We start from the raw sequence: 288,358 nt of genomic DNA, 5'->3' as shown, positions 1-288,358 counted from the left end.
TTCGATCAATTCATTGAACTCGCTCAAGCCTTGTGGCAAGCGCGATAATGCGTCGGCAATTACATTCTGTTCACCCTTGATATAAACTATCTCGAAATCAAATTCCTGGAGGAATAAACACCAACGTGCACTCCGTTTGTGCAACAATTTGCATGTGAGTAAAAACGATAGTGCTTGATGGTCACAAAACACTCGTGTATGCCTTCCCCAGAGATAGTATTGGAACTTGCGGAAAGCCCACACTACAGCTAACGCTTCAAGTTCAGTTGCCGAATAGGCTCTTTCACATTCTGTTAACGTTCTACTGGCAAAACTAATTAAGTTTACTTTCTGTTCTCCATTGTCATTTACTAATTGGAACAGACAAGAGCCTAATCCCTGACATGATGCGTCCGTGCTCAAACAAAAGTTGTAGTTCATGTTAGGATGCTTCAAAATGGGTGCGTTTATGAGTGCCTGTTTGATTTTTACGAAATCTTCCTCACATTTTACTGTCCACAACCATGTGTGATTTTTCCTTAAAAGGTTGAGTAGGGAATCACTATTCAGTAACTGTTTGGGCACGAATTTTCGAAAAAATAACGTGAGCCCCAGAAACGCTTTCAATTGTTTACGTGTTTGTGGTGAGGGGAAATATTCTATGGCATCAAGCTTTTTTGGATCTGGTAAAATTCCGCCTGGTGAAATAATGTGGCCTAAAAATTTTATTTGATCCCTTCCGAATTCGGACTTCTTAAAATTTGCTGTGACGTCATATTCTCGGAACTTTTGGAACACCTTGTGTACCAATTCTACATGCTCTTGCCAGGTGTCCGTGGCTATCAAGAGATCGTCTACATACAACGTCACTTTGCTAATCAGTTCTGGACCCAATACTCTGTCTAAAGCCTCTATAAACACCCCAGCACTCACGTTGAGTCCAAATGGCGGTACTTGGAATTGATAGCTTCTGCCAGCATGAATGAACGCAGTATATTTTCTGCTAACACTATGTAGGGCTATTTGCCAATACGAAGCCTTCATGTCAACGGATGTTAAATACTTCACTCCATGAAATTTAAGCAGTTGCTCATCTAAGTTCTCCGGCCTAGTGCGTATTGGTACGATGATCTTATTAATTTCCCGCGCATCAAGTACTAATCTGACTGATCCGTCAGGTTTGCTAACAGCTAGGATGGGACTCCAGTACGGTGAATGTGAAGGTTCTATCACCTTCCACAGAACCATTCTATCTATTTCTTTGCGAACCGCTTCCTTCTTTGCCCATGGTATCGCATACGATTTATGGCAGTACGTTTTATGTGGGTAGACTTCCATTTTGTATTCATACGTTTTGATTATTGTTGGCTGTTTTCTAAAAATGTCGCGGTATTCATAAATAAGATCTGCTAGTTCATTTTGTTGAGTTTCTGAAAGACAAGTGGATTTTCCTACCTTCTCGTGGGCGGCCTGTTCGTTAATTATTTCCGTGCCTAATTGTTCGGGGGAAGGGATATCTATCAATAAAACTTTTGGATAAACTAATTTTACTTCAGCTTGTTTCTGTAATTGGCCATTACGATCTATTGTTGACCTTACAAGATTGACCTTCACACTACGACTGCCCACTCGGAAATAGTAAAGTCCACTGCCTATGTCGATGTTCACTTTATACTGCCGGAAAACTTCCATGCCTAAAATACAATTGACGATTAACTTGTCAACGATTAAGAATGTACAGTTTATCGTGACATCGCTAATGGTAACAGGTATTTGCGTCTGCCACTTAATACTTTTTGACTTGTTACCTATAGCTGTCAAGATTTTACAATTTTCCGTTGGCAACACTGGTACTTTTAATACTTTCGAAACTTCTTTAAATAAACTGTTAGAAATAATATTCGTAGATGCGCCTGTATCTAAAATTACGTTGGTAATTATAGTTCCTATCTTTGCTGTTATTACAGCCTGCACGAGGTCACTTACCTTGTCCGGTGCTTTCATCTCTTCTTCACATAGATCATCTTCTACGGTCGCATCCTGATCATATCTTAAAAATAATTGTCTAAGATGTAATGTGTGCTTGTTTGTGCCCCCTGTTGTCAAATCGGTCGGCCGGTGGGGGCTCATTATGACCGATTGTTGTTTACCGGGGGAGACAAAGGCGTTGCTTCAGTACTGTCCGTTACCTCTACAAAGTGTACTGAGTGGTTATTCTGTCGCCAATTAGTTTCCGGACCGCTGCGTGCAACATTTTATTGCGACCGGCCGTCGCTATTCCTCCTTGGTCTATCATTCCTATTACTGTAACTATTGTAATTTTCATTTGTGTGCCGCCTTTCATCACGCGGGCCTGACCAATCATTCACGTGATTTCTATCATTTCCATACCGGCGTGGACCGTAATCTGTACTATACCTTCGGTCTTCACGTCTCTGTGGCGCCGAATTCCTCCGATTTCCGTAATTCCAGGTTCCATTATTTGGCCTTGTCGCATACGGATGCCAACTGTGTGGGTTTTGTCCACTGCCATTAAAATGATATCCGTTACCGTTGCTTTGATTGGTTCCGGAATATTCATTCCGATTACTTGTGCTCGGCTCTTCTTCGTATATTAGATCAATTGAGTCAAGCACGGAAAGAAAGTATTCAAGGTCGTTCTCCGGTATGGTTACCAATTTTTCGCGTAAGTTCGCGGGTAGTCTGTTTTTCAGAATTTTGAGAACATCTACGTGCGGTATTGGATTGTTCCAATAGCGCGTCTTATTCAAGTACTTTTCGAAATACTTTCTCAACCCGCCGTTTTTGAGGTTGAACGGTTGTGGGTTGAATACCTCACGTCGCAGTCTTTCTTGGACCCCAGCAGACCAATATCTCTCCAAGAAAGCCCGCTCAAATTGTTCGTAGGTGACGCACTGTTCAGCCATGTCTGTGGCCCACAAAAGTGCGTCGCCTTGTGTGAAGCCTACTATATATCTAATCTTCTGTGCCTCAGTCCAGTTTCTTGGTAAGACATTTTTAAATGCTCTTACGAATACGACTGGATGAGTTTTTCTGGATTCTGTGGAGAAAACTGGAAACTGTCTATGTTTCAACAGGCTCTCATCGACTAGAATCGTCGAGATGCAAGGCGACACACCTACTGCCTGTTGCAGCACCGCGTTTGGCGAATAGCCATTGTTTGCCTGTGCCGGTGCGTGCACATACGCCGGACTCGGCGCGTGATGTTCTGCGTTATTGACATCGTAATCTGGCACGGGCGAATAAGTGTCGCGCTGCCTGTTGCTTGACGTAGGCAAGTCATTTGAAACATTCAGTCTACCAGCAATTTCCTTGCGTATTCTGTCCTCGGCTACTTTGATTTCATTACCTAATTTTTCAAAAAGTTTTGTTTCCCGGTCAGTTATTGATTCATTTACATTACCGTTTTCTAAAGTTTCATTTATTTTGATAATGTCCGCGTTGATACGTCGAGTCTCCTGTTTCAGAAAACCGACTTCTTCGTTAACTTTATTAACTTGGTCAGGTATTTCTTCACATGCGGACTGTACTCTTGTTAAATTTAATTGAATAGCCTGTACGTTTTCATGTATTTCTTTTTGTACGGTTTGTGTTTGACTGTGTGTTTCTACTATTTCTGACAGTTCCTGTTCCTGTTTGTTTGTAAGATCTGACAATTTCTTTTCTAAGTCATTTGCCAATACATTGTATACACTATTGACGGTTTTGATGACTTTGTCTTCGATCTTTTGATCGATTTCATTGGTGAGTTTATTTAAACGTTGATCGAAATGTCTGTGTATGTTTTCAAATTGCGTGTTTACACTTGAAAACTGCTGTTGGAACCCAATTTCCATGTTTGACAATTTTGTGTTTGTCATGTTGTGGCTGATTTCTAGATTCGCCAGTTTTGTGTTCGTTGTGTTGTGGCTGATTTCTAGATTCGCCAGTTTTGTGTTCGTTGTGTTGTGGCTGACTTCTAGATTCGCCAGTTTTGTGTTTAAATCAGATAATTGCTCGCTCACGTTTGACATCAGACTATATAATGCCTCAAGCGTAACTGACGAAGCTTGTGTGTTTGTATTTATGCCATTATTTGTTGCCATTGTTTCTCTGCCACGGTCTGATTGAATCGAAACCGGGCTGGGTTCACTGATTTCACGCGAAATATTTTCATCTGATCTGGTAATCGATGCTTCATCGACTGTGCACAAGGTTCCATTTGCAAGTGGTTCGTTATTGTTAATCCCTGTGGAGTGCAATTGAATTGTATTTACTTCTACATTATGTTGTGCTGAAAAACTAATTGCGTCATCATTTACGTCACTATTGTCAGAATCGGTGACGTGTCCATGAACATTTGTTAAATTAAAGTTCTCCGATTCCATTGTGAAGATATTATTTTTATCTGTACTTTACTGTTAATCTAAATCTTTAAATTCTCTCGCAGTTGAATTAATAAAAATATCTCGCGATTGTTATTTGTTGCGCGTCGGAAATTTACAAGATGGCGCACTACGTCTTCTAATTCTGCGATTGTTGAACATAAAAAAGTAATTATCAAAGTGTAATTCTGTGTTGCCACAAACACTACCAGGATTTTAATATGGACAGGAAATGGTTCTGCTTTAAGTGGAGCTAAGCCAAGGTGCAGCCACTGCATGCGTTTGCGCTTTCCTACCTTAATTCCGACTGAGCTGCGTCACTCACGATTACGTTAGTTTTGTAAATCCTTGTCCTGGTTCCTTCGGGTTATTGTGCCGTCCGTTTATACAGTTAATACTGTTTCACTTCATTCGTCATTTTCCATGTGCGTCATGTAACAGAGAAACAGTAATTAGTACAAGTACATTTGTAGCACAACAATGAAGTACTTACTCTTTGTTCCACCAGCACTGTCCCTGTCAGCGGTCGCCAGTGTGGCGAAATAAATAAAAAACAGTTTACATTTTAAATTCCACGTCATTGTTGATTTAATCAGAGTTCTCACCTTAGATGTAGAATTAGTCCTTCTGCCACAATATTAATTCATTAGTCGCCATCGATGTTCTTCTCTTTGATGACCGTGTGTACCATCATGAGTCGGCATCGGTTCACTTCACGAAGACGGTGGAAACCAAGGAATACTATGCTACGTCGCTATAAATAATTTTCGTAACACTTCGATACTTTTCACTATTTTTTTTATTCACAACACAATAAGACTTGCTGTGCTCGTCGCACAAACCATAATTACCAACCATATGGCTGCCTTTCCGCACAGTCCAAAAATCACGTCCATCCTCCACAAGGCAACAATCGAAAGTGTCCCTTAGCTCCTTGGAGTATCAAACAAAAGAGAATCCAATGTGAACTTTACAAAGATTATAATATACATACCTCTCAATTTATCTTTGGCGCAGCTTTTAAGATATTGTATGTCTCTGCATAGGAATGTGTCATTACAAGTGTCAGAACATGGGCATCTAGTACATCAGGAAGAACGCTTGCAGAAGGGCCTCAAATGCAGGAGAGACCAACGAAAGTTTCAGGTGGACGACAATGAGCATCAGATTTTTTTGCAGAGTTGCCGAAACTGGAATCGCATTACTGCCGTCGTTCTTCCACAAAACTCTACTTGGAACCTAACTGGCAGAGTAAATCAGAACTACATAGGGAATATATACAATTTTGCAAGAAAAGAGGACAAATCCCAGCTGCTTACAAACAGTTCTGCGAGGTATTCGATGAAAATAATCTTAACTTATTTTCGCCTAGAAAGGACCAGTGAGATCTTTGTTGTTCTCACCAGACAGGCAATCTCTCAGACAATGAATACTCTTTGCATATGGCCCGAAAAACTGAGGCAATGGAAGCGAAAAATAGTGATAAATCAGGACCAGCTAGAGTGTTTTACTATGGACCTTCAAGCACTTCTGCTTTCTCCCAGACTAAAAGCATCTGCACTGTACTATAAAAGGAAACTAAAGGTCCACAACTTTACCATCTATGATTTAAAAAGTAACGATGGTTACTGTTACGTTTGGCAGGAGAGTGAAGGTGTACTAACAGCTTCGGAATTTGCCAGTATACTCGTGCATTTTATAGAAACGTACGTCTAAAATCATTCAGAAGCTATTTTCTATAGCGACGGATGCACGTGCCAGAATCGAAACTCAGTCATGAGTAATGCACTGGCTCATCTCGCCAATCAGAAAGGCATTACAATAGTGCAAAAATTTCTGGAGAAAGGTCACACTCAAATGGAGTGTGATTCTACGCACTCCACCATAGAAATGATGTTAAAAAACATACACATTTATACTCCTGCTGGCTGTGTAGAAGTTTGTGCTACCGCAAGACAAAGTCCTAGACCTTATGTTGTCAATTATTTGGACCACACGTTTTTCAAGTCCTATGATAAACTCCCGTTGTATTCGTCTATTACGCCAGGATCCAAAATTGGGGATCCAACAGTGACTGATATCCGGTGTCTCAAGTATGATCCCTCCGGAAAAATGGAATATAAATTGAAATTCATAGATACATGGGAACCACTTCCAAGAAGGATATCAAACATACCCAGCTTATTTACAGTGCCCCCCTCTACAGTTCACCACTAAAGATCAGCGCAGAAAAGTTTACTCATTTGCAACAACTAAAGCTGGTCCTTCCTAAGGATGTGCATTCATTTTATGACACACTGCCTCACATTTGTAATGAGAGAACATGTCCGTGTCTAAAAAAATGCAGCCGAAAATAAACTTGTTTACAGCCACCTATGACTGTGATAGTAGCAGTAACAGAAACAATAATAAATGTTAATAAACTGCACAAATGTTTACAGTAATAAAAGTTTAATTAAAGCTAACGACACTGTTTCTATGTTTTTTAAACACTGTAATTTATTAACATCCAGATTCCAATATTTTGATCAATGTGAAATTATTCATTTCACTTTATATCTGTAACAATCTATCCTTACAGGTGTTTCATAATACACAAATAATGCAAAGTTTAAGTAAGTTTTTTTAAAAACAAATTAAACATTCATTCATTTCAATTCTTTACTGTGCACTCGTTACATGCCTCTTATCTCCATCACTACCAAAAAAATAACTGTGAAAACCTCGTAACTCCAAAAACCGGAAGACGATTTGAAGTCTTACGTACCAATGACCGGATCCATATTGTGTAGCAGAAACCACTACATTTGACTAGTCAGCTCCCCATGTGATTTCTATAATTAGTTTTTTGTTTCTCCCGTAAAATTTGACCAATTTGAGTAACGAGGTTTTCATTGCCTAGCGACGATAAGTAGAATGCACACCCGTCATTCCATCAACCATCATCAGCTGAAGCGTTGTGTGTGTAGAATGTACACCAACGAAGAGAAGGTAGAAATGCTTCTCATCTATGGGGAATGTAGGTTAGCGGAACAGTAATTGCAATACCGTTTTCTTATGTACGGGTACATTTAGTACACTAGTTTATTCCTTTTAAATACTGTTGTGTAGAGTAGGTATACAGTAAAGGCTGTTCTTCTTACAAACTGCATTGACATAACGTTTCTTTTCTTGTTGTTGTTGTTGTCGTTGTTGTTGTTGTTGTTGTTGAGGGTAGGCGAAATGCTACGCAGATATGTTTTCTCGCCTTGATGCGACGCTTCAGGAGACGGGAAGTTTGAACCCACGACAGCACAGTCGTCGTAGCAGTCGCACAGGCGAAGCTGCCAAAGTTGCTGTTCTCGCTTCCGTTACTATGAATCCACATGTGAGCACACGACAGATTGAACACGAGATTGGCATTCCTAAAACTAGTGTACATCGTATTCTTACACGTCACTAGATCCACCCTTACCATGTACAGCTACATTAAGAATTGCATGGGAATGATTTCCAGAATCGTGTACAGTTCTGTCAGAGGGCACAACAGCAAATCCCTGCCAATCCGAACTATTTCTCCAATGTTCTATTTACCGATGAATGTTCCTTCCCAAACAAAGGGCAGATAAATACAAGGAACATGCATTTTTGGTGCAATGACAATCCATGATAGCTTAGACAGGTGGTTCATCAGCGTCAGTGGAGAATTAACGTCTGGTGTGGGACGCTCGGTACTACAATTATTGGCCTGTATTTCATCAGTGGTAGTCTAAACGGCACAGCGTACGCCAACTTCCTCAGACGAATTCTTCCTCCTCTAAGAACCAGAATGCTTATGTGGTATCAAATGGTTCAAATGGCTCTGAGCACTATGGGACTTAACATCTGAGGTCGTCAGTCCCCTAGAACTTAGAACTACTCAAACCTAACAAACCTAAGGACATCACACACATCCATGCCCGAGGCAGGATTCGAACCTGCGACCGTAGCAGTCACGCGGTTCCGGACTGAAGCGGCTAGAACCGCTCGGCCATCGTGGCCGGCTATGTGGTATCAACATGATGGATGTCCAGCATATAATGCCTTCCGTGCAGGTCGTGTTTTGAACCGAAGGTATCCTGCAGACGGATTGGTCAAGGTGGAACAGTCACTCGGCCTGCTAAGTCCCCTAATTTAAATCCAGTGGACTTCTTTCTTTTGGGATGCATAAAAGACGTCGTCTATCACGATATTCCAACAACTCCAGAGGGCATGCAGAAACGTATCGCACTTGCTTGTAATTCTCTTCAGCAGGCAACTCTGGAAGCAGTGAATAATTCTTTCATTCAACGAGTGCACCAGTGCATCGGTGTCCAGGGTCACCACTTGGAGCACCTTTGAATGTTCTACTCCTGGGCAATAGGACAGGAGAGTCAAAGTCAATTTTGCGTTATGTTTTTACTTGGTTTTCATTTGTTTTCTGACAACTCCAGCAAGTGGACGAGTTTGTGATCCCAGGCTCAAAGTCAATTATGTGTTAGGTAACTAATAACGTTGTATTTCAGTGAATGGCACACTGTGGTACATTTTTGGTGAGGAAATGAATTACCGAATAAAAAATACAGGGTGCCATTATAAGTCATACCGTTGTTCATATCTTTGTAAAAAAAAATAAAAAAAACAACAAAGCTACAACGAAGGCAAACATGCTGACTGATGTCTCCCTGACGGTTAAAGAACATTTGCTTACAACATTTTGTAATTTTCATCTGGACAAACAGTTATTTAGGGTGGTCAAGATAAATGGGGCTCCCCCATCTCTCTATCCCTAAAATATATCGATAGATCCATATGAATTCGGCAATATCAAGGGTCGATACTTTTATTTTATTTTTTTTTCACAACTTTTGGTAACTTTCTGAAGTTGTTCTTTTGGTATTATACGAGAACATTATTTTACTTTCACTGTGTCGGGCAGTCTTACTACTTTTTGAGCGTTCACCACATCCAATCTTTCTCTTCACTGTGTGAAGCAAGTATAGGTGGCACAAAAGACTGATTGCACGGCGGGGAGAGGGGGGGGGGGGGAGGGGGTGAATGGAACAACAATTCTTCAAGAACAGTTGCTGAAAATAATGAACAAAAATCTAAATGACAAGATTGGTCTTTGCGGTGGACAGAGACATGTGAGGAGAAATGCTGACGTAATCGGCGTTCGGCGCTACCAACAGAAGCTGCAACGTTTAGCTTCACCAGGCAATTCTGATACTGCAACAGCTAGGTCGAAATGAAAGAAACCTGGAAGCCGACACGAAGTGTTCCAGACAAATTCGATGCGTGACGGAGCTGAACGACGGACCCATCAGATGTCTTTTATTGTGCCACTTACATGCAGTTACCACTGTTAGCAAAATGGTTATCGCCAATTGTGAACGAGCACCTTGTCCTTAATATAGCCCCACAAAAAGGAGTCGCATGTGTTCATATCCGTAGAATATGGCGACCAATCGAGGCCCATGCCAGTGGCCTCTGGGTATCCCAGAACCAGAATGCGGTCCCCAAAGCGCTCCTCCATGACATAAAACACTCTTCTGCTTCGATGGGGTTGAGCTCAGTCTTGCATGAACCACATCTTGTCTAAATCTGTGTCACTTTGGATAATGGGGATGAAATCATTTTCCAAAACCTTCATATACTGTTCTGTAGTCACCGTGCCATCAAGGAACATCGCACCAATTATTCCGTGACCGGACATTGCACACCACACAGTCACCTGTTGGAGGTGAAGAGACTTCTCGACCGCGAAATGCGGATTCCCAGTAGCCCAACTGCTCCAGTTTTGCTTACTGAAGAGCTCATCCGAATGCCAACAACAAGCCACCTGCACGTCCACATATTAATTCCCATCATGCCACAAGGCCACAAGCTATGACGATTTTGTTTCATATACAGTAGAGCGTCGATTATCCGAACGTCGGTCAACTCTCCCACCTACCGTCCATCATCCCCCTCACTCCCAAACCAAGTTTCCCACAGTAGTAGCCGCACAGGGCCACCGCTGGCGGAACATTGCTTCTAATGGGGCCTTCACGAGGCGCTGCAGACCGGCCGAGCCGCCAGTCGCTGTGTTTCAACAATCAGCACACTTCTGTCGGCTCGGTACTGGCAGTAGAAGTAGCGGCAGAGTCAAAGCTGTTCACAGCAGCAGCTGCGCCAGCTTAGAGTTGAGGCGTGCCTCTCCGCGCAGTTTGAAGGATTGCGCGACCCCAAGAAGAGCTTCTCACGGTGCAGTCACCTTCTGTTCTCTGTTACGACCACTTGTGTGCTGCTGCGCGAAGAAGTGAACTTGACGATACAAAATGCTTAAACGTAAACGTGTTGTCCTTTCTATGAGGGACAAGTACGAGATTATTACTATTGTAACCTCCCCACAAAATTCATTCACATTTAGTGTAACCTCAAAACAGAAAAATTCCTAAACTTCTCAACAGTAAAAATTATAATTATGTCGTTCACATTCAGTGTAACGTCCCAACAAAAAATAAATTCAGTAACCTGGTAGGAATACAATGTAACTAACCTCTCAATTAAATTTTCGCTCACTTATAATTTTTGAATAATTGACTGTGAATTTCACCTGGTAAATTTTCGACGTCAGCAGGGGTGCGTCATGGCCCTGAAAGATCATTCTGAATAAAAAAGAAAAATTCTTACCCCAATGAAATCGCCGGATAACGCATATATATCTGCTCATACAATAATTTTTTCTGGCACAGCCCTGTGCAATGCTGGCCGATAGATTTGTCATTTATGAAAGGAAACAACTAATTTTTCTTTTGCAATAATCGGGATGATCATGGATTGGAGAAATTAGTAAATTCTTTAAATTGAAATGAATGGTTGTTAAAAGTTACTTTTTATGAGAAAGATTATTATTAGGAGATTTTTTAAAACATTTACATGGGACTTGAGATAAGAATACTAGATATGCGCGAGTCTGCTTTTTACCTTATACAATAATGCTCAGGCTCCGGCATCGCTGCACCGCGACCGGCCCAGCCAACACGATACACCAGACCAGACCAGACCAGAGCAGACTGCAGACTAGCCACAACTTACTGCCACAGCTACACAGTTACTACAGCAGTCAACACTGCTCTCTGGTCTGAGATTCTCTTATACCTTGCATATCGCAGGCAGCGCGTGAGCAATACATCGAAATTACATCTGCTCGGACCTCTTACACTATATACTCCTAAAGTTGCCTTTGTATGTTACTTTGTAATACTAAAAGAGATGTCTGTTTTTATGAATTAATTTACTGTACAGTACTTCTTTTTGGCAAATAAACATGTACAGTTCGATTATCCGAACAAACCAGTTTTCCGAACATCCATGTCCCCCAATTACTTCGGGTAATCGACGCTCTACTGTAGTTCAATAATTGTTACTTTTCATACAATTTGAAACGGAAATTCTATATACGACAGTGTTCTGTTTTCTTCCTCATAGTCAGTTTTAACAGAAAACAGTGAGCTTCTATTTATGGCTTATCGGCTTGAGATTAGAATACTACTACGGAATCTGAATCGTCAGAAGCTTTGCAATTCCAGCTGTTTGCAGATTAAAACTATGCAAAGAATTGTCATTGAAGCTACAACTCTCGCAGAGCCAGCAGCAGCAGCAGCAGCAGAGGTCCCTCGTGTGCAATATGCGAATGATCCGAACCCATTCTACTCGCTCCTTTGAAGCTGCTTTTCCCAATAAAGGTGTTGTGGCAGTAACAATAAACGAGGCTCAACATCAGAGAGAGAGGGAAAGAGGAGGTGGACGGAGGGGGAGGGGAGAAGGAAATTGGCATAGAGAGGGGGAGAAGGAGGAGATGGCAGAGAGAAGGGGATTAAGGAGGTGGAGATCGATAGGGGGAGGAGGCGATGGATAGAGAGATGGGGGCAGGAGCAGATAGACAGGCAGAACGGGGAGAAAGAGATTATGGCGTATAGCTGATTCCTATAATATGATGATGATTTGAAAAGTTTTTGAAACAGCTTAGAAAAACTTACATCACTGAAACTTTTTTTATTTTTCAATGCAGTCTCCTTGTAGATTAATGCACTTTTTCGAACGATGTTCCAGTGCCTTGATCCCATATCGAAAATGAGTTTCCTCCAGGCCTGCAAAGTAGTTTTCGCACTTCATTAGCCGCGACGTCCGGAATGTATGGCTTCCTTCGCCTAAAGCTAAGTCGTTTCTGGTGGATAGTCTTCCTATACACTTCTTGTTGACGTTCACGCACCGCCAATAACTTATACAGCAGTACTGAACTGCGGTGCGCTACCTGTCTGGTGTCCCTGTAGACCGGCCACTACCTGTTCGGCCGGGTCTCCTCACAAATACCGACCGCTCCTCACAACTGTCGCTCCTCACAAGTGTCCCAACCCCGGGAGGAACGATCACCACGATAAAACAAGGGAAATCAGAGCTCGTACGGAAAGATATAGGCGTTCGTTCATTCCGCGCGCCATACGAGATTGGAATAATAGAGAATTGTGAAGGTGGTTCGATGAACCCTCTGCCAGGCACTTAAATGTGATTTGCAGAGTATCCACGTGGATGTAGATGTAGTATTCCAAGAAGAATCGCAGCTGCATTGTGGCAACCCCTTATTAATAAACAATTCCCAAGTACAGGTGTTCACATTATTTTGCCTATTGCCTGCATCTCTACGACCTGTTACAAAAAGCTGGAAAGGCGTAATTTCCACGGATATAACACCTTTGTGCTCCTGGTAAAAACCGGCCAGGATCTGAAGTACGTAATTTTCACTATCGGTACTTGTATGTGGATGTAATAAGAGACGTCGTTATACTACATGCATGTGGACATCACATTTCAACTGCAGGCTAGATACAGTCGAGAAGCCTTCACCAATAACAATGTTTTAATTGGCTCATCATGACGAGAAAAAGCATTTCAGTGGTTACATACATACTAGCAGCATTAATAAATTAATTATACAACAGACTACACAAATGAAGAAGTGGTCGGTATTATTCCGAAAGCATGAGTATCCTGAAAGAGTGTGGTGATTTGATATATTTAGTTTGTTGAATTGTATTGCTGACAATCGCGGAGCTTCTTTCATGACAATGTTTTTCGAACGAAATGAACTCTTCCTCTCGCAAAGCACACCGCATTCCAGTCGCGTGCATTATTCTCAGCTGCTGACAATACACTGACCATTGTGTTGTGCGATGGATCAATTGTTTACTTTTCTCGATAACAAATCACACATCTTCAGTTTGGCACCCCGTAGGTGAGTAACCAGCATCTGGCATGTGAGTGTCATTCCGAGCGAAGGATACACTCGCCAATATTTTAACACTGCTCAGATGAAGAAAAGGAATAAAATCCTTTGGTAAGTTTCAATTCCAGTCGTCCAGTGTTGAAAATACGATGCATTACGAGGATTCAACCAAACTTTCAGTAGAACTGGCGATTTACTTTTATGTGAATTGTTAACCTTTTTCTCATTTGAAGAAGCATCATCATTTACGAGTAACGGCAACATTTCTCTTGTTGACAGATTTAATTGTAAAATGGTTCAAATGGCTCTGAGCACTATGGGACTTAACTTCTGAGGCCATCAGTCCCCTAGAACTTAGAACTACTCAAACCTAACTAACCTAAGGACATCACACACATTCATACGCGAGGCAGGATTCGAACCTGCGACCGTAGCGCTCACGCGGTTCCAGACTGAAGCGCCTAGAACCGCTCGGCCGCTTCGGCCGGCATTTAATTATACTTCTTTTGCCAAAGCACAGTATAATTTGCACAGACGCATCTCACAGCAGCTACTGCGACAGAATTCTGAAACAGTGTCTCACTAAACAAGTAATTTTCGTCTAGGGAGCTCAATAGCTTACGAAAAACTCATTGTGTCGGCTTGCAGTAACATAAGAGAAGAAATTTCATTTTTATTTTCATACTAGGAAACTGTTGTCTCACTAGCTGTCAATAAATCTTAAGAAATTACTGTCACTGGAGTGAAAAAATAAAGTAGAAACTATAATTTCTGATGTGTCGCCGTGGAAAAGAAAGTTCCATGTGTTTATGAATTGGCAAAATACTCTCCTCCATGTGTGCTACCATTCGCCGAATTGTCGTTTCGATGTCTCAAGCAGTTTAGGAGACAAGTGGGATGTTGTGAATATTTCATTCTCGTGGAAGTGAGATCGTGCGTGAAAGTGTACATAGGATCCATTTTCTTGAGATTGGAGACAGATAAATACCTTCTCCCAAGTCTAAAGAAAAATTCAATATGTTAGCTAAATTTCATACGCAGCAACATATAATGTAATATGCACCAAACGGAAAATCATAAGGACCCCTATTATTCGTTGCAACCTTCTCGAAATTTGCGCAGTGTCTTACTAAAATGTGTATATCACAATAAGTATGACCATTAGCGATATGATGGGCACTTCACCACGAAGCTGGCATATAACGCTACAAGTAACACTAAAACGAAATATTTTTACTGAGTACTTTCTGTAAAATCGTTTGAGAAAGATTACAGGGTGTGAGGGCTTCGATTTTGTTAGCAAAGAGCGTCGCCAATTGGCCGTACAAAGTATGTGTCAGGGTCTCAATATTGACAGGACCAGCGCGGCATGTGCAGAACGTGCGCGTTGCACTTGTAGTGTCATGTCGCATTACACATGCTGTACGCATTTCATTTCGCGCTTAGCCTTAGTCTGCATTGTGTCTTCGCTAGGATAAGTGCGTCATGCGTTGTTTCGCACGCAACAGTGTTCACTGCACCAATAAGCGGAAGAATTTCGAGCAGACATGAATAATCCCTTCAATTTACAAAAATGGATGTACGCGTATGTTGTGTGTGTGTGTGTGTGCGCGTGGGTGTATATATGCTGGTGTCCAAAATTAAAGCCACAAACGGAATTTTTGTAAGATTGCGTTTATTTCCCATAAAACAGTATAAACAGATGATAGTAAAGTAGAAACAATGGAAAGAATACAGAAAGTAAACAACTACAACACGCGTAATGGTAGACAAAAATGTTCATTTTCTCCAACTTAAGAGATTTGCACACACATTCTGACAACTGGTTAATATGGTCAGTACGGGGTGTGACCGCCTCTGGCAGCAACACAGGCCTGACAAGACGCGACATGCAGTGAATAAAGTCGTCAATCTCATGGTGAGGCAACAACGCCCATTCTTCTTGCAGAGTTGTTGGTAAGTCTTAGGGAGTGGCTGACGGATGCTGACGTGATGCAACCCATCTCTGTAGTGCATCCCAGACATGCTCTTTGGGACTCAAATCGGGAGCGGACTACGCCGTGTCTGTCTTCAAGAAAACATCAACCACCCGTCCTCTATTAGGTCGAGCATTATTGTCCTTCAGTACGAGGTCTGGGCCCACAGCACCTGGCAACAACCGCACATGAGGTCCCAAGATCTCGTCACAATACCAGACAGCAGTTAAACCTTACTGGATCACCTGTATAATTTCATAACGAGCTGTTCGAGTGGTCAGCATAATCCGTGTGCACACTTTCAGGGATCCCCTCCATATTGGTCTCCTCCGACAATGTTTGGGTCCAGAAATCGTATTCCACATTTACTCCAGAGGCGAATCCGTCTAGATTCACTCTCCAGACCAATTCGGGAGTCATCTGTGAAAATAGCGTTGGTCCACTAATCGACCGTACATGTGGCACGTTGACGACTCCGCTCTAGACATTCCCTTCTGTAAAGGCGTGTCAGAGGTAACGTACGGCATGTCCCCGACAATACGGGCCACTCTGCCGAAACTTTCTGTACAGCGTTTGCCACGATACGGCACGTGCAGTGGATGCTGTAGGTCAGATGCCAGTTGCCGTGCAGTACTAAAGCGGTACCGTTGTACCCTTAAAGCCAACTCGTGGTTTCTCTTTCTGATGTCAATCGTGGTCGGTCCTGCCCTGGTCTTTGGGATAAAGTTTCGGTCTCTATAAATTGTCGCCAGATCCGAGAAACAACAGAACGACTCACTTTAAGCCATCGGACCACAGCAGCTGTCCTGCTCCCATTCTTTCTACGACTCTCCACTGCAGAGCCTAGCTGCACCGTCTGTGACTGTGTGCACAGCCATAGTGGATGTGGGACTGCCGACAAACACTACCCCATTTGACGGGTGCCCTAACGTCATCACTGGCACGGTTTTACCAGAATGCCATCTTCCGTGCAGAACACGATCACACGGACAGCTGTTGACGGTTTATACACTACTGGCCATTAAAACTGCTACACCACGAAGATGACGTGCTACAGACGTGAAATTTGACAGAAAGAAGATGCTGTGATATGCAAATGATTAGCTTTTCAGAGCATTCACACAAGGTTGGCGCCGGTGGCGACACCTACAACGTCCTGACATGAAGAAATTTTCCAACCGATTTCTCATACACAAACAGCACTTGACCGGCGTTGCCAGGTGAAACGTTGTTGTGATGCCTCGTGTAAGGAGGAGAAATGCGTACTACCACATTTCCGACTTTGATAAAGGCCAGATTGTAGCCTATCGCGATAGTGGTTTTATCGTTTCGCGACATTGCTGCTCGCGTTGGTCGAGATCCAATGACTGTTGGCAGAATATGGAATCGGTGGATTCAGGAGGGTAATATGGAACGCTGTGCTGGATCCCAGCGGCCTCGTATCACTAGCAGTCGACATGACAGGCATCTTATCCGCATGGCTGTAACGGATCGTGCAGCCACGTCTCGATCCCTGAGTCAACAGATGGGGACGTTGGCAAGACAACAACCATCTGCACGAACAGTTCGGCGACGTTTGCAGCAGCACGGACTATCAACTCGGAGACCGTGGCTGCAGTTACCCTTGACGCTGCATCACAGACAGGAGCGCCTGCGATGGTGTACTCAACGACGATCCTGGGTGCACGAAAGGCAAAACGTCATCTTTACGGAAGAATCCAGGTTCTGTTTACAGCATCGTGATGGTCGCATCCGTGTTTGGCGACATCGCGGTGAACGCACATTGGAAGCGTGTATTCGTCATCGCCATACTGGCGTTATCACCCGGCGTGATGGTATGGGGTGCCATTGGTTACACGTCTCGGTCACCTCTTGTTCGCATTGACGGCACTTTGAACAGTGGACGTTACATTTAAGATGTGTTACGACCTGTAGCTCTTCCCTTCATTCGATCCCTCCGAAACCCTACATTTCAGTAGGATAATGCACGACCGCATGTTGCAGGTCCTGTACGGGACTTTCTGGATACAGAAAATGTTCGACTGCTGCCCTGGCCAGCACATTCTCCAGATCTTTCACGAACTGAAAACGAGTGGTCAATGGTGGCCGAGCAACTGGCTCGTCACAATACGCCAGTCACTACTCTTGATGAACTGTGGTATCGTGTTGAAGCTGCATGGGCAGCTGTACCTGAACACGCCATCCAAGCTCTGTTTGACTCAATGCCCAGGCGTATCGTTCTGGGTACTGATTTCTCAGGATCTATGCACCCAAATTGCGTGAAAATGTAATCACATGTCAGTTGTAGTATAATATATTTGTCCAATGAATACCCGTTTATCATCTGCATTTCTACCTGGTGTAGCAATTTTAATGGCCAGCAGTGTATGATTATATCGTGAATTAGACACAGGAAGGAGAAATATCGGTTTGTTGCTTTAATTTTGGACACCAGTGCGTCCTCCTAAAAGCAACAAACCGATTTGAGCCAAACTTGTTACACATTTTCCTACCTGTCACACAACCATCGCCGGAGGAGGGGGGGGGGGGAGGGGGAGGGTAGAACTATCAACTTTTCATAGTTCAGGAGATACGACGCCATAAAAATGAGATGCGTGAAAAACTGCCGCATCATGCATGTCATTTAAATTTATTACTTCTTTGCTAGTAACTCTGTTGACAACGTATTTCGTTGAAAGTATCCACATATGCTGCTGAATATACCTACATAAATGTGTCGCTGTGTGACACGAACCATGCCACGAATCGGGCCGCCACTCCAGCCGGGGGTTCGAGTCCTCCCTCGGGCATTGGTGTGTGTGTTGTCTTTAGCGTAAGTTAATTTAAGTAGTGTGCAAGTCTAGAGGCCGATGACCTCAGCAGTTTGGTCCCCTATGAATTCACAAACATTTGAACATTATGACACGACTTTCAAGAGACATGACGCCATAAACATTGAGATACGTGAAAAAATGCTGCAGCATGCATAAAGGTTTAATATACGATGGTCTTTCAATAATTAAAAAGACAAATTGGCCTGGAGAAAAAAGAGTTTATTTTTACAAAACAATACTTTTTCTACTTTTCAACATAATCCCCTTGAACATTTATGCACTTGTTCCAACAGGCTACAAGCTTTCTTATTCTGGCTGCGGAGAACTTTTTATTATGATGTTTCAACCAATTTCACACAAACTTTTTCACGTCCTCGTTGTCCTGGAATCTCTTCCCACGTACCCACGTAATGCCTCCAACAGCGCACCAGACAAATGGAAATCACTAGGTGCTAAATCAGGACTGTAAGGGGGATGAGGCAGTACTTCCGAGCCCATTTTGTCGATGGTTTCATGGGTTAGTTGAGCAATATGAGGGCGTTTGTTGTCTTGCTGGAGAATCACACCTCTCCTCTGAGATGTCTCTCTCTAACTGCTGGCTTCACCTTGTTTAAAAGCAAATCCGAGGAGCATTGGCTGTTCATTGTACACTGCTCTTCGAGATAATCGCAAAAAACTGGACCTTCAACTACCCAAAACATCGTCAACATGACTTTTCCTGCTGATGCTTGGGTTTTGAATTTTTCTTGACAGATGAGTTGGTGTGCTCCCACTCCATGCTTTTCTTCTTGATTGTGGCTCATAATAGTAACCCAAGTTTCATCACCAGTTAACATTTCTCTTTCATAACGTTCCTTTAGCTCTGTGCGCACTCTCAACCTTGTTCCTTGTGTAGCCGCGTCAGTTCCTTTGCGACCCATCTTGCACATGTTTTGCGGTACTTCGGTTTGTTACAGACAATGTTATCAACTGTACCAGCACTAACTTGAACCTTATCAACTATCATTTCCACAGTCATACGACGGTCAGCACGAGTAATGTCATCAATTCGACTTTCAAGTGAGGGAGTTGAAACTGCAAGTGGTCGGCGAGGACTGTGTTCGTCACTGAGTCGCGACCATTTTTGAACTGCTCTGCCCACCATAAACTTTAGATATTCTACAGTATATGTTCATTGGTTTCTCGCCTTCAGCAAGTAAAAAACGAATAACAGAACGTTGTTCAACTAATGTGGATGTTTCAAGCGGGCTCGCCATTTTGAAATGTATTTTTTAAGGTTATAAACAAAACGATATTGATGTATCAGCTGATCAGTGCTCATCCCAGTGATGACAACTTAAAGCCATAAAATTACCAAACTTGCCCTACTAACAGTTTTTTCTCCAGACCAGTTTGTCTCTTTAATTACTGAATGACTCTCATATTTACTCTTTATAACTAAGACTCTCTTACAGTAGAGTCAACTTAAGTCCGTGACATCTGGCAGGACTTTTGACAGTTCTCAACTGCAAACCGAAAACGGCTATAGGCGAGAATGATAGCCGCCTAGAGGTTATGCAGAGGCGTTGCCACAGAGACGTTTGCAAAATCGCTTTGTAGACACACGGAGCAGCTGCTACCAGCGAACAAAAACTTTCGGGGATTGTGTTTCTTACTTTAGATACTGTTACTATAAATTTGTACTTTATACGTATTTCTTTATACGACCATTTCACAATTTCAAACGTTTTTTCACGAATGATACTTTTTCGATACTTTTCTACAAACACAGTTCATTTTTTGTTTTCGCTTTATTAGAAAATTGGCGAAATGAATACCCGGGCAATGCCGAATTTGTCAGTTGATATGTTCATAATTACCAAAGATTGCTTAAAATCCTGGACATGAGGATTTAGCACCCACTTGAGGCACCTGCAGCATCACCTCATGGTGATGTTTGAGCCTTGGAGGAAGCAGCAGGAACTATAGATATTTTGTCTGGAAAATTCAGGGACAAAATTTCATGAAATTCGAGCAACAAGAAAGTATGATTTTGCCTTCAAAAAGCTTTTGGTACATACATAAAAACAAATCACAGCATAATGAACAATTTTATTCGCAATTACTGAAATTGTCGGAATAGTACTTTGCATTTCCAGGATATAATGCCAACGTCGAAAGGATGTGCTCTTCGGTAAATGTCCAATGTACAAAGGATCGCAACAAACTCCAAACCTACACGACCACAGAGATCATGTCGGTGTCGTATAATTTAAAATTATCATGTCAGGAGTTCCACGAAATGATCTAGAAAAATAACGTTCTTGATGCAGTGGGTTCAGATGAGAAATATTAATATTTATCTGCAGATTATCGTTATTTCTTTAAAGCTCTGAATGGAATGGCACAAGTTATTAACTATCTTTTAGTTTTCTGTCTCGGAGAAAAAACGTTTAACTTTCGGTTTTTGACGTAAGATTATCTTAGAAAGAAGACTGGGGAATTAAGAAGTCTGAGAACTTAGTTATCTGTACATCTACATCTACATCCATACTCCGCAAGCCACCTGACGGTGTGTGGCGGAGGGTACCTTGAGTACCTCTATCGGTTCTCCCTTCTATTCCAGTCTCGTATTGTTCGTGGAAAGGATTGTCGGCAGGCCTCCGTGTGGGCTCTAATCTCTCTGATTTTATCCTCATGGTCTCTTCGCGAGATTTATTTTGGAGGGAGCAATATACTGCTTCACTCCTCGGTGAAGCTATGTTCTCGAAACTTCAACAAAAGCCCGTACCGAGCTACTCAGCGTCTCTCCTGCAAACTCTTCCACTGGAGTTTATATATCATCTCCGCAACGCTTTCGCCATTTCTAAATGATCCTGTAACGAAGCGCGCTGCTCTCCGTTGGATCTTCTCTATCTCTTCTATCAACCCTATCTGGTACGGATCCCACACTGCTGAGCAGTATTCAAGCAGTGGGCGAACAAGCGTACTGTAACCTCCTTCCTCTGTTTTCGGATTGCATTTCCTTATGATTCTTCCAATGAATCTGTCTGGCATCTGCTTTACCGACGATCAACTTTATATGCTCATTCCATTTTAAATAACTCCTCATGCGTACTCCCAGATAATTTATGGAATTAACTGCTTCCAGTTGCTGACCTGCTATATTGTAGCTAAATGATAAGGGATCTTTCTTTCTATGTATTCGCAGCACATTACACTTGTCTACATTGAGATTCAATTGCCATTCCCTGCACCATGCGTCAATTCGCTGCAGATCCTCCTGCATTTCAGTACAATTTTCCATTGTTACAACCTCTCGATATACCACACCATCATCCGCAAAAAGCCTCAGTGAACTTCCGATGTCATCCACAAGGTCATTTATGTATATTGTGAATAGCAACGGTCCTACAACACTCCCCTGCGGGACACCTGAAATCACTCTTACTTCGGAAGACTTCTCTCCACTGAGAATGACATGCAGCGTTCTGTTATCTAGGAACTCTTTAATCCAATCACACAATTGGTCTGGTAGTCCATATGCTCTTACTTTGTTCATTAAACGACTGTGGGGAACTGTATCGAACGCCTTGCGGAAGTCAAGAAACATGGCATCTACCTGTGAACCCGTGTCTATGGCCCTCTGAGTCTCGTGGACGAATAGCGCGAGCTGGGATTCACACGATCGTCTTTTTCGAAACCTGTGCTGATTCCTATAGAGTAGGTTTCTAGTCTCCAGAAAAGTCATTATACTCGAACATAATACGTGTTCCAAAATTCTACAACTGATAGACGTTATGAAACCCAGCGTAGTTGCAATAAGGTACGTAAACGAACGACTGATGTGGATAGATTTGACAGTGTCTAGCAAGAAAATTAGGATTGTGTCAGTATATTCGCATTGTGAAGGGACAGATCAAGATAAGATGGACAGTTTTTATAACGCACTCAGTGATGTAGTTGTTAGAGTAAAGGACAAGGACAGTGTTCTGCTCATGGGTGATTTTAATGCCAGGATTGGAAATCGAACAGAAGGGTATGAAAAGGTTATGGGTAAATTTGGAGAGGATGTGGAGGCCAACAGGAACGGGAAACAACTCTTGGATTTCTGTGCCAGTATAGGCTTAGTAATCACAAACTCCTTTTTTAAACATAAGAACATTCATCGGTATACTTGGGAAGGCAGGGGAACCAGAATTGTCATTGACTATATAATAACAAATCAGGAATTCAGGAAGGCTTTGGGGGACACACGTGTATTCAGGGGATTCTTTGATGACACTGATCATTATTTTAACTGCAGTGCAATTGGGATTGTGAGGCCGAAAGTGCAGGAGGTCAGGTGCATATGTAGGAGGATAAAAGTGGAGAAACTTCAGGATAAGGAAATCAGGCACTAGTACATAACAGTGATCTCAGAAAGGTACCAGGTAGTTGAAGGTAGTCAATTACAGTCATTGGAAAAGGAATGGACAAGGTACAGGGACACAGTACTAGAAGTGGCTAAAGAATGTCTTGGAACAGCAGTGTGTAAAGGTAGGATGAAGCAAACAGCTTGGTGGAATGACACAGTCAAAGCAGCCTGTAAAAGGAAAAAGATGGCGTATTAAAAATGGCTACATACTAGAACTCAGGTAGACAGAGAAAGTTATGTTGAAGAAAGAAACAAAGCCAAACAGATAATTGCAGCATCCAAGAAGAAATCTTTGGAAGACTTTGGAAACAGGTTGGAGACTATGGGTCAAGCTGCTGGAAAACCATTCTGGAGTGTAATTAGCAGTCTTCGAAAGGGAGGTAAGAAGGAAATGACAAGTATTTTGGACAGGTCAGGAAAACTGCTGGTGAATCCTGTTGATGCCTTGGGCAGATGGAGGCAAAATGTAGGTGAAAATACGATCAGCAATGTTTCAGATTTCGATGTACAATGGGATAGGAATGATGATGGAAATAGGATCACATTTGAGGAAGTGGAGAAAATGGTCATTAGATTGCAGTGCAATAAAGCGGCTGGGGTGGATGAAATTAAGTCGGAACTCATCAAATACAGTGGAATGTCAGGTCTTAAATGGCTACACAAGATAATTGAAATGGCGTGGGAGTCGGGACAGGTTCCATCAGACTGGACGAAAGCAGTAATCACACCAATCTTTAAACATGGAAACAGAAAAGATTGTAACAACTACAGAGGTATCTCTTTAGTCAGCGTTGTGGGTAAAATCTTCTCAGGTATTGTTGAAAGGAAAGTGCGAGTGTTGAGGAGAAATTGGATGAAAATCAGTGTGGGTTTAGGCCTCTTAGAGGTTGTCAGTACCAGATCTTTAGCTTACGACAAATAATGGAGAAGTGTTACGAGTGGAACAGGGAATTGTATCTATGCTTTATAGATCTAGAAAAAGGCATATGACCGGGTTCCTAGGAGGAAATTATTGTCTGTTCTACGAGATTATGGAATAGGAGGCAAACTTTTGCAAGCAATTAAAGGGCTTTACATAGATAGTCAGGCAGCTAAATTGAGTTCATGGTTCAGAGTAGTTTCGGGGGTAAGACAAGGCATATGCGGATGACTTAGTTGTGATGGCAGATTAAATTGAAAGTTTGCAAAGTAATATTTCAGAGCTAGATCGGAAATGTAAGGACTACGGTATGAAGATTAGCATCTCCAAAACGAAAGTAATGTCAGTGGGAAAGAGATATAAACGGATTGAGTGCCAAATAGGAGGAACAAAGTTAGAACAGGTGGACGTTTTCAAGTACTTAGGATGTATATTCTCACTGGATGGCAACATAGTGAAAGAACTGGAAGCAAGGTGTAGCAAAGCTAATGGAGTGAGCACTCAGCTACGATCTACTCTCTTCTGCAAGAAGGAAGTCAGTACCAAGACTAATTTATCTGTGCACCGTTCAATCTTTCGACCAACTTTGTTGTATGGGAGCGAAAGCTGGGTGGATTCAGGTTACCTTATCAATAAGGTTGAGGTTACGGACATGAATGTAGCTAGGATGATTGAAGGTACTAGTAGATGGGAACAATAGCAGGAGGGTGTCCACAATGAGGAAATCAAAGAAAAACTGGGAATGAACTCTATGGATGTAGCAGTCAGGGCGAACAGGCTTAGATGGTGGGGTCATGTTACACGCATGGGAGAAGCAAAGTTACCCAATAGACTCATGGGTTCAGCAGTAGAGTGTAGGAGGAGTCGGGGTAGACCAAGGAGAAGGTACCTGGATTCGGTTAAGAATGATTTTGAAGTAACAGGCTTAACATCAGAAGAGGCATCAATGTTAGCACTGAATAGTGGATCATGGAGGAATTTTATAAGGGGGACTATGCTCCAGACTAAACGCTGAAAGGCATAATCAGTCCTAAATGGTGATGATGATGGTGATGATAGGCGTTAGAGATATAGGTCTATAGTTCTGCACATCTGTTCGACGTCCCTTCTTGAAAACGAGGATGACCTGTGCCCTTTTCCAATCCTTTGGAACGCTACGCTCCTCTAGAGACCTGCGGTACAGCGCTGCAAGAAGGGGGGCAAGTTCCTTCGCGTACTCTGTGTAAAATGGAACTGGTATCCCATCAGGTCCAGCGGCCTTTCCTTTTTTGAGCGATTTTAATTGTTTTTCTATCCCTCTGTCGTCTATTTCGATATCTACCATTTTGTCATCTGTGCGACAATCTAGAGAAGGAAGTACAGTGCAATCTTCCTCTGTGAAACAGCTTTGGAAAAAGACATTTAGTATTTCGGCCTTTAGTCTGTCATCCTCTGTTTCAGTACCATTTTGGTCACAGAGTGTCTGGACATTTTGTTTTGATCCACCTACCGCTTTGACATAAGACCAAAATTTCTTAGGATTTTCTGCCAAGTCAGTACATAGAACTTTACTTTCGAATTCATTGAACGCTTCTCGCATAGCCCTCCTCACACTACATTTCGCTTCGCGTAATTCTTGTTTGTTTGCAAGGCTTTGGCTAATAATCGTAAATTACAAGGCTGTTTTTTTCATGGTTTAAGCATGTTTAAGGTTGACCTCACAAAAAACTGACTGCGATTGATTATTAATGAACGATTGAAAATAACTGACTATTTTTCTTTCAAATACACCTTTTCTATTATTTTATGGCCCTGACAACGGCATTTCAGGTGGAAAGCTTCCCCCTACAATGTTGACAGCAGCTTGCCAAATACGAGCAGTCTTCGTACTCGTAGAGTCTCATAGTTGGACAGTGCAAAATACTGAAACAATGGTCGCAAGAAGAAATTGCGGAACTGATAAATCTTTACTAAGCAGACGAATGCTTGTGAAACATAAAGTTTTCCGAATGTAGAGATAAGACGAAGAGACACGAGCTTTTGGTAATCCCAACGTGTCTCGAGATGTGCTTTCATTTTGAGCCAGTCTTGTGTGTTTTGTGGAAATCCCAACAAAGCACAGATCTTCACGAGGAGGAGCGCTCAGAAAATCTAATTGTTTGCATAATTTCGGTACAGTGTTACTGCTTTATCGGCAGTCACCTACGATTTGTAAGCGTTTAGTCCGATATGTGTTTGTTTTTAAGATGTCTGAAACAGCAATTAACACGTATTGCTCGACGAAGCGAATACAGAACCGGTAACTTTCGAAGTATAATGGCAATTAGAGTTAGCAACTGTAACTGGAGCAAAACCCGTACAACACAAAAATGTACTATTATAATTACTATTATTATTATTACATTACTGATTATTATTATTATTATTATTATTATTATTATTATTACTATTATTATTATTCACAGCACATTATAGAATACATGAATTATAGCTCCTACAACAGGAATCATGCATTTATTTAACAGGACACTCACTGTTAATACTGCGACTCCAGCCATTTCTGCGAGCCTCTACTTTCGTTGCTAGTTATATTTTGAAATTATGCTTCTTTTCTGACTCCACAGATTTAACAAGTTCTTTCCCGTTGTCGGATTTGACAAAGTTAGAAAATTCAGCACCTTTCATTCGGTAGTTAAAATTCACAAACAGTTCGGCAGTCACCATTTTCACTTTCAGTCTGTTTCTTTCACTGCTCCAGATATTTAGAATCACACAAAAAACCACTGACGGTGGCACTGCTAGCACATGTTGAACAACTTTCGGTAAATATGTGCTTTGCATCTTTTAAAAAATGTCACCCATTTATTTGAAATGTTTCAGTCTGGTAAACCCTTAATGAATGACAAGGCATCATTCAGTGTACGTCTTTCAAAAAATAGTTTGTCACCGTTTATATTTATGTTTGACATTATCTTTAAATTTCATTATGTTCTCAATTTAAAGGGGCTCTTCAAGATTAAACTGAGAGATAAACTTGAAAATTGAATTTTCACTGAAATCAATTTTTCTAGATATTCCAGAATACTAATATAGATTTGCTAAGCTTCTATGACAAATTTTGCTTTTTCATATTGCGGACATTTTTTTCATCTCTCGTAATAGCTTGAATCCAAAGAAAGTGTTTCTTTGTCTATTAATAATTTCTGTACGAAACTTCAGGAATAGAGAATATATCTCAGTTGTCTGTACATAATCAATTTCCATGTGCTTCGTGGTAGTATTAAATAAATGCATGACAGTGTGTGCAAAATAAATGTAAATCTTTGGGAGTATTAGTACATCGTCCACTTCACTGTCATTTTCGTTGGCTATGAATGTCCAAATAGGTTTGGCAGAATTGTCTTCACCCTGGCTCAGAAAATAGGACTTCAACAATGGTTACTTCTGGAGCAATTTCTACAGCAGAAAAAAAGAGTCAAAAAGCGTGCATGAGCATGTCGGAGTAATGTGGACTACTCTACTGCAGGAACTCAAAAAAGTTCTTCAGTTCACACATCTTCTTCGCGCTTGAAGAGAACTAATTAAATACTTTACGATTCAACATCGTATGACCATAGTTTTAGTCCATATTTCGCAGTATTGTGCAGTATAGACACGTGACGATGTCTTGCAATAAGATGTGGAGCTTCAAACATTTTTTTCTTTTCAACTACGCGAGATCAGACTGGTTTTTCCCGTAATTGAGGGAACAGTTGTCCTCACACTAAGCAACTAGTCCTAAAAGACCAGTCTTAATGATGCTCTCTTTAAGCTTCTTCGCTATGGAAGTTGATGTAAAAACCGATAACAGCTGAAGTTGTTCCCATTTCTTGGTCGAAGTACCGGATAGCAATTGGGAATAATTTCATATTTCCTTTATTTGAAGCATCGCGTGCAATGGGGAATGGAGATGGACCAACTTTTTTCAGAATTTATTCCAGAGAATTGGGAGTCATTACATTCTCTACAGCCGCGTGGTCTAGGGCGTCTTGCCACGGTTCGCGCCGCTCCCCCCGTCGGAGGTTCGAGTCCTTCCTCGGGCATGGGTGTGTGTGTTGTCCTTATCGTAAGTTAGTGTAAGTTAGATTAAATAATGTGTAAGCCTATGGACCGATGACCTCAGCAGTTTGGTCCCACAGAAACTTACGACAAATTTCAATTTCATTCTCTACTATGGGTTGAAGTAGTGAATTTTTGATAATCGTTTCGAATCTTGAAACAAAAAGTAAGGTAGGAGAGAATTTCCACAGTATTGTGAAAGGTAACTGTGACGGTGTTTCACTCCATGATATGTTAATTTTAGTTCCGTTTCTAATTCTTCCTCTTCCTGACTGTTTCCCACTGGCACGAAATAACATCGAACAGTGGAGTTTCTTAACACATCGCTCACCGTATCTGTATGAGTCTCGGTGCTAGCATGATGCTGTACCGCTTCCACTGACAAGGGAGCGCCACGACGTTTGGAACGCAGATTTACTGTAAACTTCGTACACTCTTAGTACTCCAGGAGGACAACAAAACGTGTAAGCAGTAGCGCGTACTTCTCAAGCGTTATTGACAAAATCGCAAGATAATTTCGGTCGTCAAATATATGTATCTGTGCGTGGCCATTTCTACCGGGAAGCGGCGGCAGCCGAGTAGTTAGCGTTCAAGCTCCGTAATCGCTGGATCGAGTCCCGTTCGTCAGTTTTTTTAATTATTTCTAACACAGTCATTTTCTTTACTATTTATTTTGCAATTGATATAATGCGAAAAAGACGTGTAACCGGATGAACGTTTATTAAATTTACAATGTTATTTGGCAGTCTACAAATTTTTATTATCAAAAATGATACAACATACTTAACTATCGACTAGTAAACGACTAAACGCATAAAGTGATACTAAAAATGTATGCTTGTCCGTGATTTGAGAAATCCCTTATACCTGGAAGGAGCCCGAAACTACTTGTTACCTCCAAGTTTTGACCGGCACAGTCGGCTTTCGAAAGATGTACAATTAATCGTCGCTTTCGACATTACGAGTACAAGCTGCACGATGGTATTTTTCGTAAAAACATGGAAAACATAAAGTTAAACGGCACCAGCTGCATTGATTAAATGCTATGTTTCTGCATACGCAAGGTCTTTTGAGGTTTTCCGTGGAAACACAAACCTCGTCAACATTTTCAAAAACCTCTCTTTCAGCCGATAATTTGGAAGAAAACCATGCAGAATGCAGCATTTCCTTAAATATCGGCGCTGATTATTGGTCATGCAGTATTGAGTGCATTTTAATAGTCTTCACCAGAAGCAATTTCTCGTTCTCTTTCGATTAAATAGGAACAATTTTTAAGAAACAGACAAGCATACATTTTCGGTATCACCTTATGCGGTTGGTCGTTTACTAGTCGATATTTATGAATATTATATCATTTGTGATGATAAAAATTTGTAGACTGCCAAATAACATTGTAAATTTAATAAAAGTTCATCCGATTACACGTATTTTTCCATTATATCAATTGTAATATAAATAGTAAAGAAAAGGACTGTGTTAGAAAAAAAAAAAAAAGTGACGAACGGGACTCGATCCAAAGGTTACGGGACTTGAACGCTAACCACTTTTTTTTATCTCATTTTTATTCGCTTTCGTTTGTTGCATCTGCTCGTGGCGGACGTCGCAAGACACCCGTTTCAGTTCGTCGTTGATCCATTAACTCAGTTTTTTTATTACAGAGGGCAGCTAACCCTCTGACCGAACACGCTGAGCTACCATGGCGGCGTATTTTTTTTTATCTCATCTTGTTCCTTTTCGTTTGTTGCGTCTGCTCGTGGCGGACGTCGCAAGACACCCGTTTCAGTTCGTCGTTGATCCATTAACTCAGGTTTTTTATTACACAGGGCAGCTAACCCTCTGACCGAACACGCTGAGCTACCGTGCTGGCGATCTCTCGGCTGCCGCCGCTTGCTTGTTAAAACGGCCACGCACAGCCATATATATTTGACGACCGAAATTATCTTCCGATTTTCTCAATAATGATTGAGAATTACGCGCTACTGCTGACACGTTTTGTTGTCCTCGTGGAGTACTACGAGTGTACGAAGTTTGCAGTAAATCCGCATTCCAAACGTCATGGCGTCCCCTTGTGAGTCGTATCTCGCCGTAAAACTTCCATGGCATGTTTTACAGTACCCGGTATTTTCATCTTGTTCCGAAAGCCACCCCGAATAGTCTGTTTCTTGTAGCCATTTGTCATTGAAATGACACTCACGGTGCTGTTTTTTCGCCTGCTGCATTTCAGAAGTTCACTATATAACGTTGTTGTACACTTCTCATTCAGTCACTACTATGCCGTTCTTGAACACTTCAGTTTTGAACTAAACGCATGCCGTGTGCGGTTCACCTAATCCAGCCACAACGAAATGCTTCACATCAATTAGCTGTGCGCAACAATTGGTATACTTGGGGCATTCATTTGCTAGACAGCGGTGTTCGTTTTTAACATTAGCAGGTCTTCATTGCAAACAAGGATAATAATATGAAAATGCGATATTGTCAGGGCTTATTTCGTTTGTCATTTCTTGCTGCTATGTAATACAACTGTGCAGAAGAACAAGTAGACATAAACTGATATTGTAAGTCTGCTTTCTTGTCCATATGGAAGTGGCATGCAGCTATAAGAAGAAATTTAATTGATCGGCCGCATGTAATTTCGGGTGCTGATAGCCTTCATGAAGAATTAATGCATCTGGAGAAGGTTTTTAAAGAGAATGGCTATACTTCGCGTCAAATACGGAAGGCCATGCACAATTATAATAACAAGAAGCAACGCTCTGAGGAGACTGATGACTATAAATCAACTGCGTTGCTACCAGATGCCGTGAACGTCTCTTCTAAAATAGGCAGATTGCTTAGGAACAATAATATTAATGTCATCCTATCCACCAGCAATGAGCAGGGCCTTAGTTTGATCCGTTAAAGACGAGTTACAATCGAGGAAGGCAGGTGTTTATAAACTTCCTTGTGAGTGTGGCTCTGCATATATAGGTCACAGAACACGAATGGTCCAGCAACGATGTGTAGAACACGAAAGACACACTCTTCTGAGGCAACCTTTAAAATCAGCAGTAGCAGAAGATTACATTTCCATGGGACATTCAATAGGATATAATAACACCAAAATTTTAGCACCGGTTATCAGCTTCTGGGACTCTGTAATTAAAGAATCCGTGGAAGTACGTTGATCGGACGATTTGGATGGGATTCGGTTAATGAAAAGGGGACATACAATTTAAGGTTCATTTCCCAAAAACAGTTAATTAATTATATATTACACTGTGGCTTACAAATTACAGTGACACAAACAAATCAAGCTGCTTACAATATGAGGTAAAAATGTTATATGCCACACGTGAACAGAGAAACTTATTTGTGTACTTTGAATCACTGCCAAACAAACTGTTTATAATTTTATACATTAACAAATAATCATTGTGCATGAAACTACATACTTTCACCTAATACAGTTACATTTTATAAAGTGAAGCACAAATGTATAATTTACAATAAAGTTTTCAGTCGAAGTTACTCCTTCCTTTACCTTCTTTAAAAGAGTGATAAAATTACCAAAAGGTATCGCAATTAAAAAATGCCCTAAAACCCTTAACACAATAACACGTACATGAGTTGCTTCCTTACAGAAAGTTTGCCGATTTCAACAGCACAGACCACATTCAAACTCTAGCCAACATGGGCCGCCCCTGTCAAAACATGTTACGACTGCGGCAGCAGGCAAACTTACATAGGTAATAAAAGGACACAGGCCACCTAGCAATCTTACCAAAATCAGTTTACGCGAAAGAGCAAGGGGGGGGGGGGGACATAATAAATACCATACGCAAGTGCACTTGCCAAACCTACTACTAAAAATACAGTATAAAAGGATCTCAATTAATGACAAAATCCGGGATAGGCCCGGCAACATTGCACCTGAGCGCTAGTAGCCAAAATAAGGTTGACAGATACTAAGGTCTGACATCATCTTAGGGCTAACTGGCACAACAAATAAATAAGAGTAAAAGAACAAGCAAATGGCAATGCCGAAGAATTTAAATAGGATTAAGTACACACGAGGCTAAAATCAATTGCTAGCATCTTGGACATCGTCTTAGGCTTAATTGACACTACAAATAAATAAAGGTAAAAGAACAGGCAAATGACAATGCCCAGGAATTTAAATAAAAATAAGTAAGCACAAGGCTAAAAGCAACTGCTAGCCACTTAACAAGCACGAATAAAAATATGAGACTGCTGCCACATCACAAAACGGAACAGGCGCGCGCGCAGTCTCCAGCAAGCCAGAAAACCAACGACACACACTCCAGCAACCGAGCCAGCCTGACCACAGTAATTTCAACTCAGAATCAGGGCGCGTGAGCACACCGGGTCCACGCAAAACACACACTGTCAAATAATTCCCACCAACAGATACGGCTGCCCCCCGGGTGGGAAAACGGGGGCGACCACCGGATACACACCAGCAGAAAACTCGACCTCTAGACTCCGGCCAAAACGGAATCACGCAGTAAATATAAACAACAGCTGAAGTAAGGTGAAACGAACCTCGCCACGCAGACCGGACAGAGCAAACACACAGAAATCCTGCCCTGCAGTCCTTACAACTCCTGGGTGCGGAAACCCAAGCGATATCGTGGCAGCCATTTCAGAGGCGGAGAACCTCGAGCGATCGCGTGTGGGGATCCACCAGTTGTCCACTGCAGCACGTCACCAACACGCCACACCGCCCAACGGCCAAATCAACGAAGCCCGCCAACAACGAGACCACACCTCCGTGCCGGGGCGGAAGGCCAAATACCACCAGCTCGGAGCGAATCCAACTGCCGAGCCGAGCGCGCGCGGCCCCCTGCGAAAAACGCTCCAGGGGGCGGCAGCCGCCTCAGCGCCTGCGCAGGCCGAACCAGATGGAAACAGGAATACAAGTGACGATCGATAGTGCCGGATACGCAACGCGCCAGGGAAATGGCACATACGTCTTGCTGATAATTTAATGAATCGTGATAACGACTTTCAGCTTGATAGAAATTGGAATCCTATTACGAAAATGATGTGGTCACAACGGAATCGACATGCTCAGTCGATACTGTAGCAATTAGTTTGTTATTACTTCACCACTGAGGGCAGCACACACAACTTGTCTGCCTCGCGCATGTCACCTCATAACGCATGTGCCGTAAGCCGCTAGTACGATTCGCATGCGCGGAATTCGCTTTAAATACCATGACTGCTTCAGGTCTCTTCACCCTGACCTGTGGAAGACTTCCCGTGGCCTGATGCTACCTAAACCCAATAAACCGCCCTCTGATACCTCTTCCCATCGTCCCATCGTTCCATCTGTCTCACTTCCGTATTCAGTAAGGTCTTCGAGACCATTCTCTCCTGCCGTATTCACTGCCACCTTAACCAGCACCACCTCCTTCCCCTTACCCAGTGTGACTTACCTTCTCAGCCGACGACTAGCCCCTTAACCTTACCAATCTTCTTTCTTTCCAACTTAACCCCCGTCGCTCTGCTATCTTTGTTTCCCTTGACCTCCAGAACGTCTATGATCGTGTCTGGCATCCCGGGCTGCTCTTCAAACTCCAGACTGATGCTTTCCCAATCAAATTCGTCCGTCTCATTGCTTCCTTCCTCTCCCGTCGTCCCTCCTATGTCACAATCCACAATTCCAACTCCCGTACCTTCTATCCCCCCGCCGGCATTCCCCAAGACTCCATCCTTTCCCCTCTCCTCTATCTCCAGTACACTGCTGATATGCCCAGACCTTCCCCTTCTGTTCACCTCCTCCAGTTTGCTGGTGACACACCTTCGTAGCCCTTTATCCTAACCCTTCAATGGTCCCAATGTACCTTCCAAACCAAACTTGACCAGTTCACCACTTGGTGCAACCAGTGATTCCTATATATCAAACCCTCTAAGACCCAGGTGATCGTGATAGGCTGCACCACCCACGCCTTCTGTCTCCATGATTTCTACCTCACCACTTATGGTCATCCTATCCATCTCACTCCTACCCTCAAATACCTTGGCCTCACCCTTGACTGCCACCTCACCTGGACTCCCCATCTCCTTATAATCCAACACAAACTCACAACAGACTCCGCTTCCTGATACTCCTGTCTGCCTGCCATCCTTCACACCTACAAATCCTTGATCCTCCCCATCCTTTGTTATGCCAGTGTTGCTTACATTTCTGACCCTCCCAGGTTCTATAAAGCCTTGCCTTCTGCATCCACCTTCCGTCCCCTACACCCATCCTCTATGACATCATCCCCTTTCCCCACCTTCTCCTTTTCCTTGAACACATCCACACCCTGTATATTGTCCACCAACTCGACCCCCCTCACCCCCTGGTGTCTCCCTTCCTCTCCACCCCCAGCCCATTGGCGTGCCTTTACCATTGTGTCTCCACACCCTCCACCTCCTTTCCCAATGCAACTTCCATCATCTACCCCTCCTGGATGATGAGATACACCCTGACGTCCACCCTTCCTACCGACTCTAACTCCACCTTCCTCCTGCCTCCTCCTCAGGGCTCCCTCTCCTCTGCCTCCCTTCTCCTGAGTGGCTTTCCCCATCCTATGCCGCCTCCCTCTCCTGTGTTCCCCTTCAGTGTCTCTGCACTCCTTCCTGCTTTGTCTTCCCTCTTCATCTCCCACCCTGCCCGTCTCCTGTCTCTTGGAGTGCCCCTGTCGCCCCCTTTTTCCTCTTCCTCCTGCCCGCCATCCTCTCCCCTCTTTTTTCCTCCTCCCCGACCTCCAGTCCTTTGGCAGGTCCCTACCAGCGGTTTTTATTCTTTGTGAGTGTTCTCTCGTTTCCAGTGGTATTGTTTTTTAAGTGTCTCGCTCTGTGTGATTTTTATACTGTGGCCAACTTTTAACTTGTGTTTGACTCCAGTGATTTTAAGTAGGCAATGAATTGCCAGCTACGTTCTTTTAACTTTATGTCGACTTTTTACTTGTCCCCCAATATCCTCATATTAGTGTATATTTTAACTCCCATAATAATAACGAGCGTATGGCATTGGTCGCCAATAGACCCCTCGCGGGGCGGTTCGGTCGCCGCTCCACTAGTTTTTTAACGCTACTACGGCGACTTGCGAGTGAATGAGGATGAAGGAGACACAACACCCAGTCATCTTGGGGCAGAGAAAATCCCTGACCTCGCCGGGAATCGAACCCGGGATCCCGTGTGCGCGAAGCGAGAACGCTACCGCAAGACCACGAGCCGCGGACTTAACTCCCATCATATCCATTTGCTGTATTTTATGTCCCCCTTGTTACCCTCGATTTTATGTAAGAGTTCCCCTTGTATATTTGTTAAAGCCTTTTGGCTGAAGAGCAGTCGACTGTGCTGCTGCCAGGCCTCCCCTGCCCATATGGGGCAGGGGAATGAAATAGCAATAAAGGAAAAAAAAACTCTCCAGTACTTTGTCTACTCACCTGACGTCCCTGGGCCGAAATATCGTGACAGAAAGTTGATGGTATATGGCTGCAAACCCGAAAATTACTGGAAAAGGCCTGCAACATTTTACTGTTTATCACACAAAAGCACTTAATTTTGTGTGGTTTTATTAAATAGTACACATAAATAGACTGTTAGAGTACTCAGTTTTACATTCTGAAAAATTATATAATCTCTGTAGTAAATAAATTTCCAAATAAATTTAGATTCCAGGGTTTAAATTTGCGCATAAAAATTCCACCCTATGGGTACAAAAAGAAAGTCTCTCACACTTACATTCATCGCTGGGAACATTTTTCTTATCACCACTCAGAACACATTCGATTTTAACATACACTTTACGTATTTCATTGGAAAAACATCCCCATCACAACTTTCCTGAAGTTCTTCCTCTGAATGATACTCTTGTTCGATAGCAAAACTGTGAACACTGGCTAATGTAAAATCCTCGTCATTTTCGTTTATTTCTTCATCCATATCACTGACACCTTCCTCCATAGACCAACTAACAGTTTCGTCAAACTCGGGAAAAAAACTGACAAATTCGTGCGAACACATTTTGAGCTATAGGGTACTGTACTGAAGAAAACAGGTACATAGTTCACGAGGTGCGGTCTAGGAGACTCCAACACCTTTCAGTAACATACGTCAACAATAAAAGCAGAAGGCGACAGCGCAACCGGCAACGAAACATCGTAGGCTTGGCAATTTAAGGCGGGTACGGGGAGTACAGAAGCATTTCACAACTGGCCTGGGGAAGCAAGTTCGCAAATTTCCGCGCGGTCCGAGAGACCACACAGTTAAGGGCTAAGCTAGCCCGAAAACCAGACATTTGACATCTGGTCGGGACGTTCGACTGGACACAACAGTTTTTATTTAAAAACCGGACTGTGCTGTCTGCAACCGGACAGTTGGCAACCTTAGTCACAATTAGCAGTTATTAGCAGTTATCGAAGTTGAAATTTCATTACAAACATTGTGATCAATTTCCCCACATAGACTGTAATATGAGGTGCGGCAATAAAGCAATAAGACTGATGTGAAAAAAAATGTTGCTTACCGTTTTAGTCAAGTTTAGTGTTGTCTCCTTCAAAATAGTTCCCTTCTGATTGCACACTCTTTTGCCAGCGCTTCTGTAATATCCTCCAAGACCCTCGTCACAGCTTTTTGTACATCTTGTGTTGTTTGAAAATGGCGTCCCTTGACCGCCATTTTGACTCTTGGAAATAGAAAAAAGTCGCACAGAGCTATATCTGGTGAATAATGTGGCTGTGGTAGTACTGAAATTTGTTTTGAGGTTAAAAATTGCTGTACTGACAGAGCAGTATGGGATGGCGCATTATCGTGATGCAGAATCCAATTATCAGCAATGTTGGCATGCACACGAAGAACTCTTTTACGAAGTCTTTCTAAAATTTCTTTGTACTAGTATTGGTTAACTGTTTGTTCAGTAGGCAGCCACTCTTTATGAACAATTCCCTTGCAATCAACGAAGCACACAAGCATGAATTTCACTTTTGACTTTGACATGCGAGCTTTTTTTGGTCTGGGTGACCCCTTTGAGTACCATTGCGAACTTTGGCGTTTTCTCTGGATCGTACTGAAAAAACCAACTTTCATCACCTGTGATAACACAGTTCAACAATTCTGGATTGATTTCCGTTTGCTCTAACAGATTGGCTGCCACATTTTTCGATGTTTCCCGCTGTTGTGATATGAGATTTTTGGGGACCATTTTTGAACAAATCTTTCTCATACCAAGATCTTCAGTTATTGTTAGATGAACTGTTTCTCGATTGATGTTCAGTTCTTCTGCAATCAACTTCACAGATAATTTTCGATCAGATCGTACGAGTTCACCCACCCTGGCCAAGTAGACATCCATCTGTGAGGTTGATGCTTGTCCACTGCTGTCTTCATCTTCAACATTCGTTCTGCCTTCACCAAACATTTTATGCCAACAAAAAGCTTGAGCTCTTGACATAACCTCCTCTCCAAAAGCCTTCTCAAGCTTTCCGTAATTTGTCATCGCGTTTTCACCCAATTTAACGCAAAAAGAAATGGCATACCGTTGCGCAATATTATGTGGTTCCATTTCCATGACGAGAGACACAAACACGTATTAACATTACCGCACAACTCACGACTGAGCAGTTGCGTCGATGTGCTGTTTGGACTAGAAGCAGATCATAAACCAAGGTCAAAGATACTGTACCTACGCAAGCCTGCAGGGTTGCCACATCTTGCCAAGAAAATCACTCTCATTACTTTATTGTCGCGCCTCGTATTTATGAGGGCTCCACTTGATCAAACTAATTCCTCTGCAACGGATGGCAAGTGTCTAAAATTCATGGAGACAGGTGCAAAACTCCTCCTGTTGGTTATTTTAGTTAACTTTGCGGCTATCGGACTCGCATATTCCCAGGTTTACACAGACAGCAAACTTCGCTACAAAATAATGACCGTGTGCCTAAGACGAACAGGACTCTTGTGCTTTTCAAATTTAAAAGTTGTCCAATTGAAAAACGGAAAATGTCACTTAGAAATAATTGCATTACAGGACAATTTTCTCTGTTTATTGCCCGTTTAGCATGTAACAAATCCTGCACAACAGTACCTAATTTCACCCAGTTTTGTGTTAACAGTGAAGCTCATTTCACGTTCACACTGAAGTAACCATTGCTACGTTCCACTTCCACGTTAATTAAACAGGTAATCATTGACAACACAAGCCTTTTCATTTTACTTACTATCATGAATATGTTCGTCCACGGAAGTTGCTGATTAACAAACAAGATGCTTTTTCAACAATAAATCTCGTTATTAATACCGCACGCGTTTCCAGGAGATAACTGGATTACGGATAGATGTAACATTTTCAACTTAATCGTACTTTCTAACAAGCCCAACGATGATTGTCCACACTCATTTACCCGGCGCGCGAACAGTAGCTCTGGCGCATTGTTGACGTAATAGGTTTGCCATCCGTCCAGATGATTCGGGACCGTCACCGTTATGGACCCTCTTCTCCCAAAACCTGAACAAGATCCAATTTTGGTCCAATTTTGCAAAATACTGTTACGAGCACTGAAGTAACCACTACTACGTTGCATTTCCACGTTGACTAAACAGTTAAGCGCAACATGTAAATTCAGCCTCAGTTAGTTTTATTTTGCCGGCCGGAGTGGCCGTGCGGTCTAGGCGCTACAGTCTGGAACCACGTGACCGCTACGGTCGCAGGTTCGAATCCTGCATCGGGCATGGATGTGTGTGATGTCCTTAGGTTAGTTAGGTTTAAGTAGTTCTAAGTTCTAGGGGACTGATGACCTCAGAAGTTAAGTCCCATAGTGCTCAGAGCCATTTGAACCATTTAGTTTTATTTATGTCAACAAATTTATATTAACAAGGTCGTCTCACAGATGGCATTGCATGTTTCGTATCTTGTATCGACGATGCAAGCACTTTCTATATCTAGAGCCAATCATTCGAGAAAATACCAGACTTGTCCGGTGGTACGTGGCCGGAGCTATTTAAGCAACACCACACGGAAGAATCGGGCCGTTCACACCTGAATAGGGATCTGATGGAAGATTCTTTCTAAACGTAATACGATAAACGAGTACAAGCTAGTAATGTTTGAAGTGTTTATTCCGGGCATAGGTCGTGAAGTTTATAATGACGGGTACTCCGATTACTTAAGTGTTACTGTCGACTGTTTAACGTGTAATAAACATATCATAGGTTACGAAAATGCCTAAGGAAGGAAAGAGAAGACTACCGATTTTATTGGCATGCAAACCAAGACTAATCTGAACAAATTAAAAAATGATAACTCTAACTAAGAAATAATTAATTTGATTTCGAAATCTGGGGAAGAGACAAGTTTTCTATACCATAACATTTGATTATTTAGAGAAATGGGCTGTTTCTTTTAATAAATATCAAGTATTTGGTTGGATGACGCTGTGCGAAACCCTAGAATGAGTGATGATTGGGGACACTATCGTACACCTCACTAAAAATTGTGTGAAGATTTCAGGCGATATTGTTTTCAGGAATATATTTAGCTGAAGGGATTTTTAGGAATTAAGCGTGACTCGGAAGAATGGAAGTCTAAACACACCGTGAAAGAAAGGTGGATTTACATTCTTAAGGAAACCAAAATTCTAAACGCATATGCCAATTGCTAAAATTATGCGAGAATTTGGTTTTTATTCCCTCACATAACTTCACTGTGGGAAGAGGATTCTCACTGATGGCCCAGTGGGCAGATGAAAGAAAGTCGACTGCTGCCAGCAACTGTGGAACCGACTTTACAGTGCCAATTTAACTACAAGCTGACTTGCGTGGATTGTTACAAATACGTAAAATAGAAAGAAAAAGACTTGCTAGAAAAGATCCAAAGTAGTTGTTGTTCTGGTCTTCAGTCCAGAGACTGGTTTGATGCTGCTCTCCATGCTACTCTGTCCTGTGCAAGACTCTTCAGGTGCGAATAACTACTGCAACCTACATCCTTCTGAATTTGTTTAGTGTATTCATCTATTGTTCTCCTTTTACGATTTTTACACTCCACGCTGTCCTCTAATACTAAATTGGTGATCCCTTGATGCCTCGGGACGTGTCGTACCAAATGATCCCTTCTTCTAGTCAACCTCTGCCACTATTTCTCTTCTCCCCATTTCTATTCAGTACCTCCTCTTTAGTCACGTCATCTACCCGTATGATCTTCTGTAGCACCACATTTCGAAAGCTTTTATTCTCTTCTTGTCTACACTGTTTATGGTCCATGATTCACTTCCATACATAGCTACACTCCATACAAATACTTTCAGAAAAGGCTTCCTGAATACTCGATGTTAACAAATTTCTCTTCTTCAGAAACGCTTTCCTTGCCATATTAAGTTTACTTTTCATATCCTCTCTACTTTGACCATCATCAGTTATTTTGCTCCCCAAATAGAAAAATTCATTTACTTCTTTAAGTGTCTCATTTCCTAATCTAATTCCCTGACCATCACCCCATTTAATTCGAATTCATTCCATTATCGTCGTTTTGCTTTTGTTGATGTTCATCTTATATCCTCCTTTCAAGACACTGTCCATTCCGTTCAGCTGCTCTTCCAGGTCTCTTGATGTCTCTGACAGAATTACAATGTCATCGGCAAAGCTCAAAGTTTTTATTTCTTCTCCATGGATTTTAATTCCTTCTCCAAATTTGTCGTTTGTTTCCTTTACTCCTTGCTCAATATACAGATTGACTAACATCAGGGATAGGCTACAACCCTGTCTCATTCCTTTCCCAACCACCGCTGCTTCCCGTTCATGCCACTCGATCTACTAACTGCAATCTGGTTTCGTGTACAAGTTGTAAATAGCCTTTCGCTTCCTGTATTTTATACCTGCCACCTTTAGAATTTGGAACAGAGTATTCCATTCAATATTGTCAAAAGCTTTTTCTAAGTCTACAAATGCTAGAAACTAGGTTTGCCTTTCCTTAATCTATTTTCTAAGATAAGTCGTAAGGTCAGTCTTGCTTCACGTGTTCCAACATTTCTATGGAATCCAAACTGATCCTCCCCGAAGTCGGCTTCTACCAGTTTTTCCATTCGTATGTAAAGAATTCGTTTTAGTATTTTGCAGCCATGACTTATTAAACTGATAGTTCGGTAATTTTCACACCTGTCAACACCTGCTTTCTTTGGGATTGGAATTATTATATTCTTCTTCAAGTCTGAGGGTATTTCGCCTGTCACATACATCTTGCTCACCAGGTGGAAGAGTTCTGTCATGACTGGCTCTCATATAACTATCAGTAGTTCTAATGGAATGTTATCCACTTCTGGGGCCTTGTTTCGACTTAGTTCTTTCAGTGCTTCACGCAGAATCATATCTCTCATTTCGTCTTCATTTACGTCCTCTTCTATTTCCATAATATTGCCTACATGTACATGACCCTTGTATAGACCCTCCATATACTCCTTCCATCTTTCTGCTTTCACTTCTTTGCTTAGAACTGGTTTTCCATCTGAGTTCTTGATATTCATACAGGTGGTTCTCTTTTCTCCAGAGATCTCTTTAATTTTCCTGTAGGCAGCCTCTGTCTTACCGCTAGGGATATATGCTTCTTTCCACATCCGTACATTTGTCTTCTAGCCATCTCTGCTTACCCTTTTTGCACTTCCTGTCGATCTCGTTTTTTAAATGTTTGTGTTTCATTTCGCGTCCTTCATTTACGGCATTTTTATATTTTCTTCTTTCATCAATTCAGTTCAATATCTCTCCTGTTAAGGATTTCACTAGTCCTCGTCTTTCTACCTACTAGATCCTCTGCTGCCGTCACTATGTCATCTCTCAAAGCTATCCATTCTTTTTCTGTTGCATTTCTTTTCCCTGTTCATGTGAACCGTTCCCTAATGTTCTCTCTGAAACTCTCTACAACCTTTGGTTCTTCCAGTTTATCTGGTCTCATCTACTTAAATTCCCAGCTTTTTGCAGTTTCTTCAGTTTTAATCTACAGTTCATAACCAATAAATTGTGGTCAGAATCCACATCTGCCCCGGAAATGTCTTACAATTTAAAACCTGGTTCCTAAATCACTGTCTTACCATTATATAATCTGTATGAAACCGTTCATGCCACTCGATCTTCTAACTGCAATCTGGTTTCTGTACAAATTGTAAATAGCCTTTCGTCCCCTGTATTTTACACCTGCCACCCGTAGAATTTGAAAGACAGTATTCCAGTCAACATTGTCAAAAGCTTGTTCTAAGTCTACAAATGCTAGAAACGTAGGCTTGCCTTTTCTTAATCTATCTTCTAAGATAAGTCGTAGGGTCAGTATTGCCTCACGTGTTCCAACATTTCTATGGAATCCAAACTGATCTTCCCCAAAGTCGGCTTCACCAGTTTTTCCATTCGTGTGTAAAGAATTCGTGTTAGTATTTTGCAAATATGACTTACTAAACTGATAGTTCGGTAATTTTCACACCTGTCAACACCTGCTTTCTATAAGATTGTAATTATATTCTTCTTGAATTCTGAAGGTATTTCGCCTGTCTCATAAACTTTCTCACCAGGTGGAAGAGTTTTGTCATGACTGGCTCTCCCAAAGCTATCAGTAGTTCTAATGGAATGTTGTCTACTTCTGGGGCCTTGTTTCGACTTAGGTCTTTCAGTGCTCTGTCAAATTCTTCAGTATCATATCTCCCACTTCGTCTTCATTTAAATCCTTTTCCATTTCCATGATATTGGCCTCAGGTACATGGCCAATGTATATACCCTCTATATACTGCTCCCCTTCTTTGCTTAGAACCGGTTTTCCATCTGAGTTGTTGATTTTCATACATTTGGTTCTCTTTTCTCCTGATAGGTCCTTAATTTTCCTGTATGCAGTATCTATCTTACCCCTAGTGATATATGCTTCTTTTCACACCCTTACATTTGTCCTCTAGCCATCCCTGCTTAGCCATTTTGCACTTCCTGTCGATCTCGTTTTTGAAACGTTTGTACTTCTTTCCGCGTCCTCCATTTACGGGCTTTTTTAATTTTCTTCTTTTATCAATTAAATTCAATATCTCTTCTGTTACCCAAGGATTTCTACTAGCCCACGTCTTTCTGCTTACTTGATCTATGCTGCCGTCACTATTTCATCTTTCAAAGCTATCCATTCTTTTTCTTTGCATTTCTTTTCCCTGTTCCTCTGAACCGTTCCCTAATGCTCTCTCTGAAACTCTGTACAACCTCTGGTTCTTTCAGCTTATCTAGGTCTCATCTGCTTAAATTCTCACCTTTTTGTAGTTTCTTCAGTTTTAATCTACAGTTCATAACCAATAAATTGTGGTCAGAATCCACATCTGCCCCTGGAAATGTCTTGCAATTTAAAACCTGGTTCCTAAATCACTGTCTTACCATTGTATAATCTGTCTGAAACCTTCCAGTGCCTCCAGGCCTCTTCTACGTCTACAACCTTCTTTTATGATTCTTAAACCAAGAGTTAGCTGTGATTAAGTTATACCCTGTGCAAAATTCTTCTCGTAGCAGAAATGAGGGCAACTTTTAAGGAAGACTAATCGTCGTCTGTGTTGATTTCTTCGTCACCGGTCCCACACTCTGACGTGCACGCAATAAACAGTGCATAACAGGGCGCCAAAATGGGAAAATCTCAATGAAATAATGGGATGTCACTTGGTTTTCTTTTGATCATATAGTATCACAAAATCAAGAAAACGATTCCGACAGCCAGTCTACTATTAATGCTCACAACAAAGTTTCCGGGTGCTAATCGTTATTACCCGAAAAACGTCATAGATAATACTTCACACTATCTTAAGATCAGCACGAGATCACATTTGGTCTATTTCCGAGGCAACGTTTTAACAAACTGTTCAGTCTTCACGCGAAATCGCACTTCATACACTAAATCGTGTGTTGCTCCTTTCAGAGACCGATCGGGGACTCCTACACATGGTCATAAGATTAATATCAGATTGCATCTACATCTACATTTATACTCCGCAAGCCACCCAACGGTGTGTGGCGGAGGGCACTTTACGTGCCACTGTCATTACCTCCCTTTCCTGTTCCAGTGGCGTATGGTTCGCGGGAAGAACGACTGTCTGAAAGCCGCCGTGCGCGCTCTAATCTCTCTAATTTTACAATCGTGATCTCCTCGGGAGGTATAAGTAGGGGGAAGCAATATATTCGATACCTCATCCAGAAACGCACCCTCTCGAAACCTGACGAGCAATCTACACCGCGGTGCAGAGCGCCTCTCTTGCAGAGTCTGCCACTTGAGTTTATTAAACATCTCCGTAACGCTATCACGGTTACCAAATAACCCTGTGACGAAACGCGCCGCTCTTCTTTGGATCTTCTCTATCTCCTCCGTCAAACCGATCTGGTACGGATCCCACACTGATGAGCAATACTCAAGTATAGGTCGAACGAGTGTTTTGTAAGCCACCTCCTTTGTTGATGGACTACATTTTCTAAGCACTCTCCCAATGAATCTCAACCTGGTACCCGCCTTACAAACAATTAATTTTATATGATCATTCCACTTCAAATCGTTCCGCACGCATACTCCCAGATATTTTACGGAAGTAACTGCTACCACTGTTTGTTCCGCTATCATATAATCATACAATAAAGGATCCTTCTTTCTATGTATTCGCAATACATTTCATTTGTCTATGTTAAGGGACAGTTGCCACTCCCTGCACCAAGTGCCTATCCGCTGCAGATCTTCCTGCATTTCGCTACAATTTTCTAATGCTGCAACTTCTCTGTATACTACAGCATCATCCGCGAAAAGCCGCATGGAACTTCCGACACTATCTACTAGGTCATTTATATATATTGTGAAAAGCAATGGTCCCGTAACACTCCCCTGTGGCACGCCAGAGGTTACTTTAACGTCTGTAGACGTCTCTCCATTGATAACAACATGCTGTGTTCTGTTTGCTAAAAACTCTTCAATCCAGCCACACAGCTGGTCTGATATTCCGTAGGCTCTTACTTTGTTTATCAGGCGACAGTGCGGAACTGTATCGAACGCCTTCCGGAAGTCAAGAAAAATAGTGCGTTATACGAGGCGATTTTCAGCAAGTTGTCCCTTTTACAGAAGACTGCACATGCCCAGATTCACATGTTGTCTCTTCGAAGACTGGTCGGAAATTCCCATTGATCTATCTTAAAGGTTTGGTGCCTTACCCGCTCAGGACCGCTTGTGATGGTTTGCACCAAAGCTTATCAATAATAACTGAAATTTGAAATTAATTTCTGAACATGAACTGAGAGCTATTGAAATAATTGTTAACAAGTAATCAGTGCTTCTAACATCAGCAGCACGGTTGAAGTTGTTTAGTAACATTCAAACAGTAAATCTAAATAATGGAAGACACGATTCTTGCCGCCAAACCTAGTACGTAAATCCCTGCTTTTCTATAGGTTCCAGCACGATATGGCGTCTACTCATCCTATTCGATACGCATCCTGCTGACAGCGATGTGAATCTTTCTATGCTGTACGTTAAAGCTTAGCACAAAATAAACTAAAAAGAAAGAAAGAAACCATCGCACCACGAAGGAGTTATGCATATAGGTCACAAATTGATATTGGTACAGGTATCGACAGAAAATGGAAAATTGTTAGCCTTGGCGCCCGATGGATGAATGTGTTACCCTGCAGCGCAATTTCATCGCGCAGCTGGCAAGTATAGTAAACAGGAGACATGTCGATACCAATGCATAAAGTCTTTGCGAATTTCATTCCGTGTACTCACCGATAGGCGCACGAGCGATATACGCAGATATCAGTGCAGTGCAGGGTGTCCCACTCAGACCTCCCTGATTTCAAAGACCGAGGAAAAAAAACCGCAGCAGATACGACAATGAAAAATGTACCACATTGTAGAGCATCTCAAAGAATTTATTTATTTATCATCAATACACCTCTACATGTGAACCATTTGTAGCACGAAGAACATCGAGTTTATATTCAGTTTCTTGCCAAGTTCTTTGTAACATTTCCTCTGTTATTGTTGCAATCGCATTAGTGATACGATGTCGTAACGTAGGAATATCGTCCACTTTGGTCGCATACAGACAGTCCTTCATGAATCCCCACATGAAGAAATCAAGCGGCGTAATGTCGGGTGAACGTGGCGGCCAGGAAATGGGTCCTCCGCGTCCGACCCAACGACTGGGAAATTTCCTCCCCAAGAGCGCGCCGGAGTGGCCGTGCGGTTCTAGGCGCTACAGTCTGGAACCGAGCGACCGCTACGGTGGCAGGTTCGAATCCTGCCTCGGGCATGGACGTGTGTGATGTCCTTAGGTTATTTAGGTTTAATTAGTTCTAATTTCTAGGCGTCTGATGACCTCAGAAGTTAAGTCGCATAGTGCTCAGAGCCATTTGAACCATTTTAACCTCCCCAAGAACTTGCGAACGGCCGTTTACCAATGCGGCGGAGCTCAATCTTGTTGAAAAATGATGTTGGATTGCAAGTCTTGTATCTGAGGATACAAAAATTGCTCCAGCATGTCCAGATACACTGACCCATTCACGTCTGTTCCGCTAAGAAGGGTCCAGCGATCCTGTTTTGCATTAGCCCGCACCAGATGTTTATTTTAAGGCTATTACGAACATGTTCAATGACAACATGCGGATTTTGCTAACCCCAAATCCGAACATTATGCCTATTAACCCTTCCTGATAGATGAGAGGTTGCCGCATCTGAGAATAAACATCTCTCCAGGAAGCTTCCATATCAATACGCTGCAACATATCCACAGCAAATTGTTGTCAGCAGAGTTTGTCGTTCGGTGTCAGATGTTGCATAATTTGCGCTTTGTAATCACACATACAAAGACGCTGGTGAACTACACGATGCAATGTTGGTCGAGGTACATCAAGTTGCCTAGATGCTTGACGAATTGACGCATATGGGCTTCTGCGAAACGTTTGTCTGATGTTATCCACTGTCTCTTCTGAAACTCCGTAATGTGCACCGCCAGAATGTTTCAGAACACTTCCTGTTGCCAGAGACTTTCTATATCATTCCTTAATGGATCACATTCATACATACGACGGTAATACATACATATGACAGTAATCGGCGATTTTGTTTCTGCAAACCACACTACTGTCTGTGTGGGCTGCTGTGAAGTCGCCATTTTCATTTCATGCGACCATGCTGCGCTCTGGCGACGATATTTGGCACTTCTGACGCGGGAATATAAAGTCTTTGAGATGCTTTACAATGTGGTGCATTTTTCATTGTATCTACTGTGGTTTTCTGTCCTGGGTCCCTGCAATCATGGAGGTTTGAGTGGGACATCTTGTATTTGATGGAGGACGTGTATTTGGGCTCAAACAAGCCTGTTGGAGCAATCAGCGAATTACTGAGGTTTGAATAGGACCTCGGGTACTGCGCGCCGCGGGTTTTGAATCCGCGCTAGATGGCATGGACGTGAAGACCCCTAGAGGTCTCTGCACCGTCACGCCGTAAGCCGTGGCGGCGCGCGCTTCCTGGCCCACGTTTAATGTGAGGGCGCCACAGTGGAACACGTGGTCCCAGCAACCAATAGCGGCGTCCCCGATCACGTATTTAAGCACTTGCCTCTCACTCCGCCAAACTATTGTTTCGTGCGTCTATCGACATCTCGCCTCAGACAGCGTATTTACGTACCCTTCAATGGTCCCAACGCTCCCTCCAAACCCACCTTAACCAGTTCACCACTTGGTGTAACAAGTGGTTCCTCCGTCTCTATCCCTCCAAAACCATCATCATAGGCCGCACCACCCGCTCCTTCCGTCTCCATGATTTCTACCTCACCCTTTATGGTCGTCCCATCCAGCTCACCCCCACCCTGAGATACCCTGGCCTCAACCTCAACTGTCACCTCACCTGGACCTCTCACCTCCGGACCGTCCACCAGAAAGCCCATTCCCACCTCCACTTCCTGAAACTCCTGTCTGGCCAGACATATGGGGATTGCATCCTTCGACCATCCTCCACACCAACAAATCCCTCATCCGTTCTATCCTCTGTTATGCCAGCGTTGCCTGGATCTCCGCCCCCACCCGCTTTTACAAGGCCCTCCAAATCCTCAAACGCCATGCGCTCAGCCTTGCCTTCCGTATCCGCCTTCCTTCCCCCACACAGCTCCTGTATGAACTCATCCCCTTCCCCCACCTCCTCCTGTCCCTCCAACATCTCCACATCCTTTATATTGTCCACAGGCTTGATCCCCCCCACCACTGGTTTCCTCCTTCCTCTCCACCCCCCGCCCGTTGCTGCACCTCTATCACTGTATCCGTCCCTCTCTCCACTTCCACACCCTCCATCTCCTTCATCAGGGCAATTTCCAGCACCTCCCCCCCCCCCCCAGATGATGAACTTCGCCATGACATATACCCTTCCTTCCAACTATAACCTGACCTGGTTGCCCCCTCCCCAGGGCTCCCTTTTTCCTCTCCCCTCCTTCTCCTAGAGCGGATTTTCCTCCTTCCCCCCCCCCTGAGACCTGCACCCCATCCTCGCCTCTTTCCTTCCCACATCCCTCCCTGCCTGTCCTCTTCAGTGCGCCCCCCACCCATCTCCCCCCTCTCTTCCCCTCCCTCCCTCCCTTCTTCCGGTCTCCGTCATCTCCTTGCGCCTGGCAGATCCTCTGTTTTGATAATCGTCAGTGTGCCACGTCAGTGTTGTGTTTATGTTTCTCCTGTGTGTCGAGAGGTGTGATTTTAATTGTGTGCTGGCCTTAGTGTTACTGTCAGTGTTTGTTATGTGCTACACCATCTGTCGAGCCTTTTATGCTCCAGTGATACTGCACCTTGTGTTCTTTTAATTATCCCAGTGTGTGGTTTTTCGTGTGCACTACTTTTTTACAGTTTTTATCTCCATTTTACAGTCACCCCTTTTTTGTCTATTGTCTTCCATGATGTTCCCCCTTTTTTATATATATGTTCACCATGTTTTCTCATTTGTTATTTTTAAATGTCTTCTATTGTTTGTTCTGTCTTTCAGCTGAAGAGCAGCGCATATGCTGCTGCCAGCCCGCCCCGATGGGCAATTGAAATACAATAAAGGAAAAAAAGCGTATTTACGTTATTTTGTTCCATGTGTGAGTGGACGTGGTTGATTCGTGTGGTTTTCTTGTGACTCTGTTGTTTCTTGCTTGTTGTTCGTATGGTCTCGCTCGGTTGTCCTTCGTTGTTGTGTCCGTCCTGTCCTGTTTGTGTTGTTCTGTGCGGGCCACTCTGTGGGTCCCACCGCGCTTTCCTTCACGGCAACCCCACGACCGTTCTGGTCGCGGTTACACCGGGACCAACGCCACTTTTCGACGATGTTGGCAGGAGTGGGTGAAACATTGCCAAACACAGCGTCGAGAAGGAAGTGGTCGATCTAGAGAGACGGCAGAACATGAGGAGAGACAGGCACTCAGAGCCACGGATTCATCATCATCATCGATCCGATGTACAACTGTTGTTTCAGTGACCATAAGGACCGTTAATAGGTGCGTCACACAAAGTGTGTTGAGCCGACCAACGTTGACGTCTGCACACTAACAAGATCGTTTGCAGTGGTGTCAGGCTTGAAATCACGTTGACTGGAGTAGAATTGTCTTCAGTGATGAGTCCCCCCCCCCCCAATGACCAGCTAAGATATGTCTGGAGACGCCACTGACTTGCCCACCACGCGGACTGACAGTCAAGAGCGATTATCTACGATGCCATTTATTTTCATAGCCAGGACCCCATTGGTTGTCTTCCGCAACATCCTTACAGAACAGCGCAACATCGACGATCTTCTAAGCCCAACTTTGTTGCTCTTCATCGCAAGCTGTTTTGGGGTTACATTTCAGCAAGATAATGCCCGTCCTCTCACGCCGAGTATTTCTATTGCTTGCCAAACCGTGCACTGGCCAGCAATGTCGCTGGATCTCTCCTTAATTGGGAACGGCCCTCCAACCATATCTGGATTTTGACTATCTAACGCTCCAATTGAACAGAATTTTGCACAGTATCCCTCAAGAGGACATCCAACAACTCTCAGCAATCAGTGTCAAGGCTTGCATAAGGGCCAGAGGTGGACCAACGCGTTATTGGCTTCCTTAATTTGTGAAGCCTTTTCTCTTGACTAAATCATCGAATTTTTCTGAAACTGTGATAATTTGTTTGTCTGTTTCTGTACATCACATCTACCGATTTCCGTCCCATTCGGATGATTCCTTCATGGTGCTTCGTTTATTTTTGTCTTAAGAGGGTATAATAACATGTGGGGAGAGGTGTGGCATAAACGCCACAAGATGTTTACGTTATACCGGTAAGTACTTCGCTTTCAGACCCACATAAATTGTCGCACAAGTTTCTTTAGTGATCCAATTGCGCAAATGGAGATGCAAAAGAGTTACTGTTGGTTGCTGTATGAATGATCTGAAAAATGGTAGTTGAGAATCATTGGGCGGCAGTACATTGAAATGTGCGGCTGTTCTAAGAGACAAAATATTTTAACGTGAGACTGGCTTATCGCAAGGTAACCATCCCTCTATCCAGTAAGGATATTGCTCGTCTCCTTTTTGTAACTCTTTTTACTTCTGATCCAAGAGAATCGTTAAGAAACTGCACTTCACAGCTCATTAATCTGCAAAATATCCGGAACACCTGGGCATCCTTAGTTTGTAGTTCCCAGTTTAGCGTTTGGGTTGCGCCTAATTCACTTCACCTGTCTATCCACTTTTTAACTTGCGTTCTTCTTTCACTTGCTTTTCTTTCTTTTTCTGCAAATAGCTATTACAATAATAGTGGCAACTTGCCTCTTGCTCGAATTCATCAAAAGAGCTCCCTTTTTTTTTTTTCTTTATTGAGTTTCAATTCCCCCCGAAGGGGGCAGGCTGGCAGCAGCTTACTACGCTGCTCTACAGCCTACAGACTTTTTTTTAAATAAAGGAAGAAGAAAGAAACAAGGAAAAACAGGCGATAAAATGGTGATTTAAAGTGTAAAATGGCGTAAAATTGCGGAAAGTTAAAACAGAAAGCAAAAGGGGTTGGCAATGTAGATAAAAGACACAGGAATGAGACAAGTAACATAGTAGACACACAATTAAAAAACATGGCGACAGTCTGGTTTCTGTTCGCAAGAGATAAAAGGCACACCCAGCGACAGTATGATGGCCGTTCGCAACAAGTCCCAAAAAACACAACACGGAACACTCACTGTAAAACACGCACTGTAGAACACTCACTGTAGAACACTGCACGAAAGTGGCAGCACAAAGACGACACTCCCGAGCCAAAGGCAGATGGGGGGGGGGGGGGGGGACCTGCAGGAGGGGGAAAAACAAGGAGGGAGGAGAGGAAAAACCGGAAAGGGGGGAACCAAGGAGGGAGAGGACTAATAAAGGGGGAGAAGGGCAGACGCGAGAGGGAATGAGAGTAGGCAGAGGAGGGAAATGGAAAAGGACGCGGGGGAGAGAAGGGGGCAAAGAGAGGGGAGGTGAGGAAGAAAGAGGATGGAAGGGTGGGGAGAGGGAGCCCGGGAAAAGGACAGAGGAAAGAAGGGGGAGTGAGGATCAGAGTTGAAAGAGCTCTCCACTAGTGACTGCAAATACTACAGTATTACCGTAAATCTCACCGAGAATAACTCTCACTTGGGCAAAGTAACTCGCAGAGAGGGACTATTTGATTATTTTGTCCCACTCGAGGACATTCCCGGCGACCTGATTCTCGGCGCTGTTTTACTCGCAATAGCTCTCTGAGAGTGAAAAACCTCTCACTTGTAAACATAGCTTGAGATTGACAGTAGACTGTTACTATCCCTAGTTCTCTCAAGCTGACACGCACATTTACGTTGACTTTGAGAAAGATATAAACGGATTGTCGCAGAAGCTGAATAACACTGTCGTATGGTGGTTATGAGACTAAACTGTTGCATGGGGGGTCGTGAGTTCAAAACTCACCGGACTGTACAATTTTAATTTCTATATTCTGTTCGAGTACATTCTAGAAGTATCCACAAATGTCAAGAAGCATTGTACTGGAGTGTACTGTAGCTGTATATATACTGTATGTGTTCTGGCCGGAGGCAGTTCGCACCGCGCTCTTGTATGTGCATGTGCTGAATAAACCTTCGTTAAGTGAAGTTAGTGTTCACCATTCATCTAGTTACACCTTCTTCTACGTGACTATATCATAAATGAAACTTGGAGTAAACAAGGATGACTTGTGTGGAGATTGAGGTTAATGTTGATTGCGAATTGTTACAGTTGCAGTTAGAGGAAATTTTACAGTTTCCGTTCTCGTAATGCCTTCTTCCACGAAGCCAGTGCAGACATTAGATAGATACTAACAGATTGGCATGTGTAAACAACTAGGAGAGGTTACTTGAAAGATAGTTTCTTTTGTTCATCAGCTGAAAATGACAGGTAGAGGTGTTATTTGTGACATATATGGTTGCAATAATTACCGGCAACAAAGTGATCGAAAGTCTTCCTCCATATTCCAGAGGAATAAAGAAATGTAACTGTTTATGTAAATTTGTGGTTATTTTCTTTCAGTGAGTTAGTTGTACTTCTTATAATTTCAATTATATCTTATAATTTCTTTTTATTTCTAACGAGCTTTTTGTTATTTTTATATGTAAACAGTGGATTATTCGTAGTAGTAGGGCAGATCTTGACGAAATATTTAGAAAAAAGGTCCAGAGCATTTAAATAGGAGTAGAGAAGGACTTCAAGAACAAGAACAAGAATTTACTAAGCCAAGGGTAAGAGTTGTTTGTAAAGCAATAAAATGGCTATATTTAACGCCTGTCCAGTGATTTATTACATTACTGCTGCTACATGAAACATTTTATTCTCCTCGTTTCAGTATTTGGCCTGGTTCTGTTCGTTCAGTATTGCCCGACAGAGAGGAAAGAATTTCAGACCAAGCCAAAAGAAGAGAAAGCGAGATGATGTGGAACAACAATTCAATGTTGTATTAGATAAACTGCTCTAAAGTATTTGTGATCAGAATTAAATGGAAGGTTTAATTTCAAGCTTCTTTTTACCATGAGACTGACACAGGCTGGTATTGAAAATGTATTTGCCATAGTGAGAGGTAAAGGGTGTAACAATGTTACCCCAGATGCATCAAAATTTCGCAGTGCTCTTAGGACAGTTATGATAAACAGCTTGTTATCTTCACCATAAAGCAGTAACTGTGAATTCGATGTTGCAGCATTTCTTATTACACAAAAAGATCTGTAGGTGAAGAACCTCACAGTTCGTGTCAGTAATAGGTCTATCGGTAATGTCGCCCCCTGATGGAATTAAGGATGCAGTAGCTGCTGTACAAAGAAATGCAGATAATTATGTTATTTGTTGGGCCGTAATCAGAAATTAGCACAGTGAATGTAAAATTGCTTTCGTATCAACGGAGCAAAATTATCATGACACACACACCTTTCATATGTTTATAAAAAAGTGTGAAACACGCAAAATGTGATCTTTTTCCCTATGAGTATGCAAAATTCTAATCTTTTACAATGTCTGACATTTTCAGGGTCATTATTGTAATTTTTTATTGGAAAGCACTTGTGAAGTTAGAAACATATTGGTCCATAGACTGCTGAGTCTGTGCTGCTGTAGAGGGTGTTCGCGAAAATTGTTTCCTCTTGTTGGCTAACAAATACTTTTCGGTGCTGTTTAAAGCATATGTAAATAAAATAAACGATTCTTCTGCAAAAATGTCAAATTGCAGAAAATTATGCATGTGTGGTGAAATAACTTTTGTAAGACGTCAATTGTAATTAGTTATATAGTCTCACATTCAGTTCTCTGACGAATAAAATTGTTTATTCCACAGAAAAAAATATTTCCTTTATGCCAAGATTCCCAACCTATGATTCATTAAATACCTTCTTGTGCCCATTACTTTACGTATGAGAGTCAAATCCAAGACATCTCAAACTTCATTTCATGCGTGATTACGTGCTAGCGGGCGACCAAAACATAGTTATCATTTCGAGCCGCTAGATGTCACCGCTGTGCGCTGTTGCTTCGTGCCAAGGTCTATACTTGTCTCTTACGGAACTAATGCAGTCTTGTGTAAATTTCCGCTATTATATTTACAGGCTATTTGGTTTAGTCCTTTTGATTTACTGTTATACACGCTCTGCCATCCAATGATTTTGACAGCATTTCGGCAATATATGGAAAATGATTTCCGACACAACACAATCGATATACTCCAGAAAAAATTTGAACCTGCTGAATTGCTACTTGCGATTTCTAGCCACGACTTGTCACTGAAGTCGCAGCTAATTCCATAACATGAAACCTGGTTTTCAGAAAGCAGTACGAAATTAGGCCAACAGATGGCACACGGTGACGAATGTGAAATGCTACTTGCGACTGCTAATTGTGGCTCAAATCGCAATTAGATTCTGTGAAGTTGTTATTGTGATATCTGTGACTTCTCATTCACTGTAATTTTTAACAGATACGCGATTTCCTGCCCACCAGCACTGCCGATAACACCCGTCCGCTTTAGCACATGGCATTAGAGATGGGTCGAACTCGTTCATTCCCGTGAACTACTTCATTCATTTCACTCTTTGCCGTGAAGCATTCAAATGAAGTAGTTCATTCATGAAGTACGGAAGCCTGGCGAAGTTGCCCAGTTCGCCGCTCAGCCGCGGCTACGCTCGCTTCGCCTCACTCGTACAATAAAGCTTCGTAATACTTCATAATTTTACCAACAGATGGCCGAACTATGCAGTAACGTACACGCAACGTTTTGCGTCTTACACCGTCTGACGTGAGTTAACTTAAATAGAGCATGGTCGAAGGGGACAAAGGAAAGATAAACAGAGAAGCATGTCACATATAAAGAAGGTATTACGTTTAATCTTGCTCGACATTTTCTCATGAAGCGCCAAAATAAGTCTTCATCTGCCAAGTGAAGCCTTATTTGTTTTATTCATGGACTGAAAACTAGGGCTACCAACAAAATGCAGTCCAATTTTATGTTCCTTTTAAAATTTAATCCAAAATGGAATGAGTATGTTTACCACTGTCACAAAGTCTATATACCTACGTTACGTAATTATTCAGAAGTTTTCCTGTATATTTTAATTTTGTTAAGAATAATAACCCTCTAAATTCAAAACGCAAACTGTCACCTGTAGTCATTGGTACGATTTCAGGTAAAATCCCTCATTATTTTATTCGTAAAGCAGTTTTTCTTTCTGTTCACTCTTATACAATGGCTAGCAACTCACGATCGCCTAAAAGTAGTGAAATTTGGGGTTTCTTCGCCGGTTTAGGTGATGGGAAAGCAAAGTGCAACTGTTGCTCTAACAAGGGGAGGCCGCCAATTGTGAAAATCAGATTCAATTCATACTGCGCATAATAGAAGCTCATGGCCAGAGGTGTAATGTGGCAAAGCACCGAGATGCGCTTCTCAGCCGTTGTCGAGAAAATCGACAGTTAAAAGAAACCGTTGCTGTGAAATACTCTCTACGATTAACGATTTCCTACAGCGCAGTGACGCAGCGGTAAGCGCTCGGGTTGGTAATGCAAAGGTCGCCGGATCGAATCTCGCGCCATACAACTTTTTTTTATATATATTTTGTAATTTTGTAATATATATATTTTGTAATTTTAATTTTTGTATATATATATATATATATATATATACACACAAAAATTAAAATTACAAAATATATACAAAATTACAAAATATATATAAAAAAAAAAGTTGTATGGCGCGAGATTCGATCCGGCGACCTTTGCATTACGAACCCGAACATGTAGCGCTGCGCCACGGCGCTATAGAAAATTATTGATCGTAGAGAGTATTTTATTATATATATATATATATATATATATATATATATATATATATATAAAATTCCCGGCAATCAGTTGCAATAATTATGCATATAATAAGTTGTTGAAAGTCGTTTGTCGTGGAAAAACTGGCGACTTCGAACATCATTATGTTTCCCGCAAACAAAGTTGTATTTCACAAATGTTATTAATTGTCTTCATAATGTTAACCACGTATAGTTAACGGAAGACGTAGAAACGATATTCCGAAACGAATACGTATAGCGTAAGTCAAACGTTCGAATTAGAATAGAAACCCCACGAACACAAATTTTCTGTGGCAGGTATGAAATATAAACTCCGTTACTCGCTCGTTACACTTGAAGGACAGACGTTGAATGGGCCGAAACGAGCCGCTGCATAACAGCGCAGTTGCCTGCTAACTTCGAAAGAAGGTAGATGCGGTCCATAGCGCAACTTATAACATCGTCGAAAATTAGTATATATATATTTGAATTACAATAAACTAATAATAAAAGAAGTTGCATGGTGCGAGATTCGATCCGGCGACCTTTGGATTACGAACCCGAACACGTACCGCTGCGCCACGGCGCTATAGAAAATTATTGATCGTAGAGAGTATTTCACGGCAACGGTTTCTTTAACTGTAGATTTTCTCGACAACGGCTGAGAAGTGCATCTTGGTGCTTTGCCACATTACACCTCTGGCCATGAGCTTTTATTATGCGCAGTATGAATGGAATCTAAATTTCACAACTGGCGGCCTCCCCTTGTAAGTGTATTTCACCGCGCGATTCGTCGACAGACAGTAGAGGGAGGACTGAAGTGAAGGGAGAATGAGTGACGTAGCGCCGATGTAGTGGAAAAGGGAGAGTGGAAGAGAGTGAGTGAACTAGACAAAAGTGTGGAGTGTGCTATCTGTGAAGAGTTTGAAGTGCCAGTTGCCCAGTTCATTGAAATTGAGTGGTTAGTTCACACTTCACTGGAGTGAAGCGTTCATTTGATCGACTCATTCACGAGCTCCCCATCACTACATGGCATCTTATTGCGATAGTAGAAATCCATATAGTTCCGGCAGATAAAAACTGTGTGCCGGACCGGGATTCAAACCCAGTAACTTTGCCTCTCGCAGGCTAATGCTCCAATGACTGAGCTATTCGAAAACGACTCACGACCCGCCCTCACAGTCACAGCCCTTGCCAACGAAAGGTCTCACGATCGAATACTGGTCCGGCACAGTTTCAGTGATGGAAATGGACCCAAAATGATCAATTCAGGCACAAAACTTATCTAGCAGTTACTTTTATAAACTTATCTTCCCGTTAGCTTAGTAGGACTACGCTTGCTAATTGCTTCCCTAGGACCTTGTTTTTCAAAACTGATTGGAGTTTAGGAGTAAACATTGTCTATCACGAACATCGGCATGGTTTTGTTTTTCATCGATTACGATGCAGGTGTACCATCATGTTACAAAATCTATATGTTATTATGGGAAGTAATTTAAATATTTGTCATAGAAATGGTGGATAGTAACTGTTTATACATGCAGTACACATGTCTTAAATTACACGTAATTTGCGGCACACTATGATGATGCACCATCACTGCAGCAAAAACCGTAAATTTTTCTCTTAGTGTTGGTACCGACATAGTACATTTCGCCTGAACGTAAAGTTTACATTGCAAGGTGTGCAGCTGTTGCTGATTTTAAGAAATTTACGAATGGAAGTTTCGAACATGTGCTCTTGATTTAAATTCATAACATTCGCTTCGGATATGGTGAGTGTATGATAACTGTTGAATGGACTGTGTGCACTCTCTATCGTTGGAAGTTACATTTTTCCGGCACAGTTGTATGAAGTGTCAGGCAGACTATACAAGGGCCATAATAATTTTACTTAAGCTACGTTAGTAAGATAATGTGTGCAGTACATGCTATAATCTAGGAGCGCATGGAACATGCAGTTATATAATACTGTAATATGATTCATACAGCATATGTTTTTGCCCATTAGCTTGTTGTCTATTGTCATCCCCATATACTGTGGAGTCCGTGCATATAATTTCAACTGGTGTATGGGTAGCATAAAATTATTTTTGTAACACGAGAAATAAAAATAATTTTATGCTACCCACACAGAAGTTGAAATTATATGCACGGACTCCACAGTATATGGGAGTGACCATATGCAAGATGTTAATGGGCAAAATCGTATGTAATAGGAAGCACGAAATTTTAAAACCGAGGCTACAGCAGATTCTGTGGAACAAATACTACTATTCAATAAAAGAATTCGTAGAGGATGAAATGATCACTTGAGCAAAGGGTAATTAAGTGTTAGATTTTATTGTATGTGTGTGTAACAAAATTGTATTATAAAATTATTATTATGATGCTGTCTGTTAACATCATATGGTTTTGTTTATGGCGAAATTTTACCACAATTTGACTTGTGTCCTGTACCTGAATCAAATGATTCGGATTATATATGTTATGAGACAAATAAACCACAATTCACAATAAATATGTGATATTTGTTTTCGTATGGATTCCATATCAACATTGGAAGACTTGAGGATTTTGAGTCATTGCTGTGCAATCTGGACTTTGTTTATTAATAAGCAGGTTGCCCAGTAATGTATTTGCCATATCTTGTGTTAGATCGGGAAAGGAATGAAATCTAATAAAAACATACTTAGTTAATTATATGTTGGCTCATCCACACCAAGTGAACCAGTTTGTTTATTTATTGAGCAGCTTTGGCTGCACATATAAGGATCAGATCCAAACAAATATTTGCATTGTCAACTTTACAAAATAATAATCACATACACTATTTCATTACCACAGGTATAGCATTATTAAATACAATAACACGATACATAATGACACATTTTTCATTTACTGTATACTCAATCTTTACACAGTTTAATTCTGTTATTTCCCCCCCCCTTTTTTTTTTACTGTGAATTCATCGACTGAATAGAAAGGACATTTTACAAGATTGCTTTTATTGTTTGTTTAAATTTTTCTTTTAAGCTGATGTTTGTAATATGAAGTGGTAAATAGTTGAACAGTTTTATTGCCATATAAGCAAACTTTTATCCACATTTACCTGTGTTTTGTTGAACACCTAATTTTATACAGTTTCCAGTAGCGTGGCTATGTATGTCTTCATTTTTAATGAGTTTGTTCTATTTTTGACCATGAAAAAGTGGTATTTTGTATGTATACATATTGTAAGTTAGAATTTAAGTGGGTTTTTTTTTTTTTTTTTTTTTTTTTTTTTTGCATAGTGGCTTACAGCTGTTTGTTTTCTTGCACTAGCCATTATACCGGTTGCTAATTGAGAAATATACCATCCACGTAACATCATCTGTTATTAGTGTAATAATGATTCAGAGAACAAATGTCGTGGATCTTTGTCTGCTAGTTATGGTGACAATCTACGGTGAACCCTAAGAATTTTGTGTTGTAAATAACATTTATATTGAGTGTCTTCAGCTATGAGAATTCCTCTATTTTTTTCTATTATTGTTTTTGAACAATATTGCTTTAGTTTTCTCATTAATGAGGATTAGCCTATTGGTATCGAGCCACTGAGTGAGAGACTCAAGTTTCATTGTGACTTCTGATATTGTATCCTGTAAATTTTTGTCAGTGGTGGTCATGCTAGTGGTAGGCCTATTACCTAAACACAAAAAAAGGTACATGTCACTTGTTTATAGATAAATCATTTATAAACAACGGGAACAATAGAGGTACTAATATGCTACCCTGTGGTAGACTGTGACTTACTTTCTCGAAATGCTGACAAATATTTCTTTTGTTTGGATTGCAGTTCTGCTGATTGTTTTGATTTGCAGATATGATATAGTGATATCAAGAGCTGTTCCTCTAATTCCTTAGTGGTCAAGTTTCGTTATTAAAATGTCATAGTCAACTAGGTTGAGAGGTTTAGATAAGTCACAAAATATATCAAGAGGACTTTGGCCTTTATCTAACACCACTGAGATTATATTTATACATTCAAATGTAACGGAAACTACAGATTTCGCTTTCTGGAACTCAAACTGCCTACCATTTATGGTACTATTTCTTTCAAAAATTCAACATAAATCTAATGTATGTTATTTTTTTCAATAACTTTTGAAAAAATGGGTCACAGACTAACTGGTCTGTAGTTGTTAGAGCACATTAGATCTCCCTCTTTGTACAACAGCAAGATACTAGCTGGAAAATACCCTCCTTCAGACATGAATTAACAAAACGGCAATTTTGTGTGGCATTTTGCAGATATGCAAATAAGGAACCTGTTATCAGTTCAGCCAAACAGCATCTCGTATTTGTGACTATCTAGATGATGATATTGTCTTCATGCGTGAGTAATTTTTTATAAAATTTGTGGAAATTTTGATGCCATATTGTGAAATATTACCACCACTTTCTCCCACCCTAAACCAGTCTTTAATCTGATAACTATATATCTTATACAAAAAATTCTATTATTGTCACTTTTAACACATTTTGAACCTGACTAAATCATCATCCTCAAGGCTGAAACTGTTTTTGTATCAGAAAGGACTTCTCGTCATCTTGACAGGCATTGTGTGCATAGCACTGTACTGTTTAAGCTTCCTTGCTTTTTTACCTTTTTGGTTGAAGTGATACATTCAGAAGTCAGCTCTTGGTACCAACCAACATTTTGGAGGGAGTGTTAACATTTGCAAAGCTCAGAATTTGAAGCACTTCTTTTTTTTACTCACTTAACAAGTCATCACAATCAAATCAGCATTGCTAATCATTAGTGTTTTGTCTGTGGCTTAAACCCATCTGGAATGTGACCACAAATCTCACTTTGTATTTGGCAAGTCTTGCTCTTTATGTAGCCATGTGAATATTATTTTGAAACCTTTTACAATTTTGTAGGGAAATGGGCAAGACTTTGGACAGTATAATTGACTCTTTCTGCAGGTTCCATTTGCTAATCACTACCATCTGAAGCCTTCCGAGGAGAATGACGAAGTAGCGGGTTTTTTGTGAACACCTTCTGGCTTATTGGCCACAGTTTTGTGAGTTATGTTAATTAGCCTGCTTTTACTTGATAAAAACACTTAAACCATTTAATGACTTTTTTAATTTTATTTTTTCCCTTCTTCAAAAGAGCTGCACAGTGCTTTTGGAGGGACTCAAACTGAACAAGAAGCAAATCTTTATATTAGAAGCAGATCACTGGACATGTTTCACCATCACAACCAGGGTGTACTTGCAGCGGTCATTGTTGATTAGGCTGGAATTTGTTCAGTTATTGTAATGCATTTTTATAGCAATTGAGAATGGTTTGATGCTACTCTGAATTGTCCAAACATTCAGTTGTGTAAAATGGTAAAGTCAGGGCCAACATTTCAATCCAACTGTGAAACACAAAGTAATTTTCAGTATATTAGAAAAGTTCTGGTAGAATGTAAATTATTTGGAAGTAAAGATGACCATTCATTGAGTAGCAGAAGTGTTAAGCCATTGACAGGCACACACAAAACAAAAAGAAAACTTGCTAGCTTTCAGAATGAATCCTTTGTCGAGGTAAGGTGCAAATACACACACAAAACACACTAGTAAGTTTTCTTTGTCTTTAGTGTGGTGCCTGTTGATGACTTGATGCTTCTGATATTTGGGGAGTGGTCTCCTTTAGGCTACTCCTAAATTATTTACAAAATAATTTTAGACATCCTTGTGATATACCACTTTGAATTTACCTATTAAACAAAACAGTTGTATTTTTTTCTAATCTTAACAACTCATTTGCCACAAAGGAGCTAAAACTGTCTAATTTCTTGGTTACAATTTAACAACACCCACCAATAGGTGTACAAGTGTACTTCTTTACATACTAGACACACCCACACACGCAATTTGTGGACACATACCTGCTAATGTGTTTTGCATTTTAATTGTTGGTGGAGCCATTGGACCAGTCTGCCACCAAAAATTATACCACCACATACGTTAGCCAATGTGTATGCAAATGACCCTGTGTGGATGGTTCTAGTATCTGCATAAGTTTATTTTATATGAATAATTTATAGTTTACATTTATCAAAAATGTTCAAATGTGTGTGAAATCTTATGGGACTTAAATGCTAAGGTCATCAGTCCCTAAGCTTACACACTACTTAACTTAAATTATCCTAAGGACAAACACCCATGCCCGAGGGAGGACTCGAACCTCCGCCGGGACCAGCCGCACAGTCCATGACTGCAGCACCTTAGACTGCTCAGCTAATCCCGTGCGGCTACATTTATCATGTTCTCCTTTTTGGCTCTATTCAATCATAATAATGTCTTAGCTATGAGTAGATATGGGTAAAAAGAAAAAAAAAAATAAGAAAATGTACAAAATTACATAACCTAAAAGTTACAAAAGAGTATAAAAATATGACGACAGTTTATGAATATTTGGTAGTAGCATTTTGAAGATCATTTTTTAAAATCTTATCATACTGTCTCCAAAACAAAAAAAAAATATTTTCTAATACAAAAACACTTGCTCTTTCTAACGGAAAAAATTAAGAAAATAAATGTTAATGTTTAGGAATATGGCATCAAATTGAAAAAAAAAAATTATCTGCCTCTTTACACATTAGTACTTTCTAGAATATTCACAAGTAGTTGCTGCAGTTTAGTAGAACTGATTATAAGGAACCTTTCTGTGAACATACTAAAATCACTCAATTAGCTTTTTCAAAAACTGTCACAAAATTCCAGAATGAGATTTTCACTCTGCACTTCCTGGCAGATTAAAACTGTGTTCCCGACCGAGACTTGAACTCGGGACCTTTGCCTTTCGCGGGCAAGTGCTCTACCATCTGAGGTACCGAAGCACGACTCACGCCCGGTACTCACAGCTTTACTTCTGCCAGTACCTCGTCTCCTATCTTCCAAACTTTACAGAAGCTCTCCTGCGTTCTGCAAGGTTCGCAGGAGAGCTTCTGTAAAGTTTGGAAGATAGGAGACGAGGTACTGGCAGAAGTAAAGCTGTGAGTACCGGGCGTGAGTCGTGCTTCGGTAGCTCAGATGGTAGAGCACTTGCCCGCGAAAGGCAAAGGTCCCGAGTCCGAGTCTCGGTCGGGCACTCAGTGTAACAAAATTGTTGAAAAATGGCTGCAGTTATTAGTTTCCCATCTTTGACATTATGTATCACAAAGATGGTGTTTTTGTGAAATTTCCATAGAAAATTATTCCGTATTTATTTATTTTTGCCCATTGACTGGACTATAGCTGATAATTTCCAACTGAGAATATAGCGTGTGCCGTAAAATTTTATATATACATCAGATTACATATTTTCTGTTATAATATAATAGCTAATATTCACTTTGACACTTTATATTCACTCATATTGTATATACATTTCTCTGTAAGTAACACGTAATTGCTGCTGCTGTCTTCAGTCCAAAGACTGATTTGATGCATCTCTCTATGTTACTCTATCCCGTGCAAGCCTCATCATCGCCAAAAAATGACTGAAACTTACATCCTTCTGAATCTGTTTACTGTATGCGTCTCTTCATCTCCCTCTACAATTTTTATCCCCCCCCCCCCACAATCTTTCCTGCAGTACTAAACTGGTGACCCTTTGATGTTTCAAAGTGTGTCCCATCAACCGACTCTTTCTTCTAGTGTGATTGTGCCACAAATTGCTTTTCTCCCCAGTTCCATTCACTAGTTATGTGATCTACCCACCTGATCTTCACCATTCTTCTGTAGCACCAAATTTAAAAAGCTTCTATTTCTTCCTTGTCGAAAATGTTTATCATTCATGTTTCCCTTCCATACATGGCTAAACTCAACATAAATACTTTCAGAAAAGACTTTCTAACATTTAAATGCTCAGTACATCTTTATTTAGGTGGTGTTTATAACTTACTGTCACCGCCATAATATTCTGTTATATGTACAGCGAGTACATTGTCTAAATTTTATTGTGTACAAAACTTGTCTGCAAGTTTGTCTGGGTGGTATTTTTGCTATACATGTTACTGCTCTTTTCTGAATGGTAAGTATTCTTTATAAGCTGCTATCTCTATCTTATGCATTACCCTCTATATGATTTGAGTAGGGCAGATGTGGGAACCCAAGTCCATGCTACATTGTCCTGAGTACTGTACCATCCACGACTTTTGCAGTGTTGTGCACGAGGAAAATCTGTTTGTTTATCTTTTTACAAAGTAAATCTGTATGCTCCCCATGTCAAATTGTACATTTGTTACATTTACCAAAAATTGTGTGCCATGTTCTTCTTTAATTGCCTCACCATTTAATATTTACATCATACAATTCACTCTGTTTAGTTTGGAACATTACATACACTATTTTAGACTGATCTATAAAAAGATTTTTTTTACTATATATTTATTTGCAGCTTCAGTATTTAGGAGTGCTTCCTTTCCACCTCCTCCCTCATCTTAGTTGCACATATAATTGTAGTCTCATTAGCATACATTGTAAGTTTCTGTTTTATATGTTCTGGGCAATCTTTTGTGTAGAGTATTGCCCTGAGCGTAGAACCTTTTGACACGCTATGTTTGTCAGTTTGCATTTCAGATCTGTAATCTGCACTGTGGCGTGGTACAAATGACATAAACAAACGAAAGTATGCAGTGTCAGTTAATTTTATAATGCTTTCATCCCCAAAATCAGCAATTAAATACCAAGCAAAAGTTGCTGAATTTGAGGGTTCAGAAGATGTATGAGATGTGATTTCTGATTCATGTTTTAATCAAATGGAGTCCTGTTGGGTGTGGTTATGATGCTTGCATCATCACCTAAGAGCAATATTTACGCTTTACCATTGTAATACAGTAGATCGTAATATGTATAACAAGAACAGAAGCATCATGAGATCTGCATGAGCTATCTAACGCGATTCTTTACTTCCTATCAGTTAAATAAGTGAACCACATACTCACTGTATATCAAAAACCGAAAGTTGCTCCGAAAGAATGTTGTCATTCACACAGTCAAGTAATTTAGATGAATGAACTAAAATTCTGATACTTAAAATCGTACCATTCAGATACTTTGCTACGTGCCTATTGAAATTGTAGTTGATGTATTCAGTGGAGAGCCCTTTGTGGGATCCAAATTGTGAATGACACAGAAATTTTTACTTACAGATATGCACAACCAATCTGAACTACACTACCTTCTCCAAAACATTTGAGAAAAAAGTTAATTGATAGATATTAATATCTATTGCTCTCTTCTTAAATAGGGGCCTAACAATGGCATACTTTAGCCTGTATGAAAAGATAGATGGTAAAAGTAATGCATTAAATATATGGCCGAGTACAGAAGCTATATCAGAAGAATTTGTCTAATATTTTGCTTGAAATGTTATCAACCACATAATAATTTTTGCGTTTAAGAGAGTTAATTATTTCCTTGGAAGAAGTTGGAGTGATTTTGAATTGCTAGAATGTTTGTGGCACAAGTTGTTGCTTATAGCATACTAGGATGCTATCATTATTTTTTTCTTCCATCACCCTTTTTGTTTGTTGCTCAGTGATTGAACCAATTTACATTTGTCACATGCTCTCACTGTGAACTCGCGCATTAAAAAGCTAATACGAATAACAGGGGCAGTTAGAACAGTTTTAATATTTTCTCATTAAGATAAGTGAATATCTTTCCACTTATTTCAGTTTGCTGTCTTTTCGTTCAGCAGTCATTGTTCTCAATGTCCAGTTGTCAAGGATTGTTCCTTGCTGCAAGTTATTACTATTGCAAGAAAATTGGTTAACATGTGACAGTGAGCTCTTTGTGGCCTATAGCTCCCATCAAAAAGTTTAGGCACATGATTCAACGTAGACATTTAACCATTTTTGAATACCGTAAGCCACTCGTGTTTGCCTTCTGTCGGAAGCCGGGCAAGGTATCACTGTGCTAGTTGTGACATTTGGAGCTTGCGGTACTCACTGCAGATATTCAGCATGCTAATAGTGAACATAGTGGGCTAGCAAATGCTCTGTCTCATTGATGCCACTGTGAAGGAACTTGACCAGATAGCACGTGCCAACTCTCAGGAAAGTGACAATGAACTAAAGGCTTACAGTTCCTACTTCTCCAAAAACTGTGCTCAAAATTAGCGCTATATTGCAAAATTTCAATATAATAAGTGCATCTGTTTGATATAGTGGATTTACACCTGCCCTCTCTTGTCTAGGAGTAAAGGCTACAATGTGACAAGTGATAAAGGCATTTGTTTGACCAAATATAAAAAAGGATTGTGAGGCATTTGTGTGCGAGATCAGTGCTCACCAGTGCAACAAAGTAACTTGGCACATTATAGTTTCTACTCAGCTCCTTCACTCCACTGACTGTGAGATTAGAGTATGTCTGCACTGATCTCATTGGATGTTTCTGACAGTCACCAGGATACCAGTACAGCCTCCCAGACTGTTTATCTGGTTGGCTTGAAGCCTACCCAATGAAAGATGCATCAGTGGCAACTGTAGTCACAACCTTCTTTTGTGAGAATATCTCATTAACCACAACATCTGCAATTTGTCAGGATATTTAGACTCGCAGATGTAAATTGTGCATAACTCTAATGTATGTATTAAACAGAACTTGACTTTGCCAGTAAATAGACAGCTGATAGGTGTCTGTGTAAAGGGAATGCTGTTTTTGAAGTATTAAACGAAAACAGATGATGAGTAGTATAAGAAAAAGAGCAGCAGTTTTTTTTATAAAGTCACTGTTTCTTTTTTGCTAATGTAGGTATACGATGTGCATCCAGAAAGTAAAAGTTGACCAGAATATTATTGCACCTGGGAGTGAAGGTGCTTCAGTTTGTTTATTGTGATTTTTTGTTGTGATATTTCATGAAGACACACTGAACCACTTGATAGTGTATACACAACTGTCTTGGAATTATTCACAGTGTGTTACGTTTTCTTTAGTCACCACTTTACTTGTTTACTGTAACGTCACCATGAGTCTTTTGTAACAGCCATGGGAGGCCAAGTAAAATAATATTGTAGCTGGATAATAGGTTTTGATGGCTGATAAAGAAGACAAAGAACATAACTAAGTAAGAAACATTTATCGGACTGCCTATGTAGGTACACTGGCTATTTCTCAACACAGTCATCACCATTGTAGAGCCATTTATTGTACTGCTACAGCATCAGTTGTATGCACTTGTAATAGGACTCTGCTGCCAATGCCCAGAGCCACGAAGTCACTTTGGTTGCATCTCAGCGTTGTTGTGGAAACATTTTCCTGCCGGACAAAGCTTCGTGAGACAGAAGAGATGAAAGCCACATGGCGCATAGTCGAGGTTGTAGGGTTGATTGCCGAAGGTCCCCCATCGAGACAGTTTTGACACATATCGTGTGGTATTGTCTGTTTGGGGTCTTACATTGTCATGAACAAGCATAATGCCTCTTGTCAACATTCCACGTATCTTGTTCTGTATCACCCTTCTCAGATTTTTCAGTGTTCAGTGGTAAAAACTCGCACAGGAGGACATGTCAGTCCCAGAAGAAAGTGCACTTTTTTTTTACTGTCTGCTTGAATTTGGTCTCCACAGGTTAACCACTATGTTGCCAATGTAGGGATTGTTATTTTGCGTGTGGTGTGGAATGCGAGACCCACATTTAATCCCCAGTGACAGCACAGTCAAAGAACTCGTCCCCTTTCTCTGTGCACTGCTGTAGGAATGTCAGTGCTGTGGCAATATTTTTGGTTTCTGTCTTCATCTATCAGTTGCCTTGACACCCAACTTGCACACACTTTATGAAAACCAAGACATCGAGAGACAATTTAATGCGACAGTGAGCGAGACATCTGGGGAAATTGACAAGAGAGTTCCGAAATTGTAAAGCACCAATTCTGCAAAATTGCTTGCCGCACTGGTGTTACTGGGGTCGGTCTTGCCTCCACCATCGTGTGACCGTATTGTCACTCATAATGTCTTGTCTGTTAAACATTGGCTACAGATCTCTGCTGAAGATTGTTTTTGAACATACAAAAATTGGATAATTGCATGAACCTCACAGTTGGTGGGAGACAGTATCAGAGCAGCCATTTTATCCCAGCACTGTGCCGTAACCACTGCTGCCACAAGAATGAAACTGCACTGCATTTCTCCCTTGTACCTTCTCTCTGGTCCATTGCGTGTGCATTCTTATCCAACTGCTCATGCCATCTCTGGATGCAATTGGAACTTACTTTTTGAAGCAGTCTAGTTGTAATTACCATAATTGTAAGTTTGAGTAGATTATTGCTGGTCAATTTGTTGTTAATATACCTTACAGAAGTAACCAGCAGTTGCTAGTTATGCCTCATAAGGTACAACTTTGACTCATTCCACGTCCTGGAATGGTTTCCTTCATTATGGTATTTACAGAACACGATGAATGAGTAAATCTTCTTTCTGATGACTTTTGTTCTTCTTTATGCTTCTGATAATTTTTCTGGCTTGTTCTTTTCTTACAGGAATCTACAGGAGAGGCAGAGGCAGTTTCGGCAGACGATGAAATTGACATCAAAGAGGAACCAGTACGTAATATTAATGCAAATACTCATATTTATTTTTGTGTAGCAATTGTGGCAATAAAGTCTGTGCGTTGCATTTGTGTGGGCCAAATTTCTGGATGCAAAGAGAGAGTGTGTGTGTGTGTGTGTGTGTGTGTGTGTGTGGGGCCCAAATTTCTGGTGTATTTATTTTACCACCCCTCACTAGTAATTTTTTGTTGCCTGTGGCATGCTATAGTTATGGTCGCAACCAATCCACCTCCACCACACATTACTCATTTAACAACATGACTGGCAGATTACAGTTTACCATTTTTAATTACTGAGTTACCTCATTATATCTCCTAATCATCCACCCCTCTTCCTATGTCTTGTTTACTTTCTTCGAGAAGTGTTAGTTCTGCAAGGTATGAAAGGAGAATTTCTGCGAAGTTTGGACTTTAGGAGATATGGCACCGGTAAACATGAAGCTCTCTGTGCTCTGTTTCTAGTTGTACACGTTCTCTAGCAGCTGGAACAATAGCATCAATAACATGCGGGTCATATTTGTATGCATGAGTTTATTTATAGTTGCTGCTTGTAATATATAAGCTCAAAAAATTGAAAACAGCTATTTAGTATCCAATACACTGAAATATCATAAAGTTATTTCTAAAATTTCGCAATATAAATGAAAACTATTTTCTCAAATTGTACAACATATGCAGTTTTGGTTTCCATTGTTGAATATTAGCAGTCTGAATTAGTTCTACAATGTGTGACTGCATAATTTATCAGTATATTAACAGTTAAAATCTGGAGATGGGTACTCGCAATATAATGATAGGTCGATGGCATGCTCAATCCTTACATTCTTGAGTGTGTTTTAGTTATGCTAATGGAAAAAACATCACTTTCATTACTGTCAGAAATCTTCTTCAGCATGGCTCGAACTAGCACAGCTTCCTCCCAATTGTATAATTAAATTTTCTACGTGTTCTTCAACAACGCTTTCATTATTGGCTGCCTCTCTGATGACGCTTTCAGTACTGTTCACAATTTTTGTCCACATCTCACTTGTCACTTGATTGATAGCTGCTACAAGAAGATTTTCAACTTCAGAGATCATGAATTTTTTGTTGTTTGCGGCAGCGTAATTTTTTATTTGCGCCCATACCTCTTCAATGACATTGGAGTGACAATGGTATGGAGGAAGCCAAACAATTTCATGCCCATGCCTTTTGTCAATCTCATCAATTACGTATTCCAGAAATTGTGGTTTCCTTTGTGCCACAATTTTGAGTACTTCTGCCTTCTTCTTATCTTCTCTGAAATACACTTTTCATTGTTTTAGCCACTGAATAATGTCTTCTTTTTTCATTGCCAAAGTTGGTATCCTATCGTGAACAACGGAATGATAAGGGGTATTGTCGACTTCAATCACAGTTGGATTTGTCACATTCATCATAAGCAATGCTTTGAACCACTTTAAAAAACCACACTGTTCACCTCTTCGTGGTAATCACCTGTCATTTTTGAATGAAACATTAACAAGCGGTTTGACACAAAACCAGCTGAGGTACCTGCATGTAAAACTATAATTCGTCATCCTCTCCCAAAAGTCACTGCCACAGTCCCCTCGGGCGTTCCATCACTCCAGCCTCTGCGTCATGAATGGCTGGCGTTAACCCATATTTTATCTAGCCACACTGTGGATTCGAATCTCACACTCACGATTCTGCGTAGAAATCTGCAGTGCCATGTGATTACATTTGTCCTTTACATCAATACTTTGCATCCCTTAAACACTGAATAGCTGAAGTCTATGTCTTTCATCACTGTGCGTAATGAACACAACGAAAATTTGCTTCCTTCAAAAAATCGTCTTTCTGAAGGTGACACAAGTAATTTAGACAGAGTGGTATGTTCCCTTCTCTTCTAATAGCTATACATGTGATGACAAATAGCATCTTTTTCGAAATCTTCCAAAGCTGTCACTTGCTTTTTCCTTGGCTGCTTCTTTCCTGGTGTGTCTAGCCTTGTCGTGCCACTGTTACCAAAGTGTATACTGTACTGTTCTTTCCCTATTGTTACAAAAGTGTTCTTGCTTATTTTCAATGCTGCTGCAATGCTCTTAACAACCTGAGCAACAGGGAACAAGTGCTCACCTTTTTCCTTTTCTTTTTAAAAGTAGCCCCTCGCCACACACACGAATTCACATTCTTGGCTGTGTAGCACCTCCCTTCATTTCACTTCAGGTGCTGGGCTGGCACTACTGATTACTCTGGACATTGTTTAAAAGGAAACAGAAGCAAATAAACACTAACAACAACAAAGACAGAATAAACTATGAACTGAACTGTTCACACAAATGACAGCACCGATTGCACGTGAGACACTCACTAGCTCGTTTCTGACATGCGCACGTCAGGTTTACAGAGCGGCAGCGTGGCTCCTGCTACCTGCTAGAGTGCAGTCTGTCATTGGCTGGCTGCCTGTGTTCACTGGGCAACAGGGTGACGCTGCTGAGCTGTCAGTACCAAACTCCCAGACTATAGTAATTTATATCAGTGTTTTGCAGCCATGACTTATTAAACTGAATCTTCGGTAATATTCACCCCATCAGCACTAGCCTTCTTTTTTACTGAGATTACTACATTCTTCTTGAACTCTGAGGGTATTTTGCCTGTCTTGTGCAAGAGATGGAATAGTATTGTTATGGCTGGCTCTCCCCCACATTTTAATAAATCTGAGGGAGTGTCATCTACTCCAGCAGCCTTGTTTTGACGTAGGTTGCATCCTTCACACAGTATTGTATCCCCCAACTCATCTTTATTTGCTTCCTGTTCCCTTTCTGTTGTACTGACTTAGAGTTCATTTCCTTTATATTGCCCTTATGTATGTTCCTTTCAGCATTCTCTTCTTTTTCTTCATCCGAGATTTCCATCTGGGCACCTTTCAACACACTCTGGCTGTTTGGATTACACGAAGGTGACAAAAGTCATGGGATACTAGCTAATATTGTGTCAGAGCTTCTTTTGCCCAACACGGTGCGGCAACCCGGTATGGCACAGTCTTGACAAGTCGTAGGAAGTCCGTTGCAGAAATATTGAGCCTTGCTGCCTCTATAACCATTTACAATCACGAAAGTGTTGCAGGTGAAGGATTTTGTGCACGAACTGACCTCTCGATTGTGTCGCGCAAATGTTCAATAAGGTTCATGTTGGGCAATCTGGGTAGCCAGGTCATTCGCTCAAATTGTCCAGAATGTGGACCACCATTGGAAAAGTGCTACAAACAGGTGTGAAATAGTGTCTCTCTGTAGTTCCAGGCAGTCAGGGATGCAGATGGTTGTCAAATTGAGCAACGTTTGTAAACTGGAATGTAAACGTGGTGAGCAAGTAACAAATGTTACCCTCTCTTGTGGAAATTAAAATGTGTTTCTTTCAATCTTTTATTTGTTATTTCTCTTCAGCATGTCCTTACGAATGTTTCCACAAAGTTTCTATTGTTACAGTCACTCATTTTTAATGGGGGCCTCTCAAGTAGCGAAAGTTTAATTGTAGCCACTCTGTACTAATAGGATAATGTTTCTTGTTTACATGCACCAAAACTGATTTTGTGAAATCATGTATTGCTTTTTCTGCAGTGAATCTGTTTCAGAATCCTGCTGAACAATTGTTGAAAAGTTGTGAGAAAAGTGTTTTTGTAGTCTATGACAACTACCTTGTCAAATGTTTGAGAACATGTGAAGGAAGAAGGTGTGTGTGTAATTAGAGCTCTGTAGACTCACAAACCTGTGTTCTGTCTGGGAGATGCAGAGCAGCAGTCTCTTCTAATATTGTCTGAATGATGTTCTGCCACACTGGCTCTCATTAGTTGGATTAAAATATCCTTTTATGTTTGATTATACTCTCAACATTTGTCTAGTGATACATTGTTAAAATGTTGTGTATTGGCTGGATTTAAAATGATCATAATGTCTTCATTCGTCTTTGGCCAGCCGGCCAGATATAAAAAATTAGGACTATTCAATTGTCTAAAACCTGAACTAGCAATATAATAATGAAAAACTAAAAAATTCACAGGTGTACATCAAAATGTTTTTTGACACTGCCTTTGGGCAGTGTTTGACTGGAGTCTGAAGCTTGTCATTAGAAAACCATTTTTGCCTGTAGACATCTTCAGAGATGTAAAAAGATGAAAATCTGAAAGTGCCACATTAAAGCTGTGAGCAGGATTGTTGTTGATGTCCCAGCCAAATTAATCCACGAGTTGCTGGGGGTGGGGGTTGGCTTTGTGGGGATAAGCATTGTCAACCAGTGGCTGCACCCCCTTCATTAATGTTCCCTTTACTTTTTTCTCTGTCACCCTCCATAATGTCTTAAGGCTTTCACAGCGTTACTCAGTATTAAATGAGAACAGTCCCTTTACAGTCGCACTAAATGGAGACCAAGACTATTCAGACCAAAACAATTTTTGTTGATGATGAGGAGGGATGGTGCCATGGCATTGATCGTCTTTTCATCTCACAGGTGATATGAGGCACCAACATTTCATCACCAGTCACATTAGAGACAAGGTGGTGCTCACCTTCCCGTAGGAAGAGCTATAGTAATTCCCAAGAAGATGTGATTCTGTTGTCTCTGTGTTGATCTGTGAGTGGTTTTCAGTAACCTCCTCAAACACAGCTTTCGAAAACCGTATGTTTTAATAATGTTCAGACAATGCACGGGAATGTAGCCAGGTGACAACCACCCAACTGTAGAATTTAAGCAGTTTAAAAAACTGCAACTGGTTGTATTCGTTTAAGTTGTTTGACCGTTTTATATGCAAGGAGAAAATAAAGTTTCACCCTCTTTCAGTAACGATTTCTTGCAGAAGAAATCTGGGAATATCTGGAAGTATTCTGTTCATCTCATCCAAATTCAGTCAATGGTTGCCACAAATAATTTCTTCTTCGTCTTTCACCATCACGTCAGCCACAATTGAGGGACACTTACTCCTTTGTTCATCGTGGACATCTTTTCTGCCGCATTAGACTCGAAACACGGCTTGTATATGTGTGTACAATTCATCACAAGATCCCCATAAATAGTTTTGATTTTGTTAAAAAATCTGGAACACTGCCATATTTACCTTTCTAAGAAAATATTGGATTATGCTCCTCACCTCACAGCTGATGGGATTCAGAGTAGACACACTTATTTCAGTACAGCACTACAAGAAGTGTTTCCAGCTGACTGACTTGTGAGACAAACAAGTGTGTGTCCTGATGCCAACATCTTGTCCTTGAATGCAGTTTTGCCAAATGTGTTGAAAAAAGTCCGTTTGAGCATAAGTTGCCCAGTAGTCTTATTTTCTGGACATGGCACATGTGACTAGGCAACATTTACACTGCAAACAAGATATGTCTGTCTGGTGGGTTATAATACACTAACTTGAAATTAGCTACCCAGCTGTAACTCTGCAGTAGTGGAGAATATAAAATAAAATGATATTTCAGTCCAACATACAACAGCCACTGCAGCAGATTGTTGTCAAGTGGAAATTTGCCTTGAGTGTGCAACTAAAATTTCTTCTAGTCAGTGGCATACTCAGTTAGGCAGCCACACATTCAGCAGGGCTTGATATTTGGAGCATTGTGGAAAGCTGACACTGTTGCTGTAATAACTACTAATTTTGAAAAGGTCATTGTCTGGTCAGCAGAAGGAACATGGTGCGCCTTCGGTCATCAAGAGCTTTGACATTTTCAGCTAATGCCACAAGATAGTTATACAACTACCAGGGCTAGTAATGAGTGTATGCATCAGTTAAGAGTCCCGGTGAATCTGAAGTTCACAATGAAGACGAAAATTACAATAATGTGTAATCTGTTGCATGTAGGAGAAAGGTTTATCATGATGGTAATACTGGATGTGCCTAGTTCATGAGCTCTGACTGACAGTGGGGACTTCTAATTCCTCACAGCACTCTGCCAGTATTGTATTTAAAATACTTGTAGCTCTTTCTCTCTAATGACAGCAAACTTCTGAAGACAAGGAGAGGCTGAATTGGAAGATGCAGTTTATAATTCTAAACGAAAAATCAAGTAAGGACTGCTTTGTTCATAGCAGACAACATCAGAAAAAGAAAGGAGTCAGGTTCTGAATGTGAGATGGGCAGTAGGAAGAATGGACTTGATCCAGAAAACTCATTAAGAAGTATCACACAAAAACACCGAAAAAGATAAACAGTAGAGGTTATTACTCTGTGTGGCAAACAATAGATATTTTTTTAGATGGGCTCAATTTGATGCCTTCCTTATTTAAAACTCCCTAATCATAACAATCCCAGAAACTAAATCTCATCCATAATAAATAAGGACTTGATATATATACTGCTGACAGAAAACTTGGACTGGAAAGTTAGGGAGTAGTACAAGAGGCGAGGAGCTTTTTCTCTCGCCAGTTAACTCGGTTAACTTCTTCTCCACGTTGAGTCCTTCTCCACTGTTCTCATACATTTGTGATAAATTTCATTGGCCACCGTCATCAAGAATGTAATGAGGAAATTGCTTAATAGTTGTAAGACTGACATTTATTAACTTCTAAGCATGTAAACACAACATTATTAAACACAATTCACATATACTCATTTTCATAATATTATCCCTTTGAACAGGTTGATTTGCTGAGTTGCCATATTGATGTTTTTGAAAAGTATTGCTAAATCCTCTTCGAAGGTTAGACAGTTGGGTCTGACATTAGAATTTCTATATACCTGTCTGATCTCTTGGATTTCTTGTTCTTGAAGTGTAAAATTCTGTTCCCTTATTACCTTTTCCGCAATGCAATTGAAGAGCATTTGGGAGAGGCCATCATCTTGTCGAACCCTAGATTTGATTTCAAATTATTCCGAAATTTCACCACAGAATTTTGCTATTATTATTATTATTATTATTTTATTATTATTATTATTAAATTGCTCATTTATTTTACAAATTGTAATGTTGACTTGCTAAGTTTTGCTATTATTATTATTATTATTATTATTATTATCATTGTTATCATTGTTATTAAATTGCTCATTTACTGTACAAATTGTAATGTTGACTTACTAAGTATGTCTAGTTAGATATAAGAAATGTCCTAACACCCTAATTGTTTCAGATGGAAGTAAATGTGTTAGTAAATAAAATAAAAAATAGTCAAAGATCTTAAGAAATTTTCAAGCGCTAATTGTTTGGGGAAAGGTAGTTTGCATATCTGGGCGCTAATGACCGTTGAAGTTGTGCGCCCTTAAAAAAAAAAAAGGTTGAATATAAATAAGTTAATCTTCACAACTTTTAATAACATGTTCACAGATAATTGCCTGGTCACTAACAATAAGGTAAACCAATAAGTATTGACAGGGATGCTGGTCTGGGACTCAAATCTGGAGCCATGACTTTTGTAGGCAGTTCTCTTATCGAAAGAACTACCCAGGCACAACTTGTGGCCTACCCTCTCACCTTGAGTTCTGCTGGTACCCCTCTCCTTCTTTGGAAACTTCGTGGAAACTCATCTGCATTCTTTGCTGGACTATCATTCATGGAGAGAGTCAAGCTGTGAGGGCAGATAATTAGCTGTGCCTGGATATCTCAACAGGTAACAGCATTACATACAAAAGGCAATGTTGTGAGTTTGAGGTCTAGTCTGACATACAGTTTTAATCCGCTAGGAAGTTTCAAAACAACACTCACAATGCTGTAAAGTGAACAGTTGATTCACCAACTGACATAGTAAGTAATGTGTGTCATCAGTATTAGAACTCAGTGGTAGAGTTAACAAAGAATGAACAAATAGGTTGAGCAAGATTTAATTTCTCATCTCATATTGCGTTAGTAAGCTGTTATTTATGGTAAAAGTCATTCTAATATTAAATACAGCTCTCTCTCATATGTTGCATTTTTATATCGGTGAAATTGTACTGCAGTGATAAAATTTCATAGATTGTTCAAGAACATTTTTTGCTTATTTTGGCACAAGAAGCCCATGACCTCCATTGGCTTTTTAACGTTTTGGTGTATTTGTCCACTTTAGTGGACGATTTTATTTCCAGTCAATATACATATTCTAAAGGTTGGTAAGGCAGGGGCCATAGAGTACTTTGTAGTGGACATTCTGTTGTATGAGTCTGCATTCCAATGCCGTGTTTTGACTGATGTTTGCAATTCCAAGGCATGCTCTAAGTGTTGGCTGTGCACGGATTGTGGCCGAATGTGACTACTTACCCAAAGAGCTTCTCATAGTAGTTACAATGTATTCTAACCAGTGCAACCACTTCCACAAAAATTTCAAGTTTCAAATTTAAGAGATTAAAAGCGCACTGTAAAAAATTTGAAAACTATGAAAACTGAACCATTACATCTCTGTCCTCTATAGTGGACGATCCACAACTTGGATTTGGAAAGTCAATTTGGTTGCTGGTACATGAAGTAGTTCCTAAAAATAACTTCTGCTTGGATACAAAATTACAAAATTTTCATCCCAGAAATGAAAAAGAATAACTGAAAGGCTTAAAGAGCAAGAGCGAAAATACCTTGAGAAGAGTGAAACAACCTACAATACACAATTGCTCAAACATACAACACAAGACACAGGGAAATGTAACAACACTCGGGCAGTGACAAAAGTACTGTGATGTGGTTGCCGTCCCTGTGGGTACAACACAGCGTAGTGTCATTGTGGCACTCTTACATTGCATTTGATGAACTTGTACTTTAGGGGCATATTGGCCTACACTCCACTGGTAAGCCTACCTGTATTGCTGAGTACCACTGTTAGCCTATAACAAGCACTGCCAGAAAACCAAACCAGGGACAGGACAGAGCAGTACTGAATGCAAACTTGAAGCCAAAGAGTAAAGTGGGAATCAGTATTGTCAACAGCAAGTACCGTGAATGAGTGAAACATTTGTTTCCTGATAGTATATTGTTGACATTTGCATTACTGTGCAAATATTTTCAGTGCAATACACATACAAAATAAGTGAGATTAAGAAATCAAACAAAATGCAAGAACTCTGTAGCAAGCCACTGAATACTTTGGGTCACCTTGTACCAAAATACTCAGAAAATCTCTCCGAATAACATACAAAATTTTCTCATTGGGTTTCAGGTTCATGTAATTTCACCTGTACCCCATTAAAATGTTTATACAAATGTACAAAATGAGAGAAATCATAGATCAAAAATACAGCCACAAGAAAGTTTGTGGCTAAACATATTATGGCATTGTTCTTCTGTGCTTCGCTAGCTCAGATAGTGAAAGACTTGCCCCTACAAAACATAGGTCTCGGTTTGACTCATTGCAAAGCTATAGCCTGTCGATAAGTTTCGTTACAATATCTATACCACCACAGAGTGAAAGTTTAGCATTATCATCTGGTCTCTGTTACATGCATAGAATATCTATTAGTTGAATATTTGTAAAAAATTCCCATATACAGAAAATACGTGGGTTATCTTGTAGAAAGAGCCTTTGGAGAAAAGAAAAATGCCTTCAGAAATTTCAAGAGTGCAGATGGAAAGCCAGTACCCAGCAAACACACTTTAAATTTCTGAAGGTAGCAGGAGTAAAATACAGGAAACGAAAAGTTATTTACAACTCGTATAGAAACTGGACGGCAGCTGCAAGAATCTAGGGCATGAAAAGGTAGCAGTGGTTGAGAAGGGAATAAGACAGGGTTGTAGCCTATCCCTAATGTTATTCAATCTATACAGTGAGCAAGCAATAAAGGAAACCAAATAAACGTTTAGAGCATGAATTAAAGTTCAGTAAGAAGAAATAAAAAACTTTGAGGTTTGTGATGATGCAATACTTAGAGATGCCGAAGGACTTGGAAGAACGCTTAAACAGAAGGGACAGTGTCTTGAAAAGAGGATATAAAATGAACATTAACAAAAGTAAAAAGCATAATGGAATGTAGTCAGATTAGATAAGGCGGTGGTGAGGGATTTAGATAAGAAAATGATACACTGATGATAGTAGTAAAATTTTGTTATTTGGGTGATAAAATAACTTACAATAGTTGAAGTAGAAAGAATGTAGAATGCCAGTGGTAAGAAAGTCATGAAATATTAATTTAAGTGTTAGGAAGTGTTTTCTCGAGGCATTTGTCTGTAATGTAGCCTTGCACAGAAGCAAAATGTGGACGATACACAGCTTAGACTAGCAAAGACACTTTTAGAATATCATGCTACAGAGGAATACTGAAGATTAGATGGGTAGACTGCATAAAGATTAGATCGGTAGTTTGCATAACTATTGAGGAGGTATTGAGTAAAACGGGGGAGGAAAGAAATTTGTGGCATAACTTGACTAAAAAAAGGGATCAGTTGATAGGATGCTTTCTTAGACGTCCAGGAATTGTGAATTTGATGTTGGAGGGAAGTGTTGGGGGTGAACATTTCAAAGAAAGCCCAAGAGATGAGTACAGTAAGCAGGTTCAAATGGATGCGGGTTGCAGTAGTTATGCGGAGATGAAGAGGACTTGCTCAGGATAGAATAGCATGGAGAGCTGCGTAAACCAGTCTTTGGACTGATAACAACAACACTAGCAAAAATTAATGCTACAGTGCAATTATTCTATTGTTGTAGTCAGTGCCTCATGGAACTTCAGGCATGTTACACTGATATCAGTTGGGATTATCAATAGATGGGATTTTGCTGACCAGGACATACACCTGAATGGAAATGTGAAGCTGAGGTCAGTTGATCTGATCAGTGAAACCATAGGGGAATGGGTTGTCCAGGAAACCAGGTTTCTTCTTATCATAAATCCAAATATTAGGTGCCCACATACAATCAATAAATCAATATAGAACATCGTTAAAAAAATAAGTACATGAAAAAATGGGCTTTTGCATCTACATCTATACTCTGCAAACCCTGTGAGTTGCATGGCAGAGGGTGTGTTCCATTGTACCAGTTATTAGGTTTTCATCCCGTTCCATTCATGTATGGAGTGTGAGAAGAAAGAATGTTTGAATGCCTCCGTGAATGCAGTAATTATTCTAATCTTATCTTCAAGATCACTATGTGAGCGATATATAGGGGAGTTGTTGTATCTTCCTAGTGTGATCATTTAAAGCCAGTTCTTAAACTTTGTTAATAGACTTTCTTGGGATAGTTTCCATCTATCTTCAAGAGCCTGTCAATTCAGTTCCTTCAGTATCTGTTACACACTCCCACGGATTAAACTAACATGTGACCGTGCATGCTACCCTTCTCTGCATACGTTCAATCAATGTCCCCTGTTAGTCCTATCTTGTACGGGTCCCACATGAGCAATATTTTAGGACGGATCATACAAGTGATTTGTAAGCAATTTCTTTTGTAGACTGATTGCTCTTCCCCAGTATTCTACCACTTGGTTTACTCACAACTGAACCTATGTAATCATTCCATCTCATATCCCTACAAAGTGTTACACCAAGGTACTAGTATGAGTTGGCTCATGCCAGCAGTGACTCATTGATATTGTAGTCATTGGATACTGTGTTTTTTAGTTTTGTGAAGTGCAAAATTTTACATTTCTGAACATTTAGAGCAAGTTGCCAATCTCTGCACCATGTCGAAATCTTATCAAGAGCTGATTGAATATTTATGAAGCTTCTTGCAGATAGTACTTCATTATAGATAACTGCATCATCTGCAAAAAGCCCAATTTTACTATTAATATTGTCTGCAAGGAGATTAATATACAATATGAACACCAAGTGTCCCAACATACTTCCGTGGGGCACACCTGAAGTTACTTCTACATCTGACGACGCGTAAGAGGCGACTAAGAGGAGCCTCCCACTTTTTGGTCTAATACGTTCTGGTCTCCTCTGAGGGCTCGTCCTCATACTTTCAAAATTCTAGCAAAGTGCAGCCATGTGGGGAAGGACGTCTTATGTGGTGCATCACAAACCTTCTGCTCCTCGTATTGTCACGGCACTGCAACTACACCCGCAGTTCACCTATTTGGGCAAGGACACCTTCCGAGTTACGTCGCCCTCTTCCATTCTCTGCCGCCCTCTTTTGCTCCCACGACAATACTGGATTTCTCTGCAGCCAGTATCCAGCACGGTAGCCAGTTTGTTGTGGCTGGGCCATCATGTGCCCGTTTGGTGGTAGCTCCATGACAACACAGGGATCACACTGCTGAGGCCTGAGCTGCTATCTCCTCATGTATGCCAAGGAGTAGATGCCCATCTTCTTGCAGCATCAGGACTCCCAGCAACGGCCTTCGTGCCAGGTGGCCTTTGCTGTGGCTGGGTACCACCCATGGGAAGAGCCCCTGATCGGAGTGGGTGGCATCGGGGCCTATGACCTGCGATGAAGCGGACCGAGTCTTCTCTTGCTGGTGATCGAATGGTGCCAGAAGTCTCTAAGAAGGGACAGTTAGAATACAATGCTGACAGGTATGACCCTAAGTAGCTCCCCTCCCTCACTACCCCATGGGAGGAACGTAGGGATACAGAAAAAATCGAGCAATATTCGCCTCAGTATTTAGTCTGCAGCAGAACAGATGGGGTCTCTTTTCTAGCTATGAAGCCTCTATTTTTTGTTGAACATCTGGAGGATAAGTTTGGGGAGATGACAGCACTGTCCAAAATGAGAAATGGATTAGTCTTGATACCAGCTGTGTGATATTCCTGTTTCCGTGACTCCCCATAAAAGCCTCAAATGGTCCAGTTTTACATTGCAACATTCACTTGCAGTCTGACGACGAGCTCTGCGCCAATTTAGAACGGTGGGGTCTTCACTTCATCCAGTGTGTCTATAGGGGGGACAAAGGCTGTAGGGTTGCTACCAGTGCCTTCATCTTGGCCTTTGAGAGTGATTCATTGCCTGAAAAGGTCAGGGTGTTGATTTATCAATGTAACATAAAACTATACATCCGTCTCCCTATGTGGTGCTTAGTGTTGGAAATTCGGGCACATGTCTTCCCGCTGCAATTCCAGTGCCACATGTTGAGACTGATGAAGTCCACTGCTTCCAAATACTTCATGTGTGCCTTCTCCCACATGTGTCAACTGTGAAGACTACTATGCCTGCTCACCAGACTGCACAGTTCTCGAAAAGGAAAGGAAAATTGTGAAGTACAATACCCTGGACCAGCTGACTTACCAAGACGCTAAATGTAAAATGGTTGCACACCATTCGCTTGGCATCTACATATGCTGCAGCTATGTCTATATCACCCTCACATGCGACGGTACTCCTGACATCTCTGCAGCGTAGAGTGGGCCCTCTGTGTCCAAATACATCTGTCCTGTTGCTCCCAAACCACCTACTTCGGCAGCAATACCCCCTCCCCCCCCCCCCTCCCAAACACCAGGGGCATCGGTCCCCTCCCCAAAGCTGGAGAGGCCACAGTTGCCTCTGGTTCCTCTCACACGAAAGGGGTCCCTTGGGACCCTCCCTTCCGATGTCTCCACTAATGCCACAGTGGACACTTGCCAGTGGCTGAAAGAGCCACAAGCTGCTGAATGAAGGGCTTCACAGTCTTCCTCCGTGCTGAAGCTACTTTGGAGAAGTCCTCCAAGCAAGTCCCTAAACAGAAGCGGGAGGTCAAGCAAACGAAGAAGAAGTCTGTTTCGAAACAGGACTCTCCTGTAGCCCTGACACCACCACTCCCTACCAATTTTGTGTCTGAGGACGAGGTGGAGATTTTAGCGTCTCCCAAGGACCTGGATCTTTCCCACGCCTCACCTGCAATAACAACAGATACAAATACTCAACCAGTGGCAGCAGATGATGCTGAGGCGTAACCTGCCTCCTTGGTCACTTCATGCCTTTCTTGACTCCAGAAAGCGTTGTACTCGTGGAACTGTGGCAGTTTTTTCTCCCACCTGCTTTTTGCATTGCCCTTCAGGAAACCTGGTTTCCCACAGTGCGGTCCTCCGCCGTTCGTGGCTATCGAGAGTACTACAAAAAACATAGTGACTGTGACAGACTGTCGGGTGGAGATTGTATCTATGACCTTCCCTCTGTTTGTAGTGAACCTGTGCCCCCTTCAAACACCTTACAAAGCTGTGGCTGTCCAGTTGAGGACAACACAGGAAATAACCATCTGTAACATCTACACTTTTCTCCAGATGGTGAAGTGCCACCTCCTGTATTGGCTGCACTAATTTCCCAACTCCCGCTACCTTTCCTACTTCTGGGTGATATTATCACCCATAACCCTTTGTGGGCTGGAACCAAGGTTACTGGCTGTGGTAAGCATGTCAGGGACCTAATAACTCAACTCGACCTTCACTTCCTAAATACAGGCGCCCCCACACATTTTAGTGTGGCACGTGTCACATACTCGGCCATTGAGCTCTCAGTTTGCAGTCCTGGCCGTCTCCCGTCTATCCACTGGAGAGCTCATAATGACTTGTGTGGTAGTGACCACTTTCCACTCTTCCTGTCCCTACCCCAGCATCACTCGTCTGGATACTTGCTGCGATCGGCTCTTACCAAGACTGACTGAGACGCTTTCACCCCCGCTACTACCATTGAATCTCCGTTGCATGGCACCATCGATGAGGTGATCCACATCATCACTACTATCATTGTTGCCGCAGCTGACTTGACAATCCATTGTACCTCAGGTTGTCCTCGGTGGAAGTCATTGCCTTGGTGGTTGCTGGAAATTTCTGCAGCCATTAGAGACTAGATGGGCCCTCCAATCTCGTAAGCATCATCCACCCCTGGAGAACCTCATTGCTTCAAATGGCTCTGTGCCCAGGTCCGCCTACTCATGATGGAAGCAGGAGTATTTGGAATGTTGTGTCCCCACCATTGAAACACAGGTCTGTCCTTCCCCAGTTTGGACCAAGCTCCAGCGACTTTATGGCTATCATACACCTGACCGTCAGGAGAACTTAGAATTTCTACACATGGAGCTGTATCTTTTGATCCACAAGTAATCGCAGAGTGTCTTGCCGAGCATTATGCTCACACCTCTGTGTCTGAGAATTACCACCCCACCTTTGGTCTCCTCAAACAGTGGCTAGAACGATAACACTATCTTTTGCTCCACACCATCCTGAGCCGTATAATGCTCCCTTCAGTGAGTGGGGATTTCTCAGTGCCCTTGCCAACTGTTCTGACATCTCCCCTGGCCCAGGTTGCATCCATTCCCAAAAACTTAAGCATCTGTTAGCAGATTATCAGCATTGCTTTCTTGCTGTCTCCAACTGCATCTGGAGTGATCGTGAATTCCCATTGCAATGGCGAGAAAGGATCATCACTCCAGTTCTAAACCCTGGTAAGAACCCACTAGATGTGTATAGCTATCATCCTATCAGCCTCAATAACATTCTATGCAAGCTGCTCGGATATACGGTGAGCCAGCGGTTGTGTTGGCTCCTTGAGTTGCGGGGCCTTCTGGCTCTGTCCTAGGGTGGTTTTCGCCAAGGGCACTCCACCATCGACAACTTGGTCCACCTGGAGTCACCATCGACAACTTGGTCCACCTGGAGTCTGCTATTCGTTCGGTCGTTTCCCGGTGACAACACCTTATTGCTGTCTTTTGACATGACAAAGGCCTAGAGTACCTCTTGGTGACATCATATCCTCACTACTCTGCACGAGTGGAGTCTCTGGGGCCCACTCCCGATTTTCATACGGAACTTCTTGTTGCTCCACACTTTCAGAGTTTGCATCGGTGCTTCCCCCAGTTCACCCCTACACACAAGGGCTCTGACGTGAGTATCCCACTCTTTTTAATTGCCGTCAGTGGTCTCGCACTAGTAGTAGGGTCCGTAGTATCATCCGTCCAATATGCTGACAATTTTTGTGTTTTCTCCTGCTTCTCTTCTATTGGTGTGGCTGAATGCTGCCTGCATGGAGCCATATGGAAGGTGCAGTCATGGACCTCACTGACGACTTTCAGTTTTCGGCCACCAAGACTTGCGTCATGCAGTTCCGTTGTCATCGTACTGACCGCCCCATCCTGAACTTTACCTCGATGACCAACAACTTGATCTAGTGGAGACTTACCGCTTTTGACACCTGCTTAACTCGGCTTCCCCATCTTCGTTAGCTTAAGGACAAGTGCTGGTGGCATCTTAATATTACGCGATGCCTGAGCCACACTGACTGGGATGCTGCAGCTGTACAAAGCCCTCGTACAGTCTCGTATTGACTAAGGGAGCCTGGTGTATGGTTCAGCATCACCCTCCACACTGCATCTGCTGGACCCTGGCCACCACTGAGGAGTTCGGCTCGTGACTGGAGTTTTCTGAATGTACCCAGTGAACAGCCTCCTCGTGGAAGCTGATGTTCTTCCATTGCAGCCCCGGCAGCAACCACTGTTCACAAATTATACTGCACACATTCATAGTGTGTCTCACCATCCAAATTACCATCACCTTTTCCCTAACACAGCAATCCATCTCCCGCAACAGCGGCCCAGTACTGGAAATACCCTTGCCGTCCGTGTCCAGTCGCTTCATACCAAACTTGATGCTTTCCCTCTAACACCTTTCCTGTGGGTCCATGCCTTGCTCACAGCTTCATCTGGACCTATAGCAAGGCCCAAAAGGCTCAATTCCACCTGAGGCTCTCAGGTGGCAATTTTTCTCTCTTCTCGACAAGCTCCAGGGCTCAGAAAGATGGATCAATGGTCAGTGGTCTTGTTGGCTTCACTTACGCTCACATTGGACATACTGTACAGCAGCACTCCTTGCCGGATGGCTACAGTGTTTTCACTGCAGAGTGGTAGCCATCTATCACGCTCTTGAGCATATCTGCTCCTGCGTCAATCTTTGTCATCTGTAGTGACTCCTTAAGCAGCCTACAAGCTCTCGACCAGTGCTTCCCTCGACATCCTTTTATAATGACTATCTAGGAGTCTGTTTATGCCCTCGGCAACAGTGGACATTCAGTCACCTAAATCTTGACCCCGGGACACGTTGAGAGTCCGGGCAATGAACTTGCTGACAGCCTGGCCAAAAAGGCTACCGGCAAAACCCACTCTGGTGATTGACCTGCCAGAGACTAATCTCTGTTTAATCTCCCACTGTAAAGTTTTCGCGCTCTGGGATACTGAATGGTGCACCCGCAATACACCAAATAAACTCCGTGTTATCAAGGAGACAACGAATGTGTGGCGGTCATCCGTGTGAGCCACACTGCAACACACTAAAATCTCCAGCCTAAGAGACAAGGCGAGATGAACACACACAGGGAAAAGACAAAGGTGAATGGTCACCTCCTCTGCCGTGAGCACCCGTGTCAGTGTAACTGTGGCTCCCATACGACTGTCGTCCACATCTTGTCAGACTGCCCAATTTTAGCCACTATGCGGCAGCCTTTTAACCTTTCTACGGTGTTGGGCAACAATGCCTAAATGGCTGATTTAGTTTTACATTTTATTTGGGCACCTGGCCTTCTCTCCTAGGCCTCCACCCTCCCTCCATTTTCCCTCTTCATCACTCTTTCTTTGCTTAGCGTACGGTTTCCCCTTTTGGATTGCTTCTTTCATTTTCTCTTTTGGTGTGGTTCCTCATTAGTTTTATGCCCTCTTACTTTCCCCGACTCCTTTTGGAATTTTTTTTTAAGTTGACACTTGTTTCCATGGGGACAAAGGGTCTGATGGCCCTGTAGTTTGGTTCCATTATACCCCAAACCAACCTACATCTGACGACGACTCTCCATCCGAGATAACATGCTGTGCCCCTCTACCAAAAAGTCCTCACTCCAGTCACACATTTCACTTGATACACCATACGATCGTATGACAAGAAGCGTAGGTGCGGTACTGAGTCAAATGCTTTTTGGAAATAAAGAAACACTGCATCTACTTGGTTGTTTAGATCCAAAGCTTTCAGTATGTCATGTGAGAAAAGTGGGATTTGGCTTTCACTTGATCGATGTTTTCAAAAATTGTGCTGTTTGGCATTGAGGAAGTCATTCTGTTCAAGATACCTCATTATGTTTGAGCTCAGAATATGTTCTAATATTCTACAACAAATCAGTGTCAGGGTAGTTTTGTGAATCACTTCTAGTACCCTCCTTGTAGACGAGTGTGACCTGTGCCTTTTTCCAAGAACTGGGCATGGTTTTTGTTTTAGTGATCTATGATAGATTATAGTCAGAAGAGGGGCTAACTCAGCCACAAATTCAGTATAGAATCTGACAGGGATTCCTTTGGGGCCTGGAGCTTTGTTCAGTTGTAACAATTTCGTCTGTTTTCCAACACCACTGAAATTATACATATTTCATTAATTTTTTCAGTGGTACGAGGATTAAATTGGGACAATTCTCCTAGGTCTTCCTTTGTAAAGGAACATTTAAAAATGGAGTTAAGCATTTATTTCAGCTATTGCTTTGCTACCCTCAATTTCAGTTCCTGTCTTATTTGCTAGGAACTGGGCACTAATTTTGGTGCCACTAACAGCCTTTGCATACAACTAGAATTTCTTTGGATTTTGTGAAATGTCATATGACAGTATTCTGAAGGCAGCATCATGCATTGCTCTCTTGACAGCCGAATGTGTTTCATTCAGATCTCTCTCTCTATAGCCCTGTGCTTTGTTTTACATGTATTTTCCAGTAATCTTTGTTTCTTTAGAAGTTTCTTTACAGTGACTGTATACCATGGAGGTTCGCTCCCAGTATGAACTGTTTTACATCTACACCTACATCTACATCCATACTCCGCAAGCCACATGACGGTGTGTGGCATCCAGTGCATGATCAACTATTCTTTTAAACTTGAGCTAGAGTTCCTCTACATGCACCTGGTCTTCTGTACTGAAAGTTTCAAGTTCCTCATTGAGATTGACATTACTGATTTGTTATCTGGTTTATTGAACATATATATCTTTGTACTTTGGCAATCATTGTGGCAACTGTCTTGGTCACTGATACCAGTTTCAACGCGGGCACCCTCAAAGAGGTCAGGTCTGTTTGTTGCCATTAGATCCAATATGTTTCCATTGTGAGTAGGGTTCCTATCTGTTGTAGCTTATAGTTACTTGTAAAATTGGAATATATACTGGTAGAACAGGGATCAAAATGTGCTTTCAGTAAAAAATTAAGTTCAACAATTTGAGATTGCACAGCACTATAATTTGTTTCATAGGGCACTGTTGTAGGGAGACAGAAATTTGACAGACAGTATTACCATCATATTGGAAAATTAGCTGTTATTGTAGGGCTTGTGTAGTGAGTAAAGTATCACACATTTATGTCCAGCAGTGACCCCAATTTAAAGTAAGGGAGAAGAGAAAATTACACATTGGTGCTGTTGAATGGTTTGATACTTCAATAGAAATTGACATTTATGAAAAGTTAATTTTTGTTTGTGTACATCAGTCCTAGTAGTAGTATACAACAACTTTTAAATACATTAGCTGAAGTGCTGGACATAGCCTCAACTTACAAAATAAGATAATTATACATCCTTGTATATAAGATTGACAAATTTCATTTTTACGCCCATTGTGTATCTGTGTGAACTCAGTGTGTTTTCTTACCTGCAGATATCAATTGAACCTGAACTGCAACCATTTGAACAGATCTTCATTAAAGAAGAGAATATTGTAAGTATTACCTCCTATTTCTTTCTGTATATTATGTGGAGTTTTTAATTAAATAGTGTGTGTGTCATGGATTCTTTTACATTGTGGTAGCAAGAAAAGAGAGAAAACTTAATGGAATATAAATATATGAGGATGATTAAAAAAGAGATAACATAAGCTGTCAGATTTCCGTGGTTGCAAGACTTTTCCTCTTTGGCTGCAGCAAACCACCATGGTGTTCGTGGCCACGGCTTTCAGATAGCCCATAAGTGGCTTGCATAAAATAGTGCTCCACCCAACCTAATGTAATAATGGCCGAGTCATAACACCCTTATTCCTACTGGGAACAATGCATATAATGCCTGAGTGTTCATATGAGCCCCTAGTGGTAACAGGATTCTTGTACATTTTGGACTGTGACTTTTGATGTCTCAGCTAAACACTCTGTTCCACATAGGTGAGCCAAAACACTACGACCAGCTGCTTCACAGCGTGTTGGTCCACCTTTGGAACACAATGCAGCAGCACTCATATGTGGCGTGGTTTTGGCAAGGCATAGGTATGTTTCTGGGTGTATGTGGCACCAGATGCACACGTACAAGTCATCCAATTCCCTTATAATATGGGCCGTGGGTTTATGGGCATGAAGACGGCCGGCAGACGATAGTGTGTCCCAGATTTGCTCTGTTTGGTTGCGGCCATCAGTGTTAGTTCGGTGCTGTGCTCCTCGAATCACTGTAGCACAATTCTGGCCTAGTGACATGGACAGGCAGCTTGAAGACGATGCGTCAGTTGATGAAGATGTTAAACATGAAGGGATGCATTTTGTTCACTGCCACATTCACATAGTCCGCAGCTGTCTACATGATTTCAATTATTTCTGCAGGCCCCACGAAATCCTAGGTGAATGTCCTCTATAGCAAGATACGTTCCCCATCGGCCTATGCTCGTGGCTCGGTGCGTGTCACAAGTGGCCACTTGCCTAGGAAATAGTGTATCTGGACATAACCATCGACCTGGTGTAAAAATAAAAGTGATTCATCCAACCAGGCATTTATGTGTGGTCCTATTTTGATGATCCAGAGCCCAGAGGAATCATTATTGATAATTTCACTATGTCAACATGGAAACATGTAGTGGCTGTCTCCTGAGGAACCACATACTCAACAGTGCATTCTGAATGGTGTTTTCCAAATTGTATCTGCACCAGCATTGTCTCTTTCATCAGGTCTACCACTCATCACTGCGTATCCTGCTTTACGCAGTGGGGAAGTGTGGTGTGCGTACTGTAAGACCTTCGGTATACACACCATCAGATTATTTGACTTGTTGCTCTAACGTAGTAGGCGAGTGTCAGCAATATGTCTCGTGGTCTTATTGTGGCGTGTTTATCTTCTGCCGTTAGGTCAGACAATAGAAATGCCACTTGCACGCTTAGAGTGGCAGATTGACGGTGACCAAATTTAAACAGAACTTGATTAATTTTCACACACATTTATTAAAATAATAAAAAGCATAAAGCTCACTTAACTTGATTCTGGATGCTGTTTACAATTGACAATCTGAAGTTCCTTTGGTCTTGGTATGTTAATCTTATTCTCACATATCTCTAATACTTGACAAAGTGTCTATACATTTCTCTTCATGGCTATGTACAGGAATATGATAATCTTATCAGGCGCAGACTGAAACTTGACTACAGACTGATGCAGGCTGACTAATCGGAGGTCTGTACACTTGTTATAATACCTCGCGCGTTCAGGTATCACTGCGCGAGTGTGATCCGCGAGGAGAAAAGGTTCTACGTTAGCAGCAATCTCATTGGCTGCGTTACATATTAATATGCGGATCGGCAGAAGCAGAATTTGGTCCGTCTCTAAGACAGCGCCATCTCGTAGTGCGGAGACGGATGAGCGCTGCGGCTGTGCTGTTGTGCTTAGCGGGGCGCGCTCTAGTGGGAGAGTTGTGTACGCGCTGACTACGCAGAACTATGTACACAACAGGAAGATTCCAACCTTCACATTCTGTGATGAGGTATGGACATCTGGTGGTTTCAACATACTTCAACCACTTTCCATAGATGCTCATTGCAGTGACATGTGAATAGTTGACCAGCACCACAGTTTTCAAGATTCTTCTTTCTAGGTGTCGGCATAAAATTTTTTCCTTTGTCAAAGTTGCTTATGTCGCTGGATTTGCCCATTTCTGGACTGTACCAGCGCTACAATGATTCCCCTTTCATCTCTGCTCTGCTGTTTATATTCTTCCCTTACCACATCACATGACCGTGGCAGACAGTTGCCAAAATGGTTCAGCAAATAGTGCTAGAATCATTTCGATGTTATCACTGAGCATAACTCAAGCAGGAACGTTCCATATTTTTACATTTCCAAAAAGCATTTGACATGGTACACCACTGCAAACTGTTAATGAAGATATGAGTGTACAAAATGGATTCCCAGGTATGTGAGTGACTCAAAGGCTCCTTAAGTAACAGAACCCAGAATGTTGTCCTTGATGAGGGTATCCATCAGAGACAAGGGTATTGTCAGGAGTGCCCAAGGGAAGTTTGGTAGGACCACAATTATTTTCTATGTACGTAAATGATTTGGTGGATAGGGTAGGCAGTAATCTGAGGTGTACGGACAGGTATCGAAGATAAGTTACTGTAGGATGATGCAAGATGACTTAATAGAGAATTTCTAATTGGTGTGATGAATAGCAGTTAGCTCCAAAAAATGTAAGTTAATGCCGAGGAGTTGGAAAAACAAACCCGCCATGTTCAGTTACATCATTAGTAATGTCCTTCTCGATACAATCACGTCATTTAAATATGTGGACATATTGTTGCAAAGTGATATGCAATGGAATGAGCATGTGAAAATTGCGGTAGGGAAGTCAGATAGTTGACTTTCGTCTATTGGTAGAATTTTAGGAAAGTGTGGTTCATTTGTAAAGGAGACCTCATATAGGATGCTAGAGTGATCTGTTCTTGAGTACTGTTTGTGTGTTTGGGATCCACACAAGTTCGGATTAAAGGAAGACACCGAACCAATTCAGAGGTGGGTAGCTAGATTTGTTAGGGGCAGGTTCGAACAACATGTAGATGTTATGGAGATGTTTTGGGAACTCAAATGGAAATAACATACTGGGACTCAACAAATGTGGGAACGTTATAGATGCCAGAATGCACTAGAACAGATGTTGTGTTTTCCAGTTTTGTATATTTAACATCATCATTGTCCTTCCATTTCAGTTTCCAGTAGGTTGTTGAGGAGCTACACATAACTCATCATTTCTTTTGTTCAGACCAGGCTCCTCAATTGTGCCCTTAAGTCAGCATGGCATGAATATTCATCCACAGTTTTCATATATTTGTAGGCTGCTTCTTTCCTGCTTCAAGACTTACATCATATTATTCTTTTCAGTAATGTGATATGAGCCTTTTTATATAATAATATACTCGGTGCTCAGGGGAACACATCTCACATTTTTATTCAAAGAACCTTTAGAAGTGGCATTCTGTATGACTTCTCGTTGACTGTAATCATCTATAAATTTCTGTATGCTTTGTCTGGAGTCAACGGACATTGTTGCACATAAATTTCCTTATAGCGTAACCTCAGCACTCTATGAAATGAGACGCATACGGTCCTCAGCAGCGTGTTGTGTGCTCAACAGTACAAGAGATTTCCACTGGCCCTGGGAAACAATGCACTTGTTCCCATGGCCTCCATTTCGAGGAAATTGTGCATGCATAGTTGTGTTGTTGGAAATTTAAGTGGATACGTAAAGTTGAACAGATAAAAGGCATTGTGTGCAACTTTGATTGCACTGTTCTGAGCGATGGAGTACGCACACTTAAGTATGTCCACTGGTTTATCACTGAGATTGACATGTTGGTATCGAAAAGACAAGCCACTGGAATGTTTTCCATCATTGTTTGTAACAAAATTGTTCGCAGTTTTATTTTTACAGACTTGGGGTTACTGCTTGGTGTCTGCAGTGCTATAGAATACTTCCGTAATATGACCTTTATGTAAACACTTATACTCATCCTCGAAATGTGGACATTTCCATTTGGGATGCAAGGGAAAACTTTATGGGCAACTGGAAAACAGTGTATCACTGTGGATGACACCTGGTACCAGCTTGGAACTGTGGAGAATGTGGCTGGTTGGCCGTCAATGTATGGAACTTGTTTATCTCTAGACATGGAAACTCGCTGCACTGTGTCACTTTAGCTCTGGCCCACATGTGAAATGTCAAAGTCTGCTGAAAACTTAGTTTCACCACTTGTGATATTTAAAATTTGTAGCACTTCAGTCATGGGGAGGGGTCAGACTGTTGTAAAGCTTGTTTGTAAACCTCTTTACCTGAGGCCAAGCAAATCACTACATCATGAATTAAACTTTCTTTGTATGGTGTAATGCACTTTGATGTGACTCAACATTTTTTATTCAACACCAGAAATTTCACTACCCAGGTTGCGTAACATACAGTGTTGGACTTCTGCTGATGTAAGAATTCTAGCCTTGCCACTACCACATGTATTTTGTTGTAAAAATGCTCAGACAATAAAGAAAATGCATCAAATAACAGTAACACTGACAGATCGGACAATGGGTCTAACTTTTGAACTGAGGAATGTTATTGAAGATTAATTGACAGATATCAGAAGGCATGTGCACGATTCTGTACTGCCAATTGTTAACAGAAGTACAAGCATACGGAATAGTTTCCCAGATATGTGAGTGGCTCAAAGACTTCTTAAGCAACAGAGGCGAATATGTTGTCCTTGATTGCAAGTTGTTCATCAGAGCCAAAAATATTGTCGGGAGTGCTCCAGAAAGTGTGATACAACAACCACTGTTGTTCTCTATATACATAAATGAACTGGCAGACAGGGTGGGCAGAAATCTGCTGCGGTTTGCTGATTATGCTGTAGTGTATGCGAAGCTGTCTCATTGGATGACTGTAGGATGATACAAGATGACCAATACAAACTTTCTAGTCAGTGTGATGAATGGCAGCTAGCTCTAAATGTAGAAGAATGTAAGTTAATGCATATCAGCAGGTAAAAACAAACTTATAATGTTCAGATACAGAATTAGTAGTGTGCTGTTTGACACAGTCATAGTGATTAAATGTCTGGGCGTAATATTGCCAGACAACATGGCATGGAATGAGGATTTAAGGATTGTATTGGGGAAGATAAATGGTCAGCTTCAGTTTATTGGAAGAAATTTAGGAAAGTGTGGTTCATCTGTAAAGGAGACCACATATAGGACATGAGTGTGATCCATTGTTGAATGCTGTTCGAGTATTTGGGATCTGCACCAGGTCCAATTAAAGGAAGACATCGAAGCAATTCAGAGGCAGGCTGATAGATTTTGTACCGGGATGTTTGAACAACATGCAAGTAATACAGAGATCGTTTGGGAACTCAAAGGGGAATCGCAGGAGGGAAGGGAATGTTCTTATAGATGAATGCTGTTGAGAAAACTTAGGGAAACAGCATCGGAGACTGACTGCAGAACAATTCTATTGCTGCCAACATGCATTTCATGTAAGGACCACGAAAATAAGAAAAAAAAGATTGGGGCATATGTGGAGGCATATAAATATTCTTCCTTTGCTCTAGTTGTGGGTGGAACAGGAAAGAAAATGGCCAATAGTGGTACACGGTACCCTCTGCCAAACACCATGTGCTGGCTTGTGGAGTATGTATGTAGATGTAGAAAGGCCTGTTGCTGATGGGGGACATTTAATGTCTGTTGCCTGAAAAAGCAGTGGAAAGCATTTTTGATATATTTTCCAGTCTTCTTGAAACTTACATGTGATTGCAGTCTTTCTCGGCATGTTCCACCGATGAATTCTTCTCGAGTTATTAGCCGAGTGGTGGTGTCGTCTTCTCACAATGTTTCAATGAGTTTCGTACCCATCATCTTCCGGCAAAGTGTCGGTAGCTGTGTTCTGCATATCTATATAGCTGCTTGGCTGTCGTCCGCTACTGTAGACCGGCCAATCACGTTCCTCCAGAAGGGGGTACTGCGTCGGTAGTGGTGGGGTGGGAGGGGGGCGGGGGGGTTCACGGCACGGACCGACGTTGAGACCCGGTGGCAATCCAATCTGTCTGCGGACGCCGTTGTCTTCAGATCGAAGTGTTCCTAACGTATTTTGTCTATTCTGGGATTCCACGCTGCACTGAGCTGAAAACCGCTATCCCTGTTTACTAAATTGTTGTGCAGACGTACCTCCACTGCCTCTGTGAAGATTGAGTCCCAGAAACAATTGGCACTGCACAGCTTCTTCATTTTTTCGAATTCGAAGGTGTGTCCCTCGATAATGCTATGTTCTGCTACAGCGGACTTGTTTGTCTGTCCTAGTCGTACGTTCCTAATGTGTTCAGTACAGCACTGGGAGATACATCACTGTGTCTGTCCGATATATTCCATCCCACATTCGCACTCAATACTGTAAATGCCCGGCATCTGCAGCCCCAGTTGGTCTTTGGTTGAGCCTAGTATATCTTTGACTTTTTTCGGTGTACGAAAGATAGTCGTTATTTCGTGCTTCTTTAACATTCTTGCGATCATGGCTGTTGGCGGTCCAGCAAACAGCAGAAACGCCACACATTTTGCTTCATCTTCTTCTGGTTTCTCCTCCCACCTCTTGTCTACATGCAAGGCATGTCTTAATTGTGTCATTCTTACGGAAGGTTTCCCGCAGATGTGCTAACTCACACGGCGAACTCTCGCTGTCACAGATCGACCTGGCTCTTTGTACCAAGGTGTCCAGTATTGAGTTATGTTGTGCTGGATGGTGGCAGATCTGAGCATTGTGATATAAGTCCGTGTGCGTCTTCTTCCGAGGGACCGAGTGTCCCAACGTACTGTCCAGATTTTTCTTGATCAAAATATCTAAGAAGGGAAGGCAGCCTCTTCTAACTCCATGGTGAATTTGATGCTGTCATATATGCCACTGCGATGGTGTAGGAACTCCTGTTGCTTTTTCTTGCCACGGGGTCACACTACAAAAGTGTTGTCCACGTATCTGTATAACACCTTTGGTTTATGGCGGGCAGTGTTCAGTGCCACATCTTCAAAGTGCTCCATGTACAAGTTGGCAATACCTGGGGTTGAGGGGAACTCGTGGCAACACCATCTGTTTGTTCATAGAATTTCCCACCACATTTGATGTATGTTGTGTTTAATACTAGACGAAAGAGTCTGAGTGTGTCCACATCGAAGTGATCTTCGAGTAGAGCTAAGGAATCATCCAGCGGCACCCTGGTGAAAAGAGAAGTGACTTCAAAGCTGACTAGTAGATCCTTCTCGTCCAGGCGTAACCCTTGGAGTACCTTAACAAATTCGGTCGAGTTCTTGACATGGTGAGGGCAGTGACCCACGAGTAGTTTTAACAGCTGTGTTAGGTGCTTCGCTACACCATACGTCGGAGAATTTACGGTGTTCAGTATAGGACATAGTGGGACATCCTCCTTACGGATCTTCGGGAGGCTTATACAGTCACAGTGGAGCCGTTGCCCGAGGGCAAAGCTTCCTGATGGTGTTTCTGTCAAGTCCTGAGCTGTCGAGAAGATCGATGGTCTTGCGCATAACAGAAGCAGTTGTGTCTTTCCCCACTTCTTTGCATGCTGGATCTTGTAGTAAGGTGTCGATCTACTGCCAGTAATCTTCTGACTTCAGTAGGACTGTCGCATTCCCTTTGTCTGCTGCTAAGACCACTGTACCCTTGTCATCGCAGAGGTTCAGCAGTGCCTTGCACTCTTCTGCTGTAATGTTGTTCTTCGGCATGCTTGCTCTCTCGAGTACCCTGCTGGTCTCACTTACTCGGCTGCTCTAGGCGGGAGTCCATGTACGGCTTGCTCGACGTCGCTGATGGTGTCACATTTTGGTAACGTTCTTGGAGCCGGAGCAAAGTTCAGGCCTTTCGACAGCACGGAGATTGTTGGCTCGTCCAGTGCTCTCTCTGCCAGGTTGATGACGGTCTTAATATTGCTGGCTCTCTCATCGTGTTGACATCTGCCCGGAAGTCTGAGGAACTTCTGGCACTGTTTGTTGGCGGCTTTCTTCTTGTGGAGATCACTGCTGGCATACGTGTTGCCGTCCAGCCAGCTTCTTGAAACTTCTTAAATGGCTGAAATATCATCTCTGTCATGCAGGTGTTGTTTTTAAGTGCTAGATCAAGACTTGCTGTTCTTGTAAATGAAATAAGTACTTGGTTGAGTTGTGATGCTGCTGCTGTTACTGTTCCTGTGGAAGATTTAGCTGTTTGCATTGCTGGTTTAACTGTTACCACCACAGCCCATGGAATCTGACATCCACAGAACCACTCAGTGAAGCAAAACGGTGACCTCTTTGTCACCAGTGTAGTATCTGGCACTTTGGGCCTCAATGTTCATTGAACATAAATAAATGCTGTCACCAAAAAGGTCAGTTAGTCTGTGATCCAAACAGTAACAGTTCTTGGCAAAATATTCATCTGAGCCACACATATAAATTATACTGAGATTGTTCCATTGTAGTAGAATGAAGTCCAATTACAATTTAGCTATATATGAGGCCCGTTCAAAAAATTCCAGAACATTGTCCAAAAAATTTTTCTATGCTTACCTTTTACTTGCTGTGCATGATCTCTTTGGAAATACTTTCCTCCACAATTGATACACCACTCCCAATGCCATTTCTGCTTCCGGAAGCAGCCTTGGCATGCCCCTTGCTGGATCATGCAAAGTGCCATCAGTGAGTTTTATTTTCTGTCATCTATCATTACAAATCTTTGACTTTCATGGAGTTTTCAACTTTGGAAATAAAACAAGTTCACAGGGGCCAGGTCTGGAGATTATGGAGAGTGTGGCAACACAGTGATTTTGTTTTTGTGCAATATTATAAATTTCCTTTACTTCACATCTATGGTCACAAATTTTTGTGTCATCAGACTACTGGGTTTAGTCTATAATGACCATCTTCATATCTGCAGCAAAATATGGGAAAACCACAAATCAACTAGCAGATTGTCTACAGCTTAAAACAATAAAACGGACCTTCATGAGAAATACAGGGTGCGGCAGCATTCATAGCAGGGTATTAAAAACACACCATCAGGCAGTAACTGTAACTTATTTATTACCTCTTATGTCAGTTAATAGTTAAAGGTATTTCATTTACTAATGTGTAAGTCATTATCCAGTGTGTGGATTACTTTTTGAATATGACTCCTGTCAAATGTGCCCCCTCTGCACAACACATTCGTCTAGGCAGCGTAATGTATTCCCTGGGACATTGCCGACGGCAGTTCTGATGCGACCCTTCAACTCAGGAATGGTGGCACAACGTATTCGTAACACGTCTTGCTTCATATAGCCCCAAAGGACATAGTCTGCACATGAAAGGTCAGGTGAGCGAAGCAGCCAGGAAATGTCACCAAAACTGGAAAATTCGCTACCAGGAAATGTCTGTTGCAAGAAATCCATGCAAATTCTGGCTGTATGAGAGGTCACTCCATCTTGTTGAAACCATAATTGTTCCACATCCACATCGACCATACATAATTGGGGAAGAACAAAGTCTTGCAGCATCTTTAGGTAGCATTCACTGGTGACAGTTACAGCCACACTGCTGTCGTCCTCAAAGAAATAAGGGCCAATAATCCCAAAGGAAGCAACTCCACAACACACTGTGACACGAGAACAATGAAAGGGCTAGATGTGCAGTTCATGCCGGTTTACATCACTCCAATAGCACATATTCTGTTTATTCACTGAACCACATAACTCGAAATGAGCTTCATCTGACCTCAGGAACGATCTGCAGCTTATATGGGTGAAAATGGAGATCTTCGTGCAATATTGTCCTGAATGAGCGATCGGACATATGCACAGTTTGCGCATGACGACGAGCAGATCTTTTTGGGCTACGCAATAGTGCAGCACGAACATTTTCCGCGGCTTCTGGTGTCCTCACAGTTCTTTCACTTCTTCCCAGTTTTCCATTGCAAACAGAACCTGTTGTTCGAAATCCACGTACCCACCTCACAATGGTCTGTTCATCTGAAACTTCCCATGACATCACAAGTTGAAATGTTGCCGAAATAGATGCTGGGTAGCAATAACAGAGTCATTATTCTTGAAATAATTTTCAACAGCAACGGTACGATGCTGTGCAGTCCACCGCTTCATATCACTGTCACACTCGAAACGGTAGCTCACTAGTACAGGAATGCGGCACGAGCTGGCGCGCAGTCCTGCAGTGCGTCATTGTCCTACACAAGTCAAATTACGCTATGAATGCTGGCGCACCCTGTATTACTGGCATACATGTGCATTTGTGCACTTTAAATATAATGGGACACACTTTATAAAAGAAACGTGCCCTAATATACTGGAGCCATAGTGGCACCATGAAATGCCAAACACAAAATCAGCACCAGCTTCATCAAGCATATATAAATAATAGTATACACAAGAGTAATCTTGTTAGCAGCACTACTTTTCAAAACAGGCTTTCGTACAGTAGCCGCAAAATGTTTGTGTGCAAGTTCACCAAATGTTGCTACCGCAGTGTAGACATATTCTTCAACAATAATTTTAAGATGTAAAATAAAGGTGGGGGGTGACCATAGACGTAAAGTAAAGGAAATTTATTCATTTTTTCAGATCACTGTTCAATTCGTGACCATGACGCAGCTTGTGAAACTTGTGCAATAGTCACGCGCTAATGAGGATGAATGTGCAGGTGCATCATCGTGATGCAAGAGCCGTGAATTGGTTTGTCACATTTCAGGCCATGTAACATTTTCTTGTAGGTGTCACATGTCCCTATAGTACCATTGATTAACAGTTTGTCTCTGTGGCATAAATTCATGATGAACTAATCATTCAAAGTCAAAGAAAACTATCAGCATGGCTTTGACATGTAACCTGACCTGACGAACTTTTTTTAGTCTTGCAGAACCTTTTTTAACAAATGTTTTTTATTCCAGTCTTGAGATCACAATGTAAATTCCTTTGACCATGACCGATTTCAGTTAGTAATGACCATCTTCAGATGTACAATATAAAAAATATGTACACCTAGTGGGCAGTCTATCTTTCAACATAGTACAGCATTTCATATCACAACCTGGGAAATGTACAGATAAAATAAGGTAAAGCGTACCTGTTCTGCACCATGTCCTAATGCGATAAGGCCATAATGGCATCGTCAAAACATATAAATATACTCAACACAGCATCGTCACATAAATCTAAAATACAGTGTAAAATAGGCCACATCCTCCACACAGTCATTTTGCTACTGGCGTTATTGTACAAAACCTACTGAAGTGCAGTAGCTACCAAAAAACTGTGTGCCTACATCCTTCATAGATGTCACTACTGTGGGCTTAGATGTAGTCATCATTTGCATAAGAACCATAATCTGATAAAAACACATTAGGTAAAATATATGTAGCAGACTTTTAAATTTTGATAACTATTATAGAAAACAGTTGTGATAAAGTAAAAGATGAATACAGTTACCCATATAAAATTATTAGAAAGTGAATATGTAAAGATAATAGGTCCGACACTTTTATGGTGAATTTGTGGTCAAAAATAAAATATATGTTGTGGTGTCACCGCCAGACACCACACTTGCTAGGTGGTAGCCTTTAAATCGGCCGCGGCCCGTTAGTATACGTAGGACCCGCGTGTCGCCACTGTCAGTGATTGCAGACCGAGCGCCGCCACACGGCAGGTCTAGAGAGACTTCCTAGCACTCGCCCCAGTTGTACAGCAGACTTTGCTAGCAATGCTACACTGACAAAATACGCTCTCATTTGCCGAGACGATAGTTAGCATAGCCTTCAGCTACGTCATTTGCTACGACCTAGCAAGGCGCCTTATTCAATTGATATTTATCTTGTGATGCATGTACCGTCAGACTGATGTTCACCAATTATGGATTAAAGTTAAGTATTCCAGAAGCTACGTACCTTTTTTGCTAGTCTCAAGACATTGTCCTGTTCCAGACCACACGCCATCCTGCGTGAGCTTTAAAGCGTGCCTTTCGGCTTCCCATCATAGTGGCTTGGATGACTTGCCAAGTCACAACATATGTAATACATTGCCTATAGTAACCTATAAATTACCTATGAAAACTAAAATGTCTATATGACAAAATACTTGAAGAAAAGACAGATCAATGATGAGCGCCCTCTGTTTGCTCAGCCGCCAGCGTTCGTAAGAACTTAACCAAAAGAGGGCTTTTCATATGTCATGATATGTCTCCCACAGAAAACGTTTATACAACACATTAATAGTCAATAAATGAAATTACATAGTCTGGTCATACAATCCATGAATAGGTAGGATTTATCAGTTACAGGAATAGAGCGACGAATGTATGGATGTGAGGCAAATGCATACTGTTATCAACATAAATCATCAAGCAAGGGGAGGTATAAAGTGATTATCGTAGTATGTTATCCGACAAAGCAAAGTAGGCGCTGGGCACAAAATCGCTTTGTCCATTCAGTACACTAGTGGGCTCATGCGTTGTGGCCTTGTAAATCTCCAACTCCTCCAACAAGTATATTACCATTGGCCAACAATGAGATATGGCAAGAACTTGGTATATTGAAGCAAATTGCAGTAGCCAACGGTTTCTCAGCAAATGCTGTTATGCTCCTGTACAATAGGATAAAAAAAACAGGCTTCCTGCATAATTTGGTGTGTTTCTGTAAAGGTTTTCTTGAGTTTCATGCAGACGTGATGCTCCTCTAACTCTTGTCATCTCGAAATTCACAAACTTTACCCCACAGTGTTCTCAGTAACTAACAGACATACAACAATAAAACTTGAGGCAGCTACACATTAAAAACACAGCCACGTGCAGGAATGCTAACTGCATTTTGCTCCAACACAGCATTGGCACAAAATTGCGAATGTTTGAACAGGCCTCGTAAGGTGTATTTTGTAATCAAAGTTCCATATAGGCAAGATGTGGTGGAAACTACATTCCCATTTCATCATACGTAATACACAGTATTACCTAGCCGATGATTCCTTGATGCCTCAGGACATGCCCTTCAACTGATTCCTTTGTTTAACAAAGTTGTGGCGTAAAGTTCTTTTATCGCCATTTAAGTTTAGCAACACTTCATTAGCTGTTTAATATACCTATCTAGTCTTCAGCATTCTTCTATAACATAAGTTTTCAAAACCTTGTATTCTCTTCTAGTCTAAACTGCTGAACACCCACTTTTCACTTCTATACAGGGCTACAATAAAGGCAAATACTTCCTAATACTTAATTTTATATTAGGTGTTAACAAAGTACTCTTTTTTTAGAAACACTTGTTTCTATTGCTAGTCTGCATATCCTCTCCACTTTGACCATCTTTTGTTATTTTTCTACCCAAACAGCAAAACATATTTACTGCTTTCAGTGTCTCATTTCCTAAGCTAGTACCCTCAGCACCACCTGTTTTAATTTTACTGTACAGTGTATGCCATTACCCATGCCTTACTTTCATCGATTTTCATTTTATAAACCTTTTTAAATATGCTCTCCATCTGTTTAACTGCCCTTCCATATCCTTTGCTGTCTCTGAGAAAACTACAATGTCATCAGCAAACCTCAAAGTTTTTATTTCACCTCTGTGAACCTAAGTACAAAAGGGTCCATTCTGCTCTGGCCTGATGCGACAACAGTGATTCTATATTCCAAATAAAAGACAGTCTCTGTTGCAATATGTATAGTATATTAAAGCATTTCACGCTCTTAGCGCATCATCAGATTAACCTAATAAGGCACTATAGGCTGCAATAGCCAGAATTAAAAGCCATAATGACAGTCACATTAGTCAACATTAAAACTGTGGAAAGAAACCAGTTGAAGCAAAAAAAAATGCAATTGTCAGCTGAAGATAATCACATTGTCCCTGCCTCAGTAGCCTTTTTATCAGCTACAGTATTTGTTTATTAGTGTGAAACAGGCCTATGAAACCTGGCATATCTACACTGCTTGCTACTGGTGCTCGGATTTTTATCTTCAGTTGACAATTACATTTTTCACTTCAGCCCTTTTTTTTTTCATGATTTTAGTATTGAGTAAGGTGACCATTGCCATGGCTTTTAATTTTGACTAACACGGTCTCTATTGCCTTTTTAAGTTAATCTGATGATGTGCTAAGATTAAAAAACATGTTATTAATCAATAAATATTAAACTGAGACTGTCTTTTATTTAGGATCTGTGAACTTTAACTGATTATCCAAATTTTTCTTTGGTTTCTTTTACTTCTTGCTTGTTTTACAGACTGAATAATGTTGGTGATAGGTTACAACCCTGTCTCACTCTCATTGCTTGTCTTTACGTCCTTTGGCTCTCATAACTGCAGTCTGCTTCTTGTACAAGTTGTAAATATTCCTGCACTCCCTGTATTGCTGTCTTCACAATTTCAAAGAGTGTATTCCAGTCACCTTGTCAAAAGCTTTCTCTAAATATTTAAACGCTATAAATGTAGGTTCGCCTCTTTTTGAACTGGTCTTTTGAGTTTCAGGGTCAGTATTAGCTCAAATGTTCCTACAGTTCCGTGGAGCACAAACTGATCTCGCCCAAGGTCCACTTCTACGAGTCTTTTCACTCTTTTGTAAATAGTTCGTGCGAGTACTTCCCTGGATTCCTAAATTTTTAGAAAGCTTGGTTTCATTTCCAAAAACTTTCACAGCAGTCCTAGAGAAATTCTCAGATACCTGAATTGGAAAAAGCTAAGGGAATATGTATTAGCCTAACAGAACATATATATTACAAAGGAGACCAACACAAATAGTTACAGATTTGTTTGAACCATAGTTGGCTGTCCTGGAAGTGCTGAAAAACTTTAGCAATGGACACTTGAAGATAGGCACTATCTATCCCGTAGAAGCCTACTTAAATAAGTCCCGAGAACCAGAATAAACTGAAGGATCTTGGAATATACCGTAGATCCTTATGATCCACTCTTTCAGGGACTGTCAAGACATGGGACTGATGACCTCACTGTGCTTTTTTCCTGTCTCTTGGGACTATGTGCAGGATGAGAGATTCATGATAAAGTGCAACCTAGGTAAGGGACCAATACCGTAGAGTACTCTTTGTAAAACCGAATTGGGATTCCATCTGTCCCTGGTGATTTATTTGTTTTCAAATCTTTCTGTTGTTTCTCTACACCAGGTATGCTTATTTTTATGTCGTCCATATAGGAGGCTGTCCGCTGCTGGTTGCTGAGTGGTCAGTGCGATGGACTGTCACACCTAACAGCCTGAGTTCGATTCCCAGCTGGGTTGGAGATTTTCTGGGTGTTGTGTTGTCCTTATCATTCTCATTTCATACTCATTGACACGCAAGTCGCCACATTGGCGTCAACTCGAAAGACTTGCACCAGCGAACGATATCATGGCAGGGGGCCGTAGCCACATGGCATTTCCATTTGTGGGAGTCTCTCCAATGGTCAAATTATAGTACGTTTGTATGGTTCTTCTGTGTGAACGATTTCTTGAATGCGAAATTTAAAACTTCGGCTTTCATTTTGCTATCCTCAACTGCCACACCAGACAGGTCAACAAGAGACTAAATGGAAGCCTTACCCCGCTTAGTGATTTTACATGTGACCAAAATTTTCTCGGGTTCTCTGCCAAGTCTTACTAAGGTGTGATAGTGTTAGTAGTCATGTGCTGCACGCATAGATCTTTTTACAGATGCACGAATCTCTACTAACCTTCATTTGTCATCATTTGTGCGTCCCCTTTTGAACCTAGAGTGGAACAGCCTCTGCTTCCTCAACATCCGCCAAATTTTGTTCCTAAACCGTGGTGGATCTTTTCCACCCTATCCTGTCTAGCAGTAACACTGTACTAGTCGTAAATTGAAGGGGAGGGGGGGGGGGGGGGGAGGTCGTCACTGGTGTCAGCTGCAGCGGTAATCCCCCTGCAATTTACATACAGTGTTTCACAGCTGTGGGATCCGTGTGATGTCTGTTCTTTTGGAGGAACAGACACCATGCATTCAAATAACTCTCCTAGCCTTCTTGACTGATTTATTATCTTTCATAATCACAGTTGCTACGGTGACATCACAATCACTAATCCCCGTTTGTGTACTGACACTGTCAGTAAGGTCCAGCCTTAGACAAGGTCTAAGATATTTGCAATGTGTGTGGCCTCTCAAGCTAGCTGGTCAAGGCAGCTTTCAAGAAATGTATTCAAAAGTACTTCGCATGACTGTCTGTCTGTACACCCTGCAATGAATCCGTAGACCTCCCAGTTTATACTCAGCAGGTTAAAGTTACCTGCAACTAATATTGCACGATCTGGTGTTTATGCACTATTGACTGTAGACTTTCTTTGAGTGACTCTTGAACTCTCACAGTGGAATCAGGTAGCCATAAAAACATGCAACAATTAACTTAGTTTCATTTACACCTGTAAACGTGACCAGATGGCTTCGCTGTCACACTCAACTTCAACCTCACTAGAGACAATGCTTTTGTCAGTTGTGATGAACACTCCCCTTCTACAACTCGCTAAATACCTCGGAGCTTTCCACTTCGGATTTCAGCCAGCTCTCGATCCCAAGAATAATGTGAGTGTGAGAACTTTCCTGGAGGACAGTAAATTCGGGAACTTTATTATGAATACTTAAACAGTATACTGATACAATTGTGATAGTCGAGGTGTGTTTATTCTGAACGCCATTTGACTTCCCCATGCTGTAAATCGACTGGCTAGTGTTCATTAGAGCAGCTCAAATGACCGCATAGCCTAAGAAACACTTATGTGCACCCCCAAGTACTCTGTTACTCAATTAGCTGCTCGATTTATGTAGTGCATCTCTGACCTACCAAAGAAAGTCCTACAAATCCCCACACAATAATGCAGGTCTAGAAATCTGCAGCCGAGACCGTCACAGAGTCGATGAACCGCGATGGTTGAGGCCCTCCGTTTGGCTCCTAACCAGAGAACCCTGATCAACTCTGGGAACAATGCTGCAAATTGCGATTTCTGCTCGCACCCTGGATGCGGGGCCAGCAGTCTTCACCATCTGCTCCAGCCGCTTGTACGAACTAAATATCGCCTCAGAAACAATGTGACAGGCATAGTCGGTGCCGATGTGAGCCACAACTAGCAGGCAACTGTACCCTGCGTGCTCGATAGCCACAGCGAAGCCACCTTCACGTCTCCGATGAGCCAACCTGGCAGACATACCGAGTGCACGTTGGCTTTCTTTTCAGTTCTGAACGCTATCTGCCTAAGAGGCTCCCTAACGCTCTTGACATTGGAGCTTCCGATAACCAGTACACTCTTCCACTGTTGTGCCTGCTCGGACCCTGCCGAAGGAGCAGCCACTTGTCCACTCGCAGGGTGAACGGGCGAGGCCAGGTGGCCAGTCTCCATATCGGCCCTCCACCTCGAGTGGTCCCACCAATACGGTTATGACCCATTAATCCTCTTTTCCTATTCCATCCCATTTGGTCTTCTATCAAACAGTAGATCAAAGTCTCTGTTTTGCTATATTATTATTTTGAAATAGTTTTAATTAGATTGGACAATGATGCTGACAATTTGTTTGTTACAGAAACACCAAAAATATAGCTGCTTAATGTCTGAGCAAAACGAGGATAATGGAATGTAGTCGAATTAAGTCAGGTGATGTTGAGGATATTAGATTAGAAAATGAGACACTTTAAGTAGTAAGGGAGTTTTGCTATTTGGGGAGCAAAATAACTGATGATGGTCGAAGTAGAGAGGATATCAAATGTAGACTGGCAATGGCAAGGAAAGCGTTTCTGAAGAAGAGAAATTTGTTAACATCGAGTATAGATTTAAGTGTCAGGAAGTCATTTCTGAAAGTATTTGTATGGAGTGTAGCCATGTATGGAAGTGAAACACGGACAATAAATAGTTTGGACAAGAAGAGAATAGAAGCTTTCGAAATGTGGTGCTACAGAAGAATGCTGAAGATTAGATGGGTAGATCACATAACTAATGAGGAAGTATTGAATAGGATTGGGGAGAAGAGAAGTTTGTGGCACAACTTGACCAGAAGAAGGGATTGGTTGGTAGGGCATGTTCTGAGACATCAAGGGATCACCAATTTAGTATTGGAGGGCAGCGTGGAGGGTAAAAATCGTAGGGGGAGACCAAGAGATGAATACACTAAGCAGATTCAGAAGGATGTAGGTTGCAGTAGGTACTGGGAGATGAAGAAGCTTGCACAGGATAGAGTAGCATGGAGAGCTGCATCAAACCAGTCTCAGGACTGAAGACCACAACAACAACAACAACAACAACAACAACAATGTCTGAGTACTGCTGTTCTGCCACAACTAGCAATAAACCTTTCCGCACTGAAACTTCAACTCGGCCAAATTTTCTGATGTGACTAAGTGATATAATACTGAACATCCCATATGAACCATAATCAACAGTACAATGTGCCACAACACAAGGAAGGAAGCATCCAATTTTCAACCAACTGCAGACTCTCTACTTGCTGCTGAAACTTGAGACTGCTGACTAGCTGCCACCTCAGCTAATTCAGAAGAATGGCAATGTCACAAGCAAAGAAAATGTTTTGCCACTCAGCACAGCTTTACCAACTGTGGTGCAGCCAGAAGAAGGAATTAACTCAATTAAAATTTTCTGAAGAACAACCAATATTTGTGATATGTGAGTATATAAGATGCTCACTATGTCATGAAACAAAAATGAGTACACATATCCAGTCATCAGAGGCCCTGCAGGCCACACGCTGCTTCCACAAACTGCCTCCATTTCCTTCCGTTTTGTGCTCGGCTCCTCCAAGTGCCTTCAGTCCCCGGGACTGCCAGGTGCTTGTCAGATTGCCCATTTGGCACTATCTCAGTGTTCCTGTGGGGTGTCTGGTGTTTGGTCCCCCTTGAGTGATTTCTTCACCTGTCTTTCTTCTGGCATATTCTCTCTCCTCCTCCATTCTCCTATATCGAAGACGGGTCCCCGTATCTTCCTCATTATTCTTCTTTCAAATATCGTTAGCTTTTCCTTATGTCGCTTAGTCAGGATCCGGGCTTCTGAGATGTACATGATGACTAGACATATCACTGTGTTATATATTCTCATCTTAGTGTTTACTGATATTGATTTTGAGCTGAACATTTTCCCTGAGGGAATGTATGCATTTCATTCTCATCACTAGTCTTTCCTCGACATTCATTTCTACGCTGTTGTTGCTGGTAAACCGAGATCCCAGGTATTTGAAGTGATAAACTCTTGAACTTAATGCCATCTGTCTCAAGAATTTTTTTCTGTTTTTGTATTCTTCCTAATTGCATGAACTCTGTATTGTCTTAATTCACCTTTAGCCCAGTCTTCTGTGCATAGTTGTCCATTTTCCGACACCCTTCCTTAAACTCATAGTTTGATTCGCCTAATGTAATGTGCTGTGAATACATAGAAAGAAAGATCCCTTATCATTTAGCTACAATATAGCAGGTCAGCAACTGGAAGCAGTTAATTCCATAAATTCTCTGGGAGTACGCATAAGGGGTGATTTAAAGTGGAATGAGCATATAAAGTTGATCGTCGGTAAAGCAAATGCCAGACTGAGATTCATTGGAAGAATCCTAAGGAAATACAATCCAAAACCAAAGGAAGTAGGTTATAGTACACTTGTTCGCCCACTGCTTGAATACTGCTCAGCAGTGTGGGATCCGTACCAGATAGGGTTGATAGAAGAGATAGAGAAGATCCAACGGAGAGCAGTGCGCTTCGTTACAGGATCATTTAGTAATTGCGAAAGCGTTACGGAGATGATAGATAAACTCCAGTGGAAGACTCTGCAGGAGAGACGCTCAGTAGCTCGGTACGGGCTTTAGTTGAAGTTTCGAGAACATACCTTTACTGAGGAGTCAAGCAGTATACTGCTCCCTCCAATGTGTATCTTGGGAAGAGACCATGAGGATAAAATCGGAGAGATTAGAGTCCACACAGATGCATACCGACAATCATTCTTTCCACGAACAATACGAGACTGGAATAGAAGGGAGAACTGATAGAGGTACTCAAGGTACCCTCCACCACACACTGTCAGGTGGCTTGTGGAGTATGGATGTAGATGTAGACGTAGATGTAGATGTAGATGTGACCCCTCGGAAATGCGCTGCTACCCTTGACCCATCCATACAAGTTTGCGCCATTCTCACTAAATTCTTGTTGAAACGTTGTATTTAAAAAAGGGATCTACTAATATTTTTTCCACAGTTCTGATGAGAAATTATCCTCATAGATGTGGAATAAGTCAAAAAGTCTGAACTAAATAGAGCCCTAAGGCACAACAGAGTAGTTGATGAGATGAGGAGTGCATTGGAGCTGGAACCAAAAGCCTTATATCCACTAGGTGTACACTATATTGCAACAGCGATCCTATATTGAGCATATACCAGTGACAACAGTGAGTTAAAGTTTCAGTATTACACGGGGTCTTGTATCTAGCAACATCACTTTTTCCGCATACTGAACTGAAAGAAGGCACCAGTTGATAGGACACACCCTGAAGTGTGAATGTATGGATATGTAAAAAACTGTGGAAGGAGACGTAGGTGGATCTACAGTAAACAGGTTCAAGTAGATGTAGTTTGCAGAAGCAGAGAGCCTTGCACAAGATAGACTACTGTGGAGAGTGCTGCATTAAAGCAGTCTTTGGACTGAACATTGTTACAAAAAGTGCAGTGCAAGTACTCCTAGTGTTTCTACTGTGGAAGTGTAACTCTATTTGTATATTGTGGAAATGTAAACAGGTAATTTATTTGGTTCCTTATGCTTCTTTTGTTCAACTTTTCAGTTAATGTGTAACTGCTCTTCTTCTTTCTGTACAGGAGTGTCTGCTAGAGGAAGAAACCACTTCTCCACATGACGCAACATACATGAAAAAAGAATCCGTAAGTAGTACAGACATACAAAAAATGCAATATATTTTAGTAATTGTGAGATATTTGTTGCTTGGTTGCATCATCAGGCAATAAACTCACAAACTGTCATGTGCAAGGAATAGCTGTTTGAAGTGACTCATAATGTTATGGGGAGAAATAAATGGTATGACATGTCAATTGCAACATTCTTTATAAAATGAACAACTTGCCAAGATATAAAACTATGTTTGATGAGCACTCAGTCAAAATACCTTCCTGTTGTAAATAGTACCTTACCAACAGTCTCGCAAGCATGCCACAGGATTCATCTTGTAGCTGTTTGGCAGTGATTTTCTAAATTTTTTCCTTATTCTTCCATCCGTTTATATTTATAACTGTTCTTACCGAACGAGGTAGCGCAGTGGTTATCACACTGGACTCGCATTCAGGACGACAGTTCAAACCCACATTCAGCCACACTGATTTAGGTTTTCCGTGATTTCCCTAAATCACTTTAGGCAACTGCCAGGATGGTTCCTTTGAAAGGGCACGGCTATCTTCCTTCCCCAGAATCAACCAACCAGTCTTTGTCACTGTTCTTCTGTGAGTTTTAATCAGCTGTTTATAAACACAATATGTCACACTGATTGTCTTTAATGTTCCACAACTGTCTGTTCACTTCTTCTCCGATGACAATAATTTTTGAAAGTAATAAATCAGTCTTCCTGTTATGTGAGATCAAATAGCCTGCTAGTCACTGTAGCTCCTCCAGATTTTAAGAATTCCAAAGGTACCTCACTCACTGTTGCTAAATTCTTTGAGCTCGAATCATTTTCTACTGCCACACTTCATTCACATTGCTGGTAACCTCCTCCTTCATCACAAACTTGCTCCTTTTCTGTCATCTGACTGTTATGAAGCTCTTCTTCATTGTGCAGACTCCCAAAGCATTTCTGCTATATCAGCCTTTTCTTCTGCCTGTTACATAAGCTACCCCTCTGCACTTCTTGAAATAATGCTTTCAATTTGTACCTCTGCAAAAGTGTGTATAACTACAGGCTTACAATTACTGAACTATATGAAATAAAATTGTCCTAACTTCTGAACAGTTTGCATTAGGACGTTCAAAATGTACAGTTGTCTGTGAGGCATGATGGGAATTAGTATGCCCATGTGCATGTGCCTTTAACAATGAAGTCCACTTTCATTTGGATGGGTTTGTGAATAAGCAAAACTGGCACATTTGTGGGTCTTGAGAATCCGCATTTCACAATCAAGAAGTCTCTTCTCCCTCAAAGGGTGACCGTGGTGTGCAGTGTCCAGTCACAGAATGATCGGTGTGATATTCCTTGATGGCACATTGACTACCGAACGCTATGTGAAGGTTTTGGAAGACTATTTCATCCACATTATCCAAAGTGACCCTGATTTTGACAAGATGTGGTTTGTGCAAGATGGAGCTCGACCCCATCAAAGATGAACAGTGTTTGATGTCCTGGAGGAGGACTTTGCAGACTGCATTCTGGCTCTGGGTTACCCAGAGGCTGCTGGGATGAGCATCAATTGGTTTCCATGTTCTCCAGATCTGAACACATGCAACTCCTTTTTTGTGGGGTATATTAAAGACATGGTGTACAGTAATAACCCCAAAACCATTGCGGAGCTGAAAACAGCGACCCAAGAGGTCCTCAATAGCATCGATCTTCTGGAACTTCAGGAGGTCATGCAGAATTTCGCTATTTGTCTGCACCACATCATCACCAATGGTGGCAGGCATATCGACCATGTCATTCCTAAATCCGGATATCTGTAGTGATGTTTACATGTTGAATAAAGTGTGTGCACGCTGAGTTTGTAACTAATTTACTTTTTTTCATGTAGTTCAATAATTGCCATCCTGGATCTTGTACACAGTGCTATTTATTTAACAAATTCTTTACGTGTATAACTCCTCCTGCTTTTGCTTCTTTGCAGTCCCTGTTAAATTAATTTTTAGGCATCTGGTAATTGTGGGTTTTTATATCAACATCTCTCTCCTTTTTATCAATCAGGGAGTTGGAGTGTTCTTCAATGTTTTATTTCATTCATTCGTTACTGAACTGCCCACAATGATAGGGTAGAGGGAGGGATGTTCGCCAGGTAGGGAAGTTTGCCATATTTGCCTTTCTATTGCAACAGATCTATTAGCACTCACTGCCATCTATTGGCGATCATGAGAAAAACTGCTTCAAAGCATGCCCATTCTATGCTGGCATCAGGTGGTAGCACAGAAAATTACGTATTGTCCTCACAATCAGTAGTGGAACACATTTCGTGAGAAGATGTACACTGAGATAGGGGACATTTTTTTCATCTCCACCATTTGAGATCCCTTTTAGCTACCGTTTATAAATACATTGTTATTTTGACTGCTAAAGTGTGTAAATATGTGCTGCGAGTGAAATGACAAAGAATTAATTTTAAGTTACTTAAAAATGCTGTGATATATTATTGCGTACTAAAGCGTGCTTCTGGAGGGAATTTCGCCATAAACTACACTCGTGAACAATAAAAGAGATTATTGTAGAAGAGCTACTGTGGGGTCACCGCTAGACACCACACTTGCTAGGTGGTAGCCTTTAAATCGGCCGCGGTCCGGTAGTATGTGTCGGACCCGCGTGTCGCCACTGTCAGTGATTGCAGACCGAGCGCCGCCACATGGCAGGTCTAGAGAGACTCCCTAGCACTCGCCCCAGTTGTACAGCCGAATTTGCTAGCGATGGTTCACTGACAAATTACGCTCTCATTTGCCGAGACGATAGTTAGCATAGCCTTCAGCTACGTCATTTGCTACGACCTAGCAAGGCGCCATTATCATTTGCTATTTATCTTGTGATGTATGTACCGTCAGACTGATGTTCACCAATTATGGATTAAAGTTAAGTATTCCAGAAGCTACGTACTTTTTTTACTAGACTCAACTCCTTTAACTGTTCCAGACCTCACGCCAGCCTGCGTGAGCTTAAACGCGTGCCTTTCGGCTATCTCATAGTGGCTTGGCTGTCTTGCCAAGTCACAACAGCTACTTTATGTAATATTTTAAGAATGTTTTCCTTTAATTGACCTCTTAATTAATGTTTATTGATATTCATTGATTTTAATGTTGACAATAATTTTGGGGGAAATTCGAAGTTCATTTCATATTCTGTTACACTGTTTAAAATTAGCCACATTGGCATTCTCTATTGACTTTCCAGGCAATGTGGTTAGACAATCGAAAGGTCTGTACAGTAAATGGAAAGAAGGGGATTTAAAAAGTGCTGTTACAGCTGTTCGCAATGGGCAATCTGTGTATGCTGCCGCTGAATTGTGTGGGATTCCGAGGACAACTCTTGAAGACCACGTAAAACATGCTGGTAGCAGATCACCAAGAAAGATGTTCGGTAGGCCACCAACTCTTTCACTGGATCAAGAAAATGAACTTGTTAGCTGCATCATCAGACTCCCGTCTGTGGGATTTGGGATTACAAAAGAAAAACTACAGATGATAATACTTGAATATCGGGCAAAGAAAAATATCCCAAACATGTTTAGAAATGACCATGCAGGGAAATTTTGCTTTCAAGGATTTCGTACACACCACCCTGAAATAGTTTTCAGAAAAGGAGAAAGTTTAAGTTACAGAAGATTGATGCGTTTTAACGCTGAAAGAGTATCCTAGGTTTATAATTTTCTGGCAAAAGTTAATGATGCCATGAATCTTTCATGTACCCAACAGCTGATGTACAATATGGATGAAACAGGATTGCAACTCACTCTTAATCCACAGGAGAAAATGTTAGATTTGAAAGGTTCAAAGCATGTTCACGTGGCTACACACAGGGAAAAGGGAGAAACTGTGACAGTCTTGGCTTATGTCAATGCCACTGGAACAATTTTCATCCCACTAATAATTCTATATAAGGGAAAGAACAGGAAGGATATTTGGGGTGATGGGTTGCCACCAGGTTTGATATTTGGAATGACACCTAAAGGTTACATCACTGTCAATTCATTCTGCAGATTCATGGAACATTTTAAGCGCCACAGTGTGCCAGGAAAAGCATTGCTCATTCTGGATGGACACAAAAACCAATTGGACGAAGCAGTCTTGAATATAGGTGAATGAACCAACCTCGAAATTCTCTGTCTGCCTGCTCATTGCTCTCATGAACTGCAACCCCTGGATAAAAGTTTATTGCGAGCACTCAAAGTTTATTGGAACAAAGCTGTAGACAACTTTAGACGGCAATACCCTGGACACCCTGTGTCGAAGATCTATTTTCCTACAATATTTACAGAGGCTTGGTTGAAGACGGCAGTCCCAAGCAATACTATTTCCGGTTTTAAGGCAATCGGGATTCACACTTTTAATCCGGAAGCCATATCAAAGGAAGCTTTTGCACCAAGCACTGTCTCAGATAATCCAGTTCCTCTCGAACAGGGTTCTGCAAGCACATCTCAAATTGACCTGGTGAGCAACGACATTCACAATGTTTCTTTTCATGACCTGATGTCAACTCCTAATATCCAGAGGAAAAGGATAGCAAATTCGATGAATTCGTCGGCAGTTTTGGTCGCTAGGAAGCTCTTCTCTTCCAGTGAAGATGGAAATAATTCCACGACAAATGCAGATAGCAGTAGCAATGAACAAGCAAGGATGTCGGAACCTGTTCAAAGAAAAAGTAGACAGAGCAAAAACAGAGAGCTGCAGCCTGAGTGCAGCAGAGTAACACTGAATCCCAAGAAACATAAATGTGCCACATCTTCTACCTGCAAAGACTGTGGAGAACATTACTACAATCCAAAAGCAAGACAAGTGGAGTGGTACCAGTGTGTAAGTTGCCAGAAATGGTTTCACAAAGACTGTGACAATCAGTCTGTGAAGAAGTGTGGCTTTTGTACTGTTTGTAATGACTTGGACCCTGATACAGATTAACATGGACAGAAATGTCACAAAAATGATCTAAAATTGTATTTGTATGTCCCGTAGAATTTTCAAGTTTTTTTGTAAACAGCAGAATTTAAAGAAAGCAAAATTTGATTTCAGGCGAAATTCACTCTCTGGGAGGGAAGTTCGCCAGTTGGGTACATTGTATGGAAAAAAATTTCCTATCATTTAATACATCACTTTCAATAATTAATGAAGTTTTTATTCATATATAGAAATAAACTTATCATATTAAAAATATTTCACTATGTTTTCACGAATGAAAACAATTTAAAATATTGTTTTGTAAATTGGTGGCAAACATCACTCCCTGTACCGTATTAGACACATTGGTAACCCATATAAAGGAACACTGAAATGAAATGCTGTGTTGTGAAGGCCTCCCGGCGGGTAGACCTGATCGCCTGGTGCAAGTCTTTCGAGGTGACGCCGCTTCGGCGACTTGCGCGTCGATGAGGATGAAATGATGATGATGATGATGATGATGATGATGATGATGAAGGCAACACAAACACCCAGTCCCTGATCAGAGAAAATCTCCAACCCAGCTGGGAATCGAACCCAGGCCCCGTGGCATGACAAGCCAGCAAGCTGTCAACTCGGCTACAGTGGCAGACACTAAAGGAACATTTGAACGCAGAGTTTAGTATTTCTGCTTTTCCTCTGCTGCTCTGTTTCATTCAGTTCTTGTCTCGTTCATGAGTGTCTAATCACTAACTTGGGTAACTGTAATGGCCTTTACATGCAACCAGGATTTCTTTCCGATTTGAGAGATCTTCTGATAATATTCTGCTACGGTAGTCGTCGAATGTTTCTCACATTACCCGCTTGACAGCTAAACAGCATCATTCAATCTGTATACCTCTCTTTTGCTTACATCCTCTATAGTTACTTGTGTGCCAAGCTGGGTTCTAACCATCACGAACTGTTCTATTAGGTACATACCTGTCGAGTGCATGGTCAGATATTCTTGTAAACCTGAGCCACAGTTCTTTTACATGCTGCTCTCCATTATTGAAATACAACACTACTACCTCTTTATCTAGTTTGCCCACACATAAATCCTTCCATTTGTTTTAATTGCCCATTTTGCTTTGGCAATCATTGTTGCTAAGACTACCACATGGTCATTGATACCATTTTCTAGGTGACGTTCTCAAAGAGGTCAGGTCTGTTTGTTGTAAATCTGTTTGCGTCATGAGTGGGTTTCCCAACCGTGTGTTTTAGGTACTTTTCAGAGAATGGTAACGTTTCACTGGACATCTAGTCATGCCGACCTTTATAAAATTATAAATATTACAAATGAGTGTTGGAAGAGTAATCTCCTCTGATGATGACAGTATAACTGTGAAGCTTCTTTTCTAGGAAATTGAGATTTTCTGTAAAGTTTTTGGTTACGTTTGGGGATGAGTCTGGTGCTCCAAAGGAGGACAGAAGGATCGGACTAAGCTTTTGCACACCCTTAGTACTGAGTCTTGCCCAAACGATCTCACGTACAGACTGAATTTCTGTCTCAGTGGGTTTGAGTTTCTTGACCACTGTGATAAGTACACCACCTCCATTTTCCATTAGCGAATCCTTTTGATATACACTTAAATTTCCCACAAAAATTTCAGTGCTCTGAATTTTCAGATTTCAACTGGCTGGCTGTATCTAGAATTATCATTATCTAGACTAGATGGAGGCTCACGGAATCAAAACATGTCTTATGTGCACACCGTGCACACTCAGACGCCTGGCTAGCACCCTCCAATGTGTAGTGCCCACCTGAGCCATTTAGGGCGGGGCCAGGCAAGGCGTGCCAAAACTTCACGTGTGGAACATGTGCGATCCGAGGCCTTCCTGTGTCGGCTTTTCTCGGTCATTCTCAAAAATACAAGGAATAGCGCAACATTTCATTTAGTCTTGCGGCATTTTTCGGTCGGCATAACTCTGTGTTCAGCAGAATCGTGGTGTCGGCTCTGTTTGCCCTTTGCTGTTTGTTCGTGGTATGAAGGACATTCACAGTTCCGGCAGCTGTTTGTACAAAAAGAGGCAGTCTAGCCATCTATCGTAAACCTTTAAAATGAATGGGAATGACAGAAGAAAGGGATGAGAATTCTCAATTCGCATAAGTGACAGGTGCTGTATATTTGCTATGAGATGACATTACAATACATACAGCAAAAATTTAAAGATTTAGTTATTAATGAAAAAGCGAAAAATTACAAAGATCGCCATGCGGGATACATTGTTCTGTACACCGTAAAGCACTTGTTGCTAAATTTGCAGGCCTAGAGCAATAAATAAATAAGTGGTATGAATAGTAATATTTCTGAAGTAGCATGCATTATTCTATTGTAAATTGCAACATTTCAGTGGAAATGAATGAAGAGTGTGGAGATTTCCTATATTACGGGAAAGTATGTCGATTGAGTCGAGGGCATTCCTGGAACGATTTTTCGATTTAAAAGTCACTATTGTTGAATTTATGGAGGAAAAACGAGAGCGGGAACAAGAATTAGAATATCCTATATGGATTGCAGACTTTACATTTTAAGTGGACTTTGAGTGCACACTGTCTGCAGTAAAACATTGCAAACTAACTTCTTTCTGATTTGATGGGGATGCGTTTAAAAAGATAATTGCATTGTAGAAGGGACACATTTCTGCAAAGACAGTCCAGTACCTAATCTCACTAGCCTGTAAGCGAATACGAAGTTTCAAGAATTCACTGTGGCCTTGAGAGTATTACAGGGATTGTTCTGCAAAGGTTTCAGGACACTGCCAATCTTACATCTGAATTAGAGTTGTTTTCGAGACCTTTTGCTATTTCATTTGAAAGTGCCATTGTGCACGTGCAGATTACCTGACTGACCTGCAATGTAATTAAAGTTTTACTGACAAATTTTCTTAAGTTAAAACTGTCCAGGACGCCTACATTGCTTTCCCCAGGGAGAGTTTCCAGGTCTCCACAATGTGATTGTGAAAGGTTTGCAATGTTTCTATCGACATATTTGTGTGAAAGATGTTTGTAGGGTTCCATACCTCAATCTGTAAAAATGGAAGCTTTATATGATCGCTTTGTTGTCTGTCTCTGAAAAACTTTTTTTTCTTTTTTCAGGAACGATTAGAGGTATCAATTTGAAATTTATGTTGCATACTGAAGTGTACAGTTACTCGGTGGTGTAAGAAATTGAAGCTTCTTAGTGAATTCGATCAAAAGACATGGCCATTTGTGTCACATTTTTTGATACTCACAAACTTACATGTCGAAACCTGTGGGGTACTTCCTAGAATCGTGCAATTAGTAAGAAGCAAGGTTTGCGGTACAACCAAAGAAAAAACCCAAAAAACTGTAAATCTGTAATTATATCACTTGAAAATTTATTTTTATTCTTTGCTATCTTACACTCTGTCTATTCGTCTGTTTGTTAAGACCCCTCTTTCTCAGGAACGGGTAGATGAACCAAATTTATGTCACATACTATGGTCTGTAGACCCTTGGTGGTGTATTAAATGTAAGCTCCTAAACCAGTACAACCAAAAGATATGGTCATTTATGCCACACATGTTGACACTCTCAAACTCTCTCATCGAAACCTTTAGGGTACTTCACGTTGGCCTGGAATCACGAAATTTGACAAGAAGCAAGGAATCACAGTACAAGTGTAAGTCATGACTACATGGCAGCTTGTGTGCAGCTGTTCGTATGCTGACATTTTTTACTAGATGAAAATTATATTAAGTCTTCAGCGACGCAAAAATACTTAAATAATACTCAAAATTTATTCTGTTTGTGATGTATGTTGTATGTGAAATATAAAACCAGGTTGTATGCAATGCAGTTGTACTGCCATTGAAATACAGTGCATTCGCAGTTTTCCCCTCTTCCGCCTCATCACACTTGGGTAGTGTGGTGTGGTATGATGTGATGGTGGGGGAAACGTGCAGCGAGGCTGAGTGCTTCGACACTCGTGCCTGGGCACAGCCTGCGAGCTGAAATCTTGGCTGCTCCTGATTTAGGGAAACTCTACAGTTCTCAACCCTATGGGGCAAATCTATTAAGTTGTGGCCTAGATTACCAAATAACCTTACACTTGACTCAAATCCAGGGGTATGATGAGTTACTGGGCAATGCTGCAGATTTTGAGCTTTGTAGGAACTCTACGAGCCGGGCTAGTCTTCTCGATCTATCCTGCCAGTCACTGGAATGATCCAGATAAGATTTTGGAGCCCAAGTGACATGCTGTTTGTTCCAACATGTATCCAGTCAGTAGCCTTTTTATACGAAGTGTATTAACCTTAACCTGGATTTTGAGTGACCTATTTACGGTTTTTTAACATTATGGAGTTATTGTAATTTATTTACTTTGATTTTTAATAGCGAGTGAATGTTTGATATGTATGTGAAGTATATTATGAGACAATTAAATGGCTTGTGCTGTGTAGGTGTACAGAAAAATTCTTAAATTTCTCATTCTTTCCCCCACTCCCCTATTTCATAGAGTAGAGATATTTGTGCAAGACAGAAATTTTTATGTATAATGTTGTTAAGTTTGATTTAACCAACATTAATCATCATCTTCCATCCATGATTAGGCCTCAAACCTGTTCCAGTTTTATGAGTCACACCATTACTTGTATGGTCAACCTGCAGAGGTTTTCCCAAGGAGATGGTATGGTATTATTTTGGGTTGCATGACTTTCTCTATCCTTTCTTCACATTGCTGCCAATATGAATTATCAGCTGAGGCACGGTGTAGTGCTTGCTTCACTTTGTTCCAGCCATGCATTATTCGGCACATTATGTTGGAGATGACATCCTCTGGTGTTTCTTGCAAGTGACATTTCAGCTGTCTGGATAGACACTGTTTTATCAATTTTACAGATGTTCCATGTTTCATTGACTTACAGGAGCAACTGATCTGTAGTTATCACCACCACCACCACCACCACCACCACCACCACCACCATCATCATTATCATTATTGTTATTAATGTCCTTAATCCTTTCAGGAGCTCCAAAATGACGTGGAGTCGACAAGCTATGGCAGTGAACCAGAGAGGTATTGTACAACAATTCATTTTAGTTATTTTTAATTTTGTGTATTATTGTTTTTGTATCCAGATTCTTGTACAGGCAGTGCGCCATGAATGCTACAAAAATTCCCCCTTTTTCTTGCTTTCTTTCTTATATTTGTTAATTTACCCTCATGTCAGCACCTTTTGAATTATTTCTGATGGCGAACAGTTTATTCCTTGCGAATTTTCAGTGTACCAGTGTAACAAGTTGTGTAAAATTAAGCTTAACTCTCTCTGTTACTGGATATGATTTTTCGCAATTATATTATAAATGCAAGTGCTATCCAGGAAGTAACGTATGTTGGACTGTTAATAAAATAGTGGAACTGCGGAACAAAATTTATTGGAAAAACTTAAAAACTACCAGTACCACTTTGTATTTCTTGCATGTAGTCACCATTGAGATTTGAGTTTACCAGATACGTTAGCAAGTTACCAAATTCCCTCTGCATGATATTCTGCTGTCAGAGACTGCAGTCTCTCTCTGATGGTATCTTGAAGTTGTTTTTCTGAGTCAAAGTGTGTGGAGCCAAGCCGCTTTCCCTTGTGCATGAAAAGACGGAATTTACTAGGAACCAAGACTGTTCTGTAGAGAGGGTGTTCAAAAAGTGCCATTTGAACTAATTCATGTAATTCTTGTGTTCAGTGGGCAGTGTGGGGCATTGCATTTTGTGTAAAAGTCACCTAGAGTCAAGAGTTGGTGCTTGCTTTGAATTTAGGGTCATTTATTTAAATGTCACTGATTGCATATCAGTTTGATCTCAGTTCAGTAAGAGAACCCAGTTTGCGAACTCGTTCTGTTGTATAACACTAAACTTGCATCAACTGAATGATATCAGCGGAATTAGTGCGAGATGTGCACGGCAACACCACTAAATTTGGTATCGACTCGGTTATCGCATTTCGACTGCAGATGTTAATTGTAGATAGTAGGTACACAGTATTTATAATTTGTAAGTTCCTGGTGGTATAGATGGAGGAAAATAAGTGGAAGAAACTTCTTAGACTTCTTCAGGAAACTGATCTACAGCCCAAAAACATTGAAACAGTCAGATATCTGTATGAAGTTGTCAGATATCTGTAAATCAAATGAAGAGAAACAATATACACACATCAAAACAAGTATTGCATCAGCCCGGTTTCCAGAACTCCTGAAGATAGACGTCGAGTGTGGATATTGTATCACAGGCACAGTCCCTTTGACTGTTCAGAGATGCCACTAAACCTGAGCAGCGCCTGTTATACGGAGGGCGTCCAACAGCCATCCAGTTCCAGTTATTCCACAGGAAGGAGGTTCACGTCTCGTGTTGTCTGTTGTTCAATCATGCCTAGACGACGGTCAGTACTGCGGTTTGATCATGTGCACATTGTTACTTTGTGGCAGGAAGGGTTGTCAACAAGGGAAGTGTCCAGGCGTCTCGGAGTGAACCAAAGTGATGTTCTTCGGACATGGAGGAGATACAGAGAGACAGGAACTGTCGATGACGTGCCTCTCTCCGGCCGCCCAAGGGCTACTACTGCTGTGGATGACCACTACCTACGGATTATGGCCCAGAGGAACCCTGACAGCAACGCCATCATGTTGAATAATGCTTTTTGTGCAGCCACAGAACGTCGTGTTGTGACTCAAACTGTGCGCAATAGGCTGCATGATGCCCAACTTCACCCCTGACATCCGTGGTGAGGTCCATCTTTGCAACAACCACACCATACAGTGCGGTACAGATGGGCCCAGCAACATGCCAAATGAACCACTCAAGACTGGCATCACGTTCTCTTCACTGATGAGTATTGCATATGCCTTCAACCAGACAACGGTCAGAGACGTATTTGGAGGCAACCCGGTCAGGCTGAACACCTTAGACACATTGTCCAGCGAGTGCAGCAAGATGGAGGTTCCCTGATGTTTTGGGGTGGCATTATATGGGGCTGATGTACACTGCTGGTGGTCACAGAAGGCGCCGTAACGGCTGTACGATACGTGAATGCCATCCTCCGACCGATAGTGCAACCATATTGGCAGCATATTGGCGAGGCATTCGTCTTTCGTGGACGAGAATTCGCGCCCCCATCTTGCATATCTTGTCAATGACTTCCTTCAGGATAACGACATCGCTCGACTAGAGTGGCCAGCATGTTCTCTAGACATGAACCCTATCGAACATGCCTGGGATGGATTGAAAAGGGCTCTTTATGGATGAGGTGACGCACCAAGGGATGTACGCCGAATCACCATTGAGGAGTGGGACAATCTGATCCATCAGTGTCTTGATGAACTTGTGGATAGTATGCCACGACGGATACAGGCATGCATCAGTGGAAGACGACGTGCTACTGGGTACTAGAGGTACCGGTGTGTACAGCAGTCTGGACCACCACCTCTGAAATTCTCGCTGTATGGTGGTACAACATGCAATGTGTGGTATTCATGAGCAATAAAAAGGGCGGAAATGATGTTTATGTCGATCTCTAGTCCAGTTTTCTGTACAGGTTTCGGAGCTCTCGGGAAAGAGGCGATGCAAAACTTTTTTTTTACACGAACGGCTGCGCGGCGTACTTCGTACACGCGTGAAGAGTAGCTGTCTTGGCCTTACCAAGAGAAACGTGTATGAGTAAAAGCGTAGTTTAATCTTAGTTTAATTAAACTACGTTAAAATAAACTTATATGAGCGAAATCACTGTTTGAGTAAACAATTATAAAATAAATTTTCATTATATCACCCTGATACCGCGTTCAAGTGTTACGTCACAGTAGTGACACACTCGATGCGATATACAGTGCAGTTGCATCAAATCACGGCCAACCGGTTATCCGATTGCTGATTATCTGTAGACAACTGCCTATTTGTGGGTTTGTGCCTCTGGCTCGGCACCTGAGTCGTCGTCTTGCACGGACCTGTATAACCGATACCACAGGGAATACATCGTTTGGCAGCTGACAATTCGAAATCATGTAGTGTTGGCCATCATGTGGTGTGGTGAGTTTGGCTGCAAACACGAACTTAGACGACAGGATTTCAGAAGCTGCAGTATGGGGGAAGTCTTTCTTTGATGGCTCACCCGAGGATGACTGGCAGATGGCAAGTCAAAATATCGTGGAGTGTAGCAAACGATAACTGACTGCACGCCAAAAACTTATTTGAATATGCATATGAATTTTGAATTTTGCTCCCTTCTTCTGAGGTGCATTGACTGGCTGCAAAACCTACGCTACATTGCCAATGAATCTATCACAACAGTTAACTTCACCCGTGACAGATTTGCAGTTTCTTCAGATTGTGTGGAGGGAGCACGCTACCAGTGGCTTGTACAAGTGGTTGTTGGGCGAAATTTCCTTTTCTGCTGGCCAAAAAATCTAAATATTGCACAGATTGACTTTTCTTTAGATTGCATTTCAGTCTGCGTTCTGTGATGTGCCGATTACAAATGTGAAGATTGTGCAGATGTTCGTATTAAATAGCACTTATAACAACTATAACATCAAAATAATTTCAACACGCAGGAGTATTGCGGACCAGTTGTTCTTCATAGCGCTGAAAAATGGTGGGGGTGTTGCAAATTCCAAGGGGTAAACTGTGATACTGACATTCGCTGAATGGCGTGTTTAAAACTTAAACCTGTTGCGACTCCCAGATGCAATGGAAGCTGTGTATATGTGCCTGAAGGATGACCTTGATAAAACATTCGCCACTTGTCCTTGAGGGCGAGGGCTCAGAAATGTATCTACATACATATAAGTATTTACTTCATTGAAAGTCCTCAGAAAGTGTGAAGGTGGTGCTTGCCTTGAGAACAATTACTGATGAAAATGCCCAGGAGCCTGCTGAACCGGTGTGACGAGGTTTCCTTCCCGTGGAGCTCAAGTACCGCCCCGGCTGTGTCATAGCGGGTGTGAGGTATAGCTTGGCACTGACAAAATGGGCAAATATACACTACTGGCCATTAAAATTGCTACACCACGAAGATGACGTGCTCTAGACGCGAAATTTAACCGACAGGAAGAAGATGCTGCGATATGCAAATGACTGGCTTTTCAGAGCATTCACACAAGGTTGGCGCCGGTGGGGACACCTACAACGTGTTGACATGAGGAAAGTTTCCAACCGATTTCTCATACACAAACAGCAGTTGACCGGCGTTGCCTGGTGAAACGTTGTTGTGATGCCTCGTGTAAGGAAGAGAAATGCGTACCATTACGTTTCCGACTTTGATAAAGGTCAGTTTGTAGCGTATCGCGATTGCGGTTTATCGTATGGCAACATTGCTGCTTGCGTTGATCGAGATCCAATGACTGTTAGCACAATATGGAATCGGTGGGTTCAGGAGGGTAATACGGAACGCCGTGCTGGACCCCAACGGCCTCGTATCACTGGCAGTCGAAATGACACGCATCTTATCCGTATGGCTGTAACGGATCGTGCAGCCACGTCTCGATCCCTGAGTCAACAGATGGGGACGCTTGCAAGACGACAACCATCTGCGCGAACAGTTCGACGACGTTTGCACCAGCACGGACTATCAGCTCGGAGACCACTGCTGCGGTTACCCTTGACGCTGTATCACAGACATGAGCGCCTCCGATGGTGTATTCAATGACGAACTTGGGTGCACAAATGGCAAAACGTCATTTTTTTGGATGAATCCAGGTTCTGTTTACACCATCATGATGATCGTATCTGTGTTTGGCGACATCGCGGTGAACGCACATTGGAAGCGTGCATTCGTCATCGCCATACTGGCGTATCACCCGGCGTGATGGTATGGGGTGCCATTGGTTACACGTCTCGGTCACCTCTTGTTCGCATTGACGGCACTTTGAACACTGGACGTTTCATTTCAGATGTCTTACGACCCGAGGCGCTACCCTTCATTCGATCCCTGCGAAACCCTACATTTCAGCAGGATAATCTACATCTACATTGATACTCCGCAAGCCACCCAACGGTGTGTGGCGGAGGGCACTTTACGTGCCACTGTCATTACCTCCCTTTCCTGTTCCAGTCGCGTATGGTTCGCGGGAAGAACGACTGTCTGAAAGCCTCCGTGCGCGCTCTAATCTCTCTAATTTTACATTCGTGATCTCCTCGGGAAGTATAAGTAGGGGGAAGCAATATATTCGATACCTCATCCAGAAACGCACCCTCTCGAAACCTGGCGAGCAAGCTACACCGCGATGCAGAGCGCCTCTCTTGCAGAGTCTGCCACTTGAGTTTATTAAACATCTCCGTAACGCTATCACGGTTACCAAATAACCCAGTGACGAAACGCGCCGCTCTTCTTTGGATCTTCTCTATCTCCTCCGTCAACCCGACCTGGTACGGATCCCACACTGATGAGCAATACTCAAGTATAGGTCGAACGAGTGCACGACCGCATGTTGCAGGTCCTGTACCGGCCTTTCTGGATACAGAAAATGTTCGACTGCTGGCCTGGCCAGCACATTCTCCAGATCTGTCACCAAATGAAAACGTCTGATCAATGGTGACCGAGCACCTGGCTTGACACAATACGCCAGTCACTACTCTTGATGAACTGTGGTATCGTGTTGAAGCTGCATGGGCAGCTGTACCTGTACACCCTATCCAAGCTCTGATTGACTGAATGCCCAGGCGTATCAAGGCCGTTATTACGGCCAGAGGTGGTTGTTCTGGATACTGATTACTCAGGATCTATGCACACAGATTGCGTGAAAATGTAATCACATGTCAGTTCTAGTATATTGTATTTGTCCAATGAATACCCGTTTATCATCTGCATTTCTTCTTGGTGTAGCAATTTTAATGGCCAGTAGTGTAGTTTATTAGACGTGAATCTGAGACTGTCTGTCTTTTGCACAGTTTTAACCGAGGAAAAAAAGGACTGGCCACTTTGTGCATTATCCATTCATTGTATGGAAAGGAACCTTGGTGACTTTTCTCGTTGGTTGAGATTCTAAACTGACTGAAAGCATGTGGGTGGCATTCAATGAGAGAGAAAAGGTGCGTGGAATGTCAGAAGCTTGAACATGTTACGGAAGCTAGAAAATCTGAAAAGGGAAATGTGGAGATGGAAAGAAGACAAGGATTTCTGATCACATAAATATAGGGTAATATCAACCAGCAAACCAACAAAGATAACAATAGTTTACATATGCAGGGTGACAATTATTGATCTATATGAAATAAAATCTTCATAAATTCTGAACAGTTTGCGTTATGGCGTTCAAACTGCACGGTTGGCCGCGGGGCATGATGGGAATTGGTATGCGGGTGTGCATGCGCCTTGTTGTCGGCCATGTCCACCTGAAACAGTCACGGAACGGCTTGCCTGAGCGTATAGCGCTGTACGAGCAATAACAGGCCAACTGTGGCGCAAAGGAAGTCTGCGACCAAGTTCAAGCTGAACACAACCGGTCCACGTGTGCTAACAAATTCATGAATTTGAATCGCAGGTTTGACAGAACGGGCAGTGTTCGTGATGTCAGTGTTGACAATGTCGGTCGCCCAAAAAGGGTGAAAACACCTGAAAATATCGAGAAGATACGCGCTGTGTTTCAAACCAGCCCCAGGAAATTGATCGGGCGAGCTACACAACAGATGGGAATCAATTGGGAGACACTGTGACAAATTTTTATTGAAGACTTTCATCTCTTCCCATACAAAATTCAAACCCATCAGCCATTAAGCCCCAGGGCCATGGAACAGCGGTTCTGTTTCTCCAACACAGAACTGACGAATTGGACTTTGATGTGAATATGGTTTGCTTTAGCAGTGAAGCCCACTTTCATTTGGATGAGTTCGTCAGTAAGCAAAATTGGCGCGTTTGGGGGACTGAGAATCCGCATTTCGCGATCGAGAGGTCTCTTCACCCTCAAAGTGTCCAGTGTCCAGTCACGGAATAATCGATGCGATATTCCTTGAAGGCACATTGAGTACCGAACGGTACGTGAAGGTTTTGGAAGATGATTTCATCCTCATTATCAAAAGTGACCCTGAGTTCGACAAGATGTGGTTCATGCAAGACGGAGCTCGACCCCATCGAAGCAGGAGAGTGTTTGATGTCCTGGAGGAGCACTTTCGGGACCGCATTCTGGCTATTGGGTACTCACAGGCCACGGGCATAGGCCTCAAGTGGCCGCCATATTCTCCGGATCTGAACACATGCGACTCCTTTTTGTGCGGGTATATTAAAGACAGGGTGTACAGAAATTACCCTAAAACCATTGCTGAGCTGAAAACCGACATTCCGAATGTCATCGAGAGCATCTATGTTCCGGCACTTCAGCGAGTCATGCGCCACATCATTGTCACGGATGGCAGGCATATTGAACTTGTCATAACCTAAATCGGAATGTCTGTAGTGACGTTACATAAATAAAATGTGTGGGCGCCATAGTTTGTAACTAATTTACATTTTTTCATGTAGTTCAATAATTGCCATCCTGTACGTAAAGGGAGATGAAAATCTAATGGTCATGGGGGACTAGAATGCGATTGTAGAGGAAAGAAAGAGTTACGAGACTGTATGTGATTGGTACTAGGAATGAGAGAGGAGGAAGACTAATAGGGTCCTGCTGTAAATTTCAGCTAGTAATAGCGAATATACTGGTCAAGATTCACACGAGGACGATGTATACTTGGAAAAGTCGGCAGATACGAGGAGATTTCAGTTATAGACTCAGATCACAATTTAGTAGTTATGAAGAATAGGCTAAAGGTTAAAGAGACTAATCAGGAAAAAACAAGCACAAAGAAGTAGGATACGGAAGTAATAAAAAATAAAGAGTTATGCTTGAAGATCGCCAAGGCTGTAGATCATGCGATAATGAGAAGCTCCGAAGAAATGACTTCACAAAATCAGCTTAACAGCTAATGCATCCAAGTTGCTGACAATAGTAATATAGAGAAGAATGAAAAAGAAAATTGAGGTTGCATTAGATGACGATCAGTTCGACTTTAGGGAAGATAAGGGAACCAGAGAGGTAGTTTAGACGTTGCGGGTGATAATGAAAGCAAGATTAACGAAAAATCAAGACACGTTCACAGGATTTGTCGACTGGAAAAAGCATTCGACAATGTCAGATAGTGTAAGATGTTCGAAATTCTGAGAAAAATAGAGGTAAGCTATAGGGCAGGACGAGTAATATACAGTATGCACAAGAACCGAGAGGGAACAATAATAGTGAGACCAAGAACGAAGTGCTCGGGTTAAAAAGGGTGTAAGACAGAGATGTAATTATTCGCCCCTACATTTCAGGCTATACATCGAAGAAGCAATGATGGAAATAAAGAGAAGGTTCAAGAGAAGAATTATAATTCAAGATGAAAGGATATCAATGATTATAAATGATAAGATTCGCTAGTGGCATTGCTCTCCTGTGTGAAAGTAAGAAGAATTACAGGATGTACAGAATGGAATGAACGGTCTAATGAGCACAGAATATGAATGAGAGTAAATCGAAGAAAGACGAAAGTAATGAAAACTGGCAGAAATGAGAACAGCGAGAAACTTAACATCAGAACTGATGGTCATGAAGATGAAGGCAGCAAAATAACCCGTGATGCACAGAGCACGAAGGACATCATAAGCAGACTGCCACTGGCGAAAAGGGCATTCCTGGCCAGAGAAGTCAACTGTTATCAAACATAGACCTTAATTTGAGGAAGAAATCTTAAGAATGTACGTTTCGAGCACAGCATTGTAGTGAAACGTGGACTATAGAAGTCCGGAACAGAAGAAAACTAAAGCGTTTGAGATGTGGTGCTGCAGAAGAATGTTGAAAATTAGTTGGAGTGGTAATGTAAGGAAAGAGGCGGTTCTCTGCAGAATCGGAATATACACTCCTGGAAATTGAAATAAGAACACCGTGAATTCATTGTCCCAGGAAGGGGAAACTTTATTGACACATTCCTGGGGTCAGATACATCACATGATCACACTGACAGAACCACAGGCACATAGACACAGGCAACAGAGCATGCACAATGTCGGCACTAGTACAGTGTATATCCACCTTTCGCAGCAATGCAGGCTGCTATTCTCCCATGGAGACGATCGTAGAGATGCTGGATGTAGTCCTGTGGAACGGCTTGCCATGCCATTTCCACCTGGCGCCTCATTGGACCAGCGTTCGTGCTGGACGTGCAGACCGCGTGAGACGACGCTTCATCCAGTCCCAAACATGCTCAATGTGGGACAGATCCGGAGATCTTGCTGGCCAGGGTAGTTGACTTACACCTTCTAGAGCACGTTGGGTGGCACGGGATACATGCGGACGTGCATTGTCCTGTTGGAACAGCAAGTTCCCTTGCCGGTCTAGGAATGGTAGAACGATGGGTTCGATGACGGTTTGGATGTACCGTGCACTATTCAGTGTCCCCTCGACGATCACCAGTGGTGTACGGCCAGTGTAGGAAATCGCTCCCCACACCATGATGCCGGGTGTTGGCCCTGTGTGCCTCGGTCGTATGCAGTCCTGATTGTGGCGCTCACCTGCACGGCGCCAAACACGCATACGACCATCATTGGCACCAAGGCAGAAGCGACTCTCATCGCTGAAGACGACATGTCTCCATTCGTCCCTCCATTCACGCCTGTCGCGACACCACTGGAGGCGGGCTGCACGATGTTGGGGCGTGAGCGGAAGACGGCCTAACGGTGTGCGGGACCGTAGCCCAGCTTCATGGAGACGGTTGCGAATGGTCCTCGCCGATACCCCAGGAGCAACAGTGTCCCTAATTTGCTGGGAAGTGGCGGTGCGGTCCCCTACGGCACTGCGTAGGATCCTACGGTCTTGGCGTGCATCCGTGCGTCGCTGCGGTCCGGTCCCAGGTCGACGGGCACGTGCACCTTCCGCCGACCACTGGCGACAACATCGATGTACTGTGGAGACCTCACGCCCCACGTGTTGAGCAATTCGACGGTACGTCCACCCGGCCTCCCGCATGCCCACTATACGCCCTCACTCAAAGTCCGTCAACTGCACATACGGTTCACGTCCACGCTGTCGCGGCATGCTACCAGTGTTAAAGACTGCGATGGAGCTCCGTATGCCACGGCAAACTGGCTGACACTGACGGCGGCGGTGCACAAATGCTGCGCAGCTAGCGCCATTCGACGGCCAACACCGCGGTTCCTGGTGTGTCCGCTGTGCCGTGCGTGTGATCATTGCTTGTACAGCCCTCTCGCAGTGTCCGGAGCAAGTATGGTGGGTCTGACACACCGGTGTCAATGTGTTCTTTTTTCCATTTCCAGGAGTGTATGTAAAACACTTGACAAGAAGAAGAGACGTGGTGGTAGCACATCTGTTAACGACATCACGGAATAACTTCCGTGATATTAGAGGGAGCTGAAGAGGACAAAAATTGTTGAGGAAGATTGAGACTGCCGGCCGGTATGGCCGAGCGGTTCTAGGCGCTACAGTCTGGAACCGCGCGACCGCTACGGTTGCAGGTTCGAATCGTGCCTCGGGCATGGATGTGTGTGATGTCCTTAGGTTAGTTACGTTTAAGTAGTTCTAAGTTCTAGGGGACTGATGACCTCAGATGTTAAGTCCCATAGTGCTCAGAGCCGAGATTGAGACTGGAATACATCCAGCCATTGTCGTCGTCGTCGTCGGCGGCGGCGGCGTCTGCAACTCGATTCCGAGTATGCACAGCTTCTTCCTTCGTATTATGAGCATTTCAGTTCAGCTTATGGATGTGTTTCCAGTAACGCGCATCCACATACATCGCACAGAACAGATGGAGGATGGTGAGGTTGTAACTGACGGAGCTTGCTTGCTTGTCGCTTGGCCTCCTCATATCTGCAGCATTCTCCTTCAAAGAAGTTGACAGCGGTGGATGTAGTGTTCCTCCACAGTAAGCGGTCCACAGCCCATTCTTCCCATGTTTGTATGTTTAGGCCAGTTGTGTTCATGGTGTATTTTATCTGGTCCTTTAAGTGCTTCACAAGGGCTCCGTGAGGTCTACTGCCAGAGCGAAGTTCACCGTAAAGAATTTGGCGGGGAAGCCTTCTATTACTCATGCGATGAACATGGCCTAACCATCTCAGCTGATGAGCGATGATGGTTGCCTCAATGCTGCTTAGATGCGCTTTCTCAAGAACCGCAATGTGGGTCACAAGGTTTTCCCAATTAATGTTCAAGATGTATCTGACAATTTGTTGGTGGAAGTGTTAAAGTTTCTTGATATCATGGCGGTAGTGTGTCGAAGTTTCACAGCCCTACAGGAGCATAGAAGTGACAATAGCTCAGCACACCATGAGTTTGGTGTGCAGCTTTAGATCTTTATTCTTGAAGATTCTGTGTGTTAACCGCCCAAATGCTGCATGGGAAGCCCCCATTCTTTTATCAACATTTTGTTCGCAGTTACGCCGTATAGACAACATGCTTCCGAGATATGAAAAATACCTAGCCTTCTCCAGTGCTGTGTCTAGGATAGAGATATTCAACTCTGGGAGAGTTAATCCTGGCGTAGGTTGTGCGAGTACCTTCTTGTATCCCGCATTGACGATAAGACCAAAGCGATCACATGCAGTTTTAAAGCAGTTGACTGACAATTGTAACTCTGCTGGTGTTAGAGCAGTATATGCAGTGTCATTGCCGTACCGTAGTTCTGTAACATGGGTACATATTTGCGAATGAAGAGACTTCCATCAAAACGAAATTTATTCTCCGTGCCGTGGTTGTTTGCAGATTATTTGTGCAGCCATGCACAGAGCAAAGAGGGCTGGAGCAAGAACACAGCCGCGTTTCAAACCCTGAGTGACTGGAAACAAATGCAGTGCAGAGTTACCATGAAGATCCTGTCCAGAGATGCCATCATGTATAGCTTGAACCAGATCCTCATACTGCTCAGAACATCCAAAGTATCTTAGTACCTGCCACATGGCATATCTAGGCACTGAATCAAAGGCTTTTTCCAGGTCATAGAAAACCAAATAAATTGAAGACGTACGTTGCAAGTGCTACCCTGAGATGACGAAACTGGCACAGGAGAGGAATTTGTGGTGGGTCGCATCAAACCGGTGAGAAGACTGATGACACAAAAAAAGGGACTGCAGTTCTTGTTCACTATACACCAATGAGCCAAAACATTAAGACCACTGCTGCTGCCTGATTGAATGTTGCCTTGTGGCATTGTGGGCATGTAAGGAGTGTCCAGGTGGAGTGACCACCAGAATACGTTAGTGTTGTTCGTATTTAGTGTCGTTACCAGGCTGGCAGAGTAAGTAAGTGTCAGATGTTCTGTGACCATTGTGAAGAATATGGAGATGCTGCGTACTTGTGTGAAGAAGCGCTGTCAGCATCTGACAGAATTTGAACAGGGCCTCATATTCAGATTCGTGAAGCATTCTGAAGTGACAGTGGCCTGATGTTAGGATTACATGAGAACGTGGGGGCCGGCATACTCATCATCATGGTTCTGGTCCACCACATCTGACCACGACAAAGGACGATTGCTGTTTTGTGCATCCAGCACATCTGTGCCTGCAACCACAACACAAGTGGGTGCTTTTGGAATGATACCATGGCAGGGAAGTATTGACTGCTGTGATGAATGGCCCTGCTTTGTGTTTAGCGATTAATTGTGGCCTTGCACTACTATGGATGACCATCGTCCTCGAGTGTGGCATCGACCTGGGGAAAGGGCTCTTTCTTCTAGTGTTTTGGAGAGACACAGCAGCTTTGCTCCTGGCGTCATCGTGTGGAGAGTTCTGGGTATTATTGAGGTCATGACAAGCAGTGAGTGAGCGAAATCTGACGGCACATGCTGCCCCTCATCTGTCACTTCTCATGCGATGCCATTTTCATATAGATCAGTGCTCATCCACACATGAGATGTGTCTCTGTAACTGTCTGTACCGTGAGGTACTCCTATGGGCAGTAATACACTCATGCTCATAAATTAAGGATAATGCTGATACATGGTGAAACAATGCTCTGGTGGGTGGTTTGCGGGTTTAAACCACCTCGGGGTGTGATCGTGCGGTGCATTTAACCTGCAGTCATCGCACGGTGGCGCTGGCAGCAGTCCACATACGCAGAGGTGTGTTGGTGCATGTCAGAGTACGGTGCAGCGAATAAGTGTGCAGAAAGTTTTCATACTTGTTAATGGTGACTGCGTGTTGAAAATGGCTCAAAGAGCACACATTGGTGACGTTATGAGGAGTAGAATACTATGGCGACTGGAGGCTGGTCAAACACAGCAGGTCGTAGGTGTGCGCCCTCCGTGTGCCACAAAGTGTGATCTCAAGATTATGGCAACTATTCCAGCAGACAGGAAACCTATGGGACGTTCAGTGTACACCACCACAAGAAGAGTGATATCTCACCATCAGTGCCCGCTGACGGCCACGGAGTACTGCAGGTAGCTTGCTCGAGACCTTACCACAGCCACTGGAACAGTTGTCTCCAGACACACAGTCTACAGACGGCTGAACAGACTTATTTTATTCGCCCGGAGACCTACATGGTGCATTCCACTGACCCCTGGTCACAGGAGAGCCTGTAAAGCCTGGTGTCAAGAACACAGTACATGGTCATAGGAACAGTGGTCTCAGGTTATGTTCATGGACGACTCCAAGTATAGTCTGAACAGTGATTCTCGCCGGGTTTTCATCTGGCGTAAACCAGGAACGAGATACCAACCCCTTAATGTCCTTGAAAGGGACCTGTATTGAGGTCGTGGTTTGATGGTGTGGGCTGGATTATGATTGGTGCACGTACACCCCTGCATGACTTTGACAGAGGAACTGTAACAGGTCAAGTGTATTGGGAACCATTTTGCTCCAGTATGTCCGCCTTTTCAGGGGTGCAGTGCATCCCATCTTCCTCCTGATGGATGAAAATGCACGACCCCACCGAGCTGCTGTCGTGGAGGAGTACCTTGAAATGGAAGATGTCAGATGAATGGAGTGGCCTGCCTGTTCTCCAGACCTAAACCCCATCGTGCACATCTGGGAAGCTCTCGGTCGACGTATCGCTGCACGTCTTCAAACCCCTGCTACACTTCAGGAGCTCCGACAGGCACTGGTGCAAGAATGAGAGGCTATACCCCAACAGCAGCTCGACCACCTGATCCGGAGTATGCCAACCTGTTGTGCGGCCTGTGTACGTGTGCATGGTGATCATATCCCATATTGATGTCAGGATACATGCACAAGAAACAGTGACGTTTTGTAGCATATGTGTTTTGGGACAGTTTTCCCAACTTATCACCAATACTGTGGACATACAGATCTGTGTCGTGTGTGTTCCCTGTGTACCTATGCTATTAGCGTCATTTTTGTGTAGTGCCACGTTGTGTGGCACCACATTCTGCAATTAACCTTAATTTATGAACATGAGTGTACGTCCAGATTTGCCCGCAAGAGGACCTGTTTGAGACCAGCTCGGATGTCAACCCCATTGCAGTGTCAGTATCCAGGATACCGAGGACCAATTACAACAGTCGTTGGTCAGCTTACTTCAGTTTAACATGCAGCGGCTTTGAGGCCGTTTCCAACTGAATCCGTGGATGCATCCATGCCATAACGGGTGCAACTTCATACAAATAAGTGGGCTCATACTGCCATATCTGTGTAAATTGACTCGATATAGTATTTACTGAAATGACAACACATACCCCATCATCCCATGACGTTTCATTTCGTTTACTGCTCCCCTTTGGGGTGTTTCACTTTTTTTTTGTCTGCCAGTGTTTCAGGGACACTGTCGAACTCCAACTCATTGCTCAGATATCGCTCACTCGTAATTTACAGGAATTTCGTGACCTGTATGTAGACGTCTGGTAACACACACCTTTGGAAATCTACCAAGGACGTGTAGAAGACGTGTTGCGCAGGACTGCTGGTTTATTGCATTGCAATGGTGGACCAACACATTATTAGGCATGCGGCCATAAGGCCGTGGCTCGTGTACGGCATAAACTTCTAAGTAAATAGTTGTGATAAAGGTGATCCAAGAGTTATATTCAATAAGTTTGCAGAACCCCGTGCATCCCCTTAAAACAATATTCTTTTTTGTAAGATTTGTAAGTACGAGGGACGCTCGATACGTAACACATTTTTTCCGGCCTGTTTCGGTTGAAAAAATGCCGAATTTGCTGTGGGACATGGCGGAATACTCCCGCTTGAGCCCCTATAATTTCATGAAGTTCCGATTGGTGGCGGCGGCGCTGTACGTAGGCTGCAAAATGGCGTCTTTAACGGATTTGCCTTCCAAGCAGAGAGCTGCCACTGAGTTTCTTACAGCGGGAAACCAGAGCATCGCAGATATTCATTGGTGCTTGCAAAATGTCTACAGTACTTGGTAGTGACAAAAGCACGGCGTCTGTCATCATCGCAACACGGTCACGCAAATGTGTCCGATCTCTCGCGTGCTGTCCGACCACAGCTGTGACTCGTGCAATGTTGGAACGTGCGGACACTCTCATTCGAGGTGATCGATGCATCACAATCAAACACCTCGCTGCTCTGTAGGTAGTGCTGACAAACTCGTCCACCAGGTGGGTTTCTCGCCGTAATAGAAGACCATAAAGAGCAACAATGGATCATCTCTGCGGAATTACTTGCGCGTTAAGAGGCCGATGGTGACAATTTTTTATCCAGCGCCGTCACAGACGACGAAACATTGGTTTATTACTTAGAACCGGAAATAAGACGACATTTTATGGAGTGGCGCAACACTACCCCACCCTCAGCCGGTAAAGTGATGGCGACGGTCTTCTGGGACTCTGAAGGGGTTATTATGTTTGATGTCCTTCCTCATGGTGCAACGATCAACTCTGAAGTGTATTTTGCTACCTGTAGGAAACAAGAAACGGCTTCAGCGTGTTCGTCGCCACAAAAATACAAACGAACTTCGCCTTCTCCCCGACATCGCAAGACCTCACACAAGTCTGCGCACCTGAGGGGAGCTCACAGAACTTCATTGGATGTTCTCCTTCTCGACCCTACAGCCGGGATCTCGCATCTTCCGACTTCCATCTGTTTGGCCGAAAGAAGGATGCACTCCGAGGAAAGCAGTGAGTGAGTGACGGGGGAGTTACTGATGTAGCAAGACGTTGGCTCCGACGTCGACCAGTGGAGAGGTACCACGCGGGCGTACAGGCCTTCCCAGTAAGGCACAAGGCCATCGCATTGAACAGAGATTATACTGGAAAATGGGGTTATGTAACCAAAAGAGTGGAGAACAATGTGATGTATTAGGTTCGTGAATAAAACCAACCTGCTATCACAAAAAAAGTGCTGCATTACTTATTCACGCCCAATTTTCGTCTGTTGCCCGTTACACTACTGGCTGTTTAAACTGCTACACCAAGAAGAAATGCAGATGATAAACGGGTATTCATTGGACAAATATATTATACTAGAACTGGCATGTGATTACATTTTCACGCAGTTTGGGTGCATAAATCCTGAGAAATTAGTACCCAGGACAACCACCTATGGCCATAATAACGGCCTTGATACGCCTGGGCGTTGAGTTAAACAGAGCTTGGATGACCTGTACAGGTACAGCTGCCCATGCAGCTTCAACACGATACCACAGTTCATCAAGAGTAGTGACTGGCGTATTGTGACGAGCCAGTTGCTCGGCCACCATTGACCAGACGTTTTCAGTTGGTGAGAGATCTGGAGAATGTACTGGCCAGGCCAGCAGTCGAACATTTTCTGTATCCAGAAAGGCCCGTACAGGACCTGCAACATGCGGTCGTGCATTATCCTGCTGAAATGTAGGGTTTCGCAGGGATCGAATGAAGGGTAGCGCCTCGGGTCGTAAGACATCTGAAATGAAACGTCCAGTGTTCAAAGTGCCGTCAATGCGAACAAGGGGTGACCGAGACGTGTAACCAATGGCACCCCATACCATCACGCCGGGTGATAACGCCAGTATGGCGATGACGAATACACGCTTCCAATGTGCGTTCACCGCGATGTCGCCAAACACAGATGCGATCATCATGATGGTGTAAACAGAACCTGGATTCATCCAAAAAAAATGACGTTTTGCCATTTGTGCACCCAGGTTCGTCGTTGAGTACACCATCGCAGGCGCTCCTGTCTGTGATGGAGCGTCAAGGGTAACCGCAGCTGTGGTCTCCGAACTGATAGTCCGTGTTGCTGCAAACATCGTCGAACTGTTCGTGCAGATGGTTGTTGCCTAGTAAACGTCCCCATCTGCTGACTCAGGGATCCAGACGTAGCTGCACGATCCGTTACACCCATGCGGATAAGATGCCTGTCATCTCGACTGCTAGTGACACGAGGCCATTGGGATCCAGCACGGCATTCTGTATTTTCCTCCTGAACCCACCGATTCCATATTTTGCTAACAATCATTGGATCTCGAAGAACGCGAGCAGCAATGTCGCGATACGATAAACCGCAATCGCGATAGGCTACAATCCGACCTTTACCAAAGTCAGAAACGTGATGGTACGCATTTCTCCTCCTTACACGAGGCATCACAACGTTTCACCAGGCAACGCCGGTCAAGTGCTGTTTGTGTATGAGAAATCGGTTGGAAACTTTCCTCGTGTCAGCACGTTGTAGGTGTCACCACCGGCGCCAACCTTGTGTGAATGCTCTGAAATGCTAATCATTTTACGTATCACAGCATGTTTTTCCTGTCGATTAAATGTCGCGTCTGTAGCACGTCATGTTCGTGGTGTAGCAATTTTAATGGCCAGTAGTGTATAATTCTATGCACTGAGTCTGTTTTGTGGCTTCTTGGCTTTACACCTAGCACAAGAAGCAGAGACACTGCCAACGCGACCACACTCCTGGCAACTGAACCAACGCTCAACTGTGTGACCAGAATCGACTGAAAAAGATTTGTGTTATGCCGGAGCCAGCATAGCCCCTGAGTGCCGGCAACCCATATTACACCACAGAGAACGGGGTTGTCTATGTCCTGGGCGTACCAAAAGCACCATGGTAAACACCGGCTATTTACGTACAAGATAATGGAAACAGACATTCCGAACACTAATTCCTGCAGGGGGAGTTCGAGCCACTGCCTGCAGGAAGTATCACTACGCCAAAACCTGATTGGCTGGAGACAGCTATTTAGGAGCTAGAATCAGCCCCGGAGTTCAGTTCACTCCGGACGCCGACCTCGTGGACTTCGACCGCTGAAAATTACGTCTTCGTCTCTGAACAGGGCTTTTACTGTGTGTTTGTGTGTGTGTGTGTGTGTGTGTGTGTGTGTGTGTGTGTGTGTTACCACGAAACTTTGTGGAAAATTAGAAGTTAACTTTTCTTTGTCTCAAATTGGAGACTTTTACTGTCATCGTTATTGTTACTTTTCTTTTGTTGTTCAGTCATCAACCTTTTAAACTTACATAAATAAAAGTTGTGTTTGTGAAAAATTGCGAATTGCCAGTGACAACAGTTTGTAACTGACTAATGCGATAGAGACATTGTCTACCTCGCTCCGTGAGTGAGCACTTCTTTGACTCGCTTGTTTACGGTATCTGTCTAATTGTAGCATTCCGCCTTGCCGTCCATCGTAGTTTTGCACAATGTGGAAACTTGAGACTGCTGTTGAGACCGGAAGACCTGGTGTAAGTCTAACGCTGAAAATTGGTGTGGCTGTGTGTTTTATGACAGGGACGGGTGTATTGTACTTTTCTAATTGGGGAAATGATTGGAGAAAGGGAAATTCCAAGGAACAAACATAAGTTCAGTAGTTTCGTAATTTTTCTTTCTTTGCTACAATATAAACAGTGCATATGTGGTGTAGAGGGACTACACAAATAAAATATCAAGTCCTGCGAGAGATACAGTACTGTCAGTGTTTACTGCGGAGAGGCGAGACGTGAAAATGCAGCGTTCTCCATCACTGGTCGGATATCGAACATTTTGCCAAGAGGACTGTGTTCGAGAAAACGGGCTAGGACAGCGAGCGTCGTACTTTTTTGCTCAAAACCGAAATCTGACATAGTGGGGTGGCACCTCTGGCTGCATACTTACCGATCTTATTATTGATTGGTGATCTACATGAATTATTATGAGCTCCCGATAGAGTAGCTACAGCAAGGGCGCGATAAGTTGTAGGCATGGGAATAACCGATACCGGCATTTTACTTGTGAATAACCGGTACTTTTCGGTATTTGTTTGTCTCGGTTATAACAGATTTTTTTGTGCTAATAACCGGGTAAAAAGCCAAAAGATCTGTTAGACCGGTATCACACTATCATATTTCTTTGTCAAAGCTGATATGGCAAATATTTATGTCAAAGAAATATGACAGTGTGATAGGGAACTTTGTCAAATCTCGCCTGTCGTCAAATAAATATGATCAAATCTAGGTCCTCGCCGTAGATTTGATCATAAAAGTCGTTCGTCTTCTGTTCACTGCAATGTGAAATGTAGCCGCTTGGAGCGCTGGCGTCGCTACAGCTGTTTGATCTCTCTGTAGTGTGTTTGTAAACATGGCTACAAAGTTGGTGTGTTCCTTCGATTTTTTTTTTTTTTTTTTTTTTTTTTTTAATAAACTTGCTTCGACTAGGGTGTGGGGTGAGCAAGAGGCACAGTGCATGCTATTAATTATTTGTTGATGGGCAAGTGGAATATGTTGCAACCGACTTCATGTGCAGAATCACAGCAACAGCCATCCACCTTGCTTTTCAGCAATCCGGAATAGAGAATGTGGTCACACTATAAACTAAAAAAATTCTTTCTTAGCTTTGCATTCTACTTTGTTTATTTTTTAACTCTGTGTATCACAAGTTAAAAAGCGCTTCATCTGTTTTGTACCTTTTTTTTAAAATTTCACAGTTGTTGGAACACTAATTCCATTAATTAAATTATTCAAAAATAAAAATAGTTTTTGTTGCCCATATAGTGTACTAAACATGTATTTACCTTCCCATATTCCCCCTTCAGTGCTTTATAAATCGCTTCACACGTTTCTGGAGTAATTTTGGTTAGTGTGTTATTCCAGTGCTGTGTTGTAAACTAGAGTAGCTCTGTCCTGTATCAAGAAATCCCGGTTCACAGTTTGTCTGGCTTCTGCACATATAGTATTTCTCAAGAGAGTATTCTGTTTTGTAATATGAGAAGCCACTTTACTGAGCAAATACTGAAATACACCTTCATCTATTCGTAATTAATTTATGTACAAGACTTGATGTCATCCACTAGCAGCTCTCGTAACAAATTTTGCTGAATGCTTTTACTATCTCGATGTAATTCCTATGACTTCATCCGCCGCTTTTCTTCCAAGTACGCACACAGTGCAATTGTGGTACTAGCAAATGCAGCGCATAACGAGTTGCTGTCCGCCATCCTGAAATTTGATGAAAAACATGACGACAGTGTAATAGCCCTTTTTAGCGCCACGTCAGAGATCTTTGTCGAAGAAATACGACGAATATCTGATCATATTTCTTTGTGTAAGAAATACGATAGTGTAATACCGGCCTTAGCCATAGTAGTAGTGCTAAAGTTTTTCGTTTTTTTTAATAAACGTAATTTAAAGAACGAGTAATTTTTAATCGTAAAATTTGTATTGCTTTGGAATATGGTGTTATTATAGAAAATGGAAAAAGCGATCAATGCTATTTTAATAACAATGCGGACATATTATGAAATACGGGTGATCACTGCGTGGCGCATACAGCTCACGGACCGCAGTTTAATGAGCACTGGACCAGGGAGGGTCTGTGTTCTGCAGCTTCTCCAGGGTTGGTGCCAAGCGGCCAGTACTGAATCACGGAGTTCCGTAATCATCACGAAACTGCCGGAAGTGTGTCACTGCAAGGGAACGTCCTTTAACTTTTTTGGTATAAATATTGTTAACAGTCGTCGTCGTACGGCATTTGGTGGGCGCAGGGCTACTGTTGTTACTTCTCTGTTGCTGGAGTGAGGACCTCCTGCTCAGCATTCTAAGGCAAAGAAAACTGCAGAGTTCGCGCGAGTGGGAGCCAGTAACCTCCACCTGGTACAAGTGTGTCACTGGAACCATCGGACCAGCAGAGGTGCCTTGTTTAAGTTAACACCTGTCTTCAGCGTCTCCGACGGAAACTGTATGTGGTGGGACCCACAAAAAGAACGTTTCGTTTTTCATTGTGCACTTCTTCGTGGCTAAAGAATGTCTTGGAACAGTAGTGTGTAAAGGGAGGATGAAGCAAACAGCTTGGTGGAATGACACAGTCAAGGCAGCCTGTAAAAAGAAAAAGAAGGCGTATCAAAAATGGCTACATACTAGAACTCAGGTAGACAGAAAAAGTTATGTTGAAGAAACAAAGAAAGCCAAACAGATAATTGCAGCATCCAAGAAGAAATCTTGGGAAGACTTTGGAAACAGGTTGGAGACTCTGACTCAAGCTGCTGGAAAACCATTCTGGATTGTAATTAGCAGTCTTCGAAAGGGAGGTAAGAAGGAAATGACAAGTATTTTGGATAGGTCAGGAAAACTGCCGGTGAATCCTGTTGATGCCTTGGGCAGATGGAGGGAATACTTTGAAGAGTTGCTCAATGTAGGTGAAAATACGATCAGTAATGTTTCAGAATTCGATGTACAATGGCATAGGAATGGTGATGGAAATAGGATCACATTTGAGGAAGTGGAGAAAATGGTCAATAGATTGCAGTGCAATAAAGCGGCTAGGGTGGATGAAATTAAGTTGGAACTCATCAAATACAGTGGAATGTCAGGTCGTAAATAGCTACACAGGATAATTGAAATGGCCTGGGAGTCGGGACAGGTTCCATCAGACTGGACAAAAGCAGTAATCACACCAATCTTTAACCATGGAAACAGAAAAGATTGTAACAACTACAGAGGTATCTCTTTAATCAGCGTTGTGGGTAAAATCTTCTCCGGTATTGTTGAAAGGAAAGTGCGAGTATTAGTTGAGGCCAGATGTGGGTTTAGGCTTCTTAGAGGTTGTCAGGACCAGATCTTTAGCTTACGGCAAATAATGAAGAAGTGTTACGAGTGGACCAGGGAATTGTATCTATGCTTTATAAATCTAGAAAAGGCATATGACCGGGTTCCTAGGAGGAAGTTATTGTTGGTTGTACGAGATTATGGAATAAGAGGCAAACTTTTGGAAGCAATTAATGGTCTTTACATAGATAGTCAGGCAGCAGTTAGAGTTGACGGTAAATTGAGTTCATAGTTCGGAGTAGTTTCGGGGGTAAGACAAGGCTGCAACCTGTCTCCACAGTTGTTCATATTATTTATGGCTCATATGTTGAAAACAATAGACTGGCTGGGTGAGATTAAGATATGTGAACACAAAATAAGCAGTCTCGCATATGCGGATGACTTAGTTGTGATGGCAGATTCGATTAAAAGTTTGCAAAGTAATATTTCAGAGCTAGATCAGAAATGTAAGGACTATGGTATGAAGATTAGCATCTCCAAAACGAAAGTAATGTCAGTGGGAAAGCAATATATAGACGGATTGAGTGCCAAATAGGAGGAACAAAGTTAGAACAGGTGGACGGTTTCAAGTACTTAGGATGCATATTCTCACAGGATCGCAACATAGTGAAAGAACTGGAAGAGAGGTGTAGCAAAGCCAATGCAGTGAGCGCTCAGCTACGATCTACTCTCTTCTCCAAGAAGGAAGTCAGTACCGAGACTAAGTTATGTGTGCACCGTTCAATCTTTCGACCAATTTTGTTGTATGGGAGCGAAAGCTGGGTGGATTCAGGTTACCTTATTAGTAAGGTTGAGGTTACGGATATGAAAGTAGCTAGGATGATTGCAGGTACTAGTAGATGGGAACAATGGCAGGAGGGTGTCCACAATGAGGAATTCAAAGAAAAACTGGGAATGAACTCTATAGATGTAGCAGTCAGGGCTAACAGGCTTATATGGTGGGGTCATGTTACACGCATGGGGGAAGCAAGGTTACCCAAGAGACTCATGGGTTCAGCAGTAGAGGGTAGGAGGAGTCGGGGTAGACCAGGGAGAAGGTACCTGAATTCGGTTAAGAATGATTTTGAAGTAATAGGCTTAATATCAGAAGAGGCACCAATGTTAGCACTGAATAGGGGATCATGGAGGAATTTGATAAGGGGGACTGTGCTCCAGACTGAACGCTGAAGGGCATAATCAGCCTTAAATGATGATGATGATGATGATGATGATGATGACTTCTTCGTTAAGTGTAGCAAATAACCGAGTCCCTAGTCAGGCAATCAGCAAAACTCTAAATCCTTTAAGATCTGTCAGTCACGGTATAATTCAAAATGACTTTAAAAACCCTCGAGAACAACTACTTACAGTGATTGTCAAGGGCATCTAGTCTTATAAGAAGACATACAACTTCCTGCGATGACAAAGACAAATATTTCGGAAGATCAGCATCAATACCGAAAAAGTGGGGAAATAATGTAGTAGAAAAGAGAACGTTTCAGAGTAACATTTGCAACCTTGAAATAACACGAACAGTGGAACCTCTAATAGGCCCTCCTATCTACAGTCAATTATGTAACTGTAACAGTGCAGGCGATTTAAATTAATCATATATGCTCATTACGTTGGGACAGGATCATTATATTGAATCACTTTAAAAAAATAAACTTGGTAATCCATCATGAATTCCAGACATAACGGAGCTCTGTCTGTGCATACTCCAATGCACTTATTCCATAATGTACCGTTTATGAATTAAAAAAGTATTGAGCATGTCAAAATGGCTTTCAGCTGTAGCTGTTTTCTGTATCGGCTCACAGAAAACAAGTTCCTCTCGAATGTTAAATTCATCAACGAAACTAACATAAGCAATCAAATGAGCATCTTTATGAATGTCAGTTGCTTCGTCCTCTTAAAGTGGAAAATATTTGTTGCGCAATTTATTGATTAACTGTTCGAGTAAATCGTTAGAAATGTCTAAAATTCTTCTACGCACTGTGTCATTAGAGACAGGAATACTTTTCAGCTGTTGAGCAAATAATTCCCCAAACATTGTTGATACTATATCAATCGCTGGTGGTAAAACTTGAGTTTTTGTAACCGTGTGTGGTTTCTTGCATTTAGCAATTCTATGAGAAATCTGGTAAGAGGCTAAAAGGGCCTTAGACGTCACATTCGTCGTTCTAGCTAAGTTCTTCGGGGTACATAGTAAAATAGTTTTCTGACAAAAAAAATCTTTTGGTTTTCCCGTTAATTTAGGATGTTTGGTCTCAAGATGCCTCTTTAACTTGTTAGGTTTCATGGCATCAACAGCTAAAATCGTTAAACAAATTACATACTGCGCACGTCCTTCACCATAGATCCTAGTTTTTGTGAAGCCTAGCAATAAACAGTTCTCATCATACCTCGTTTTCGCCTTTGGACTATCTCCCTCCCCAACGCCGGTTGATGGACCGATGCTATCTTGATGTTTGTCACTAATCAGGAAGTGCTTCATACTGCAGACAAGTCTTCCTCGCAAAGTCTATAATTATAGTCGTCACTATAAGGATGTCCGCTGCTCGTGGTCTCGCGGTAACGTTCTCGCTTCCCGAGCCCGGGGTCCCGGGTTCGATTCCCGGCGGGGTCAGGGATTTTTCCTGCCTCGAGATGACTGGGTGTTGTTGTGTCTCCATCATCATCACTCATCGCCATTACGGTCGGAGGAAGGCAACGGCAAACCACCTCCACTAGGACCTTGCCTAGTACGGCGGTGCCGGTCTCCCGCATCGTTCCCCTACGCTCCGTCACGGAGTATGGGACATCATCATCATCATCACCATCACTATAAGGATGCGTTGAGATCCGCGAGCTAAACTTTGCACTGCGCGGGGTAGTTACGGAAACAGTAATGGCGCAGGCGGCAAAGGGTATTCCGCCGACTAAGGACGCAACGCCACCTAGGAACAAATCGTACTCAGCTCTCGCCCGTAGTAGGTTCAAATGGCTCTGAGCACTATGGGACTTGACTTCTGAGGTCATCAGTCCCCTAGAACTCAGAACTACTTCAACCTAATAACCTAAGGACATCACACACATCCATGCCCGAGGTAGGATCCTAACCTGCGACCGTAGCGGTCTCGCGGTTCCAGACTGTAGCGCCTAGAACCGCTCGGCGACAATGACCGGCTCGCGTGTAGGCTTTGTTCCTAGGTGGCGTTGAAGGAAGCCGCGCAGTTCGAGCGATCATTTCAAACAATGCTGAAAATGTGAGAGCAGCTTCATCGATGTCGACCGCGTCTGACGTTAACACCGACGTCGGGCGAAATTCAAACCATATCAGCTGCATGCCGTTTGTTCGGCGAAAGTTAAACCTAAGGGCGGGCGCAGACGGGAGACTGTGTGTCTTTTCCACAGAGGCTAAGCACAATCTGAGGCTAGGCACAAACTGAGACGCGTGTGGCGCGACGCAACGCAGCGCGCGTTTTTGTAACATGACAGCTTCAAATGGGACCGCGCAAATTGCGACGCGACGGGACACGCGCGGCGTTGTGGTTGAGGCACAGTTTCTCGCGTAGCGCGTGCCTCTCTAGCACCGTGGGAAATTTGAGGCGGGGAGTCGAAAAGTAGCCCGGCCATACGTTCACATCGGAACGGCGCATATCAGCAGTGGTAGTATTGCCAATACGATAAATTTTGCCTTACTGTGTACTGAATTTTGTCGCCTTTGGGTAGTGTTTCGTTTTTCGCCATTTAAACGCTCCAGCTTTCTTCGTTAGCACGTTATACTTTTCTGTTATTTATATCTGCATAGTTTTGTTTTGGTTTTCTTCTGTTAAGAAAAATGTATACTTCAGTATCTGATGAGCCATTGGCCGCTGGAATTGCACCATATGCCTCCGCGATGTTTTCAGATCGCAAGAAGGGACAGAGGGTAGTGAATAAGGAAGCAAGGAATATTATAAAATCATGTGATTGAGCATCAAGGCAGGAAAGTAAAGCAAGATTATATTCTCGCTGCCTAGTAAGCTAGCGTATCTGTACGATCTGTTACAAAAATTCGGAAATGAATAATCTCCCAGGTGTGACCCCTTTGTGCTTCTGGTAAAAAAGCGTCCAAGACATGAAGTATAGAAGTCTCACTGTCATTACTTGGATGTAGATGTAAAATGTAATAACGACACACTGTACTACATCCATGTGAAAATCACATTTCCACTGCAAGCTAGAAACAGTCGAGAAACCTTCACGAATGACAATGTTTTATTTGGCTCGTCATGACGAGAAAAACATCTAAATGGTAGCATACACAGTATCAGCATTAATAAGCTAATTGTGTAACAGGATACACAAATGGATATGTGGTCGGTATTATTCCGAAAGTATGAGTATCTTTGAAAAAATGTGGCGATTTGATATATTTAATTTATTGAAAAGTATTGCAGACAACGACAGACAACATTTATGACAGTGTGTTTCGAACGACGTGAACTCTTCCATAAGGCATCACCTAGCTAGATTCTGCATTCCTGTCGCGTGCATTATTCACAGCTACTGACAGTACACAGGCTATTCTGCTGTACAGTGGGCGTTGTGCAGTGGATGAATAGTTTACTTCTCACAATGGCAGAAGAAAAATTAATAGAGGCAGTGAGGGAACACACGAAACACGCAGACTACATGAAGGTCAAACTCAAGAACCGGTTTTGGAGTGATATAGCAAAGGATTTGAGTTCGAAAGACGGTAAGTACTGCAATATTTATTTCACTGTTTTTTAGTTAATACATATCACTAACGTGTATTTTGCTTGAGCACATAACCTGTGGAGCACAATAATGGTACAATAATTGGAAGTTGTTATATTGTCAATAATTACCACTGACTTATGTGCTGCTGTGCAAGTGTTGAAATATTCAGTGAAATTTTTCCTCGCCTTGAAGGCAGCTGATGAAGTCCTCCGCCTGTTCCCTTGCTCACGAAGTGACTAAGTTGATGGTAACCGTTCGATGTCGTTTAAATCATGTGCGGCTAGTACTGAAGATCGTCAATAGTTGTGCAGAGCGCAGGCTGCTTTCACAACATCTTTCACTGTGCCGACTGTGGTTTCAAATGGTTTCCTGAACACACGGAAACGTGAAGAGAGTATACCGAAAGCACATTCGACAGCTTGCCTTGCTCGAGAAAGTCTGGCATTGAAGACCTGATATTCGTAATTGTCGGTAACCTGTCTCCTTGGATATTGTCTAATAATATTTTCCGATGATGGGAAAGGTTCATCTAACACAAACACATACGGCATTGAACTAGCAATTGTAGGTATTAGTTCAGGAGTGGGAAGTAATGTTTTTTCCTCATTTTCTTGGCCAACACTCTGCTAGCAAATACATGTCCATCGCTGAATCGTCCCATTGCGCCAACAACGACGGTGATAAATTTGTAATCTGCGTCAACTGATCGAAACAATGGAGCTTGTATGTTTATAATTAAAGTACAATGATCCGTTTTTGCGAGGTTTTTTTAATAAGAACATGTTTTCCGTCGACTGCACCAACGCAGTGTGGCGGGAATTGCCATCTGTGTTCAAACCGTGAAGCGACTGATTTCCATGTCTGTGTTGTAGGTTGCATTTCTTTCCATACAGCGATATCTACTTCTTTTACAATATTAGATACAGTTCGATCTCCCAAGAGATAGTTATACGCAATACTTTTGTAGCTGTCACCGGAGGCTAAATATCTGAAACAAAACGAAATTATATTGTTAATTTGGAACGATAAAAGTACATTGCAAATATGTCTTTATCCATACACTCTAAGTTAATATTGCTTATTTTTAGTTTGTCTGTCTATATGGAACAACATTAATTCCTGATGAGTTATACGTTGTTAATTATTTCAGGGGAAGAGACGGAAACTTTGTGGCTTAAGCTGAGAGGCTGCGACGACCGCTGAAATATATGAAAAGCGGAGCTGCTGCTGAGAACATCAAGCCACGGAGATATCAAAACCAGGTGCCATTTCTTGAACCTTTTGTGTCAGGTGGTCCACGTGGTAATAATATAAGTGATGACAGCGATCACAGCTCACAAGTTATAACTAAAACATCAGCGAGAAAGGAATTAGAGGATAACAACCCACTCGACAATGAGGGGAACGAGCAAAGTCAAGATAATAATGACGACAGCAATGAAGGATCTAGTAGGAGCTTAGGAACAGAGTGCATAACACATCACACCGCTACTTCAACGCCAGTTATTCAAAGAAATCAATCAAGAAAAAGAAAACAGGAAGACGTTGTAATTCTGCTAAAACAATCTATGCAACAGCGTGAGGACAGAGCACGACAAAGAGCAGAAGGAAGAGCATTGGAGTCAAACTATATCAAAGATGACCCTCTTCACAGTTTTTTCGTATCTGTGTATCTGACAAAAAACATGCCTCAAAGTTACGAGCACAGAATCAGAGGTCAACTTTTCCAGGCTGTGTCACTTGTGGAAGAAGAAACAATGAAGTAAGGAGCCATACACCTTCGATGTCATCTTCTTAAAATAATTCAGCGTCAAACAATACAGAATCTTTTTCTCATCCTTCATCGCCATATATATATCGACAGACTCTGACCAGCGTCTCACTATCCAGAACAGCAACAGATGGTAGATTTGAAAGTCGACACAACTGAATCCGGTTTGTCTCATCTCACTGACTTTGTTCACCGTTTTCAAGAAATCTGAAGGGGCCATCATAATTATATTCGCTGAAGATTTTAATTCTTTTTTTATATCAGCATTTTGTGTATTGTTCGTTTTCTTTTCTGAGTAGTTTTCGTTAAACCGATCCAGATTTTCATTAATTGTAAATTAACATTCTTTGTTTGTGAACATGTATTATTGCAATAAAACACTAACAAAAGAAATTTGGTCAAAAATTTTAAAAAACCCACTCCAGCTAGCAGAATCTTTTTTTTTTTTTTTTTTGTCAAGATGAGGTTCGTTTAAGACCTAGCGTCTATTGCATTAAGTTGCGTGAAAACTGTACAGGGTGTTGCAATTCATTGACGAAATAGTTGTTTCCTGGTGCCCACGACGAATCGGCTTTGGTAGAATTGCAAAGAAAAACAAAAGGATTTTTAATACTTCAATATTTGAGAACCACTGATTAGGTTTACATTTCTCTTTTTCTGATTCGTAGGTGTATTCTGTAGGTCAAAAAGAGCTACTAAATATTGCATTTCAACCATGAAAGATAAACGTATGCTTTCGACGACTTTTAATTAGACTGTTTGAGTTCTACAATCTGGTACTATGTACCTTGATGTAGATCATATGGTTTGGCAACGTATAGCTAGAGAGCCTACTGATGCCAAACATTTTTAGTTTATGTGGCTGGTTAGAAAACGGCAGAGCGTATTTTCATTAAGTACAGCTAAGAACACTCCCCATTAAACCAACTTTCAAACAAAACAACTCCATTAAAATCAATCCATTAGTTTCGGCGCTACGATGCCCTGCCTCCTCCCCGCTCACACACACACACACGCGCGCATAGGTGTCAAACTTATATAACACCCATCGATTCTGTGTCGGGGGGCTGAAAATAAAGTGCCTAGACACAAGGGTGCAAAATTTTATAATTCTGTACATAAAAAAATTAATGTGAGCGTTCATCACTTACCTCAAAAATACTGCCAGTTTTTGTTCAGCAGCAATCGGCTCCTGTGCATTACATCCATTTGAGTCAATGGCGTGCTTTACTATTCCATGTACTTCATAAAACTGCTTTCTGGTCATTCTGAAGTAATTCGTGAAATCAGTGTCTCACATCATGGTCGTAGTTTGAAATTGTCCACACGCTTTCCTTTCATACAAAATATACTTATTTATGGATTTGAATTTTGTATTTATTAATGAATAAAGCAATACTTCCTCTTCAGCGTTAGTATCCGAATCTGATTCGGAACTCAAGTCTAACAGTAACATCCCTCTTGCTCGCGGATAATACATCGTCAGTTTGGCAAGCAGTAGGCCAGTATCCGGCGTCTGGCATGCGCGCACACGGGCGACAATGTAGCTGCCGCCTCAGTTGTTTGCAGTTGGAAACTCTGAAGTTCGTAAAATGGCTGTTGTGAGGGGTGAAGGCATCGATAGTGAATTGCTCAAAAATGAAGTAGAAAAGGGCCTGCATTGTTCAATAAAACTTTAAAAGATTATTCTCACACTACTTTGAAAAGAAAACTATGGGAAAGAAGTGAGTGTAAACGTGTGGAGTACAATCTGGCAACAACTATCTACAGATTTTTTTTTTTTTTAAGAACAAGCAGGTAAGTTTTTATTTTACAAAATTGCTTTTATTGACATATTTTCAACATCGTTATTATATTACACTTCTTAATAATGTTTTGTGGACAGAATAAGTACGTTTTTCAGTGTTGTTGAGTCGTAGTGAAATCAGAGTCCATCGTACTGCCACGGAACAGATCCTCCAGGGAACGTAAAATAGGTTGCAAAATATACTACTGGCCAGTAAAATTGCTACACCAAGAAGAAATGCAGATGATAAACGGGTATCCATTGGACAAATATACCATACTAGAACTGGTAGGTAGGTGGTTAGTGTTTAACGTCCCGTCGACAACGAGGTCATTAGAGACGGAGCCCAAGCTCGGGTTAGGGAATGATTGGGAAGGAAATCGGCCGTGCCCTTTCAAAGGAACCATCCCGGCATTTGCCTGAAACGATTTAGGGAAATCACGGAAAACCTAAATCAGGATGGCCGGAGACGGGATTGAACCGTCGTCCTCACGAATGCGCCATACTAGAACTGACATGTGATTACATTTGCACGCAATTTGGGTGCATAGATCCTGGAAAATCAGTACCCAGAACAACCACCTCTGTCCGTAATAATGGTCTTGATACGCCTGGGCATTGATTTAAACAGAGCTTGGATGACGTGTACAGGTACAGTTGCCCATGCAGCTTCAACACGATACCACAGTTCATCATGAGTAGTGACGGGTGTATTGTGACAAGCCAGTTGCTCGGCCACCACTGACCAGGCGTTTTTAATTGATGAGAGATCTGGAGAATGTGCTGGCCAGGTCAGCAGTCGAACATTTTCTGTATCCAGAAAGGCCCGTACGGGACCTCCAGCATGCGGTCGTGCATTATCCTGCTGAAATGTAGGGTTTCGCAGGGATCGAATGAAAGGTAGAGCCACGGGTCGTAACACATCTGAAATGAAACGTCCAGTGTTCAAAGTGCCGTCAATGCGAACAAGAGGTGACCGAGACGTGTAACCAATGACACCCCATACCATCACGCCGGATGATATGCCAGTATGGCGATGACGAATGCACGCAACGAATGTGCGTTCACCGTGATGTCGCCAAACACGGATGCGACCATCATGATGCTGTAAGCAGAACCTGGATTCATCCGAAAAAATGACGTTTTGCCATTCGTGCACCCAGGTTCTTAATTGAGTACACCATCACAGGCGCTCCTGTCTGTGATGCAGCGTCAAGGGTAACCGCAGCCATGGTCTCCGACCTGATAGCCCCTGCTGCTGCAAACGTCGTCGAACTGTTCGTGCAGATGGTTGTTGTCTTGCAAACGTCCCCATCTGTTGATTCAGGGATCGAGACGCGGCTGCACGATCCGTTACAGCCATGCGGATAAGGTGCCTGTCATCTCGACTGCTAGTGATACGAGGCCGTTGGGATCCAGCACGGCGTTCCGTATTACCCTACTGAACCCACCGATTCCATATTGTGCTAACAGTCATTGGATCTCGACCATCGCGAGCAGCAATGTCGCGATACGATAAACCGCAATCGCGATAGGCTACAATCTGACCCTTACCAAAGTCGGAAATGTGATGGTACGCATTTCTCCTCCTTACACGAGGCATCACAACAACGTTTCACCAGGCAACGCCGGTCAACTGCTGTTTGTGTATGAGAAATCGGTTGGAAACTTTCCTCATGTCAGCACGTTGTAGGTGTCGCTACCGGCGTGAACGCTCTGAAAAGCTAATCATTGGCATATCACAGCATCTTCTTCCTGTCGGTTAAATTTCACGTCTGTTGCACATCATCTTCGTTGTGTAGCAATTTTAATGGTCAGTAGTGTACTTGGGTATATTGATAGCACGTATAGTTCCAGCTTGGTTTTCAATATCTGTACTCTTCAGTGGACATTCATAAGCCATATCTGTAAAGATGATTCCATCTCTTCTGCGCACAAAATTGTGGAGCACACAACATGCTTTCATTATTGAATCGCTGCCGGCCGGTGTGGCCGTGCGGTTAAAGGCGCTTCAGTCTGGAACCGCGTGACCGCTACGGTCGCAGGTTCGAATCCTGCCTCGGGCATGGATGTGTGTGATGTCCTTAGGTTAGTTAGGTTTAATTAGTTCTAAGTTCTAGGCGACTGATGACCTCAGAAGTTAAGTCGCATAGTGCTCAGAGCCATTTGAACCATTTTTTTATTGAATCGCAGAAATCATTGATAACATCAAGAGGTCTATTGATAATATGCCAGTATGCCAAATGTACGTTCAACTATACGCCGAGTAGCTGTATGTCTAAGGTTGAACATTTTCTTTAATGGAGTTAGCGTTTTTTTAGCAAATGGGTGCAAGATGTGCCTCGATAAACCAAAAGATTAATCAGCAGCCAGACAAAAAGCCATTGGTTTGTCTCCTGGATCGTTAAGCAATGTTCGATCGTTCGGTATGTTCAGAAGGTTACGTTGCAGCTTTCTGCCCATATTCGAATTATTAAAAACTGAGGAATCACTTGCTGCTCCATTTGCACCAACATCTCTGAAGACAAATTGATATTCAACACACCGGAAAAGAATTTTTTGTAATTAAAAAATTCTCAGCCAGAACTTTCAAGAATTATTCAAATACGTTTTCCGTCTATAGCACCTATGATGTTGGGTAAATGGGTATTTTTATAGAACTGCTCAGCAATGTGCAACTACTCTTCTTCACATTTCTCTGGCATAACCATAGGCTGCAAAGCATTTCATATTTCAGTGCATGTTGCTTTCACTACTTTGCGGATTGTGCTAGCACCAATCAGGTAGTTGTATGAAAGATGGTTGAAAGTTGATCCAGTTGCTAGATACATGAAAAAAAGTTATAATAATTTACTAAGTTTCGTAAGTGACTTAAAGTAATTGAATTATAGTAGTTTTCATTTTTATTTCATCAAAATAAATTAAAATCTACGACAGTGTCAAGCGTTTCAATTTATTGTCTTTGCTTCCTAGGAACGCTGGTACAACGAAGGTCGAAAAAGCTAAGGACATGCTTTGCGTGACCAAAAATCGGTCAAGTCAGGACAACCAGCCGTAAAGCACCGAAAGTAGAAATTATACGATCAGTTTTTATTTCTTCTACCAGCCGTAGAAGCACGTGAAACAAGTGGAAATGCTGAACCAGTAGTAAGCGATGAGTAACCTGAAGAAACAGAGAACGTTCAAAGGCCACCCATTGTTGGTTCTCCACATGCCTCCTATAATCCAAATAAGAAAAAGAAGAGTTATGCAGAAACTTTACTCTATATACTTCGAGAGAAGAAAGAAACAACTTCATCAATGGATGACCCTGCAACACGTTTTGCATTGTCTCTTGTACCAATGCTGAAAGCAATACCCACACGCCGCGCGGGGTAGCCGCGTGGTCTCGGGCGTCTTGTCACGGTTCGCACGGATTCGGAGGTTCGAGTCCTCCCTCGGGCATGGGTGTGTGATTGTGTTGTCCTTAGCGTAAGTTAGATTAAGTAGTGTGTAAGCTTAGGGACCGATGACCTCAGCAGTTTGGTCCTATAAGAACTTACCACAGATTTCCAGAAAAGAAACCCACACACCGAATGATCGGTGCACAAATTGATATTCTTCAGGTAATAAGACATTTCCAGAACACGTGTCTACCAAATGACACACGTGATAGTTTCAGTGGTGGCGTTCGGTATTCTAGCATCTCCACCCCTGTGCGAGTGTTTACGGCAACATCTATGTCTGACAAAACTCTACTATCTGGTGAGCAAGATGTATGAGACAGGCGAAATTCCCTCACACTTCAAGAAGAATATAATAATTCCAATCCCAAAGAAAGCAGGTGTTGACAGATGTGAAAATTACCGAACTGTCAGTTTAATAAGTCACAGCTGCAAAATACTAACGCGAATTCTTTACAGACGAATGGAAAAACTGGTAGTAAAACTGGTAGAAGCCGACCTCGGGGAAGATCAGTTCGGATTCCGTAGAAATGTTGGAACACGTGAGGCAATACTGACCCTACGACTTATCTTAGAAGCTAGATTAAGAAAAGGCAAACCTACGTTTCTAGCATTTGTTGACTTAGAGAAAGCTTTTGACAATGTTGACTGGAATACAGTCTTTCAAATTCTGAAGGTGGCAGGGGTAAAATACAGGGACCGAAAGGCTATTTACAATTTGTACAGAAACCAGATGGCAGTTATAAGAGTCCAGGGACATGAAAGGGAAGCAGTGGCTGGGAAGGGAGTGAGACAGGGTTGTAGCCTCTCCCCGATGCTATTCAATCTGTATATTGAGCAAGCAGTAAAGGAAACAAAAGAAAAGTTCGGAGTAGGTATTAAAATCCATAGAGAAGAAATAAAAACTTTTGAGGTTCGCCGATGACATTGTAATTCCGTCAGACACAGCAAAGGACTTGGAAGAGCAGTTGAACGGAATGGACAGTGTCTTGAGAGGAGGATATAAGATGAACATCAACAAAAGCAAAAAGAGGATAGTGGAATGTAGTCGAATTAAGTCGGGTATTGCTGAGGGAATTAGATTAGGAAATGAGACACTTAAAGTAGTAAAGGAGTTTTGCTATTTGGGGAGAAAAATAACTGATGATGGTCGAAGTAGAGAGGATATAAAATGTAGAATGGCAATGGCAAGGAAAGCGTATCTGAAGAAGAGAAATTTGTTAACATCGAGTATGGGTTTAAGAGACAGGAAGTCGTTTCTGAAAGTATTTGTATGGAGTGTAGCCTTGTATGGAAGTGAACCATGGACGATTAATAGTGTAGACAAGAAGAGAATAGAAGCTTTCGAAATGTGGTGCTACAGAAGAACGCTGAAGATTAGATGGGTAGATCACATAACTAATGAGGAGGTATTGAATGGAATTAGGGAGAAGAGAAATTTTTGGCACATCTTGACTAGAAGAAGGGATCGGTTGGAAGGGAATATTCTGAGGCATCATGGGGTCACCAATTTAGTACTAGAGGGCAGCGTTTAGGGTAAAAAACCGTAGAGGGAGACCGAAATGAATACACTAAGCAGATTCAGAAGGACGTAGGCTGCAGTAGGTACTGGGAGATGAAGAAGCTTGTACAGGATAGAGTAGCATGGAGAGCTGCATCAAACCAGTCTCAGGACTGAAGACCACAACAACAACATGTCTGACAATCAACCTACTGCTGGAATCAGCTCGTACACCGTCCTTACGTCTTCTCATGATTGCGACAGCTTGAACGCATACCGCGCAATTTTTCTGTGCCATCAAATGAATCAGAAACTATGTAAGATGTCACTACACGCAACAGTGTTTACACTTTATACCTGCACTCATTTTCTGTCGTTGTAATCAGTTGCTTTGGACATATTTTATACAGGATGTATCGATTACTGTTATTAACTGGTTTTCTCGAATAATGAATAATATCAAACCAAATACAAAATGTGTAATCTCATGCAACCAACCGTAATGTAACACCGAGTCTCTCTTCCGGCGGAATCGCCAGTCGCAGATTTGTGTTTTGGTAGGTGGTGGCAGGTCCCAGAATTGTGACCGCTCGTCAAATGACGTTGCGCTCATGCGGAAATAACTGAAGAATTTCTGTGGGTAACATCTCAGCTCTTGAAATATTAAAGCGAATTTCCCTTTATTTAGTCTTTCAGACATACACGAGTGAATCCAATACTTCCTTTCCCATTGTTTTGTCATTTGTCGAGTGATACGAGCAAAAAACCACTTCAGTCACAAAACAATCCATCTCTGTGCACTGGTCGACTGCACTGCATAAACCCTTCAGAATGGGTTCGCTGTCAGGAAACAGTTGCTCATCATGAATGAGCTCTCAAAAACCGAAGCATTAGGACAGCAACAAAGACGAAGTGGTTGCGCGACAATAAATCTCACGTGTGCGCCCGCTCTGACTGATTGTTACTAACAGTGTTGCCAACTCTAAAAAACCCGAGTCGCTAGATTCAATATCAAAAGTCGCTAAAACTGATTTTACTAGGGGTGTACTGAAAATTTCGTGCTGTGAATGGTGCAATAAGCAAGGGTGTGGGAGGGGGGGGGGGGGGTTGATAAAATATTAATAAAAATTGTCTCATACGTAATTGCTATATTGACTTAATTAAATAACGCATCGCTTATAACAACATACATATAAAATACGCTAACGTTTAATTAAACGTGTTATCATAACTGACGCAACACACAAATTGTTGTTTCAATCACAGTAGTCAAATATACTAGAAATATACAACTATATTTGTAACAAAAGAAAACAAGAACTCAAATTAGGTTACAAAATATATACATGCCGCTATGTGAGCTATTCATCGTCGTCACTCAGAAGATCGAATAACTCTTCTGTTTCATACTCTGACAGAACTGTAGTTGATGTAGAGGGTTGAACGTCGCTCAAAAGATGATGTTGCAGTTCGACTGGTTTTGTCACAAAAGAGTAACTTTTGTTCGTTCCAATAAGCTCCAATATGGCTGACGGTATGCCAAAAGATGCACAATCTTTATTTTGTTTCTTCAGCTTGTCTCTCAATATGATTAAAGCATTAATTGTCTTTAACGATAATCTGTTACGTTGTTTTGTTTTTATAATGTTCATAGAACTGAATATTCTTTCCACTCCTGCATTTGAATGCGGTAGGCATAGAACAGTCATTGCTAGCTGTGAAATCAAAGAAAAAGGATTCTCCCCTGCGGCATTTTTATACTGCAAAACCTCACTCCAAAATCGAAGTGTTAGTAGTGTTATTCCACCTAATGAAGTTGATATTATGCCATTCTTGCAGCATACCATCTATGAAATCGTCACTAAAACCCAATTCTTTGGCTACATCCGCTACAGCATTATTTTTATTCACTTTTAGTGTTTCTTCAACATTCAGCATTGACATTTTTTGTTGTTGAATTTCTTTTATGAGTTTCAGACTAAACTGAATGCATATCTTCTTCAAATAAACTTTATTTTCTTCAGACAAACTTGACTAAGACAATTTCTGTTCAAACATAAAGCCAAGGTTCGGTTTTGCGTACATACATTCGCTTGGAACTGGTGTTGTCAACAAATCAACAGTTGGAGAAACTATGTTTTGTCCGAGTGACTACATGAGAAATACAAGTGTATCTATTAATTTATTTTGTCTTCTTCTTCAAAAGCTTTTATTGCTATTTGTACGTCTTTTAAAGCATGTTTAAGGTAAAACATGTAAAGATGATTTGAGTCGTCAAAATACAACTTGTACAAAAGATCAGCAATGTAACAATTGTCTTGAACCATGGCAAGTGAAAACTGTTGCTTTAGTTCTTCCCACTGCTCCACAATTCTTTGTATTGCTGGTTCAAATGAAAGCCAACGTGTTGTACAGACCTTCAAAAATTTTAGTGGCTGTTTTCCACAATTTATTGTCTCATAAACCTTTTTATATTCCTCTTGTCTTTTGGGTGAAATGGAGAACCAATTGTAGGTTTCTCGTACAAGAAACTCTATGTTTTTAGGCATGGTATTCACTGAGGCATGCGAAACTGCAAGCTGAAGAGTGTGACAAATGCAACGGATCAATACGAAATACTTCAAACCATATTCTCTCTTGAGTTGCTCGAAAAGCCCATTGTTTATTCCAACCATTGCGGAAGCATTATCTGTGCCAATTCCTACCATATTAGCGATTGGAAGTTTGAGATCTTTCAAAGAATTCACAAGAACAGCAGCCAGATTTCTTGCATCTCCAGTTCCTACTACAGCGAGTTTGAGAAATGCTGATGTAATGGTTTGGTTGTTTACACTATAGTACCGTATAACGATACCTAGCATTTTACATATTGATACATCTGTGGGTTCATCTATTAGTACACCGTATTTTTGGTTACCTATATCTTCAACCAATGATTGTGTAAAATATGGAGGCAAAACTTCAGTTATAATGTTAGTGCACTTTGTACGATGTAATTAAATGTTTTTAGCGCCCTCATCGCCGGAAAACACCTTCTTGCACAGTCCTAAATTATCTTCAGCTAAAGTAGAACAATATTCAGCAATAAATAAAGAAAGGGTGCCTTCCGCTCTGCTTGCTATTCTAACTGTAGTTTTCGGAACAATTTTCACAGGTAAGGTGGTTCGTGTTTTTTTAAATCAATTTTTTGTTTATGATTAATAGTTTTCGAATGCTTTCTAATATCACACAATTTAGCATAAAACTCTGTTGCACATACTTGACATCTTGCCTTGGATAAGTCTCCAACGACTGGTTTCAGTCGCCTATTGAATTCAGGTTCTGCTTCCCACGCATCCCGATATTTTTGAGCGTACTGCTTCTTCTTCTGCGGTAAATCCATTATGTAAGCCACCACAACGTAAGTTTCACCAATTTATAATCACTGAAAATACATTAAAACTCAGGCGAACTATAGGTCATGAAACAATCTACTCACTCGGTAACTAGTTATCAGTCCTATTGTTCATTTTTTAAAACGTAATAGTGTCTGAGATACCCCCACCGAATTGTTCTTGCGTTACCACTGTGCATGTGGTAATAATTTGACTGTGAGTTAACATTTCGAAAAATTAGAGGTTGCTGGACAGAGACGTATTTTATTATACTTAATATTACGTATGTTTTTTGTCAGTTCGAAAAATAAAGGGAGTTCAAAAGTTGAAGAATTATAGATCGATACGCCATCGACGATAACAGGCTAGTGGGTAATGAATAATGAATTGTTCTATAGTCAAGTTTTTCTTACCCTATAGGCAATTCCCACATTCAAGTTTACTAAATGCTGAACAATGCTACATGATCTGCTAAGAAGTTAATTTAACATAGTAAATCTAGAACAAAGTCAGTGTAGTATCCATTCTATAGTTAATGAAAATACTGGCCCAAAATAGTTTTGATTTGTACTTCAAAAGTCGTCAGTACTCCAAAAGTCGCCAGATAAGTCGCTAAATCATTTTTGTCGCTAAATTGGCAACACTGGTTACTAAGAACATTTTTTTTTTCCTAACGTAACTCGCCTCCCCCCTTGCACGCCATTCGCCCCCCCCCCCCTCCACCCCACCCCCAATCCCCACCCCAGGGTCGCGTCCCAGTTTGAGACACACTGATCTAGCGGGATTTATGGCATGCGAATCGGGATAAAAGTCTACTGTAGTGTACTACGTTGATGTAAACTTTTAGTTGAGTGGCAGGGGCTAGCAGTGCACGCGGTGAGCCCTGCACGTTGTTTATCAAATCTGCATGTATTTGGACCGTAAGGCAATTACGTCATGCCAGTTGCTCCTTAAAACGTGCCCAAGTGACGGTTCCTCGTGACTCTGATGCCAAGTTTCACGGAGTCGAGAGAGGAGTAGGAACGGAACGTAGCGCGGTAGATTTAGTGCCGTATATTTCAGATTACCATATTTGTATTACGTTTAACAGCATTCAAAGAAAAATAACCAATAAAACCGCAAGCTGTCGGGAGTAAGGGTGTTCGCGTGCTCTTACAAAGCAACGGCCACTGTATTGACGTCAAAACGGGGCAAATGCCTCATTCTCACTGCTCATAGCGCCATATTTTCACCTGGCGACAGAAAGTAGAACTATTGTTTTTAGTATACTGCATCAGTGCATCGACTAATGATCGTAAGTACAATATTTCAGCATCGTACGATATAAATATTCCGCACTGCAGCATTCGGAGCGCCGTCAGTTTAATTATAACCACCCGATATGCCACAGGTGAAAAGATTCAAATGGATAGGTGATAACACACAACCTTGTAGGAAGTCTATTTGTATGGTATTCGACAAAGACAAGAGTTTTGAATGTTTGAATTTTTTCCGCAGTTGCGACAATTGAATGAGGATGGAGTGGCATTGTTGATCGCTTAATTTTCAGTGACGAAGCCACTTTCGCACTAATGGGGAAGTGAACAGACATAATTGTCGAATCTGAGGTACAAAGCATCCACACGAATGCACTGAATTTGTGCAAGATTTCCCAAAGGTAAATGTTTTTTGTGCCTTGTCACGTAGAAAACTATATGGGCCATTCTTCTTCGCCAAGAGCACTGTCACTGGATATTCCTCCTTAGACATATGTTGCAACAATGGATGATGCCTCATACAATCGGACTCTCCGTTCATCTTTCAGCAGGATGGAGCTCCACCCCATTTTCATCGTGAAGTTCGTGGGTACCTGAACACGGAGCTGCCAAATCGATGGATCGGCCGTGCCACAGAAGGGGACAGCTGTTTAATGAAATGGCCTCCCTGATCACCAGATCTCATTCTGTGTGGCTCTTTCCTGTGGGGTCACATTAAAGATCTGGTGTATGTACTGCCTCTACCACGTGATGTAGCAGAGCTCCGGGAGAGAATACGGCAAGCGACTGCCACAGTCGACGATGCCATGCTAGGACGGGTACAACAAGAACTCGATTCCAGTATTGACGTCTGCCGGGTCATTCATGGTTCGCACATCAAATGTTTGTTATAAAAAAAATTTAAAAAAACCCTTCAGAGTTTCTCTTCAAACTACAATTGTATGACATCTGTACAATGTTTAGTTCTTGTGCAATAACTAATTGAAAGCGTTTCCTGGACTTTATGTACACCCTGTGTTATCGTAAGGTCTGTCTCAGTTTAAATGGCCAGCTTAAGTAGGTTTAAATCGATTGAGGTTTTGGCGATCTAAGGACCTGCATGTTTGCCGATAGTTTTTTTCTAACCCAACTTGCTTAGCCTGAATGGTGTTGTTTTCAGTTAATGGCATTTGAACTCTTTAGGGTATGACACACTCCAGAATTTTGCTCGTGGTCTTGAGGAGCCTGCTGGAGCTCACAGCACAGACATTGGTATGTAAGAATTTGTAGCCATTTTTGACTATTTTTTGACCGTGGCTGTCTCAAAAAATATGTAAAGGCTTTAACCACTGCTGCCAGTCACATAGCCTGATGATGAGGTATAGCCTCGAAACATTTCCCACAATAAATAAATAATACACTAGTTAACAAATTATTGTGACTGGTAGCGGTGGTTAAAAACCTTTACATAGCCTCCGTGTGTAGTTGCAGAGAGCATGGATTTACACCAGGTGATTTTTATGGTGTCAGGGAATGTGCCCGCTGCACAGGGCAGAAATATGCGAAACTCCATCGGTGGTGTGGTCTGGCAAACCTTGTTGTTGGAATCGCTTTTGATATCACTGACAGAACACTAGACAAAACAACTTACCAATTTGTTAAGTGGCAAGTTTGTGTCTACGTGTGGTAGATAGATTAAAATAATAATGACATGACAGATTTTCTGTGCTAGTGTCGGAAGTTTCCTTTACGCTCTCAGTTTCAGTGTTGAAGTTTCTTTGCAGAGGCAAACAGTACAATGTCGTTGGCAAAATGGAGGTGGTTCAGACGTGTTCCATTTTATCCTTTATTCTCTTCAGAGGGAATGTTTCCAGAACTGATGATCATCTCTGGTATACCTTCCCCACCGTAGAATTATCGTCAGTTCTTGTCCTGAGTAGTATGTCGTAGGGTTTGTGACGTACCCTTCAGCCTCGGTTTCGGATCTATATCGTGACTTCAACTCCCAGTGAATGCTATGTTACCAACATATGCGTGTTCACTAGTTGCAGGGAGGATGGCATTGCAATCTAAGATGGCGCTGGTGGGAAATTAAAAAAATTTCAAGATGGCTGATGACGGGAAATTTAAAAATTGAAGTAGTGTAGTATTGTAAATATATCTAAAATATTTTGATTCATAATTCGGACCGTTCAGATACTTTTGAACATGGCAGGTACTGGCTGGTGACTTTTTCATTCTAATGGCTGGTAACATATTGTGCTGTGATTCGCTGTTTCAATTTAATAGAAGCTAAAATCTGTAGATTTTCCCCCGGCACAGTTTAATTTCTTTAAATTTCCCACTGCTGCAATTCTGTATTCTTTACATTTCCTGTCAACGCCATCTCGGATTGCGATGTCATTGTCCCTGCATCCAGGAAGCTTGTCAATAAACATGAAAAGTACCTTACAGTGAAAATTACTCAATCTTTGATGAAAATCTCAAGTTCCCTGATATGGATGTCTCATTCAACAATGAATCCTAAATCATGCGACTGCAGTGCCACTAAATAAAAATTTTTACCTTCATTCATCTTGGTACTGTTTTCGTTCTAAATCACTAATCAAATCTTTCCCCTCTGTTTCACAATATTCAAACACAAATCGTTTTACTTAAACACGTATGCACTAAACTTTACTTCTACATTGCCTCGAGTCTGCTCGGAGTCTGTCTCATTGTCACCCTAACGACAGAACACTTGCGCTGCTCGCTGCCAAGCAGCGATGACAAAACACGCATTTTCCAGCTACAGAGCTATATATAGTCTGTCTTGCACGGCGACGGCGACTGTATCTTCTGTAAGGCTAAGGCATCTTGGCAGCGTTCAATGCAGTTGCCTGTGCAGCGGCAGCAGCGCGAATGATCCGCTACGCGGGCAGCGCTCGCTTATATAGCCGCGCACTGGCGCGGCGACAGATAAGGGACTCGGACGATTTCACAGTGCCAGCCGAGAGTTATCCCGGACGCGAGCACTAGCCGCACTAGGTGCTCGCGTCCGCTGTTCGTCGGTCAGACCGCGGCTGGCGCGCTGCCAAGATTGCGTAACGCTGCCTCATCGGCGGGGTCAAAGGTCATGCGCTCAGAGAGCTGACGTAACATGCTGTTGCATACTCTATGTCGACAGGTCCTAGATGTACTCTTGTCCATTTTTAAGCTACGCTACAGATCACTTTATTTGTGAAAATACAATGTACAATCTCCAACAAATTTAACATATTCACAGGTACCTTTACCTTTAATCCATATAAAAACAGTTTCATTAACTGATATCTTACGTCTACTACGTGTATACAAGGAAAAGGGTGAGGGTGACATATATGTTGATTTCCCAAAGTCTTTATTTGCATTTTCGGTGACATGATATGTTCGATAGGGTATGATGTCACGATCAACGAAGCTTTCCAGTCCGGATACATTGGGTACGCCTGTACCACCACGTACAACACGACCAAAGACTGTTCTCGAAAAATAAGATATTCAAAATTATCGCTTGGCGTTTGAGTCATCGAAAGTATGTAAAAATGCCAGGAGTGCAAATAACGAACTCCCAATAGACATATTTCACTATCCCACGGCCTCTGCAGCCAGAATTTTGTAGGATGATTTTTGCATATGGCAAAGAGCGTACAGAAACATTCGTCTATACAATATTACACAAAAGTAGAAGTAAACTAAGAAGTACTACATTATATCATAGAGAAACATGAAAAGATTACAGAATATACAATATATACATGTGACATGCATATATGCACCGTAAAGAAGTCATGAAGAATTTTGTTTTGTAATTAGTGGTGCTCAGTCGCACATAAATTAATTTCCAAAAAGCTCTGTACATTTCGTGCTCCAAGTAATGTTACAAATATTGCTTACATTGGTGCCCAGGTGCACTCAGAATATGTTATATTTCATTTGACAGAAGTGTGCACAAGTTGAAGAAAATTGTGTATTACATTAGTGTGCACTAGTTATGAAGTCATCAAGTGTGGGAAAAATGACATTAATGGCGTTATTATTTTTGTAGTCATTCTGCACAAAAACTCATGAGATTGACCTGTGATTACATTGTCTTTTAGTCGTAGCAAATATGTATCGAAGCAATTTCTTTTCGTGGTTATTGTACACGAAGCTCTTGGCGTGAGTGTACACAGTACACTACCTAGCAAATGTTGAAGTGTCTTTTAGCACTTATAACATTGTTTTATAATTTATGAAGTGAAAGCATTGTAGCATGATTGTTTGTGAGGCGACTAAGAATGGATGCAGTACTTGCCCATAATGAGTCCAGTGATAACTAGAGTCAGTCAATTCACAAAAGGTACTGCCATGTCATTTTCACCAAATGACTGTGTAGTCATCTAAAATCATGTTAATCGATGTGGCATGTCGCGCTAAAGAAACGTTCATAATACGTCGAACTTTCTCAGACTGCACTTAGTGAGTCCTTGAATGTGCTGCTTTTACAAAGCACATGTATTCTGTTACAATACAGCGAAAAAAAAATGAAGTTAAGACATTTATCCAAAGCTATATATAGTAAATTCTCAGATTACGTGGCAAAGAATAACAAACATTTCTGACCAGCATCGAGATTACATTTTATACAGATGTGTCGGTAGTGACATCTTAGAGAAAATAATCACAATCGAAATCTGTGAGAGGAAAGAAACATTAAAATACTGTAATCATTACATGCATGGGCAATGTGCCAATATCAATATGCAAACATTGTTGTCAGTGTTATTACTGTTTACACGAGTATGAGTAGACCACTCGTGTCGTTATTCAAGAGTACTATAGTGATTTCTGCAGCGTATTTTTTCTTTTTTTTTCATACTCGAGTGAATGCTCATAAGATTACAGAGCAAAGGGAAGGAAAAGAGAGGAATGTGCAGTACATTTTGCTGCTGTAAAAAAAGAAGAAATTATTGCATTTGTCTGTCGTCTGTCAGTTACAAAACATAAAGCAAATGAAAATGTGATCTCTAAACCTTAACCTATGCACATGCCAATTATTTGTAATTACCCTACAGTCCCTGGCCAAATTATTAGACGCACTGCACATGTTTAATGTTATTTGTAATGATTATGTGTTGAGTACTATGTTTAATGTTATTAAACGGAAAATTTATCACAGTTAGTCAGGGCACTTACTACATTGTTGAATTTTGTATTTATTGTTGCTTCGTGACATTTGAGTGTTGACTTATTGTAAGTATCAACGTGCACAGTACAGCGTACAGGAAAGGACCTGTTCATTTGCGTTCTCGCATGTAACTGGTGTAATACTTTGTTCGCCTTGATTATCAATTTCGTAATATCGACATCACAATTGATTGTTTAACAGCTAGATATTACTAATCCTTTAAAAATGGATAAGAGAGGTGACCTTTCACTACGTAAAAAACCTGAGGTGAAAGCGCTCGTTAATACGAAAATGTATTCCAATCGGGAAATGTCACGAAGGTTGGAAATGTAAGAAGCTAGCGTGAGGCGCATGAAGAAGAAAATTGATTCAGGTGAAGACTGATCCCCAGAAGGAAGAATAAATGTGGAAGAAAACCAATGTTCACTCCAAGTTCTGAAAGATTTCTCAAAAGAATTTACCCAGAAATCAGATTTGCAACAACGAAACAGATAAAATCTCAACCGAACGAGGCTAATGTGAATGCATCTGAACGCACTGTTCACAGAAAGTTGAAGGATATTGGTTTCAAGGCCTGTTGACCCGCTGGAAAACCAAAGTTAACAGCCACAATGAAAGCAAAGTGTCTGAAGTGGGCTAAACAGTGGTGTGATAAAGATGTGGACGTCTGGAGATGAGTAATTTAACTTTAAGATTATCATTTTCGATGTGTTATAACCTGTGCTGCATTTATTCGTAGTATATTAATTATGTTTCTTGATTTTTTACAGGTATGCTTCAGCGATGAAAGCACGTTTGAAATTTTAACTAACAAATCTCAGTATGTGCACCGTCGAACAGGAGAAAAATTTCATCCCGACTGCATTACTCAGACCGCAAAACATGCAACTAAGGTGATGATTTGGTCTGTCATCTGTGGCAAGGGTACAGGAAGTCTTTACGTGGTTAAAGACATATGAGGCAAGACAAGCACAAGGAAGTCCTGCATAAACTTTTAATACCACAGCTCAGAGAATGGTTCCCGAATCTTTACGCAGGATGGAGCTCCCTGTCACACAGCCAGGTCAGTTAAATCCTTTCTGAAGGAACAAAATATCCCTTTGTTAGACTGGCCAGGTAATAGTTCCGACATGGACCCCATAGAAAATGTATTGGAACTAATGAAGAGTGAAGTGACAAAAGATATCACAACGAAAACGCAGCTCTTGGAGAAGATCATCCATGTGTGGTATCATCATCCACAAATGCAGGATACAATAGTGTTGCATCAACATGCCACGTCGTATTAAGCTGCAAAAGGTGGCAAAACAAGATATTAAAACTAATGTTTTCGTTTTTACAATATTTTAATTTTTGTTGTCATTATTGCAATATTTTCAACAAATTGAAATAAAATATTTTCAACAGATACTACGTTTTATTTATATTTTATATCACCATAGTTATGGAGTAGACTACACATAATCATTTTATCACAATTTGTGTATTAAAAAACAAATTTCGTGAGACATAAATCAAAATTTGCTTAAAAACTGTAGTGCGTCTAATAAACTGGCCAGGGACTGTAAATGCAAAATTTAAATGGTATCAAAAAGAGTACTTAATATCTATGAACAAGCAAAATAAAAATACAGAATTAAAATAATTAAGAAATTTTGTTTTTCCTATGAAGTCGGTTAGCTATAGCTGAAAAAGAATGAGAAATTATATTATCCTGTGAATGAGGAAAAAATCCATTAGCGCAAGCAGAACTATGGATTCATCAAATCAAGTACATGGCAATAAGCGTCTTCAGTCCTTCACGCTGCTGTTCGCAAAGAAGAAAATGCATATTGTTGAGACAAAGTGTTTATCTTCCTGTAAATTCATAGACTTGCACTATGCTATGCAACACCTTATCGCAAACCATTAGAAATACTACTCATTAGAGAAACACACAAACCCCAAGGGTAAAATCGTCACATAATTACTAACAATCTTTAACATCAGTATGCCATACTTCAAATCATAAACGTCTGCATAATAATCATAAAAAATTCGCTATCCTCACTCCCTGTTATCTTATCATATCATCATTATAAAAATCCACAAATTATTGCTTCACACACTTCATCTGTAATAAATGCTTCAGTCTTCATATGCGACACCTATATTAAAATTCTTACAGTCAATGAAGAAACCCTGGTTGTAGCACAGACGCTGAAATTAAATATCTCCTCTGATTACTGACGGTACATGTTGCACATTTGCAAATATATGTACGTTACCTGTTTTATCATTCCTATCTGTACGTTAGCCTGTAATAGAAAATGCATTATGACGCACAAAATTCGATGTTATTGTTTCTCATGTTGCTTTTATTTTCTGTGACAACTTTGTCTTTGGCGGAAAAAATCCAAGCTGTCTTCTTTTACGTAACCTTTGCTTGTAAAATGATGGATTGTAAAGATCTGGGTCAATTATTTTAGAACATAGCGTTGTATATGGTCTGTAACAATTGTATCTATTACATAAGTCATGACGCAGTGAAACCAAAGAGACGAAACGCCTTATAGACACAGTATGAGCCAAAGCAATTGCTATTCTGTGTGCATATACAGGTTGGAATCGGTACAGAGCTGGTGTTGAGTGGTTCTGGTACTGAGCCATAACGAATTTATTAACGTTTCTTAAAACACTGATGAATTTATTTTTAAAAGCAAACATTCAAGAATAACTTTAACTGAAAAGACTAAATTTCAATAAACAACTGGTGGCAAACAACTCATAAGGGCAACAGTATAAAATCACTTCCTGTTAGTAAAGAATATTAAATGAAATAAAGAAAATACATTCACATTACAAACAGCAAAACATATGATGAAGTGGTTATGTCACAAATATCAACCATCGGCTATTGCTAGTAATTATCAGAACGCCATTGCCTTCGAAGTAGCCAAAATGACTGACAAAGGTGGTTCAAATTTATGGTGATAGGGGCGGTGGCAGGGGGGACGTCAGTAGCAATAATTCCTCCTCCTCTACTAACACAGGACGGCGGTTGCCGCTACCACAGCAATTGAAATCTTCATTAAAATTTCAGTCATGGCATTGAGGCATCTTTAACAAGATCACTGTTAACGAAAGATACAACAGAGACGACTCGTTAGTTAATTATTTAGTAAAAATTAAACTCATTACGAATGCAGAAATTCCTCTTTAGTTTTTTTTTTTAAGATGCAGACAAACAGCTCGAACTCGTGATACGAGCCTACAGTTAATTATAGACATAACTCAAAAGTGAGGTAGCTGCATTCATCAATTTTCACTGATTATAAAGCACAATTCGTAAATCAGAAGAATTACATCTGCATTCTTGTACCCTTAGATTCTAAAATAAGTTTGGAATAGTGACAGCCACAAGCCCACACTCATTGACAGAACTGAACTCAAGTAGTATCAGGCAAAACCTTCATAAATAACTCATTTATGTACATAACACGGGCAACCAATCTAACAACTGCGCCAGACACTTGTCTTATTTAGGCGTTGCCGACCGCAGCGCCATATTCTGACTCTTCACATATCTCTGTATTTGAATACGCATGCCTATACCAATTCCTTTAGTTTAGATGGGTGCGTTGGTGTCATCTTTAGAGAGACGAAATTCAAATAATTATTCAGTGAACGGTTTTGTATTGGTGATGTGATGACATCTCGAAGCGTTCGTTCTACGCTGGGATGTGGAACTCTTCGAATCCGAAACGGTCCGTAATAAAGTAATGGAAATTTCTGACACTTGTTCTTTGCTTTACAAGAGAATGTTGAGCTCGAACCAAAACTTTTTGTCCAACTTCGAATCATTTTCCTCTTCTGAGCTATCTTTCTTGTTTTAGTTGTTGCAATGCCAATCAGTTCACGATTACGTAAACACTGTGACTTGGGGAAAGAAACAGGTTCTTTTATTTTGTTTGGAGGATTGTATTCTTCAAAAGTAACTGTGGCAAGAGCAAAGTTGTATCATTAGGAATTGAATTAATGGTGTTCTAAAATATCTCATATATCTGTCCCATTCAGGGTATTGTTTGTGGCAATAAAGTCTACATACTTTTCCTATCTGTTTCATTATTCTTTCACATGTGTTGGAGGAAGCATGGTACCTGGAAATAAAAATGTGTTTAATCTTTCAGTTGTGCAATGTCCGAGGCCGTTGCGGAACTAAATTGTGATCAATTGCCAATATAACCATTTCTACGTGTCCTACGTGTGGTAAAAAATTCTTAGTGAATGCAACTGAAAGAGTTTTAGCTGTAACTCTGCGAAGTGGCGTAAAGGAAATAAATGTAGATGCTACCTCAACTGCAACAAACATGTAAGCAAAATTTTTTTTGTTCCTTAGCATAGGCGTGTAGAGGTCGACCGCCGCTAAATGACGTAATTTAATGGGGATAATTGGGAAAAGTGGAGCCAAATGTGATGTATCGGAAGATTTTGCATGCTCACAGCGTTTGCATTTCGTGAGAACGCGCCTAATTCTTTTCTCCATGTCAATGAAATAGGTTGTTTGACGAAGTATGGGGAAACACTTTCTTGGCCCGTAATGAGCATAGCTCAGATGGATATACCATATCAGTTTGTTGATAAGATCACCAAGAAGAAGCCAAGTATTACTGTCGGGTTTTAAATGTTTGAAAAGGATGTGATTTCGTACCAAGTAATAATGTCTGATAGTAGAATTTTGTTTGTTATGCCATAATTATACAATGAAGACTTTCACGACCGGATGTATCAGCTGCCGAGAATTCTTCCGGGAACTCTTCTATCCCTGACGTTTCGTCCAACGTAGCCTTGGACGAAATGTCAGCGGTAGAAGAGTTCCATCGACCACGGCCATACAACCCGGAAGAATTCTCGGCTATGCCATAATTGTTTGATATTCTTCCACACTGGATCCTTTGGTAATATCTTTTAACGCAACTTACTAGACGTAAAAAAGTTTGATCGACAAAATTGTGTGGAAGCAGTCGTTTGAGAAGCAGTAAGAGATCGTGATAAAGCGGCAGCGTCTACATTTTGTGCGCCTGGAATATGGATGACTGAAATTGAATGACTGTACATAAAATTTCCATCCTCCCAGACGATCATGCGAAAATTTGGCGGACATGAGTAACTGAATTGCACAGAGGTCTGTACACACTTTAGAGTGTTTGCAATACAAGAAACAACGAAGTTTTGTAAAAGCCGAGAGGACTGATAATGTTTCGAGTTCTATAATGAAATAATTTATTTCTGCTGGGGAAAATACACGACTGGCAAAGGCAATACTTTTCGTTCCTGGAAGAGATGAACTCCAAGTGCCGTTTTGGAGCTGTCTGTGCAACACAAAAATCTTTGGAAAGATATGGGTGTGATAATAGTGGGGCATTCTATAAAGCACGTTTCAGATTCGGTTAATGCCTGATCATCCCAGAACCAATTTGAGTATTTACCACCTAGCTGACAAAGCCTTAGTATGTCTAAAGCCATATAATGAATAAAACGGCTAAAAAAATTGACGAGGCCAAGAAAACTTAGTGTTTTTTTAGTTGTGGGAATAGTGATGTCTCACATAGCTTGAAGTTTACCTGAGTCAGGTTCAGTTCCTTCAACAGAGATGATGTGGCCTAAAAATAGATTTTCCAAACTCTAATTTACGTAGATTGGCTGGAATACCCTGATGTGATAATGCATCCAGTAGTGCATTCAACGTACTGTTGTGTTTATGCCAAGTTGCTTCCGCAATGAGTATGTAATCGGCATATGCTGTGACCCTTTCTTTTAAATCATGCCACGAATGAAAGCTGCTGAAGATATGGTAAGGCCGAGGGGTAATTTGCAGAATTGATAACAATTACCAAAGCAATTGACAGTGTACTTACCACAATTGGGGTAAAGTCCTATTTGCCAAAATCCAGTCTTTAAGTCTGACGTCGAAAACACTGTTACTCCATGAAACTTTTGTATGATTTCATCAAGTTCCTGTGGTCTATCTGTTTCTGTAAATATAGTTTCATTAATCTGTCGTGAAACCACACACGCCTTAACGATCTGTCTTGTTTGGAAGCACATGTGCCGGGTGCATTGTCAAAAACCTGTAAATGCGATTATAAAACTTCTTGTAACTGTTGTCTGTCTTTGTCTGTTGCTGCTTCACAAATGTCTACCTTGGCTTTGATCGTCTGCGAAACGTCGAAATTAGATTCTTCACCTGCATTGTCAGTAGCAAAAGATGTCAGTGAAAAATGATGTTGTGTATTCTTTGTGTTTAAAAAACTTGCGTGTGAAAATTTTGTGTCTTTTGCATTAAAAGACATTGCCAAAAACATGATAAGGGTCCAGTGTCGAAGAATATCAATCAATTATGACATAACAAATCAAATTCTTCTGTCAGATGTCATTACTTGGTACGAAATCATCTCCTGTTAATTTCCTGTTCATTCACTGAAATGCTCTGCTGAAACTGTAATGCAACTTACTTGTTATTGTTTCGTAGCAGAATATGAGTCCTTAAAGTCCAAAAGCGCTTTATGTTCTGTCAAGAAATCCATACCTAGCATAATTTCGGTTGTTAAAACTGGGACGATCCAAAAACTTGCAGAAAATGTGTGACCATGATAGTAAGTTTTAAGTGTGTCTGTAGTTTTGCATCTACTCCTTTTCCAGAAACTGCTCCTCTAACTTTAGTCTTTTGTAATGGGAATGTAGAGCAACAATTATTCGCATTGCGTTTATTAAATGCTGCATCACTAATCACTGTAACTGGAGATCCATAGTCAATTACTGCGGTGAAATTATGTGATTCAGTTTGTATATTGATAATCGGATGGTACACATTCTTTTGTGTCTGTTCTTTTTCCTACAATAAAGTGTCTCTTATGTCTTCCAACGTGGTACGTTCTGTTAGTGTGGTCATACTGTCTGTAGAAGACGCTTTGCTGTTGACATCCACAGTATGCTGAACTTCTTTCTAGTCATTGTGTGTCAGGAGGACGAAAGCGACTATCTGGTTCACTGAATACGCAGTGTTGTTGCTGTTCGGAACTATCACTTTGCCTCGTGTCCTTGCTGTTACTGTGCCTGTAATCCTGATTGTGGTTCTGTTGTCGTACCTTCTGATACGTGACGCTTGGAATTTAACTCATTATTTCGATGAACATAATTGTTTTCCTGATTATTATTATTGTAATTCTGCTGTGATCCGTAATTTTGCCGAGACGAAGTGTGCCAGCTATTACCTTGCTGCTGAAAGTGTTGGTTGGTACCAGCAGAGTTTTGGTTTTCTTGCTGACTGTACTGAAGCTGTCCGTTAAAACTGATTCGCGTGTTGTAATTACTCTGGTCCCTGTGACTATTCCCGTGTCTGTTCTTAAATGATCTGTTATAACCTTGATTCCTATTGCCATTGTAACCTCTGTTGCTTTGAGAGAAATTTTTCTTAACGGAAGATTAGTCAGACTGCTGAATTTCAAGTAATTGAAGTAGGTTGCGAAATGCATTAATACATTCTTTCTGTTGACCTTTAAGTAAAGAAAACATAGTGAACGAGAAAGTTTTGAGTTGCAAAGCTGAATGGGAGCGGACTGACTGGCTCTGTTAAATGTTGCACAGTGTACTCAAAAATTTGCGAAATTGTTGCGACTTCTCAAAATTTGGTAGGTTTAATTAAATGATCTTTGACGCCTCGCTGTGCTGCTTCCGACCAATACGCCGCTAAAAATACGTTCTGGAATTCTTCAACAGAATAATATTGCTGGCTACTGGGCGCATTCGCCTTTCAAAAAACTGCCAATGAACTCTAATTTGTGAGTTACTGGCCAAGCTGGAGGTAAAGAGGAAGAGAGTTGCTGAATCCAATCTAATAGGTGCAAGTCTGTATTTGCATTTTTTAAAAAGCTGTGAATGTTCGTACTGAAAGAAAATGTTTATAGTCGAACCGTCGTGTCTGGGAGAATTTTGTATATCGTTTCTATTGTAAAATGTTCGCGATTGTCACTGTTTCGTTTCAGAGTCCCTTATTTTTCTCATTTTGCGCATATTTTGTTCATATTTAAATCCGTCTGACTGTCCTTAAAGTATTTGGAGAATCACAAGGGTTTTGATCATATGACATAGTTTTCGCAATGTTGGCAAGACTGCTTTTTAATATTTTAATCTCCTGTGCGTTGATGTTGTTCACTGTTTGCTGGCCGTTTTGAAAACGCTGTAATGAAAGAAATTCTTCTGTTTGTGTAAAAGGTGTGGGAAGTGTGTCTGCCGAGTTGAGCACTAATTGTTCGATTTTTTTTTAGGAACGTCTTCTACTTGTGCTGTTAAAAATTGCGATTGTGTCGTAGCGTCATTGTCGACTTTATTAATCGCCGATTCCAAATCACCGATCTGTTTCGAATGCTTGAGTGTTTTACGTTGTCGTCTTGCGACTGCAGCACTGGGAACTGCTTTATGTATTTCCTTAAGAAGCAAATGTTTCTCTTTGTGCATTGTTTCTTTGATATTTTTAACTGATTATCTACTTCAACAACTCGTAGCGAAAATGAAGTCTGCGACTGTGTCTGATTACTGCAAGCGCTTCTAAATGGCCAGAAATTTTATTTAATTTTGTGTCATTGTGGTTTGTTAGCTAATTCTCAAGTGCTTTCGCAATTTTTGGTCAATATGACTTGATAGAATTTTGTTACTTTCTTTCTGTTTTGTGTCAAGATGTGTCGCTAACGTTTTATTACTTTCTGGTTGTTGAGTCGCGAGAATGTTGTTACTTTCCTGTTTGTTGTTGTCAAGATGTGTCGCCAGAATTATGTTGTTTTCTGCGAGTAACATCTGAAGCATTGTCCCAAGATCATTGGTCTTTGAAGAGCTGCCGTTAATCATTGTGTGGTAAGTGGTTCATCAGTATTCTCATTGTCTACGTCTGTTGTGACTTGACTTTGCAATGTCTGTGTTAAGCTTGCAAACACATTCCTATTCGAATTAGGTAACTTTTCCATATTTGTTTGAACGTGACTGTCTGTGAGGGAAGAATCTACCTCTTGAATTGCCGTGTGTCTGATTTTCTAAAGTAGGATGCAGTAATTAGTTAGAATTCGGAGTTATTTTTTGTTGAATTTGACATAGCTATTGTCTTATGAATACTGGCACGAGAATTCCTGTTTGTCGTCTTACGCAGCGTGACAGTAAAGAACAATATTCACAACATGGAGGCCGAAAAAACGAAAGATGGCGATAAGAAGAACGCTTTCATACCGTTTGCTGGCAATGTATGTTCAAAAATTTGCAGACTACTGCGGAAAGCCCGCCAGCCAAAACACGAGCTTTATGTGCGACGGTGGAAGACGACCTGGGCGTCAAAAAAGCGGGAGTGTACCATCTTCCGTGTGAATGCGAAAAAACTTGTATTGTACAGACGATCCGCACATCCGAAGATCGATGCACAGCATGCTACAGCCCAACAATTGTGTAACAGCAGAACACTGCATTGGAAGTGGACGTAAAATGAATTACCAGCAAACGAAAGTCCTGGCTACCACCTAAAAATTTTGGGGCTCCATTTTCAAAAAAGCGATTGAAGTCAATGTGACTGATAATCTAATCAACAGACACGTGGGCTTCAAACTGAGCTAGGCGTGGGAGCCAGTACTAGGCTGACATAAATACTGCCAGTACGTAGCAGACACATCATTCGAGCAGCACCATCTGATGACAGCAGAAGAGTCGAAATGTTGTCGACCTCCGACAACTGGATCTGAGAGTACACCCGAGAACTTTGGAAACAGGATATATGCCGGAAACGCCTCAGATCACATACAGAGCGTGGTAGTTCTAAGACTTTTTACGTCTCCGCATGGAGTTGTGGAAATATTCTTCAAAAATTTTGAAAGTATTGTGAAAGAAGTATTAAAGAAAAAATGAAGATATCACTATATGTGGTGACTTCAGTGCAGAAATGTCAAAACTCTGACAATCCTAAATCAAGGTCTCTTTTCGTTAACTTAAGGCCATTAAACTTATTCCTTTATACATAGCAACCAGCCACATTTTTCAAAAACTGGTTCGTTGCTCTATTTATAAAATAACACATAATCCGCAGCCACAGAGCTCCACAATCAGTAAACTGGATAAATTATTGAAATTTATTCTGTACAAATAAAAGTGTTACTCGTAAAAAAACTTCTTAAATCATATTATTGTTAATATCTCTAGTGAGATTTTTGCTGTTAGTCATGCAGGTGGATGTTTTTTGGCCATGAACGATTACTCTTCGTATGCTACAGCGAACTGTGATGTTACATCAGTAATACCGTCTATGAAGAAAATTTAGTGACTTGAGTGGGAAGCCAGAAAGATGAGCTTGTGAACGTGTTTGCTGACAGAGTAAGTTGTGTAAATGGTTCAAATGGCTCAGAGCACTATGGGACTTAACATCTGTGGCCATCAGTCCCCTAGAACTTAGAACTACATAAACTTAACTAACCTAAGGACATCACACACATCCATGCCCGAGGCAGGATTTGAACCCGCGACTGTAGCGATCGCACGGTTCCGGACTGAGCGCCTAGACCCGCTAGACCACCGCGGCCGGCACTAAGTTGCATAAAATCGGATTTCATGTATGAAACACAGATTGAACAGTCTAGTTTTGAATCTACACTTGGTTGATTCTTTAATCAATGTATTGATGTGTGGTACATGTTTCTCCTCTAAGAAAGATTAATTTCAATGGTAAGTCTAAAACAAAGTTACCAAACTAGTATACTAAAGAACTTGAAGCATTAGGAAACACATCTTGTTACTCTGAAGTGTATATAAAAATAACTCTAAGATAGGCACTAAACAGGTAGATACAGAGTATAGGACATACGTGAAATATAAAAGATTGTATAAAAGTAAGCTTAGACTCTGAAAGTTTAATAGAAATAGTTCCAAACAAGTGCGAAGCAGCATGGCAGATTGTCACACAAGAACACTCTCCTACCCACACACAAAAAGTGTCACGTGAACCAGACCAACTGAACCAGTTCTTTGAGTCTTCAGTGAAAGGAATTGGAAACATTATCAACTCGGCCGACACATCTGCAAGTGAACTACTTGGGAAGCAGTTGCCAAAGAAACAGTCTTTTGAATGGAAAATTATCACATTCACTGATGTAATAGTGGTAAAATATCCTCCAACTCTAAAACTGTGGATAATTATCAAGAAAACTGATTTGTGAACTTTTAGTATATATTTTTAACAAAACGTTTTCAGTTTGGAGTGTTCCATGAATCATTAAAAATTTTAAAAGCTTTATCAATTTTTTAAAAATGAGACAAAAATCTCCACCAGAAGTATCGACCTGTCACAATAGCGCTTATAATTTCCAGAATATTTCGAGCTCTTATTGAAGTCAACTAAGTCATTATTAGATTGAAAAATCAGCCAACCAGTTGCAAATAATTATTATCCCTTAACTATGGTGTAGATACTTGTAAAAATATCTTCTTTTGAAGTATTGGCGCGAGAAATGTATACACCAATTGAAAAATAATTTTTTTACAAACATAATAAAATATTAATGGAAAAATATTTGTGAAGTAAACGTACTCACTTATTACATCACATGATACACTAGGCCTCACGAGATAAAATACTTGCGTAAGTTACATGTACCTTACGTCAGAGACTAAGGCCAACTGGTACAAATATTCAGACTCAGACGACCAGGAACATTGGGCCACAGAGAGCGCTAAATACATACAACAAACCTCTATCTTTCTGCACGCTGAATTTATGTACAATATTACTCTGTCAGCAGATGTATTAAGAATATTATACAGAATGTATACCTGTAAATTTTTATATTTTAATAGCCTTGTAGAGGAATTTTCATACTTTCTTTATTATAAAATGCTGTTATTTGACACAACCAAGGCGCGGTTTTTACGTGCATGTATTTAGCGCCTTATTTAGCCCAGTTTTCCTGGTCGCCTTAGTCTGTGTATTTGTAGCTGTTGGCCTTAGTCTCAGACACAATGTTCATGTAACTTACGCAAGTATTTTATCCTGTGACGCCTATTGCATTATGAGATTTAATAAGTGAGTACGTTTACTTTATAAATATTTTTCTATTAATATTTTATTATGTTTGTAAAAAAAATAATTATTTTTTAACTGGTGTATTCATTTTTAGCGCCATTACTTCTGAAGAAGATATTTTTACAAATATCTAAACCATGGTCAAGGCATAAAAACCTTTATTTGCAACTGGGTGGTAGGCTAAGTTTTCAGTGCATTCTGAATTACGCAGTTGCTGTTTTGCAGCCATGTTTAAGATTTTAAGTGATTATTTTGAAGAAAAAATGCCCTTTCAGGCGGGGAAAAATACCATTTCAGTAATTCTTAACATTTTAAACCAGATAATCACTGCTTTTCAAACTAAGAATAAAGTCTCATTTGTTTTATGTGACCCAAGTCAAGTCTTTGAATATTACTTTAGGAGCATGAATGTTATGAGGTACATAATACACCAGTAAAAGTAATTGCTTCATGCTTACGTGACAAGAAATGATATGCCTCACTGAGAAACAAACATTCTCTGATGAAAAATATTGAGACAGGTAGTGACAGGGATCAGTTGTTGGACCATTCCTTTTCATAGTTGCACTCGTCGATTTGCCACAGCGTGTTCCCCACTCAGCGATCTGCTGTGCAGATGTCACTACGATAGTTAACAACTCATCAAGACACATCAGTATTGCAACAAATATCATGTTGCAGTCAAATGATTCTCCTTGAGTAAACTTTTGTGATACCCGGACAAGACCCATCACCTTCTGTTAGGACTATCTAACAATACAAAAAAAAAAAAAAACAGAACGGTTAAACTTTTAGGATTTTATATTAACTTCAAGTTGACATGGGGAGAACTCTTCGGTCATATCTCCAGAAGAATATCAAGAGTAACATGTCTAATGTACAAACTGAGAGATTTAATTATTTCAGAATATTTAAGATTGACGTATCTTCGAGTGTTCCAGTGTCAATTTCTTATGGACATCTGGTATGGAGCACTCTACACAGGTAAGTGACATAGTGAAGGTACAAAAGGAACGTCATAAGAAAAATCTGTGGGGCTGGACCAAGAGATCACAGTCGACATCTGTTTCGAATACTGAATATACTTAAAGTTGTACCAGGTGTAGAAATATAAAACCGGAATTTGGTTGAAATAGTTTCACATCTGTTGTCTGAAACTGATAAACAATATTTTATTCAAAATAATCTCCATTGCTATTTATACATTTCTCCCACCTCTCCGAAAGGCTATGAATGTCACGCCAAGAAGAAAAATAGAAAAACACTTCTTCTTTTGAAGCGAACCAGTCAGCGAGCTATTTTCGTACATTTCCATACGAATTGAGGCATTGTTCAGTGAGATGCAAATAGATGATAATTTGACGCAGCCAAGTTTGGAGAATAAGCCGCATGCCCCAGTATTTCCCAACTGAACGCCTCGATCGTTTTCCTGGTCCGTTTTGCTGTGCATGATGGCGCGTCATCATGGAGCAATATGACCCTGTGTTGCCTTTTTCCATATTCCGGTTGTTTTTCGCGTAATGCTCGATTTAAGTCGATCATTTCCTGTTGGTAGCGATCAGTGTTAACGGTTTCATTAAGCTTTGGCAGCTCATTATAGCTGACACCCTTCTGATCGCACCAAACATAGAGTATTGTGTTTTTCCCAAAGCGATTTGGTCTTGCAGTGGATGTCGATGGTTTGCCTGGATTTACCCACGATTTACGACGCTTAGGATTCTCAAAGTGTGTACATTTTTCATCACCTGTGGAGGAAAATACTTTTTTTTTCAATTTGGCGAGCAGCATTTCACAAGTGGTTTTTCGATTTGCTTGCTGTCTTTCATTCAGTTCATGCAGAACCCATTTTCCCACTTTCTGCACCTTTCCCATAGCTTTCAACCGGAGAGAAACGACTTTCTTCGTCACATTCAATTGTTCCGCGAGCTCCTGTTGAGTTTGAGTACCATCTTCAGGCCTGCAATTCGTTGTCTTCGAACTCTTTCGGTAGTTTCCCGCGCTCGCAGTTTCTCACGTCAAAACCCCCACTTTTGAATTTTTTGAACCACTCGAAACACAGTGTTTTCCCAAGAGCACGTTCGCCGAAAGCTTCGACAACCATTCGATGCGGTTCTGCAGCAGTTTTCTTCAAATGATAACAGAAAACCAGAGCTGTCCGCAAATCGTAGTTCGTAGGCAAAAAACCCGACGTGTTTACGGGTTTGAAACAGATACCGTTGTATGGAACTTGGGTGACTGTGTGTTGACACTAGTCGTCAGCCGTTACAGGAAGCAGATGGCGCTGCCGACGCGGTCTCACGGGCCGTACACTGACGGCTAGCACCATCTATAGGGAAATTCCGGTTTCATATTTGTAGACCTGGTAAAGCTGTATATACAGGGTGGTCCATTGATAGTGACCGGGCCAAATATCTCACGAAATATGCATCAAACGAAAAAACTACACAAAACGAAACTCGTCTAGCTTGAAGAGGGAAACCAGGTGGCGCTGTGGTTGGCCCGCTAGATGGCGCTGCCATAGGTCCAACAGACATCAACTGCGTTTTTTTAAAAGTAGGAACCCCCATTACATATTCGTGTAGTACGTAAAGAAATATGAATGTTTCAGTAGGACCACTTTTTTCGCTTCGTGATAGATGGCGTTGTAATAGTCATAAACGTATAAGTACGTGGTATCACGTACCTTTCCGCCAGTGCGGACGGTATTTGTTTCGTGATACATTACCCGTGTTAAAATGGACCGTTTACCAATTGCGGACAAGGTCGATATCGTCTTGATGTATTGCTTTTGTGATCAAAATGCCCAACGGGCGTGTGCTATGTATGCTGCTCGGTATCCTGGACGACATCATCTAAGTGTCCATTCGTTCGCCGGATAGTTACGTTATTTAAAGAAACAGGAAGTGTTCAGCCACATGTGAAACGTCAACCACGACCTGCAACAAATGATGATGCCCAGGTAGGTGTTTTAGCTGCTGTCGCGGCTAATCCGCACATCAGTAGCAAACAAATTGCGCGAGAATCGGGAATCTCAAAAACGTCGGTGTTGAGAATGCTACATGGATTGCACCCGTACCATATTTCTATGCACCAGGAATTGCATGGCGACGACTTTGAACGTCGTGTACAGTTCTGCCACTGAGCACAAGAGAAATTACGGGACGATGACAGATTTTTAGCACGCGTTCTATTTAGCGACGAAGCGTCATTCACCAACAGCGGTAACGTAAACCGGCATAATATGCACAGTTGGGCAACGGAAAATCCACGATGGCTGCGACAAGTGGAACATCAGCGACCCTGGCGGGTTAATGTATGGTGCGGCATTATGGGAGGAAGGATAATTGCCCCGCATTTTATCGATGGCAATCTAAATGGCTCAGTGTATGCTGATTTCCTACGTAATGTTCTACTGATGTTACTACATGATGTTTCACTGCATGACAGAATGGCGATGTACTTCCAACATGATGGATGTCCGGCACATAGCTCGCGAGCGGTTGAAGCGGTATTGAATAGCATATTTCATGACAGGTGGATTGGTCATCGAAGCACCATACCGTGGCCCGCCCGTTCACCGGATCTGACGTCCCCGGATTTCTTTCTGTGGGGAAAGTTGAAGGATATTTGCCATCGTGATCCACCGACAACGCCTGACAACATGCGTCAGCGCATTGTCAATGCGTGTGCGAACGTTACGGAAGGCGAACTACTCGCTGTTGAGAGGAATGTCGTTACACGTATTGCCAAAATGCATTGAGGTTGACGGACATCATTTTGAGCATTTATTGCATTAATGTTGCATTTACAGGTAATCACCCTGTAACAGCATGCGTTCTCAGAAATGGTAAGTTCACAAAGGTACATGTATGACATTGGAACAACCGAAATAAAATGTTCAAACGTACCCGCGTTCTATATTTTAATTAAAAAAACCTACCTGTTACCAACTGTTCGTCTAAAATTTTGAGCCATATGTTTGTGACTATTACAGCGCCATGTATCACAAAGCGAAAAAAGTGGTCCAACTAAAACAGTCATATTTCTTTACATACTACACGAATATGTAATCAAAATTAGGGATTCCTGTTTTAAAAAACGCAGTTTATATCCGCTTGACCTATGGCAACGCCATCTAGCGGGCCAACCATAGCGCCATCTGGTTTCTCCCTTCAAGCTAGACAAGTTTCGTTCTATGTAGTTTTTTCGTTTGACGCTTATTTCGTGAGATATTTGGCACGGTCACGATCAATGGACCACCCTGTATACAGGATGGATCAGTCGCGAATAGTTGTGCAGTGGCAGGAGAGAGTGCCATGAGCAACACAGTAGACATCCTGACCGGCAGGGGGGGGGGAGTGAGGGTGTGCGTTTGAAGATCGCTTTTGTACGCCGTTCTTGAGTAACTTGAAAATTACGGCCTCTGGGGAAAACGTATCCCAGTATAAAATTTAAGTACCCTGTTTCCTACAAAAAGGTCCTGTTCATTCCTTCCGTAGGCCTAATAGTCTGTGCATAGCGAGCCAGAGAATATGAAAATCTCGTGCGTGATTTGTGAAGGCCAGCCGTAACATTGCGTGTTGCATAGAACAACCTGTGTATGTCACTTCGCTATACATTAAATTGTATGTAAAAGAATATCAAATAAGAAGAGATATACACCAGAACAACACTAGGGAAAAAATTTAAACGGATATTCCAAGACAAATTGGTAAAAGCATCCCCCTTTCCCAGAGTCAGCTCCCTAAAAATCTTTTAACAAATTACCAGCATCAGCACGCTCCACGTCTTGTATATTATTTCAAAGAAAAATGTTTAACTGGTTGACTGAAGCTCCATTTTATGATATAACTAAATTGTTTGGTGTACGGATTGTGAACATACGTTAGAATTTAAAATGCGTGCCTATATTTCTGTAACTGTGTATGTCGGTATTATGTATAAGAGATGAAATCTATTCCGTTATATATATGGTCAATGACAATTGAAGATGAATAAAATGTTGGCTACGACATTCACAGCAGGGCGCTCAGAACACTGCTGTACACTCATTGGCTGTCGGAGAATGGGTGACTTCAGCTTCTGTGTGTGGTGCAATGGGAAGCACCTTATGCCGTGCATTCGCATTTATTTATGGATTATGGATATCGTTGGGGTTGTAGATGTAAACTTTCTCCCAGAACTTACTACTAGAGTTTATCATAGGTGGATATAGCATTATTCTGTGGCTTCATAATATTTATTATATTTGCATCGAAGTATCCTGTGTGCCATCAAAAAATATGATCACAGTTCAGATAAACCGAACAAAATACTGTATTATATTAATGAAGTATTTCAAATGATAGCTATGTTTCATTACTTAGAATTTCCTCTCCAAAAACAGCTTAACAACAGGTCGATGCTATATAAAAACGATTAGGGATTCACACAGACTAATACAATTATTTACAGATTAGTACTTAGCTGTTTAAGGTTACCTAATACACTGTTCAGTGTCCTAAATAAATTGTTTCTTGTCGCAGAGTTGTTTTGTTAATTTTAAGAGATAACACTTTCCGCATATCTGACTGTGATATGCGCAGTTACTTACGTTTTTCGGCCACAATGCATGCATAGGCGATTGCCATACACTACAAATTTTGCTATCCTCAAGAAAAAAAGGTGTGGTTTCGCGGGATCCGGGAAGCGAGCGGGTCGTATTTGAGACTTTCTCCAAACACTCTTGCAGAGAGGCGTAGTGATGTTAGCTGTGTGCGCAGTGAAACTTCGAGTAGTTGATTTCATCTTCCATTAGCCGGCCAATGAAATCGCCCGCTATTAAACCGTAATGTTTACTGTTCACAATTTCTTCGAAAAATAATATAATCCTGCTGCTCAGACTCCAGTGCTCTGATCATGCAATGGCGTTTCAAGCATAGCAGGAGAATTTCCCGTTGGCCATTGTCGTGTGTTTTGTGTCTTGACATGACCAGAGAGATGGAACCAGGGCTCGTCTGTGTAGAAGCTATCAGTGGTATTCCTCCCAGCAAAAAATGTAAACCATTTGTAGCAACGGATTTCACATTTCAATACTGGCATCTTCCAATTCTTGAATTGCTTTCACCTTATACGGGAACAATTTCAGTGTTTGCCTAACTACTTTTCGCGCGGTTGCAAGTCCGATATGTTTCTCTTGTGCGAACGTGTGCAGTGATTTTGCTGGGCCCTGCTGCATAGTCAGAAGCATCTAACAACTTCTGTTCGTTTAGTATAGGTATTCATCAAGTTCTTACACTGAGCCTGTCTCTTAAAATTTCTCAATACGTCGACGAACTGCATTATGATGAGGTAGAACTGTTTCCAAGAATTTTTCAGAAAATGCCTCCTCCACTAAATATTTGTTTTTATCGCCGTGTCGAAGCACGTGTTCGACAAGAAAAGTACGTTTCTTACTTGAAAGCACCGTAATTTGAAAACAAATAGAAAATCTAAACATTAGATGTTAGATATCACATTCAATAACTTTCATCCACGGAACCAAACAGTCAGATGTTACTTAACAGTAGAATGAATTTAAAAAAAAGAAAAATTGACTATCTATGAAAAAACAGTTCTGCCAACTTTGTTTCGAACCTTTAACGTAACCTGCACATCGACTTTCCAAACACGCCGTACCACCATTGTGTACTCATGTCTCAACAAAATCTCAGCTTATTCCAGTGAAAACTTTTCTTCCAGGATAACATCCTTTACGTCACAGTGTTCAAGAAAAATTCCATTATGGAACTTTACATCACCTTCAAATGCATAGTAATCACACGTCACCGTGCCGGTCGTACAATTTCAGCGCACTGTTGACTCTCTCACTCAACACGACCGAACTAGAAACTTTACATTGTCGTTTCGTAACTAAAGAGCACACCGAGTTTGTGTCTAGACAGGGTCGCTCACTAGTTTCTGTGAAAGTGACTTCTGGTGGTAGGAAGGCCGACGGATCAGAGCCCTAACACGTCCCAACATTACTTTAGTCCGATGAAAACTACTTGGTAGTTGACACTTCATGCGTTGGAGCTAGTTTCCTCCAGTCAAAGCTCTCTACGTCACGCCAGAACTGATCGTCGTTGCCAAACTGGCATAACAATTGGTCAGTTCACTGCCAGTTTCTTGTCCGGGATTCTTTCTTGATGTGTTTGGATCCCGAATCATGAGTCTGGCCATTTTATTTCGTATGATAACAAAAAAACACACACACACACACACAAACACGCACGCGAGCGTTCGCCTAACGAGATACACGCGTTTCATACACACCACTAACCAAACACTACAATATACACACCACTAACCAAACACTACAATACACACCACTAACCAAACACTACAATACACTTCCGCACAAGATGCGATTGAGCGTCATAATATAGTTATCATAACCGCAGAGATCGGCTTGCATCAGATAAGCTTCGCACGACATTACGTGAAGCAATTTTTGAAGGATTCAATTCATCGTTTCGTCTGTAGCACCAGTCATAAATGTAACTACTTATCGCAGTTTTGTGCCGTAGGGCAATGATTAGCGTACATACCTGACCTATAGAAGGCCGTAGGTTCGAATCTCGACCAATATAGCGAAATTTTTTATTTTTAAATTTAATCATAAAAGTCTATTATTTTTACTCTGTTAATCGGTTTTAAGGTAAGTTTTTTTGATTTCTAGTTCTTTGCCGTGTCATTTTCATCATCGTATTGACCTTTTTATCTTCTATTATTTTTCTTTCAATCATTCTGTCTTTGTTTGGAATACGCCTGTCACGCCTATAATTTGCAGCCAAGTGCGAACGAGGACTGCTCATGCAGCAGATCGGGTAGCTGGTGCGAGTATAGTTTCAGGTAACCAGTAACAGCGAGGAATTACGAATTGCGTTTAGCGATGGCACCGGATTTTTTTCTGTCTTGAGTTTGCTCGTAGAGGTTAGCTTGATCGCCGTAAATAAAGCGATCGTGATTTGAGTTCTGCCGCAGAATGTTGACCGCCGCTTTCTCAGGTACATTGCACTTCACGAGGTTGTGGTCAGCATAGGTCGTGAGTTTTAACTCAGAGCAACAAAAGGCGTCATCTACCGCAGCTCAGTCACTGGTCACTTGAAATCACCTGTCGGCGGAGCGTCTCGCATTTCCGACATACCTCGTGGCAGCCACTCCCAACAAAGCTCCGTCGTGTTTGTGTGTCGCCCATAACCGAGCGATAGCCGGCAGTCGATGCGGCAACGCTGAAGCGCCAAGTGTCAGGCGTCAGCTATCAAGTAATTCTAATTGGACAACTGTTCATTTCAAGTGAAGAGCTCTTTGAATAATGTTCAAATACACTACTGGCAATTAAAATTACTACACCAAGAAGAAATGCAGATATAAACGGATATTCATTGGACAAATACGAGGGGCGTTCAGAAAGTAAGCTCCGATCGGTCGCGAAATGGAAACGACTATGAAAATCCGATAAAGCTTTGCACAGATGTGTTGGGTAGTGTCTCTAGTATAACCCCAGTTAGCATCACGTCGCTCTTCTCATTTCTGAGCTCGCAGTGAGTGCGTAAAGATGTCTAGAAAATAGTGTCTGCCGCCAAGTACGAGGGCCTGGTGAGAAATTTCGCCTGAAGCTATGCAGCTAACATTACATAACTGTCGTGCTGTTTCGTCTTCACGACAATTCTCAGCCGCATTCTGCAGGGGCAATGAAGATGCTCCTGCATCGTTTTCAAATGGAAATGTTAGATTACCCACAATACAGTCCGCAATTGTCTCCCCCTGAGTTTCATCTCTGGTCACATGAACCGCTGTCTTTGAAGACAACATTTTGACACAGACAACGAGGTGTAGGCCAGCGTGGAGAATTGGCGGAAAGCACTGGCGGCTGCCTTCTATCATGAGGCTATTGAAAAGTTGGTACAACGCTATGACAAAAGTCTAAGTCAGAACGGCGACTACGTAGAGAAGTAGCTGAAAGGTGTAGCTAATTGTTACAAGTAAAACATTTCTGATGTTCACTGTGGTTTCAATTTGGCAATCAATCGGAGCTTACTTTCTGAACAGGCCTCGTATATCATACTAGAACTGACATGTGATTACATTTGCACGCAATTTGGGTGCATAGATCCTGAGAAATCAGTACGCAGAACAACCACCTCCGGCCGTAATAACGGCCTTGATACGCCTGAGCATTGAGTCAAACAGAGCTTGGACGGCGTGTACAGTTACAGTTGCCAATGCAGCTTCAACACGATACCACAGTTCATCAAGAGTAGAGACGGGCGTATTGTGACGACCTAGTTGCTCGGCCACCATTGACCAGACGTTTTCAATTGGTGAGACATCTGGGGAATGTGCTGGCCAGGGCAGCAGTCGAACATTTTCTGTATCCAAAAAGGCTCGTACAGGACCTGCAATATGCGGTCGTGCATTATCCTGCTGAAATGTAGGGTTTCACTGGGATCGAATGAAGGGTAGAGCCACAGGTAGTAACACATCTGAAATGTAACGTCCACTGTTCAAAGTGCCGTCAGTGCGAACAAGAGGTGACCGAGACGTGTAACAAATTGCACCCCATACCATCACGCTGGGTGATACGCCAGTATGACGATGACGAATACACGCTTCCAATGTGCGTTCACCGTGATGTCGCCAAACACGGATGCGACCATCACTATCCTGCAAACAGAACCTGGATTCATCGGAAAAAATGACGTTTTGCCATTCGTGCACCCAGGTTAGTCGTTGAGTACACCATCGCAGGCGCTCCTGTCTGTGGTGCAGCGTCAAGGGTAACCGCAGCCATGGTCTCCGAGCTGATAGTCCGTGCTGCTGCAAACGTCGTCGAACTGTTCGTGCAGATGGTTGTTGTCTTGAAAACGTCCACATCTGTTGACTCAGGGATCGAGACGTGGCTGCACGATCCGTTACATCCATGCGGATAAGCTGTCTGTCATCTCGACTGCTAGTGATACGAGGCCGTTGGGATCCAGCACGGCGTTCCGTATTACCCTCCTGAACCCACCGATTCCATATTGTGCTAACAGTCATTGGATCTCGACCAACGCGAGCAGCAATGTCGCGATACGATAAACCGCAATCGCGATAGGCTACAATCCGACCTTTATCAAAGTCGGAAACGTGATGATACGCATTTCTCCTCCTTACACGAGGCATCACAACAACGTTTCATCAGGCAACGCCGGTCAACTGCTGTTTGTGTATGAGAAATCGGTTGGACACTTTCCTCACGTTACCACGTTGTAGGTGTCGCCACCGGCACCAACCTTGTGTGAATGCTCTGAAAAGCTAATTATTTGCATATCACAGCATCTTGTTCCTGTCGGTTAAATTTCGCGTCTGTAACACGTCATCTTCGTGGCGTAGCAGTTTTAATGGCCAGTAGTGTAGTATGTTTTAGAGTTGCGCTGACCATTTCGGAGAATTTAGTACATGTGGTGGAGCACTAGTAGAAGTTCATGCTTTCTGACCCTTCACGTTGCAATAACATCGCTGTCAGTGAATTTGGTTCATGTAATGGCCGTCAATAATCAATGATATATTTACAAATTCATGCGGACCAAGAATGAAGCATATCTCTGATGTAGATGCATTATCGTTATCATTTATAGTATTGTTTGCAGACCATCTCGTATGAAACACATTGAGGGGCTTTCATTTGACTTGTGCAACAGATGTAGCATATTTCAATGTTATTTTTCATATCCTAATAGTGTAATGTTATGGCAAAACTTTCTTAAACCTATTTTTTTTTCACAATTCCGCAGTAATATCCCCGTTGGCAAGGAAGACGACAAGGAAACGGATGGCAGTGGCTGTTTGGCTAGCGGAGATGGTGTGTCTACAGGACCGAGCAACACCAAACAATGCAGCCCCAATCAGGTAGCGTTCTGTGAACGCGACAAGGGTACGCTGCAGAGTGTGCACAATCTCGCGACCGGCAAGGAGACAACTGCACAGTCCCTGGGCCTGACCGAGGACAAAGAGTTTCCGTATTCCTGCAGTGTGTGTCACAAAACATTCGTAAGTAGGGGCGGCTGGAAGATCCACTTACGCCGGCACACTGGCGAGCGCCCGTATAGTTGTGACGTCTGTCACGAGACATTTCCAAGCAACACCCACCTGAAGAACCACTTACGTCAGCACACCGGCGACGGACCTTACACCTGCGAAGTGTGCCGCAAAGTGTTGTCGTGCGAGGGCAGCCTCAAGATCCACTCGCGAGTGCACACAGGTGAGCGCCCGTATGTTTGTAAAGTGTGTCAGAAGACATTCGTAAGTAGCACCAACCTGAAGAAACACTCGCGTGTGCACACAGGGGAACATCCCTATACCTGTGAAGTGTGCCACAAGGCGTTCATATGTGGAAGCAATCTCAGGAGACATTCGAGAGTGCACTCCGGCGAACGGCCGTACATTTGTGAGATCTGCCACAAGACATTCAACCAGAGTTCCAGCCTCAAGACTCACTCGCGTGTGCACTCGGGCTAATGCCCGCACGGCTGTGACGTGCTCCATAAGACTTTATACACCCACATGGAGTCGTGTGACTACGACGCGTCTTATGAAGCTTGTTGTACCTAATTAATACTAACTACCTTTTTGCCCATAGCTTTGTCTGCGTATGCATATGTCACATATGTTTGTGCTCTGTACACTTCCATTTTGTTTGAGATAGGCTTTTCCAGACTGAGTTTCAGAAATTCCGGCATAGCAGACAAAGACGATCCCTAAATGATTCTGTTCACACATTTTCCCCCCAAACATCTTGAACCTACCTATTCCTTTAAACTATTATTTGTTATCTATGTCGATAGCTCGAAGAGTTGGAATTATGTGTTCAGGGCTGTAAAATTACCATACATATCAGAAAATTCCAGCACGTAATCTAAAATTTCTAATTTGCAAATAAAAACAATAGCCTGACCAAAAAAATAATCTGCTCTAGAGGCACCACGCTTGATTTCTTTCTTCTATATTTCCATTGTTCTAGTGCTTTACGCTTAGCATATCACCTACGAGGGGTGTTTGAAAAGTCCGTGCAAAGTCCGAGAGATGGCACCACCGGCGCGTATCGAGGTCATGTTCAGTTAGTAGCATCTTTGGAAATAACGCGCACCAAGTTTCAGCCATATTGGTCTATTTCTTTGTGTTTGGTATTCCTGTGAATCAAGGAAGTCGAATGAGTGTCAAAAAATGGACGAAAAAGAATTTCGTGTGGTCATTAAACATTCCTTTATGAAAGGCAAAACGCCTCAGGAGACTAAAGAGAAGCTTGGACATGAGAAAGCTATCTGCAAGATGGGTTCTGCTATTGCTCACGCTTGACCAAAAATGGAATCGTGTGAAATGTTGCAAGGATGATCTGCAGCTGTTCAGGAAGAATCCACAGGACTTTAAGCGTCGTTTTGTCACTGTGGGTGAAATATGGATACATTACTATACTCCTGAGACCAAACAGCAATCTAAACAATGGGTTACCAAGGGAGAATCTGCACCGAAAATAGACGTAGACCATTCCTTCAGCCGGAAAGGTTATGGCGACTGTCTTTTGGGATTCGCAAGGGATAATCATCATCGACTAACTGGAAAAGGGTAAAACTATTACAGGTGCATATTATTCATGGTTACTGGACCGTTTGAAAACCGAGCTGCAAGAAAAACGCCGGCGGTTGGACCGCAAAAAAGTCCTTTTCCATCACGACAAAGCACCAGCACACACCTCAGCAGTTGTGATCGCAAAATTATTGGTTGACAAAACGAGCAATACAATAAGAGATGGAATGCACTCCATACTTTAAACTATTTAAAGTCCGCTAAATACAGCAAGTAAATACTAACAAGCAGTTTTCGAACATTTTTACATGTCACCCCCTTCTCATCCCCACTCCCACCCCCAGGCAAGTTAGGAGTATGGTACTTCCACATCATTTTTATACGAAAAAAAAAACGATGCATGTGCATACCAAATTTGTTTGAAATTGCTCCGGGTTTTCCTGAGTTATGCTTTTATGTCACTATTTCAGCCCCACCCTTATCCATAGCGATGCTAAAGATGTCCTACTGTCACAATACATATTTCCACATAGCAACTGATACGTGTACCAAACATGGTAGAAGTATGTTATGGTGTTACAGAGGTATGCCTCCTCCCCCCAACCACATCTAGGTGCAAAACCCCATCAGCACTGTCACTAATCAGCCTCTCTTTTTTTTTGGGGGGGGGGGGGAGGGAGGGTGAGGGCTCGCCAGTCATCTGACTGGTTTGACATGTCCCACTACAACTTCCTCTCGTGTGCTGATTGCTGATGTCTTCGTCTGTAAGTATTCCAGTGTCTGTCTTGTCCCACAATTTTTACTCTCTCGCCTCCCTTTAGTACCATGGAACCAACAGAATCTCATCATTTACAGTATACTGATAATTTTTACTTATGGACCGTCTGACAGCAACTGAATAAAACACAATTTTAGAGCCATATGCGTTTCGCCTTTATTTCCTGCAAGGCAGCGTCAGTCGTCTGGAATATGTACATATGTGTGCTATTTAATTTACATTTTGGTCACTGTACGTTTAGGTTATAAACAGTTCTGGTGGTTGGTATTTCTTATTAAGTAGTAATATTTTGAACTGTACTTACAGGTTGCATGGATGATTTCCTACATATTACGTTCCTGTTGCATTTTTGGTGTTGTTCTTCTTCTTATAAGTGCCAGTTTGCGGTTTTTTCCCGCATTTCACAACACTATGAACTGAACACTTGTTTCGATGCAATGTTTTGGTTTGTGTTGCCGACTGTCAGATGTTATTGCCACACTGTAGGGTGTAATTATTGAAGTAACTGTGATCTATTAGTGTATGCATTAGTGTGTGTGTCGCCTTTTTTTGTGGGCTGTGTGTGTGTGTGTGCGTGCCCTGAAGGCGAAAGGGGAAAGGTGATTTTTTTTCCCTGGTTGTGTGAGAGGGACGACTTTTTCGATTTTTTACCTTGTCATTTCTTTTTTTATTGGAGCCTGTGCTGATATGTGTTTGTTCATTTATCACGTGTTAGTTTTCAGCGATGTCTTTCTGAATGTGGAAGTTTTCTTGCGTTTGTATAAGATGTTTGTCGTGGTTGCTTATTCTCATTATTTTCATTTCTTGTTCCATGTTTGTAGGATGGTGGTTATGGTGTTTTAAATGTTCTGCAAATGTGGAATGGCTTGTTTCGTACTTCCAACACCTGATATGTTCTTTATATCGTGTTTTAAAATTCCTGCATGTCATGCCTACATATACTGCAACACAAATTTGATATTCAAGTTTGTATATTCCTGATTGTTGGAATTCGTCCCTCTTGGTAGCTGGTTGGCTTAGGTGTGATTGGAGGGTTTGCCTAGACTTATATGCTATTTGGAATCCCTGTCTGTTCTGGATGTTTGCAACTCTGTGTGTTAGTTTATGTATGTAGGTCATAGTGTACCATCTGGTTCTTTTCTGTGTGGTGTTGTCATTGCGTGTGTTTGTTGAGTGTGTTTGTAAGTTTTCAGCTTGTGAGTTGGAAATGTTGTGTTTGTTTTTTATTTTTTTATTGAGCCTGTGTACTACGTGTGTGTCATACCCGTTGTTCCTAGCTATCTGTGTGATTGTACTCATTTCTTTTTCATACTTGCTCTTGTTGAGTGGGATTCTGTTTAATGTATGTAACATACGTCTCAGTACTGCAAGTTTCTGGCTTTGGGGATGGTTAGACATGGAATGTATTATTGTGTCTGCGGCTGTTGGTTTTCTAAAGATGTTAAATGTATGTTTGCCATTTTCTTTTTTTATTGTCAGAAAGTGACCAACAGGTGGCAGAGTGATGCGACAATGCAGGGGAAGGCAGCACATCAAGATGGCAACCCCGCCGTCAACATGCTCCACGGTTGAGCAGCGATGTTTGATGCGTTTTTTGTGTAGTGAAGGTGTCAAACTATTCTAAATTCATTGTAGAATGACAGCGCAATGCAGTGATTCGTGTTTGTCATTGCAGAAAGTGTACGACTGGTGTAGAGAGTTTAAAAGCGGTGTAACTTCTGTGGAGAATGCCCAAAGACCAGACCGGGCTTCTGCATAGTGACAGCTGGGAACATTTCGTTAGTAGAGGAGCTTGTAAGGAACAAGTACGTAACTCTGGACAAAATAGCCACAAGTTTGATAATTAGTATTGATTCATTGCAGAATATTTATCAGAATCTACTACATTTCAGTAAGGTGTCTGCAATATGGATGCCACATCAGAAATTGCCGAATTGAAAGAAGACCATTCCTTCGACGCCTGTGAAGAATTTTTGCATTGTGTCCATCTGGAAGGTGATGCATTTCTGGGGAAAATTATTACAGGCGATGAGACTTGGGAAAAGATCAAGCAAGGAATGGCGCTACAGCTATCGCCGAAACCAAAAAAATACCGTAAAATGAGGTGAATCCGATCAGGTGGTGTCAATCCAATCATTTGCCGGTTTTGCCACGTTTGGATAACTGAGCGTAGCATTTTAACAATTATATTTCATCCGACCATTGTCGTGAATTCTTGAGTAACCTATCAACAACAATGGCGTGTTGGAGTGCGCGCAACCAGCAAATCTCATCGCCAGTAGGTGTGTCATTCTTGTGCTGCACTGGTGTAGTCAACACAACAATGCGAAAACTTCTGCTGGTGCCTGTTACTTCCAAAGTGGAACTGGTGAATTGCAATATTATTGCTTGCATTTGAACGTCGTAAGTGATACAGTTTCATTTTTTGTTTGTTGCTAATAATACTTAGTCACTATGCAGGCCTAATTACAAAATTGCATTTTTGTAGGGTGAATCCGATCATGCGAGTATTCCATAAGGTTCTGGGACCAACACGGAAATCTAACTACAAACCAGAATTTCTTCTAAATCCGGTGAAAGCTGTCAGATCAGGAAAATTAAGCATCTGGAAAGGTTCAGCGTAATACGCAGTTCCATGTACCACATTAAATGTCAGACTCAAGGAAAGATACAAATACACAATAGGCGGCCAACTATTGTTAACCAACAGTGAGGCGAAAAGCCTGGTTGAAGGATTATTGTGTTCTGCGAAATGGGGGTTTCCTTTGAGGAATAATGATTTTAGGAACTTTGTACAGACATATCTCAATCGAGCAGGGAGGATTGAGAAAAGATTTCATGACAATCAGTCTGGTCCGAGTGGGCAGAATCTTTTCTGAAAAGAAATAAAGAACTAACGATTAGAGTAAGTGAAAATGTGAAGAGGGCAAAGGCAGCAGTTACCCGAGAGTGATTGATTATTTTAAGAACGTTGAAGTGACCTTGAGCGGTGTCCCTCCCTCCAATATTATAAACTACGACGAGACAAACTTTTGTGACGATCCTGGACAAGTGAAAGTAATAGTGAAGCGAGGCACAAGACAGTAGTTGTAAGTCAAGTATCAGCGTGATGACAGCAGCAGCTGCCGACGACCCAGGACTCCCACCATACTCGGTTTATAGGGCAAAACATCTCTTCGATATTGGACTGAAGGGGACATAACTGGTGCAGGTTATAATAGGAATCAAAGTGGTTGGTTTGACCTAACAACGTTTGAATCATTGTTTGTTGAAATTGTCTTGCCTTATGCCTGGCAATTAGAGGGACCTAAAGCGATTATAGATGACAATCTCTCGAGTCATTATATAACGTGATTAAACTGTGCCAGGAACAAAATATTAAATTTGTGCTTCTACCACCTAATTCCACTCATTTGTGCCAGCCACATGCTAGGCCTTATTTAGACGTTTAAAACTTGCTTGGAGAAATGTGCTAGTTGATTGGAAAAGGAAGAATAGAGGAGTGGTGCCAAAATCCGAATTTCCTAAGTTGTTGAAAAAAAAAAACTTTGAAAATATAGCTATCACGTCCAAATCAAATGTAATATCTGTGTTCAGGAAAGCATGGTGCCTGTCCCAATAAAGTCATTTCACAGTTTCCAGATGCAACCGATAAACAATGCACATGGCACCAGATCATCAGAAGTTTCTTGGGCAGCAGCCTTCGAAATGCAATTGAAACAGGTTCGCTTTAATGAAACAAAAAGAAACCCGCGCCAAGCAAGCTTTTGTCTTCTAGTTGTAAATTTAGATTTTGAGATGGCAACTAACTTCTACTAAAAATGCCAAATCCAATTTCTTGTCGTCGTGTCATATGGTTCATTTTTCAGGTTGTGCATTTTCCTCTCGTAAAACATCAGAAACAGCATTTTTCAAGTTCCAAAATGTACTCAGAAGCTTTCCTGTAGAAATACTGCGTCTCACAATGTAAGACAAGTTCACCATACTACAAATCCAAAAATACACAGTACCCTCATAAATCTCTTGTAGTTAATGTTGTAGTTCTAAGTTTATTCACGTAACCAGTGGCATAACATCCTGCATACTTTGCATGTTAAAGTCTTTTCTTACAGTGGCTCATTGTATACTGCAGTACTATTTTAGAATAGGATAATTTTAAAAAATTTTGAGCGAAGACGCAATGCCATTGACGGCTCTCCACTACTAAACCCATTGATGACGTTTTGTACTTTTAAATTTTTGTAGGCACAATTTTAATTTTTCAAATATTTGTGATCCTATTGCCAGAATGAGATTTTCACGCTGCATCGGAGTGTGCGCTGATATCAAACTTCTTGGCAGATTAAAACTGTGTGCCGGACCGAGACTCGAACTCGGGATCTTTGCCTTTCGCGGGCAAGTACTCTACCATCTGAGCTACCCAAGCACGACTCACGCCCCATCCTCACAGCTTTACTTCTGCCAGTACCTGGTCTCCTACCTTCCAAACTTTACAGAAGCTCTCCTGCGAACCTATTGTTTTAGCATACAGTGTCTCCAGACTGGCAAGATCATCGAAGACATTAAAATTAACATCAATTGAAGTTATAAAAATGATGTGCTGGGCAACATCGCTTATGTCCGTTGATCCATCCAAAGCTAGAGAGAAGAAAGTACAAGAATGGGCAAGGCCTTCCAGTTGCTGAGATACGTCCTGAGAGAGTTCCTCATTGTCTCGTTACTGGCTGCCATGGTTTAGCAATTTTTTCGCTTTCATTTCAGTACCCTTATTACCAAGGTGGCGTACAAATATTTGGAGACTAAGTTTATCATCACCATCAAAAAGAAGTTTATCTTAATTTTACTAATGCTAAAGAAGGTTCATATAACGCTTTTGTGACGCAAACTCTTTGTAACTTACTTTAGCAAATGTAATTTGTCTTTTTCTGGAGTCTTCCTTTTTCTAAGTCACATATTCTTTCCATACGTCAGACTCAAGTACAAGCTTCATTTTTTCTTTGTTAGTCTGAGTTTGTGTTTTCTAGTGTCTGTCAAGGTCATACCGTCTATTACGTGAAAGAGTACTTCAAGAGACAATGCGAAAGTCCATTCCTGATGGATGCGCTATAAATAAAAATCAGGACCTCCAAACTATGAAGTGAGGTCCTCGAAAACTTCTCCCATATCTAATTTATGGCAGTCATTACACAGTGAACATTTCCTAGAGCTAAGAACAGTTGTCGATAGTTATATATGCCTATGTGTCTTTGGGACGACATGGAGGTAAATACAATCCTTTTTATCCCTGACAAAACAACGTACGGACAAAAGAAAGAAATTAATAGCATGCAAGGTTCCTGAGCTGTAACAGATGATGCTTAAATAGATTAAGAACAAGTCACTCACGCAATTAAATCAATTAACTGACGTCAGCTCAAAAGGCACACACTTATTGGAGCACATCAGTAGTTGGAAATTTCTTCGATGAGACGGTGAGTGTTTCTGTGGACCTTGCGTATAGTGCTATAGCTGCCGGAGAGAGGGAGATGGGGAGGGAGATAGAGAGAGAGAGAGAGAGAGAGAGAGAGAGAGAGAGAGAGAGAGGGGGGGGGAGGTAGAGAGAGAGGGGGGGAGAGAGAGGGGGGGGGGAGAGAGAGAGATGGAGCACTGAAACCTTGGAACTTAAGAGTTGTCTATTGACTTATGCACTAGATGGAGTCCACGATGAAGCTTAATACCTTAAAATAAATATTGTTTGTAGACTTAATTACCATTAAATCATATTAACAACTTTTATCTTAGGCTACTAAGCATCGGCTGGGACTCTTTCTAGTGTGCAGAGTGAACAGACAACTCCAAGTTCCACACTCTCAGTGCTCCATATAGCTCTCTCCCTCTCCCTCTCTCTCTCTCTCTCTCTCTCTCTCTCTCTCTCTCTCTCTCTCTCACCCACCCACCCACCCACCCACCCACTCACTCACTCACTCTTCGCACCCAGAAATCTGGCCCACAATTGTCTCCACCAAACGACACTCTCCGACAGCTGTAGCACCATAAGCGAGATCCAAGACAGCATCACCCTCTCATCAAAGAGATGATTTCTGACGATTGGTGATTGGTGCTCCGATATTTGTGTGTCTTTTTAGCTGACGTCAATTACTTCATTTAATTACGTGAATCAGTTGTTCTTTTACTTCCTCTAAGCGAACAAGATCCTATCCCTATCCCTGTTTTCCAACCCTGATTATGAACGTATGAAGGCACAAAAGGTGGTTTGTTTTATTTTGCTTTACGTCGCAAAAACAACTGGGGTCATACGCGCCCAAGTCAAAACTATAGAACACGAACACAGAGAGGAGTTAAACGACTATACTTCAGTCCCAATTGACAGAATAGAAGAGCGCTAAAAACAGACACGTGGAAAATGGGCTAAAGAAGACACCATACAGAAACGGAGGTCCAAAACTAGAAATTAAATGGCCTTCGCCATATTGCTTCGGTGGTTGGATAGTATGACACATCTGTACTCCTCTGTGAAAAAATAACGTATGTCGCCAAATTTTAGTAAATCCCAGAATATACCGAACACTGAAGTAACAGGATTTCGTGTAAGCACATTATAAGAGATCTATCTTCAAATCTGGTACTCAGCTGTAGGAAAGAATATCAAATTAAATTAAACAGTTGTAACACAAGCAATAAGCAGATGAAAAAATAGCAACTACGGTTAGATTGCTGGGGTTGTCAGCAGTCGAATGCACAGCCACTTGTATCTACAGTACATGCATCGATTACAACTAGGACAGTGAAGTTCAGCCTCTGAACGAAAAGCTATATGTTAGTGAAGCGGATGCCACATTATTGCAATTATAAACGATTACCTTCACAAGAAATTACATTATGTTTTTCGGTAAAATTCATAGGGTGTTATCCAGAAGTGTCATCAGAACTAGTGCGATTTCGTATATTTTCTGTAGTGAAAACAGGCCCCTCATTATTGCAATTCTCTCATAATCATCTGACAAAAAAGTCATTAAGGTTTCGTGTAGAACTCTTGGGGAGCTGTTCACAATCGTGATCACAATTTTTCTTCACAAATTAGCAAATAATTATTCTCAACATTAAAATTTTCCCGATTACAAGAGTTTTCTTCGCGAAATTCTGCAGAACTATTCAAATTTAGTACATAGAACTCCAGAGCTATAGCATATCTACCAAGAACTCTGAAAGCAACGTATATTTCTCTAATCTTAGTACCCAATTTCACAGCTATTCAGAATTGTGACCATAATTATTTTCGCAAAATTCTACATGACTATTAAAAATTTTACAAAGAACTTTAATATTGTAGCATATCTACAAAGAACTCAAAAAAAAAAGAAAAGAAAACTGTCTTTCACGGAAGTGGAGTGCCATCTTAACATGACTGAGAAACTGGCCCCTCATTACTGCAGTTAACTTATAAACTTTTCCAGAATGAGATTTTCACTCTGCAGCGGAGTGTGCGCTGATATGAAACTTCCTGGCAGACTAAAACTGTGTGCCCGACCGAGACTCGAACTCGGGACCTTTGCCTTTCGCGGGCAAGTGCTCTACCACTTGCCCGCGAAAGGCAAAGGTCCCGAGTTCGAGTCTCGGTCGGGCACACAGTTTTAGTCTGCCAGGAAGTTTTATAAACTTTTATCGCCACAAAAAAATGTCATTAGGGTTTTCTGCAGAACGCTTGGGGAGCTATTCAGAATTGCGATTATTATTTTTTTCGCAAATTTGCCGATTTTTTACCAGATTAAAATTTTCCCATGTATTATTGTTTCCTTCGAGAAATTCTGCAGAACTATCTAAATTTTGTAGAGAAAACTCTAACACTATGGCAGACCTGTGAACAACTCTGAAAATAATGTATATTTCTTGAAAGCAGGCTGATGGTATGTCTCCAGTCTCGCATACGAGTATGCTATATATCAAACTGAGTAGTCATTTTCCCGCCACTTCTCCCAATGATTTCAGAAATTCAACAGGAATATTATGTTTATCTTCTGTGTTGTTTCATCACAGCTGTTCTAAAGTACTGTTAAGCGCTTTCTGTAATACCTTTCATCCATGCCGACTCACAGTTCTTGTATAACAATCATAAGGCAGTTCATTCTCCTCTTAGTGGGCTTCAACATAGTCTTTCAATCTCTCCGCTCTCTACTCTGTGTTTACCAGTAGAGTTTCTCATGCACTAGTAACGCTGAATGCCTAGCTTTTTAAATTTCACTGACGGTTGTTTTGACTTTTTTATGTGCTGAATGTGTCAATCCGTGACCATTTCTCTTTCTGTTCCTTCACATTTTTCGTGCAACCATTTCACCCTATCTTCCCTGCACTTCTATTTACACCGAAGCGCCAAAGAAAGTGGTATAGGCATGCGTATTCAAATAAAAGAGATATGTGAACAGGCAGAACACAGCACCGCGGTCAGCAACGCCTATATAAGACAAGTGTCTGGCGCAGTCGTTAGATCGGTTACTACTGCTACAACGGCAGGTTGTCAAGACTTAAGTGAGTTTGAATGTGGTGATATAGTCGGCGCACGAGCGGTGGGACACGGCATTTCCGAGGTAGCGATGAAGTGGGGATTTCCCATACGACCATTTCACGAGTGTACCGTGAATGTTAGGCTGCAGATTTCAATGCTGGGCCATCAACAAGTGACAGCGTGCGAACCATTCAACGAAACATCATTGATATGGCCTTTCGGAGCCGAAGACCCACTCGTGTGTGCTTGATGACTGCACGACACGAAGCTTTACGCCTCGCCTGGGGCCGCCAACGCCGACATTGCACTGTGGATGACTGGAAACATGTTGCCTGGTCGGACGAGTCTCTAAAATTGTACCGAGCGGATAGACGTGTACGGGTATGGAGACAACCTCATGAATTTATGGACCCTACATGTCAGCAGGGGACTGTTCAATCTGGTGGAGGCTCTGTAATAGTGTGGGACGTGTGCAGTTAAGGGACCTGATACGTCTAGATACGACTCTGACAGGTGACACATTCGTAAGCATCCTGTCTGATCACCTGCATCCATTCATGTCCATTGTGCATTTCGACGGACTTGGGCAAATCCGGTAGGACAATGCGACCCCACACGTCCAGAATTGCTATAGAGTGACTCCAGGAACACTCTTCTGAGTTTAAAAACTTCCATCAAACTCCCCAGACATGAACATTATTGTACATATCTGGTATCCTCTTCAACGTGCTGTTCAGAAGAGATTTCCAACCCCTTGTACTCTTACGGATCTATGGACAGCCCTGCAGCATTCATTGTGTCAGTTTCCTCCGCACTACTTCAGACATCAGTCGAGTCCATGTCACGTCGTGTTGCGGCACTTGTGCGTGCTCGCGGGGTCCCTACGCTATATTAGGTAGGTGCCCCAGTATCTTTGGCTCTTCAGTGTATGTCATTCTTTACTGAATTATGTTGGGAATATTCCTGTTTTTCCCTTCCCAAGCCTTTCTGTACTTCCATCCTCCTTTGTCAGAGTATTTCTTCTGTTACCTTTCTTATACATGTATTTTGAAATTTCAAATTCCGTGATGTGTATTGAAGTATTGCTTATGGTTTTGATTTGATGTCGGTTCTGGTGAGAACAACCTTATCACGAAATTGTTGAAAGTAACTGACTCTCGGCCCTACCTTCCTTTTCCTACTCCAGTTATACAATTTTGTGCTGCCGTAGATATTACCTGTGCGGTCCTGCCACCTCGTCGCTTATAGAGTGCCTAAAGGATTCTCCGTTCTCAGATAGCTATTCAACAGTTCAAGCAAATAACATTAATAGTTTTTATTACAATGAAGAAGATTGACAATACTTAACTTTGTAATACAAGAACGTGTCACAAGCGATGGGCGACATGCAAACTGTGTCCTTCACTATACAGGGTGGTCCATTGATCGTGACCGGGCAAAATATCTCACGAAATAAGCGTCAAACCAGAAAACTACAAAGAACGAAACTTGTCTAACTTGAAGGGGGGACCAGATGGCGCTATGGTTGACGTGCTAGATGGCGCTGCCATAGGTCAAACGGATATCAACTGCGATCTTTTAAATAGGAACCCCCATTTTTTAATACATATTCGTGTAGTACGTAAAGAAATATGAATGTTTTAGTTGGACTACTTTTTTAGCTTTTTGATAGATGGCGCTGTAATAGTCACCAACAAATGGCTCACAATTTTAGACGAACAGGTAGGTTTTTTAAATTAAAATACAGAACGTACGTACGTTTGAACATTTTATTTCGGTTGTTCCAATGTCATACATGTACCTTTGTCAACTTATCATTTCTGAGAACGCATGCTGTTACAGCGTGATTACCTGTAAATACCACATTAATGCAATAAATGCTCAAAAAGATGTCCGTCAACCTCAATAGGTGTAACGACATTCCTCTCAACAGCGAGTAGTTCGCCTTCCGTAATGTTCGCACATGCATTGACAATGCGCTGACGCATGTTGTCAGGCGTTGTCGGTGAATCACGATGGCAAATATCCTTCATCTTTCCCCACAGAAAGAAATTCGGGGAGGTCAGATCCGGTGAACGTGCGGGCCACGGTATGGTGCTTCGACGACCAATCCACCTGTCATGAAATATACTGTTCAATACCGCTCAACCACACGCGAGCTATGTGCCGGACATCCATCATGTTGGAAGTACATCGCCATTCTGTCATGCAGTGAAACATCATGTAGTAACATCAGTAGAACATTACGTAGGAAATCAGCATACATTGCACCATTTAGATTGCCATCGATAAAATGGGGGCCAATTATCCTTCCTCCCATAATGCCACACCATACATTAACCTGCCGAGGTCGCTGATGTTCCATGTGTCGCAACCATCGTAGATTTTTTCGTTGCCCAATAGTGCATATTATGCCGGTTTATGTTACCGCTGTTGGTGAATGACGCTTCGTCGCTAAATAGAACGCGTGCAAAAAATCTGTCATCGTCCCGTAATTTCTCTTGTGCCCAGTGGCAGAACTGTATACGACGTTCAAAGTCGTCGCCATGCAATTGCTGGTGCATAGAAATATGCTATGGGTGCAATCGGTGTTGATGTAGCATTCTCCACACCGACATTTTTGTGATCCCCGATTCTCGCGCAATTTGTCTGCTACTGATGTGCGGATTAGCCGCGACAGCAGCTAAAACACCTACTTGGGCATCATCATTTGTTGTAGGTCGTGGCTGACGTTTCACATGTGGCTGAACACTTCCTGTTTCTTTAAACAACATAGCTATCCGGCGAACGGTCAGGGCACTTGGATGATGTCGTCCAGGATACCGAGCAGCATACAGAGCACACGCCCGTTGGGCATTTTGATCACAATAGCCATACATCAACACGATATCGACCTTTTCCGCAATTGGTAAACAGTCAATTTTAACACGGGTAATGTATCACTACAATCAAACCGCAACCGTGAAGGTAGAAAATGAGTTATCGAATGATATAGAAATAAAGAGGGGTGTGAGACAAGGTTGCGTTCTCTCACCCTTATTGTTTAATATGTATTCAGAAGACATAATCCAGGCAGCTCTATCAGATGAAATAGCTGGCATTAAAGTGAATGGGCTAAACATTAACAATGTTAGGTTTGCTGATGACACTGCACTACTAGCTGGAAACCTCAAAGATCTACAATTACTTCTTGACAAAGTCGCAGAAAAAAGTGAAGAATTTGGCTTGACTGTTAACGTAAGCAAGACTAAGTTCATGGTGATATCTAAAACACACCAACAAGAAAATCTTACAATCAATAGGGAAAGAGTCGATCAAGTACGTAAATTTAAATATCTCGGAACAATTGTAAATGAGGAGATTGAAAGCTCAGAAGAAATTAAATCGAGAATAGGACAGGCCAGAAGTATCTTTAATAAGATGAAAAATGCATTCTGTTCGAGAGACATTTGTTTAAACACAAAAATGAGGTTGCTAAGATGCTATGTATTCTCAAAATTATTATACGGAATGGAAGCGTGGACATTGAAAAAGAAGGACATGAACAGTTTAGAAGCTTTTGAAATGTGGGCATATAGAAGAATACTTAGAATTAGTTGGGTGTCGAGGATTACTAATCAAGATGTCCTAAGAAGAATGGGAAAGGAAAAAGAATTAATTAAAATTATTAAAGTAAGGAAGCTACAATATTTAGGCCATGTTATTAGGGGAGTAAATTACAAAATATTGCAAATAATACTAGAAGGGAAAATTTGTGGGAAGAGAACGAGGGGTAGAAGACGGACATCCTGGATTGACAATTTAAAAAATTGGTACAACTGTTCAACGTCAGATCTCCTTAGATCAGCCAAATCAAGATCAGAAATTGCCATGATGACAGCCAACCTTCTTAGAGGAGACGGCACATGAAGAAGAAGAATGTATCACGAAGCAAATACGGTCCACACTGGCGGAATGTTACGTGATACCACGTACTTATACGTTTGTGACTATTACAGCGCCATCTATCACAAAGCGATAACAGTGGTCAAGTAAAACATTCATATTACTTTATGTACTAAACGAATATGTAATAAAAAATTTGGGTTCCTATTTTTAAAAAAACGCAGTTGATATCCGTTTGACCTATGGCAGCGCCATCTAGCGGACCAACCATCTGGTTTCCCCCTTCAAGCTAGACGAGTTTCGTTCTCTGTAGTTTTTTCGTTTGATGCTTATTTCATGAGATATTTGGCCCGGTCACTATCAATGGACCACCCTGTATACAATGTCCATACGAGCAGTGGATATGGATCTCTAGTAACTGCTACCGTAGCGCTCTCTTGTAAGGCGTGGTTTCTACTAATGTCCGCCTTCTGCTCTCTGGGGCCGCTAGTGGCAGTCTGTACCATCCTGCGGCCGGGCTGGCTGGAGCGGCGCTTATACAGGGTGTACATAAAGTCCGCGAACACTTTCATTTATTTATTGCGCAAGATCTCAACATTGTACAGGTGTCATACATATTGCACTTTGAAGAGAAATTCTGGAAGTTTTTTTTTTTTCAAACCTTCGATGTGCGGACCATGAGTGACCTGACACACGTCAATACAGTAATCGAATTCTTGCCATACCCGCCCCAGCATGGCATTGTCGACTGTGGCAGTCTCTTCCCGTATTCTCTCCCGGTGCTCTGCTACATCACGTGGTAGAGGCGGTACTTACACCAGATCTTTAATGTGTCCCCACAGAAAAAGAAAGTCACACGGAGTGAGATCTGGTGATCCGGGAGGTCATTTCGTGAAACAGGTGTCCCCTTCTGTAGGACGAGCCATCCATCGATGCGGCAGCTGCGTGTTCAGGTACCCACGAACTTCACGATGAGAATAGGGTGGAGCTCCATCCTGCTGAAAGATGAACGGAGAGTCCGATTGCATTTGAGGCATCAGCCATTGCTGCAACATGTCCAAGTAGGAATATCCAGCGACAGTGCTCTCGGCGAAGAAGAATGGCCCGTATAGTTTTCGACGTGACAAGGCACAAAAAACATTTACCTTTGAGGAATCACGCTCAAAGTCAATGCATTCTTGTGGATGCTTTGGACCCCAGATTCGACAATTATACCTGTTCACTTTCCCATTAGTGTGAAAAGTGGCTTCGTCGCTAAAAATTAAGCGATCAACAATACCATCCCGATCCTTATTCAAATGTTGCAACTGCGAATAAAACTCAAAACGCTTGTCTTCGTCATCGTCATTGAGCTTCTGCACTAGCTCCAATTTGAATGGTTTCAGAGTCAGCTTCTGTCGCAGGACTTTCCACACTGTCACTGGAGCCATTTCGAGTTCATGGGATGCACGACGCATCGATTTCTTCGGACTCCTTACTAATGTCTCTCGTACGCACTCCATATTCACTTCACTCACACTGGGACATCCGCTTCTCTTTGCCGGGCACAAGCAACCCGTCGTAACGAATTTGTTGTGCCGGTGGTAAATGGCCTCCCTTGCTGGTCGCTTCTTAGAGCACTTGGTTCTAAACATCCGTTGCACAGCTGTAGCACACTTGTTTTCGTCGAACTCCAACACACAGAAAGCTCGCTCCCCACCTCAACTCGCCATGTTTGCGAATAGCGCTAACTATCGGCAAATTACCAAACTACGCTGTGGGAAAAAAAACACTTTCTGGTTTCCTCTTGAAAATGACATGTGTATAATATCTGTACAATGTTTGGTTCTTGTGCAATAAATAATTGAAAGTGTTCCCGAACTTTGTGTTCACCCTGTATTTTCTTCGGGTAGACGCCGACCCTGTCGTGGTGTGGTCCTGGTCAGCGGGCTGCCGGCTGACACCGCCTCACAGCCTTCTCTGCTCTTGCGTCGTTCGTCTCCGTGCCAGCGCTTGTGGTTATGCCGGAACATTGCCCTCTAGGTCTTATGAACCTGGAACCTGGAGAGACCTAAAACCAGGGATTCGGTGCTAAAAATCAGGCGTTACCGAGTATTTGTTAGATATCGTGACTCCTCATCCGCATCCTCACTCTTAGTAGTGGTAAGGTATGTTACACCCACACTATTTTTATCCAAATACTTTGTCTTGTTCGTACAAAGTTTTGTTGAAATTGCTTCAGACATTTCCGAGTTATGTTTTTATGTCGCACTCTTTTCAGCCCCACCCTCTCCCCTATGGCAGGTAGCTGCCTCTTACTCCCACAGCTCGTCTTTCCAGAAACGACATGATATGTGACGCAAGGTTAGTTGTAATCGGCCCAGTGGTTTAGGAGGACATGTGGGACATACACACAGTGATATTTACAAATACTGTTTGTAGGTAAACTAAATTAGCGCCCGTTGTTTCGCTCACATAGACTGTAAGGTCAGTAGAATTTTTTTTGTTTTGTTCGTTAATAAAATTTTTATGTTGTTCACAAATTGCAACAGCATAGAAGCATGGTATTTTACGAATGCACTTCTGTCCAAAAAGCGATTCTGGTTTTTGTTAATCATGCCTTTTGTGTTCTGTTGGTGATATTTCCATACATATTTCATGCCCTAACACGAATTTCTTTATATCCAACCGAGAAGTGAAATGTCAATTTTCATAGATTTAGCTTTAAAAACGTTTTATTGTAACAAAATATTTTGTTAAAAATTTTATCCCCTCTTAGCTGTTGAATTTCTACAAACAATGAAACACATAATTTTTTACTTGTAACCGAGAAATCAAATACCAATTTTCATAGATGCAGCTTCAAAAATACATTAGTTCTTTAATAATGATTTATTTTCGAAGTAATTTTCACCCACTGTTTCAGCCCCAAAGGCGTTAAATTTCCAAAAGTGCTGAAACACATATTTCTTTATTTCTGGCCGACAAAGCAAATACGAATTTCCTTAGGCCTATCTTCAAAATTATCTTAATAGTGACATATTTTCAAAAAGCCTTTCATCCCTTATTCCACCCCTTAGCGTTGTAGTATCAAAAAACCCCAGCTTAAACGACGCCGTCAGTATAAGAGCAAAACCATCAACAAATTTCGATTTACTATGCTTAGTGATTGGGGCTGGGTGATAAACAGCAAGTGAGTCAGTCAGTCAGGATATTGCCTTTTTATACAGGGTGCGGCACTAAGTATTTCCACCTAGAATAACTTGGAAACTATAATAGGAGCTGAAAAGTCTGTGGGACGAAAGTTGCATGGGACAACGATGACCATAATATGACGCTGGTTTTTTGTTGCTAGGTGGGGTCGCGTCAGAGATATGAAGGTCAACTTTGTTTTTTAAAATGGGATGCTATAGTTTGGTACTTATTTTCTGAAAGCGGCTATCGAGACAAATCCAATGATGTGTAACAGTAAGGTCTTCGAAGGTCAACGAAAGTCGCAATGGTGGCATGAACGTCCATTTACAGAAGGTGTTCGAAGTGATGACTATTCGTATCAGTGCAGTGCTACAATCTTCTTATCATTGATTGAGTGGTATTCCTTATGACTTCTGCACTAATCGAAGCACATGCTCTGACAATTCTCTCTCGTATATCGTGCAAATAGTAAATATTCGCCGAATGTGGCGTATCCCTCTAACGTGCCGTTGACGTGTAAACACCATTCGACGGTTTCGCAACACAACACTAAATGGAACGGTAAGACTACTATCGTCGAATCAAGCGAATGTGAATGATGTATTCCTTCGAAGAACAAGTCGATATGCTTCTCATTTACGGAGAATCCCAACGAAATTCAGTGAGAGCTGGAGACTTATACGCAGAAAGATATCCTCAACGTACTCAGCCTACACGTCGTACATTTAAATATGTGTATGATAAATTGAGAACAACTGGATGTTTAACGCATCGGAAACATATCCGGCAAAGGAAAGATGCTAACGAGGCTGGCTGGCATGCGAGGCAACAGGAACGCCCTCCGGACGACTGCTGCCTGGCCACAGGTCGACGCGTGGGGGCGCCTTCTGGGGCGGTGGAGGCGGCGGGGGCGCGTCCTCCCTGCCGCTCCTCCTGGGCTACCGTGGTGGCGCCAGCGGCCGGCTGCAAACGCCGTCACTCTGGGCGAAGAAAAGCAGCAGCGTCGTGGGGCACACGACACGCACCAATTTGGTTCTGGTGGCGGCGCTGAAAACTATCGGCACCTGCAATCAAGTACGCAAAAGAGCCACTGCGTTCCTGGATCACGTCTTTTTCCCAGCGCCCACGGTTGCCGTGAACTCTGAAAAGAACACGACTGCGCAGCGCGAAGTGATACTTGCGGACCGTTGGCGGCGCCGGATGCTACGGTGGGTGTAGCAAGTACAGCAGCGTCCGGTGGTGGAGACCACGCATAAATTCCGCCGTGATGGTTCGTCTCGTGGGTAAGAGCGATTGTTGTTGTTGTTGTTGTTGTTGTGGTCTTCAGTCCTGAGACTGGTTTGATGCAGCTGTCCATGCTACCCTATCCTGTGCAAGCTTCTTCATCTTCCAGTACCTACTGCAACCTACATCCTTCTGAATCTGCTTAGTGTATTCATCTCTTGGTTTCCCTCTACGATTTTTCCCCTCCACGCTGCCCTCCAATGCTAAATTTATGATCCCTTGATGCCTCAGAACATGTCCTACTAACCGGTCCCTTCTTCTCGTCAAGTTGTGCCACAAACTCCTCTTCTCCCCAATTCTGTTCAATAACTCCTCATTAGTTATGTGATCTACCCATTCTTCTGTAGCACCACATTTCGGAAGCTTCTATTCTCTTCCTATTCTAACTATTTATCGTGCATGTTTCATTTCCATACATGGCTACACTCCATACAAATACTTTCAGAAACGACTTCCTGACACTTAAATCTATACTCGATGTTAACAAATTTCTCTTCTTCAAAAAAGCTTTCCTTGCCATTGCCACTCTACATTTTATATCCTCTCTACTTCGACCATCGTCAGTTATTTTGCTCCCCAAATAGCAAAACTCCTTTACTACTTTAAGTGTCTCATTTCCTAATCTAATTCCCTCAGCATCACCCGACTTAATTCGACTACACTCCATTATCCTCGTTTTGCTTTTGTTGATGAAAGAGCGATAGGAGGCGAGAAGCAGTTGCAGAGCCTGTTCCCGTGTCTAGGTGGTGCCAAGCTTGGCCGTCTGTTGTTTAAAAGTGCGTACGGACAACACCGACTCGAAGGAAGGCCTCGGCGCTTGTTCGTGACGTCACGTCAGCTAGGCACGGCGAACGCCAGGTCTGTTGCAGGCCTACTCATAATGGTGGTGTCTCCCTCCCTGAGACTGGAAAATGTGAAACTATTGGCGGTAGTTGACCGACACACATTGTTCTGAGAGATTTCTGCAATCAATTAATTGTGCAATTCATTACATTTCTTAACAAATAGTGTACTCCTGAACTTAAATTTCCACCTGTTTTAAGGATTCTGAGGAAGTTACGTTTGTACTGGGTTGCTTTTACAAGAAACTGTGAACCTATTGGTGCTCTTCTTTAGGTATCTCGGTTGACTATGGGGTGAGGAGCAGTGAATGTTAATGAAATATCTTGCGATTGTACACGTTGGGGGAGGGGATGGGGTTCAGAAGAAGAGGCAAAAAAGAGATACTTGTTTTATCGAATAAAATTTTTTTATGTTATAAAGTTTCTCCTTTCAGTTGCAAGAGCGGAATATTTATCTTTTCTAATGTGCATGTTTAAAAAAGTTTAAGCTCAGCAGTATTTTCGATGTATGAAGCTATTTTGTTTCCTGTTTAGAATTCCTTTCGTTGAAAACGACTGTAATCTAATGACTGGCAACAGTTGGATATTTACACATGTAAATTAGTTCACAATTCCAGTGACGATGTCAAACGAAAAGAAACGAGTTCATTGCAAGGGGGTTGGCGTAAGTTTCGATAACAAAATGGATCAAGTAAATATAGTTACTTGAATGTAAAATTTCCGAAGCTTGCAATGGGGCAAAGCGTCTTCTCATATTGATCTACGTTAGTTTCGGCAGAATACGGTAATACAGAATTATGATCTTCATTTGTAGCTTTACGATAGTAAGAAAATCTTTCATCTAAATAACACTGCAGAATCCAAAACAATTCCAAACATTTTGTCCAAAAATAAGAGATTTTTAGTGATAAGCACGCCCAGGCGTTTCTGCCTGAAACAGACCTGGCGTTCGCCGTGCCTGGCTGACGTGACGTCACGAACAAGCGCCGAGGTCTTCCTTTGAGTCGGTGTTGGTTCGGAGCGTTCTGCTTCCCTGTTGGACTGGGGGTGAAACGGACCACTTGTTAGATGACGGATACCATTTCATTCACAAAACTGTTCAAAATCACGTAAAGTGTACGGCGGGCCATTGTCCGACACAAGTACGTCTGGCAAACTGTCCGTGCCAAATACGGAGTGTAACGCTCGAATGGTGCTACGTGCTGGGGTAGAAGCCATAGGCACCACAAATGGAAACTTGCTAAACGAGTCTACCACTATGCGCCAACGAGTGTTCCAAACTAGTCCTGAAAAGTCTATATGCTGTCGTTGCCTTGGCGATTGAGTATTAGGCCAGGCTGCAAATGTCTGTGGTGGAGCGATTTGGTTTTCCGTACATGGGTAGCACTGTGATATCATCTGTTCAGTATGGGCATCCATGCTCTGCCAAGTACAGTGTCATAGCACTAACTGTTTAGTGTGATCAATTCCTCAGTGTCCTTGGTGGAGCAATCGCGACACATCCTTTTGAAATACTTTGGGAATAAGCACACGGGATTTTGCCCACTGTAATTCTGAACTAGAATCACACCCTGTTAAGCCGGCCGGGGTGGCCGTGCGGTTCTAGGCGCTACAGTCTGGAACTGCGCGACCGCTACGGTCGCAGGTTCGAATCCTGCCTCGGGCATGGATGTTAGTTAGGTTTAAATAGTTCTAAGTTTTAGGGGACTGATGATCTCAGAAGTTAAGTCCCATAGTGCTCAGAGCCATTTGAACCATTTTTGAACACCCTGTTGAACTGAGAGGCTATGCCAACATGCAAAGTATCGGCGCACTACTGAGTTCTGAATACTGTTCGATGAGCGAGGCCAATACGTGCGAATGTAATGCAAGAAAATCCTCAGATCAGGGTCCTCTTCCGTGTCCTGTGCAATTTTACTGTTGTGCAAGGGAAAAGATTTCAGGAATTCAGTCCTGCGCATCAATCTGGCAACAAGATGCTGCAGATGCATCAAAATCAGGGCCAATTGGAAGGCGAGGTAGGGCGTCTGCATTACCGTGCTTTACCTTCATACTGATACTGTGAAAGCAACAAAGCCCATCGTTGCAATTTTTGAGCAGTGCTTGTTGGAACTGGCTTTGACAGGTGAAACAAGGACTGCAAAGGCGTGTGATATGTCACTAAAAAGAACGCGCAACCGTACAAATAGTGATGGAATATCGTCGCACAAACACGATAGCGAGAGCCTCTTTTTCTATTTCAGAATAATTGCACTGAGTCTGAGTTAATAACTTTGAGGCAAAATCAACAGGTCTGTCTTGTGCACCAATCCTGCGCGAAAGGACAGCGCCAATTCTGTAGGAAGAAGCGCCGCCTTGCAAAACTAATGACTTGGCAGGGTCAAAATACACTAAACATCTACCGCTGAGCAAAGCATTTTTGAGTTTCTAAAGTGCATCGTGATACTCTTTGGTCTACAGGAAAGGCACATTTTTCCGACACAAGCGATGCAGTGAAGCCGCGATCTGAGCGGTATTCGGTATGAACCGAATGTAGTAACTCATGTCATCTTGCCCGGTACTGACTGCAGTTCAGACACATTGCGAGGAAGAGGCAGGTCACCGATTGCAAGCAAATGAGATTGGAGGGGGTGCACACCGTGACTGTTTACCACGTGGCCTGTTGTTCACTTTGAAAAAAAGTCACACTTTTCGAGTCGACACTTGAGTCCTGCTTCTGACAACACTCGAGAAAAAAAGAGTACGCAAGTCGGCAATGTCTTCCGCCGGCGTACGTCCTGAGACGATAATATCGTCAAGGTAGTTTGAACAAAATGGCACTTTTGCAGACAGCTGTTCCATGTTACGTTGAAGAATGGCGGGTGCAGAAACACTGCCGAAGGCAAACGCAAATACTTGAACAGTTCTAGTGTGTGTTTACAGCAAACACTTTCCGTGATTCTTCATCCAATGGAATTTACAAGTAGGCATCACGCAAGCCTGTCCTCAGGGCGAGGTAACGGATTAAGTGTCAACTACTGCCTGTGGGTTGACTGGAGACTTGAAGTCAACCGAAATGCGAATGCAACCAGCAGGCTTAGCCAACAAAACGAGAGGACTTGCCCAGTGACAAGTCTCAGTGGGAGCAATTACACCAGTATCTTGCAATTCTTTCAGTTCACTGGCTACTTTTTCGCTTAAAGCAGTTGGAACGGGGCGGAAAAACTCTGTGCATTGTCTTTCAATGTAACACGTGCTAGAAAGTCATGAGCTTTTCCCATTCCTTCTGAAAATAATTCAGGAAATTCTTTAAGCAAGCTAGTTACATTGTCTTTTGGTTTAAAAGCAGACACTGAAAGTACATTGTCGTCGATGCTAAGTCCAAACAAAAAACATCTAAGCTGAATATGTTATCACTGTCTCTTAATTTCACCACAGTAAAATTCACCATCCTACTGTGAGATTTGTAAGTGGCAAGCGGACTAAACTGTGCAAGCACTGGAATTTCGTCCTCTTGCAGGCTGAAGTAATGTCAGTATCGGTAATCTTGCTATTACAAACTTTAGTTTCTCACTGCTGGTGAAGTAGAATTCTGATTGAGGTAAACTAGTCACACTATAGTCACTAATCTGCTCGCTACGTTCTGTCATAGACTGTGACACTGCGTGAATAAAACTGACAGACACCAAACTGGACGATCGACGAGGCCCTGCGGGCAGTTCACAAAGATACGTGTATCACATTGGAATAACCGAAATAAAATGTTCAAACGTACGTACGTTCTGTATTTTAATTTAAAAAATCTACCTGTTACCAACTGTTCGTTTAAAATTGTGAGCCTTATGTTTGTGACTATTACAGCGCCATCTATCGGAAAGCGAAAAAAGTGGTGCAACTGAAACATTCATATTTCTTTACGTTCTACACGAATCTGTAATAAAAAATGGGGGTTCCTATTTTAAAAAAAACGAAGTTGATATCCGTTTGACCTATGGCAGCGCCATCTAGCAGGCCAGCCATAGCGCCATCTGGTTTCCCGCTTCAAGTTAGACGACTTTCGTTCTTTGTAGTTTTTTCGTTTGACGCTCATTTTTTAGAGGTATTTGGCCCGGTCACGATCAATGGACCACCCTGTATACTACAAAAACATGTCTTGCAAAATGTTAGAGAAACTGGATAGATTGCAATACCGCTGTATACGCACCTGCTTAGGAGTGATGAAATCCACCCCAACAAATGCCTTCTTCACGACAATTCTCAGCTGCACTCTGCAGGGGCAGTGAAGACGTTCCTGCAGCCTCTTCCATGGGAAGTGTTGGATCACCCACAACACAGCCCTAACTGGCTCGTCCTGAGTATCATCTCTGTTCACATAAAATGCTGGACACGAAGACGACACTTGGGCGCAGCCTACACGCTATAGACCAGCGTAGAGAGTTATCGAAAAGCACAGGCGGCTGCCTTCTATGACGATGGTGTTGGAAATTTGGTATAACGCTCCGACAAATGTCCAAGTCGAAGCCGCAACTATGTAGAGAAGTATCTGGAATGTGTAGCTAACACTTTCAAATGAAATGTTTCTGATTTTCAACGTGGTTTCCATTTAGCGCCCGATCGGAAGTTACTTTCTGGACAAGCCCCGTAGGTCTACGCGAACAAGACGTGTAGTTACAGATATGCACGCTTGGGGCACTGGTGCATAGGTGTACAGTTTACGCGCATCGTGTAATAGGGGCTTAAGCACCCAACCATCGGCCTGGTGTATCACGAAATCCGATTCATTCGACAAGCGACACGTTTGTATTGATCCATAGTGAAAACTCGGTGATGCTGTTGCCCACTACAATCATAGCTGACGATGTCGGTAGGTCAACACTGGAATACATAGGAGTCGTGTGATGTTGGTCTCTACGTTTTGTGATGAGACGCGGTCGTCCAACACTATATGGCCTTCTCGTTGTTTCAACCACTTTACACAGGTGTTCAAGACAGTAATATGCCAATATGTGACCAGCTTCGCCATTTCAGAGGGTTCCAACCCGCAGCACCACAACACTGTACCCTTTGCCAAAACCGCTTATATCTATTTCCGAATATGCGGCCCGTATTTTAGCTATAATGACTGCCCATTCGTCTTTCTTCCGCTCACATCCTTTCCTTACTGTGTCACATGCCCACAACACCACCTGGCATTCAACCTCGAATTAGGCACTGGTCGTAGTGTTTTGCCTCGTCAGTGTATGTGATACAGATTATTGTACACGTGGGCGAGATACTTTGAAGTGCAGTGAGTAAGTTACGTTATGGGTCCATATTATGTTAAAAATGTTATGTAGGTATCTCACACCAAGTTTTGTGCTTACTCAGTCTATGCTTTACAGATCCAAAGGTGGAAACAGAGTTTACAAAAACCGGTAATTTGAAAAAAAAAATGCTTTCCAAAGCGATCGTGGCATTTCGAAGTTTGTTACTTCTGTTTTCGTTTACTCAGTCGGTATACTGAGCAATCCTTAAGGGGACATTGTACGTAAAATTCGCTGAGATTTGGCATTTTCTCTGATTTCTACTCCATAATGTACTTTGGACTTACCTGAACATTTTGGTATATAACATATTAAAATCAGACAATTGTTAGACTTTCAAATAATATTTTGAATGTTGACGTGAGGCTGTCAAATTTTACAGCTGCGCATATACTGCCACAGTTGAGCAGTCATATCTTGGGAACAACACAGTGTAGAAGGCTGTGAATTGCTTTGTTTTGTGCCTACTGCAACGTCTCAGAAGTTGGAATAAACGTAAAAACCAAGCTGGGTAACACAAAATTGTCTGATTGCAAGACAACAAAATGTGCTGGAAGACTAATGGACAAAGCAATTCATGAATTACAAGAATATTATTGGAAGGCCATTAGAGACAACTGTGACAATTTAGAGAAGACGAAAAGAGCTGTGTGGAGCTCTTTCTTTTATCGAATATCAACCGATGAAGAGCCATGTCATGCTTTGTGTCCATCTCCACCAAACACTTGGTTTAAATATAGGCAAGCTGAATTTTCTGGTACCTTCCATGAATTTACAGATAAACATCCTGAGGTACTAAAGAAGTGTTTACATGGGAAGACCCAGAATGTGAATGAGTCCTTCGATAATGTTGTGTGGTGCCAGGTGCCTAAAAATGTATTTGTTGGCCTTATGGCTCTAAAGTTAGCAGTGTCTGATGCTGTAATAATTTTTAATGGTGGGGACTATGAAAGACTTAAGGTTATGGAGAGGTTAGGGATAAGATTTGAAAGGACTGTGGGAACTGGGTGAGCTTCATCTATGTAAAGCAGAGTTAGCTGCTCAGCAAATGAGAAAAGAAGCAAGAAAGAACAGGAGAAGGCTATTGTGACACTGAAGAAGACACAGACTATGGGACAAGGAAATTCTAGTGCATAAAAGACGGAGAAATGTATAAGAATTTGTAATAAAAAAAGTTTTAAACCTCGATATCTCTGAACTACATTTTTTGCAATAAATGACCTGTTTTCTAAAAAAGTACTGGTATAATGAAATTTTCATAGCATGCCAAGTGTGAGATTCAGCATATAAGGAACTAGAATAATTAAAATATCCTGTTATTTTGTTTTTATGTTCACTTATTTACAAAATTCTGTCAAAAATTGAGTGTTTGAAAAAAAAAGAGTAACATGCCCCACAATACAATTTTATTAATAATTCTACTTCAGTATATCTAGAAAGGTGCATTCAATAATTATGGAAAATTTTAAGTTGGTGTCTTAAAAAGTTTCCAAGATAATGGGTCACAGAATTCGATGATTTAACATCGGCCGCGTAGGACATACAATGTCCCCTTGAAGGAAACAGGGAAGAAATTCGGAAAGAGATCTTTCCGAAACGTGTTTTTTCCCCTGAGTTTCGTTTTTAAAGCGCCGGGAAATTCTACGCTGGTGTATAAAACATGGCCATTCAAAGGGTTGATACGTTTTACAGTTCCAATGGAAAGTATAATGACACTTAACTCACCCGGGAGAAAGCGTATTTTTAACCGGGAAATCCGGGAATTTTTTTTTTTCCTTGTCCGCCTATACACCCTGTATACCGTTGGCAGAGCCTGTTCTGCTGATGGCGCGAATGCAGCGGTCTACTGCCTGTTGAATCTCTGGAACAGTTCTGAAGCGAATGCCACGCAGTGATTCCTTCATCTTCGGAACCAAATCAAAGTCTCAAGGACTTGAGTCCGTGGAATATGGTGGATGGTACAGTGCTCCCCAGTCCCATTGACCGAACAGACCAGCCACAGCTTGCGCTTATGCGCCCGCGCATTGTCGTGCAATTGATGGGTGGGTTGCGCAGAAAGTGTCGCCGCTTCTTTCGCAAAGCTGGTCGCTGATGATACTCCAAAAACGAACAGTAATACTGTGCATCGACGGTCTACTGTGGAGGAACTTAATGCGTTAGGATAAAATGGTTCAAATGGCTCTGAGCACTATGGGACTTAATATCTGAGGTCATCAGTCCCCTAGAACTTAGAACTACTCAAACCTAACTAACCTAAAGACATCACTCACATCCATGCCCGAGGCAGGATTGCGATCGTAGCGGTCGCGCGGTTCCAGACTGTAGTGCCTAGAACCGCTCGGCCACACCAGCAGGTGTTCCTACAACATTGTGTCGCCTTTGACGCTGTGATTGTTTCGACATATAGGTGGAGGTAGCAGCTGGTAATTTATTTTTTGGGGATATCTGTCATCGTGGACTGAATAGAGCACGTCCTGCGTTGTCCTCTCCTGTTGTCTTCGATCGGTCTGAGTGTATCAGTGTTATTCACTGTCTTGTTTCCTCCATTTGTCTTTGCAATGCTGTAATTGTAATCACTGCACTCATATGCCGAAACATTATATGCCAAAATGAAGTGAAAAGGCTTCATGCCCTAGTTTCCTGCGGGAGGACAGAACAATCTCTAGATCTGACGGTACGAACGCTCTAGGCACGATGATTCCTCGACTGCGTATACTTCCCTGAGTGCCTTCCTCCTCATTTGGAGGGGCACCCAGCCAGGCGGCGCTGTGGTGAACACACTGGAATCGCGTCCGCGAGAACGACGGTTCAAACCCGCCTCCGGCCATCCTGTTTTAGGTTTTCCGTCATTTCCCTAAATCGCTTCAGGCAAATCCGGGGGCGGTTCCTTTGAAAGGACACGGACGATTTCCTTTCCCACCCTCACCTATTCCGAGTTTGTGCTCTGTCTCTAATGACCTCGTTGTAGACGGGACGTTAAACACTAATCTACTCCCCCTCCACCAGTAGCGCATTTGTTGGTGTGGATTTCATCACTCCGAAGTAGGTGCGTATACAGCGGTATTGCAATCTATCCAGTTTCTCTAACATTTTGCAAGACATGTTTTTGTAGTATACAGGGTGGTCCATTGATCGTGACCAGGCCAAATATCTCTCACAAAATGAGCGTCAGACGAGAAAACTACAAAGAACGAAACTTGTCTAGCTTGAAGGGGGAAACCAGATGGCGCTATGGTTGTGATAGATGGCGCTGTAATAGCCACAAACGTATAAGTACGTGGTATCACGTAACATTCCGCCAGTGCGGACGGTATTTGCTTCGTGATACATTACCCGTGTTAAAATGGACCGTTTACCAATTGCGGAAAAGGTCGATATCGTGTTGATGTATGACTATTGTGATCAAAATGCCCAACCGCCGTGTGCTATGTATGCTGCTCGGTATCCTGGACGACATCATCCGAGTGTCTGGACCGTTCGCCAGATAGTTACGTTATTTATGGAAACACGAAGTGCTCAGCCACATGTGAAACGTCAACCACGACCTGCAACAAATGATAATGCCCAAGTAGATGTTTTTGCTGCTGTCGCGGCTAATCCGCACATCAGTAGCAGACAAATTGCTCGAGAATCGGGAATCTCAAAAACGTCGGTGTTGAGAATGCTACATGGATTGCACCCATAGCATATTTCTATGCACCAGGAATTGCATGGCGACGACTTTGAACGTCGTGTACAGTTCTGCCCCTGGGCACAAGAGAAATTACGGGACGATGACAGATTTTTTGCACGCATTCTATTTAGCGACGAAGCGTCATTCACCAACAGCGGTAACGTAAACCGGCATAATATTCACTATTGGGCAACGGAAAATCCACGATGGCTGCGGCAAGTGGAACATCAGCGAAATTGGCGGGTTAATGTACGGTGCAGCATTATGGGAGGAAGGTAATTGGCCACCGTTTATGGATGGCAATCTAAATGGTGCAATGTCTGCTGATTTCTTAAGTAATGTTCTACCGATGTTACTGCAAGATGTTTCACTGCACGGCAGAATGGCGATGTACTTCCAACATGATGGATGTTCGGCACATAGCTCGCGTGCGGTTGAAGCGGTATTGAATAGCATATTTCATGACAGGTGGATTGGTCGTCGAAGCACCATACCACGGCCCGCACGTTCACCGGATCTGACGTCCCCGAATTTCTTTCTGAGGGGAATGTTGAAGAATATTTGCTATCGTGATCCACCAACGACGCCTGACAACATGCGTCAGCGCATTGTCAATGCATGTGCAAACATTACGGCAGGCGAACTACTCGCTGTTGAGAGGAATGTCGTTACAGATATTACCAAAGGCAATGAGGTTGACTGACATCATTTTGAGCATTTATTGCATTAATGTGGTATTTGCAGGTAATCACGCTGTAACAGCATGCGTTCTCAGAAATGATAAGTTCACAAAGGTACATGTATTACATTGGAACAACCGAAATAAAATGTTCAAACGTACGTATGTTCTGTATTTTAATTTAATAAACCTACCTGTTACCAACTGTTCGTCTAAAATTGTGAGACATATGTTTGCCGGTATAACAGCGCCATCTATCACAAATCGAAAAAAGTGGTTCAACTATAACATTCATATTTATTTACGTACTACACGAATATGTAATAAAAAAGTGGGTTCCTATTAAAAAAAAAAACCGCAGTTGATATCCGTTTGACTTACGGCAGCGCCATCTAGCGGGCCAACCATAGCGCCATCTGGTTTCCCCCTTCAAGCTAGACAAGTTTCGTTCACTGTAGTTTTCTATTTTTTTAGTTTGACGCTTATTTCGTGAGATATTTGGCCAGGTCACGATCAATGGACCTCCCTGTATAAAGTAATTCGTAATTTCATTAAGAAGACTGGAATGAATATATTCGACAGGTATAGGTTGAAGTGAATTTTACTTCGTATTACTGATATATTATCTGTTTTCGATATTGTTATATTCTTTTATAAAAATTTTATATTTGATGGCTAAATACAGAAGATTCTTTAAACTCCAAACAAATGAATAAAATCATATAAAGTATATCCTAGAAATAACAAAGGACAGGGAATGTACACTCTTTGATCTGTCAGTTCCATGTTTACAGTCTATGACAGTTGCGTCAAACGTTATCAAGAATTATCACTGCCTAAGATTTGACAGCAGTAACGTACACGACAACCTGTACATTGTATTATATGACAGATCTCAGATCCTATCGTATTATTTTATACGCATTTCACTACTATAGAGGTACGTAATGTAAGTAGATTTATATTACCGCTACTACATGTACAGTTGTCATTTTGTAGAAATCCATGTACATATAGTTGTTTGTACCTCCGTAACAGTTGCCACTGATGATGGGTTATAAACACGAAAATAAATATTTGGCAGATAAAAATTTGCAATGCAGCACATGGTGTACGGAAGATGTCCTTCAATAGTTACAGTACTTATTTTTGTAAGTAGTGTGTTATGGTAGTTCAGTAGTTCTACAATGCATTTATTTTTCATACAGTGCACTTGATACGAGCCGTCTAAAGTGAAGGTTTCTACTGTTGTATAACGTGTTGTAGTTTCGCGATTCCTTCGTTAATTTTGTGTCGTTGTTTCTTTGCCGTTCGCTGAGGACCAATAGCATAAAATACTACTGTTTAGCGATAGTGGAATATATTAAGAGAGCGAATTATAATATTGTCTAGTGATTGCAAAATATTCCGACTGGGAAACAAGAATAGTGAAGTGCATTATATGAAAAGAATCTAAAGAGGAATTATTCTGTTTTGTTTGCAAAATTGAGGATGCAGACGGTTCGTCACGGTTTGCAAAAGATGGAACAGATGACTGGAAGAAAGCGAATATTTAGTTCAAAAGGCATGAAGAAAGCACTTCACATAAGCAAGCGATAATTTCGTTGTTAGTTCGCAAATACAAGGATGCGTGTGTCGAATCTCAACTTACAGGTCAAACTGAGATCGAACAAAAGTATTGGCGGACGCTCTTAGAACGAATTATTGCAGTTATAGCCATTTTTGGCAAAATCAGGTCTTGCGCTTCAGGGTAGTGATGAAACTGTAGAGTAACTTTGCAATGTGAATTATTTAGGTTTATTAGAGTTAGTAGTAAATTTGACAATTTTCGTATTCAACATACACATGTTCAGGCAATAAAGGACTGGGGTATGAGTCATATTTGTCAAAAACAACAAGCGAAGAGTTTATCCGTCTGATCGCTACACCGATTCGAGGTCGTTGACCAATTGACTCTGATAGTTCGTTATGCCCTGCCGTCTGTACCGATTTGCAAGGTTCTGGGACATGGAAGGCCATACTGCTGAGCAACTCTCCGAAAGTGTAATAGCGCCGGCCGAAGTGGCCGCGCGGTTCTGGCGCTGCAATCTGGAACCGCGAGACCGCTACGGTCGCAGGTTCGAATCCTGCCTCGGGCATGGATGTGTGTGATGTCCTTAGGTTAGTTAGGTTTAACTAGTTCTAAGTTCTAGGGGACTAATGATCTCAGCAGTTGAGTCCCATAGTGCTCAGAGCCATTTGAACCATTTTTGAAAGTGTAATAGTTTTTTTAAGTGATAATGGCATTGAATGAAAGTAGTGGACAAATCTACGACATTGCCAGCAACATGACTGGGAAGTACAACGGCTTAAAAGTACGAACTAAGAAGATAAATGAAAGAGACGATAAAAAAGTTTGCGTTGGAATGCCACACTAGCATCTTGTCTGTATGTCGGTTATAAATAGGGTGAATCACCTAAAACTTGGAGCGCAAATACTGCGGAAATGCAAAGCGCTAATGATGTGCGCATTTCGCAGAATGGATTGCTACTCAGGGGCTCGTATTTTTAGCCAGTCATCAAATTATTATAATACTTAGAAACGGTATTTTTTGTGGAAGCATACGCTTTTTTAAATGGAACAATGCCTAATGCCGTTAACATACTAAACGTAGGGTAAATTAGAATGTCAGTGGTGTTTGTGCAGGATTCTAGATAGAGTGATTTACGGGATAACATATTTCGAAAAGTTCCCATGCCGATACTTATACCATACCTGTGGTAGCATATACTAAAGAAAAACACTAGTTATGGCCAGTAACGAGACAGTTGACCACGAGAGGTTGTGTTCAAACTGACCACCGGCAGCGACAATACACGCTTACAGTCTGGTGTGGAACGACTGTTGCACAAATGCTAGTATTTCAGCGGAGATGTCCGAGCAGGCTGCAGTAATACGTCCTTGCATATCATCTTGTGTAGTTGGCATGTCCCTATAGGCAGCGCCTTTCAGTTTTCCACACAGAAAAGAAGTCTACAGACGTCAAATCCGAGGAACAGGACGGCCAAGGTAGGGGTCCTCTGCGTCCAACCCTACGATCTGGAAACAATTCGAGAAGATGTGCTGTAGTACTTGATGCACTATGGGCTAGACAGTTATGTTGTTAGTACCGCAGATTCCTGCTAGTCTGCAGGGGAACGTCTTCTAGCATCCGTGGAAGATGGTCTGTTAGGAGGCTGCAATACTTGTGCGCTTTCAGTGTCTATGAAAGGGCCGGCCGGTGTGGCCGAGCGGTTCTAGGCGCTTGAGTCCGGAACCGCGAGACCGCTACGGTCGCAGGTTCGAATCCTGCCTCGGGCATGGATGTGTGTGATGTCCTTAGGTTAGTTAGGTCTAAGTAGTTCTAAGTTCTAGGGGACTGATGAACTCAGATGTTAAGTCTCATAGTGCTCAGAGCCATTTGAACCAGTCTATGAAAAATCGGGCCTATCAGCTGATAATTTAGTATCCCACACCACACGTTTACAGTCCATGTACGCTGACGTTCCACCTGACGAAGCCATCGGGGATTGTCAACAGATGAATAGTGCACGTTTCGGGGATTTTTCTCATCATAATTGGTAAATGTGGCTTCATCACTACACTCTATTCATCGTAAGAATAAACCTGATGTAGACATTACACCATGTATTCTTCCGCGTTTGCTTGAATCTCATTGGATTTCGTTTTACGTGGAGTGGAGGCCAAGCTGTGTCCAGTACAGTCAAGCATGATCATAAGGACGCGTTTTATCCTGTTACACGCACATATATTGAGCGATAATGCGGGACAACAGCTTTCCGCCGCATTTAACCTGGTCAGCACTGGCCAGCCAGCTGGTACAACTAACCTGCAATGATGTGAGCAGTTGCACTTCAGACGTAAAAAGGGACGAGCAGAGAAACAATATAGCTTCGAGTGTCATTTAATTTTTAAAGAGAATGAAGTAATATTCAGCAAAACTCTAGCACTATCGCACGCTTGTTAGGAGACCAGACGGAAAGCATAAAATGTTCTGGCTCTCGCCTAACATGGTATTCTAATTACAAACAACAGTAATGAAAATTCCAAACTCAAACACAGCGTAATTTTTTTGAGTGAGCTCTGTGTGATGCGTAAGCATACTGCAGGGATTTCATCGTATTGTTGAATATTGAAGCCACTGAAGCTATTAATTACAGTCAGTCGTCTGGTATTGTCTTAGCTCCTTCCTTATCCGAATCCAAAAAATACATTTCAATTCTGGAACTGTCATCTGCTACGTTAGTAACGAGTCGATCAAGAACATAATCCACGAAGCCAACCAAGCGCCTCACTTTCTCCTCTTGTTTTACGACGTGCCGTTCTGCGTTCCGCCAGCGTTCGCCAGTGACGTTTGGAAAAGCTGCGTGCGTTAGTTCCAGTACGTATGGCAGCTTAACAGTCTTGTTACTTCTCGGGCCAAATCCATTAACTTGGCTCCACATCAGTTCTGTTGGGTTCATATTGTAATGGTACAATGGCAAACTTAAAATTGCAACCTTTGAATGGTGTGCTCGATGCTTCGTTTGAGACTACATCTGTGGTATAAAACAATGGACATAGTCCAAATAAAATGGTATTCGGTTTTTCATCTTTGCCCTAAAAAATTAAACGGTTATGTGTTCTTAATTTAAGCAACCTTTATTTACACTACTGGCCATTAAAATTGCTACACCACGAAGATGTGCTACAGACGCGAAATTTAACCGACAGGAAGAAGGTGCTGGGATATGTAAATGATTAGATTTTCAGAGCATTCACACAAGGTTGGCGCCACTGGTGACACCTACAACGCGCTTACACGAGGAAAGTTTCCAACCGATTTCTCATATACAGACAGCAGTTGACCGGCGTTGCCTGGTGAAACGTTGTGATGCCTCGTGTAAGGAGGAGAAATGCGTACCATCACGTTTCCGACTTTGATAAACCTCGGATTGTAACCTATCACGATTGCCGTTTATCGTATCGCGACATTGCTGCTCGCCTTGGTCGAGATCCAATGACTGTTAGCAGAATATGGAATCGGTGGGTTCAGGGAGGTAATACGGAACGCCGTGCTGGATCCCAACGGCCTCGTATCACTAGCAGTCGAGATGACAGGCACCTTTATCCGCATGGCTATAACGGATCGTGCAGCCACGTCTCGGTCCCTGAGTCAACGGATGGGGACGTTTGCAAGACAACAACCATCTGCACGAACAGTTCGACGACGTTTGCAGCAGCACGGACTATCAGCTCGGAGACTATGGCTGCGATTACCCTTGACGCTGCACCACAGACAGGAGCGCCTGCGATGGTGTACTCAACGACGAACCTGGGTGCACGAGTGGCAAAACGTCGTTTTTTCGGATGGATACAGGTTCTGTTTACAGCATCATGATGGTCGCATCCGCGTTTGCCAACATTGCGGTGAACGCACATTGGAAGTGTTGTGTCGGTAGCTGGGCCGACACCGTGAAGTTGAGATGGCTGAAAAGGCAAGCTAGACTAACGCAGACGGGCGTGAAGTACTGGAACAGGATACGTAATTAATGTTAGGAAGAAAAGTACGGAGCAGGATTAATACTTATCTTTAATATCATTGTGGTACATCGATCTTGACGATACACAGGAGACTTTAAGTTCAATCACTGTATGGCTAATGGCGCCTTGCTAGTTCGTAGCCATTAACTTAGCTGATGGCTATTCTGTCTCTCGGCTAATGAGAGAGAAAGGCTTCGTACAATTGGTCGGTAGCTAGGTTCTCGTACAACTGGGGCGAGTGCTCTCTCGTATCACGAGACCTGCCTTGGTGGTGGCGCTAGGTCTGCGATTACACAGTGGCGACACGCGGGTCCGACATGTACTAAATGGACCGCGGCCGATTTAAGCTACCACCTAGCAAGTGTGGTGTCTGGCGGTGACACCACAGGAAGCGTGTATTCGTCATCACCATACTGGCGTATCACCCTGCGTGATGGTATGGGGTGTCATTGGTTACACGTCTCGGTCACCTCTTGTTCGCATTGACGACACTTTGAACAGTGGACGTTACATTTCAGATGTGTTACGACCCGTGGCTCTACCCTTTATTCGATCCCTGCGAAACCCTACATTTCAGCAGGATAATGCACGACCGCATTGTTGCAGGTCCTGTACAGGCCTTTCTGGATACAGAAAATGTTCGACTGCTGCCCTGGCCAGCACATTCTCCAGATCACTCACCAAATGAAAACGTCTCGTCAATGGTGGCTGAGCAACTGGCTCGTCGCAATACGCCAGTAAATTCACTACTCTTGATGAACTGTGGTATCGTGTCGAAGCTGCATGGGCGGCTGTACATGTACACGCCATCCAAGCTCTGTTTGACTCAATGCCCAGGCGTATCAAGGCCGTTATTACGGCCAGAGGTGGTCGTTCTGTGTACTGTTGTTGTTGTTGTGGTCTTCAGCTCTGAGACTGGTTTGATGCAGCTCTCAATGCTACTCTATCCTGTGCAAGCTTCTTCATCTCCCAGTACCTACTGCAGCCTACATTTTTCTGAATCTGCTTAGTGTATTCATCTCTTGGTCTCCCTCTTCGATTTTTACCCTCCACGCTACCCTCCAATACTAAATTGGTGATCCCTTGATGCCTCAGAACATGTCCTACCAAACGATCCCTTCTTCTAGTCAAGTTGTGCGATAAACTCCTCTTCTACCCAATCCTATTCAGTACCTCCTCATTAGTTATGTGATCTACCCATCTAACATTCAGCATTCTTCTGTAGCACCACATTTCGAAAGTTTCTATTCTCTTCTTGTCCAAACTATTTATCATCCATGTTTCACTTCCATACATTGCTACACTCCACACAAATACTTTTAGAAACGACCTCCTGGCACTCAAATCTATATTCAATGTTAACAAATTCCTCTTCTTCAGAAACGTTTTCCTTGCCATTGCCAGTGTACATTTTATATCCTCTCTACTTCGACAATCATCAGTTAATTTGTTCCCCAAATAGCAAAACTCCTTTACTACTTTAAGTGTCTCATTTCCTAATCTAATTCCCTCTGCATCACCCGACTTAATTCGACTACATTCCATTATCCTCGTTTTGCTTTTGTTGATGTTCATCTTATACCCTCCTTTCAAGACACTGTCCATTCCATTCAACTGCTCTGGTAAGTCCTTTGCTGTCTCTGAAAGAATTTCAATGTCATCGGCGAACCTCAAACTTTTTATTTCTCCTCCATGGATTTTAATACCTACTCCGAATTTTTCTTTTGTTTCCTTTACTGCTTGCTCAATACACAGATTGAATAACATCGGGGATAGGCTACAACCCTGTCTCACTCCCTTCCCAACCACTGCTTCCCTTTCATGTCCCTCAACTCTTATAATTGCCATCTGGTTGCTGTACAAATTGTAAATAGCCTTTCGCTTACTGTATTTTACCCCTGCCACCTTCAGAATTTGAAAGAGAGTATTCCAGTCAACATTGTCAAAAGCTTTCTCTAAGTCTACAAATACTAGGTACGTAGGTTTGCCTTTTCTTAATCTAGCTTCTAAAATAAGTCGTAGGGTCAGTATTGCCTCACGTGTTCCCATATTTCTACGGAATCCAAACTGATTTTCCCCAAGGTCGGCTTCTATGAGTTTTTCCATTCGTCTGTAAAGAATTCGTGTTAGTATTTTGCAGCTGTGACTTATTAAACAGGTAGTTCGGTAATTTTCACATCTGTCAACGCCTGCTTTCTTTGGGATTGGAGTTATGAAATTCTTTTTGAAATCTGAGGGAATTTCGCCTGTCTCATACATCTTGCTCACCAGATGGTAGAGTTTTGTCAGGACTGGCTCTCGCAAAGCTGTCAGTAGTTGTAATGGAATGTTGTCTGCTCCCGGGGCCTTGTTTCGACTCAGGTCTTTCAGTGGTCTGTCAAACTCTTCACGCAGTATCATATCTACCATTTCATCTTCATCTACATCCTCTTCCATTTCTATAACATTTCCCTCAAGTACATCGCCCCTGTATAAACCCTCTATATACTCTTTCCACCTTTATGCTTTTCCTTCTTTGCTTAGAACTGAGTTTCCATCTGAGCTCCTGATATTCATACAAGTGGTTCTCTTTTCTCCAAAGGTCTCTTTAATTTTCCTGTAGGCAGTATCTATCTTACCACTAGTGAGATATGCCTCTACATCCTTACATTTGTCCTCTAGCCATGCCTGCTTTTCCATTTTGCACTTCCTGGCGATCCCATTTTTGAGACGTTTGTATTCCTTTTTGCCTGCTTCATTTTTATATTTTCTCCTTTCGTCAATTAAATTCAATATTTCTTCTGTTACCCAAGGATTTCTACTAGCCCTCGTGTTTTTACCTACTTGATCCTCTGCTGCCTTCACTACTTCATCCCTCAAAGCTACCCATTCTTCTTCTACAGTATTTCTTTCCCCCATTCTTTTCAATTGTTCCCTTATGCTCTCCCTGAAACTCTGTACAACCTCTGGTTTAGTCAGTGTATCCAGGTCCCATCTCCTTAAATTCCCACCTTTTTGCAGTTTCTTCAGTTTTAATCTACAGTTCGTAACTAATAAATAGTGGTCAGAGTCCACATCTGCCCCTGGAAATGTCTTACAATTTAAAACCTTGATTCCTAAATCTCTGTCTTAGCATTATATAATCTATCTGAAACCTGTCAGTATCTCCAGGCTTCTTCCATGTATAGAACCTTCTTTTATTATTCTTGAACCAAATGTTAGCTATAATTAAGTTATGTTCTGTGCGAAATTCCACCAGGCGGCTTCCTCTTTCATTTCTTACCCCCAATCCATGAAAACCTAATACGTTTCCTTCTCTTCCTTTTCCTACTATCGAATTCCAGTCACCCATGACTATTAAATTTTCGTCTCTCTTTACTCTCTGAATAATTTCTTTTATCTCATCATAGATTTCTTCAATTTCTTAGTCATCTGATTCCTCAGGATCTATGCACCCAAATTGTGCGAAAATTTAATCACATGTCAGTTGTAGTACAATATATTTGTCCAATGAATACCCGATTATCATCTGCATTTCTTCTTGGTGTAGCAATTTTAATGGCCAGTAGTGTACATATTTCATAAAATGTCGACAGTTAAGAATTTATGTTTGAAATGCAAACACAAAGTTCGCGAGCATTATGTAATTAGCAACTATAAGATGTGCATTATTGATAAAAACGATGATGAATTTTGCAGTTACGACAGGTAGGTATTTCAAATTGAACGAAAAAAAGGATGACTAAGGCAAGACCTGAGCCAGCGCCCCACGAACACCGCCAGTTTAACAATCTACTATGCTGCCGAGTCCGGTATACATCAGGTGTGTATTTGTATCTCAACTCAAATACAGTTCCACGGAAAACTTCAAAGTCGATTTTTTCTGTAAATTTGTGAAAAACATTAAGGACAACGTATTTCTGGGTACTTTTTAACCGTGTTCCACACGCGTGTTTCAGTACGGAGCAGAAAACGGCCTCAGCCATTTTCCCACTGCGTGTTAACAGCGCGTCCATCAGAGCACAACAGTACACAGACTGTGACTATACGCGAGTTTTTAAATAAAACCTACATAGCTAAAGCGTGATTTAGAAAAACGTTGATGGCTGTTAACACATTAGAATATCTTAAAGTTTCATTTAACGTAACTTAGTAATAAGATATCTAATACGTAAGTAGGACCTACTTCCAAGAGCGTAGTAACACCAGTGTACGTGTGCTACGGCTTTTGACCAATCATTGAGGTTGAATCTATTTGTGATGAACAGGATACAAGACACATTTGGAGTAACCTGCCTTGATGCCCATGTACAGAAGTTAACACGTTTCTAATAATCGTTTCCAAGCAGCTTTTGATGAAGAGAGATGTGACTGGGATGGAACCTATGTCGATGGAGATTGCATAAACACTTGCCTTACTGATGCCACTTTCTCGTGCGATTGTGCGGGATCTAGCGTGCGAATCAACTGCAACAGCAGTAAGGATATTAATTTTCCCCTCTTCTGCATTACCCCTGTTTGATCTTTCCCTTTTTAAATTTTCTAACCTTCCTACCCGATTAAGGTGTGGAACATTTCACGCTCCAATCCGTAGAATGCCAGATTTGTTTCTTCTTATAACAAAATCCTCCTGAGTAGTCCCCGCGCGGAGATCCAATTTTAAAATTGACGTGTATATTGTCATAATTGATGCGGTCTGCATTAGTAAACGCATCGTCTTGTCCCACATCCAATTTTTGTAACGCTCTTTTGTTCGGTTTTAGGAAACAAAGGGGAGAACGTATTTGACGATAGCGTCTCTGGCTTGAAAGTGCGCGCGGAACGGCCTGATGCCTAACTTCAGTGCCATTTAACCAGGAAACGGCGCAACGCATCGAACTTTTTTCATAGCAATTATTTCCGAGCACAGTCTACCCTGTAACATCCTTACAAGCTTTTCAGACTGTTTCTGACCATCCTGTACAAAACGAATTCTGTAAATCATCAAAGTTTTGAGGGTTTATTTATATACTCAAACATCGACACATTTGCGTACTTGGCACATATAAACAACAAGTAAGTAAGCATAATATACAGTTAAAACAAAGTCGTCTCCCATCAAACACAAATTCATTTTACATAAAAGTGCACAACAGGCTACACCTGTATAGTTTACCGAAAACTGCTGCGTTTGATTTACAAATACAAAGAATTTAGCATGACAGAATAATTTTTCGTAAGGTGCTTCGCCTCCAGGTGGCCCCATAGAAGAATTTCCAGCCCACGACAGCGTGTGTAGACTTGAAGCGCCCGTTACACAGATACACAGCGTCATAAAGTTTTATTGGCGAAAAAATTGCCACTAAAACGTAGTTACGTTACCTCTCAACTCTTGAGATGACACCAGAAACCTTGCCAGGCGCCCACTACGTCAGTTGAAACTACATTTACGCCTCAGAGCAAACATTACATGAATATTTCACGTGCATAAGTTGGTTCCCCGAGAACATGGACTCAAGAACATATAGTGAAAATTTCGATTATTTGCCGTGAATGTAAATTATACAAACGGGTATCCTCACAGTTAGTACTTTTGGTACCCAAAAGTCATGATTTTTGACATGTATCTTGATAACGGATAAAGATTTTCGAAAACGGGAAACTGGCGTTTCTGGATAAATGCCTAAAAATGTGAGTTAACATTTGAGCCGTTTTCTATGGTTAGTTATTTAGATAACTGCAGCCCACAATGCAAAACCGTTAAAAACTGTTTTTGCGGCATAAGTATGGTAACTTTGAACCTCTGGAGCTCGGTGATGGGTAATGGTATCGAAAAAAGTTTCAAAGTTCCACCAGAATATCATCTTAAGAACACATGATAAAAATTTCGACGATCTACCTTGAATATAAATTACAAAAGCGACCATCCCCACAATTACTTCTTTTCATACCCATAAATCGTGGTTTTTCGGGGGTTTCTCAGGAAACGACCATCTACAAATGATTGATGCCTAAGGCCCGTCCTAGACCATATCTAAGGCAAAAGAACCAACATTTTTTTCAATTTGCACGGGATGGAGAAAGTGTGTCATGTTTAAATTATGACCTCTCATCCGTTCATCATAAGAATAAACCTGATGTAAACATTGCCCTATGTATTCTTCCGCGTTTGCTGGAACATCATTGGATTTCCGTTTCACGTGGGACTACAGCCAAGCTGTCTTGAGTACTGTCAAGTACGATAATAAGGGTACCTTTTGTGCTGTGCGTTACGCATAGAACTACTACGTGATAATACTGGACAACAGCTTTACCGGCGCATTTAACTTAGACAGCACTGACCGGTAAGCTGGTACAGCTAGCCTGCAGTGACGTGGCCAGCTGCAGTTCAAACGTAAAAAGAGACGAGCAGAGGAGCAATACAGTTTCGAATCTCATTTAATTTTTAAGCAGAATGAAATAACACACTGCAAATCTTCCGCAATACGGCCCTTAGACGAGTAGACGAAAACTACAACACGTTAGCGGTTTTAGCTAAGGTACTATTGTAATTAAACACAAGAATGATGAAAATTCCTTACTTGACGACAGGGTACTTTTTTCTGCATAAGCTGTGTGTAGCGTAAGCGAGTATAGAAGGATTTCACCGTATGGTTAAATATTGAAGCCACTGAAGGTATTAATTACAGTCAGTCGTCTGGTAATCTCTTAGCTTGCTCCTTATCCGAATCGGAGAAATACATTTCAATTCTGGAATTGTCACCTGCTGTGTTGATAACGAGCCTGTACACAGCAGAATCCACGAACCCGAACAGGCGCACCATTTTCTCTTCTTCTTTTATGACGAGCCGTTGTCTATCCCGCCAGCGTTCGGCAGTGACGTGTGAAAAAGCTGCATGCGTTATTTCCAGTACAACTTAACAACAGTCTTGTTACTTCACAGGACAAATCCCGCAGCTCGGCTCTAGATCAGTTCTGTTCGGCTCATATTGTAATGGTACAGTGGCAGATGTAAAAATGCAGCATTTGTATGATGTGCTCGATGTTGTGAAAATGATTACTTATCATATTTCTACGATACTTATCTACCTCTGTTGTATAAAACGATGGACATTGTTGTTGTTGTTGTGGTCTTCAGTCCTGAGACTGGTTTGATGCAGCTCTCCATGCTACTCTATCCTGTGCAAGCTTTTTCATCTCCCAGTACCTACTGCAACCTACATCCTTCTGAATCTGCTTAGTGTATTCATCTCTTGGTCTCCCTCTACGATTTTTACCCTCCACGCTGCTCTCCAATACTAAATTGGTGATTCCTTGATGCCTCAGAACATGTACTACCAACCGATCCCTTCTTCTGGTCAAGTTGTGCCACAAACTTCTCTTCTCCCCAATCCTATTCAGTACCTCCTCATTAGTTATGTGATCTACCCATCTAATCTTCAGCATTCTTCTGTAGCACCACATTTCGAAAGCTTCTATTCTCTTCTTGTCCAAACTATTTATCGTCCATGTTTCACTTCCATACATGGCTATACTCCATACGAATACTTTTAGAAATGACTTCCTGACACTTAAATCAATACTGGATGTTAACAAATTTCTCTTCTTCAGAAACGCTTTCCTTGCCATTGCCAGTCTACATTTTATATCCTCTCTACTTCGACCATCATCAGTTATTTTGCTCCCCAAATAGCAAAACTCCTTTACTACTTTAAGTGCCTCATTTCCTAATCTAATTCCCTCAGCATCACCCGACTTAATTAGACTACATTCCATTAGCCTTGTTTTGCTTTTGTTGATGTTCATCTTATATCCTCCTTTCAAGACACTGTCCATTCCATTCAACTGCTCTTCCAAGTCCTTTGCTCTCTCTGACAGAATTACAATGTCATCGGCGAACCTCAAAGTTTTTATATCTTCTCCATGAATTTTAATACCTACTCCGAATTTTTCTTTTGTTTCCTTTACTGCTTGCTCAATATACAGATTGAACAACATCGGGGAGAGGCTAAAACCCTGTCTTACTCCCTTCCCAACCACTGCTTCCCTTTCATGTCCCTCGGCTCTTATAACTGCCATCTGGTTTCTGTACACATTGTAAATAGCCTTTCGCTCCCTGTATTTTACCCCTGCCACCTTTAGAATTTGAAAGAGAGTATTCCAGTCAACATTGTCAAAAGCTTTCTCTAAGTCTACAAATGCTAGAAACGTAGGTTTGCCTTTCCTTAATCTTTCTTCTAAGATAAGTCGTAAGGTCAGTATTGCCTCACGTGTTCCAGTGTTTCTACGGAATCCAAACTGATCTTCCCCGAGGTTGGCTTCTACTAGTTTTTCCATTCGTCTGTAAAGAATTCGTGTTAGTATTTTGCAGCTGTGACTTATTAAGCTGATAGTTCGGTAATTTTCACATCTGTCAACACGATGGACATAGTCCAAATAAAGATGTTTTGATTTTTCATTTTTGCCTTGACAAATTAAATTGTTACGTTTTCTTAATTTAAAAAACTTTTATGAACAGTCTTTCATAAAACATCGATAATTAAGAATTAATATTTGTAATGGAAACAGGAATTTCACGTTCAATATGTAATTAGAAACAAGGAGACGTGCATTATTCATAAAAATGATGATGAATTTTATAATTACGAGATGTAGGGATTTCAAATTGAACGAGAAAAAAAACCATACCGTGGAGATTTGAACCACCGCACGAAAACAATACGTGGATCACATTCCATTTCGCTACCGACATCGCTACACATTTAATCTAAGTTACGTTACCAACTGAATTACATACGACCGAGAAAACTTCAATGCCGATTATCTCCGTAAATTTATGAAAAACATTAAGAGCAGCCTATTTCTCCGAACTTTTTAACCGTGTCCCACGCTCGTGTTTCACTACGGAACAGAAAGCAGCCTCCGACATTTTTATAAGCGCATTAGCAGCACAACAATCAGAGCACAACGCTGCAGAGGTTGTGACTGTACACGATTTTTGAAATAAAAACTACATAGCTAAACCGTGATTAAGAACAATGTTGGTGGCTGTTAACGCATTAGAATATCTTAAAGTTTCATTTAACGTAACTTAGTAACAAGATATCTAATACATAAGAAGGACCTACTTCCAAAAGCGTAACAACACCAGTGTACGTGAGCTACGGCTTCTGACCAATCATCGCGTTTGTGTCTGTTTACATCAGGTTTTTCTTGTGATGAACGAATTATAGATAGTGTAGGATAGGTACAGTATATCCGTTCTTCCGATTACCAGCGAGTTGCAGTAAAAGAGTCGTCCGAAATAAGCTTTACAGCATGCATTAAAGTACAATGGTACTTACCAGACAATTTTTTAGGCCTGGCAAGACAAAGATTGAGTTTTGTATTTGTTGTGACTTGGCAAGACAGCCAAGCCACTATGATTGGTAGCCGAAAGGCACGCGTTAAGCTCACGCAAGCTGGCGTGAGGTCTGGAACAGTTAAAGGAGTTAAGTCTAGTAAAAAAAGTATGGAGCTTCTGGAATACTTAACTTTAATCCATAATTGGTGAACATCGGTCTGACGGTACATGCATCACAAGATAAATAGCAAATGATAATGGCGCCTTGCTAGGTCGTAGCAAATGACGTAGCCGAAGGCTATGCTAACTATCGTCTCGGCAAATGAGAGCATAATTTGTCAGTGAACCATCTCCAGTAAAGTCGGCTGTAAAACTGGGGCGAGTGCTAGGAAGTCTCTCTAGACCCGCCGTGTGGCGGCGCTCGGTCTGCAATCACTGACAGTGGCGACACGCGGGTCCGACGTATACTAACGGACCGCGGCCGATTGAAAGGCTACCACCTAGCAAGTGTGGTGTCTGGCGGTGACACCACAGTATTTTCCTGATTTTTGGTTTACCGTAACATCGCTATCAATCGATTTTGGTCGATGTATCATCTGTGAGTAATCCGTGACATATTTACACTGAGATAAAGAAAATAAAACACATCGAAAATCTGTGATGTCTATCGATCACGCTCCCCATTCATAACCTTTTCTGAAGGTACTGACGTGTGTAGAACATTCGTGAAGGTCTTGTGAGTTATTTGGCAATCTAGCGTACGTTAAAGGTAATTTTTTATTTCCAATATTATATTGTTACGACAAAGCTTTCTGACACAGTTTTTTTCCTGCATTTTCGCAGTGTTATCCCCGCTGGAGTGCAGCACGACAGCAGAAGTGATGGCAGTGGCTCTCTACTTACCAGAGTTTGCCCGCCCGTAGCGGCGGTTACCAACGTGCAATGCTCCACGAAGGAGGTAGCACTCACTGAGCATCAAAACAATACACAACATCTCATGTACAGCTACCCCATCTGTAACAGGATATTTGCATGTTTCCAGGACCTGAAGGATGACAAAGACGAGGAGAGTCCTGGGACTCTGCATTGTTGCAATGTGTGTCGTAAGACGTACCCAAGCAGGAAGGTCTTGAAGAAACACTTCCGTCTGCACAGTACTGACCGCCTCTATGGTTGCGAACCGTGTCAGAAGACGTTCACAATCAGCAGTGCTCTTGTGTGCTTCTGCACACGGGAGAACGTCCCTACACTGTGACGTGTGTCACAAGACGTTCGCGTGTCGGAGTAGCTTAAATAGTCATTGGCGAGCACATACCGGTCAGATAGATTATATAATGGTAAGACAGAGATTTAGGAACCAGGTTTTAAATTGTAAGACATTTCCAGGGGCAGATGTGGACTCTGACCACAATCTATTGGTTATGAACTGTAGATTAAAACTGAAGAAACTGCAAAAAGGTGGGAATTTAAGGAGATGGGACCTGGATAAACTGACTAAACCAGAGGTTGTACAGAGTTTCAGGGAGAGCATAAGGCAATAATTGGCAGGAATGGGGGAAAGAAATACAGTAGAAGAAGAATGGGTAGCTTTGAGGGATGAAGTAGTGAAGGCAGCAGAGGATCAAGTAGGTAAAAAGACGAGGACTAGTAGATATCCTTGGGTAACAGAAGAAATACTGAATTTAATTAATGAAAGGAGAAAATATAAAAACGCAGTAAATGAAGCAGGCAAAAAGGAATACAAACGTCTCAAAAATGAGATCGACAGGACGTGCAAAATGGTTAAGCAGGGGTGGCTAGAGGACAAATGTAAGGATGTAGAGGCTTGTCTCACTAGGGGTAAGATAGATACTGCCTACAGGAAAATTAAAGAGACCTTTGGAGATAAGAGAACGACTTGTATGAATATCAAGAGCTCAGATGGAAACCCAGCTCTAAGCAAAGAAGGGAAAGCAGAAAGGTGGAAGGAGTATATAGAGGGTCTATACAAGGGCGATGTACTTCGGACAATCTTATGGAAATGGAAGAGGATGTAGATGAAGATGAAATGGGAGATACGATACTGCGTGAAGAGTTTGATAGAGCACTGAAAGACCTGAGTCGAAACAAGGCCCCGGGAGTAGACAACATTCCATTTGAACTTCTAACGGCCTTGGGAGAGCCAGTGCTGACAAAACTCTACCATCTGGTGAGCAAGATGTATGAGACTGGCGAAATACCCTCAGACTTCAAGAAGAATATAATAATTGCAATCCCAAAGAAAGAAGGTGTTGACAGATGTGAAAATTATCGAACTATCAGTCTAATAAGTCACAGCTGCAAAATACTAACGCGAATTCTTTACCGATGAATGGAAAAACTGGTGGAAGCCGACCTCAACGAAGATCAGTTTGGATTCCGCAGAAATATTGGAACACGTGACACCCTACGACTTATCTGAGAAAATAGATTAAGGAAAGGCAAACCTACATTTCTAGCATTTGTAGACTTAGAGAAAGCATTTGACAATGTTGACTGGAATACTCTCTTTCAAATTCTAACGGTGGCAGGGGTAAAATACAGGCAGCGAAAGGCTATTTACAATTTGTACAGAAACCACATGGCAGTTATAAGAGTCGAGAGACATGAAAGGGAAGCAGTTGTTGGGAAGGGAGTGAGACTGGGTTGTAGCCTCTCCTCGATGTTATTCAATCTGTATACTGAGCAAGCAGTAAAGGAAACAAAAGAAAAATTCGGAGTAGGTATTAAAATCCATGGAGAAGAAATAAAAACGTTGAGGTTCGCCGATGACATTGTAATTCTGTCAGAGACGGCAAAGGACTTGGAAGAGCAGTTGAATGGAATGGACAGTGTCTTGAAAGAAGGACATAAGATGAACATCAACAAAAACAAAACGAGGATAATGGAATGTAGTCGAATTAAGTCGGGTGATGCTGAGGGAATTAGATTAGGAAATGAGACACTTAAAGTAGTAAAGGAGTTTTCCTATTTGGGGAGCAAAATAACTGATGATGGTCGAAGTAGAGAGGATATAAAATGTAGACTGGCAATGGCAAGGAAAGCGTTTCTGAAGAAGAGAAATTTGTTAACATCAAGTATCAGGAAGTCGTTTCTGAAAGTATTTGTATGGAGTGTAGCCATGTATGGAAGTGAAACATGGACGATAAATAGTTTGGACAAAAAGAGAATAGAAGCTTTCGAAATGTGGTGCTACAGAAGAGTGGTGAAGATTAGATGGGTAGATCACATAACTAATGAGGAGGTATTGAATAGGATTGGGGAGAAGAGGAGTTTGTGGCACAACTTGACAAGAAGAAGGGACCAGTTGGTAGGACATGTTCTGAGGCATCAAGGGATCACCAATTTAGCATTGGGGGGCAGCGTGGAGGGTAAAAATCGTAGAGGGAGACCAAGAGACGAATACACTAAGCAGATTCAGAAGGATGTAGGTTGCAGTAGGTACTGTGAGATGAAGAAGCTTGCACAGGATAGAGTAGCATGGAGAGCTGCATCAAACCAGTCCCAGGACTGAAGACAACAACAATAACAACATGTACCAGATTGTTCTCTTTACCATGCCTCTGTTAAGCTGGGGAAAAAGAGATCTTCGAAGCTGTTTTCCAGTTTGATTGCGTTATCTCTGCATTTCTTGAACGAATGTTATCTCCATCTCCACATTAGAATGTAAGTGCAGACAGAGGGAGAATTAATATGTCTAAATTGCATTCCAGCCCATTCTGCCAGAGGTGTGGATGCAATGAGTCAACCAACCTATTTGGTTGCTTCCAACAGGGAATTTGTTATTAGTGTTAAATTTTGTGAGAAAACAATGGTTACCGGTTAAAAGCTTACTGCTGAAGATTTTACAATGCATTTTAGACTCCAGCCTAGAAGTGGTGCACATATGTGAAGGTAGATGTGTAATGTGTCCTGTGGAGGGAGGGACAGAGTACACTTTGTGACATTGCCAGACAGTTCTCTCTCTCTCTCTCTGTCCCATGACTCACACTCCAGCCATTGCATAACTTGGTAACTGGCAACACTTGGCTGAGTCCTATGTTGGGCCTCTGTTTCTGTTTCTGTCCCTCTCCAGAAAAATTTATGAGTTTGGAAAACACACTCTGTCACTTCTTCTCGTAATACTTGGTGTTTGCTTTAAACTATCGTTAATGAACACTGCTGTGGCTAAGTACCTTCCCCATATTGGAATTAACACGAAGTCGTCTATGTGTGCCCTGCAGTGCCCACTGCAGACAGACACAACAGAATCACACAACTGACTGGAGCATGATGTTGTACGCTGACTCCGACAGCTGTGCATCACCTCACCACACGTTCTTACCTGCGCGCCATTATAATAGAGATCACAGAATTGAGATAGCACTTAACTACCTTACACATACACTGAAATACGATTGAAAATACTCTAAATATTGTTCTCGACCTCAAACCAATACATAATTATATGTAACTCGTCCATTACTTATTTTACACATTGCTAAAATATGCAGTGCTATTTTCATTGAATGGCCACACTCAGCTCGATATTTACAACTGATTTGAGTATTAGTGTCCAATTTAAACACGTTGTTCGTGTCAAGTAAGTTTATCATGAATAAGACGTTTAGTTACAGACTCAGACACTTATTTTAGGAAATTAGTTATTGGTCATATAAGACCCACCAGGTTAGCCGAGAGCGCTAATGCGCTGCTGCCTGGACTTGGGTAGGCGCACAGGCCTCTGATCGAACCTGTCCAAGCCTGGATGTGATTTTTAGGTGGTTTTCCACATCCCCTAGATGAATACCGGGTTGTTCCCCATGTCCCGCCTCAGTTACACAACTCGCAGACATCTGAACATGTTCACACTATTCCATGGATTACACTAGTCACAGACAGCTGGGGTGAACTAATTCTGCCCTGGTGTGTAAGGGGTGGCGGCAAGAATGGCATCTGGCCACCCCTTAACATTAACCTTGCCAAATCCGACTCCACCCGTGCCGACCCTGCGCAACCACAGGATAAAGGCACAAGCGAAAGCAAAGTTATTGGTCGTATAATGGATTTGGATCACGGATACTTATTCGTCATTTGATTGCATATTTACAGTGTAGTTAAATCAGTAGTTATCGAACATCATCACAAAAATTGTAATACGTTCCCTGTCATCTTTAGTCTGAAAAGTGTATTGTATGGTAACAAATAAATTATTTGTATTTGCAAAATAAATACTATTATGTGACTTAAACACAAAAAGTTTCAAGAGTGGATTAATAAAAAGAGAGAAAAGTTAAGATGGTGGTTTTAATGCTTCTGGTGTTCTACATTCTTTTTATAATTAACCTAACCTAACCTAACCTAACCTTCGCTACTTGAGTGGGCACACACGAAAAACTAGTGATCATAGGACAATGAAATATTGTGAAAACTCTGTAAGGACATGCAAAAGATAAATAGCGAACAAACTGCTGAGAGAAACACACTTTAATTTCGACATGAGGTGGTAACATTGCTGCATGCCATGTTTACAGTCTAGGTTACAAACTTTGTTCGATGCGATGACCATCAGCATCCTCGACACCTCAGAACGGCACTAGAGATACCATTTCACAACTGCTCACAGCACTTTTTGAACAGTGGACCGACGAATATTCTGTTGTCGTGCCACAACTCGTGCACTGCTTGGAAGTCACACATTGGATCCAGCATTCTCAGCCATGGCAACAGTAACTTCTTCGTGAATTTGTAGCCCAGTTGGTCATAGGCCCCTCCCAGGAGCAATTCTCAAATCGCCAGTCAGTTCGAAATTTCGAACAATATTCTCTAACCACACTGAAGAAAAGGGTCTCTCTGTGTCAGTTTAACGTGTCGATACTTGAAAAGAGCAGCAGCGCTAATGCCGTTGTTTTGATGAAACAGCTTTACGAGTAAAGCCCTGCTGATGTCGTCCACACCGATGTTGGTTGTCTGCAGTAGTAATGCACACTGATGCTTGTGTTTCAGCCCTGCATTGCCATACCAGTACTGGCGTCTAGCGGCAAGCCATGACAGTAACACTACTAACAAGGCAAATACTGCAGCGTACAATCTGAACATCATTCCAATAAAGTTGTGTACCCATGCGGTAAATAGTTTTTTCTTTCTACACTGGCTGAAGTAGTGAAAGTTTAATTATAACCATCCTGTACTGTAGACACAGCCTCTGCCCCCTCCAGTACAATGCACAGAACGTTCATCTAACCATGTGGAACTGTCAAAAAAAAAAAGGTTCAAATGGCTCTGAGCACTATGGGACTTAACATCTATGGTCATCAATCCCCTAGAACTTAGAACTACTTAAACCTAACTAACCTAAGGACAGCACACAACACCCAGTCATCAGGAGGCAGAGAAAATCCCTGACCCCGCCCGGAATCGAACCCGGGAACCTGGGTGTGGGAAGCGAGATGTAACTGTCAGGAAAATCCTTCTTTGGGATGTTCAACTTATGTATCACACTGGTTTTAATGTTAGTGATGGGACAACTGACTGTTTCCAAAAACCGATTGACTAGTGAATTGTTTTTTCTCTCAGTCGCTTTTTTCAGTCAAATGAAACAACCGAATGAAACTAGTCCTCTCCAGGTCTGAGTGGTTTCAACCACTCAGCCGATTGACACAAGTTATCTGTCAGTTACGTTAGTTATACAAATGAGTGATTTCACTCAGTCTGTAGGTTTGAGTGATTTAACACTTTTCTATGGGAGGGGCGACAGTCATCGTCATTGGGGCAGCCGCATGGCGCCGCCTCCGTAGCCTCCTCGTGGTGCTGTCTGGTTCAGGGCAACTGGCAGCGCGAGGAGGTGGCGCGGTGGCCGGCATGAAGAGTATTGCCGGGAACGGGGCCAGGGTAGCAGCCAGCACGAGGAGGTGGCGCAGTGGCCAGCATGAAGAGTATTGCCGGTGCCGGCAACGGGGGGGGGGGGGGGGGCAGGGTAGCAGCCAGCACGAGGAGGTGGCGCAGTGGCCGGCGTGAAGAGTATTGCCGGCAACGGGGGGGGGGGGGGGGGCAGGGTAGCAGCCAGCACAAGGACATGGCGCGGTGGCCGGCGTGAAGAGTATTGCCGGGAACGGGGCCAGGGTAGCAGCCAGCACGAGGAGGTGGCGCAGTGGCCGGCGTGAAGAGTATTGCCGGGAACGGGGCCAGGGTAGCAGCCGGAGCGAGGAGGTGGCGCAGTGGCCGGCGTGAAGAGTATTGCCGGCAACGGGGGGGGGGCCAGGGTAGCAGCCAGCACGAGGAGGTGGCGCAGTGGCCGGCGTGAAGAGTATTACCGGCAACGGGGGGGGGGGGGGCAGGGTAGCAGCCAGCACAAGGAAGTGGCGTGGTGGCCGGCGTGAAGAGTATTGCCGGGAACGGGGCCAGGGTAGCAACCGGAGCGAGGAGGTGGCGCAGTGGCTGGCGTGAAGAGTATTGCAGGCAACGGGGGGGGGGGGGGGGCAGGGTAGCAGCCAGCACGAGGAGGTGGCGCAGTGGCCAGCATGAAGAGTATTGCCGGCAACGGGGGGGGCCAGGGTAGCAGCCAGCACGAGGAGGTGGCGCAGTGGCCGGCGTGAAGAGTATTGCCGGGAATGGGGCCAGGGTAGCAGCCGGAGCGAGGAGGTGGCGCAGTGGCCGGCATGAAGAGTATTGTCGGCAACGGGGGGGGGGGGCAGGGTAGCAGCCAGCACGAGGAGGTGGCGCAGTGGCCAGCATGAAGAGTATTGCCGGCAACGGGGGCGGCCAGGGTAGCAGCCAGCACGAGGACGTGGCGCGGTGGCCGGCGTGAAGAGTATTGCCGGGAACGGGGCCAGGGTAGCAGCCAGCACGAGGAGGTGGCGCAGTGGCCGGCGTGAAGAGTATTGCCGGGAACGGGGCCAGGGTAGCAGCCGGAGCGAGGAGGTGGCGCGGTAGCTGGCGTGAAGAGTGTTGCCGGAAATGGGGCCAGCAGGTGGCGTGACGGACGCGGGTGCGCAGCTGGCCACCGTGCCACCTTCTCATGCCGGCTGCCGCCCTGGCCCTGGCAGCAGCAGGATGCTTACGGGGAGCTAGGACGCTCTGCTGTTATTTTCAGTAAAATGGAATGCAAACAGTCGCAAAAATTTCGCAATGTTCCTTTCTTCTTCACCTACGCCTAAGAGCACTTTTATGCTCACTCAACTTCGTACTTCCAACGAAGATTTTTTTATTAGTTACACACCTGGAACAGATTAACGCACAGCTATCTATTTGTCAGTGAAAAGAAGAATTAGTCTGTCATTACATAACTAAACGAATATGTATATTGCTTATTTTATTCAACTTTGGCTTACCCACTGTCTTTGTGTGCATCTGGTGGATTGTTATGTACGTGTATTATACCTGATGAATGTACTACATACAGACTATTTCCTCTCAGATGAATTACTGGATAACTCAGTCAAGTCAACTAAACTACTGGATAGTGCTTCCAGTTGAATGGACGAAGAAGCTTCAACTGACAGAAAAACTAAAAACTGCTTACACTTGAAGAGAGAGAATAAAAAAAAGCTACAGCTGGCTGATTCGATTGTTACTATTCATTTACTTCCATCTGTTTTCATTCAAAAGAATGAGTGAATAACAGAATTGATATGTACAATGGTGGAAATATTTATTGCATCGCCATGAATTACTTCATCTTTTTGTATTTTGCAGAAGTTTGCTTCACCAGTCGCATTCTGGCTAAACTTTGTTGACATATTCTTGCCTTAATAATCTGGTTTCTTCATGCATGTTTTCTAACAATACACAACTCTTCGTTGTTGTCATTTGGTTTCACAATGAAACCAGTGTTTATACTGCCGTTTTGAATTGAGACTTTGCAGTGAGAAGATGGGAGGGTCAGTTGAATTAACGCCAGAAAATAAGCTGCTATACTTGCTTATTCGTCTGTTGGTCTCAGCACCAGAGAGATAGCCTCTAAGACAGGATTTAATCAGTCTACGATTTCGAGGTTACTGAAAAAATACAGGAAAAAAGGAAATGTTGATCATGAGAAACTGCCTAACAGGACAGGGTATTGAAAAGGATTTCTTTCAACGATCGTCACCTGTCATCAACTGAACTAAAGCGAGACTGAGAAGAAATGTGCAACATCTCAGTAACAAGTAGAGCTGTAAGAAAGAGACTACTGGAGGCTGGGCTCGCAGCCCGTCGTCCTAGAAGGAAACGTTTATTGACCAAGATAATGCGGCAACAGCGACTACAGTGGGTAAAGGCATATGCAACATGCGCACCAGAGATGTGGAACAATGTAATGTTTTCAGAAGAGTCCAAATTTAATCTGCATGACTCAGATGGAAAAGTGTTCGTGTGTCACAGAAAAGGTGAAGAATGTTTGTCATCTTGCATAACACATACAGCCAAACACGCACAAGGACACAGAGTCTGGGGGTGCATTTCCAGTCACGGAGTAGGTCGTCTGGACTTCATAAATGGCACTGTCAACGCAGATGCCTACATAAGCATCCTTGAAAGGAAGCTTATGCCAACCATTAGAGACCAGCTTGGAGTTGTTTCCAATTGCATTTTTCAGGATGACTCCGCTCCATGCTATAGAGCTTTGAAGGTGAGTCCTTTGACTAATATTTGTACCAAACATGAAGCAGATTACTTTCTTGGTTAATTATCATATACTTCTACATTTCAGGTAAAATCTTTCCTTCGACAAAATGGGGTTGGAAACAGCCCTGATCTCAATCCTATTGAGAACTGTTGGAAGGTTATGGGAAATGCTATCACCAAAAAGAAGCCACTGAATAAACGTGAGCTGTTGGAGACCCTTGTGCATGTGTAGTTTCATGAACTGAGTGAGGAGTATGTTAAAAAGTTAATTCTTCCGATGCCTTCACAATGCCAAGCGGTGATTAAGGCGTGTGGTGGAGCAACAAAGTGTTAAATGCTACAGTGTGTTCATATGAGGCAATACAAACAGTAAAATCCATCAGTGTTATGTTACAACATTAAAACGCAGTGTTTCTTTCAACAAAAGTATTCATATTTCAGAATAGCAGACAGAATAGCTGAAATATCCACTCATTTAAACAAAAATTAAGAATAAAAACAAATTGACAAAAATTATTGTGTATATTCATTTTTGATAGAAATCAGGCAAATTTAGCTCAGTTATTCAATGATTGTAACAAAAATTGTTAATTGTAAGAGGTAATGCAACAAATACCACTGTGAAGCTCCAACCGAATGAGTTGAGTGTTTACATTAGGTTGTTCCAATCACTATTAAATGTCAGTTATGGCGCCAAAGCGTTGACGCTTCCGTGTGATTTTCTGTACTTCGTCTTTTTTTTCGTTTTTTGGTACGTTTGTATTGCTATCATCAAGTCATGTCACCTGTGGTCTTTTTCTGGAAAAGAACTGCACGTCTGCGAATGGCATATTTATATACAATGGTTTATACAAGCTGTCAGTCACATAAATATAAGTCTTGACAAATTACACCATACATAAGAAGGTAATTGTCTCTCTGCATGTTAGCAAGTATTTATATTTGTTTGTGACATATACACTCCTGGGAATTGAAATAAGAACACCGTGAATTCATTGTCCCAGGAAGGGGAAACTTTATTGACACATTCCTGGGGTCAGATACATCACATTATCACACTGACAGAACCACAGGCACATAGACACAGGCAACAGAGCATGCACAATGTCGGCACTAGTACAGTGTATATCCACCTTTCGCAGCAATGCAGGCTGCTATTCTCCCATGGAGACGATCGTAGAGATGCTGGATGTAGTCCTGTGGAACGGCTTGCCATGCCATTTCCACCTGGCGCCTCAGTTGGACCAGCGTTCGTGCTGGACGTGCAGACCGCGTGAGACGACGCTTCATCCAGTCCCAAACATGCTCAATGGGGGACAGATCCGGAGATCTTGCTGGCCAGGGTAGTTGACTTACACCTTCTAGAGCACGTTGGGTGGCACGGGATACATGCGGACGTGCATTGTCCTGTCGGAACAGCAAGTTCCCTTGCCGGTCTAGGAATGGTAGAACGATGGGTTCGATGACGGTTTGGATGTACCGTGCACTATTCAGTGTCCCCTCTACGATCACCAGTGGTGTACGGCCAGTGTAGGAGATCGCTCCCCACACCATGATGCCGCGTGTTGGCCCTGTGTGCCTCGGTCGTATGCAGTCCTGATAGTGGCGCTCACCTGCACGGCGCCAAACACGCATACGACCATCATTGGCACCAAGGCAGAAGCGACTCTCATCGCTGAAGACGACACGTCTCCAGTCTCCATTCGTCCCTCCATTCACGCCTGTCGCGACACCACTGGAGGCGGGCTGCACGATGTTGGGGCGTGAGCGGAAGACGGCCTAACGGTGTGCGGGACCGTAGCCCAGCTTCATGGAGACGGTTGCGAATGGTCCTCACCGATACCCCAGGAGCAACAGTGTCCCTAATTTGCTGGGAAGTGGCGGTGCGGTCCCCTACGGCACTGCGTAGGATCCTACGGTCTTGGCGCGCATTCGTGCGTCGCTGCGGTCCGGTCCCAGGTCGACGGGAACGTGCACCTTCCGCCGACCACTGGCGACAACATCGATGTACTGTGGAGACCTCACCCTCCACGTGTTGAGCAATTCGGCGGTACGTCCACCCGGGCTCCCGCATGCCCACTGTACGCCCTCGCTCCAAGTCCGTCAACTGCACATACGGTTCACGTCCACGCTGTCGCGGCATGCTACCAGTGTTAAAGACTGCGATGGAGCTCCGTATGCCACGGCAAACTGGCTGACACTGACGGCGGCGGTGCACAAATGCTGCGCAGCTAGCGCCATTCGACGGCCAACACCGCGGTTCCTGGTGTGTCCGCTGTGCCGTGCGTGTGATCATTGCTTGTACAGCCCTCTCGCTGTGTCCGGAGCAAGTATGGTGGGTCTGACACACCGGTGTCAATGTGTTCTTTTTTCCATTTCCAGGAGTGTAGTTTCTGCTGTACAACTCAGATTTTTTCATCTTCATTTCTTACAAAAACCAGAATTAGATAACACTTGAGAACGGCAGTGTTTGGTTGTCTTAGATCTGCGATTTATTTTTGACTAACTTTCGTTCAGTCTCTGAACAGGAAAAATTTTCACAGTTTTCGTCTTCCATGTCAACATTTTAAGCTACACCATACAGACCCTCTCTGTGCCCTAAAAGTAATCCAAAATGTCCACAAAGGAAAATAAAGGGAAAACGTGCATAAAGAATAGTTTTTTTCATAGAAAGGCTGTATACTGCAAGTTAAATTGTGTTCATACAAATAGTAAAGTTTCTTTACGAAGCGGTAAATATAGTGTAGTAACGTAAAAAGTTTCGCCTATAGCTTCCTCCGAAGTGTTTAATCTGTGGATATTCTCGCTTTTTGCTCCAACAATAGTCAACCATCATACGTAAATCCTCTCTACCTTCATACCGTGTTTTCGTGACCTTCAAATCTTGGAGGAATCGTTCGCTCTGCCCATCACAAATTGCACCAAGATCTTCTGAGAAGTCAGCAAGATGGCTATGTAAACAAATGAAGTTTGATGTTCATTTTCCAAGAAAGCACTTCGGTGTTCCGCAAGAGTTCTTTATCAATTCTCGCGTTCGTCGGTCGTCGTAATTTAATATACTATTTACCACAAAAATTTATTGGTGATGGTGATTGTTGCCGACTTACGTGGTGGGCCTTAATGAAACTGATATTTCATTTAATTTCGATTTACAATTAAATGCTTTTGTGAAGTTCTTTTTTTAACAATATTAATCTTCAGTATAAATTATTTGTTACGTTAATGAACGTTAAAACATGAGCATGTAAGTTGAACAATGGAATAAGCTTTTCATATTAATTTCCTCGACTAGTCAGCTTTAAAGCAAAAATCTTTAGTTATTAATTACAACTGCGGCCCACACATGCGCGAGAGTATTTTTTCTTACCTCCGTTAACCATTGCCTCGTAGTCGGAGTCCTGGCTCTGGCTCTCGGCTGTGGTACTGAAAATAAGAATCTTAAAGCTACGTATTTTCTGCAGCGTCGGGCGGCTGTGGAGAGAAATGTATATTATGTTAATAGCGGGCGAATTTTGCGCTTCCGTAATGGCGTCGTTGGCTGCATCGGCCGCTGCGATTGTTGCACTGTAAATTACTCGAATGCAGGTTAATTCAAGGAAGGCGGACATGAAATCAGGATCATCTCTTACAAATTAAAAGTGAACAATAATATTAAATCAATATATTATCTGCTTAATTAGTACAAATAACCTTACATTTGCCAGCACTCGCAAGATGTCCGTCTACACGCAACCAAGACAAGAGAAGAAGTGAAGACGACTAAAAAATTAACAAAAGAGCGTATCCTGTCGTCTCTTTAGATCATTTTCTTATATTTCTTTGCCCTCGAAACTTACACAGAGAAATTATTATTTTACAGGTACATGAGAAAAATGTATATTATTCAACTTTTAAATGTCTCTTCTTTATAAATACTGTTTTTAAGTCTTTTCGTATTATTTCACTGGGGACGCCATACAATATATCTGAATGTCAACCAAGCATTAATTCACGTTCTGTTATTGTTCTGATGAAAAGTTCATCTTTAACGAGGTGCCGAATCTATGGACCACCAAACACACCACTTTTCATATTTTCCTGCGACAGGTTAGAAAATGCCGAAATAAGATACTTGAGGCAGTCTCCTTCAATTGACAAAGCTTTAACAAATTGCTTCATGATTCCCAGTTTTATATGCAGAGGTGGAAATTCAATGTTCATTCTGTCTATAAGTGGATGATAAAAAATGTTTGGATCATCAGGTTTCCGACCAGATTTCAGATCAGATCTTGGCCGACAGTTCAACTGCACCCAGTTTTTCTCACGAGCTGTGCTGTCCCACAATCACAAATAACAGGGATACTTGGTATATCCATGTTGCTGGTGAAGGAAGAAGCAGACCATTTTAAGGTCAACACAGATAATCCTTTGTTGTATGTGAGCCGGCCGATGTGGCCGAGCGGTTCTAGGCGCTACAGTGTGGAACCGCGCGACCGCTACGGTCGCAGGTTCGAATCCTGCCTCGGGCATGGATGTTTGTGATGTCCTTAGGTTAGTTAGGTTTAACTAGTTCTAAGTTCTAGGGGACTAATGACCTCAGCAGTTGAGTCCCATAGTGCTCAGAGCCATTTGATTTTGTTGTATGTGATATTGCAACAAATCAGTGACTGTCTTCCTGTCTTCGCGTTCTTCACGCAAAGAGACTGAATGACTTATTGGGACTGCGCGAAATAAATTGCCATTATGGAAGAGGACACACTTCAGGCTCACATTTGACTTATTGATGAACATCATCGTTCAGCTACATTATAGCCTGAAATTTCAAACTCTTCCATTAAACCATATACGTTATGGCAATATGCAAATCCATCATCACTTCGAAAAATTGCAGAAACGCATCTTCTCTTAATCGAGGGTAGGATACTTTAGCTTCTTCTTCAAGTAAGTTTTTCTTGCGCAATATTGATGCTAAGAGTTTTGAAGCTTTTTTGGATAATCACAGATCTCGTACCAAATCATTCAAATTGCATACAAACAGAATCATCTCCAGTAGCATAATCTTCATTGTAGGGGTCACTCCGATCTTCACCAGCCTTTCATTCCTGTATTTCCAAAGAGGGTAATTCTTTGGCACTGGAATTTCGGCTGAATAGGGCACTGGGCATGTAGCTGATAGTAAACTAGAATCATTTTACATTTACTTTTCTTGTTGTTTCCCGATGTTATCACTATACAAAAGTAACTGTCTCTTGAATGATGTCTGCGCTCTCGCCAAATCATAGCTGTGGTCACGTGTTCCATTTATCCAAATCCGTGAACTCTCGACAGTGCCTGAACATTTTGTGAGGGGCCCATGACGTACCTTTATCAGTTGACCTCATATTCAGTGGCAACAGTACCAGCCAACAATCTGTAAAATCTGTCGGTCCCCCAATACCCAACTTACAACATAGACCAATTATCTGTGAAATATTTTCTGCTGTTACATCTCGCAAATTACCGTGTCGAAGAAGGTTTAGTTTTAGAAAAGCAGACTGGCCGAGATTTGCAGCATTGCTCGACATCTTCACACTGCTGTTCCAGTATGTCAACTGCTCGTGATTCTCAAACATCCTACATTCCTGGACTTACGTCAGACCAAGCCATCCTACTCAGAGAATACCAGAACTTATCTGAAGAAGATCCTTCGAATGAAACAACAGCTGAAGTAGGGAACGAACTCATTACCTCTACGAGAAAGATAAAAAGTGATCAATGGATGAAAACCATAGAAAACTTGAATGTAAAAAAAGACAGTCATAAAGCCTAGAGACCCTGAAACATATAAGTAATGATCCATCAACGACCACTGCACATATTACAGCCAATAAAATAGCACATCAGTTGCTGCTGAACGGGATGGTAACCCACAAACCCAAAAAGCTAAAATTGCAAAGAGAAGAGCAAGAGGAGAACAATCTACTTAGAACATCATTTAGCATGGAACAATTAGACAAGGCTATTTCACAATGTAAGGATGGAAAATCATCTGGCTCGGATGATATACGAACTGAGCAAATTAAGCACTTTGGAACAACAACAAAGAAATGGGTTCTGCGGCTCTTTAATATCTGTGTGAGCAGATATCAAATCCCAAAGATATGGCGGAAGAGTTGGGTGATTGCTTTGCTGAAACCTGGTAAAGAAGGGAACAATCCGAAGATTTTAGACCAGTTTCATTACTCTGCCATCTATACAATCTGCTGTCTGTAACGGACTCCTGCTAATACCCCAACAAGCTGGATTTCGTCCTGGCAAAAGCTGGACTGGCCAACTGCTGAATCTTACAGAGTTCGTGAAAGATGTGTTTGAAGCTCATAAAGTGACAGAGGTTGTATCTGTCGACTTATCAGTGGCCTATGACGCTGTCAACCACCAGTTACTACTGCTCAAGGTATACAATATGACCAAGGATTTTAGCCTAACTAGGTTCATCGCAGCAATTCTGCAAAACTGCAGGTTCTTCATTGACTTTAAAGGGCAGCACAGACGATGGAGACTACAGAAAATGTGTCTTCCCCAGGGAAACATGTTGGCTCCAATCCTATACAACATGTATACAAACCACCAATATATAGCCCCCAACACCAGGAGTTTCTTGTATGCTGGTGACCTTGCTCTTGCCACTCAGAGCTCAGACTTTGAATCAGTGGAGAACACCTTCACAAATGCCCTTGAAGATATATCAAGGTACTATAGCACAAATCAGCTTAAACCAAACCCCTCAAAGACCGAAGTGTGTATTTTTCATTTGAGAAATAGGGGAGCTACTCGCAAGTTGATGATAGCACACTCCAAAGCACCTAGGACTGATGCTGGACGAATCTCTTACTTTCAAGAGACGCTGCATGAATTGTAAGTAAAAAGTTCCACCAGGAACAATCTGGTAAGAAAATTGGCCGGATGACAGTAGGGCAGCCAGCCAGAAGCCATCCGTACCTCTGAACTAGTATTAGTCTGTTCTGCAGCAGAGTGCGCTTTTCGTGTTGGATAAAATTCATCATCTGCCAAACAGGTAGACGTAGCTCTCAACGACACCTGCAGAATTATAACAGGTTGCTTGAAATGGCAGTCCTGTCGAATGGATTTGACACCTTGCAGGAATAGCACCACCTCTCATTCGAAGAGAAATTGCAGCAAATAAGGAATGAAAGAAAGTGGGACAAGAAGAAACCCATCCCCTGTATGGGCATAAACCGCATTTGCAGTGATTGAAGTCAAGTAAGACTTTCCTTACAACATCAAAGGTACTTGTACTTACTACCACTGCTGAAAATGTCAGGGTGCAACTCTGGAGGGATAAGGCTTCCCTTCCCTCTAGTTTGAAAAGAGTTTCTGCCGCCAGGACATGACGAGTAATGGGTGAACTGGAAATCTTTGAATAAGCTGAGACCAGGAGTGGGTAGATCGAGGTTTAATCTGGCGACACGTGGCTACAGCATAGAAAACAATATTAAGTGTGGTCGTGGAGAAGTCAAGACCGTCCAGTACATGCTCCAGTGTTGATTGTGTCCAACCTCCCGTATTGCAGAAGATCTCCATCAAGCGACAGAAAATGGACTGGAAGTGGCCAAATTTTGGTCAAAGACAGATCTGTGTCAGATCTGATGACACAGAGCTGATGCAGGCATAAACGCTTCAGAGCACAACATTCAGCACACATTGTCCAGCAGGGGGCTCTGCATCACTACATATTCCCACATTGATGCTATCACATCATTAGTTATGATTACAGTAGGCAAGCGATCAACGAGATTGGGCTGTGGACCGATGGAAACGAGTCATCTGGTTGCATCGATGGTGTTACTTGTCACACTACGTCAATGGTTGTATCCAGATACACCATCACCCAGGCAGGTGGAGGCAGTGCAGTGGAATGAAGTTACAGCAGGATGCGGAGCCAATGTGAGTGCTTTATCAGGAATGCCACCATTTTCAGTCAATGCCCTGCTGACATGAGCCTGCTTCTGTGCACATCACACTTCCAATGTCGGTGACTTGGGACATTGACCAGCCTACAGGAAGTAATACAACTGATTGATTACGTGTAGGCGCCCCGGTGGTCCCGGTCGCCTACGGTGGACTGGATGGCCGAGCGGTGACCTCTCCAGTTGTCAGGATGCTAGAAAATGGCTGTAGAAGCGTCAGAAACGCCAAAGAAACATTATTAACTCATAACACCTTTATTCCTGCCGAGTACAACGTGACTTGGTGATATCAACGACCTTCCCCGAGTCCTCGCTGACTCGTAGCGATGACACCAGCTCCGGGCCGCACAGTCTTGCTAGCGCAGCGCCGCGTGCTGTGACGTAGCGGAGGAATGCCCTTACTTCGGCCGCACGTGGCTGGCGGCGCCCGGCTGGGGACAGCAAGCTGCTGCGCGTGGAGGCTCTGGATTGGAGTCCCGACGCTGTCGGCACGAGAGGCGTTCTCGTAGTGCGGAGTGTACTCTATCCCACCCCGTCTTCTTCCTTACTCCTCCTGGTGGCTCGTCCGTGGTGGACGGGCGGAACGGGCTGCAATCCCCCAGTGTCGTCGGCTCACCCGGTTGTGACGGTGGATGCACAGGGCCTAGGCCCCGCACCATCTCGACGACGGCTCGCTGATGTGGTCAGCATTGGCGGCGAGCGAGTCTGCCGCGATGTCTGCTAATCCTGAGTTGATGACTGACAGCGGCAGCAGAGAGGACCAGTGCTGGTACTGTCCCCTCACGTCTGCTGCTGGATAGGCCGCCCTAACTGCAACGTCTCTTTAATAAAGATTAACATGTCGATCACCGAGCTGAGCGCTACACAGCGACCCAGTGCACATCTAACTGCAAATCTTACTGCGAGTGCCTTGCTGCTCTCAAAGCTGGCGTATTTAAAGGAAGCACGAGCGACGTCCTGACGTCATGCTCGTTTGTAATTAACGCATTCGTTCCACTTATACTGCTGATTTATCTGTCGTACTCGCCCCTTAGGTGTTCTTGCAGCAGAGTTACGTGTTGTGGCAGACTTACGCGAAGTTGTGAAATGCAGTACAGCTGACGCTATACCACTGTCTTGCACTCTACGAAAGTCTCCGTCTAACTCAAACCCGTGTGCTAAGCAATTCTCTCTCGCCTGTTGTGTGTAACCTGGCCATTGCACCTGCGTGACGACACATTCCATACATGTGCAATCCCCTTTCCTCTTGGCTAACCTACTGCCTCTGGCTCTCACCATAGGCAACGAAACTTTGACAATATTCCACGTTTCCAACTCTTTACTATTCCGTGACACTACATACGCCAGACACCAGGCTTTTCCCTGTTCCAAATGGTTTGCAGTGCCCCACAAACACCACCCATTGATGAGCTCATCTCCTAGAACTGGTATTTAAGTGTCGGCCTGGCGAGTCGCGTTCGCCACCGTAGGACCACACACAGTGCCTGCCACGTGTTACCTGTCACTACAAGTCCTACTGATACAGCCCTGGAGTCTTGACTGTAAACTCTGCCACTGCTGGGCCGTGACCTACGGATCCCTGCCTGACGGCCCCAACACTGGCAGTCAGCAAATGGCGGCCTCCTCAACAGGATTGCTCGCCATCGCCAGAGTCCAGGCACCAGTTCAGAGTCGGTCTCCAGGCAGTGCTCCAACCTGCCGCTTCGTGTGCTGCTGCTACTGCTGCTACCTCGTCTTTCCCAATAAAGTCCGCGTGAAATACCGTGGACGGTTAAAATGTGCGGTAGGCGGGGCACGTGATGGGGGAGCAGTAGTGGTGGGGGCTAGAGGCAGGCGCTACAGGGGAAATGCCGAGCGCTGGAGGGCAAGTGCCATTGTCAAGTGAAGCTCACATTTTTTGTAAATATTAAGTGAAGCCCCTCGAGACCCACACTTGTATGGTGACCATTCAGAAAGACCTGCCACCTTTGCTTTCGTTAGTATCTAAAAAGAATTACACTGAGAATACAGCGATTTATTTTTTCGTGACTTGTAAGTCATAATTAATTTTCACAGAAGCGCCGTGAGTGCGAATTTTGAGTACAACCTACACATTTCTCTTGTTCCATGTTAAAATTTTGCTTCTTTTGCCAAAACAAAGATGTGTTTACACAGTGTAATCTCATTAATATGTTGTTTGAGAGAATTCTGAAACAGTGGTTTATTAAGTGAGGAACTGAGGAAAAGTAAGGTCAGTAACTTACGAAAAACCGCCTCCTCGGTACAAAATAAGCGTGTAATGTCTTCGATTATGTTACTCCCAAATCCATCGCATTTCTCGTTTCACCAGCTGTCGCCGACCCTTAAAAATTCAATTAAAAATGGTCTGCATTTAGTGAAATAACATGGAAGATAATGAAACTTTGTATAATGAATGTACTGCAAAATACTACCCTCTTTATGTGCTATCATTTGCCAAAATCTCTTTTCAATATCTCAAATCGCTTACGAAAAATGAGGAATGTTGTGGATATTTCACTTTGGTTTTATCGCAAATCAGTGAGCTACATCAGATGAATTTTTCGAAATTGGTGGCAGATTGAGACCTCCATCCAAGTCTAAAGAAAAATTCGATATGTTAGTTAAATTTCATATGGAGCAACATACTATGCAGCTCAAATTGCAAAATCATAGCCATCCCTATTTTTCATGATAAAGTTTTTCGAATTTCTCACAGTGCCTTAATGTCCACCCCCGGTAGATCAATGGTCAGCGTGACAGATTGTCAATCCTCTGGGCCCGGGTTCAATTCCCGGCTGGGTCGGGGAATTTTATCCGCCCAAGGACTGGGTGTTGTGATGTCCTCATCATCGTCCTCCTTTCATCCTCGTCGACTGCAGGTGGCCTCAAATTGAAAGACTGGCACCCGGCAACTGTTTGCCCGACGGGGGGCCCTAGCCATACGATACAATAAAAAAAATTTAAAAAGTCTGTGTCCTACTTACATCTACATCCACATACATACTCCGCAAGCCACCTGACGGTGTGTGGCGGAGGGTACCTTGAGTAACTTTATCGGTTCTCTTCTATTCCAGTCTCGTATTGTTCGTGGAAAGAAGGATTGTCGTTAAGCCTCTGTGTGGGCTCTAATCTCTCTGATTTTATCCTCATGGTATATTCGCGAGATATACGTAGAGGGAGCAATATACTGCTTGACTCCTCGGTGAAGGTATGTTCTCAAAACTTCAACAAAAGCCCGTACCGAGCTACTGAGCGTCTCTCCTGCAGAGTCTTCCACTGGAGTTTATCTATCATCTCCGTAACGCTTTCACGATTACTAAATGATCCTGTAATGAAGCGCGCTGCTCTCTGTTGGATCTTCTCTGTCTCTTCTATTGACCCTATCTGGTACGGATCCCACATTGCTGAGCAGTATTCAAGCAGTGGGCGAACAAGCGTACTGTAACCTGCTTCCTTTGTTTTCGGATTGCATTTCCTTAGGATTCTTCCAATTAATCTCAGTCTGGCATCTGCTTTACCGACGATCAACTTTATATGATCATTCCATTTTAAATCACTCCTAATGCGTACTCCCAGATAGTTTATGGAATTAACTGCTTCCAGTTGCTGACCTGCTATATTGTAGCTAAATGATAAGGGATCTTTCTTTCTATGTATTCACAGCACATTACACTTGTCTACATTGAGATTTAATTGCCATTCCCTGCACCATGTGTCAATTCGCTGCAGACCCTCCTGCATTTCAGTACAATTTTCCAGTTTTACAACCTCTCGATATACCACAGCATCATCCGCAAAAAGCCTCAGTGACATTCCGATGTCATCCACAAGGTCATTTATGTATATTGTGAATAGCAACGGTCCTACGACACTCCCCTGCGGCACACCTGAAATCACTCTTACTTCGGAAGACTTCTCTCCATTGAGAATGACATGCTGCGTTCTGTTATCTAGGAACTCTTCAATTCAATCACACAAGTGGTCTGATAGTCCACATGCTCTTACTTTGTTCATTAAACGACTGTGGGGAACTGTATCGAACGCCTTGCGGGAGTCAAGAAACACGGCATCTACCTGTGAACCCGTGTCTATGGCCCTCTGAGTCTCGTGGACGAATAGCGCGAGCTGGGTTTCACACGATCGTCTTTTTCGAAACCCATGCTGATTCCTACAGAGTAGATTTCTAGTCTCCACAAAAGTCATTATACTCGAACGTAATGCGTGTTCCAAAATTCTACAACTGATAGACGTTAGAGATATAGGTCTATAGTTCTGCACATCGACGCTCTTCTTGAAAACAGGGATTACCTGTGCCCTTTTCGAATCCTTTGGAAGCCTACGCTCTTGTAGAGACCTACGGTACACCGCTGCAAGATGGGGGGCAACTTCCTTCGCGTACTCTGTGTAAAATCGAACTGGTATCCCATCAGATCCAGCGACCTTTCCTCTTTTGAGGGATTCTAATTGTTTCTCTATCCCTCTGTCGTCTATTTCGATATCTACTATTTTGTCATTTGTGCGACAATCTGGAGAAGGAACTACAGTGCAGTCTTCCTCTGTGAAACAGCTTTGAAAAAAGACATTTAGTATTTCGGCCTTTAGTCTGTCATCCTCTGTTCCAGTACCTTTTTGGCATTACATGTAAATATCATAATAACTATGACCATCAACGAAATAATGGTTACTTCATCGTGAATCTGACATATAGAGCTATAAGTAAATATTTTACCAAATAGTTTCTGTAAAATCGTTTGAGAAAGACTGCTGGATGTGCACCTCGCTTCTTTTATTGCCAACCGGCCAAAAGGTGACAAACACTGTTGGCCTCTCCTTCCAAACAAACGAATGGACTTGCTCGGAGCTGGACGAAAACTGGTCACTGCACATCAGCCACCTTATCCTGCCTGGTCTACCTTGTATGCCTGGTGCACCTTGTATGCCTGGTCCACCTTGTATGGCGTCAGGGCCGTCGCCGCCGTCAGCGAATGCGTTCCTGTGGTCTGGCCACAGCTCTGCCTCTCAGTACTACACAGCAGTATTACGTGAAGACAGAAACACACTTCAGAGACTGTACTAGCCAGACAATTTAACTGACTTCGTATTTTGAAAACGGGAACATGCACATAAAAAAAACGATCTCTTTCACGAAATGTGTTAGCATGTAGATACGCATTGTGAGGCATCAAAAGGGAATGATAACTACTCACATGCAAATTTTCGTTAGTCTGAAAAAGGGAACATACCCCAGTTTCGAGTCCGTCCACTGTCAATGCCGTGGTCGCTATAAAAATTGGTTCAAAAATGGTTCTGAGCACTATGGGACTTAATATCTGAGGTCATCAGTCCCCTAGAACCTAGAACTACTTAAACCTAACTAACCTAAGGACATTACACACATCCATGCCGGAGGCGGGATTCGAACCTGCGACCGTAGTAGTCACGCAGTTCCAGACAGAAGCGCCTAGAAGTGCCCGGCCACTGCAGCCGGCTAAACAACTGGTGTTCATATATGCTACGCAGTTGCTTAAAACCTCATGTTTGCAGTGCATCAGAGCACTGATTTGTGTTTAATGTCTGACATCTGAGATTAGACAGTCTTCATTAAAGGTAAATGAATAATAGTTCTTCATATAGTAACTGTTCTAAATGGTTTAAAAGTTTGTTGGTTGGGCAATAACGACAACAACGAAATCTCCATACATGTCGATTTCAAAGTACGGGCAGTTAGAAAACTTTTTACCTAAAGGTTGTTTAACCATGTCTGAGACCATTAAAGGTGTGGTTAAGAACTTTTTCTCGCTACAAAAGGACAAGAGTGCCCCACGTTCCGATAGAAGTTGTCTACAATGGAAAGAAACCCAGTTCAAGACAAGAAGATCAAGGATGTATGCAAGATAGTTTCATACATTCCACTTGAGTACAAACCATTTTTTGAGGAGGCAGTGGTAAGACCAGCAATAGCTACTGCAGAGGACAATAAAAATGAAGGACAGTACTGATTTTCAGAGTAAATTTCATAGATGATGCTTTTAAAATCAGTGAGTAGTATAGAGATCTCTAGTACGCGTTCTGCTATGAATATTTTGTGAAAATATAGCTGTTTTTGATATAATAACAAGTTTTAATGCGTAATACATAATCAGTTTGAAGAAGGCAACCCATCCTCGGGTATTAATATTGTGTTGTGTCCTTCAGGGCAACCCAATTCATCTTTCCAAGATACTGAGATAGGAGGCTGTTGCTGTTGTGGTCTTCAGTCCTGAGACTGGTTTGATGCAGCTCTCCATGCTACCCTATCCTGTGCAAGCTTCTTCATCTCCCAGTACCCACTGCAGCCTACATCCTTCTGAATCTGCTTAGTGTATTCATCTCTTGGTCTTCCTCTACGATTCTTACCCTCCACGCTGCCCTCCAATGCTAAATTTGTCATCCCTTGATGCCTCAGAACATGTCCTACCAACTGCCCCTTCTTCTAGTCAAGTTGTGCCACAAACTCCTCTTCTCCCTAATTCTATTCAATACCTCCTCATTAGTTATGTGAGCTACCCTTCTAATCTTCAGCATTCTTCTGTAGCACCACATTTCGAAAGCTTCTATTCTCTTCTTGTCCAAACTATTTATCGTCCATGTTTCACTTCCAATATATGGCTACACTCTATACAAATACTTTAAGAAACGACTTCCTGACATTTAAAACTATACTCGATGTTAACAAATTCTCTTCTTCAGAAACGCTTTCCTTGCCATTGCCAGTCTACATTTTATATCTTCTCTACTCGACCATCATCAGTTATTTTGCTCCCCAAATAGCAAAACTCCTTTACTACTTTAAGTGTCTCATTTCCTAATCTAATTCCCTCAGCATCACCCGACTTAATTCGACTACATTCCATTATCCTCGTTTTGCTTTTGTTGATGTTCATCTTATACCCTCCTTTCAAGACACTGTCCATTCCGTTCAACTGCTCTTCCCATTCCTTTGCTGTCTCTGACAGAATTACAATGTCATCCGCGAACCTCAAAGTTTTTATTTCTTATCCATGGATTTTAACACCTAGTCCGAATTTTTCTTTTGTTTCCTTTACTGCTTGCTCAGTATGCAGATTGAATAACATTGGGAGAGGCTACAACACTTTCTCACTCAGATAGGAGGTTAATGTAATCAATTTCATATGAATGTTTGGTCACGATAAAATTAGCAATAAGAAAAGGAGGAAGTTTTTGTATTTCCCCATGAAAAAAGTGTGGGAGTCATTCCCTTCTTCAAACTACCATATTCAATCAAGGACTACCGGTAATTTGTGTTCATGGTGGAGTCAAGCTGAATGAGTAAATAAAGAACTATGTGTATGCGCACTTGTGTCCCAAGACATTTAAGGTCCCTACAATGGCCATGGAGGCTTCGGGCACATCCTTAAAAGCAAGAAATGTTTATGTTTCATCTTTGTTCCTCTGCAGCTACTTCCGACATGCACGGGGCCGTCCTGCCTTTGCCACTGGCGGCAGTGGTAGGCCAGGGGTACAACCAGCTGGGCAACCACGGGACCTCTCATAGTAATCAGAGGCAGCATGGTGGCTAACACGCTTAGTGCTGGATGTCGTCCCCGGCGGGATAGGATAACTCAATATCAGAAGGCCGTAGTTGTGCTACAGTGGGTTGAGGATCATGATAGTGAACTCACTTTGATGTAGACGTAGGCTTCCACGACCGTTGTCACAGTCAATAAAATTCTTCTGGGTTTGAGGCCGCATTGTCAACTATAAAATTCCGACGTTTCGGCGACTATTGCAAGATGCCTTCCTCAGGGTGTACTGCTAGCTGCTGAATGAGCACTAGTTTGGTTACGTATGTACTATGGAGGAGTGCTGTCACTGGATATGAGGGTGGGGAGGAAGGGTATTAGGTGTTATTGGTCTTCGCATTGCGTGTTGTCATTCGCGGAAATGTGCGTTTACCATTGGAGTTTCCTTTACTGCTTGCCATTGGTGGAAATCGGCGAATAGCAGACTGAGCGGCGACTGCAGCCTGCGTAGCATAGCCTGGGGCTCGCCAGCGCTCTGTGTACCCCCCACCGCTGTGGCCCGCCACGCGCCTGTTGCTCTGCGAGAGCAAAGCTGTCACTGCTGGCAGCCAAGACGCCGGAAGTCGGTACCCGTCTTCTCTACTCACATTGTCGGGTCGCTTGGCTGTTTCTATAGCGTCCGTAATCTTCCTCTTCAGACTAAACAGCTCAGTCGGCAGTATGCGGGCCTCTCGAAATTCGATCTTCATCCTGCACTGCTCCTGGTGTTCCGCCGCTGCTCATTTGTTTCGTAGTTCGAGACGGATGTACAATCGCACCAAATAGTATTGGCACAGTTATAGTTTTGGGGTTGTAGGTTAAACGAAACATATATTTCAGAACAGAACCCAGTCACGTGCCACCTTACATTAGATAGGTTACAAATATGTCCAAATCACCTGTCCGTAACGTAACATACAGTGTTATGAAAATAAACATCGCTGTTCTGCATCCAAAAACGTATTGGCACACGCGTATGAATCGGACAGTGTGTTCGTTTTCTTCATTGATGTTCACCTTCTAATAGCTAGTGTGCATCCCTTTAGCATCTGTAACGGCATGTAAACGCCTGGGAATCCATTGTATTAAGTTCTGGATGATATCAGGGGTAATTTTTGACCATTCCTCCAGGAGCACTTTCTCCAAGTCGTTTTTACTGGACGGACGCATTTTTCTGACTTGTGTGTCAAGATGAGCCCACAGGTTCTCAATGGGGTTCAAATCAGGGCTCTGATGTGGTGTTAGGACCCTTCTGGGGGCATTGTACAGTAACCACTCCCGTGTTTTCGTGTCAGTATGCTTTGGGTCGTTGTCTTGCTGGAAATGAAACACCCCAGTAAGGCCCAATGTCTGTGCACTAGCGTGTAAATTACCTCGCAACACGTCGATGTATCTCATATGATCCATTGTACCGTGGATTACAGCTAGATTTTCAACGCCGGACGCCGCCATACAGCCCCAGACCGTGGTACCGCCCCCACCGTGTTTGACTGTCGGATACATGTGTTTGATGTCGAGGTGCGTATTCGACTTGCGCCAGACACCTCTGCTCCGATTTGTCGATAGCGTCTCCCTTGTGAAAGGAGCAGTACCACTCTGTCACGCAACGCCACTGAATGTTCCTTCTTCTTCGGCCCCATGCTGACCACTGTCTCGCAATACAGCAACATATTAGCGACTGGGCCGTCAACAACACGCAGTGTCTATTGCATCAGCAGATGGCGTTCCGGTACCTGAAAACCCAGCAATATACCGAGAAGCCACGCTCTGTGCCAATACATTTTGTATGCAGAGGAGATACATGTTTGCCCTTAACACCGCATTTCTTTGTTAATGGTAGGCACTGTGGGCAGAATTGTAATGTCTGGTATGTGAGGTAGTACGTACATGTGCCGTGTACCAGAAGTTGTGGCGTTTGTAACCAGCAACGATAAATACGCAGATGTGCTAATAATTTTTGGTGCGATTGTATCTCTCGTTGTGCTTATTCGACGTCCAGTCTCACCTACATACACCAGTTCACATTCGCACGCGGTTTCATAAACTCCGGCACAATGAAACTTGTCAATTGTATCTTGTGGCTACGATATGTTGGCGACACCTTTGTCATCTGACCACACGGAGGAGAAGAGCTTCAGAACTTCCACCACCATCTCAATCAGCAGCACAGCAAAATTCACTTTAACATGGATATAGAAAGGAATGGAGCTTGGACACAGAGTTTATAAAAAATGGTTCAAATGGCTCTGAGCACTATGGGATTCAACTTCTGAGGTCATCAGTCCCCTAGAACTTAGAACTACTTAAACCTAACTAACCTAAGTACATCACACACTTCCATGCCCGACGCAGGATTCGAACCTGCGACCGTAGCGGTCTCGCGGTTCCAGACTGTAGCTCCTAGAACCGCACGGCCACTCCGGCCGGCCAGAGTTTATAGTAAGGCCACCAACACGGAGACGTACTTGCATGCATTCTCCCACATCCTACGCAAAAGAAATCGGCCCTGCAAACTTTAACTAAGAGAGTCTACAGGGTCAGCGATGAACACAATCTCAAAGTTGAACTATCGAACTTCAGGTCCATTTTTGGAGCTAATGGCTACGACATGAGGATTATACATAAAATTATGGCACCAAACGAACAGGGCAATAGGGAAATGCAGAACGAAGCACGCAACACAGTCCTGCTACCGTATGTACACTCCTGGAAATTGAAATAAGAACACCGTGAATTCATTGTCCCAGGAAGGGGAAACTTTATTGACACATTCCTGGGGTCAGATACATCACATGATCACACTGACAGAACCACAGGCACATAGACACAGGCAACAGAGCATGCACAATGTCGGCACTAGTACAGTGTATATCCACCTTTCGCAGCAATGCAGGCTGCTATTCTCCCATGGAGACGATCGTAGAGATGCTGGATGTAGTCCTGTGGAACGGCTTGCCATGCCATTTCCACCTGGCGCCTCAGTTGGACTCGTATCACATTCTTGATTACGTTGCCTAGCAACACTGTAAATCAGCTTAATTAATTCATTAGAACGATTTGCGACGTAGTAAGGCCCAGTACACACACAAAACGCTACACGAAGTTTGCTGACCGCATGAGAGTCTTTTTCTTTCCATAAATGTCAATAAACCGGCAGTTCCAAAAATTACAATTATTAACAGTTGTGTAACTTCATTGATTGTCCTACACCACTACGGAACTTGTTGTATCGTGTCTCTTCACAAGAGATCTCAAGAAGCCGGGATAAAGAAGAAGAAGGGAAAGACTAAAGAAGAGGCGTCGGTATAATTGGTCTTTGCATTGCGTGTTGTCATTCTCGGAAATAGGCGTTTTCCATTAGAGTTTCCTTTACTGCGTGCCATTGGTGGAAATCGGCGAATAGGAAATTGAGTGGCGACTGCAGCGTACGTTGTTTACTAGCTGCCCAGTATCATTCTGCACTGTTCCTGGTGTTCTGTCACTGTTGATTTGTTGTATTGTTTGAGACGGATATATCTCTGGTGTTCGGATAACCTTGCGCTTATTGGACGCCCACCCAGTCTCACCTACATACACCAGCGCACATTCGCACCCGATTTCATAAACTCCAGCGGCATGAAACTTGTCAGTTGCATCTTTCATCGAGCCGAGAACGTCTTTTACTTCGTTCTTGCTACGAAAAATCAGTTTAATACCAGCCGGATGGAGAATTTTGCCCAGACGTTCAGTAACCTCTTGTACACTCCTGGAAATGGAAAAAAGAACACATTGACACCGGTGTGTCAGACCCACCATACTTGCTCCGGATACTGCGAGAGGGCTGTACAAGCAATGATCACACGCACGGCACAGCGGACACACCAGGAACCGCGGTGTTGGCCGTCGAATGGCGCTAGCTGCGCAGCATTTGTGCACCGCCGCCGTCAGTGTCAGCCAGTTTGCCGTGGCATACGGAGCTCCATCGCAGTCTTTAACACTGGTAGCATGCCGCGACAGCGTGGACGTGAACCGTATGTGCAGTTGACGGACTTTGAGCGAGGGCGTATAGTGGGCATGCGGGAGCCCGGGTGGACGTACCGCCGAATTGCTCAACACGTGGGGCGTGAGGTCTCCACAGTACATCGATGTTGTCGCCAGTGGTCGGCGGAAGGTGTACGTGCCCGTCGACCTGGGACCGGACCGCAGCGACGCACGGATGCACGTCAAGACCGTAGGATCCTACGCAGTGCCGTAGGGGACCGCACCGCCACTTCCCAGCAAATTAGGGACACTGTTGCTCCTGGGGTATCGGCGAGGACCATTCGCAGCCGTCTCCATGAAGCTGGGCTACGGTCCCGCACACCGTTAGGCCGTCTTCCGCTCACGCCCCAACATCGTGCAGCCCGCCTCCAGTGGTGTCGCGACAGGCGTGAATGGAGGGACGAATGGAGACGTGTCGTCTTCAGCGATGAGAGTCGCTTCTGCCTTGGTGCCAATGATGGTCGTATGCGTGTTTGGCGCCGTGCAGGTGAGCGCCACAATCAGGACTGCATACGACCGAGGCACACAGGGCCAACACCCGGCATCATGGTGTGGGGAGCGATCTCCTACACTGGCCGTACACCACTGGTGATCGTCGAGGGGACACTGAATAGTGCACGGTACATCCAAACCGTCATCGAACCCATCGTTCTACCATTCCTAGACCGGCAAGGGAACTTGCTGTTCCAACAGGACAATGCACGTCCGCATGTATCCCGTGCCACCCAACGTGCTCTAGAAGGTGTAAGTCAACTACCCTGACCAGCAAGATCTCCGGATCTGTCCCCCATTGAGCATGTTTGGGACTGGATGAAGCGTCGTCTCACGCAGTCTGCACGTCCAGCACGAACGCTAGTCCAACTGAGGCGCCAGGTGGAAATGGCATGGCAAGCCGTTCCACAGGACTACATCCAGCATCTCTACGATCGTCTCCATGGGAGAATAGCAGCCTGCATTGCTGCGAAAGGTGGATATACACTGTACTAGTGCCGATATTGTGCATGCTCTGTTGCCTGTGTCTATGTGCCTGTGGTTCTGTCAATGTGATCATGTGATGTATCTGACACCAGGAATGTGTCAATAAAGTTTCCCCTTCCTGGGACAATGAATTCACGGTGTTCTTATTTCAATTTCCAGGAGTGTAGTTCGTCGCACTCATACATTATGTTGTGGGTTGGCAGGAAGCCAACACCCTAAGAGAGGAAGCCGAAAGGCACGCGTTTTAGCTCACGCAGGCTGGCGTGAGGTCTGGAACAGGACAAGGAAATTAGACTTTAGAAAAAAACGGACGTAGCTGGTGGAATACTTAACTTTAATCCATTAATGGTGAACGTCGCTCTTGACGGTACATTATTTACAATATCAATAGTAACTGGTAATGCCGCCTTGCTAGGTCGTAGCAAATGACGTAGCTGAAGGCTATGCTAACTTTCGTCTCGGCAAATGAGAGCGTATTTTGTCAGTGAACCATGGCTAGCAAAGTCGGTTGTACAACTGGGGCGAGTGCTAGGGAATCTCTCTAGACCTGCCGTGTAACGACACGCGGGTCCGACGTACAATCGCACCAAAAAGTATTGGCACAGTTACATTTTAGTGGTTGTAGGTTAAACGAAACATATATTTCAGAACAGAACCCATACATGTGACACCTTACATTACATAGTTTACAAATATGTCAAAATCACCTGTCCTTAAAGTAACATACAGTGTCATGAAAAAAAACATCGCTCTTCTGCACCCAAAAAAGTATTGGCACACGCATATGAATCGGACAGTGTGTTCGTTTTCTTCATTGATGTTCACCATCTAATAGCTAGTGTGCATCCCTTTAGCATCTATAACAGCACGTAAACGCCTAGGAATGCTTTGTATTAAATTCCGGGTGATATCAGGGGTAATTTTCGACCATTCCTCCAGGAGCACTTTCTCCAAGTCGTTTTTACCGGACGGACGCCTTTTTCTGACTTGTGTGTCAAGATGAGCCCACAGGTTCTCAATGGGGTTCAAATCAGGGCTCTGAGGTGGTGTTAGAACCCTTCTGGGGGCATTGTACAGTAACCACTCCCGGGTTTTCATGGCGGTATGTTTTGGGTCGTTGTCTTGCTGGAACTGAAACACCCCAGTAAGGCCCAATTTCTGTGCACTAGCGTGTAAATTACCTCGCAACACGTCAATGTATCTCATATGATCCATTGTGCCGTGAATTACAGCTAGATTTCCAACGCCGGAAGCCGCCATACAGCCCCAGACCATGATACCGCCCCCACCGTGTTTGACTGTGGGATGCATGTGTTTGATGTCGAGGTGCGTATTCGGCTTGCGCCAAATTTTCTTTCTTGCATCAAATCCGAACACATTGAACTTCGATTCGTCGCTAAATATCACAGTGTTCCAAAACTCCATCGGCTTGCTGATGTAGTCCTTGGCAAACTGCAGGCGTTTCTGCCGGTTAATTTCCGAAATGTATGGCTTCTTCCTGGGAGAACGTCCATGCATGTCAGCCTCATTCAACACATTTCGTATAGTCTGAACACTAACCGTCTTGTCGGACGTTGTCTGAACAATCTCAGCAATAGTTGCTGCACTTGTAGCAGGTTCCTTCCGAGCAAGTGCGATGATATGGCGACGCTCTCGGGTTGTAAGCACTTTTGGACGTCCAGGACGACACTTATTCACTGTTGTTCCAGTCTCTTTATATTTCTGAATGATGGCTCTTACCGTGGTGTAGCTCACAGACACCTCTGCTCCGATTTGTCGATAGCTTCTCCCTTGTGAATGGAGCAATACCACTCTCTCACGCAACGCCACTGAATGTTCCTTCTTCTTCGGCCCCATGCTGACCACTATCGCGCACTACAGCAACATACTGGCGACCGGGCCGTCAACAACACGCAGTGTCTAATGTGTCAGCAGATGGCGTTCCGGTACCTGAAAACCCAGCAATATACCGAGATGCCATGCTCTGTGCCAATACTTTTTGTGTGCAGAGGAGATACGTGTTTGCCCATAACACTGCATTTCTTTGTTAATGGTAGGCACTATGGGCAGAATTGTAATGTCTGGTATGTGAGGTAGCACGTACATGTACTGTGTACCGGAAAGTGCGGCGTTTGTAACCAGCAACGATAAATACGCACGTGTGCCAATACTTTTTGGTGCGATTGTATACTAACGGACCGCGGCCGATTTAAAGGCTACCACCTAGCAAGTGTGGTGTCTGGCGGTGACACCACACATTATACATCCGCTGTAAGAACAATTTCGTGCATTTACATTTTTGGTGTCCCACAAAATTGGTTGGCTAAATATTATGACGATACGTTGCATACAACTTCCACAGATATTGTTTATCATGTAGTCAAGACTATGTAATAAAGCCAAAATCGTCGATAAAATTGAAATGTAATTCGTTTATTAACACTTCTCTTTTCACTAATTAAATATGAAATATGAATCGGGATTGGAGGTGATGATCCTATCCTTCTTTATTAGTATTTTGGGTCCCCGTTAATTAATATCTGGTAGTTAATTAGCGAACTATTTTTTAGGCTGGCGCGTTGTTTGTATCAGTAACCCCCGCAACCGTCCAAGGATAAGATTCTATTAATGTTCCGCGCACACGCGTTTCACCATTTTATAAAATGCAGAATTACGTAAACTATAACTTTCCGTTGCGCACAACTTTCGAGGGTTCCACAAACATAATAGTTTCCCAAGAGTATTTTCCCAGCTAACACAAAGTTCGAATTATGCTGTCGGATTCATTTTCACTTCACCCGACATTAAACACCTCTGGTCACTTCGTCACATGTAATGTATTTTAAACGTACTTGAAGAGTCTTTAAATAATCTCCTTAACGAATTTCGCAGTCACGTACCACTTTTTCATCGACTAGCCCGATCGTGATAACTTAAGGTAGAGAGCCCGATAATGTGTTACATGTTCTTTTATATGTAAAAAAAAAACAAACGCGCCCCTATATCTTTCTGTCCCGCTTGGTCTTTGCTACTTCGCTTTTTATTACTTTTCATTATATTGCTTCTTAGTAATACTGTGCAGTTATTAAAGTTTCGTATTACTTTCCCCTTTTTGATTCTCCCCAATTTTAATTAATATGATGCTAATTGACACGCCTGCCCGCAAAGTACCGCTATAAAGACCAATTGGTTATGGTGTTGTTTCGAGTGACAGACGGGCGCTGACACGCATTCCAGGTGCGGAGGAACACTATGTGACCAAAAGTATCCGGACAGCCCCAAAAACCTACGTTTTTCATATTAGGTACCTTGTGCTGCCACTTACTGCTAGATGCTCCGCATCAGCGATCTCAGTAATCATTGGACGTCGTGAGAGAGCGAAATGAGGCGCTCCGCGGAACTCACGGACTTCGAACGTGATCAGGTTATTGGGTGTCACTTGTCTCATACGTCTGTAAGCGAGATTTCCACACTCCTACACATCCCTAGGTCAACTGTTTCCGATATGACAGTGAAGTGGAAACATGAAGGGACACGTACAGCACAAAAGCGTACAGGCCGACCTCGTCCGTCTCGTCTGTTGACTGACAAGAGACCACCGATAGTTGAAGAGGGTCGTAATGTGTAATTGCTAGACATCTATCCAGACCGTCACACAGGGATTCCAAACTGCATCAGGATCGACTGCAAGTACTATGACAGTTAAGCTGCTCATAAGCCACACGCCGGAAAATGCCAAACGACACCTCGCTTGGTGTAACGAGCGTAAACATTGGACGATTGAACATTGGAAAAACGTTGTGTGGAGTGACGAATCACGGTACACAATGTGGCGATCCGATGGCAGGGTGTGAGTGCCCGATGAACGTCGTCTGGCAGCGTGTGTAGAGCCAGCAGTAAAATTCGGAAGCGGTGGTGTTATGGTGTGGTCGTGTTTTTCATGGAGGGGGCTTGCACTCCTCGTTGTTCTGCGTGGCACTATCACAGCACAGGCCTACACTGATGTTTTAAGCACTTTCATGTTTCCCACTGTCTAAGAGCAATTCGGGGATGGCGATTGCATCTTCCAACACGATCGAGCACTTGTTCATAATGCACGGCGTGTGGCGGAGTCGTTACACGACAATAACATCCCTGTAATGGACTGGCCTGCACAGAGTCTTGACCTGAATCCTTTAGAACACCTTTGGGATGCTTTGGAACGCCGACCGTGCCAGGCCTCACCGCCCGACATCAATACCTCTCCTCAGTGCAGCACTCTGTGAAGAATGGGATGCCATTCCCTAAGAAACCTTCCTGCACCTGATTGGATGTATGCCTGCGAGAGTGGAAGCTGTCATCAAGGCTAAGGATGGGCCAACATCATATTGAATTCCTGCATTACCGATGGAGGGTGCCAGGAATTTGTAAGTTATTTTCAGCCAGGTGTCTGTATACTTTTGATCATATAGTGTACCTATGCCATCTCCGACACTGACTCTGCAAGTGAAGACAAGAGCCAAAACAGAAATGTGCCCCTGGACCATCGGCAAAAAAATCATGAAGCAAAGCTACAGTCACATCCTCAAATAACAAAGTAAAGAAGCATGATCTCATATGGTAACAGTGATTCAGCCACGAGGAACCCAATTCTCCGCTGATAGCTGCCCACTATTCAGGGAACTCCTGGTTGCCATCCTCGGCAAGGAATCACATGTGGGAATTCGACTTGCTGGAAACGGCATGTACAGGGATATGGTGCGGCCCCTCAAGGACTACAATGTAGTATTAACTTGGATGTTACACCCACGCTCCAAGAAGCTGGTGATCAGGAAACTCCCAATAAACGTCAATCCTAATTATCTGAAAGTGACTCGCGAGGGCCACAGTCTTACCATTCACACTGTTGTGTAAATGATTCACCCAAGGACAAAGAACACCACGCCCCTGTACCTCGTCGTTGCACTGGACACTGTCGAGAATGGAAGACTATGCGCCATGAAGAGAATATGGGCAATACATGTCATCACATCTTCACATCTTCTTCTTCTTCTTCTTTTTTTTTTTTTTTTTTTTTTTGAGTTGTCCTTGCTCTGACTGGTTTGATGTTGCCCACCACGAATTCCTCTCCTGTGGCAACCTTTTCGCGTCAGAGTAGCACTTGCAACCTAACAGCCTCAATTATTTGCTGGCTGTATTAAAATCTCTGTCTTACCCTACAGTTCTCACCTTGTACAGATCCCTTTAGTACTATGGAAGTCATTCCCTGATATCTGAACAGACGTTGTACCATCCTATATCTTCTTCTTGTCCGTGTTTGCCACATATTCGTTTCCTCGCCGATTCTGCAGAGAACCTCCTCATTCCATACATTATCAGCCTACCCAATTTTAAAAATTCTTCTGCAGCACAAAACTTCAAATGCTTCGTTTCTCTTCGGTTCCGAGTTTTCCACAGTCTATGTTTCGCTGCCATACAATGCAGTGCTCCAAACGTACATTCTCAGAAATTTCTTCCTCGAGGCTTGTGCTTCATACTAGTAGACTTCCCTTGGCCAAGAATAGCCTTTTTTCCAGTGTTAGTCTATTCCCTAAGTCCTCCCTGCTCTTTCTATCAAGGATTAGTTTGCTTCGAAGCTAGCAGAATTCCTTAACTTCGTCTAATGGGTAATCTCCGATTCTGTTGTTAAGTTCCTCGGTCTTCCATTCCGGCTACACCTCATTGCTTTCATCTTTCTTCAATTTACTCTCAATACAAATTTTGTGCGCATTAGACTGTTCATTTCATTCAACACATCCTGTAATTTTTCTTCACTTTCACTGAGGATACAGTGTCTCACTGTATCTTATGATTGATATCTTTTCACCGTGAATTTTAATCCCACTTTTGAACATTTCTCTTATTTCTGTCATTGCTTCTTCGATATATAGATTGAATAGTAGGGGCAAAAGACTACATCCTTGTCTTACACTCTTTTTAATCCAAGCTCTTCGTTCTTAGTGTTCCAGTATTATTACTACCCCCCCTAGGTTTATACATACTGCATGTTACTAGTCTTTTCTTACATCTTATCCCTATTATTCGTAGAATTTCGATTTTACGTTGTCGAACGCTTCTTCTGGGTTGACAAATCCTTTGAACGTGTCTTGAATTTTTTCGGTCTTACTTACATTAACAATCTGAACATCCGAACTGCTTCACTAGTGCCTTTAACTTTTCTAAAGCAAAATTGATCGTCATCTAACACATCCTCAATTTTCTTTTCCGTTCTTCTGTATATTATTCTTGTCAGCAACTTGGATTCATATGCTGTCAAGTTGACTGTACGAAAATTCTCGCAGTTGTCGGCCCTTGCAGTCTTCGGAATTGTCTGGATAATATTTTTTCCGAAAGGCTGATAGTATATCGCCAGTCTCAGACATTCTACACACCAAAATGGAATACTCCTTTAGTTGCCGCTTCCCCAATGATTTTAGAAATTCCGATGGAATGTTATCTATCTCATGTGTCTTAGTCAATCTTAAGTCGTGCAAATCTCTTTTAAATTCTGATTCTTACACTGGATTCCCTGTCTCTTCCTTGTCCATTTCTGTTTTCTTCTGTCACATCATCAGACAAATCTTCCCCCTTATGGAGGCCTTCAATTCACTTTTTCCACCTATCAGCTCTCTCACCTGCATTTGACAATGGAATTCCCATTGCACTCTTAATGTTACCGTCCTAGTTGTTATTTTCACTGAAGGTTGTTCTGGCTTTCTATATGATAAGTCAGTCCTTCTGACAATCATTTCTTTTTCTATTTCTTCACACTTCTCTGAGCATTTTTGTACTCCCTTCGTCGATCAAGTGAATTATTTCTTCTGTTATCATGGTTTTTCGTTGTTAACTTCCTTGTACCTACTGTATACGTCTTTCTCCAAAACTTCTGTGACTGCCGTTTTTAGATATACCGATTTTTTTCAACTTATTTGCCTACTTAGGTATTCATTACCGCCTCAGAGAACTTCACCGTATGTCTTCATTCCCTAGTACTTGTGCATCCCACGTCTTTGCACGATGGTTCTTCCTGGCTCGTCTCTTAGACTTCAACCTACACTTCATCACTACTAAGTTGTGATCTGTGTCTCTATCTGTTACTGGTACACCTTACAATCCAGTATCTGATTTTGGAATCTCTGCCTGACCATGTCATAATCTAACTGGGATTTTCCCATATTTCCTGGCCTCTTCCGCGTGTACTTCCTCCTCTTGTTAGTCTTGAACAGAGTATTCGCTATTACTAGCTGAAATTTATTGCAGAACTCAATTAGTCTTTCTCCTCTCTCATTCCCACCACCAAGCTCATATTCTCCCGTAAGCCTTTCTTCTACTCTTCCCCGACAACCAGATTCCAATCCCCCATGACTATTAGATTTTGATCTCCCTTCGCATTCTGTATTCCCTGTTCAGTATCCTCATATACTTTCTCTATATCTTCACCTTCTGCTTGCGACGTCTGGCATTTATACCTGAACAACTGTTGTTAGTGTTGGTTTGCTGTCGATTCTGATGAGAACAACACTATCATTGAACTGTTCACAGCAACTCACTCTCTGCACTACCTTCCTATTCATAATGAATCTTACTCCTGCTCTACCATTTGCTGCTGCTGTTGATATTACCCTATACTCGAGTGACCAGAAGTCCTCATCTTCTATCCATTTCACTTTAGTGACCCCCACTTTATCTAAAGTCAGCCTTTGCATTTCCCTTTTTAGTTTTTATTGCATCCCCACCACCTTGAGACTTCTGACACTCCATGCCCCTTTTGTTGATTATTCGATATTTTTCTCATAATCACGTCCCCCTTGGCAGTCTCCTATCAGATATTCGGATGGGGCACTAATCCGAATCTTTTGCCAAAGGGGGAGATCATCATGACACTTTTTCGATTACAGACCACATGTCCTGTGGATATATATTATGTGGCTTTACTGCAGTGATTTCCATTATCTTCTGCATTCTTATGCCGCTGATCATTGCCGATTATTCCGCCCGTTAGGAGCAGTTTCCCACCCCAAGGAAAAAGACTTCCCTGGATCTCTGTCCGCTCCTCCGCGCTCTTTGACAAGACCGTTGACAGAATGAGGGTGACTTCTTATGCTGGAAGTCTTCGGCCGCCATTGCTAATGATTTTTATTCAAAATCTAAGCGGTAGCGAGGTTCGAACCCAGGACCCAGGACGTTTTTATTACTAATCAAACACACTACCCCTAGAACACTGGTGCTACACCACAGAGAACTTAAATCGAGAAGGGGACAAGCTGAGAATTATAAACACCAGGAACACGACATGTCTCACTGCATTGTGGCAGGCCCACAAGGCGTGTGGCGTGTGCCAAAAACCACAACAGCTTTGAACATACACAAGACTTTTCCAAAGAAAAACCGAAGTGTTCCAACTGTGGTGGATATCATGTTGCTAGTTGGTTCAAATGGCTCTGAGCACTATGGGACTTAACAGCTATGGTCATCAGTCCCCTAGAGCTTAGAACTACTGAAACCTAACTAACCTAAGGACAGCACACAACACCCAGCCATCACGAGGCAGAGAAAATCCCTGACCCCGCCGGGAATCGAACCCGGGAACCCGGGCGTGGGAAGCTAGAACACTACCGCACGACCACGAGATGCGGGCGTTGCTAGTTGGAACAGCTGCAGGTGCTACAAGGGAACAATTGCCAGGCAGCAAAATCAACACAGGAAATCAGCACTGCGTAAAACAGGATTCACCCACACAATGGCTGCCTTAACCAGTACAAAATCCTAACCAACTGAACTGAAGGATGTTACCAGTCATCAAGCCACCAGAGCGTCATCCAATGAAATCAACACTCCTAACGAGGACAGACCCTCGACATAAAACTTCAGCAAGTCTCAACCACTCTTACCGACATGTTAAAGCTCTTAAAGGACATGATATGCGACATTCCACGTCACATAGCAACCACCATTCTATTGCTGTGGCGCACGCCACTAGCTCCATCAGATCTGTGGACATCAACGATGGACACTAGATATCAAGGGTTAACTATCGCCTTATGGAATGAAAATCACATACTCAACCAAGCAAGAGAATTTCGAGAACTCTTTGCCAAAAAATGGAACCACGTATGTCTCGTCACAGAGTTTCATTTAAAGATTGATGTCAACGTTATTGCAGAAAATTATTGCTGTTTACAGAAATGATCTTCTGACTGCAGATGGCAGAATGGCTATGTACATAAGAATAATGCTTCATCACAGTTTTCTACAACTACCTGCCCTGGAGAAAATGGAAGTGATGTGCAAATTTATATCAGCAAAATATAATATAATTAATTAAACAAATAGATTTTCTCTCACTTTTATCAATTTGATTCCTTATATATTTTTAAGCGAATGCAATGTCCTTCACTTTTAACTTGCATAGGTTCCTGTATTCGCTTTGCTGTTGAGATTTACACAAGTTCGTTAAATACACTCCTGGAAATGGAAAAAAGAACACATTGACACCGGTGTGTCAGACCCACCATACTTGCTCCGGACACTGCGAGAGGGCTGTACAAGCAATGATCACACGCACGGCACAGCAGACACACCAGGAACCGCGGTGTTGGCCGTCGAATGGCGCTAGCTGCGCAGCATTTGTGCACCGCCGCCGTCAGTGTCAGCAAGTTTGCCGTGGCATACGGAGTTCCATCGCAGTCTTTAACACTGGTAGCATGCCGCGACAGCGTGGACGTGAACCGTATGTGCAGTTGACGGACTTTGAGCGAGGGCGTATAGTGGGCATGCGGGAGGCTGGGTGGACGTACCGCCGAATTGCTCAACACGTGGGGCGTGAGGTCTCCACAGTACATCGCTGTTGTCGCCAGTGGTCGGCGGAAGGTGCACGTGCCCGTCGACCTGGGACCGGACCGCAGCGACGCACGGATGCACGCCAAGACCGTAGGATCCTACGCAGTGCCGTAGGGGACCGCACCGCCACTTCCCAGCAAATTAGGGACACTGTTGCTCCTGGGGTATCGGCGAGGACCATTCGCAACCGTCTCCATGAAGCTGGGCTACGGTCCCGCACACCGTTAGGCCGTCTTCCGCTCACGCCCCAACATCGTGCAGCCCGCCTCCAGTGGTGTCGCGACAGGCGTGAATGGAGGGACGAATGGAGACTGGAGACGTGTCGTCTTCAGCGATGAGAGTCACTTCTGCCTTGGTGCCAATGATGGTCGTATGCGTGTTTGGCGCCGTGCAGGTGAGCGCCACAATCAGGACTGCATATGAGCGAAGCACACAGGGCCAACACCCGGCATCATGGTGTGGGGAGCGATCTCCTACACTGGCCGTACACCACTGGTGATCATCGAGGGGACACTGAATAGTGCACGGTACATCCAAACCGTCATCGAACCCATCGTTCTACCATTCCTAGACCGGCAAGGGAACTTGCTGTTCCAACAGGACAATGCACGTCCGCATGTATCCCGTGCCACCCAACGTGCTCTAGAAGGTGTAAGTCAACTACCCTGGCCAGCAAGATCTCCGGATCTGTCCCCCATTGAGCATGTTTGGGACTGGATGAAGCGTCGTCTCACGCGGTCTGCACGTCCAGCACGAACGCTGGTCCAACTGAGGCGGCAGGTGGAAATGGCATGGCAAGCCGTTCCACAGGACTACATCCAGCATCTCTACGATCGTCTCCATGGGAGAATAGCAGCCTGCATTGCTGCGAAAGGTGGATATACACTGTACTAGTGCCGACATTGTGCATGCTCTGTTGCCTGTGTCTGCCTGTGGTTCTGTCAGTGTGATCATGTGATGTATCTGACCCCAGGAATGTGTCTATAAAGTTTCCCCTTCCTGGGACAATGAATTCACGGTGTTCTTATTTCAATTTCCAGGAGTGTAGTTCCCCTTCCGCCATAATTAGTTCTCATTCTTGACCGTATGTACAATATTAATTCTTAATCGGACTTCCTCTTCTGATGGAGGCAGCTACAGTGACATGACATTTGGATAATGCGCGGAAGAAAAGAAAACTTTCGTGGTTTTGCACAAAAGCGAACTCTCAGACTTTTCATAAAATGGTTATTCAGACAACAAACTGTATCACAAGAAACACGTCTTCTCGCCAAGAGAATTAAAGACAGAGTCCCTCTAATAATTGTCAAAAAAAAAAAAAAAAAAAGTTTCCATCATTTGTCTTTCGCCTTCCGGCGTAGCAAAATATCTCTTTGCCGACGCTTACAGTGGCATTGGTAATAACTTTTATCGTAGCGTGTCGGGGCTTTCCCTTTATGTACCTATAGCAGCAGTCGACACAATGCAAGGGAGAGTTACCTTACAGGCCCCCAAGAGAACTTCTTGATCCCACTGATATCGCGACGCTTCTAGCATTGCACGGAACATTTATGGCTGAAGATGTTAATGCTGAAAACACCACTTGGAATTCTATGGTAACCAGCACAAGCGACTACTAGCTTTTGCATATTGTGAAGCCATCAACCCACAAGATCCCACGTGTTTTGCTACCAAAGGTTGCCAATTCTCCAGTATTATACGGGAACTCCCGTACTCTTCTGAATTTTTAAGCCTACTCCCGTCTCCCGTTTTTATTTTATACGGGATATACAATCTCCAGTATTTGAGAAACTGACACCGATTAAAATTTAAACCTGCCGCAAATTTTCAAATCTCGTTGCTAGACGATATTTACAACATCAATTAATCGATACCTCACAATATTATCGATAGACGTACTACATCGATATGTAGGGAACACAAGACATACGGTGCCACGAGTCACGATGCGATTATTATTATTATTTTTTTTGTCGTTCCGCCTAATCCTAGTTACGCGAAATGGAAGAATCCAAAACTCCGCATAAAAAGAGAGGATAGTACTTCTGTACGTATCAGAATAAATGAGAAGAAACTCATTTATGAGTTAATCCTGTAAAAGGAAACAAATCTAAAGCGTATTGCACCTTTTGCAAGCGTGAATTCAGCGTAGCACATGGTGGTAATACGGACTGTCAGCAGCACGCCAACACCGAAGGACACAAAAGCAGAATTAGGGGAAGTGACACATCTAAGATATCCAGCTATTTTGTCCAATTTGTAAAGAACAATCGCAAACTTTAGACTGCTGCCAAAACTGTAAACAAATATAGTTTTAAGTAGACCATCTTATAATTGTTATGAAGGCGGTTTTTGCTTGGTCCATCCAATAAAACTGTTTTAAGATTTAAATAAATTGTGCTAGGCCTATTAATTTTGTCGGGTCGAAGTCTCCCTTATTTGGACAAAAAAAAAAAAAAAATTGGCAACCCTAATTATAAAGCGACTGCAAAATCACTTCCATACGTCATCGTGGTGAGTGTGAAAATCATATTGTCTTCAGACTATGTACCAGTCATATTCAATATGGAAGTGGCAAACTTGACATACTGGACAATAGATATGTGGCATATCACGGGAATTTTTCAACAAGGAATGAATGAAGTTGTACAATATGCTACCAATCCTCAAGAAGCTAGAGCATGTGGAGCTCTCCAACACATAACCCAAGAAACGCTGCAAGCAGCTCAAGAGGCCACACCAGCAACAGACAAAGAAAACAGAACGGATGGGGAATGCCTGCCCCTTACCTGCTGGACGCATCAGAGAAAAGAATAATATCTTCGAAAGTGGCAGCTCGCCCACAATCTGGACATTCCGAGTGAGGTGGCGCAGTGGTTAGCACACTGGACTCGCATTCGGGAGGACGACGGTTCAATCCTGTCTCCAGCCATCCTGATTTAGGTTTTCCGTGATTTCCCTAAATCGTTTCAGGCAAATGCCGGGATGGTTCCTTGAAAGGGCACGGCCGATTTCCTTCCCCATCCTTCCCTAACCCGAGCTTGTGCTCCATCTCTAATGACCTCATTGTCGACGGGACGTTAAAAACAACACTAACCTAACCTAACCTAACTAACTAGGATGAGGAGGGAAATTAAAGCTGAAATGAAAGGACACATAATTCAATCACGGACAAACTTTCCAGCCCGCTGTTTGAATATGGGACGGCATGGAAGGTAAAAAGGCCACGAAAAATCCCACCACTTGTGATCGACAACAACACCATCTGTGTTCCTGATTCAAAAGCGAACGTCTTCATCTACATCTACATCTACATTTATACTACGCAAGCCACCCAACGGTGTGTGGCGGAGGGCACTTTACGTGCCACTGTCATTACCTCCCTTTCCTGTTCCAGTCGCGTATGGTTCGCGGGAGGAACGACTGTCTGAAAGCCTCCGTGCGCGCTCTAATCTCTCTAATTTTACATTCGTCATCTCCTCGGGAGGTATAAGTAAGGGGAAGCAATATTTTCGATACGTCATCCAGAAACGCACCCTCTCGAATCCTGGACAGCAAGCTACACCACGATGCAGACCGCCTCTCTTGCAGAGTCTGCCACTTGAGTTTATTAAATATCTCCATAACGCTATCACGGTTACCAAATAACCCTGTGACGAAACGAGCCGCTCTTCTTTGGATCTTCTCTATCTCCTCCGTCAACGCGATCTGGTATGGATCCCACACTGATGAGCAATACTCAAGTATAGGCCGAACGAGTGTTTTGCAAGCCACCTCCATTGTTGATGGACTACATTTTCTAAGCACTCTCCCAAGGAATCTCAAGCTTGCACCCGCCTTACCAACAATTAATTTTGTATGATCATTCCACTTCAAATCGTTCCGCACGCATACTCCCAGATATTTTACAGAAGTAACTGCTACCAGTGTTTGTTCCGCTGTCATATAATCATACAATAAAGGATCCTTCTTTCTATGCATTCGCAATACATTACATTTGTCTATGTTAAGGGTCAGTTGCCACTCCCTACACCAAGTGCCTATCCGCTGCAGATCTTCCTGCATTTCGCTACAATTTTCTAATGCTGCAACTTCTCTGTATACTACAGCATCATCCGCGGAAAGCCGCATGGAACTTCCGACACTATCTACTAGGTCATTTATATATATTGTGAAAAGCAATGGTCCCATAACACTCCCCTGTGGCACGCCAGAGGTTACTTTAACGTCTGTAGACGTCTCTCCATTGATAACAACATGCTGTGTTCTGTTTGCTAAAAACTCTTCAATCCAGCCACACAGCCAGTCTGATATTCCGTAGGCTCTTACTTTGTTTATCAGGCGACAGTGCGGAACTGTATCGAACGCCTTCCGGAAGTCAAGAAAAATAGCATCTACCTGGGAGCCTGTATCTAATATTTTCTGGGTCTCATGAACAAATAAAGCGAGTTGGGTCACACACGATCGCTGTTTCCGGAATCCATGTTGATTCCTACATAGTAGATTCTGGGTTTCCAAAAACGACATGATACTCGAGCAAAAAACATGTTCTAAAATTCTACAACAGATCGACGTCGGAGATATAGGTCTATAGTTTTGCGCATCTGCTCGACGACCCTTCTTGAAGACTGGGACTATCTGTGCTCTTTTCCAATCATTTGGAACCCTCCGTTCCTCTAGAGACTTGCGGTACACGGCTGTTAGAAGGGGGGCAAGTTCTTTCGCGTACTCTGTGTAAAATCGAATTGGTATCCCGTCAGGTCCAGTGGACTTTCCTCTATTGAGTGATTCCAGTTGCTTTTCTATTCCTTGGACACTTATTTCGATGTCAGCCATTTTTTCGTTTGTGCGAGGATTTAGAGAAGGAACTGCAGTGCGGTCTTCCTCTGTGAAACAGCTTTGGAAAAAGGTGTTTAGTATTTCAGCTTTACGCGTGTCATCCTCTGTTTCAATGCCATCATCATCCCGGAGTGTCCGGATATGCTGTTTCGAGCCACTTACTGATTTAACGTAAGACCAGAACTTCCTAGGATTTTCTGTCAAGTCGGTACATAGAATTTTACTTTCAAATTCACTGAACGCTTCACGCATAGCTGGAGAGGCCTTCCGTTCAGCCCTCCGGAATGTCTTTCGCCCCCTGCCACACCTCGAGAAGACCTCCCACTCTACCACAGGTGAGGGATCAGCCTCAATGCAGACAGTATCCCGGGCAGCCACAGTCGTAGTCCGATCAGGGGATGCGTGGGACGAGCTGGCCGCCCCTGACAAACCCCCATCCGGACCCCCACAGTGATGCCCATTGGCAACAGCCTCAAGCTGTGTGACCGAAGCCAACACTGCCTGAAGCTGGGAGCGAAGGGATGCCAACTCAGCCTGCATCCGAACACAGCAGTTGCAGTCCCTATCCATGCTAAAAACTGTTTTGCAAAGAACGTCTGAACTAATCTACAGAGAGCGCAAACAAATCGACAAAATTTAAACGGTTATTAAAATACAAGATTGCCTAGTAAATGCAGTAATGCTGCTACTTGCGCACTGCTGACACTGCTCGGCGGCGGTAGGAGACTACGCGAATTTACACTGTTGTTGTTGTTGTCGTGGTCTTCAGTCCTGAGACTGGTTTGATGCAGCTCTCCATGCTACTCTATCCTGTGCAAGCTTTTTCATCTCCCAGTACCTACTACAACCTACATCCTTCTGAATCTGCTTAGTGTATTCATCTCTTCGTCTCCCTCTACGATTTTTACCCTCCACGCTGCCCTCCAATACTAAATTGGTGATCCCTTGATGCCTCAGAACATGTCCTACCAACCGATCCCTTCTTCTGGTCAAGTTGTGCCACAAGCTCCTCTTCTCCCCAATTCTATTCAATACCTACTCATTAGTTATGTGATCTACCCATCTAATCTTCAGCATTCTGCTGTAGCACCACATTTCGAAAGCTTCTATTCTCTTCTTGTCCAAACTAGTTATCGTCCATGTTTCACTTCCATACATGGCTACACTCCATACGAATACTTTCAGAAATGACTTCCTGACACTTAAATCAATACTGGATGTTAACAAATTTCTCTTCTTCAGAAACGCTTTCCTTGCCATTGCCAGCCTACATTTTGTATCCTCTCTACTTCGACCATCATCAGTTATTTTGCTCCCCAAATAGCAAAACTCCTTTACTACTTTAAGTGCCTCATTTCCTAATCTAATACCCTCAGCATCACCCGACTTAACTCGACTACATTCCATTATCCTCGTTTTGCTTTTGTTGATGTTCATCTTATATCCTCCCTTCAAGACACCATCCATTCCGTTCAACTGCTCTTCCAAGTCCTTTGCTGTCTCTGACAGAATTACAATGTCATCGGCGAACCTCAAAGTTTTTATTTCCTCTCCATGGATTTTAATACCTACTCCGAATTTTTCTTTTGTTTCCTTTACTGCTTGCTCAATATACAGATTGAACAACATCGGGGAGAGGCTACAACCCTGTCTCACTCCCTTCCCAACCACTGCTTCCCTTTCATGTCCCTCGACTCTTATAACTGCCATCTGGTTTCTGTGCAAATTGTAAATAGCCTTTCGCTCCCTGTATTTTACCCCTGCCACCTTTAGAATTTGAAAGAGAGTATTCCAGTCAACATTGTCAAAAGCTTTCTCTAAGTCTACAAATGCTAGAAACGTAGGTTTGCCTTTCCTTAATCTTTCTTCTAAGATAAGTCGTAAGGTCAGTGTTGCCTCACGTGTTCCAGTGTTTCTACGGAATCCAAACTGATCTTCCCCGAGGTTGGCTTCTACTAGTTTTTCCATTCGTCTGTAAAGAATTCGTGTTAGTATTTTGCAGCTGTGACTTATTAAGCTGATAGTTCGGTAATTTTCACATCTGTCAACACCTGCTTTCTTTGGGATTGGAATTATTATATTCTTCTTGAAGTCTGAGGGTATTTCGCCTGTTTCATACATCTTGCTCACCAGATGGTAGAGTTTTGTCAGGACTGGCTCTCCCACGGCCGTCAGTAGTTCCAATGGAATATTGTCTACTCCGGGGGCCTTGTTTCGATTCAGGTCTTTCTGTGCTCTGTCAAACTCTTCACACAGTATCATATCTCCCATTTCATCTTCATCTACATCCTCTTCCATTTCCATAATATTGTCCTCAAGTACATCGCCCTAGTATAGACCCTCTATATACTCCTTCCACCTTTCTGCTTTCCCTTCTTTGCTTAGAACTGGGTTTCCATCTGAGCTCTTGATATTCATACAAGTCGTTCTCTTATCTCCAAAGGTCTCTTTAATTTTCCTGTAGGCGGTATCTATCTTACCCCTAGTGAGATAGGCCTCTACATCCTTACATTTGTCCTCTAGCCATCCCTGCTTAGCCATTTTGCACTTCCTGTCGATCTCATTTTTGAGACGTTTGTATTCCTTTTTGCCTGTTTCACTTACTGCATTTTTATATTTTCTCCTTTCATCAATTAAATTCAATATTTCTTCTGTTACCCAAGGATTTCTACTAGCCCTCGTCTTTTTACCTACTTGATCCTCTGCTGCCTTCACTACTTCATCCCTCAAAGCTACCCATTCTTCTTCTACTGTATTTATTTCCCCTATTCCTGTCAATTGCTCCCTTATGCTCTCCCTGAATCTCTGTACAATTTCTGGTTCTTTCAGTTTATCCAGGTCCCATCTCCTTAAATTCCCACCTTTTTGCAGTTTCTTCAGTTTTAATCTACAGGTCATAACCAATAGATTGTGGTCAGAGTCCACATCTGCCCCTGGAAATGTCTTACAATTTAAAACCTGGTTCCTAAATCTCTGTCTTACCATTATATAATCTATCTGATACCTTTTAGTATCTCCAGGGTTCTTCCATGTATACAACCTTCTTTCATGATTCTTAAACCAAGTGTTAGTTATGATTATGTTGTGCTCTGTGCAAAATTCTACCAGGCGGCTTCCTCTTTCATTTCTGTCCCCCAATCCATATTCACCTACTATGTTTCCTTCTGTCCCTTTTCGTACACTCGAATTCCAGTCACCCATGACTATTAAATTTTCGTCTCCCTTCACAATCTGAATAATTTCTTTTATTTCATCATACATTTCTTCAATTTCTTCGTCATCTGCAGAGCTAGTTGGCATATAAACTTGTACTACTGTAGTAGACGTGGGCTTCGTATCTATCTTGGCCACAATAATGCGTTCACTATGCTGTTTGTAGTAGCTTACCCGCATTCCTATTTTCCTATTCATTATTAAACCTACTCCTGCATTACCCCTATTTGATTTTGTGTTTATAACCCTGTAGTCACCTGACCAGAAGTCTTGTTCCTCCTGCCACCGAACTTCACTAATTCCCACTATATCTAACTTCAACCTATCCATTTCCCTTTTTAAATTTTCTAACCTACCTGCCCGATTAAGGGATCTGACATTCCACGCTCCGATCCGTAGAACGCCAGTTTTCTTTCTCCTGATAACGACATCCTCTTGAGTAGTCCCCACCCGGAGATCCGAATGGGGGACTATTTTACCTCCGGAATATTTTACCCAAGAGGACGCCATCATCATGTAATCATACAGTAAAGCTGCATGCCCTCGGGAAAAATTACGGCTGTAGTTTCCCCTTGCTGTCAGCCGTTCGCAGTACCAGCACAGCAAGGCCGTTTTGGTTATTGTTACAAGGCCAGATCAGTCAATCATCCAGACTGTTGCCCTTGCAACTACTGAAAAGGCTGCTGCCCCTCTTCAGGAACCACACGTTTGTCTGGCCTCTCAACAGATACCCCTCCGTTGTGGTTGTACCTACGGTACGGCTATCTGTATCGCTGAGGCACGCAAGCCTCCCCGCCAATGGCAAGGTCCATTCAGGTACTAAAACGCGATGCTACAACTCTCAAATACTATAATACGCCCGAAATTTATGAATTAAACAATGCAAGTACCAAAAACACGCAAAGAAATTAAGAATTAAACTATGTAACAAATGAGTGAGCTAGGAGTATACGACTTGCTGCTGCAGCTGCTTATCCAACGGCGGCCTGACGTCTTCACCAGCAATTTTGTACTGATCTCTGACCCAATGGATCCTCAATACATCGACATCGCCACTGAGCATCTACCAATATTCCTAGCTGAATGAGCAGAACACGATATCGTAGAACCCATAACTCTGCATGAAATGAAGGACCAGCTAAATTCCTCTGATCTCAAATAAAGCAGGAGGCCTGGACTTACCTACTTATCTCCTGCTAAGACACCTACCGCCTGTAGCAGAGGACCATCTGGCAGTAGTAATCTTCAATCACATACTCAGCTGGGGAGAATTCCCTACAGCCTGGAAGCACATTGAGATCATCACAATTCCAAAACCTGGCAAGGATGTGCGATCTCCAAAGAGTTGTCGACCAACAAGTCCCCTGCCTGTGCTGTACCTGATACGTCTCTGGAGCCCCGCTGATATGGAACGGCTCCTCCCAGACGACCAATTCGGTTTCCGGAATGGCCAGCCGGTGCTGACCACCTACTGTGCCTAGTAGAAGACTTTATTTAAACCAGTACCATTGAGATTATTTCAGGGCCATCCTCCTCGACGTTTCACGAGCCTTCGATTCTGCATGGCAGAAAAGCCTCTTATACAAGTTACTTGTGCGAGGGGATCCGTGCCACATGTCAAGTTACTACAACATTACCTTCAAGGAATACATTTCCACGTGAGGACCGACAACAACGTCTCACTCGCCATCTAATCCCCCAGGGGTCTGTTCTCGTTCCACTGTCGTACAAGCTCTACACAGCAGACCTACCTCAGACCGAGCAGGTGCAACTTGCTTTACACACCGACGACACTGCTGTATTCACTCCCAGCACGGATACCAAAGTGATGCTCTGACAACTGCACCAGACAACAGACAATCTCACCAAGTCGGCAAGGAAATGGCGACTATCATACAAAGCCTCCAAAACATAGAGCATCACAGTTATTTAGAAGGTGGTGCCAAGGACTTGCTAAATGTACTGATTTGGGACAAACCCATCGAATGGTACCCTACAGCCAAGTACCTTGGCCTTGGGTTGGATAGGAGACTGACGTGGCACCAACATATTCTCCAAGTCAGAGGAAAGACAATCCGAAAACTGGGGGATACACCTTCTTAAAATCCGTGTCTTTCTCGTCACCTAGACCCCACCATACACACAACTGTGGTGTTGCAAATACTGGTGTGTATGCTGCTGTTGTATGGGACAAAACAGCAGAATGGAACATCAGATGCTGCAGACAGTACAAGTTCCTGTCGAAAAACGTGCATTGGAAGTATCTTCTTTGTATCCTAAACAAATGATTCACAGAATACCTGGGATGCCACTAACCCACGAGCGTTTCAAGAAATCAGTATGTCAATCCAAAGAAAAAAACTGCACACGCCAGCAATGCTAAAATTAGGAAATGTTGTTGTCCACAAATCATTGCTTCACATTGCTCCTATACGACACAATGTACTGTCATTCTAAAACAAATAGTCTTTGTCTCCCAAACTCTTCCTCTACTGCACACTGTACACAGTACTGTGAAATGTATTCATACCCTTACACATTTAGTGTTTTCTGTAGCACAATAAGGCAACCACACCGCAACCACAGAGAACACTCCCAAAATGTAATAATGCCTCACCCCTATTTCAGTGTTGGAACTACACATGATGGCAATTAGTGTTCCCCATGTATTCGCCAAACCCATGCTACTCCATCGGATTGTCACAAGATATATTGTGATTAATCACTCCAAAAGAAATGTTTTCAGTCTCCAATGTCCAAATGTCCAGTGCTGTTGATCTTACATCACCTCAAGTATCACTTAGAATTGATTGTGGAAATGTGTGATTTACGAGGAGCTGCTCGAGCACAGTGTCCTGTTCTTTTTAACCCCTACACAGGGCCGGCTGGAGTGCTAGTAGCACTCTGGACCTGACAAGCGATTCCTTCCACTGATTCCATGCGATTTTTAGAGCCACCCACCACAGTGCTTGGCGGTACCTGTCCATCAGTACGTGAGATCTGACTGCTCGTGGTTTACCTGCGCTGTCCCTTCAACTTTCCACTTGACAGTCACACAACCAACAGTGGATGTGCGAGCTTCAGAAGGGCAGACCATACGTTCCCACAGACGGGCTGTCGAGCATTGCGCAGGGTGGCTGTAAATAACCGTATGAAATAAGCAGTAGGAATCACTCGTGAGTTCCAAAGTGCTGCCAGTGGCCCCAGCTAAAACTATGCATAAGGCATTAAAAAGAAAAGGGCACACTGGTCGAGCAGCTTTTCATAAACTACAGTTCTCTAGTTCATGTTAAGCAACATTTGAGGTGGTGTAAAAAGCGATGCCACTGGCAGTGTATGACAGGAAAGAAACTCTACCCTGTAGCAATCCGATGGAAGGGCTTGGGTTTGGCGAATGCCTGGAGAATGTTGCCTGCCATCATGTGTAGTGTCGACACTGGATGTTTGCGTATGGGGGTGTTTCCTGGGCTCGGTTGTGGTCACATTTTATAGCATCGTGTGCTGCGTTCCATAGAGGAACAATTCAGTGATGGTGACTGATTGTATTGGCATCACAATGGACCCTGTCAGAAACTAGCTTCTAGGAGGCAATTATTTATGGACTGAAACACTCCTAAAATGGGCTGGCCTGCCCAGAGACCCAACTGCACCCAACAGAAGACCTTTGGGATGAGTTAGAACGTCGTCTTCATTCCAGACCCCACAATCTATATCACTACCTTATCTAGTTTCGTGTTTTGAGGAAGAACGGACTGCCACTCCTCCAAAGACATCCACACACCACATTGGAAGTGTCCCCAATAGAAGTTAAGTTGCTGTAAAGGCGAAGGGTGGACATCCCATATCAATGTCCACCAGTGGGTGTATATAAATACTTTTGATCAGGTAGTGTATGCCATGGCGATGGGGCCTTTGACCATAAACATGAAATATTTTATGGTTGTATATGCAGCCAGGACCTCTGTATAAATTGATGGCCATGAGAACTTGTAATAATTACGGAAAATTGACCCCAAGTTGACATCTGTCAAATTTCAGATATGATTTTAGTCTCTTGGGAGACAGTTATTCCAGGCAAATCAAGTATGTGGAAACTGTAAAGTTGCATAAATTGGGATAAACTCGACTGGGCAATAGCTGAATTGTGATCACATACTGGGTGCATGGTCGACCACGTGAAATGCCTGAAAAATACGTTTCCTTGTCTCCCATTGTCTGTCCAGAGTACATCTTTACAAAGAATCATTGCCTTTTCTGGCCTCTGATTGACTATCTTTTGAGAAAAGACTCTCAAACAGCTTGGCAAACATATGAAACTTCCTGGCAGATTAAAACTATGTGCCCGACCGAGACTCGAACTCGGGACCTTTGCCTTTCGTGGGCAAGTGCTCTACCATCTGAGCCACCCAAGCACGACTCACGCCCCGTCCTCACAGCTTTATTTCTGCCAGTATCTCGTCTCCTACCTTCCAAACTTTACAGAAGCTCTCCTGCGAACCTTGCAGAACTAGCACTCCTGAAAGAAACGATACTGCGGAGACATGGCTTAGCCACAGCCTAGGGGATGTTTCCAGAATGAGATTTTCACTCTGCAGCGGAGTGTGCGCTGATATGAAACTTCCCGAGTTCGAGTCTCGGTCCGGCACACAGTTTTAATCTGCCAGGAAGTTTCATATCAACGCACATTCCGCTGCTGAGTCAAAATCTCATTCCAGCTTGGCAAACAGATTGCACAATTAACCTATGACTGTCCAATCTCTCCTGTGTAAGGGACACAGCAACGTAAGACGCGAGGTGTGTGGATAGAACACGCACTTTAAACGACCGGGTGTTACAACTAGATAACGTCATCATGTTTTTGGCAGTAACGTCGATTGGAAATGTTGCTCACCGTTTTTTGTGGAAAAGAAACCGAGGTATTTCCATTCTCCATTGAGGTCCTATTTCAAAACTACACCCACAGAATGAGGACAAGCATCTGGGAATTTCGCCAAAAGATGCTGGAGCAGCAGGATGTGCAAATATTGCAACCCACACGAGTCTCGTCTGGCACACTTCAAATACGTCCATCAGGTCTTTATTCCTCGTGAGAGATGTGTAACTGTGCACTGTTGAGCCAGTCAGAACCACACGAGTGTTGCCTGAACTGTGGCAAAGTACAAAGTAGCAGCAGAAGTCCCATGTACCGATATAATGAATGTGCATTCAGCTGGAGTAAATACTCTCTCAGAGGAGTGAATAATCTAGGAGCTGGACATCAGCTGCAGGCAGAGACCCTGCATGCCAGCGAAGGTCCCTTCCGTAGCGCTGATTGGTGGAATTCAGTAGGATTAGATAGCCAGCGAAGAGGCGAACATTTCACGAAGATGATGATCGTATTCTTCTGGCAAAGAGGATTCCGCATGCACTTCAGGAATCGCCTCAGGAAAGTGTGATGAGAGCGCTCGTCCTGTCTGTATAAATAAGATAGGATGAGCAGCAATCTGTGACTACTTGCTGATGCACAGTGATGTGTCACAGTTAAGGATAAGTGATGACTTGGATAGAACTTCTATTTGACGTGACGAGCACAGCTTGCTCCATTTGTGGAAACATTTAAATTAAGCTAGACTAGTAGGACAATAATCCTGTAGTGTCCGAATACAGAACTAATGGTGTATTGCTAGAGTCTGGCACAACTAAGTGTGACGCTGCAAAGCAACATGAAGTGGAATGAGCATGTAAAATTGGTTGTAGTGGAAGTGAATGGTCGACTTCGATTTACTGGGAGAATTCTACAAAAGTGTGACTCACCTATAGAACACTACTTCAACCCATTACTGAGTGCTCGAGGGTTTGGGATCCCCACTGTTGGAGTAAAGAAAGAGGTGTGCAGCTAAATTTGTTACTGTTAGGTCCAGTCAACACACAAGTGTTACGCCGATGCTTTGTGAACTCAAAGGGGAATCCTTGCTTGGATGACAACATTCTTTTCGTGAAACACTATTGAGCAAAATTAATAGACCTGGCATTTGCGGCAGACTGCAGAACAATGCTACTGCCAACAACTGACAACTTGTGTAAGGGCTATGAAGACAAGAGAAATCAGAGAGTGGAACAGGAAAGGGAATACCAGCAGTAGTACAAGGTACCCTCTTCCCTGCACAGTCAGGTGGCTACTGGGGTACGTATGTAGGTGTAGATCAATGTAGGCACAACAGAAGTCAGCCCATTAGCACCTTATCAGTAAACCACTGGAAAGTCTTTACTGTGATGCACACCCCACAAGACATGTAAGGGAATTTAAACAGCTTGAATGGTATGGAGATAGCTGTTTTCTAGGATCTGGGTATTAACCTTGACTACACCCAGCACGGAAAAACCAGTACAATCAGAAGTATGACACACAAAATTTCCGGTGTGTTGCAGTGGCTGGAGGTCTAAAATTATCTGAGCTTCCAGAGTCCTGTAAACACCACACAGCTGCCAACCAAGTGGCAGCACCCACGTCCTTCCCAACAGCCACGCTGTGCTGCCAGAACCATTGCATCAAATTCTTCTTTAACGATCCAAAATTTTTTCTGGATAAAGACTGTGTAGCTGAAAGGAGGCAGGAGGGTCGGCTATAGTTAATATGTAGTGCCCTATCGAGTGGGGAGGTGTACAGTACATCAGCTGCACAAGTAATTGATGAACATTCTGTGACGAGCTGCAAGATTGGGAGACAATTTCTTACCGAATGCACAGTCCAGTCACAGCACTGAGTCACCTGGACCGTCATTCGTACTGAAGTTCGTCAGTCTGGGGCACAACAATGCCACATGTCAAGTATGAGATCATAAAAGTACAGAGAATCCACACTCTAATGGAGTGGGTGATGTTGGCGACAACAAACCACCACTTGAAAGCTCTGCTCTTGCCTAGGTTTGGATTGAATGTCATCCAGCTAAGGGGAAATCGTCTACTCTAAAGACATCAGCGTTGAAGAATGGTCTGCTACCACAGATCACACATATCTCAGAGCCAGTGTCAACTAGGAAGTAAAGTGAGGTGGCCTGATCTGTCATCACTAGCTGCCACAGTTGACCAATTCGTCGCTGCTGGCAGGTGGCTGCCAGTCGTGTTTCTAGACCAGGAACACAGTGATCTATGTTGATACGCACCACCTCTGAAGTGTCTGTCATCAAGTCATTCCTCTCATTCTGGCACAGACAAAGATCTTTTGTTACCGGATTCACAAGAAGCGATGTGTTTCCTTTTCCTGGGGGCTGTTATTATGCTCCTCCATCCGCTAGGCGCTCTGAAGGTCACAACCACGGAACTCATTGCAACATTCTCTTATGACATGCAGCATGGGTTACACTATTCCCGTAAATTACATATTGATGATTTGTGAACACAAAGTTGGCATCCAATAGCATCCCATGTGGGTTCCATCAGGTTCAGGAAGGCGAATTTGGCTCAAATGGCTCTGAGCACTATGGGACTTAACTTCTGAGGTCATCAGTCCCCTAGGAATACTTAAACCTAACTAACCTAAGGACATCACACACATCCATGACCGAGGCAGGATTCGAACCTGCGACCGTAGCGCTCGCACGGTTCCAGACTGGAGCGCCTAGAACCGCTCGGCCACTCTGGCCAGCGAAGGTGAATTTGGTGCCCGAGATATCAACGTCTCTTTTCTATCACATTCCTCATACCTCTGTAGTGTAGTAACATTCTGGCTTTGTGGAATGGACAGATATCCTGCTGGAAGATCTGATCGCCACTGAGGAAGACATTAAAGATAAAGGGAAGCAGATAGTTCTGCAATAATACCCACTTTGTCCACAGCTGTTATGGTGTCTTCGATTACTACCAAAGGTATGTCCCCTGCAGTATTACATTGAGATCAGAAAAGTCATGGGATACCTCCTAATATCATGTCAGACCAACTTTTGCTTTGGGTAGAGCAGCAACGCGACGTGACACGGACTCACCGAGTCGTCAGAAGTCCCCTGCAGAAATATTGATCCGAGCTGCCTCTATAGCCATCCATAATTGTGGAAGTGTTGGCTGTGTAGGATTTTATGTACGAATTGACCTGTCGATTATGTCCCATAAATGATCGATGGGATTCGTGGCAGGCGATCTGGGTGGCCAAATCGTTTCCTTGAATTGCCCAGAATGTTCCTAAAACCAATTGCAAACAACTGTTGCCCAGTGATGTGGTGCATCATTATTTGGGAACATGAAGCCAAGAAAGACTGCAAATGGTCTCCAAGTAGCTGAACATAACCATTTCCAGTCAATGCAGTCAATGATTGGTTCAGTTGGACCATATGACCCAGTCCATTCCACGTAAACATGGCCCATACCTTTACGGAGCCACCACCAACTTGCACAGTGCCTTGTTGACAACTTGGGGTCCACAGCTTAGCGGGGTCTGTGCCATACTCGAACCCTACTATCAGTTCTTACCGACTGAAATCGGGACTCGTCTGACCGGCCCATTGTTTTCCAGTTGTCTAGGATTCAACTGGTATGGTCAAAAGCCCAGAAAAGGCATTGCAGGGAATGCCGTGCTGTTAGCAAAGGCACTTCCATCAGTAGTCTGCCACCACAGTCAATTAAGGCAAAATTTCGCGGCACTGTCCTAACGGATACATTTGTCGTATGTGCCACGTTGATTAAAACTGTTTGCCAATACGGGGCCTTCGCCTTTTGCAGGCAACTGCTCTACTGACTGAGTTATCCAATCTTGACTCACAATCTGTCCTCGTTCCTCATAGGTTTGCTTGTGCCATTATGGGTTGTGGTGTCACCGCCAGACACCACACTTGCTAGGTGGTAGCTTTAAATCGGCCGCGGTCCATTAGTACATGTCGGACTCGCGTGTCGCCACTGTGTGATCGCAGACCTAGCGCCACCACAAGGCAGGTCTCGTGATACGAACAAGCACTCGCCCCAGTTGTACGGACGACCTAACTAGCGACTAGATGTACGAAGCCTTTCTCTCTCATTAGCCAAGAGACAGAATAGCCTTCAGCTAAGTTAATGGCTACGAACTAGCAAGGCGCCATTAGCCTTACAGTGATTGTAATTAAAGCCTCCTGTGTATCGTCAAGAGCGATGTACCACAATGATTGATTAAAGATAAGTATTAATCCAGCTACGTACTTTTCTTCATAGCATTAATTACGTAGCCTGTTC

General features: G+C 42.5%; 1 protein-coding gene across 5 annotated transcripts; it reads left to right on the top strand.

Annotated features, from left to right (window-relative positions):
- The first annotated feature begins 56,590 nt into the window (after nucleotides 1-56,590).
- LOC124717226 (zinc finger protein 271-like) lies at nucleotides 56,591-187,762 on the top strand. 5 transcript variants are annotated; one of them, XM_047244017.1, is made up of 6 exons: nucleotides 56,591-57,407; nucleotides 68,134-68,196; nucleotides 87,647-87,706; nucleotides 108,583-108,645; nucleotides 118,583-118,632; nucleotides 186,419-187,762. In XM_047244017.1, exons 1-6 carry the CDS (start codon nucleotides 57,405-57,407, stop codon nucleotides 187,140-187,142), a joined length of 963 nt encoding a protein of 320 aa, XP_047099973.1. In that variant the 5' UTR covers nucleotides 56,591-57,404; the 3' UTR covers nucleotides 187,143-187,762. The 5 variants fall into 5 exon arrangements, with proteins under 5 accessions (XP_047099973.1, XP_047099978.1, XP_047099976.1 ...); XM_047244022.1 differs by lacking the exon at nucleotides 186,419-187,762 and adding an exon at nucleotides 146,390-147,323 and having other exon boundaries at nucleotides 56,610-57,407; XM_047244020.1 differs by lacking the exon at nucleotides 186,419-187,762 and adding an exon at nucleotides 164,308-164,907 and having other exon boundaries at nucleotides 57,089-57,407.
- Nucleotides 187,763-288,358: the final 100,596 nt, after the last annotated feature.

Source organism: Schistocerca piceifrons, chromosome 9 (genome assembly GCF_021461385.2).
Source record: "Schistocerca piceifrons isolate TAMUIC-IGC-003096 chromosome 9, iqSchPice1.1, whole genome shotgun sequence".
Taxonomy (NCBI): domain Eukaryota; kingdom Metazoa; phylum Arthropoda; class Insecta; order Orthoptera; family Acrididae; genus Schistocerca; species Schistocerca piceifrons.
This window is presented reverse-complemented; position numbering and strand designations above follow the sequence as displayed.

Bases quoted from the DNA above. Each gene is read 5' to 3' on its own strand.
- LOC124717226 (XM_047244017.1), top strand. The intron at 108,646-118,582 runs GTAAGTAGTACA...TAATCCTTTCAG, and splicing joins CATACATGAAAAAAGAATCC to GAGCTCCAAAATGACGTGGA. The intron at 118,633-186,418 runs GTATTGTACAAC...ACAATTCCGCAG, and splicing joins TATGGCAGTGAACCAGAGAG to TAATATCCCCGTTGGCAAGG.